This window comes from Numida meleagris, chromosome 5 (genome assembly GCF_002078875.1).
Source record: "Numida meleagris isolate 19003 breed g44 Domestic line chromosome 5, NumMel1.0, whole genome shotgun sequence".
Taxonomy (NCBI): Eukaryota; Metazoa; Chordata; class Aves; order Galliformes; family Numididae; genus Numida; species Numida meleagris.
In genome coordinates this window covers 7692356-7960191 of record NC_034413.1, presented here as the reverse complement: position 1 = coordinate 7960191, position 267836 = coordinate 7692356, and the positions used below count along the sequence as shown (strand labels likewise).

At 43.8% G+C, this 267836-nt stretch overlaps 6 protein-coding genes across 27 annotated transcripts in view; 3 read left to right on the top strand and 3 right to left on the bottom strand.

The window, feature by feature from the left end:
- Positions 3 to 3166, top strand: ADRB1 (adrenoceptor beta 1). Its single transcript, XM_021400335.1, has 2 exons — positions 3 to 1271; positions 2182 to 3166. The coding sequence occupies exons 1-2, from the start codon at positions 3 to 5 to the stop codon at positions 2344 to 2346; spliced, it is 1434 nt and encodes a 477-aa protein (XP_021256010.1). The 3' UTR covers positions 2347 to 3166.
- Positions 24331 to 55788, bottom strand: CCDC186 (coiled-coil domain containing 186). Its single transcript, XM_021400622.1, has 16 exons — positions 55665 to 55788; positions 43722 to 44430; positions 41779 to 41905; positions 40174 to 40302; positions 39037 to 39249; positions 37604 to 37723; positions 36969 to 37073; positions 36537 to 36635; positions 35732 to 35818; positions 34963 to 35105; positions 33372 to 33627; positions 32613 to 32802; positions 31424 to 31504; positions 30185 to 30395; positions 28952 to 29171; positions 24331 to 28256 (listed from the first exon to the last, which is right to left on the bottom strand). Exons 2-16 carry the CDS (start codon positions 44414 to 44416, stop codon positions 28173 to 28175), a joined length of 2760 nt encoding a protein of 919 aa, XP_021256297.1. The 5' UTR covers positions 44417 to 44430; positions 55665 to 55788; the 3' UTR covers positions 24331 to 28172.
- TDRD1 (tudor domain containing 1) lies at positions 55706 to 78398 on the top strand. Its single transcript, XM_021400634.1, is given in 27 exon segments — positions 55706 to 55813; positions 55816 to 55899; positions 55902 to 55929; positions 56882 to 56885; positions 58771 to 58838; positions 60315 to 60385; positions 60605 to 60749; positions 61153 to 61258; positions 62285 to 62345; positions 63959 to 64063; positions 64399 to 64581; positions 65247 to 65390; positions 66239 to 66410; positions 67069 to 67245; positions 68403 to 68510; positions 69553 to 69723; positions 70672 to 70920; positions 71588 to 71710; positions 72523 to 72633; positions 72797 to 72967; positions 73935 to 74177; positions 74675 to 74794; positions 75019 to 75129; positions 76013 to 76180; positions 76479 to 76700; positions 76838 to 76887; positions 77498 to 78398. Coding segments are annotated over 27 exon segments (3402 nt in total). The 3' UTR covers positions 77597 to 78398.
- VWA2 (von Willebrand factor A domain containing 2) lies at positions 78637 to 96413 on the top strand. Of its 2 annotated transcripts, none has more exons than XM_021400631.1 (12): positions 78637 to 78968; positions 81248 to 81306; positions 81692 to 81766; positions 82485 to 82618; positions 83414 to 83523; positions 87823 to 88017; positions 88153 to 88283; positions 89099 to 89231; positions 90036 to 90091; positions 90315 to 90422; positions 90998 to 91579; positions 95523 to 96413. In XM_021400631.1, exons 1-12 carry the CDS (start codon positions 78652 to 78654, stop codon positions 95639 to 95641), a joined length of 2019 nt encoding a protein of 672 aa, XP_021256306.1. In that variant the 5' UTR covers positions 78637 to 78651; the 3' UTR covers positions 95642 to 96413. The 2 variants fall into 2 exon arrangements, with proteins under 2 accessions (XP_021256306.1, XP_021256307.1); XM_021400632.1 differs by having other exon boundaries at positions 78887 to 78978.
- AFAP1L2 (actin filament associated protein 1 like 2) lies at positions 98790 to 155936 on the bottom strand. 7 transcript variants are annotated; one of them, XM_021400626.1, is made up of 20 exons: positions 155807 to 155936; positions 122352 to 122480; positions 121751 to 121828; positions 117751 to 117842; positions 115181 to 115294; positions 114153 to 114243; positions 109409 to 109614; positions 108647 to 108826; positions 108000 to 108089; positions 107256 to 107340; positions 106811 to 106915; positions 106040 to 106251; positions 104195 to 104340; positions 103777 to 103888; positions 102787 to 103044; positions 102519 to 102696; positions 102162 to 102329; positions 101502 to 101683; positions 101230 to 101358; positions 98790 to 100489 (listed from the first exon to the last, which is right to left on the bottom strand). In XM_021400626.1, the coding sequence occupies exons 1-20, from the start codon at positions 155820 to 155822 to the stop codon at positions 100463 to 100465; spliced, it is 2598 nt and encodes an 865-aa protein (XP_021256301.1). In that variant the 5' UTR covers positions 155823 to 155936; the 3' UTR covers positions 98790 to 100462. The 7 variants fall into 7 exon arrangements, with proteins under 7 accessions (XP_021256301.1, XP_021256300.1, XP_021256299.1 ...); XM_021400625.1 differs by lacking the exon at positions 155807 to 155936 and having other exon boundaries at positions 102787 to 103023; XM_021400624.1 differs by lacking the exon at positions 155807 to 155936 and having other exon boundaries at positions 109409 to 109611.
- Positions 165764 to 267836, bottom strand: part of ABLIM1 (actin binding LIM protein 1) — a 182419-nt gene continuing 80346 nt past the window's right edge. For 9 of the 15 annotated variants that reach the window (XM_021399863.1, XM_021399858.1, XM_021399860.1 and 6 more), the window contains 22 exons: positions 264559 to 264693; positions 251047 to 251230; positions 249566 to 249675; positions 236028 to 236154; positions 235094 to 235187; positions 218232 to 218319; positions 214433 to 214491; positions 204935 to 205012; positions 201986 to 202141; positions 197417 to 197452; positions 196024 to 196153; positions 186361 to 186465; positions 184086 to 184133; positions 181731 to 181877; positions 180188 to 180279; positions 179971 to 180058; positions 178936 to 178997; positions 178572 to 178632; positions 177787 to 177794; positions 176512 to 176586; positions 173717 to 173797; positions 172335 to 172448 (listed from right to left, as the gene is read on the bottom strand). In XM_021399863.1, the coding sequence (XP_021255538.1) occupies positions 172335 to 172448; positions 173717 to 173797; positions 176512 to 176586; positions 177787 to 177794; positions 178572 to 178632; positions 178936 to 178997; positions 179971 to 180058; positions 180188 to 180279; positions 181731 to 181877; positions 184086 to 184133; positions 186361 to 186465; positions 196024 to 196153; positions 197417 to 197452; positions 201986 to 202141; positions 204935 to 205012; positions 214433 to 214491; positions 218232 to 218319; positions 235094 to 235187; positions 236028 to 236154; positions 249566 to 249675; positions 251047 to 251230; positions 264559 to 264693 (2078 nt within the window). Of the gene's footprint in view, positions 172449 to 173716; positions 173798 to 176511; positions 176587 to 177786; positions 177795 to 178571; positions 178633 to 178935; positions 178998 to 179970; positions 180059 to 180187; positions 180280 to 181730; positions 181878 to 184085; positions 184134 to 186360; positions 186466 to 193695; positions 193816 to 196023; positions 196154 to 197416; positions 197453 to 201985; positions 202142 to 204934; positions 205013 to 214432; positions 214492 to 218231; positions 218320 to 228385; positions 228543 to 235093; positions 235188 to 236027; positions 236155 to 249565; positions 249676 to 251046; positions 251231 to 264558; positions 264694 to 267836 lie in introns of those variants that run through there. The other 6 variants (XM_021399868.1, XM_021399852.1, XM_021399854.1 and 3 more) reach the window with 6 other exon arrangements.

The window sequence follows — 267836 nt, the reverse complement described above, 5'->3', positions numbered from 1 at the left end:
CCATGGGCGATGGGTGGCTGCCGCCCGACTGCGGCCCCCACAACCGCTCCGGAGGCGGCGGGGCGACGGCGGCGCCGACCGGGAGCCGTCAGGTGTCCGCCGAGCTGCTGTCGCAGCAGTGGGAGGTGGGCATGAGCCTGCTGATGGCCCTGATGGTGCTGCTCATCGTGGCCGGCAACGTGCTGGTGATCGCGGCTATCGGGCGCACGCAGCGGCTGCAGACGCTCACCAACCTCTTCATCACCTCGCTGGCCTGCGCCGACCTGGTGATGGGGCTGCTGGTGGTGCCCTTCGGGGCCACGCTGGTGGTGCGAGGCACCTGGCTGTGGGGCTCCTTCCTCTGCGAGTGCTGGACCTCGCTGGACGTGCTCTGCGTGACGGCCAGCATCGAGACCTTGTGCGTCATCGCCATCGACCGCTACCTGGCCATCACCTCGCCTTTCCGCTACCAGAGCCTGATGACCAGGGCTCGGGCCAAGGGCATCATCTGCACCGTCTGGGCCATCTCCGCCCTGGTCTCCTTCCTGCCCATCATGATGCACTGGTGGCGGGACGACGACCCGCAGGCGCTCAAGTGCTACCAGGACCCGGGCTGCTGCGACTTTGTCACCAACCGGGCTTACGCCATCGCCTCGTCCATCATCTCCTTCTACATCCCCCTCATCATCATGATCTTCGTGTACCTGCGGGTGTACCGGGAGGCCAAGGAGCAGATCAGGAAGATCGACCGCTGCGAGGGCCGGTTCTATGGCAGCCAGGAGCAGCCGCAGCCGCCCCCGCTCCCCCACCACCAGCCCATCCTCGGCAACGGCCGCGCCAGCAAGAGGAAGACGTCCCGCGTCATGGCCATGAGGGAGCAGAAAGCCCTGAAGACACTGGGCATCATCATGGGGGTGTTCACCCTCTGCTGGCTCCCTTTCTTCCTGGTGAACATCGTCAACGCCTTCAACAGAGACCTGGTGCCGGACTGGCTCTTCGTTTTCTTCAACTGGTTGGGCTACGCCAACTCTGCTTTCAACCCCATCATCTACTGCCGCAGCCCGGACTTCCGCAAGGCCTTCAAGAGGCTGCTCTGCTTCCCCCGCAAAGCTGACAGGCGGCTGCACGCCGGCGGCCAACCCGCCCCGCTGCCCAGGGGCTTCATCAGCACCCTGGGCTCCCCTGAGCACAGCCCGGGGGGGACGTGGTCCGACTGCAACGGGGGCACACAGGGCGGCAGCGAGTCCAGCCTGGAGGAGAGACATAGCAAAACATCCCGCTCGGAGTCCAAGGTATAGGGGGGTGGGTTTCTGGGGCCGGCCATGGCCAGGGGACGCAGGCAGGGGACGAGCGGGGAGAGAGCCCTTGTTTACTGATGAATAAAAGCAGGTGAATTGTATCCGACATACCTCATCTGAACCTAAAGCAAACAGGAAGCCCACTGAGCGGAGAACAGAGCAAATAAACAGCCTGTCCCAAAGCTAGCCAGATTATATTCGGGTCGGAAGGAGGCTTAGCTGTGAATGGGCTAGAGAAACACTTTCACAAGTCCCATCCCACGGGCGAGTTTTCCCCGGACAGTGCCACTAGCCAGATCCTGGGCTGGAGCCACGGGAGCAATCCTACGACGCTGTGACTCCATGAGGCCGGGCAGTGGCTGGGGCTGCACCCCGAGGGCAGCAGGAGCCCGAGCCATGATCCTGAGGGCTCCGGCAGCGGTCCCGCACGCACACAGCGAAGCGGCCGATCCCAACCGTGAGGTTGGAGCTGCAGGTGCTCTGCACCTCGGCTGCCGCAAGAGCTGTCGGCTGCCGCAAGAGCTGTCCGAAACCCGTGGTCGCTGTGCTCCCCTCTTGTGCCGAGCAGAAGCGATGACAAAGTTAAGAACGAGGAACACAGATCTGTTTTGAAAGGGAAAAAAAAAAACGAACCTCGGACAACTCAAACTCTTCTGCTTTTTTTTTTTTTTTTTTTTTTTTCCTGTGCATCAGCAACCAGTGAGTTGTTGTGCTTATCTCTTTGGCCAGACAATAGCAGTCAGGCTGGGAAACTTCTACCTCAAACTGTGCATATTGTACAGGGGAATAAACAGCCGTGTTTATATTAAACAGCGTATTTGCCTACCATTAGGAGTATTTTATGGAAAAGGGGAGGGGGGGTGGAGTTAATGAGCCTTCTGCAGCTTGTTCGTTGTAATTACAGATGGACAGGGAAAAAAGCATCCTGGCAACAACAAGAATTTTCTGCACATTTTTGGGAAACGGCGACAAAGCTGTTTTTTGCACAGTGTTAAGGATTGTAAAGTTATTTGAAGATGCTACTTGCACACGTCCACACACGCAAATTAAAAATGAAATGGAGGTTTAAACAACACCAAGCCCGAAAGTGATTTCTGGTTTTGTCTGCTCTGTTATAGTTTTATTGAGAGAGTGACTTTTTATATTATTTTGTGAAGGTACTGTAAATAGATCCATATTATAAATTAAAATACCTTAAGAGACTTCTATTATTTTTATTTCCAAGTGCCCGCGTGAATCTGCTGTTATTTTAGCACTTGTGTGTCGTTTCCATTCTCCTCTGTGTGTGTGTTTTATAACCTATTTATACTCCGGTGCAATTTACTACTGTGTAAGTAATTAGTCGATGTGCAATAAATGCCATTGCAGCACAAGCAAGCGTGTCTCTATAGGTTTTGAAACAATACCTGCCTATAATGGGAAGAGCAGCGTTTGTTTTTCCCCAAAGATGGCTCAGATTACCAACACAACTTGTCTAATGGCTTTCCCTGACACGGGATTGTGAAATGGTGTTTGAAACCCAACCGGCTGGCGTTCCTGTTGCACCGAAGTCTGCCGACTTCCCTTAGAGCTAGTGGCTAACGACAAGGTGTTTCCAGCCTGATAATGAGGACGCTCGCTGTCTATAGCTGTGCCGTTTGGGGTTATATTCGCATTTTGTTAGAGGCGGGGAGTAGGGTGACTGCAATACTCGGGGCTCTGTGAGCAAGGGGGTTGTGTGTCTGGGTCCTTGGTGCAGATGGTTGCCTTCTCTCGGTGCTTTGTGAAGGTACGCTGCATCAATGTTTCACTACTGCAATGAATGCAGAATGCACTACTGCAGGCAGAGCAACAAAAAGGCAGTGCAGAAGAGCTCACGGCAGTGCAGAATGAAAGTGAAGCTGTTTTTAGCTTTATTCGACTCCAAAGCAGTTAAGTTAGAAGTCAACTTCTAGGAAGGGTGCTTCCCAAGGTGAGATCTGTCGGACAGCAGCGAACAGCTTGTTTTGGAAATCATTTCTTCTTTTTTTTTTTAAGTTATGGAATTTGTCTTTAGCGATTTCTAGTGATGTATTTTAAGGAGAAAAAAAAAGAGAAGTTGTACGTTTAATGCAAGGACAAAATAACAGCACTAGGGAGAAATAATCCTCTTGAGCTGATTTAGCTGGAGTCTGGCTGTGAGCTGCAGTTAGTGCTTTCTCCCTTGATAAGAGTGGAAAGGGGTCTTTAAAACACTGCAATGGCAGGTCAGATGCTAGGTGAGATCTGCTCTGCCACCACAGGACATGTTGGTTTTTCACCCTGTGGACCTGGTTCTGTCTGTGTTTCCAGCAAAGTCAGCAAGGCTCTGCGGGCACAGGGAACAGTGGCATAGAAAAGTGGTGGCTGCATGCACTGGGGACGGGATAGGACAGGACGGGATGGGATGGGATGGGATGGGATGGGATGGGATGGGATGGGATGGGATGGGATGGGATGGGATGGGATGGGATGGCAGCATTGCCTGGTGCCAGCAGCACCAGCCCTTCTTCCCCATGCACATTGCTGGGTTGGGCAAGGCAGGATCTGGCCCCAGCACACATGTCCTTAGACTTCAGGCAATGAGTGTTTTGGGTCTAGGTGGGAAATTTAGGGCCAGAACTTACTCAGCTCATCCTGCTAAATAGCTGCATTGGGTCATCCCTTGGGAGAGCGTCATGGCACTAAGGAGGATGAAGGCAAAGCGAGCCTTGCCCATTGACCCTGGCAGAGCCAACAGTGTGAGCACAGCGGTCAGGAAGTTTTCCTAATGAGGTCTGGCCAGTCAAGGACCTGCTGGGAAAGCCTGCACGTTGGAGCGGTAATAGCCAGTGAAGAGGACCCAACTGGCAGCAGATGGGTTGCGGGTCTGTCATGCAGGGGTACCAAAGGAGTGGCACAGTGACCCTGCAAGCACGGAGGGACACTTGGCAGGCATGTGTGTGAGCATGGGAAGCTGCTGGTGAGCCCATGGCATGGATTGTCCTCGGGACAGGCTGTGCTTCGTGGCTGGAGAACGAGCAAACCCACAAAGACTAACAGGATTGCTGAAATGATCTGGAGAAAATGAGTCAAACGCTCACAGTGTGCCGGGTTTTTTGAAGAAAGCCAGACATGGATTAACAATTGGAGCTGCGAGTCGGAAAGTATAGGTGGCAGCACACGGCTGCACATGTACGTGTGCAGAAAAGTCACCACAAAGAGCACAGGCCTGCAGGGAACGGAGAAAGGCAAAACAAATCCCTGCTGGGAAGGCAGCGGGTGTCTGTCAGGGCCCAAATCATTTGATGTGAGTGCCTGAGATGTGTGCGTGTCAGGGCTGGATCTTCAAAGGCGCCGGTGGCTTTCTGGCAGCGTTTGCGCAGCAGGACGCAGCAGCAGGCTGCAGCCCTCCAGGTGCCTAAGTGGGAATTGCAGGTAGGAAGCCTGGCTTCACTTCTTGCTGTGTGCAGGAAATTGAGGAAGAAGGAAGACGGATGTTTCCAAAGTCTGAATCTACTGAAGTACCACCTGAAAACTCACTGCACTTCGAAACTGTGACTCCAGTCTTCAACTGATTGTAGGTTCACACCAAGCAATAACTGATGAACCAGTGAAACTATGCCCAAAAAACGTGGCTTAAAATTGTGATCTGAGCAGCGCCCACAGCGCATACAGGATTTGACAGCATCAGCCGTTGGCTGGTGATGCAGCATGCTCTGCTGCTTCTGCGAGCAGCTTCTTTCCCTTCTGAGTAGGCAAGTGTTTTCAAGTAAAGGGACAACTTTTTCAGCAGCTCGTTATTTTTTTCTTTGCTAAACCCTATCTGAAGTTGACTTTTATTAATAACTTTTAAGTGGCTATTTTGCAAACCTTCCTTGTGCTGCACACTTTCCTCATTTATTGTAATTTCCTGTCTAGTGGAGTGCACTTAACTTCCTTTATGTAATATATCACTTGCAGGGTTGGAAATTGTGCAGCTATGAACTAAAGGAGCAGGCTTTCTTGAGGCCAAATGCGGTCAGGCATCATTGCCACTGGCAGCAGAATTTGACCTGATAATCTAATCTTTTTGGAGAGACTATCTCCAGAAAAGTATTGTTACCAGCAGTAAATGACCTCAGTTAACGAAGCTGGAGCAATTAGTCCTCTTCAAAACTGTCAAGAAAATGTTAACCGCTAACCAACAGTTAACGCTGGATAGCTGAATAATAAGTGTTTTGTTTGTCGGTGTGTGTTAGGTGATGTGTTGGGAAATAATTATCCTTTGACTAGCAGCCAGCTTTGTGCTAATCAGAAAGGAGAAGTCATGTTCTGTTTGAAGGATTATACCTAAAAATAGTTCTGCTACAGCCCCATCAACGAGTGAAGTGAAGCAAATTCACCGAGACACACACACCTTCCTAATATTTCAGCCTGAGTCCTCAAAACCCTTTGTTCAGCTGGAACTTTCTGTTTGATCGTGTCAGGAGCACTAATGCGATCTCCTGGGATCGCGCTCAGCACGCTCTCCCTGAGGAGCATTCCCCTATGCACCACTGACTCGCTTTCACAGCCTGCCAAATTCCTCAGCACCCGGGGAGGAAGTGAGGAGTCCTCCTCTTCGGGTAAACAGCCGTGTGTAATGTAAGATCAACACTATTTGTAATCATCGGCTCACGGAAGAAATCAATATGCTTTTTGTTTGCCTGCCTACTTGGGAGGAAAGGCTGCAGCGGGCAGCTCACCTTCACCACGAGCTGTCGGACGGGGCTGGGAGAAGCCACGAGATGGGAAAAGGACGAGAGAGGTGGTGATGGCAAGCAAACTTGTTTGCAAGTGGCGAAACTGGGGGCTTTGACGCCATACTGGAGGTGTTGCCTTCCTCTGGGAAAGCCTCACCACTTCTGACAGGGGGGCACCAGGCCGACGCGCTGCAGAAACGTGATCTAAGAGGTGCCACCTGCTGCCTGGCAGCTGAAACGTCCCCCAGACACTCCTAAACTTTTCTGACACATTCTGAGCAGCAGCGGTAAACCAGGACAAACCTGAGCTGCCCCCAGCAGCTGCCCTCCTGCCAAGGCCACCGCCGCACACTGAGCTTTGTGACCCAGAGGCCTCCCTGGCCTGGCTTCACGCCACATCCGTGGTCCCAACAAGGGACAGAAAATGAGAGAGTTTGGGTTCATTACATAAACTGGCCTCAGCTTGCAGTGAGCGTGCGTTCCCTCCCCGGCCTACCTCCATCTTGTGCCAGCAGCTGGCTGCATGCTCCTTCATGTTGCTGTCTGCTCGCTCTGCCCCGGCGCCCGGCAGGGTCCTGCCCAGGCAGGAGCCATGCTCCGTCCTGATGGGCACCGTGCTCAGTGCTGTTAGTGCCAGCTGCAAACACACCAAATAAATAAAAATTACCCTGACTTTGAGGCCAGCAACCTGAAAGGGAAAACAGAAATGCACCAAGGATTCTGCCACTGCTGTGGGTAGTGGTGTGTCATGGGCATGGTGGTGTGCCTTTCCTCTCTGATCCTGTGTAATGCACCAAATCCTGTTACCCTTAATGAGATTAAATGGGGATTTTCTCCTGGTTTGGTGCTCCAGCCATCAGCCACTTGCCTGCACCTCCAGGCGATGATGTACCTCTCCTTGCCCCATGTCTCTCTCAAAGCCATGCTATGCAGATTTCTCACCAAAATGATTTTGGTAATTGGTCCTAAATTCATTGGCACAGTTCTGTGAAAGTTATATTTAAGGGAATACAGCAAAGAGGCACTATGGGGCTCAAAATCTCAGCAGCTGCTGGTTGGATAAATACTGCAGCCAGAAACAATCTATTTTTAAGGGCAAGGTGAGTGCTGCAGACCCCTTAGGGGTTGGCAGCTATGCTTCCTCCAGGTGGGACTACAGAATACCCTCTGGTTTTAATGAAAAATTCCTGGGACAACAGAGCAGCTCATGACAAACAATTTGCAATGTGGTAAAAAAAATTTAAAGTGCTTTGTGGTCAAAATTTCTGGAGTGATTTTCAAGAGCAAGGGATTCAGAGAAGCCCCTAGCAGACTTTCTTTGCAGGGAGTGGAGAACAACGTTCTGGCTGAAAGTTCTCAAGTGCCCTTCCAGTGCCCTCCTGCTCCATGCTGGTCTCCTCTGTGCAGCCCAAGGGCTTGGGGATGCTGTTCCTTCCAGGTTCCCCTCATTGCTGCGTTCGGTGGCGTGTTTAACCCATGGTGAAGGTGGGACCTTGGATGTTCCTCCCCCAACCCCACTCCAGGAAGGCAAGCGCGGTGACACAAAAGACATGTGCCAACCTACGCCCCTGCTCAGGATTACCAAACCAGCCATTGTGCTGGGGAGGGAGGGGTGCTTCCTCTTGGACAGGAGCAGGTAAATTGGGAGACGTCCACAAAGCTACCATTGTTTAGTGTCCCGGTTGCTGTCTGAGCCCAGCTTTCAAGGAGGGATGTGATGTTTGTCTGCTCTTCCCCTAACTACTCGCTTGGGAGCCTTCAAATAAAGCCTCAATTAGCTCGCTTACGCCACTGAAAGCAGCATGGGATGAGCTCCCTGGCAGGCAATGCCCTCACAGCTGGGCAGCAGGGAGACCTCATCACAGCCCAGGCGAGATCATCTTGTGTAACACAACTGGGACAGCCAGAAACCCTGACACAGGGCACTTATCAGCCTGTACAGCGGCTGTTGGACAGGCCAGGCAGCCTGCCCAGCTCCAGGAAGGTGGCTGCAGGACATGGAGCTAAGATGGCCACATGAAGGGTCCAACTGCAGCCACTCCTCACTCTTTTCCATGGTCACCACAAACAGGGTGATAGCAACACTCTCTAGCTTACAGGAGGTAGGATAATAAAGTGCATTGAAGTGTTCTCAACACCAATGGAGACCAATAGGATTGCATAAAATAGTCAGGCTTTTTGGAACTTTAATGTAATATTCAGGGTAAGACAGCTGCAGATGCAATAATTGCCAATAACAACAGGTATTGTAACAGTGCTTCATATCATCCCAAGAGCATCCACATGAGAGCTTTTGTTTCTTTTTTGCTGCCAGCTGGTTGCCAGCAAACTAGGAGCTGGGTGAGCACGTCTGCAGTTTTCAGTGCCAATCCAGCCCCATGGCACATCCTTGCTGGCCAGGCTCTGCAGCCTCTGCAGCCACGTGAGCATCAGGCTCATCGGAGGGAGAACAGGCCTTCCAGGAAAGGCCTATTTCAGCTGATCTGCATGGGTTGCAAGAGTACGGGCAATGGCACGAGAGAAATGGGAAGGTGCGGAGTGACAAGGCTGAGATCATCTGTTTTGGTTGCAGCCCAGATTTCAATCTATTGGATGAGATCTCAAGCTTTGTGTCTGGTGATGCTGCAGAAGCTGAGATCCAGACGAGCACCCTTTGAACTGTTACTTTGCCTGCTCAGGGTGTAGTTACACCCCCAGGGAAGATCATGGGACTGACTCATCAGCCCTTGGCAGAGCCTTGGACAGAGGGGGCTGGAGAACAGCTCAGGTAGCTAGTGGCAGCAGTAGTTGGGAACTAAGCTGTCCTCAGCTTCAAGGTGTGGCATGGCACCAAGCCACAGCCAGTGGATAAATAATTCACCAGGAGGAGCAGCTCTGTTTGCACGGTGATGGGCACTGTTAGTGACTTTGAGCAATCCACATCATGCGTGTCTTCTGGTGGAAGAAACGTCACTGCTTTTATTCCTGTGCACTCCACTCATGCAGGACGAAGGAATGCAATGATAAAAAAAGGCTGGAATAATGTCAGGGCTGGATTGTTTCCATTAATGTATCTCATTATATAATGCTTTCATCACTCTAGAACATCTCAGGTACCTTTTAGGAACATCTGTGTATCACCATAATTAAGAAAATAACATTGTAGAGCACGCTGGGTGTTGATGAGATACTTTATAATTGCACAGGATGTGCTTTTTGCTTTTGCATGGTATGGATTTCTTTGCCTTTATGTTATGAGACACTTCATAAATTAAACGGTTGAGGTTGTCAAATGCATGCCATTAACACCCGGAGCAGATAATTCGGGGTCTGTCACTGCGCCTGTCTCCAGATAAAGGCCCTGGAAGGAGAACAATGGCGCTCTGAATTCCTTCTGACCTCCACTCTTTGGTGCTGCATCTCCAAAGAGAAAAATTATCATTATTGGCATGGCTCGGCCTCCCTTTGAAATGCAGTTATTTTTTACTCATACATTCCAAGTATTTTTTCTATGATATCAGTGAGAAACTTGAAACCCCCTTTGTGGAGCAAGAGATTTCCTGCAGCCCTACTATTAAAGAAAATGGGTAGATCAAGTAGTAAAGTTCAATGACTTACTTAGCATTAAATAAGAAAGAGAATAATGAATAGGATTTTGTGTGCCTGTTTTTCCTCTGCAGGGAGCAGTCAGGGTAATGGGTTTATATTGCCGTCTGCTGCTGTTCACCCATTTAGGTGAATTCAAAACACTATTGCCTTTTATTTTTGCTCTCATTTCCCTGCAAACTTGATACAACTGTTAGTACACAGAGCCTCGCACACAGATGGGTTTGCCACCATTCCGACTGGTGAGGAAAACACCCCTGCATCCCATGAGGGCTCGTGGCCTGCTGCATGGACATCTGTATTTTACACTAGGTACCTTTGAGTAGGCAATTCCTTGCTTAGGGTGGACACTTATTTCCTACTATTATGAGCTCAGTCTTTCGTGTCCTTCAGGAGAGACATTATTTCCTACTGGGTTCACCAAAAAGTGTTTGGGTTTCCAACCCCCTTCCCCCTCCCCCCCCCCTTTACTTATGGGCCTTGCCAAGCATGCCATTTTGATTTTATTGGGGAAGGAAGGGAGGGGGTGTAGGAGGAAACTATCACAAAGCTATACAACATAAACAACTTTCTCATGTAAACTCCAAGCGCTGCTTAGCAAGGAAGAAGTTAACACTTGGGAGAGGATGGGGGACTCATTAGGGCAGAGATATAAATAGCAACCCAGGAAGCCTGGGAAGGGACACAGGGAAGCAATGGGCACTGAACCCAGATGGGTGAAATTCACCCTGAAAACCCCTCTGCTTCACTGCCCTCAGGGCTGGGATCTGCGTCCTCCTTGCAGCATCCTGAGACTAGGGATGCTCTAACAGGATCCCCACATAACTGACCAGTTGGTTAATGATTAACCCAAAATACACTTAGGCCACCCAAAGATTTCTTATGGAACCACAAGCCTCACTGCTTCTGCCTGCCCCTGTCTACCCCAAACCTTCCTGGGTACTGAGCTGGGAGTTGCTCTGTGCCCACTCCAATGCTCAGAGCAGGATTTCCATTTTCCCTCTAGCCTTGATGGTTTGTTTTTCATCTGAATGGGAAATGCATGATGAGAAACTGTTTAAACAACTTATGGTACAAGGAAACTGGCAGGGGTAGAGCATGTTATAATTCATTTCCAAGGAAATGATGCATTCTCCAAAAGCACTCCTCTCAAGCATTGCAGTTTAAAGTTGCAGGATACCTACTGGTCCCTTCAGACCTTCCTGCAGCCCTGGGCCACGATGACAAAGTGCACAGTGCCCAAGCACCCACTGCCCTGACCCACAGTTACTTGGATGGGTGGGTCCAAGCATCCTGGCGCTGGTGAAGGAAAGCCCTTGAACCATGAAGTGCTAGAGGAAATATCTTGTGCTATTTCCAGCCCTGCATTCTTAGATACAAAGAGTTTCAGATCAGATGCATTTCTGAAGCTTATCTGTGTGAATATTTGACTGCTTATCCAAGGAGAACAAAAGCCTTCAAACCTTCTGAGGTCCATCCATCACGAGCCTTATCTCCCCATGTTGCCACATGTCTCCTGGCCACTGAGAGCCTCCTTCTACCAGTGTTCTCCCACCATCTCTTCTCTCTGAGTGGATTCACAGCATTATTCACGGTCTCCCACTTGGCTCCCTGCCACTCCAGCAACAGGCTCTGTGTGCAGCCAGCCAGCATCCCATCCAGACACATCCGTGATGCTCCATTGCTGCCCATTGCTTCCATCCCCAACATACATCCTCAAGGAGCCAGCAGGTGGGATGCTTAAGATCTTCACAGCCCGAAACATCTTGGTACTGCTCAGTAGCTGACCTCAGTGCATGAGCCTCCAGGATGCACGATGAGGGCTGAGTGAGTACTTGGGGATGGACATCACTGTTAGCGGTCCCATGGGTGTTCCTGGCCATGTAGAACAGCAGAGTAGATGGTGTTAGGCTGAATTTACACACTGCATTACTCAGCCTTGTCAGAAGAACCTGCACAGTGCGTCGTATTGCACTCACAGAGCATTTCTTACTTTGAAGTTGAGCTGGCACAAGAATTCGTCTGCAGTCTGCATTCCTGTCAAAGCCATGGCCAAGAACAACAGGGTGAAGACATTGAAAAGAGCCACCCGTGCACAGCGCAGCCCAGCAGGCTGGCTCAGTGTGGAGAGCAGCATCTGAGCAGGTCATAGCTTCAAAGCCACTGCACAACGGCAGTGATCAGAAGTCTCTGCTGCTTGGTATCATTCAGTGCTGGCCTGCTTCTACACAACCTTTGGCACCAGGCTGGCGTATTCTGATGGGTGCTGCTTTCTTGTGCCCCTTTTCACTGCACAATCTGTCCTGTGGGCTGCTGTTGCTCTTCTCTCCATGGTTTTAATTTATTTTCTCTGTTTTGTTGGCAAGGAGGGTAAAACTAATTCCCCCTCATACATGACAATGGGAAGACTATTGTTGACTCAATATTGACTCAATAGGAAGAGGATAAATGTATTTTTATACTGCGGTGTATGTTAAGCTATTTATAAATATTATATCACTTCTGGGTCATCTTCAGGGTTTAAAATAAGTCCTAATTTAAACATAATTTTTCAGTGTTGACAGATGTGATAAATACATTTTTGTTCCAGTAAAACCTAATTTCAACAATGTTTTTCAAAATTCATTGCGAGCAAAGGATTATTCCTGATATTTTTTTTGTTTTGTTTGTCTTCATCTTCCAGTGTTTAGTTTAATGCCACATTCCATTACAGAAAAACCATCTGTGACTGCAGTAATTTGTTCACCAGATCTCTGCTTAAGCAATGGGAGAATGCTCAGGAGAAGAACTGAGGAGAGGAGCTAGCTCATGTCATGGAGACTTCGGGGCAGTTACAGCATTTTTTTGCAGCAGAGAGGACTAAAAGACAGTTGCCACCCTTCCTTGAACAGGCCCAGGGCACTTGGTCTTCTGCTAGCACAACTGAAACACATGTGCTCGGTCACAGCCTGAGGCATGGCAGTACTTCATTAACACTGCTTTAGGAAATTGCACATTTGTCCAGTGGCCCAAGACAGAAGACCTGTCCCTAGAGCCCCAGTGGCACACAGGACTTCTACACTCAAACCTCCCCACTCAAATCATGCTCCTAAGTATTAAGATGGTGGCCACCTCCTTCACTCCAGAGTATCCCTCTTCTTCCAAAGGTGCTTCTCAAGCTTTGCAACTGGTCACAGAACCAGCCCTCAAGGCACTGCTGCAATACTTGGTGGCAAATTTTTGGCCATTGAGCTAACCTTGATATTCAAGGTGATCCCAAAAGAAAGTCAAAAAAATGGGAAGAGCAGGACAGATTCCATGACCAGAAGGTGAGGTCAAACAGAAGATCTCCATCTATGGGAGAGTTACATTTCTGTTGCCTGAGCTTCCCACCAAAGTTCTGAGTCTCTCCAAAATTTCTCTGGACCTTCTCTAGTTTTCCTGCTTTCTCATGTAAACAGCTGTGAGGAAGATCTCTTTTTCAGGAAACAAACATTTTCATTCTTCAGTAAAATATCATCCTCTTGCATCAGTTACTATTGATTGTGGATGTAATTGCAGCAAAACAGAGCCTTTACATGTTGTGAGGTAAGCGGGGCAGATCCTGTACTTGTACAGCAAAAGTACAAGGAACAATAGGCAGGAAAAACAATTTGTTTTGAAGTGCTTTGGAGCTGTTGTCTATCTTCTAAGCCCTGTGTTGTTCAGCCCATACTGCCCACACCTCCTCCCCATTGGACAGTCAGTCCAGAGACAATGCTATTTTGGAGATCAGCCACATGTACTGGAGATGTGCAAGTACCGACACTTGTGTCTGTGTTGACTGCCCTCCATCTGCTCAGAGCCTCCAGGTGCTGAGCTGAAATTACCTGGGAAAGGGGCATGCAGAAAGGGAGAGATGTCTTCTGGTGGGTTGCCATGGAGGTGGCTCAGGCTGCCTTCATGGAGACACCCAAAGGACGTCATCCAATGCGACCAGCTATGATAATCTTTTCAGTGGGAACAGGTGCTGGAGGGTAATCCTGTTTTTTTTCTTGGCTATGGTTCACTTCAGTCATTACGATTGAGCAAACAGGATTATTAGAGCAGCGACTGTGTAGGGAGCCTGCTTTGCAGGGGGGTTGGACTCGATGATCTCTAGAGGCCCCTTCCAGCCCCTACAATTCTGTGATTTTGTGATGCTGTGTGACCTGGGAGGTGAGGATACTGGAGCTGTGTCCATGATTCTGCAGGTATTGGTTCTGAAGGCAGACACCAACCTTGCTGAGCAGCCAGCCCCAACCAGGCCAGTGGCTGAGCTGCCTGCATCAAAAGGTTTCAATGGCCAAATCCTTCCTGACATCCCCTGGAGATGAAGGCTGTGTCCCAGATGCGATGCCCTGCTCACACGGAGAGATGCCTCCTACAGCCCCTGCCCTTCCTATGTGGGATGGCAGTGTTAGGCAGGGCAGCTTTATGGTGAACCAGCCCCTCCTGGCTCTGTGAAAATGCAGTGTCTGTCCCTGTGTGCACCCAGACTCATGCCTACAGCAGAGAGCAATATATCATTGTCGTTGTTTTTAAATCCCCAGTGTTCTGCACTGCCCTCAGTGACCAGCATGCACTCTGGTGACACTCCTTGCTACTCAAAGTCAAGACCCCTCAGTTCCTGTTTTGCCCTCTTGCTTCTGCTGATATCCCCTGGCCCCCAGCCTTTCCTTTCTCCACTAGCGAAAGAGGAAGCATAAGGTTTGCAGCACCAGCCTTTGTGCTCTCCCTGGGTGCTCCTTTGCTACTTTGCTTCAGGACCTATTTGACACCTAATTTCAGAAATAGCAGAACTATTGAGCTTGGCTTCCTACTTTGTGGCAATCTTGGCTGGAAGCTGTATTAAATAATGTACTGCAAAATAAGCATATGTGTACAGAGCTGTAGGAATAGGAACAAGCGACACACAGCTCAGCAAGGCTGTTAAAGCCCGGCTTGGAGCCATGCTGATAAGACAATTTCCAAGAAACTGCCCAGCCCTTAAATTCTACAAACTCTCTCTTCCCAGGTCAATAACCTTTTATGGGCTGAATCTTGCTGTCATTCTATGTAAAAACACGGTCAAGGCAGGACTTTCTGCAAGTGATAGCAGAGGAAGGAGAACTCGTGTTACTACAATTGGCTCCAGAATCTTTCCAGCATAGAAAATCCAAACACACAAGGAAAGGCAGGTTTGGTGAGAGCTCCACTGCTCTTTGACCAGGTTCCTCTTTGCTGGGGCCACATGGCAGTGCTTGGAGGCCCTCCAAGAGCTCGCCCCACAGCTCCACCTCTTACCAAACCCAAACTAAGAGAGAGCCTGAACTCCTTGGAGAGGTTTTCCATAATGTCCTGCAGTTCTGCTAGAGAAAACATTGTGTGGCTCTAGTCAGGGTACCAAGAGGAAGCTGTTCAGACTCACTCTGTTGTTTGGCTCCCTTCTTTCATAGGGATTTTTTAACATATCGTATGCAGGTGTGGGAGTTGATACAACACAGCATGCAGCACTTTAGAGTCCATCCAGCTTGTGTGTAAACACTCTTGGTCCCTTTTAAAAACTCTTAGGAGATGTTTCATAAACATCAAATATGCCTAATTTCTAAGCCATGAGCTGTTGGCCTGGTAATCATCCTGCAATTGGACAATCCTGCTGTTCCCCAGAACCTGGAGACTGAGGGACTTAGCATATGCTTTAGGTGGGCAAACTCAGGGATCTTGAAGAGCTGAGGGCGACTGCTGCAGCTTGCCGAGGCGAGGCTGGTGATGCTGCAAGCGTAATTTCCCAATCCAGGAATTGTTGGTGGACCCAATGCTCCTAAGATGCCTTGAGCCTTGCAGGTCACGCTAGCTCGGCACATTGGGCCTCAGCTGCCCCATGAGGCAGGTCCCAGGGAGGTCACTGGAAGGACTCCAGTGGCCTTAAATAGGAGTTGACTCATGCCCCAAGAGCTCAAAACAAAGTGTCTCTGTGTATTAAAAAATATTATGGAAACTGTATCATTCATGCACAAAAGCCATGCTCCAAACTTTATCATATAAAATACATAATATTATAAATGGAAAGGAAAATTGCATAAGGCCTGGTGCGCATTAAAATTGTTGGCCTGCGAAAGCATCCCTTCCCATAAACACAGCTGTGACCTGGGGTCTGGCACATGTAGGCATCTGAAGTTGGAAAATTGAGCCCCTGTCTGCATTCCCTCAAGGTGCCCATTTCTCTGTTGCAGTAGTTCATTCCTAGGCTCATCCCTTGTCTTGTTGAGAACAACCCCGAGCAAATGCTGTTGATGGAGCTGTAACCATAGCCTGTGCTGTGTGACAGGTTTGCTGCACGGCCTCTCAACCACCACGGCAGTGCCAGGTGCTGGAAGGACAGGGCTCAGAGGATCAGGCTGCAGGCTGTACCGCTTGGCTTGGCCTTTGTGGGAGCTTTGACTTTGAGGTCAAATCCTGTCTCATGGACGCTGACCAGGATTTGGCTGTGGTGCTCAGCAATACACCAGGAGCTGGGTGGGGGCACTGCAGAAGCATGGGTCTGCCGCCTCGCACCACCTCTCAGCAGGCTTGACCCAAAACCCTTTCCATTTCTCACTCTGCTTTGCCTCACCAACACCGGCCCAGGACACCGCTGTGGCAGAGTTGTCCCACTGCACACACACCAGCAAAAAAAAAAAAAGGGGTGCAAACACATTCTAGCTTCCAGCAAAGCAGAAACAAATGAAAAAGCCACTACTACCATCAAATTATCTCATTCTTCCCCCACAACATTCAGTTCATAGGTCTAAACAAGGCTCAGGCCTGTTGATGACGCTGTGCAGGCTCTGCACAAACACGGGAACATGGGAGTTGTATTTGATGGCTGGAGGCCCTCCTGCCCCAGTGTTATGGCTTGGGATGCGGCTCAGCTAACTGGGCTATACTGGTTCCTGCTGGAGCATGTTCCTCCAACTGGCACCAGGAGACACCCATCTGCAATGACTAAACTCTTCTTCTATTTTGGAAATTTAACAAATAAATACCTCTTGAAAATAAACTAGTGTTTTTTGGTGGGAGAAACAAGAGTGAACCATCAGCCTGGGTGATTTTGTGTACAGGGCAGAGCTCCACAAGCACCAGGCAGTGCCCCAGCATCTCGCCTGCCCTGCCCTGCTCGCCTCTCCTCCTGTGACGGGCTTGGATTGAATGCAGGGGTCTGATTGCAGAGAGTAATTGGGTGCAAACGCTCACTTTCATTTTTCACTCTACTTTTTTGGAAGGTGGAACATTTTACAGTTGACAGCACCATGCTAAACCCATATGAGGCAAGCAACTATTTTTAACCAGAGAGAGACTATCTGAGAGTCTATTGCTGAATCATTTTAAACAAGGAAGAAATCATGGGATTCAAAAGCGGAGCTGGTAGGTGGGGGTAGGAAAGCTATCATGCGCTTGTTCCAGCAACTGCTGAGCTACTTCAAGAACATGATGACGACAATCTTGAAGATACAGCGCCTGCAGGGTCATCTCCAGTAGCATCTGCCTTTTATGAAAAGCCTGTGCTTCCGGAGAAAGATAGGTGTTCAAGTTATTGCAGCATGAGCTCACTAAATCCCTTTGCAGACAGGTACACCTTCCGATCTGGGGAGAGCTGGGATCTGTGAAGTAAATCCTAGGCAAGATTTGGGTTATTCTGGGGTATAGAAGCAGCCAGAATCCTGTGGATGTCTGGCAGCCTGGGATCTCTCTCCAGACTCTGCTTTGCTTTGATCTCACCCAAAGACAACTAACAGCACCATCAATTTGCTAATTACAGGGCTTTGCAGGGGGACATTCCTGTTGCTATTCACCTTCCTCGAAGGGCAGAAGACAGGAGACCTCCTGCAGGGTTTGGTGCTCCTGCACAGAGCTGACCCCTTTTTTTTGCTGGAGGAAAGGCACTCTTCAGCACGCTCACAGGCCACACATGGCTTGTTCTGTCTCCAGTTTGGTTGCCCTGAGTAATGGAGCCCAACACTTGTGTTTTTCCAGAACGCAACCTCTTCAGATCAAATTAATTCTGTGATTTCCATCTGCTTCCTCCTCAACACAAATGATGAAGACTTCCTGCAGGTAGCAGCCAAACTTGCTTGAAGCTAGGACATTAAAATCAGTCTTTTGTTCTTGGGCACTTTCTGTAGCCTGATTACTGTAAGTATCGGTTCTCCCTTCTAACCTACAGATCCGTAGGTCCCAAAGCAGCAGAAAGGGGCAGAGCAGAGCAGGCAGGAATGAAGTGGTTCCTCTGTGGGTCTGGAGGCTCATGTGGGGGGGGGCCTTACCTCCAGGCCTCCCGCTGCTTGTGGGGTGAAGACACTTCAGAGGCCCCAGATCATGGCCCTGGGCCTGGTGTCACCACGCACTGACCTCAGTCTTGCGGCCCCGCTTTGCGGTCTCCCCTCAGCCTTCAGGCGTCCCTGAAGTGGCAGCTGAGGGCTGTGGTTACACCACCAGACAAGCTGCCTTCCCCATTTGAGGGGGTACTCAAGTAGAGGAGGTTAATAGTTGAGCTCTAGTCACTCTGTCCTGTAGGTCCTCTTTGTGCTAAGAGGAACTGAGAGTTTGATGGGAACATCTTGCATCATGCATGCTTTTCCCTTCTCCCTATCGGGAGTTATGTTGTGTCGCCTTTTTTTTTTTAGTATACCAAAGCCTAAGTTACACATGAAGCTGTGAAGCACGAATAATAAATGCAGCTCATCAACAGACACCCCTGAAACACAGCCTGTTAATAAAGGATGTTGGGTGAATAGAATGCCTTTTACTCAGCATCAGGACATTTTTGTTCCCTGCTTTTTAGCAAAGTATAAGGTTGAGACTGAGCCAGGATGTTCCTATCTTTGTGCAGTTCTATATTTTCATTTTGTCACATCTAGCTCTATTACCTGAGTGCATTGCAAGCATAAGCAGTACTAGCATGTCCAAATGGGCACAGCTTTTGGAAGGCACACAGCAGACATCTGGAGAACATAAACCACATCTCTCTCCTGAATGCATTGCAACTGCCAGTACTTACCTTACAGGTGGGACCTCGCCTGGTCAGAGATCACAAAGTCCGCACAAAGCATACTCCTCCTTTTCTCAAAAGGGCAAAGTGCTAACTGCATCCTTACAGAGTGTCTTGGTTGCTCAAGATGCAGTGTGCTGGTGCTGGACTGCATCTTTCTTGGCTTGCTCTGATCACCAGGTGGGTCTGCTCTAGTGGTAGCTGCAGGTGAGGTGGATTTAAATCTAATTAGTTAAAAATTCACAAACCTGAGTGTACAGCCCTCGTGCTTAGGTCAGTGTCACCCCTTGGAAAAGGGCTGGCTGATGCTTTCAGCAGGGTCAAAGTCCCTCGCACATTCAGGGGGAGCGCTGCTGTGACTTAGGTCTGCAGCTCTGCAGGTTCCCCCTTTGCCTGTGAGTTGCAAGGTCTATATCCCCGTTATGCTAACTGATGCTGTCATTGTTTTCCTTCTTGCTTGTTCAGCATGTAATTGCAACTCTACTAGCAGCAGTTGGGCTATGTCATTGTATCATTATAACTATGTTTTTCTTGGCTGCAGCTTTGATTTTCTTGGCACTGCAAATAGGGCATCTTTGCAGATGTGCACACTTGCTAGCTGCACACTCCATTTCCCCTCTCATGCACCTTACGCTCGCCTCTAAAAATCCAAACTTTGCAAAGCACTTATTTTGCAATTGTTCCCTTGCTTGTGCACAAAGGCTAATGCAATTTCTGTTCCCCTGTAATTTTCACACGTCATTACTTATCTTGGATTAATGTTGTCATTATATTATGTACGTGAAATCTTTAAACTTTCCTTTTTGATAGCAGTTCTGAGCTGATCCAGGCAAGGATCAGGAACAATTTGTGCTGGTTATGCACAGGCAAATGCAGCCCTCCCAGCCCCCAAGTGCCGCTGATCTAACCTTCACACAGGACAACAGATGGATACGGGCAGGAAAACAGGAGCACCAGGAAACGATGATGCAGCATTACCCAGCATGATAGGTGTACGTGCTTGGCATGCAAACCATCTTCAGACCTTTATCAGTGGCAGTCCAAAGGGATTTCAGAACTGTGAAGGGTAAATAGGCAACTTTCTGTTGCTTTTTTCTTCACTGCATCCACAGAGATAGTGTCATGATTTGCTCATCCTGCCCTGGGTGTGCACCTTCCCAACAGAGACAGTTTGCGGTTGTGTTGTTCCCGTGGCAATTCAGCAAAGCCTGGTCCTTGCTTGTGGCAGTTCTGCCTCCAGCTTCCCACAGCATTACTGCAGGCTCTTACTGGATTCACATCCAAATCCTCTGGCGCTCCACCCCAATGCTACCGTAACATAACCCAGCCTCTTTTGCAAGAGCAGACAGTCAGCTTGGGCACATATAGTTTGGCAGTATGAAGTTGTCAATTTTCTTCTATTACCAATTATATTTCTTAACAGTGCCTTTTGTAAAGCTAAAACAAAACCAAAACACGTACACACTCCAGTGTTTTTTCCTACTTAAAACCCATCACAAACCCTGTGCCACACTGCCAAAAGCAGTCAGACCCTTCTGTTTCTTTTTCACATATATCCACTTAGTCGTGGATGTTTGAGATGCCCGGGGTTCAGTGACTCAGATGGTGCTGCCGGCTGCACGCCAGGCGTGGGCAGGCGAGGCCCCCGCCGTTGTGCTGGGACTGCCTTTGTAAAAAATAGGCCAAAAGATGGGGAAAAACAGGGCTTTCTCCAGCAAGCCTCACCTCAGCCCCTCGCTCTGCCCTGTGCCTTGCTGTTAAGCCTTTTCTGTTTATCCAAGATGAGCAGCTTCTGGGAGCAGTTCACACAATTTCTGGTCAGCGCTTCTGCACATCTGACCAGCCTGTTTTTCAGAAACCACAAGTAATGGGGCCTAATCCAGGCTTGCTGCCCCCTGAAACATTTTAAGGGCACAAAGCCAAGCTGAAGCGAGGAATTTTTTTGGAAGTATGAGGCATTCAGAAACAAAGTCTTCGTTAAGGCCTAGTTTCTGTATGTCACAGCCAGGCCCGACTCCTCTCACAGGCAGGCCCCACAGACAGAGGCCTTGCCATGGGCCCTGCCCCATCACCACAGCGCCGGATGGGTTTTTGCATTTCCCAAGGAGGTCTGCAAGGCCAGATCTTTGCGGCCTGGGCCTGGTTTTGCTCTGGAGAAGCCCTCCTGAAGCCCTGTAGCTGGAAGCCTGTGGCTCGGGTGACTCAGAGCCGGTGGAAGCGCCTCGCTTCCTCACCCGCCAGCCCCAGCCTTCCCTGCCAGAAACTTCCCCCGGTGCTCAGCTCGCTGCTTCCCGGTGGGAGGGTTGTTTTGTGGTTTCTTTTTCCAGTGTATGCTCTGGTACACAATTAAACACAAGTGCCTCTATTTTTTTTTATTGCCCTCTGGAGAAACTGTGCTGGCGCGCATGCCTCAGCCTTTGAGGATGATTCTATTGTTTCAGCTACTGTCAAAGTCAAGGAAAAATTAATCACGCTCTCCTTCAGTGCAGTGGAAGTGAGCTTGCTTGCCAGAGTGCCTCAGTACAGCTTGCAGTTGCCCAAACTTTTTCTTCAGCAAGATACACATTGCAATGAGTTTGGTGCTACAAGGTGACCGCTGCCAGCACAGTACTGGCTCTGCCACCAACCTGAGCAAGGTCAAATCAGTTTGAAATAGTTGAATGGTCTTTCACTGTCAACAAGTGGCCTTGGAAGACTGCAAGGAAAGTCCAGAAGAAGGAAGTTGTTTGACGTAATTCAAGTAACAAAACAAAAAGTAAACCAGCAGCCTCATGCTACAGGATTACTGCCAAATCCATCACCTCATTTCCAAGACCAAAAGCTTTGCCAGGTTCTGGTGCAGAGGTGTACCTGCTTTTCTGTGCCAGTGCAGTAGCCATTCACAGCCAGCAGCTTGCCTCAGTGCATTTGGTGTCAGGATTACAGGGCATGAACTGCATGACTTCAGGAAGACCACAGGGGCTTCAGAACATTCCCAGGGCCATGGACACCCAGATCAGTTGCTGCTCACTTTACCAGCTTGGTGTACCAAGCTGAAGCTTCCCTCTGCCTGTCCTTGATAGAGAATGCCTGTTTAGCTCCAGCTGAGCCTGTTCGAGTGCCCAGGAATGCCTGAATTAAGCCAAGGGAAACATGGGGCTGCAGGGGGGGTGTTACCTGGAGCCATGCAGTGGATTCACTGCCAGCTGTCCTGCCTTACTTGATGAGCTTTTGTCCCTGCAGCACGAAGACCAGGGCTGTGTGACTGCCCCAAAATGCTGTACAGCACAGGGATGTTCACTTCTCACTTTGCCTCCAAACACTGAGCAGTGACTTGCAGCAGGTAAGAGATGCTTCAACAGGTAGAGAGCTGCAGGTAATATCGTCACTGCTTTCCACGTTAGCCCTGGGCCTATCCTGTCTCTGTCCCCAAAGCAGTGAAGTCCTGTCCTCTTGTAAGCATTTTCTAGAGTCCATCTAATCAATATTTCTCTGATAACCTAATGACTACAGTGAAACCAGACCAGCTGATTAATACAAGCCACTTACAGCATTGTCAGGCTACAACTCAGAGCACAGAGTCAGTGCTTTCACCTCTGACTTGCTGAAGTTTCCAGGGGATTTGCAGACCCACAGAACAGGTTTGGGCTGGCCAGTACTAGGCTTGCTCTTCTCAGCCCATAACTTTGCCATATGCTGCTTCTACTCACAGTTTTGATGTGAGGGGTTCTCACTGTCTTCTTCTCCCATGTGCCAGGCACTGACTGCAGTTAAAAGCAACTTCAGACTTAATAATTTTCTTTAAGAGTATTTTTAACCAGCTGCTTTTACAGTACAACCTCACAAACACTACTGCCACTACGTGGGCTGCTCCTTCCAGCAGTGAGGCAAGAACTGACAGCAGCCAGGCATGAAGCCACTCTGAAATCAGATGCAGCTACCTCTTACAGATCGCAGCTTGAAAAACATGGCCCTAAATTCACACCTTGCTTCAAGCCATCTCCATCTTCAAAGGCAGCACCTGTTCCTGAACACCTGCTGTTAGACAGCCCAGGGCAGTACTGAAGGAAGTACCAGCGAACCCAAAGGGAAAGGCTGTGCCTTCAAGGCTGCGCTCACCTATCTTGTGTCAAAACACCAGCACTTTGTTAGAGCTCACACACTTTCTCAGGGCTTTCATGTGCTGCTTTTCCTCATTCCACACCCACAGGATTATTTTTTTTTAAATAGAAACTTCTCAGGTAGCCCACAGGCATTCAGACCAGCGGTGTTTCACTTGGGGCATTACAGCAGCCCTGAGATCAGTGAGCGGACGCCCTCAGTGAGGAGCCCTGCAACACCTGAAGGCTGGATTTTTCCTGACAATAGGGCATCCACCAGAGCAGAACAGCCATAAACATATCCAATGGCAAATTTATATACAGCAGTTGAGAACTTGTTCATCAGTGCTTACTCTAACAGAAATTACTTTATGCATGCAAAAATCTTGCAAAATCTGGCACAGACCCACTGTGGTTTAATGCAAAATAGCCTAAAAACATCCGCAACAAAACCCCAACCATGCCTATTTAAAAAAAAAAACTTAAAATAGGGCAGGGAGAGAAAAAGAGAAGTGCTGATTTCCTCTTTCACAGTTGGTTAGAGAAGTAGACTCCCAGCATCGGGTTGTGTATTTATTACCCAATAGCTCCAATCAGACTATCATCCTTGAGGGCTGAGTACTTAAGGTAGCTGTGCCATGGGAACCCTCCTTCTGCAAATGCAGTTGTGTTGGTTTGAAATGGGGGTGAGAAGATTGTTTGCCAAAAGGCTACTTACAAATACTACCGAGCTCCAGACTTGTACAGGAGGTGGTTTTGCTTCAGGCTGTTATTTCCAAATAGCACCGCTAAGTATTTGGGAGCACAAATAAATTCTGACTTTTGGCCCCATCTATCAGCTAGAGAGGCTCCCAGTGAAAAAGGCTGGAAGATGAGACAGAAAACCACAAAATAATTCCAGCAAAGGGCAATACAAATAACAGCAACCAGAAATCATAAGGGAACCCTTAGCCTACTCCTGGGAAGCCAGTGGTAATTTGCCATTAAATTTCAACTGAAAGCCTCTCCATTCACTTAATGTTCCATACGAGGCATTAGAATGAACTCTGCAAACTATCCCCTTCTTGGTCTTCCTTTTCCTGTCTCCATGCAACCAGTTTGCAAAGGCAAGACAGACTATACAAATCTGATTCCTGGACTTATATTTTAATATAAGCATGGCCACAATGAACAGCTTCCAATCTCACAGCATTAATTTTTTAAAACAGTAATATCATGACTAAAATACAAATGATGTTCCATCCATATAACTGAATGAATAAAACAGAGCAGCAAACGTGGTACCCCAGATGTAGAGCTGTTACAAAGGGAACTGTCCCTTGATACTAAGACTACGGAATTGTCAAATTTGCATTACACAAGAAAAAAAGAGGACTCCAGCATTAAGGCCAGTTACTGGAATAACTCACAGCAGAATAACTACAGCACACCTATCACCTGCCTTCAGGATGGAAAAGTCCCAGTTCAGTTTCCCAGAGACAAAATATAGTGTGAGAGGTGCATAGCTCTGCTTCTCCTGGCTTTGTTGTTAGACTGGCTGGCAGTACCTGAGCTACAGAGCAACGAGGCACTGCCACCTCTTGTTCAGGCAGTGCAATAGAAGAGTCCAGCAGGTACCTGCACAACCCAGAGCTGGGCAGCAGCACATAGGCAATGGCACAAACCACAGACCAAAAGCCAACTTTCATGTGTTCGCATGTTTATTGTTTCAAAGTACAATATATACATAATGTATAGTGATATTCTCAAAAACTTTATACAGAAACAAGTATCTACAAAATTAAATCAATAGACACTGTATACTCAGACAACATACGTATATATATTGGAAGATTTAACATAGCTTCAGTTAGAATGTGAAGATGGGAAAGAAATGCCATCCATCTTAGAAAAGCTTTGAATACCACCCACCTGCCTTCTCTGCAGCTCAGCTGTCTGCCCTCTGAAAGGTTCCAGGTGGCTGCAGAGACACGGTAAATCTGATTTCTAGTGCCACCTACCGTTGGCATTTCCATCACAGTTGTTTACACATAGCCAAAAGGCTCCAAGTCCATTCATTCCTATAGGACATGCCAGGCTTCGAGCTCTGAACAGCTCCCTAGATTCCTGCAGGTTCCCTGCAGCATACGGGCTCATCTTTACACTCAATTCAGTGGAAGCCAGAAATCTGCTACTGTTTGATTTTTAGCTAAGAACTGAAATCTTGTAATGAAAACTATTTCAAAAGAGTAAATTTCAGTTTTAGTAGCTGGAGATAGCATAGGTGTTGCCAGCAACAAGTGAAAAAGATGAGAGCTTATTTGAGGAAGAAATCATCTCCATTGCATTCTGGAGACTGAAATGATTTCTACAGCATGAAATGGTGTTCTCCAGTACAGAGGATATAGCTTTAGACAACAGTGTGGGATTTTACAGAGGGCAGAAAAGCATCAGCAGCCTTCCTGTAGGGCCCCTAAGAACATCTGGATGTGTGATGTTTCAATCAAAGGAGCACCCTGAGTATTTAGGAAACAGCTGCTTCAGCTGGTAGGATACAACAAGCTACCAGCTTTCAGATGAAGCCTGTGGCAATCACACATCTAATGGACACTGAATTTCAGTGACAGATATGTAAGCTAACTGCTCCAGGCTGTCTTTAAATTAATTTTGCTGATGAACCAAGAAGTTAATTTTGATGTGAGGACAGTTTTCTATCTCTGGCTCATAATATAAATAGCTTTCAAAAAAAGTGCAAGTGAAATGTAATGAAACAAGCCTTGCACCCGCTGGTGCCCACCTGTGTGAACCATCCCACAGAAACACACCTTTCCAGAAGTGTTCTTGTGATGTGGGTTGAGCAATATTACACTGCTGACAATTTACCCCACCAAAATAAAAGGCAGCTGGCCTGGCAACATCTATAGGGATAATACACTACCGGCTCTCAGGAATGAGCAACATCATTAAGCAAAGTTGCTGGCCAACTCCATCATGTATTCATCATATTCTGGGCTTACAGCATATAGAATCATCTGCCAGTGCGTGAACTAATTTCCATCTCTAACAGGTATGTTTAAAATAAAGCCTCTAGAAGATGACTTTGGTCCACGACCGTATGCAACACAGTAAATGAAGTGAAATTTAGGCTGCTTTGTGTCTCCACAAGCAAGGGAAAAAAGTCTGGAAAGTTACCAGTGCTACAGAAAGAAAGCAGCATTCAGGAGGACAACTAGCTAGGTTTCTCAAATAACTTAAAAGGAGAAACAACCACGCCAAAAAGAAGTAAGAATTTCCACAACGTCATTGCACTTGTTCCATCTGCACCACACCTCTCCTTCATTCACATTTTACATCTGAAGAACATACATTTAATGATTACAATATTAACATGGTATCTAAAATACTGGAGTCATTCAGCTGAACACCTGAAAATACCCAGAGATCTGGTACATTAGAGCACGAAAATGCAGACATACAAGAGCTAAGCTATATCTTGACATGCAAATTGGTCTTTTGAGATCCTTTCCTTCAGCAGAAGGTCAAGTTCAGCTGAGACCAACTGCCTGCTCGCTCAGGATTAGATGTCAGCTTCCCAGAAGTTGGTGACAAGTCTGTTTCAGCAGAGCCAGGAATTTTCCTCTCCATATCACTTAAATAACAGTAAAGCAGAGGTAGTCCCATGACTGTGCTGGTCAAAATTCCCTAACGTTTTGCACAACCATTGCTCTCAGGAGTTTAAAAAAATATATATATGTATGCATAAAAACCCACCCAGATTAAAGGGTCACCGTTTCTCCAAGGCTCACCAGCATTTAAATCATTGGTTTCTACTCCCTCAGTTCTAAACACATAACCCACTGACAGTGAAGGGACCATCTACCCAAAGGCCCCCTGAAGCTCTCTGGACCACAAAGCGGGCCTTGATCCTGCAAGCACTTTCAGAAATGCCAATCTTTGAAGTAAACAGGAAGTCTCACTATCCTGTACCACCTACTCGCACAAAACAAATTAGGCCCTTTTGCTCAATTTGGTTCATTGCAATGCTCAAATGACTCAGTGGAACACGAGGTGCTTTCATAAACTCTCCTCCCTTTATGCTGCAGGATTCAAGCCCGTGTTTTGTATATGATGTAAACAGTGCCTGGAGCAAGACAAATTCCAACCCCCCTCCAAACTGCCCTTTCTAATTCAATCAGCTAGAGCATTTGAATGCTGTAGCGTATAAATGTACATAACCTTTTTTTTCCATAATAGGAAGTTCAAGTAATTAAGAAAAAAACAAAATATGTATTTACAGTGTGAACTGGTCAATACATTTTGGTCAAAAGGCAATAAATGCACCAATAACGCATCTACTGCTGGAATAGACATTTCAGATTCTGTAAATTACTTATCCTGGAATTAAAATGTGAACACAATGTTGTGAAACTAGAACCTTGTCACCTTGATCCTCTTCTGCTATCACCACCTCAGACACAAAGAATTCAACCATTCTCAGTTCATGCCACTTCAACCACCTAATTCTTCACAACAGTAAAATTAAGGAGTCACACAGATTTCTAGGCCATTTTTATAGTCCAATCAACAGACTGAAATCCCACGAGGTATATGTTCTGCTTCTTACCATCACTTTCACTGGCTGGTCTATCCACATCTAATGAGAAAACTCAGTAAGCTTCTATTTGAAAAAAGCTTTGCATCTGTTTTCAGATGAAGAAAAAATCACAATGTAACAGTGGGCAGCTGTACTCCTAAATGTTGTGAAATACACAGAATGCTGGAGAACTTTTAACAATTATCTGAGACCAGACTTCTTTAGATCTTTATGTCTAAAGATCGGGGGGTTACAGGATTTGTTGAATTGATGTTTATGTTACACATACTCAACAGCTGCATCAGAAAGTCTCTTAAACCCTTAATTTTACTGTTGTTTCACTTTGTTTCAATAAAGAAATTGATTAGCTGAACGTTAAACCAATACAGAAAATAAACAATATCATGATCACTCAAAAAAAATTTTTGTGACAAAGCACTTTTCCATGCATTTGTCAAAAAAGCTTAATCAACCTAAACATCAGAATTAATATGCAATAGAAGAAATAATGTCTGAAAGCCCTTAAAGCTCAGTAACACTGGATATGTTCAACAGCATTTAAAACATAATTGGTTTATTTTTTTCAAGCTCCATCATTAAGAGACTGATTAATTATACAGCGCAGAAATGAAAGTCTCACTGCAACTCACTAAAAACATAGTATGCACTGCAAAGCATCTGTATGTCATTTCAAATAGAAGTTATAGATCAATGTAGTGTGTAGCAGAATTCAGCAACACCTCAGGCTGGTATTGGGTAGACAGAACCACACAGATGCCAAACCCTGCAGATCTCTCAAAGTAAGGACAGCCCACATGACCAAAGGCTGTATACACAAAATACTGCTTGTGCTGGCAGGCAATCAAATTTCAGGAAAAATGTTAAAAAATAGTGGTCTGTAGCACCTGCCTTTTCTGGATCTTCATGCCAGTTATTCCATGGAAGCTTTAGTTATGTTTGCTTGATTTTCTGTTCTAGTTCATGCTTGTGTTTAATAAGCCGTTCTATTTCTGTTCCTAGAGTTTGAAGGTTTTCCTTTGAGGGGAAAAAAAGAGTACGTTAAGTTACAGAGAGAAAACAAGTAAAATCAGCACAATATATTATTTTAACTAATAAGTTAAAATAATTATGTCAGCAGATTGGTACTTACAAGTACCCAGAATGAATGCAAACGATTAGAAAGGTAGAGAAAACCAAGCTCATTTCAGTAAAAGATGCAAACTTCTGAGCAAGTCTTTGTTGCAGTTACTAAGATTCTACGTGCTGTCTCTAGAAAGTACGGTGTCCAAGAATTACTGAGAGAGATCTCCAACTTCTGCAGAACACCGCAGCTCACCTGGCAGCCTACGCAATTCTTTCCAGCAATTCTTTCATCTCTTCACAGCAGACACGCTGCCCCAACAACTCAGTGTGGGGCCAGGCACGTGAAGCCCATGCCACAAGCTCCATACAACTCGCAGGAACATGCAAAAACCCTTTCCCACAGAACGCACGCACAGCCAACATTTAGTGCTGAGAACCAGCCCAACAGCGCAGCATGAGCCAGGGGTCTCAAAAGAGAGGCTCTGAGTGAATCAAGTTACAGCACTCTTTGATTAACCCAATGCTACCAGTGTCACCAATTCACAATGAGCTGAATTCCAAAAAGCCTCCTCCTTTAACAGCATGCATCTCTTTGAAGAGACTTCAGAACTACAAGAATTTACAGAACAAAAGAGACAGATACTCACTTTTAGTGTAATATTTTTCAGTAATGTATCTTCTAACACAGCTTGCAGCTTTCTGTTGATCTCTAAGGAAAGTTCTAACGTGAGACCACTGTCTGCAGGATGAGATGTGTACAGAGATGCCATAATCCCTCCCCGCCTACTCAAGTGCACTTTGTTGAAGTCAGAGGCCTCTGAGGACAGCGCGCCAGCTTCTTCCCGCAAGATGTAGCTCTGAATAATTCTGGGCAAAAAAATAAAGACACCATAGCATTAGAAGGCAGAGAAAAGGCAGACACTGAAATAACTTCAGACTCCTGACATACTCCTGACATTTCAAGCAGTACTGTATTACTGAAAAGGCAGTAAGGTCAGCTCCTGCAATTCCTACGACAGCAGAAAATCTAAGATATCACAGGTGTTATAGGCAATGCTGGAAAGCCATGTCACTACAATGTGACAGTTTTACATATTTAGAAGTACTTTGAGAAAATAATATTGCTACTGCAGCAAAAAAAAAAAGGACTAAAAGATGCTCCTCTCTAATTTTCTCTGCTGAAAGATAGAACGATCTGTTAGAAAATGCCATTTATCCCAAAGATGATGTACTACGCAATCTGAACTTGTCACATGAAGCATGACAAGTCTTCAATTTTAAGATGATTACGTTGTCCCACAGAACCCATCTCCCTCAGTGCACTGGAGAGATGTATTACATTAGTGTGGCAGCATCTGCTCGAATTCAAATCAAGTAAACATGAAAGCTAGGAGGAGGACAGTAGGATGATGACCTGTACACCTAGATACAAACTTGCTCAGAGATCTCATGCATGAAAGAAGAGTTGTTTAAGCCAACTTTTCTCGCAATCAACTCTTCTAGCAACCAGCTCCAACCACATGCCTTATTCTCTGCCTGACTCAAGTACCTAGAGTAGGATTTGCAGCACTGCTGACAGTTCTCAGTTGCTACTGAGAGCTACATGACATTAACCCATAGGAGCACAAAGTACAAGACAACTGGGGAGCAATCTTTTGAATTTTAATTTTTCAGCCAGCACCTGTAGTTGGATTCATTTGTTACTGAATGGTCATTGGAGCATCACCGTTCATTCAAGTCATAACTTTGCAAATCATTTCAACAAAAGCTGACAATGCTAAAGCTACGCTAAGAACTCCTAAAGAAAACAGAGTCTCATGCATATAACAGTTTATGTATACTCAATTCGGAAAACTTTACGAACCAAACTCAGAACTTACTTCGTTTTTTTCCTGATTTCCTCCACTAGGTGTTTGATGTGATCCTCCATAAACTCCATCTTTTCATTTTTTCGAGCGTGTGCTTTCTGCAGCCTTAGTATTCTTTCGACCAAGACAGACTTGTCCACCTCTGGGAAGCTATCCACAGCCACTGAAGACCCAGTATTCTCTGGAGACCGATCCTCATTGCTGCTGCGCGCATTAAGGGACCCTGCCAACACATTCCAATTTTAAAAGCTCTTTTTATTTCTAATCCAGGTAAAACAGAACTTCACCAGTGCAACACATTCATTATATTTCAGTAGCCTATTTTCTTCAGAACGGTCAATTCCCTTATATGTGAGCAGGTTTCTATATAGGCAGTATTTATACCATTTAAATGCAAGCTGAAACACCAGTGTAGTCTTCCAGTACAGGCAAAATCCCATTAGTGTAACTGTTTATTTCGGTTACACTTCTGCAGAAGTACCTTCATATTCATTAAAGCTACTTTATACAAGACTGAGCTGATGTTAAACAGATCTGTTCTAGAGTCTACTAAAATTACAACCATGAGAACTGTGTACAGACTGACCAGAGACCTACATTATCAACAGCTTGCAGCACTGATCACTTAGAGATCGAAATATTTTTTGCTTTCTGTTCACCTCTTTAAGTATTTCTCTCTTATACAGCAAGATCACACAATAATTTGGCAGATCTAACACAACTTAAAACCCTGACCTATGGAGGAAGAAAACAGATATTGTTTTCAGCATTAAAGATAATTGCTTTACTGCTAACTGGATAAAAAGTAATGAATTTTACACAAATACAGTGATGCCTCTAAACATGCTGATTGATTTTATCATTTACACAGTTGCAACTATCAATAGAGCAGTTAAACACTGTTGAAAGCTGCTGCTAATTTTTGTTTTGCCCCTGGCTGCATTTAAGAAGGTCCTCTACAAATTGGAGAGCTCTGAGCTTCCCCCAAACATAAAACAACAAAACAAAGTCAGGTGTTTAGAAAGATCCCAAACATAAAAATTAAGCTTCAACCTTGTAGTAAGAACCCTTAACTGCATTCAGCCACATGCATTTTGGTGTTTGAAGGCTATTTTGTCAGCTTCAATGGGAGACTGCCCACACATCACATATGCACAAACCACAGAAGGAACAAAGCTCATGGCAGCATACCATGGCAACCTTATTAAGATGAAAGGATTGCTGCGACAGCCCTGTTATTTGCCATATTACCTGATGAACTGGAACGGCTCCCCATGCTGCTGACTTCTTTGTCATAATTACCATTTTCAATCTGATCCAATTTCCTCCGTGCTAAAAGTATAATAAAATTATGGTTACCAACAGGAGATTAAAAACCAAGAATCATAGTGTGATACAACAAACACGCTAATCCTCTATAACCTGCAATAATTTGACACGGCTTGACTACTTAAAAACAAAGGTAGCAACTAAAAGCTACGTGGGGGCAGGGCAGAACAGCCACCTAAAAACAACTACTCTCCTTCTCTCCCTTCCCCTAGACGTGAAGTACCTGGATGCAACATCCACTAAGATCCCTAATACACCACAGCAGTTTCCAGTTGAAGGGGAATGCCATAGAGCATTAATTCAGAACAAGACGACTCACATTTGATTTTACCTCAGCTATAACCACTGAATAACAGAATGGCAGCTCTGTTTTAGGATCTCATGACTATCACTATCGGGAGCTGAAAGTAGTACTTGTGCCAGAAGCACCACTCATTCAATAGGGATGAAAAGGGAAAGTGCACAGCTGTTCATATTTGTACAAAGAAGAGACAAATAACTCCTCTTGCAAAACGCCAGTAGGAGTTTTTCCCTTTCAAATGCATTTCAAACAGATCTGAATGTATTCAAATCTATCTGCATTCAGAGCATATGTACTATTGAGTAATTATTTCTATTTATTGTCAAAATTGGTCTTTCTACATCCATCTTTATAAACTGAAGTGTTCTGTTTAAAACACCAAACATTACCTCTCAGCAGTAATTCCTGATACAGCCAGAAGAAAACTTATAGCAACTTTAGAATATGCTCATATAATGATGAGGACCCTTATGCACCCCACAGTGACATTTAGGTAGCCACATACAGGGTAAGAAAGAGCAAAGTTTTATCTTGCAATAAAACTTTCATTTTATGAATAAGCCCGTTTCGAGAGCTGTCAGTCTTAACTAATAAGACTGACAATTGACACTAAGGGCTGTTTACTGCAACTGCAGTTTCCCCCACACCTAACTTGCTCACTCACTCTCATTCTCTTTAGGGACAGGAAGATCAGGAGACAGGAGCGCACTCAAACAATGTGAATACATGGACATGACTCTAGTCTCCACGAGACCCTGCGCAGGGGCTTACAGACTAGGCTGGCTCATCGTATCTGAAAATAATTTCAACCTAGCTGAAGCTGTTTTGTGAGATCTTTCAGGTTTGCTGCATGCTTGCGCTTCTGTGTAGTCAGTTCATCTTTCAGTTCATCCACATGGGTCTTCAGTGCCGTTAGTTCTTTCTGCTCTGAAGCTAGCTGAGCCTGTAGCATCTCAACCTCCAGCTTTCGCTGATCCTCCTCCTTTTGCAATTTGGTGGCCTGAAATTATAATTTTAAGTCATAAACAAAAAAAAAAATGCACTTTTTACCTGACAATCTCTCGCATTTAAAATTAGACTAAACACTAACTCTGCAAATGAATACACAACACAGTGCAATGCTGCAGTAAGATTCCTAAACTCTAAAACATCTATACACTGCAGCACAGAGCTATGTAGAGCTGTACAGTGCAGTCACATTAACTTATTTTTGACAACATTCATTAAAAGTGACATTCATCTTACATTTTTCAAAGATGACCTAAAAAACAGTTTACAGTAACAAATTTCACACATGAATTACAAGCTTTTGGTTGTTTTAATGACAGCAGCAGAGAGAACTCTGCCTTCCAAGACAAAAAGAGCAACACAGTAACACCCTCACCTCATTTCAGCCCAGTGCACCTTGGGATTTCTTTCCCCTTAAAAAGATGAGGTGTTCATATTCCACTATTACTGTTCTCCCAGACTGGGATCTCAAGCAGAACTTCCAGTTAGGAAAGGAAAGGTGGAATTTATGTCCTCTAGATACCTTAATAGGGCAAAAATCAAGCTGCACGCTGTACTCACCAGATCATCTTTAGCCTGTTGAACACATTCCAGCTGATTCTGCAGCTCTCTTTCGCTGTAAGAAAGCTTATCCAACTGGCTCTGTAAGGAATTGTTTTCAGACTGAAGCTGTGCATTCTTACTGGTTAATTTTTCAGTGAATATCAATAGCTCAGATTCTCTTTTCCGACTACCTTCAATGTCCTTCTGGAGATCAGTAATGAGAGAATTGAGACCTTCTACTTCTTCCTTTAGAGCACTGATATCTTGTTCATCTCTGTCAAAACAATTGCATTTTATTAGGGAAAACCTGAGCTTGAAGTCATCAAATACGAAACCTTACTGCAATAAAAACATCTGAGACCAAATAAGGGAAAAGAACAATTAATGACCCTAGCATATCACTGGGTGCTTTTACATGCCAAGAGTTCACAGATTCCATTTCATGACATGATGCAATGTTGATGTAACACAGAAAACTGTACCCTACGTTAGGGCTGTAGCAATTCGCACCCTTAAGGAAGGCAACCTCTCCGTACTCTGTGCAACATTCTTGAGAGTAATGAAAACATGTTTAAGTCATTTTAAGAGAGAAATAAAAGACTGTATAAAAACGATATAGCAGTAATGAGCACTGCAGATATAAGATATTTCAAAACAAATTTTTGATCCAGATGTAACAGAAAAATTGTCATTTACAAGGACAGCTCAATTACTGAGAAAAGATAACTGGAAAAAAAACATGTGCAGTTTTCCCACTGGTCACCAAGCTTATTTTAATTCTTTCTATAAGATTCCAAGAGAAAAAAACATGTTACTGATTGAAGTGCAAGCTTCAGTTGTCTCTAATGGCATGCACTTCACTTAGAAAGGCTGATGAGAGTGCTAGTGCAGCTGACCAGCACAGAGCAAATGGAAAACGCTTCATTCTCTAAACCCTGAGGAGAACATATAATTGCTGAAGGACTTTTCAACGACAAATAAGAACTCCTTAGAAATACTGGAGGGACATGTGGGTGGCTCTCTTCACCCAGCAGCTGTTTATTTACTTGGAATCAATGAAGCAGCTAGCATTTCCGCATTCTAGTTAATACGCGCCATACAGAAACACACCTGCACAGAAACTCCTGAACTGACCATGAACTCTTTTCCAAGATTTTGTCCCTTATATTTTTAAGTGAGAAAACTCCCACACAGCATAACTAATACTAACCCATCAGAAACACAAACGCTGTCTGCACAAAGCATCTGCCAGATATGAAGTTGTTAAACACTTTAATTCACCCATCACAGTTTTGAAGCAATGGATCTTTCCATTTTAATTCTTTACTTTCCCCAGTCTTCCAATAAAACAAGCACTAAGTTCCTACATTATAGAACTTTCTATAGAGTACACTGGGACAAACACTTCAACTAGATGCATCTAAATCCACTTGTAAGAGACTACAGATGTTATTTCCATCACTAGCAATATCAATTCACATTAAACAAAACATTTAGGATAAAGATATCCCACATTATTGATATTTTAAAACGTATCATCATTTCATTAAATAACTTTCCCATTTCCCAGAAAATCAGTCACATCGTTCCTAGAAGTGCATATCTGTACCTCTGATGTTGATCCTGCAGACGATCTACAGTTTTGACTCTGTCCAGCAAACTCTGAATTTCAGTTTTCTGCCTATTAATGATTTCTTTATACTTGGATAATTCATCTTCTGTTCTTAAACGCTCATCCTCTAGACACTTTACCTAAACAGAAAAAACAAGTTTTATTTTCCCAAGCTCTGAAGCTGAATTATTTTGATCAGATGTCTGGATTTTTGTACAACACACTCACATTACTTTATTCACGTTTCCAGGTAGCTCAGAACAATATCATCCTTTTCTTTAAATACACAATACAGTTAGAAAAATATGTAAAATTTGATGCAAAAAACCATCAAATTAAACAAGTGAGATTAACATTGGCCTTGTTTAAAAGCTCAAACTTACAAGCCTAATGCACTAGGGATTCAAAGACAGAATTCCCCAGTTACAAATCCAAATCCTCTCTTTCTAAGGCCACACTGATCTCTAGTTTGAGGGACAAGAAAGATAATTAATAGACTAAATTCAAGAGATCTCTATCAAATGTGTTTCTTGTAACTTCTCAGTCAAATGAGGAGCATACCATGAAACAAAACATTTTACTGTGGAGCAGTAGTTAGTAACAAAGGCCACCCACAGTAACAGTTACGTACTTCTTGTGGTCTCGTGCCAGTCAGTATCCAATCACACTATTTATTCAAATAACTAAAAATACAATTAACAGATCGAATGCAGCCTTGTTTCAATAGTCAACACTTTGCCTCTTGTTCTGTGATCTAATGCACTACCTTTGTTCTCAGTGTTCGAAGCTCATCCATGCCTTCTTTGAACGTTCTCTTCAAGTCTTCCAGTTCTTTTATTTTTGCATGAGGCACCTTTTAAAAAAAAAAAGAGTGAGACGTTCCTTAAAAAAAAATCTAAACTGACAATGACATTTCCTGGGATGTCAAAGAAAATCTAGGCCAATGAAGGTGAACACAACTCAGAGGGTTTAAGAAAAAACAGGTACCCTAAAGGTTTCCTTATTCTTAGCAAGACCTGAGAACAAGGATAGGATTTTACATTTTGGTTTTAGTTGTACAAATTCAACACCTCAACAAGCCCTGGGAAATGTTCTCAGCAAACAGACACTTGATTAACTGAACATGACTTATGCACATGTGATCAGGTACTAAATCATTAGAGAATTTAGCTTCTGGGACAGCAAGCCTCTACAGAGAAAAGAAGCTACTCCCTGTCTCATAGTTTAGCAAAATACTGGGCAGAGGAATACAATCCTGCCTTAGAATTGGTGCTCTAGATTATAGCAACATTCATGTTTATAAATGAAAGAGCACTTATTTTGTCCTCATTGTATCAAACTCCTATAGCTTTGCCTTTAGTGCATCTGGGGCAATAATTAAAGACATCCTCCAAAAAGCAGGGCTGGAGACACACACCTGCAATAGAGCTATAGGCCAAAAAGAGGATGCTTGGCAAGAATCTTAGAAGCTTAGAAGAAAACATTCTCAAATTAGAAACTTGCAGCATTCCTAACTACCAAGTTGCCAACCGTGTTACCTCCTCGTTTCTCTCCACACATCCCATATTTACCTCCAAGTGGTCAGATTTCTCCGGCATTTGTTTCTCTAGTTCTCCTTTAGTTACTCTGAATTTTGCATCCAATTCATTTGATTTAATATCTTCTGATTCCTAGAAGGATAGAAGTAAACAAGGACAGTTTTATGATTTTACATTCCCCTTCCCTGTTTTATGGGCAGAAACAGCTTTTCACATCATTGAACATGCTTCACATCGGTATGTATCTAACAATTGTGAACATGTGAAGGAAGACCAGCACACTGGATGCCAATCAAGACAACCTTTTTCCCTTTGCTTTACTTGGAAAGTTGATAAAGAAATCAGTGGTCACCTTGGCATCAGCAGCTCACAGAGAATTGTTGTTCCCTGCTACAGCTTAAGGCAGAAATGGAAGAAAGAACAGATCCTAAACACTGATTTCACCTCCTGAGGAAAGGCACCTACTTGATAGGTTTTTATCATTTCTTGACAATTTTTCCTTATCTGGTCTGCTTCTTCTTTTGCTTGAGTCAACTTTGTTGTTGCATCTTTGAGGCGCTCTTTGGATTCCTAGGGAGACAGGAATGAAAAATGGTTAAACCTACTTATCTAACTTAATTTAGAAAAACCATTTTTCATAATAAAAGTTATCTACTTCAGTTTGAAATGAATCAAAAAAGCAAGTCCCGCTCTCCCACCACCAACACACACATCCCCTTGCCTCCATTCAGGTATTACTTTATGCAATTTTGTCTGTTCCAACACTGAAAGCACACAAAAATGGCCTGCACACATTTTCTGATGACAGACAGATTAAACCTATCACATAAGTAATAAAGCAAAAAGAGTTAACTCTATTGTACAAAATCAAACTAAAAAATCATCTTCAGATTGAACTGATTCCCCCCTGCATGAACTCCTTGCCTCATTCCAACATTTCCACTTCAGTAACAATATATTTAAGAGCACTACTCCAACGTGTTTCAGGTGTTCAAATTTAAAATAGTTTAAAATAGATTTTAGTACTATTTAAAGAGTAAACAGTATAGCAACTACATTGCTCTGACTGCAGTTTCATGTCATCATACTATTTCACCAACCTTGTGTGAATCCATTTCTGTTTTTAATTTGTTCTGAGCCCACTTTACTTTGATAACATGAGAATTGATTTCCTCTTTCAATTTTTCAATTTCTTTGTTGAGTCGAGTGGCTTCAGCATCCTAAAAAAAAAATCAACAATTTTATTTTATGGATTTAAATCATCCAGTGCTTCTGCAACAAGACTCCTGCTGAAGTGTAAAATGCACTGTTAGCAACATCTGGACTTTGTAAAGCCATGCACAGAATAAGAAGTGCTCATAATTCCTCAGTGTATAATCCAGTAAAAAAAACCCAACACCTCCATGTTCTGGTTTGAGTAGTAAGGTAAGACTGCACTGCTGTTAATACACACTAATGCCACAATTCTGTTTAAAGACAAAGCACAAAGTAAGTATCTCCTTAAGCCTTTTTTTTGTTGTTGTTGTTCTTTCTGGCAACAGGATGAGGAAACAGGTGCAAAGTGGTAAAGTTATACATTACACAAGGCCACAGAAAATGGAATGGTATTACCAACTATCAAGGTACAGACCAGTGTGAGCACTGGCAGCAACGTGTATGCAGGTCAAAATATCAACATGCAAGTCAGCATCAAGTAAGACCTTAACAGAAGCACACTGCTGCCCCAACTACACCAGTTATCCACACATCTGCCATTAAGCCAAACTTTCAAACTGTTTCTGAAGTGATAGGTTCACCTACCAAAAAAAAAGATTTTAAAAAGCACCATGTGAGGGCAGTACAATTCCTGTAAGGCTCCAGTGTAATTATGAGGTATTATAAGCATACTTAGTATGTTAAGTTGTTTTACAAACCTGAAGCCATGCTCTCACTTCCTACTCACATGAGAAAGGATAAATGAGTTTTTGCTTCAGAAATGTATTTTTTATGACTTTTATTACGTTGCACTTTTCTGATCCTTCCTTTCTTGACAATTGTGCTTAGTAAAATTGCTCAAAAAGGACCCAAAACAGCATGCACTCTACTGATTTATCAACGTGAGCGTCTTCCACATGAAACAGAGTTGTGAAACCCAATACAGAAAGATCTGGGTAATTTAGGAGGCTGATGGGAATCTTACTGGCTTCTAAAAAAGGAATAGCAATATTTTGGAATCAGGACTGAAAAATCCTACTGCTCTATCAGCGATTTTTAGTAGTATGAAAGAGAATATGGAGCCCAGACAGAAAAAACTGCAATAAAGACTGCAATAATTTAATGTCATTACAGCCTTCAAAATGATCCAAACAAGCAAAAAGATGACAGTAAGAAATCAGTTACTTCCTCCCTTTCCTACAGGGGAAAGGGGTTTTCACAGCAAAATCAAATGAAAGCAGGCTTATTTTACCAGGCATAATAGCAAACTAGTGTTGATAAGGTTGTTTGATAGTACTTTCAATCATTCACTCAAGTCACACAGCAACACTTGGAGCACCTTAGTTTCATAGAGCTGGTGTAATCTTCCTTTTTCCTGAGAAAGCTGCTTAATTTTATTAGTGTGCTTTTCAATTTCTTTGTTTGCATCTCTCACTCTTCTCTCAAGTATCTCCTTTTCCTTTCGGAGGTCAAGTGACTCCTTTTCCCCTCGGACGTATTTCATCACCATTGTTTCCTTCTCATGGCGTGCTTCTTCACATTTCTTGTTTGCCTTGAAAAATATTTAAATATGAAACACAAGGTTGATTCATTCTATTTTGCTTTTGTAAGACACTACTGCAATACCTAAAATATCCAACAGAATAGCATAACAAAGCAGGCCTCATAGCTCCAATTTTGCGAAGACTAACATTTGATCCCAACTTAAATATGACAAGAGTTCAATCAGTTCAATTGGAATTACTCATAACAGTCAATACCTCTCTAAGCAGCTGCAGCTTCATAGCTAAACACCTCAAGCAAATCACCATTATTTTAGTAATTCTTAATTTAATTGGTTTTATCAGAAGGAAAGAAGCATATTTGACTAATTTTAGTAATTAAAAAACATTTCTGCAAAAATGCAGTTTTAGTCCTCTGTGTTCTTGACAGATGGCCACAGTTCAGTGGCTTACTTTTCAGATGGGTTCCCTTCTGCTCCAGCATTAATAGATTTTGCTTCCTATAAAGAAAATCAGGAACTGAGTTTTAGAGAACATACAATAAATAGCTGGCATAATATTAAGACGGGAAAAATTCCAAGCTCTCAGTAAGTCATATGTCAAAAGTAAGAGCTTTGTGCTGTTTTTGAGAAGAACACTTCATGCTAGCTTATCTGATAAATAAGAGCCACTTGGACCTTTTACCCCCTCTTGAACCAACATCAGCTTTCAGGCAAGGAAAATGAGATTTCCTAAAGGGCTCAAATGCATACACCTAACTATGTGTATTTGAAGATAACATCAGTCACTCCAGAATGTTAACAGCTATTTAGAAATCCATTAGTGCTAGTTTTAAGAAAATATATGTAACTTCATGGTAGTAGTTCCTATTTTGGAAATTTTTTACTTACCCACTTGATCTAACAACCAAGGCCGCAAGCTTCCTACAAAGACCAAGGACATTCTTGAGATGTTCCGTAACTAAAAGTTATTACCTGTTCCATTCGAAAGGCCATCTCTTTATGCAACTGCTGAATAGCATTTTTGGCTGCTGCATCTTGAGTTAAAAGTTTGTCTTTATTAGCTTTCACTTCTTTATTGAGTTCTTCTATTCTTGCTTCTAGCTAAAAGACAATAATATGATATAATTATAGGGAAAAAAGAATCTGATCGTGTTTTGTACAGGCAGGAACATTTCACAGAAGATTATATGATACAACAGATCTTTACCTGTGCTTTAAGCTGCAACTAACCATACTAACATCTAGCTTTGTATTAAAGCATAAGCATGAAAGTTGTATATTTTTATCTAATGTGAGACAATGGTGTCAAATGAAGTAAAACAAGAGGCACAGTGACTTACAGAAAAAATAAGACTGACAGCAAATGCAGCAGAGAAGGCTGCTGTATGAAGTTACTTTGTCTTCCATTCTTACGCTGATATCCCTGTGCCAGCAAAGAAGTCACGCATCCAAACTGAACTGGACCAGCAATTAATTCATTGAAAAATAACTCAGCAAATACAGAGGCAGCACTTAGTCATTGTGCTGGCACATATTTTTAGCCACCCAGCAAACGAGCTCAGAGTCCTGATCCAGCTGAAGAATAATTACTGACAGCCAACTGGAACACTTCCCAGAGCACATCCACTGCACAACCATACAAGTGCAGTACGACAGAAAGCGTAGCACTAGCACAAGGGTAAGTGGTGGCTACATAAACTGCAATGTTGTCCAAAGGTTGCTCTAATTGTTCCTTAATTATTACCTCTTGTTCCAGGGAGAACCAATTCACTGAGGCCTTTTTTTATTTTTTATTTTTTGTGGGGGAGAGGGGTGTAAAAAAGTAAAGACATCGGTGTCAGTAGTGAATTTTCGTGTAATTCCAAGCTATGACAAAAGGAAAGAACAAACTGCAATATTTGTTACCACACCATGAATGTGATCACACACTCTTCTGTTTTGCAAGTGGATCATTCCCTAGCACAAGAAAACATTTCACATCTGCAAGCATACACATCATGAGTGAGTACTGACAAATTTTCATTTACTTGAAAGCTACAAGGAAATACTTCATTCAGAAATTATCACATTAAAAATACAATTCATAAATGAGAAGAAAAACCTCAAGTGTATGTTACTCCAATATATCACACAACTTCAGTCATTATTCAACTACAGTATAAAAAGTATTACACTCCAAATCATTATTTTCTGACATCACCTCCAAGCAAGTAGCACCACACATCCTACTCACCTGACTAGAAACCCAAGTTTAACTCCTTCATAAATTTTGTTATAGAGAAGCAGTGACACTCGATGCAATAACTTTCCATACTTTTCTTTCCTGCACTAAGGGCAGCCAGATACCGAACATGTAAACTGAGTTTCTGGGCTCAGGTCATTTAACTGAAGATGTGAAATTTTTTTAGACATAAACACTTCAAGGGCGGAAGAATGGCTTTATCCTCACAGATCATTCAGGGTACACGAGCATGGGCATTACCTCCTTCCTCCCTGTGCTACCAAGTACATCCCATTAAACAGTGGCACCATATACAGGTAAGATACAATCTGCCACTTCTCGTTCGTTATCTGTACCTGTTTAATGATGTTAAGGTGCTGCTTTTCTGTTTCTGTTCGCTTTTTCAATTCATCTTTCAAATTGTCCTTTTCTGAGCAAATTTCCAAAATCAGCTCTTGATGTTTTTTATTTTCTTTAATCAATCTGTAAAGAAAAAAAAAGGAATAAAATATGGTACTACTTTTTTGAGATACATGTTTTTTCTTCCTGATTTGCAAATTTATTGCAGTTACAGCCAGAAACATTAATTAAATCCAAAGCCTTACAAAAAGAAAAGTATATGGTACCTACAAAGCTGAATCTTAAACCAGCATCTCGTGAGAAAACTGCTCGCTTCCAGCATTTTGAGGGTGCTAATGTCCGTGATGAAGTGAGACATTTCGTGCCTCTATGCAGCTAACAGAACCAGCAGCAAGCTCTGTAAAGGTTAACAGTTTCAAGGTACTCATAGACACTAACTTCCAACCATGTAGCTCCCCTAGTCAAAGGTCTGAAAACACAAGTATTGCATCCTGCATGAACCAGCATGATCTGCTCAGAGCAACCCTTGAAGTTCAGAAGCTGGTAAGAAATGGAACCCTAGTTTTCTAAGTCCTATGTAACAACAAGTGTCCATGCTAATGCTCTTGAAAAGTGATAACTTGTTTTGTTGCAGCTGCTTGAAGCCTGAGTTGAAGCTAACATCTCAACAATAATGTATTTAGCTTGATCTTCTAGCACTGCAATATAAGATAGTTACATACAAAACTCAGTAGTAGTATTGTCAAAATTGCTGAATAAGAAGTCCCAAACAAATTTACGTGTTTAAAAATGCAGACAGATAGTAGATATCTTCAAAAGCACCTAAGCAAATTAGGCCACTAATTGCACGAATTTGTGAGGGGCATACATTTACCCAAACAGAATATTTCAACATCCCCTTCGATACTTTCAACTTTAGCTTCCCTTTCAAAAAAAAAACTTTAAACAAATAAGGCCTCAACATTAGAAAGACTTCAAAACCACCTGCAGTGAAAAAAAGCTCATATTAAAAAACAGTTCATAAGTAATGACTTCCAAGATTACAGATTCTCAAAGCAGACTGGGATTCACGAAACTGCTGCTCACTTACATATCCTATTTCTGATCATAAAAGACAGCTGGGCTATTTCCAGAATGATGTTACAGGAAAATTTGCTGATCATAAGCAGAGGGACAAAAATCAACCACCCAGAATGTCCTCTGGACCAAATATAAAATGTTTCACAGCAGCTTTGCACCCTTGAGATGAGTCTCCAAAAGTCACTACCCCAGGGATACCAGTTGGCAAAGAAAGAGAAAGATATGTTTACATAAAAAACCTGTGTACATATGCAGTAAATACATATATCTACATGTGAATTTGTCTCTAAGGAGCTGATCCACTGCTGTGAAAAATTCTGGCCTGCCTATAAGACCTAACTAACTTGATCACTTACCATCTTCTGGAGTTAGAACCATCTACACACTCAATACTTCAGACTCCCATTCCTCTTTAACAATTACTAACTGCCTAACCAGACTCCAAGCCTTCCTGTCATCAATTGACTTTTGTCACACTCACATTTTATGCCAGAGGTTAACTGGTACGGTACAAGAGAACACTGTGTCTACTTTTTGGGAGTCTCTGCTTGTCCTTCCCTGCCTTTCATGTCCTCCTTGACTATGCTACTAGACTGTCTCTTTTGAAGAACATTACACTCATTTCCAGTTCTGTAAGTAGGAATAAAAGTTTGCTCCAAACACATATTTTTCTAAAAAGTACATACACAATAGGTAAAAATAATTCCTCACTTAAAGAACATTCTTAAAAAAAGCAATTAAGTGTACTTAGAACAAGTCACAAAACACTAGTTGTTTCCTAACAAAATGCCACATTCACACAACTGAAATTGTTTGGTATATACCTCAATATTTGTGATGAGAATACTGAAACACTCACTTTTTTATAGTTTGCTCCTGCTCCAGGTATTTATCTTGCACACATTTATCAAACACAGCCAAGGCATGTTCACCCTTCCTCACACCATTTGGGCATTTGCATTCTTTGGAAAAATCTGTAGATAAGAGTTCAGATTCTATTTCCTTCAGCAAATCCTCCTGTGAAGAAGTCTGTTGTATTGTGGAAATAAGCTTCTTCGTGCAGTCTGTGTCATAAGGGCTTTCTGAATAGATTTTATCACTAGATTTTTTCACAAAGTCCGACTCCTCCCTTAGCTCCTGCAGTAATTCTATTAACGATTGTTCTGTCTGATTAGTTTTCGGATCTTGTCCAAGTTCTTCACTAGATAAACACCCTGTTTCCGCGGAGCCTTCCGCCCTTCTTTCAGGGCAGGTAGTGGCACTGCAGTCCTGCCCTCCACCGTGGTCAAGAGTAGCACACTGCTGCTCCTGCCTTTCCGTCAGGCCACCACCACCGCTCATGTCAGCAGCTGCTGAATCCTGCTCTGAAGGCAACAACCTCTGTTCCACACCCAAGACACCAGCATCATCTCCAGTGCAACTGATGCTTGAGCAGCCCTTCATTCCAGACGTTTCGCCAGACTTCTTGTAATCTGGGGGCTGGTAAGAGGCCCCGTCCGAGAGACCATCTGGCTCCAGCGTGCTCTGCATTCCTGGTGAATACTCCTCCATCATATTCCTTCAGAAATCTAGAAGAACAACTCATATTAGACAACATATTGTGATCCATATCAAAATTAAAATTGAGAAAGGAGAAAGAAAGGTACTGGAAGGTAAAAGTCAACAGGCAAAAATATTCAGACACAAGAGTTTTTAGAATAATTATTTTAATCCGGAAAGAGTCCAAGTAATCACTCCTGAAAAAAAAAATCCGACATTAAAGAAATCTAGGAACCTAGCTTTCATTTTCCTTTGTGTGATTTGAAAGCAGTAATATGCCCTCACTCACTCTTTGTTTTAAACAAAACAGGGTGACTCCCTCATCCAGGCCAGGACAGTACATTTCCTTACTGTCACATCCTCACCTACTTACTCATACAGTAAAATGTATCTGTGCCCAACAACTCAGAATAAGGAACAGGCTGAGGGTGAGATTCTCTTTTCCCCTTCCACTGGAAGCAACAGAAATCTCTCTGGATGAGCACAGATGGTCTGCAGCAGATTTGTGCTCTCAAAAAGTAGCCTGCAGAGCCAAAACTTGAGGAGTTGAAAAGCTATGTAGGAAGCGTTCTTTTAGAAGGACACCACACCGAGATCCAGATAGCCAGAACGTTTTTGGAAGAGCTTGGGTATAATGCTGCATCTTTTTCAGCATCCCAGACGGTCAGGTGTCTGGAAAGACTGCTGGCACTTTTAGCAAGCACACGAAGCTCTTAACATACTATTTCCATCAGCAGAAATTCATTACAGCAGTCACAACTTTCAGATGCAATCTCGTCTTGCTAATACTGGATAAATTAGACTATGTATAAAGAGAAGCTTGCTTTCTTTCATTTACAAATCCAACATTGCTTTTCCAACAATTATATCGAAAGCAACTTTGCCATCTTGCAACATGAGGCATGTCTTCATACTTGCTTTCTCTCTCATATTTCACACAACCAGAGTTGTTCAGCTACATGCCCCTGACAGCACTTGGACTCAGGCTGAAAGGAAACCCTTCGTACCGCTTGGCTCCTCCAGAGTCCCTGCCTTATTAACCAACACTTAGTACTGCGCCTCACACCATTAAGACAGAGAGTTACACAAATTCTATTATATCTGTGACTTATTGCTACCACTGTCATCTTCCACTATTAGGAAGAAAATCAGATAAGGAAAAAAGCAGCAGCCTCAGCGGAGCTGTTTGTACCAGGAAATCCTACCAAACACATCCCACTACCAGTACCCAAACCCACAGCCCGTTAACCAACAAGAGGAAAGCGTAAACTGAAAGCAGGGCTGAGAGCATGAAAGGGGCCGTGCTGTGGTAATAGTCACAAACCATCAAATGGCAATTCTGCACCTTAAAGTAACAAGCAGACAGCTTTCCCTTTTTGGTTTCAAAACAAATCTGAAGGGTACATCCTCTAGAACAGAACAAATCAGCAGGAACAACAAATGAAGCGACAAATGGAAACAGAGGTAAGAATGTGGGTGTTTTTACATGACAGATCACGTGAAACTAGTGAAAGTTTCACAGGATTTACAAAGAAATCTCCTCTGATATCAGTCAAATCCATGAGCCCTCCCCTTTGCTTCCAAATATTTACACTTCAGTCAGCACTGGAGCCAACAAATCCATCCACTTTGTTTGCACAGCCAAAACAATTGCTCTTTTGGTATCTATCTACTTTTTGATAACTTCTCCCAGTAATGAAATTGCAGCGTGCTACTGTTACTCTAAAAACAAACACAACCCACAGACAATCTATACCAGCAAAGAAAATGAATGCAGCTGGAAGAAAAAGCATCCAGCTTAACAGCAGCAGAACAGAACTAGCTTCTTCTCAATTAAAAAGCTGTTAAAAATAATGATTTGCGACCAGGGGATTTAACAGCCAATAGCCACGAAATAACGTGCAAATAAAGCAGTAGTTCACTTCTTTGTCACAGGCAGCTTGTAGCCCCCACACTTGGCAGACCTGGCTGTGGAAAGGCACTGCACCATTTTTTTTTTTTCTAAGGCAATTTCTCTAGTCTAAGTCCTTGCTGGCACTTTCTCTGGAACGATCAGAGAGAATTTTTGGCTTATTTTAAGCCTTTTCTAAAGTACTTTCTAAAGTGTTATCAAATCCCCCAAATGTGTAGCTGTTTGATGTGTTACTGCCTCAAAGCTGCTCATGGCCGCCCAGCTGCTGCAGTTAACTCCCACAAGAAAAGAAGTGCTAAAATCAGGCACGGGAACTTCCAGGTTGCTTGTCATACCTAAAATCTCCAGTCCAGCCAGCAAACTGGATGGTATGCCTCTTCATTTGACAGCAACACGTGAAAAAGAGAGACCGTATATTAGAAAGAACACTAATTTTTCATCCTGTTGTGTTGTTTCCTTCAGCAAATATGATTGTGAATTAACATTAGAGACTACGACTAATCTCTTTGGAAGCAGAAATAAAGTTATTTGCATAATTCAAGTAATTACAGAGCAGTAACACACCACTGACTCCACGTATGACGGGCTATTATCAATTGTAAACAAAGTGTAGGTCTTGAATTAACCCATGGGGAATTCGAACAGTGACTACACTGATCTCTTAAAGCATGAAGTTATGAGGATTCAGCGTTTCCAGACTTGCTCTACATTTCAGTGCTGCCCAGAATACAAGTTACTACATTAAAAGCGTTCCCAGCCTTTCCAATGCCAAAATACTGGATTTTACATTGATCTGCTCAAATCTACGTGAAGCTGTCCAAACAATTCTTTTCCTCCTACTGCCACTGAATAGGACTAGCTTTCGTATTTGAACTACAATCTTCTAGAAAGAAATAAAACTTAATCATAGGATCAGAATTCGTCTTCATATACGCCAGACTGCCAATGCCACTCCACCCTCACAGTCAAACAGGTCTCCTGCATATCCCAAGTTTGTCGCATCTACCTCACACACCAAAATATAGTAGGTAAGACCGGACAGAAAACTGCAGTAACAACTGACAAGGTAAGGCTCCCGCTTTGTACACAAAGCTCTTCATGCTAAGTAGCTTAAGAACATCATCACTGCTATCCTAACTGCAGCCAGATGAAATGAAATGTTACCAGTTCACAGCAAACATGCAAATATAGCAGATCCCGATCCAGGTACCTAACTAGACAGTAGCTGGTGGCTTTTCTACATTTTGTATCCACCTTCTACTATCTTATACATTGATATGTGTGCCTTCCAAAATTTAGGGAAATAATGAAGTTGTGGTATCACTTTCTTACACACTACTGCATGGAGAAAAGAAGATATCTTAGTGATCTTAGTGTATTTTACATTATCTTCAGAAGGTATCATAAGCAATTAAAAAAGCAAATCAGCTGCTTCACTTAGCACTATGTTGTTTATGCACGAGGGCAGTCCTGCACCCAGAAGTCAGTGAAAGCCAAGTGATGCCAGGTGCACACAGCATTCTCCCACTTCAGCCCGCTGCTCTGCTCCTTCCTCAGTGACTCAACACCTGAGCAGCACAGCAGAAGTACCAGTTCTTCCATTGTTTCCCTATGAGATCTGACACCAGCACACCGCTCCTCTGCTGCCCGCACCGCAGCACGACGTAACCACCACCAAGTCTCTGTGAAGGAACTTCTCCAATTACCGTTCTGAGATTAGCCCAGCCCCAGCGTGCCTGCCTACATACCCGCAAAACCAAGTCATTTCCCGAGAGTGCCGCACGTTTGGTGGAACACATGTCAAGCTGCCCTGGCTGTGAGTTTCCCTGCTGCTGTACCGGGCCTGGCACTCACACGGCAGGTCTGAGCAGCCCTCCTCCCACCCAGCTTCACAGCTCTCCGCTGGTCTCACACCTCACTACCTGCACACATCTGTGTCAGGTTCCTGCCCTACTCCACAGAGCTGAGAATGCAGCCGTCTGTGTCTTCCCACAGCGCAGAAGCAGAAAGCAAAGTAAGTGGTAATGCCCGATTTGAAACTTGGTGATACGAGAAGGAGGAACAAACACCCACCCAGCCTCCCCCGCAGCAGCGAGGCCACGAACCGAGCAGAACCCACCCAAATGCTTCTCTGCATTTCTACACTACAATATTGTCACGGTCACAACAAGCAAAACTTTGCTTGGTTGTTTTTAACTCTTTTGTACAGATAATGTTTTGATCCTCACAGACGTGTTCTTCAGAGAAGCACGCAGTCTTCCTCCATTATCTCACAGTACTTGCAATAATTAAGTTTAAATCTGCATCAGCACATTATATCCACTTTAAATATTAAATTAATGCTTGGAGAAGTAATTTAACTTCTGCCACAGCGCACAGAACATTAATGGCTATCATTGTAAGGCTTGCAACCTTCTCTCATACTACTGCAACTGAGATGTGCTTGTCTGCCAAATTGCTGATAGCAAAACTGACTGGGATTAAAACCAGGAGGATTTTGATAGCCTGCAGATACAGTGAATGAAAAGCACAGCAACTTCTAAAGGAAGACATGTCTCACAGTCATATGTGAAAGAAAGCAAAGACTCAGGAAGTGAGCAGTATTTTTTCACTCACAGTCTTTAGAACAGAGAAACATCCTCTATACGCTGCTAATCAAGTGATAAGAAACCCTAATGTGACGGTCATTCAAGCTCTTCAGTTAAGCATCTGACAGAAGATAGGTATTGACAATCTAGGGTGAACAACAAATACCTTGACACACAATCCTGTAAAGTGACAAAAGAGAAAAATTCTCCTAGGTCCCTTCAGTAGCAGGCATTGTAAGCGACTGTTAAGCCCTGGCCCCAGGGGCTACTCATGGATAAGGTGTGAATGTACAAAAATGCTTGCAAAACTACTGCCTGTAAGAAGACAAAACCTACAGTCTACTGGAATTCATTTGGATTATGTCCATTTACATTCCATTGTCTGCAAGTTATCTACCTCAAGGTTTAAAATGACTTAAAAATCAAGACAAATAATGTTTAATATTTAGCTACTTTAACAGTACAGAACTGATCTGTAAACTACCAGCAAGTAAGATAAAGGTCTTAACTTGGTCCACTAAATCCAGCTGCTAAGCAGACATGTCAAGCAGCTTTTTCTTAAGACAAGATTTGCTCTCACTTCTGCAACCTGAGCATACACTGTGCTACATCACGTTAGTTTGATTTCTGAAATAACGTGCACATACAATTACAGTACTGTATCCTTGCTATGATGATGTATTATGCCAGTTAGGTACTTGTTTATAATTCCATTTTTACAGGGAAAAAGAATTACCAGCAGAGCCAGTGATGATATCTCTGAGCATTTATTTGACTGCTTATTAATCCCAGATTTATTAGTCTACATAAAACAATTGTGTAATATGTGATCAGACACTCCTATTAACAAATGCAGAGGTATCACAACACATGCTAACAGTGGAGAGCTTCTACAGGTACAACTCTAGCAACAAGATTATGAATAAAAAAATATTTCAAGCAATACCTACATTGCACCACCATTCTAATTCCTCTATTCAACTTAACTAGAAGAACAGTTTAAAAAATTTAAGAATTCTGTATTTTTCATATTAATAGAGAGTTAAGATTGATCTTTTTAACTTCAAAGTTTAAGCATTTTCTCCTTCCTGCTCTCCTCTTCTGCTTCATTCTGCCTACTATCAATCGTAAAGCAAAAACAAATTCTGAATTCAGACTCCATTCACTGACCATGGAAAAAAAGTTGTTTCTGTAACACGGAATCCTCCCTTTTCCTCTGCTGACAAGTACATACACCCTACTCATTAAAGATGTTCTCGACACAGTTTGCCTTTGGCTGTCCATCAGGTAATCCACTATATCATTAAAAATCTTCACTCTCTGCTACATATTTCCCAGCCACCACAAGTTAACTCACAATGAAAGTAATTCCCCATGTGCTTCCCACTGTCTGCACAATCCTAAGGGGGAACACAACCTTCTGCAGGCTGCTGGCCTAATACTACAGACATACACTGAGCACTTGGTACACTTGAATTCCATACCATGCCATTTCAAACTGCTTGCCTTTTCAGTCTCCTTATGGAACCCGAACATAACTCTTTTAAATCCCAGACTACAAAGAACTTCCTAAGCAGATGCACTATTAACAATACATTTCACAAAACAGATAGGCCGAGCCATACCGTTCTCACCTTGTAAACAGTGCAGAACAAAGAGGCTTTCTTTTCAGCCAACTTCAAAACATTTCTAAAGGAAACTAAATGACAGAACTACACAAGTATTTTCTGAAGTTGGGCTGTAGAGAAAATTTATTGACAATAAGGGAAAAAAAGAACTGTATCTTGTCACCTAGGAACTGTCCCATTTGGACTTTTACCAGAAATAGAGCAAAGAAGGACAGTAGTGTGTGCCTAGGGTGGTACTGTAAGCAAACAGACTGGCTGTTAAGGTCCCACGAGATAAAAAATCACTGCTGGAACAGAAAAAGAACATATTTAAGCTGCAAAGCATACACAGTAGAGAAAGGGAGACAAGAAAAGGAGGGAGGGAGTAATGCTTCTGGAGTGCACACACAAGACTTGTTCAAACCAGAGTGGATTTTAAGAGAGAGTGAAGAGTATTGAGATAAGTGACTCTGAGGCACATAAGCTTCTGGAAGAGGAGTAAACATTGTGTTAACAAGAAGTTAATATGACAAATGTAGTTCACTGAACACCAGACATACCCAACCACACATTAGACAACGTGATAGCCAGCTGCAATCAATTACTTCAGTTCCTTTCAACAATAAAGGGTTTGCATCACATTTGGACAGAGGTTTTCCCCCATAGCTGTGCTATGAGACCTTGTATCAGAGCCACTGGCAAAGAGAGCATCACCTCCTCTCCACCAAATGAGCATGCACACAATCCCCCCCCAAAATCAGGAAACCACAGTTCTCACATCATTAGCCATGACTGCACGTGCTCTCCACCTCTGGAAATGTGAAAAGCATCCAGACAAGTTTTATAGTATTTGAAATAAGCTTAATAATAAGCAGAAGTATAACCTAAATTTACAAAGCCATCTTCACTTCGTATCTGTCACAACAGAGTACTCAAACTTTCTCTAAGCAATGGACCAAAGTCTAATGACCCAAAGCAGCAACAGTACATTTCAGAGAGTAGGTGGGGAACAAGGGGAGAAGTGATGAAGCATTCCATGGCACATGAGCAGATGATGCAGAGTCAGCAGGGTATGAAGTACCATGACCAGGCCAGGCAAATGGATAAGTAACAGAAAAATCTGGTGCTACTGACACAAGAAGCCCGGGCTGCCGGAGGTAGGGATCTCAGGATGGACGTCACCTCAGCATTTACATAGTTACAGTGCCACTGTAGCTTGTACTGTAAACTAAGTAAACACTGCACGCCTCTAAACAAAGTCAGTATATTTAAAGGAAAACACCTACCTACAGAACTGGCCCCCTGAAATTGCTTTAGAATGTAGAGATAACTGCTGTGATTTGAAATCATTATTTCTCAGTCCTTTCTCAAGCTCTATACCGGACCAATTGCTGCTGTTACTTATTTTGCTTTTCTAGATGGCATCACCCCAAAGTAACCTCCACTGGAGATTCATCGTAAAAATCTAAGTAAACACCCTTAAGCTGCAGTCTCTTCAAACAGCCTGTAAAACTCACTACCCTTCCCTATCTGTACTGATTCCTGAACTCACAGCAAACTAAAGAGAAACTTATCTCCTTCGCTACACAACTCATCTAAATCAAAAGGGACAGGGACAGAAAGGTGCACAAAGCCAGACATTTCACATCAACTAGCATGTGACATATAAACTCAAAGCCAAAAAAAAAAGCCATCTGTTCTCTCGGTTACGTAAGCAAAGCAGCACGCTACCCAGTTTTAGAAGTGATGAAAGAACAGAATAAGGAACACAGTTGAAAAACATCAAAACATTTAAGAGGAAGCCAGAAACTGAACAGCTTCAGAAGAGATGATGCTCACCAATACTGCCTGTTTCCCATACAGAACTGACAAAGGATGGCCATGAGGTCTTGTGCAACCGAAATACAGTAAGGCTATCACTGCACCATGTGGGAAACAGAAGAAAACCACTCGAGTCTCACCTCAGCTGGACTCTCCCACCATTAATTCACTTTCACCCTAGACCAAATACAAGATATTGGTTCTAAATTAAGCAAAATACACAGGACTTAATGAGATATCAGCCAGTAGTGCTGAGAGGGAAGACGTAACACAATGCGGTCCCATCTACACTGAAAAGCCAGAGGACTCCAGTGCAGCCAGGATTGGTGTGATTCACAGTACAAGCAGTAAAGCTGACCGTGTGCTGGGACACTGAGTTCTCCAGCCCAGGCAGAACTTGACACAGCTCCCTGCTTCAGCTCACACAGAGACTTGCTTTGACTTAAATTCTTGGAGAGGAAGAAGCAGATATGTGTGTATGCACAGTGGATACTCTCCAGATTTCCTTGCTTTTATCGGTTTAATACTTAAGCTCAATTACTTTTAAATCTTTATATAATAAACACTGATTGTGCAGCCCCATGGCAGTGTCAAGGTACAAAGCTCAGTACCACCGCCAATTCCTTTAGCATGAGTCAAGTACTTTAGAAGACAAGGATTACTCATATTTCAACTTCGCTTAAGTCACAAGTTAAGTAGTTGAGCATTGAATGAATTCCTTCAAGGTATCACTAGGTTTTCTACTGATCTCTTTCAAGTGGTTAATACTGTGGTCATATTAACTCCACATACAGAGCCAAGTAACAGCACAACTCCAAAATAAAGTTCACCTGTTAAGGTTTAACAAGTGGGATTGGATTTGTTTTTCATTATAATACAAGTCACGGGGTATCCTGAGAGGTTGAGGTTTTTGACTGTTTGCTTTCCATACTAGCAACAAGGTTAGAAGCTCGTGTCTCAGGGAAAAACCATTTACTAACAGAATCCTTTCACCTTAAAATACAAACAAAACTTCAACAAATAAGGGATTATGCACAGACTCGTAGTCTTATGTTGGTAGAGTTTCTTCAGTACGTAACCCTTCTAAGCCAAGTGATCTCACCTACAACACTCAGCAACGGATGCCGTACCAGAAAGAGCACTGCTATCACCTTGCAGGAGGTTTAGCATCACGCCTCCAGCTCTTTTCAGAACAAGGCTAAGGCAGCAGTCAGCTACTCATTACTGCTACCATGTCTGCATTCACATTCTGACACTGATAACATCACTTGTGCAAAACAGAATGCATGAAGGGAAGGAAAGAAATGCAAATTATGACTGAGATCACAACATGGACAAAGCAGACATTCTATGACACGTCTTCTCCTTTGTTAACTGAGTAATTAGTCTTATCTGTAAGATACAAATTAGAGCACTGACAGACCTTACAAAATTGTAGTATCACACAAGGTGCTGGTCTTAGCTTGCTGGGCATTGAAGATGCCAGCACATCTGCAATCTGAGCCTACTTTCAAATGGCATCTCCAGAACACACAACAGGGTTGAAAAATTCCAACCACAGCATTAGCATCTGCCTGACCTCCGCACACTGAAGAACACCGCTCATGAGGATAGTAAGGCACTACTGTTTCCAAACCTGATCTTCCTGCAGAGTTTCTCCAGTGTCCCCGAGGGAAAAATAAACAGGCAGGAAAAAAGAAGCCTTTAAAGATCTGAATGAGTCAACTGTAAGTTCTAAAGAGGATGAACTTCTGCTAATTAATATGAGAGGAACTATTAACTACAGTATTTCAAGCACTTCTTGAAGTTAGGATCATGATTTTCTCCCGCATTTCCTCTCTTCAGAGGCTCATTTGTTTCCAAGAAGATTTTTTTGCTTTCATTTGAGGCAGCAGAGTCTCAGTCTACTGGAGCCCAGATATTAACAAAAATTGCAAACTGCTCATTTAACATATTGTTTTTTGCCTAATAGCAATAGGGTATCCAGAACATTTTTTTTCCTTTACTATTTTTCCATAGCTCTTTAAAAAGTCAGCTTCAGGAAATTCAATATTAGCCTAAGGTAGTGATAAACAGCATAGCTATTAGGACTAAAGAAACCATTCTCTGTATTTGATTCCTCAGTCCTCTTCTCAACACTTTGAAAGAGCAAACCTCACCATACCAATAAACATCTGTCAACAGTACCAAATCAAGAAAGCCTTTTAAAACAATAGAAAATATTGTTCTAAAGCCAAGACAAGAAAGGACAACTGAAGGATTTAAGAAAGAGAAGGACTCAAAGGCAATACAGACCAAGTTTGCCTTTTTTTTTTTTTTAAATGAAATGGATGGTATTATAAACAGGCTGGACTGCCTCTTGAAGCACGTTCAAAATTTCAGTTTCTTACGCTTTTATAGCTCAACCATCTCTTCCTAAAGTGAACAGTAATGTAAGCATTCCCAGGAGTCAGTAACGAGGGTCATTACATTTCCTTTTCAATGTAAAAATACAGCTGTCTTTCATGCTGCTTCGACTGTAACCTTACACAGCAAAACAGAGTGGTCACATGTGGATTTTTCAGAGTGCTCTGTTTGGCACATTTTAACTCCTGAAAACCAAGTTTACAACATACAGCAAACCAACAACACAGCCAGACTATCACATTTACATACAGATTTCAGTCCTACATTAGATCCCCTACACTGCACGACCTCCCTGGAAGCACACCTGTATCAGACCACCCCGGCAGACTACTTGCCAGGACACAAGCCCAAATCCACATTCCCACACAAGAACCATCTCGCAGCAAAGCTTCCAGCCTCCAAACCCAGAAGGGCAAGCAGCTCCTGCGAATAACACATGCCGAAACAAGGACACTACCGCAGCGCTGCAGCAAGCTCCGGAACATAACCTTCCCACTAGCACACCAGTTGCTTATCTTTGTAACTGCATAATGAAATCACAGCACACCTCCAACCAGACGGGACGACCTAATTACCAGCACGAAAGAAGCTGTCAAGAGACAAAGCGGCTCCCGGCCCGCGCAGCAGGCAGACAGGGAAGTCCCGGCTTAGCAGGCGCAGCGCTAACTGCCCCATAGCGGTGTCACCTCCCCGCCCGCCGGGCTGCGGCCACCCTCACAGCCTCCGACCGCCCCCGGGAAGCCACCCCGGCCCCGGTCCGCCGCGGGACTCGCGGGCACCGGCGGCCCCCGAGCCCTGAGCCGCGCCGCCTCACTCCGGCCCGCTCGACCACCCCCTCGCTCGCAGAACCCAGCGGGGCCGAGAGCCGGCAACACGCGGGTACCGACGCTCCCTCTCACCCGTCCACCGGCCCCGCACAAGGCCCTCACCGTTTAGCTACGAGGCGGGCGGAGAAGGAAGCAGCCGCCCCATGGCCGCGCAGCCCGGCCGCCTGACACATCAACAAAGATGGCGGCGGCGGCGGGCGGCGCGACGGAGGGACCTGCGGGGGGCGGGGCCACGGGGGAGGGCGGAGCCGCGCGGGGGCGCGCAGGGGGGCGCGGGGGCGCGCAGGTGGCAGGTGAGGGTCGGGCGGGAAGCGCTGAAGCGATGGCGGTGTACCGCCTGCGCGAGCCTCGCGGGGAGTAGTGAAAAGTTAAAATGTTCTTCGCTTTGCCCGCACCCCCACCAGCGTTACTCGCGTAGCTCCTCAGCAGAGCTCTCCCTCAGGCAGGTGAGAAGGGCTTTTCTCCTCAGCTTCCCGCGCTGTGCTTCAGGCAGTTCCGCCTCTCTCAGAACACCAAACTCGTGCCAAATTTCCATCTCAACACTGCCATGCCCCCAGGAGGCAGCTGCAGATACTCAGGGAACGATAACGCCAACAGCACAGCGAGCCCCTCCCTGAACTGCCGCAAATTAAGTGGGAATGATTGAACGACTTTCCCTCTTGGTGAGCCAGCAGCAGCTCCTGTTCGGCATGCACAGACGGGATGGAAGGCAATTCCTGAGCGAGGGAACTCACCTAACGCACCGTCACATGCCTCAGCCTTCCCTGCGCTGCAGGCATCAGCTCTGCATTGCAGAGGCAGCAGCAGAATGTGCCCTGGTTTTCCGAAAGGTCGCAGCTGGGTCGCCCCCCACTTTTGAGGGGGTACACAAAGAAGAAGGTGGCTGAAAAATGTGCTGAAGGCTCAGCACCGCTGCAGCTGGAGGGACGTGGCCGGGAGCAGGGTTCAGGCTGCCTGACTCCCCTCCTCTGTGTCTACCAGCAGGCCAGGCTGCTGTAATGTCATTACTTCAAGCTGATGTAACTCCACATAATGGCAAGGTGACATAAAGAGTTATTATTTTGTTCATTAAGCATCGCTTTCATTAACTAACTATTTTATTCTCAGTAAGCACGGCTTGCTGTGAGTCTTCGGGGCACACCAGGAAGTGGGCACAGCGCTGGTGCTGCGGCCTGGCCCTCCCTGGCGTGTCTGATTTACGCAGGGTATCGTTCACTCCTGAGCGTGACTGTAATTACACAACTGCTCTGAGTAACTCGTACCAGGAAAAAGCTATTTTCATTACACGTTGTTTAGACTGTCCTTTGTTCACCGTGCAGCAAGGTGGTGTCCCAGCTAGTTCCAAAGCACTTGGATACTATAAATTAGAGCTAATTACACCTGGTACCATATTACAACACCGTCACACAGGCCCTGATGAGAACTTGCAGGCAAGCCGCATTGACCTCCTGCAGCTCCCGATCAGTCTCCACTAACAGCGTTCCCCCAGCAACCTCAGCACTCCTTCCCATTTACCTTTTTCCAACTGCGGAAGCCAGGCCTGATGTTTCTCCATTTAGAAATAGTTTTTACTGATGTCAGTTCCTGCCCTTTCTGGTCACAGTGTCCTACGGCATGCGAAGTCCCACGTGACCAGGTAACATTTAAGAAACAAAACCAAGGAAACGAACATTTGCTGTGGCTCGATCATTCTTTGAAAATTTCACAGCCAGAAAGCTTCATGCTGTCGGAATTGAATGTTGTTTCTGCATTAGATATCAAAAAAGGGGAATTGATCTAAAGAAGTAGAGCACAATGTATTTTGTAGCTTGCCCTTAGAAACAGCTAGTTTGAAAAAGCAGAAGTACCATGTATTTCAGTAACATATTTTAGAAATATAGTTGTTGAATTATGTGATTAATTCTCAGTTGTAAAACTGTAATAGTTGGGAATAGTATTATGGACTGGAAAGCATGCTGTAAGGCTGTTCTGTTTGGATAAGAGACCCTCAGCAAAAGAAAAGCAGACTTGTCAAACATCAAAGAAGCCAGGGCCTCCACACAAGGCTGAATTGTCTCACTCTGTGGGTAGGTTGGGATGCAACAGGCACACATCAGGATGCCCCTCTCTATCCTCCTTCCACACTTATCTCTATCCAAGGACAAACAGGTGTCCAGAAATAGTGGCCGAGTGTTGAGTAAGCAAGTGTTAGAAGTTAATTAATTAGCAATATACATGCTTAGCTAGCAACGATTTATGTTTAACCAGTATCTGTATGTTTAGTTGAGCGTCGGGAAGATTGTGAACCTGAAGTATGCAGCCAATGAGGAACCAGGGGAGGAAAAAATAAGCGTCAAGTAATAGGGCATAAAAATGTAACACTGCTTTCTGCAGGCACTCCTGCTTGCAGGACTCCTGCCATTGCAATTGAGAACAAAATCTGCTTTTATCAGAGATACCGTCCTGATACATTATTTGGATATTTCTAACAGTGCCAGCTCACATGCTGATGAAATTCTGTTCCCAGCAGGATACTTGATTCTCCTTTCGTTGCATCCTGCCAGTACTCTATAACGTTAATTAGTGTAATTCCCAAAGACTGTGCACACCGGTGGCGGTGTTTTAATTCATCCTCGGTGATGGAAGCGGTCAGCCAACAAAGCACGCAGCTGTATTAAGTCACAGATATCACCAGCCTTTGCTGCGCTCCCATTACCTGAAACACCTGATAATAAATACTTATTGACGCCACGAACCCAGTTTCACGCTTACTTCCGCAGATCTCACAGCCGCCCCCTGCACTCCTACAACACCCACCCAGCTCACGGAGGGCGGGCAGCCCGCCCACGGGGCCGCCCCTTCTCCGGCTCACACCGGCTGGCACCGGCCCGGGCCTGGCGGGCAGCGCGTGTCCCCGCCGAGCCCCCTTCCTTCCGGGGAGGGGTGGTGCGCGACGAAGAGGCGTGGTGGGGGCAGCGAGGTTTGCGCGGCCCTGAGGGAGGGAAGCGGCCCGCGTATAGCGGCGTTGTCTGTGCCCTCAGGGCCTTCGCGGTTGTCGCTGGCTGGAGTGAGCTCCTTCGGAGAGAGCTCCAGTTCCACAGGCTTAACTTTCAGGTTGTCCTTTCCAAAGTGATATTTAGTCATCGCTTTAAATTACGACTTTAATACGTGCCTGGATCGATTTATTTGTTTATTGAGGTCTGTGCTCCTGCAGCTACCTGGCATACAGCCTCCTTTTGTCCTATGCTGAGGTGACTGTCGCCAGCATGGCCCAGGCGCTGCACGTGAAGGATGCAGGTAAGGAGGTGCCGGGTGAGGATTGAAGTAGCAGAGTGCCAGCTTTGTGCTGAGGAGCTTCCCTCTCAGCTGGGAGGCTGACCCTGTGAAATATCCAACAAAAATCAGTATTTTGTGAGTAAGTAATACAAAATAGTTTCACAAAGAATGCAAAATTTTTTTCTTTGCAGATGGCAGTTATAGAATCACAAGGGATGGAAGGGACCTCTGGAGATCATCAACTCCAGCTCCCCAGCTAAAGTAGGTTCCCTGCAGTAGGTTGAGCAGGAAAGTGTCCAGGGAGATCATGAATATCTCCAGAGAAGGAGACTTTGCAGCATTTGTGGGCTGCCTGTTCCAGTGCTGTGTCACCCTTGCAGTTCTTTTGCATGTTCACATGGAACTTGATGTGTTCCAAGTTTTTGCCCATTGCCCTTTGCCCTATCACTGCACATCACTGAAAAGAGCCCAGTCCCATCCATTTGACTCCCACACTTTAGATATGTGTTGATGAGATCCCCTCTCGGTCTTTTCCAGGCTAAACAGTCCCAGGTCTCAGCATTTCCTCATGGAAGATACTCCAGGCCCTTAATCATCTTTGTTACCTTGTACTGCAGCACAGGAACAGACATCTGCAATAAGAATAGATTTTATCCTTTAATTTTGTTCTTCTGTAGTTGTGTATAGGCTCGGTCATTATACAGATTACCAGTATGAATGTGGCCTGTAAATACAAATAACTCCTAAGTTACTGTGAGAGTGACAGAGTTCTGGAACAAGCTGCCTGGAGATGTGGAGTCTTGTTCTCTGGAGATATTTGAGACCTTTCTGAATGCCTTCCTGCGTGACCAGCTGTAGGGAACCTGCTTTAGCAAGAGGGGTTGGACTCTGATCTCCAGAGGTTCCTTCCAACCCCTGCAATTCTGTGATTCTGTGAATTGTTCTAGACTTGGGCCGCCAGGAATGCTTAAGATAATTGGAAAAAACAAAGCAGAATATTTGGAGTACTGGGGAGTATATTCCTCATGCAGTGGAGCTGGAGTTTTTTCAGCAGTATTTTTTTTGCCTTCACCACCCTCAGATCAGTACTCTCAGTTATTCTAAGTGGCAGAGAAAAATTAATTCTGGGAGATCTGAGCTAGCTTGGTAAGCAGCCATCTGGAGTGTTTGTTATATATGGTTCCATGTTAGGCAAGAGTGATTCATCTGCTTCTGGGTGGAAAGAGGGTCAAGTAAGCGTTATGTTGGCTTGGTGGAGAATTAGCTGTGAAACCATTGCTCTAATAACACCAGAGATGGTAGTATTTGAGTAAGTGTGGTATCAGCATGGTAAAAAGAAAAATGACTTTAGAGGGAGTGATGTTCCTGTAGTATCTCTGCTCAAATGCACCGGTGGAGCAGTAAGAATAGAGAATAATTTTGTTTTCCTGTAAATACTCCATAACAGAAGCATGCATTTATGTTGTGAGATCACTTTACAAATGCTTCTGTTCCTAGGAAGTTCCATGGAAAGCACAGCCACTAGAAGAAAGTTGCCATTGACAGCTGCAACTGATAATGGAGAAATGGTGAGTTATTGTTCTTTGTAATTGCCTCAAGTATTGTATTTCTAGCTAGCATAAATGGTCAGTGTAACTGATCAGTAGAAGTGACTGTCTCTTTCTAGAACTTTGAAATCTTTTTCTATTGTCAAATTTGGATACATTAGAATACTTATATCCAGCTGGAGTTCTTTTTCTGGTAAGAATCACCTGAGAGTTTTTTCTCTTTTTTTTTTTTTTTTAAAGGTATCACACACTGATTCAGTTGAGAAGCCAAAGAAGTTGCAGTATTCTTTTGAGAATATTTTTTCTATTGGGTATGATAAGAGTCTTTTTAGTTCACTGACATCACCTCCTCCGATGAGAACTTGCCATCACTGTGGTCTGTCTGGTAAGTTCTGCTGTTCCCTGCTCTGTGATGGATAGTGTATTTGCCAGTGAAATTGGATCAGAAGGATTACCCAGAAATGCCTTAAAATGGATGTGTATTTTGTGTCAAATGCAAATGCGGTGACTGTTTGGAACGTAGCTGGGGTTATGGTACTGACAAAACTGAAGATAGCATCTCTTTCTGAAGAAGAAAGAAAACATTTTTGATTAAGTATAGAAGGAGTTCAGGGCTGCGATGTCTGGTAGCTAGCTACAGAGGAATAAAAATAGCTATCTGTATCTGCTTAAACTGTAAAGCTTGTAAAGCAGTTACTAAATTGTGTGTGGAGTTTGTATAAGAACAGTTGTTGTCTCTTCCCATGTAGCTGTTTCTCTCTGACTTACTTTTTCTTTTTTTTCTTTAGGATCCCTCAGATGTTCACAGTGTAAGCAAATATACTATTGCTCTGTGGATTGCCAGAAGAGAGATTGGCCAGTACATAGCACTGTGTGCGAGCCAGTTAAACAGAAGTAAGTTTCTTAAAACTCTGCTTGATGGTCTTTACAGAATGACAAATCACTCCTAGTGCCCTTGCATGGTAAATTAAGTTGCGCTATTACAGAAAAATCTTATTTTTTGTCTCGTATTGTATTATCTCAGCATGATTTGAAAGATATCAGTGAGTTCTTAATTGTGAATTAAGTAAACAGAAATGTTTTGCTTTGTGTCAGTATTGGAATTGTAAGAGCTTGCAGTAAGAATTCCAGCTTATTGCCTGTCTGTCATCACTGTTGATGATGTAGGGAAGGGAGCACAAATGAGTCTGTTCTTCTCAGCAGTGGCACAATTAAATGGGTTGTATTTCTCAGACTCAGTAGAGGCACACTTTAACTGTATCTTCAAAGAACTTCATGGGTATTTTATTTTTGATTAGCCCAGTTGTGTTTAGAAGTTGTTTCAGCCAGACCATTCTCTGCCAGCTCATTATCTCTTTGACTTGCCAATGAGATGCTCAAGAGATCACTATCTAATGTGTTTCATCTAAAGGTTATGATACTGTACAAATTAGCTGGATTTGGAAAAGTTTAGGGGAGTGATCTGAACATTGAAGCTGGCAGTCTCCATCAGGGACTGATGATACCAGCTGATCACTGAATCTGCAATCAGATATCCATCATCAAAGTTTACAAGGGATGTGTTTTTTCATAAATTTTGCTACACTGAGTGAATTGGGATTGTAGGAGGAGACTGGTATGTTATCTGAATTCTACCTAACTGTTCAACTGAAACACCAACACGTATATTTTTTATTTTGCAGTTTTTGGTGTTTGGGATTACGGTGTTAGCAACATGCTACAACACTGAGATTTCTTCTCCTATTTAAACAAAGAGTTCTTGTTGATGGCATCAATGCAGCATTTTCTTGGGGGAGGCATAAGGGAGGTTTGACACAAATCTTGTATTATGAACACAGCTTTCCTGTTTTATTTGCAAGTGGATGTTACACATGTTACTTGTCTGGTTCTTCAAAATTAACCTTTTTCTTCTGATTACAGTTTAAGTAATAACAGTGGAGGCAAGTTACCTGCTAGAACTGAGACAGGACTTTACATTAAGGTATAGAATATGATTTTTACTATGTCTTGAGTGCACTTAGCGTAAGCTCGTTACAGTATATGTAATTTCTTCTGTACAGGAGAAGAGCAAGTTCCAAAGATAATCATCTGTTCATTTTGGAAAGATTGGTGCTTCTAATCAAAAGTTACTGGAGAAGCATTCAGAAGTGTGTTACTTCTAGAGCTATTAGCAAGACTGTCAGTAAATTTGATTTTTGTTTGGGGAAAAAAACCATTTGTGATAAATTTAAGAACTAAGAAATATGATGTTGCTAGAGAAATATTTTAGGAAGGATACAGATACAGCTTGTCAAGTTTAGAAGAATGTCTGATGTTCTTTTTCTGCCTAGAGCAACACCAGGAGCCTTGTGACTTATTTGAGAAATGTGTTTAATGTGGTATTTTATTTTAACAGATGCAGATCAACTCTAGCTTCCTTGCTGTAGCAGGAATTAAACATGATGCTGTTCTTCTTTGCAGCATCTTGATCCTCTTTTTACTCAAACATTTCTTCTTGTAGACTTCCTGTGAACAGTTCTGCTGGGGATAGTCTGCTGTTCACTTGGTTTCTTGGGATGGTATTTGTGAGTGCATACCTCCAGTTAGATCCGTGTTTGCACAGTTCAAGAAAACTGCCCTGTCATACGCTTCTTAGATGTAGTCAATTCATCTATTTAAATTTTTGAAGCGATTTAGAAAGAAGGTTTCATTTCTAGTCATGAGATTCCTGTTAGTTTAGATAGCTTTCTGGTGTGTGTGTGTGTGTGTATGTGCTTGTGACAGTTCTAGTAAAGCTGATCAACTGACAGTGAGGGACCTAAATCAAAAGGCCATAGCAACTTCTGAAAAGTTACTTTGAAATAATGAAGACTTTATATTTCCTGGTTCATCTTAGGAAGCTCTGGTGAACTGAGAAAGCTCACGTTAAAAAATTGTTCAATATATATTTTCTATTGTACTGTGAAATGTGCTTTTATGGGAAATGTTCTGAAATATCTTTGAAAATAAACAATTTGGCATTTGCAGCAGTATTTCGTAATCGTGCCTTGTCTGAAGTATGTTGTCCCAAATATAAGAGGTATTCCTTCAGAATGCACATGAGGTTGTTTAAATGTTTTTAGGGTGGTACAGACATGGATGGTAAGCATTAGGCAAATCAGGTTGCGCTGCATGTGTAATGTTACTTCCAAAAAGGAAAAAAAAGATGCGTGTTGTGAAAGCAGTAGCTGTAATCTACTCTGGTGCTAAAGCTACGAGGAAGCAAGTGAAATTCAATTCCTCTTGGGAAAGCATCATTAACAGGAAGCATGGCTGAGTTGGTACTGTAAAAGCGGGTGTGAAAGGAACAGGCCAACCCATGGCCGCTGCCATGCTCTGAGACTGCTTTGGTGCTTGTTTGTTCATTGTCTGCTCAGTGCATCTCCAAATGTATCTGACCCGTTATTTTAAAGATTTTGTATTACTCTTGACGACTTAATCATTGAAAGTCAAAAAAAAAAAACCACTTGGGAGATATTGCTTGAGATGATACGATGTTCTTTCTGTGTTTGTTAACGTCAGCAGGCACAGCACAACAACTGCAGTCTAAACATAACTTGTAGCTCTTTTAATTAGGACAATCTAATGTCTGTGGATTCCTTCAAGACAGAGGAGCATATCAAGAAGATAATGCTTTCAGATCTCCAGACTCTAGGACTCAAAAAAACTATGGAAGTACAGGTACTTTAATTTAGGAATAATTCAAGTTCTTTTTTAGGTGGGATTTGAAGCTTGATTAAGCCTGTATAGCTACGTATTAGCTCTGTCTTGTTTTGCTTGCTTGTAAAATTTCTTTCTTTTTTATAAAGATGAGTAAATGCAAGGTGAGGAGATGGGGAATAATAGAGAAAGATTTATTACTGTGGCAGTGAACATAACAGTCTTTGTTCTTAGCAGATACCACTTCTAGGTCCAAAACAAAAGCACAGTGTCAGGTATAGGGTGAAATGCACTTACTGGGACTGACTGTAGGTTGTTATAACATAATCCTTAACTACTGTGGCTTTTCTTTTCAGGGTACTGTAACAGAATTCAAGAGTCCGAGTGAATTTTATATACAGATGAATTCTCCAAAAGTTTTAGAGCAGATCAGCAAACTTTCTGTAAAACTACAAGACTGTTATGCTAACGCAGTTACTCAAGAGCAATACATTGCAGTCAGAGGGGAGATCTGCGTGGCAAGGAATTCTTTGGATCAGGTAAATAACATCTGATTTGTCCCTAAAATAAAGTTTATGCTGAGTTCATCATTCTTCTGCATATTTTGCTTTTATGTCTCTACCAGCTGTGGTTGCTAGTTTTAGAGATTTATTTATTGTGGTAACAACTAACTTTATAAAATCTGGAACTCAAAGTACTGATTTTTTTCTCCTCTAAAAAAAAACATTTAGTTCTAAGTGTTCATATGTACTCAAACCTGATAGGAGTAGTTTGTCCTTTTCTTTATTGAAGGGTGTAGGAATTCATAGCAGATCTGATCTGTTGTTGTTAGTTTGGAGGTTGACTACTTATTTCAAGTTATTTCTCATTTCTTACCTGACTTTTCGGATTGCTTTTCTGTAGTCTCCCCTAGTTCCCATTTCCCCTTCCTATCCTTTTTGTTTTTGTTTAATGCCACTTTTTTCTCTTCCGTTGTTAACAGATCCTTGTTTTACTGTAGGAAAGCCAATATTGATAGGAGCATAACTCTGTTAACAAGTCAGCACTGCAGTGAGTTTGGTTTACTTCAAAATTCTCAGTTGCCTTTGTTTAAAAACAAACCTATTAAACTAAAGGTTGAAGTGTGTGTTTTAGCGAGGAATACAGTAAATGTGGTTGCTTATTATGGTGTGCTCTTACTAAGAATGTTATTTCTTGGATACAGACCTGGCGAAGAGCACTGATTAAAGATGTGGATGTATTGCAAAAGAAAGCACAAGTGTTCTATATAGATTGTGGAAAGGAAGGAAATATTCCACTCTACTGGATTAAAGCCCTCCACAAAGACATTGAACTGTTTCCTCCATGTGTGAGTTCTATTTTCCTAACAGTAGGTGTAGTATTTTAAATGAATAGCTCTGAAATAGATACAACTCTTACCTCCGTATAACTGCCATTATCACAGTATTTTGTGTTCAGTGAAAGTGATGCATAAAAATTGCTTTACTACACTAAAGGTCCACGTTCTGAAATGTTCTGTAGGAGTGAGGAAGGCCTCCTGATTATTTTCTTAAAATTCTTGTTATCTGAGGTGGTAAAATAATTGGGTTTATATTTCCTTTTTGTGCTGGAGGGCAGCGGAGGAAACATCCTGTTGAAGTGTTTCAATATGGTCTAATGTAGTGATGAAAAATCACTTAGTGTGGGTAAACCTTATTGGTCTGAGTTGCAGGACTGTCTTGGTAGTTGTTTATTGTGGTCTAGCTTTAATCTTCAGGTCGAGGTTGTTTGACCTGACACAAAGAATAGAGAAGCATTCCTTCAAACAGTGTCTGCTCTAAGCAGCAACTGTTGGAACAGTCTTTCATAGTATGTCCAAGTTGTTCTGCTGGGTTCCTAAAAGATTTTGATAGCTTTGTGACCCTTAACTCAAAGCCCTCAGTGTCTACTGAGGACAGATTACAGTGTGTACTTGTATTCAGACATGGTGTGATACAGCCACACCTTGTGTAATGCTCCTGTGCAGTGTACAGCTTAAACATAATTTCCTATTTTAATTGTTTTGTGAAGTTGTTAGTTGAACTAATAGTGCTGCAAATGTCAACAGCAGCTCTTACTCTTATATACCTGACAATTAAGGCCCTCAAAAATTGACTTACTGTTCATAAAAGGCAAGCAATACCCTATCTCCCATGTTCTGATGGTAATTCTTTCCAGGCAATTAAGTGTTCCTTTGCCAATTATGATCCTGAACAACAAGGACGCAATGAAGGCATTGCCACCTTTTCTTCCCAGCTGATGGGAAAGACCTGTTCAGTAACTGTTGTTGATGTACTGCAAGAGGAAATGATGTCAAGTTTTGCTGTAGATGTTGTTCTTCCAGATGGTTGTAAGTATATTTGGTGTGGGTATGGAAGGGAGGGAAAAGATTGGGGGAAGGTAAGGAACAAAACTGCTAAGTCTTCATCTTCACTTCTGCCACGCTCTTCTCCAAGACCCTTGGAAGGCAGTTTTGTCTTTTGCTTCCTTCCCTCTCTACCTTCCATAATCTTTTTTTTATAGGAGTGTCTTGTTTTTGTTACTGTTTTAATAGATGTACACAGATATGGTACCATGTTTTTCCTTTTCTTTTATCCTGTACATTTTTAACCCTTTGGAAATGACAGCATGAGTTTCTAGTTCCGCCCTAAAGATTTGACTAGTGCATGTGTACATTTTGTACACGTTTACTAAACAAGTATCCCAAAGAAGGTGCACCAATGGATATGGTTTGGAAGCACTCTAAGCTCTAATGACAGTAGCGCATACGCTTTTTAACAGTGTGAAATGCTTGTTGTGTCCATTAATTTAATGGATGAAATTACAGGAGCCTTCAAAGTTCAAAAGGTCTGGCAAGAAAGAATGTTCAGCATATTTAATTTTGTAGCTTAATTTAGTGTGATTTTTAAAAGCATCTCTGAATCCTGCCTGATGAAGTTGTACATTTCAAAGTCATCTAGCTTTTGCTCAGTAACCGCTTTCTATCTTTTTCTACTTTTTACGTACAGTGTCAGAAAAGAACTCTAAGGAAAGTAAAGAAGAAATATGTGAAGATAAAGAACTGCTTTGCTGTGGAAATGTAACTGCAGAGTGTGTCTCCATATGTATTGGAGACACATTTTCTGTTGTGGTTTCCCACATTCAAAATCCAGAAGACTTTTTCTGTCAGCAGATACGCAGTGGCCGTAAGTGGCTTAATGAAAATAAGCTGTGAGCTATTGCAGCACCTTTTTCTTCCTTAGTGAGTATCTAAGGGGAGATGTTGCTGGTTGGTCTTATAATGGAGGTTCTTTGTGGCGTTACGCTGTGCCTCATTTAAAAGCACTGGTGCTGTAGAGGACCTTTCTGGCATCATAGTCTGTTAATGCCACTTAGTAACTTGTAAGGTGATGGTTTGTAGGCAGTCTGAGTAGTCTAAGTAGAAAGATGATGTGGCATGGATTTTAGCAGTCCTTTCAAGTCAGTTTGTATATTTACATTATAAATATGTTCTGTTAGATGTTAAGCGTTCTCAAAGGTGTTCCAGAAATATGTGTCAGTATCTAATTATTCTGTTTGTCGCTAGAATCATGGAATCCTTAGAGTTGGAAGGGAGCTCTGAAGGGCATCTAGGCCAGCTGCCCTGCAATGAACAGGGACACTACAGCTAGATCAGGTTGCCTAGGATGTGGTCCAGCCTCGCCTTGAAACTCTTCAGGGACGGGACATCCACCACCTCTCTGGGCGACCTGTTCCAGTGCCTCACCACCCTCACTATAAAAGACATTTCCTTATATCTGACCTAAATGCACCCTCTTTAAGCTTGTTTTCTCTTGTTCTATCACAACAGAGCCTGTTAAAGGCCTCTGAAGTTCTTAACACTGGGGAGGAGTTCCCTTATAGGCTGGGTGTGTAGTCTGAGCTGCTTTGTTGCACAGTATGGGGAGAATATCTGAGTTGGAGGGGAGAGAGAAGGCTGGATAATAATGCGCAAACCCTGCTGTGTTGTCTTCTGCTGAGGTAGAATGTAAGAGCAGTTACAGTGGGTCAGAATGGTTGGCGAGGGAGACTTTTGGTACACAACGCTCATGAACAGATGTTCTGGGGAGAAAAACAGCAGAATGAGTTTGTGGAATGTGTCCTTCTAGCACTGTCTGGGTGTAGCTATTTTCAGCTAAAAGGGATTTCTCACACTCATGCAAGGACTCTCTTCAGTGTTAGAGGTTGAAGGGTCTTAGTTTTACCACTATGTTAATATTACTTTTAACGTTACATGAAATGCCTTTTATGTTGCAACAAGTTCTTTCAGGTTTTGAACTTAAGGTGTGTGCGTTTCCTTAAAACCTGTGTATTTGAACGTCAGGTCATCTTGCTGAGCTTCAGGTGCGTCTTTGCAAACACTGCAACGAACTTCCCAGTAATCCAAATTTCCGACCAGTTTCTGGAGAGATGTGCTGTGCCCAGTTCACAGGTAAAGGTGAACATCTTATCTAAAGGAGCCATCTATAAAATACAAGTTTAAAAAAAATAATAAAATAAAATGGCCCCTTTATTAAGCAAACATAGAGCACTCGATTCCTTTTTGTATGAAGGAGCTTTTTAAGAGACTACAAAGGAATGGGTTTTATGTTGGTAAGCCCCATGTCTGGAAATAAGCATATGCTAGAAATTTCAAACATTTTGTGCTAGGAATTGATATTTCTATATGAAATAAAGAATTTTATTATAAGAACATGAGGTCCTGCTTGCCTGAGCACAGTGGAATAAAGATCATTCTTCTGTTCATCCAGCTATTAGCAAGAAAAATTTAGAAAAAAAAAAAACCCTGAAATCAACATATTGCTGCTCTTGTACTTTTTCTGGTTAGAAATGGTTGCTCCTAAAACTTGTTGATGTTTGAACATTCCTCTTAATTTCTTACCTCCTATGTGTTTTTTCTGCTTTGAGTAAACTAGCTGTGGAACTGAACAGATAAGCTGAAATAACTTTTTCCTACGCATTCAGAAAAACGTATTACTGTCAATAAGCTGTCTTGGTGTTTTAAGTGGATATTAGTTTCAGGTCTTTAGCTAGGAAGAAAAAGCATTAAGTATGTCACTTGTCTTAATAAATTTGATAGTAATTTGATAAATCTGAGAGTAAGCTTGTATTTCTATCTGAAATCTTATAATTGAATAAGAATACTTAAATTACATTAGGCAGTCTTTTGAGTCAGCTGAGATCCTGTTTTTTAAATACATTGAACGTAACTACATTATGTGGGTGTAGTACTTCATTTTTTTCTTGCAATATACATTTGTGGATGGGGGATTCTTTATGGAAAAAAATGAGCTTGCAACACTTAACTGATAGGAGGTGCTTTCCATAAGGTTTTGTCAAGGCTTGTGTGAGCTGTAGTGCTGCTGTTCCAACTCTTACGTTGAGATCACCAATATATTGATATGCCCCAAAAAATCATGCTATTTACAAAAGCTAAAATGAAATGTAATGGATGTGTATGTCTTCCTTTCCAGAAGACGATGTCTGGTATCGTGCCACCGTTATAGCACATACTTCTGAAAATAACGTGGTGGTGGGTTACATAGATTATGGAAACTTTGAAGTTCTGCAGCCAACCAGACTTCGTCCTATGATTCCAAAATTAATGGACTTGCCAGCTCAAGCCATAAGATGTACCTTGGCAGGTATGAAATAAATTGAGCTGTTTCTCTTCAGATAAAGGGGAAAATAAGGGGGGTTGACAAGTTACCACGTGTGGTATTGTGGATCGAAGGGTAGAGATACCAGGAGATATTATTTTCAGAATTCTTAATTAACTGTTGTAGTGTATTTACAAAACATGACAAATCTGTCCTAATGTACTTAGTGATGTAAATACTCGAAAAACCGCATTGTATTAACATGCTTGTTCTTAGGTTTTGCATGTACCTTTGTTCTAAGCAAAATTCAGATGCCTGCTGGCTGGTTTTGTGGAGTTCTTAAATCTGTATGGAATGTGACCTAAAGAAACCACCTTTCTGAGACAAATGATGATGCTTGTAACTGCTTATGAATATTCTAGAACTGAGAAAGTTCCTAAATTCGGGGACACGGGAAGGCAATCAGACGAGTTGTTTCCTGATGTAGGCAGGGATTACTGTTGTGTCAAATGTCTTCCTGGAAGGTCACTGACTTTCCTTGACCTGTTACTGTAAAGTTTTGGTTATAACTTGCATTTTTTGACATAAATTCAGTGGTATAAAGTTTTAGGAAGAAGCTTACAGGAGCAGATATGCTGCTCGAAAGTTGATAATATTGTTCCAAACGTATGCTCAAAATTATAGTTGTATTCTTGAGACCCAAAAGCTGCTGGTTCTTAGACCTTTATGCTAAGTAAGTATTAATTCTGAATTCACTCTGTGTAATAGACTACAAGTTACAGACTATCTTGGCAGATTTTTATTAAAATGCAACAAATTTAGAATCTGAATAATTGGTTTTGGAATCTTGTTATATCCCTGAGGAGTGAGAGAGAATTCCTTGGCATATCTGCTGCTTAATCTGTTACTTCAGAGAGTGTAATTGTACTTCTCCACATGTTGTTGAGACCTGAACTGTCTCAGAATCTTTCTGTACTATTTGCCCGTTTTCAGGTATCAAGCCACCGTTGGGAGCCTGGACCTCAGAAGCTATTTCTCTTATGAAGCAATTAGTAAAAGACAAAGCATTGACAGTGAAAGTAGTGGGTAAAGAGAGTTATCGATCTGTGGTGGAGCTCATCGATGCATCAGTTATTCCAGAAATAAATATATCAAGGTATCTCATTGGGAAAGGCTGTGCAGCTGAAGCACCAAGAATGGCCTGTCAAGCACTTGAAATGGGCAATGTTAAGCAAGCAGATGGTGAGTACAGGCACATCCTGATAAAGTGGTGGTGTTTAACTTCCTGTAGTGAAGTTGCAGTGGCATATTTCTAGAAGACTGTACAAGAATTTCCTCTGGTTGGAAGTCTTAATGTGTCCAGTTGAAGTAGGTTATGATTAGTTAGTACCTGTCTGTTTCTACACTCTTGTCCTTAAGCTCATCTTTGTTGTCTGTATTTTGCACCTGAAACCATTTATTCAGTCCTTCAAAAGCTGTTCAACTGCAGTAGCCTGTGTAACTTCAAGACTTAAAGGGATTTGTTGCCTAAACTGCCTTTCTTGCATTTGCTGACTGAAGCTTTAATTTGAGTTTTATAACTCCTATGTTAAATTTCTGTGTACTTTTGGGAAGATTCCTATCTCTTATATGAAGCACATTAGGATGTTATTTTCCATTCTGTCTCTGGTAAAACTGTGTGTTTGATCTTAGCAGTATTATCAATGTGTAGATGCAAATAGTTGGATTATTTATAATGAGACATCGTAGTACACAAAGAATGAGTATACAATGTGGATTTTTTTTCTCATCCTTTCCTCCACCCTTAACCCCCCCCCAAAAAAAAAATTAAAAAAAAAAAGGGGGGGGGAGGGGGAGGGGGTGTTATTTCTCTTCCTCTACTTCTCTCTTTCCTCTCTTTCCTCTCTAGAGGACACAACAAACAACAAAAATTGCAAGTGGAGTAAATTATCTCTGAAACAAGCAGTAGATGTGATAGTGTGCACGCTGTACAGTCCTGGGGAATTCTACTGTCAGATTGCAAATAGCAATGGTAAGTTTCTTCAGCTGTCGTTTTTCAGCATAGTTTCTTTGCTTTCTGATCTATCATTGTTTCAAGTGAGTTTATAGCACCAAGTCTTATTTCTGAGTTTGTGTAAGAGGAAAAGTACAAGTAAAATAGTGAAGGAATTGGATCGTGGTATGTAGTGACTCTGAGACTGCAATCTGAAGATGCTGAAGCGAAGTAGTTGAATAAAACTTAATCTAACAGTGTAGAGAAAAGTATAATCACCACCTGTACAAGGGAGACCTAAACAGAAGATAGCAAGCGAAAGAAATGCATCCTGGCCACATGCAATGTTAATGGAACTCTTCTAATACCGTGTCCTGTTCTAAGAAATTGAAGATTCAGAAGAGATGAAAGAATATGAAGAAGAGAAATGCAGCTTTTTGAGACTTTGCTTTATCTTGGATAAGCTCAGAAAATTTCACTTATCTATTTACATGCATATGTGGGGACTTCTGATGGCTACTGGCTTTTTAACCTAGTTGGAAAAAAAAAAAAAACATCATGAAATTCAGTAGCTGAAAGTGGAACCTAAACGTATTCAAATCAAGAAATACAGTGCAGGCCAATTGGATTGGAAGGAAGAACTACAGGTTGCTTTGCTATCATACTGAACTACTTCGTCAGTAAATGTCAGATTTCTCACTTAATTCAATGTCAACGGCTTTTCAAATAGGAAATTTCAATGAAAACTTCCATCGACTCTTTTGCTGTACCACTTATATTTGAAAGGTATTGATAAAGGTTCGGTCCTGCTTATTTCAGTGACTTTGTCTTTAATTCTTTCTCTCTTTCAGAGTTACGTGCTCTAAACTCACTTAACAAATCGTTGTTTGAATACTGCCAGAAAACTCCTCCAAATGTTTTTAAGCCTGAGAAAGGAGAACCTTGCTGTGCTTTATTCTCTGGTAAGTAACAGACTAAAATATTTCAGTTCTTCGGGAGAACATGAAACAAACAAACAAAAAACAGTAAGACCAAAAAAAAAAATGTAGCCCATATTTTGTACTGGTAGAGGATAGCAAAGACTAGTTTTATTACTAAATGTGATGTCTTCAATTTTTAAATCAGATGATGGTAACTGGTACCGTGCTTTGGTGCAAAACGTTACTTCAGGTGGAACTGTTAAAGTTCTCTTTGTGGACTACGGAAATGTTGAAGAAGTTCCACTGGATAAGATACGGCAGATTTCATCCTCGTTTCTACAGCTGCCATTCCAAGGAATTAAATGCTGGCTTTCAGGTGGATCTTCTTATGAATTCTCTCCTTTCAAGTGCTTTTGCGCTTAGGAACTAGAAACTTGCTGCTTGTGGGGAAGAAGGTGCTGATACGGTATAGTTCACAGAACTATGCTTTATAATAATGTCTGTATTGCTTCCAGACTCAAGAAATTATGGAAGCCACTGGTTTAGCCTTGCAACACAGCACGCTGGTAATTTAACAGACAGATGTTCTTTGCTGAGCTCCTGTCAGTGTAGTAGAGTGATCTGCCTCGGGGTCACTGATTTACTGGTCAAAGGGAACTTGTAGTTTTGCTTCATCTGTAGTGCTTGCTAGCTTTTAGTTGCTGCTTACTGTAGGAGTAAACCTGCTTTTGTGAAACTTAGTTATTCCTCTGTTTTTTTTCTACAGGCCAGAGGAGCTAATGTGTTCTAATGTAGCAAGCTGGCATTTCAGTACCCTGTGGGAATGTTTCATATGATTTCTGCATAATTTGGCACTGTACTGATGTTCCCTGTCTTTTCCCAAACCCTTGCCTCTTCCTTTTACACACCAAATCACTCAGTGCTGCAGACCTGTTGTTCCTTGCTAACAAAGTCTACTCAGTTTAGAAATTCAAAAAAAAAAAAAAAGTGGAAAAGCTCAAACCCACATTTTATCCAGGCATACTCTTTTTGTCTCTTAAAGCACTATAGTTTTCTGCTCTCTTTAGGAAAAGGCTATATTAAACTGCTTCTTAAGCAGTCTGCACAGTGTTGTTTGTGCTAAGATGTTAGGACTTACTTGGTAGTGTCCCATAAAATACAGTAAATATAACTTGTAAGTCCTGGCAAAAGGAGGGGAAAGTAATTAACAAGTATGAAGTACAACGTGTATCCCCGAGGTAGTCAAAGCAGCCTTGGTATTTTGAGTAGTGTTTTTTGGGAAAGATTTGTGTTGCATAAAGTCAGTTAATGGAGGTATTTTGAACGCATCTCCTACTTCCTAGGTATAAAGCCTGCTGATAGCAAATGGAACCCAGAAGCTACGGAAAGATTTCGTATGTGCACTGCAGGGCTGAAGCTTCAAGCCAGAATAACTTGCTTTTCCAGAGATGGGGCAGGTGTAGAGCTTATTGACAATTCCATGGGTTATCCAAAAGTGATCAATGAGATGCTAACTTCTGAGAAATTGGCTGTGAAGGAAGACCTGCCAGATAAAAATAATTTTCCAACTAAGTCTGACAAAAAAGGTAACTAAATGAACATTGAATTCTAGATTTGAAAAGAACTTTCAGCATTCCAGATTTGAACCATCTTCCTGTTGTTTAATTATAGATGATACCAATAGTAGACGTGCTTAATTTTGAGTACATCATGGTGTTTTTACAAGTAAACAGAAGTGCTCTGTGGGTGGCATTACAAACAAAAAAAGGAAAGTAAAAATCATTGGATTTCTCTTAAATAAATGTTATGTGAATATTTGACAGTGGAGAGTTGTAAGTCTGCTACACAACTGAAACTTTTTCCATGTTTACTTTCCACTATCATATTTTTAAGTGTTTTTTAGTTCTTTCTTACGCTAATAGCTTCTAAACAGCAAATTAAGGAAGAGTTATGTTGTTTTATATTTCTCTTCTTGAAGTATAGAAATTATCTGTAAAATTCAAAAGGATATTTGTTAACAGATACTTTTAACAGCTATATGCTTAGAGAAAAGCATCATGCAGCATTTTCATGCTCTTTCTAGTAGAAACCTCACCTGGGCACTGGGAGTCGATAGAATTGGCAGTGGATCAAACTGTATCTGTCTGTGTGACAGAAGTTATAAGCCCAGACTTGTTTTATGCTGTACCAGTTCACTGTAAAGGTAAGAAAGAGTTCTGTTCTTTGTTCCTAATATCGATGAAGTTATTGCTGCAAGTCAGTTAATAAGATGAGCGCCTGTAGTGAACTGGACTACGTGGAAGCTTAGTTTAGACAGCAGAAAAATACAGATAAAAAAATAAGAATGCCAAAGGTGAGGGTAGAGGAGATGAAGTAAACTCTTCATTACCTGCCAGTGTGGTTAATCATCAAATATTTTTTCTGCAGACAGAGAGAAGCTACTTAGTCAGTTGACTGAACTACAAGACTACTGTAAATCTTGTAAGAAGCGGCCTTTCAGACCAAAGCTAGGTGAAGCCTGTTGTGCCAGGTTTTCAGGTGAGGGAATCTTTAATTCTTACACTTCCTTAACAAGTGTAAAACATGTCTTTCCCTTTCAAAAAGGGAGAAAAACCTACCACCCATAAGTGTTTAGAGTTTTGTTTATTTGCCAAGTACAGTTTGGTTGTATTTTCAGAGCAAAGAAAGTGCGATAGTCCAGAAGAGAAAAGGGGAGATAGGTTGTGCACTGCAAAATGTATGGGACAGGACATATTCTGCTGATACATAAGTTCAGTACTTAAAAGGTAACAAATAGTGTTGACTAATAAATATTAAATGCTGACTGGATGTGCCTTGCTACAGGAGATCTGGCTGGGTGCTAATCAGCCTTAACTTAGTAAATACTGTAAAATCAAGTGCTTGGTAAGAATTTATGAAAAGAAAACAGAGTAGATGAATTAAAAAAATGCAAGGTGGAACATAAGCGTACATTTAAATGTTGGCTGTTTCTGTTGTCCACTGATAGCTTTTCTTGTTTAGAGCTCTTCAGGAAAATGGAGGAAAAAATAGATATTTTACAATATAAATGAAAATCTATATGTAATTTTAGATCTTGGCCATGTTTTAGGAGTAAATGTTCCTGGAAAACAGAAGGGACTAGCAATGCAATGTGTAGAGAGCCCCAAACAGTATTGCAGTAAAAATCTCATCTGTATGAACTGGGCAAAACTCTGAAAGAAACACTTCTGTCACCATTAATGCTGCTATCAGAAACAATTCTTTTGTTCTTCAATGGGTTTTTGATTTGTCAAGTGGCCTTCTTTGTATATCAGAATATTCAAAAATCCCTGAAAAACTAGAGCTGAACATCCTTATTCTCACTAGAATCTGTGTTTATGAATGTTTTCACATGTGGTTCTTCTTGTTTCAATCTTTTCAGTTGATGGGCGTTGGTACAGAGCTCTGGTTCTAGAAGTTTCTCAGTCCACAGTTCAAGTACTCTATGTAGATTATGGGAACAGTGAAACTTTACCACTTTCAAATGTGCTGCCAATCACTGATTCCTACTTAAAGCTTCCTTTTCAGATGATTGCATGTTCTCTTGCAGGTAAGAAGAAAACAAACAAAAACTTGACTCTTTTTAATTGAAACTTATTATAAATCTACATCTATTCTGATTATGGCATTCTTTCCTTAATAATGATAAAGATGATCTATTGAAATAGCCATTGCAGTATTAATGAGTATACTGTTTTGTAAAAATTGCTTAATTAGCTGTACAATCTTGGCTGTTTATTATGAAAATTCAGCATCACATTTTCAAAAACTGTGACATTATTTGTAAGATGAAGTGATAAAAAGGAACTCTTAACAAACTTGTCTGTACTCTTTTTTTTTTTTTTAAGGAATAAAGAAAGTTGAGTGGTCTCCATTGGTACTTAACACATTGAAAGAAATGTTACTGAATAAATATGTCACAATCACAGTGAAAGGAGTGAATGGAAATGTTAAATTGGTGAAAGTGGAGAAACAGAGTGAAAATGGTAGTCTGAATGTAGCAGACAAATTAGTGACAGAAGGTTTGGTCAAATACTGCCAAGCTGAAAACTCAGATGTTGCACATCAAGGTACTTATCTTCACTGTCTTCTCGATTTCAATGTGATTTCAAGAACTGTGAGTGCTGTAGGAAATTCCACATACTAGCTCACACATGAACGCTGCTTCCTTAGTTTCTCTAACTCCTTCATTTACTTTGTTTTGTAGGCAGTAGAAGTGAGACCAAATGCTGCTGCTGCACAGAACTAAAAATGCAGGTAGGTAAGAAACAGTCCTAACAGTACTCACTTGTTTTAAAGGTTTCCAGAATTCATGAAACCCTACGTGGGAAGCATATGGGAGTAGGGAGGTAATAGCTAACTGAAACAGCGAAGATAAGAGAAAGGAATATGCCAGTTCTATTCTCATTTTCTGTATGTGAGAACAGTTAGAACACCCTGAAACTGAGCAGACAGCATATAGATCACACAGGTTGCATTAGTCTGTGTTTTGCCACACATCCAACTGTGTTGTTTGTTTGTTTGCTTTTGGGGGAGAAGGGGAAGGTGTAGGGTTTGGTTTTGTTTTCCCTCCTGGAGTATAAGGGCTCCGGGATGTTACCTTTTGTGTCTGCTGTGTAAGGGTGGCTGTGGCGTTTGCCTAAACTGCATCACGTGGACAGTGGCAGCTGGATAGTTTTTCAGTAACCAAGCTGTGTTCTGCTGTGGATGCAGCTTGGCAGACAGCTCTATATGTGAGGAAACTTGACGTGTGTATTTCAGGTAGCACAGATGAATATTAATGCATGCCACGCTCTGTCATGGAGCTAGGGATGAGAGTACTGGAACTTGTTTTATTGCTATTTCTAATACTTTGTTTCTCCCACAGCTTAAAAAACATGAGCAGGTTCTCCTCTTCCTTTTAAACCAATACGAGAATCCAGAAAAATACAAAAAAATGAAAAAACTGTTGGAAAGTGAAGCCTGAAGTGCTGCTCCATTCGTATGTATGCCAGGATTCCGCAGTTCCTCTTTTGGAAGAGCAGTTGCATTCATCGTACTAAAAATGAGAGTTGCTTCCTAGAAATTCTGCTGTTTAACTGTATCAGTCTGTGTATTTGGGACTGTTCAATTATCAGATGTATAATGTTAATGATTCCAAAGCTGCAGGCTGAATTTTCTGTTCTGTCTTTTGTTTGATACTTCAGTGTTGGTGAGCTTTTTTTGCTTTTATTTTGCTGTTGAATGCACGTAAGTTTATTGAATTGCAATGCACCTTGAGAATGTCCTGTTAACTTACATTTAAAATGGTTGTAATCATAAAGCTGTCTTCAACTTCGGTACGATTGATTTTTACTTAAAAATCCATATCTTAACCTTACTGTTCCAACTTAATTTCATGCCTGTGTAAAGTTAGACTGAAGATTCCCTTTATGAACTTGTTTTCAGCATGGTTAAAGGCTGCCTTGTCAATTTCTGCCTTGTGAGTTTTTTCACACTAATAGAGAAGCCCTATTCTGGGATTTGACAATCCATTAATAATTTGGTTCGGTATTTCTCTAATGTAGCTGATTGGTCAGGAATGACAACAAGCAATCTAGTGACTGGTAATAAGGAATGACAAATTGTTGTTCTCAGAGCACAGCAGATACCTGCTTGTTTAAAGCTGCAGGGATCCCTGTTTTCTTCTCTTGAAGTAAACAGGTTGAGTTCTGGCTCTGATCAAAACTGAAGAATGTTGAGATTAATTTCTTTTGTGAAAATAAAATATTCGTGTGACTGAACTGTAATGAAACATTAACTTGCCTCGTATTTTCTGTTGGTTAGGTTCAGTTACATCATATCTTGCAGTGTCTGGCAGTTAGGCTGACTCTTGCGCTTAGGGCTGTTGACACTCCAGAGCGTCAGTCTTGAGCCAAGCTATCTCACGTCCTTTTGACTTCATGGGACAAGTGTTTTGCATGCAAATAAATGCACTGCTTCTTCCTTTTGTCTTCCCCATCCCGGAGCTCGTCACGCACATTTGTGTGGGGGCGGGGCGCGATGGATGGGGAGGAGCACGTGCAAGCGCTGAGTGTGAAAGGGGCCGGTCCTAAACCCGCCAGGTGCGCCAGCACCACGCAGTGCAAGGACAGAGTGCCCCTCCATCCCCGCTTTTTACGTTACATCCTCAGCGTATCTAAAGATCATCTTCCTCCCTGCTCTAAAAGACGGCTGCGAGCACAGCGCCGAACCGCCGCACGCTCTGCCCCAGCACGACCTGCGGGGCGGTGCGGGCAGGGGCAGGGCTCCGCTCCCGGCTCCTCCTCCTCCCCGCGGAGCCGCCGAGGGTCGCGCGGAGCCCGGCGTGGGAGCTGCCGGTGAGCCCCGGTCCGGGAACGGGGGACGCGGGGCGGGCGCGGGGCCCCATTGGGGAGCATGGGCAGCGCCGCAACCGGGCGTAGTGGGGACTGAGGGAGGGGGAGGCATCGCCCCAAGTCCCGGGTTTAGGGAATAGCAGCCAGCCAGACCTAGCCCTGCTTTGCTGCTCTCGGGTGACTCGCTTCTGTGGGGTGCGGCGGGGGAGAGGTGCTGAGCGTGCCAGGGCAGCTCCCAGACGGGCTGTGCCTCGCGTCCCGAGTTAAAACTGTCTGCAAAAGACACAAAGAGGACTTTATTACGGCTCTGCAAAGACTGGAGGACCCGAAGCGGTGTCTGTAGTGTGCCTAGGCAAAGAAACGAGAATGCTGTCTGCCTTCGGGTGTGCGCACCGGGGCTTTTCCTGGCGTGGTGTGGTGGCTGCAGGTGCAGCTGGGTGAAATAAGAAAAATCAGAACCTATCCTGGTTCTGTAGGAAAATTAACTGTGGCAGATTCCCGCATTGTGAAGCTCCTTTAGGAAGGCTCTGCCCAGAAGTATGTGCAGGGGAGGTTCAGGTTGGATATTAGGGAAAAATTACTCGCAGAAAGAGTGGGGAGGGATTGGCACAGGCTGCCCAGGGAGGTGCGGGAGTCACCATCCCTGCGGTGTTCAAGAAACAGAGTTGTGGGACATGGTCAGTGGGCACGGTGGGGATGGGTTGATGGTTGGACTAGATGATCTTAGAGGTCTTTTCTAACCTTAATGTTTCTATGATTCTACATCCTAAGAGCTGAACTGAGTAACAGAGATGACAAGGAACAGTCCAGCCTGTGCTGTAGGCAGTCAATACAATTTAAGGCTTGAGAAGCTACAGTTCCTCTCCTTCAGTTTTGGGTGTGCGGGGAACAACAAAGCAGAGCTCTTTCCTCACGAGGAAGGCTTGCTGAGGTGCAGGGTGCTGATCCTCACCCACCTGCTTAGGGAACCGCTCGCACCTGCCCATGGTGCGGGTCCATCAGCCACTGATCCACCTCAGCTGTGGCTGCTCCTGGCTGGGACGTGCAGAGCAGGCACCAGCTACAGCTGTTCTGAGCTGCAGGGGATGATTGCAGGACTCACACCTGTGCCCAGCCTGGTATGCCACCAAGTCCTCTGCATTTTTTTCATGACCTCAGTGTAATTATATTTGTGTTTTTCTTTACCCTGTGGCTGATTTATCTTGGGACACCAGGTTCCCCTCTCCCTAGCCCCCCCACAAAGCATTTCCTCCTGTATCTGCACTCACTACCCACTGCTGGAAGCAAGTACTCCATGCTTGCGCTGCTCAGGTGGGCTCTGGCTCCCTGGAATGCCTTTGGATGTGGCGTCCAGCAAAGGATCAAGAAGGAGAGACATTCACAGGATGTACTTTCTGTACACCTGGGGTTCCTCCTAGATGCGTCCCACCTGCCTCTTAGCTGCCCACTGTGGAGATGAAGCAACCCAAACTGTGTGCATTCCAACCAGTGCCTTACTTTGGAAATCAAAGAAACTTCTCAACCGCTCACTGTTTCCCATGAAAACAACCCCGGATCCCCCACAGCTGCCCTATCTGGCTGCAGGTGGAGGCTTGCCATTCCTCTGGTGTTGTCTGCTCTGGGATTAGCTCCCAAAAAGCTGTCCTGGGGGCACAGCAGGAGCACGACCTTCCCTCCTGGGCATGTGTTGGAGCTACTGAGGGGCGCACGGGCTGCCTTGATGGAGTTCTGGTTTGTGTTTGCCTCCTTTCACTTGAGCAAACCTGAGATGTGTTAATTTGGCCAGTGACACTTGTGAAGTACTGGAAACAGGGCAAAGAAGTGTGGGTTACAGAGCGCTGTGGTGTCTGCAGTCCCTAGCAACACGTCTGCAATCTTCTGATGGCTGTGGAGCTGTGCAGGCAGTAGGGTATGGCCTGCTACAGCCATGTTGCTTCAGGCCTGGTGTGACAGGAGGAAGCCGCAGGCCGTGCAGCCTGGGCCCTGACCAGGCATGGAAGGGCCTGTGGCTGGGTGTTGGGGAGGGGCTGGTAGTCCCTCCTTCCTTGTAAAGCTGCTTTCTCTGTTTTGGGATGAGCACACCGGAGGCACTTTCCTATCGTTCCTTCTATTTGGATGCTTTTCCAATATTTCCTACCCTTCTCCCCATTGCTTTTGCTCAGAGCACGCGTTTCAGAACTCCTCAAGTGAGGCAACCAGCAAGGAGGTGTTAGCTGCAGGTAAAGAAACCTGCTTTAGGAATTAGGTTGATGTTCCTTTCTTTTTTCTTCCCTTTCTTTCAGATTTGTCACCATGAGCTTCTTGCCATTCGAGTCCCTCTGTGTTTTCCTGCTTCCCCAAGGTATTTAAAGCCATCTTTTTGCATTGGGGGTTTCTATGGCAGATGTTCCCTGTCTCCAGATGGAGCTCTTTGTTGGAGGGATTAGAGCTGAACTAGGAGAGTTTGGGTAAAGCTCTGAAATGAGGGGAAAGCAATACCTGGAGAAGCAACTTTTCAAAAATGTGATGGATCGGTATGTGAAGAGTCTATTCGAAACAAGAAAAGCTGACTGTTTTGATATTCAAAGTTCAGGGATATCTCCAGTTGCAGCTGCTCGGTGTGTCTGTGCCTCTGATTGTGCTCTCCAGAGCCAAACCTGCCCCAGCTGTCATTCTTGCAGTTCTCTCATTATTTTTTTTAAAGGCAGTTTCTGGTGTTGATGGTGATTATCTGTTTGGTCCCACAGTTTGGTTAGCATTGGGCATACAGGAAATTCACGCTGACCAGGAGACGATTGGCAAGATCTCAGCTGCTGGCCAGTGTAAGTTTGCTTTTATAAAGCAGTTCTTCTACGTTCTGAATTCTATGTCAGTGCCTTGAAAGTGTCTCTACAGAGTGGGCAGGCTGGTGTGCTCTGTCAGAGATGCTGGGCAGCTGGCATGTTTCTGTGAGCAGGGGTTACACAAAGACAAGCCTCTGAAGGTGGGATAATGGGCAGATCTTTGGAAGACAAATCTCTGTCAGTGCCTTGGAACTGCTCAGAGAATTTGTGTTTAGAAAACCAGAGTGTGCTTTGGAAAGTGTGCTGTAGATGGAGTACATCTGGCTCAGCAGGATGTGTGACTGCCTCCCAATGCTCTCCTGCGCCTCAGGCAGGGACTGTGGCTCACTGTGCTCCTGGTCTCACTACATCCGCTTATCAGAGCTGCTGGCTCCCTTGCTTTCCTTGGACTTCCAGAGCCAGACTAGGAACCTGAAATGTCAGGGGAAAGTCTTGCAAACTGTGAGCACTGAGCAGTCACTGAACAGGACAGGAAGGGGGAGCATGCAGGGCTTTGGGCTGGGAGCGTGGAGCTGGTCTAGTGTGTGCTCTGCAGGTCCGACTATCTGCATTTTTTTTGCCATTTGCTTCTAGAGGGTGAGACAAATTTAAGTGATTTTATTTCTTTTCCTTTTTTTTTTCATTGTTTTCTACAAAATCTGCCTGCCCACCTTCTGCAGTCACTTGTGACCCAAGTGTGTATCTTGTTCTCTCCTAGTGATGTGGTGCTCAGCTTCCATTGATATCCTTTTCCTCTTGGATGGCTCCTACAGCATTGGCAGAGGCAGCTTTGAAAGATCGAAGCACTTTGCAGGCAAGCTCTGTGATGCTCTGGACATCCATCCAGGCAGGGTGAGTGTTGGGAATGTCTCCTTTTGGTTTCGAGCAGCTTGACGAGGTGTGAGAAAGCCAGTGAAAACTTAACTGAGTGAAACAGCAAAATTCAGCCTAGCAGCTCTGTGGGTAAGAGCAGGTCCTGGCTGGATGCCCGATTCTTTCATCCCTGCAGTATTTGCAGATTTTGGGGGCTGCATTCTTAAATACTGTACTTTTCCTAGTCTTTCTGTTAATCTTTAAATAGGACTGAAAATCAGTAGCCTTTTTTAGCTTTGAAGATCTCACATTCCTTAAAACTTCTTGTAAGACTTCAGTGCAGTATTCTGGACAATACAGATAATTTTGCCTGTTTACATTTTCAGGCGTTTTCAACTGTAGTGAATGGTTTTAGAGCAGGCAGTGGAAAAATAATCGCCTGCTGTACTCAGCGCAAGTAGAAGCTGCTGTTAGTAATGGAAAGATTGCCCCCCCAGTGTCTAATTGGTTTGATATAAAAGGTGTTACTTAAACTTATGTTTTTGAGGCTCTGAGCTGCTCTGAGAGGATAATACAGATCTTGAGCTGCCTGCAGCTATAGCAGAGGCTCCCATGTTGTTTGCAGCTGAACTTTTTTTTTGCCTTGTTTGTAATCTGTACAGGTATTACTGTGGTTTACTCTCTTTTCTGAAGTTCATTTAGAGTGTCAGGAGTTTGACATGCAAAACAGTGTTTGTTGTGATAGGATTTGGTGTTCTCCAGTCTGTAAATTGTTCAGAAGAGTAACACCTGCACAGACATCTTTGTTTCATACTCTTTAACCTTTCCTTTTAGGTCCGTGTAGGAATGGTACAGTTTAGTTCAGCTCCCCATCTTGAGTTCTCACTGGATTCCTACCTAACCAAACAAGAAGTTAAAGAGAGAATCAAGAGGACAGTGTTCAGGTCAGCTTATTCTACTGCTCTTCTCTCTTTCTGGGCTATGAATGATTTCTGGGCTGAGAATTTACTCAAGTCTGGACCTTGGCACCTCAGCTGTGTGTATACTGATGTGGTGCACTCAGGAAAGGGGATGAATGACCAGTATCCATGGTCCATGATGCACAGCCTGTCTTTGTCAGTGTAGGCTGAGAGGGGAGAAGGCTTTCAGTATTCCTCCATAAGGTGGTAAATAGGGGAGTGTTTCTGTACTGGGCAGTGGGTTATGTCCTTCCTCAGGCAGGAGGTGCTGGGTTGGGGGCACCCTGCCATCATTTGCAAGGCTGCTGCAGGGATGTGCTCACACATCCACAGCTATGGCTCACAGAGGCAGCAGCGAGCGTGGTCTTCCCGTCCAGCTGAGCACTGTCAGGACAGTGTGCAGCTTGCATTTCTGGTGATGACAATTTCCTTTGTCCTCAGAGGCAGCGATGAACTGTTAGTCCCTTGAAATCTGTGCACGTGTGCCTGCTGAATTCAAGAGGATCTGGTTTTCAGACAGAAGCCTTTTTCTTCCTGAATGTTAAGACTTGGATGTGTTCCCATGACCTCAGGAAATGGAGCTAAAAGCCCAGAAACTCTCTCCTCAGAGGCTCTCAAAATCCAAACTTTTAATCTCTGAGAAGTATTCTTGGATCTAGAAAGGGTCTGACATCTACCCCAAGTAACTGTTGTTCTGATGATATGAGTATTGGTACGGCCTTCAAGTGCCTGCTCCTTCTTTTGTCGATCTGCACTAGTGCTGAAGGCTGGCTTGATATTTCTCAGGAATTTCTGCTGCTCTCAACACGGTGTACATACTGCAAGCAGACTGATCAATTCTGACTTTCAGACAGGATCAGTTGGCTGGCTTCTTTTGCACCACTGTTGATAAGCTTATCAAATTAAGAAAACCTCTTGCATAACATTACAGAGAAAACCTAGCGGAAAGCAAGACACAATTCTCTTCCTTGGCTGTGGCTTGAAAGTCTGTGAGAGCAGAGAAAGAGCAGCAGTGTTCAGTGTCTGGCACTGAAATTCCTTGTTGACAACAGATGGATGCTGACAGATCAAACAGAAATAATGATCTTGTGCTTGGCCATTTCATCTAGTTTAAATGAAAACCTGACATTTCAAAATAGATAAAATAGTTACAGATGGATTCTAGTTGGCTTCTGAAAAAGCAGGGCGTTTGGTGGCTTGGTTGAGAGCCTCCCTGATGTGCTCCTGATGAGCATTTGGCCAGTGGGTGTTTCCCAGCCTCAGCCCCTGCTCCTGGTGTGGCGCTGAGAGAGGCAGCCCCAGGCTGTGGAGGGGCAGTTGTTGGTTTATTCCAAGACAGACGGTCTCTTTCTGTGAATTTCATCCAAATAGCTTTTGAATGCATTGGCCCATGTCAACGAAATTTGGCAGTGACCTCAGAAGTTAAATCTCTTATAAGTCTGTTTCATACAATTTTGGTCACAGTAGAGAAACCTTAGTGCTCTTTCTGAGGAGAGGCAGCAGGTGAAGTCCACATCAACTTTGGCTTCAAGAAGTCCCTACTGGATGAAGGCTTTAAACACGCATCCACTGTGCCAAAAGCCAGTGAAACTCCAAATGCAAACAAAAAAGAAAGCGAACTTAATGAGCTTTGAGGCACACAGACTTTTAACTTTTACTAATCCTTGGTGCTCCCACAGGCATGGCTTACTGTGTCCATGAAGATGTAGTCACCAAACAGACTGTGCTTGATGTATTTTCAAGCATGCATAGCACTTCCCACTGAAGCATCTGACAGCTGCTGACATCTAGTTAGGAAAAGGCCGATGTGGACATACCATGAGCATGCAGTCACTGAGCATGCTTTGAGATGGTGGAGAGCAGAAAGAAGTTCGAAGTGAAAGGGGCTGGCAGGTACTGGATTAGAAAATCTCTGTGAAAATCAGAGGGTAGACAGAAAAGCATGAACTTGGGCATGACCACATGCTTTTCTAGAACAAGCAAAGTAGGTAGTAAAGCAAAAGAAGGGTGCTCAGAAAGCAAATGGAAATGTGAGTGTCTCCACACAGCTGGAGGAGATGCCTCCAGGAGACTGGTGACACTTTTGTTTTGGCTCCCCTTGCTTGCTCTGGATGGAAATAAAAGCAATCCTTTAAGGCTGTCACAGGAAGAGATTTATAGTGTAGCTTCTTAGACAGAATTAGATGACAGCTGGAAATGTCTCCTCTCATCTAGCAGCTTAGTTATCAGCAGGTCTGGAGCGTGTTCCTAGAGAGATGGGCTCTGGCTGGTATTGCAAGTCCCGTCAGGGGCAGCGCAATACAGAGCTCTTGTGTTGTGCCAGCGGAGAACTACAAGAAGGGATGAGACTTTCTCCTGCCTGTCTTTGCCTAGAGACATGGTGGATGCCCCATCCCTGGAGACATTCAAGGTCCAGCTGGACCGGGCTCTGAGCACCTGATGGAGCTGTAGGTGTTCCTGTTCATTGCAGGGGAGATGGACTAGATGATCTTTAAAAGGTCCCTTCCAACTCAAAGGATTCTATGAGCCATCCCCTGCTTCCTCTCCGAGGTCTCTGTTGGGTTACCCGTGGCTTTTGCTTAAGTAAGTCTTTGTTGCTTTGATTGTGAATATTCCTGCTAGAGACTGTCATTTCATGTATCATTTGTGATGACATTTAATGGTATGTGGAACATGGAGCCCACCCTTGAGTAGGCATCTGAAACAGTCATTTCAAGTTCAGTCCTGTAAGTAGAGGAGGACAGTCTGTGCCCCACAGAGCTCACTATCAAGTACTACTAGAGTAAAAGTGCAGTCTCTAAGGACAGCCACGTCTTGTATTCCCCCTTGTGTATGTAAAGCAGCCCCCTTTCTATTGTCCTCTATAGCAACAGAGCGCAATAGCAAAAAATAGTGCCTTGGGGGGAAAGGATTCTTTGGCAAACTGTACCTTGTTTTCTGAAGTGGCATTTAAGGTTGCTTTGCTTGGGAGTTACTACCCAGCAGCGAGGCTTGATGTCTGCCATTCCCTAACACTTAGCAACAGCCCATTTTACCAAGCTGATTTGTATCACTGCTGGAATGTTGTCCCTTGGCACCTGAGTCTTGGTGCTTTGTTACTGTCAGGATCAACAAGTTTTGAGCTAATTACTTCCTACCCAGAAACATTCCCTTCTCCTGGGCTGAATTCAAGGGCTGCCAAAATATTAAGGTGGCTGGCACACATCCAGAAACTGCTTTTGTGGGGCCAGGCAAGAGGGAGAAAATGGTTTATCACAGAACAACACAAATGAGCTGAAGAGGATAACTCATCGTGTTTAAAGTGGCCCCATGCCTGTTTCATATGATCCAATCTCCAGAATGAGAAGTGCTGGGTGCAGCCTGTATGAATGCCAGTGGCTGGTGCAGCTTCCCTATCATAGCAGCACTGCTGGCATACAACCAGGTGAAGGTATTGCTTTCAATTGAGTTTAGTGTTGGTGTAGACAACTGGAGCATCAGGAGGCTTTTCTTTATGCTTACTTTGCTAAGGGGGTACTGGTGAAGCCTTGAAGGAAGTATGCCTTGTATTCGGTCCTTCTGAGTTTCTGGGGACGTGCTAAGAAGCTGTCAGCATTTGTATTTTCAGGAGCTTTCCTACAGGATGGATAAGTTAACCCTCAGATTAGCCAAGGAGAAAAAGGCAAGAGACTTCCTGCACACTGCTGGAGTGCAGGCTGTTGATCACAGTATGCAATGCATGGCTCTCCTGCTGTAGGTCTTGGTCTCAGAACTGCAGAAGATTTGCTGGAGGGAAAGGGATGACATCTGGCAAGAGTGTGTAGCACTTCTATGCAGCAGGAGAAAACAAACACCAGCATCTCAGAAGTTTTCCTCATTCTGCCCAGTTGTGCTGTTTCTGACTGGAATATAAGAGGTTATTGTTAAACAGTGTTTCCAAACTTCTCTTAAAGGAGTTTCAAATGGCAAAACAGAAGCAATTGAGACACCTGTCACAGCTGGAAATAAAGTAAGTATCCTGTAGCCCTGGTTCCTGCTCTGACTGCAGGAGTGCTCTGCTGTGCTAAGTATTCTGGAGACAGCTCTGGATTGAAGAGGAGAGAGGTAAGGATAGATGGGTAGGATCTATGGAAAGATGACAAGAATGGCAGGATTAGACATCTCTGTGGATGCCCTGTGTGGCAACAGACAGAAATATGCAAAATTCCTCACTGCCAGAGAATGGAAATTTGAAAATCTAAAGGTAAATTCAATAGTAATAGGTTTGATTTTTTGCTTTTCCGATGTTATCTCCCTTGTCTCTAGAGGTGGCAGCACAGAAACTGGTCGGGCTCTGAAATACGTTCTCCGTAAGGGATTCCCTGGTGGCAGGAACTTGACTGTCCCCAAGATCCTGATCATCATTTCGGATGGAAAGTCCCAGGGCAGTACTGCAATGCCTGCCATGCAGGTGAAGGAGAGAGGCACTACAGTTTTTGCAGTGGGAGTCAAGTTTCCAAGGTAGGAAACTTCCCCCAGATTTGGAAATGAAGGCCCAGTTCCCCACATGCCAAGCATGGGGTTTGTTTCGTACTCATTTCTTTGGGGGTGATGTATGGCCTGGTTATACAAGCAGCTGAAGCCCTTGCTCTGCAGGTGGGAGGAGCTGCATGCTCTGGCCAGTGAGCCCACCGAGCAACACGTGCTTTTTGCCGGCGATGCCAGCGACGCGGCCAATGGCCTGTACAGCGCCCTGAGCGGCTCCGTCTGCAGTGTCACCACACCAGGTAACCCCAGTCCTGGCCCCACCTTACACCTCTGCTTTGAGCTTTGGCCGTGGCACTGAGCAAGGAAAGATGAGGTGGTGTCAGAAATGTTGTCTAGAGCCAGAGCGTCTGAGGCCCCTGCCTTGGAGCAGTCACACTGAGGAGCCATGTGATCTACAGCACTTTGAGATAATCTCTTTCTGGTGCCCAGACTTGTCAGATGCTTCTCCAGATAGCTGTAGGTTGTAGGATCCTAAATCTTTCTGTGGCATTCACCTCAGAAAATGGGAATGCTGGTCCTTGCTCATGTCAGGGTAACAGAGGGATTATTCCTTCTAGAGACTGTCATTTCACTGATGATTTTTGATGACATTTCATGGTTTGTAGGCCATGGATCTGCTTCTTGAGTAGGCACACAGTTGTGCTAAATCTACTATTAGACTTGGCTGTGCAGTATGTCAGGCAGAGGCTCACAAGAGATGGAAGAGACAACCATGTGGGGACTAGAGTGGTCCATAGATAGAAGTAAACTAAGCGTGAGTAATGAAGGCACCAGGGGAGCAGAAAAGTGCTGTTGAACTCAGCAGTGCCGGTTCTGTAGCAGAACAAAGGAGGCAGATGAGTGCATACCTCAAGAGCTGGAATGTGCTGGGGAGATTGGCCACAGAGAATTTCTCTTCTGGGGTCTCATGGAGGGCTCTAATTTAAAGCTCTGCCTACTGTACTGTTGACACGCAGATGAAGAAAGCTAATTTGCTTCAAAGTGGAGCTTCGTACCTACACAGACGCTGTGTTTTTAGGCAGTTAGCCCCAGTTTGGTTTGCTTTTCACTACAGGCTGCAAAGTTGAATCCTTCCCTTGTGAGCGCAGGACTCTGGAGACTGAGAAAGAACTGGCTGGAAACTACGTCTGCTGGAAAGGCTCAAAGCAGCAAAACGCAGTGCATGCTTTGCTGTGCCCTTTTTACAGGTGAGTCTGACAGCCACATGCAGCCATGGTTTTCCTGGGAGGAAAACAATGCTTTCTTCAGTATGGCAAATACACACTTGTGCTTGAGGCCTTTATTTCATAGAATCGTTTAGGTTGAAAATGACCTCTAAGATCATCAAATCCAAAAATCATGTCTCCTTAGATTAAGGAAATGTTGGAGGGAGTTGAAAAATCCTACTGGGAGGGATAGTTGAAGGCTGAAGTTTCCTAGTCTAAGCCTTGTTTTTCTAGTACCCGTTACAGCTGGATAAGCTAGATGCCAAAATTAATGTTGAATGAGAAATTCTCACTGCTATAAAATTTTCATTCCAATTTAGAGCAAAAATGTTAACATATCTTCTGTAGAAACTTAAAAAAAAAATCATTTCAAGCCTTAAAAAATATGTCCATAGTCCTTAACTCTAGAATGATAGAAGCATAGAATACCCTGAATTGGAAGGAACTTGAAAGGATCATCGAGTCCAAATTCTGGCTCTGCACGGGACCACCCAAAAGTCAAACCATATGTTTGAGAGCATTGTCCAAATGCTTTTTGAACTCCAGCAATGTTATGGTAGAGTTCAAAAGCAAAAGAGCAGACTTGATAAAATGAAATGTTTTGACTTTGCTGCTCCACTTAGAATAGATATTTTTCTTTGAAATATTTGTTTTGAAAAATTGCCTTTCCAAAGGAAAATTTGTTCCATTGAAAACAAAGTAATATCAGCCTTGAAGTTACCTTGTTAATCTTTAAAGTCAGAATGGATTTTATTCTCCTGTTTAATATTAAATTTCCTATTTCAGATTGAAAAGAGTCTCCATAAAACACCCATCCAGGTGCTTTCGAACTGTATGTACAGGTAGGACTGTTCTTTTTTGAAATTTTATTTACAAAACAGAAAAGGTAATAAATAAAAAATATGAAGAGGCTGTTTTTACCCTCGCTTCTAAAATTTTTGTTCTGCGTGGGAGTTTGAGGCACTGAGTTTGGTTGGAGGCCTGCAGTTAGTGATGTCCCCCAGGGGTCTGTACTGAGCCCAGTACATCTGACTCTACATCTTCTCCTTCTTTGGTTCCATTTAGACCCTTGTGACTCCCAGCCATGCCAGAATGGGGGTACGTGTGTCCCAGAGGGACTGGACAAGTACCACTGCCTGTGCCCAGTGGGATATGGAGGAGGCATACGCTGTGGTAGGTGTCAGTCTGACTTTTCCCTCCTTCCTTCCTTCTCAGCTATGTCTTGCCTTGGTAGTGCCCATGGCACACCCATGGGGAATGGCTGGGCTTGGGCTCCAGCCTTCAGGCTGTACTCCTGGGGACCCGCTGAGTCTTCTCTTGTGCCGTTTTAATATGACTGAATCAGGCCCAGTGACTGGGTCTCACTACTCAGAAAACCTGTGGATATGGAGAGCACCAATACTGATAACAGCACCCTGGCACAGGTACCTTAAATATAGGTAGAACACAAGCAGGAAAATAGAAAAACTGGGAGACGCGTAGGAGTGTTTGTCTCTGCATGGGCCCAGGGAGGATTCCTCATTTGGGGGGTTCAGTGTAAGCCTTTAGAGGCTTACGTGGCACCCAAAAGAAACAAATATTGCTCTTGGCAGAGCTGCCCTGCAGCTCATGCCATGTCTGGCAAACCATTTAGGTTACTGGACACAAGAGAGCTTTCTACACCACCAGGCTTCCAGCAGGCCCCAGCAGAGGTGCCCAGCATGCTTGTTTCTTCCGTGCATACGACAAATTGCTGTCTCTCTTTTCAGCACCAAAGCTGAGCCTTGGGTGTGCTGTGGATCTCCTTTTCCTGATGGACAGCTCAGCAGGGGTCACACTGGAGGGATTCCTGCGCTACAAGGCGTTCCTCAAGAGGTTCCTTCAAGCAATGATGGGCCGGGACTCACCAGCAAATGTGGGGGTGGCCCAGTACGATACCAACGTCAGGATACCCATTGAAGTGGGACAACACAAAGACGTGTTTGGTCTCATGAAGAGCATTGATGCTTTGAATTTCAGCGGGGGAGGAACCCTGATGGGCAGAGCCCTGCGGTACATTGCACAGCATGGTTTTAGGAGCACCCCAGACTTTGCAGATGTCCTGGATGGCCTCCCACGCGTGGTTGTCTTGCTCGCTGACTCCAAGTCCCAAGACCCAGTGGCAGAAGCTGCCAAGTATGCAAGGGACAGAGATCTCTTCTTGATCGGTGTAGGCAGCAGCTTTGTGAGAGCAGATCTGGCTGAAGTGACTGGCAACCCAAAGCAGACCCTCATCTACTCAGACCCCCAGGATTTGTTCAACAGGATCCCAGAGCTGCAGAGAAGAATTTGCAGTGTGAACAATCCTGAAGGTAAGAGAGTGATGTAGGGGATGCAGGAGAAGTTTGTCAAACCATGAGGTCTTCTGATCTCCTTTGGGGTTTAGGGGAGGACAGAAGGATGAATGTCCTTGTTTTGCTTGTGTCAATCACAGGTTGAGGCACTGATCTTCCATCATTGCTCTTATGGTGGAGCTGGGTCTATTGATATTAAAAGGCGTTAAATCACCCTTCACAGTCAGCGGTCGGCAGTAATGAATTTGGCCAACAATTTGTTCCCACTGCTTTTTTTGGAATACTTCTGTATACTGAAAAATACAGTGTATGCGCTCTTTTATCCAGGCTGCCAGGTTCAGTCTCTTGATTTGGTGTTTGCAGTGTACGCCTCAGCTGGAGGTGGCCTGGTGAATTTTCTGCAGGTGAGGGATTTTGTCAGGAGCAGCTCTTGGCACTTCACCATCAACCAGGATGTCACCCAAATTACGTCACCCAAATTGCCCCTGTGGCCTGTGGCAGCGGAGCTCGTACTGTGTTCACGTTGGACACCCACACGAGCAATTCAGCTCTCCTCCAAGCTATCTACTAGGTGCCTTTCCTTGGGGACATGGCCTCTGCTGGCAGTGCCTTACTCCATGTTCACAGTGACATGATGACAGTGCAGACAGGAGCAAGGCCTGGCGTCAACACAGTGGTGCTGGTACTCACAAATGGAGGTGGCATGGAGGAGGCAGCTGCCCCAGCTCGGCAGCTGAGGGACAGTGGTGTCGTGGTGTTTGTGGTTGTCATTGGGGATGCAGAGAGGCACACACTGCTGAGGGTTGCTGAGTCTCCCAGTTAACTGGTGTGACTTTGTTTGTGCACAAACTTTGTTTGTGCATCTCATCCTATGAAGACCTGCAGCATTACCAAGACCTCATCATTGAAAGAATCTGTGAAGGTGAGAAATCCTCAACTTGCTATTTATGCTGCTGCCAGCAGCTCATGGTAAACTTTGTAAAATAGCTACAGAGGGGACTTTCTTCTGTAGCCCTTGTTATTGTAGGCTTCATGATGTGTTAATGAGTGATCTGGTTGTCACTTGCACTTTACAGGTGGGGAGACCACGATATTGAAATCTGGTGGTTGTCCAAAGCAATCCTAAAAGGAATAAGAGCCAACTTTGCCGAAGTTCAGTGCAGGTGGTGAAATCAGGCATCATGTGACTGGCTCTTTCCAGCCCTGTCATGTCTGGGCTCTGCCTCACTGAAAGAAAAAAACTTACTGATTCTTTTTTTTGACGTTGCAGTAAATCTGTAGAATTTGTTCTGCATTACTGTAAACGCTGCAGTGTACCTGGGGAGGCTCAAGGGCATGCATTTCTGCAGCCAGCAGTATTGGTCCTTCAGTGATCAGGATCTGTCTGGTTTTGAAGCTTGCATGCTGATAAATGGAGGTCTTCAGACAACTTCTACTTAATTTTGTTTGCAGGACCCAAATCCTTGTCTCCAAGGCCTTCAGGAGGGCATAATTTTCAAATATTCATGTAAAAGATTATGTCTGTGCAAGAAAAAAAAAAAAGTGTACTTTCTTCACAATTTCACATCCTGAGGGCCATTCCCCAGCTGGGAAAAACTTGAACTCTGAAATCAAGTTGGAAACATTCATGTGCTGAGTGGGAGTGCTTCTGTTTGAAATGAGCTTTTCAGGAAGGAAAGCAACCTGGGTTTTTAGGCATTGGTGGTGGAGAAATGCTTCTAGTTCCTTGCTGCTCCAGCTAACCCACCTCATTTCACATTCAGAATAGCCTAACATCTAGCTCTGTGGTCTTGTGTTTTAACCCCTGTGTAAGAGCAAATGAAGAAGCAATTAGAGCAGTGCTGTGATTAACAGCATCATCAAAGGTCATCTTAATGTATTGGTGTGCTGTGGCTCTTTTGGGGTTAGAAAAGGCAGCAGAGCTGTCTCTGTGGGCTGAGGAGCCTATCTCCTGGCAGGCTTCTGCAGGCAGTTTCTACCTGGAGCTTTTTCTGCTTGTGCTGCAATGGTATTTTCAGCTGTGTTATTATGGAAGCAATCTACTGTACCATGAAATTAACCACAGGGCCATGGGTGAAGGGGAAGAGACGGCAAGGTTCAGTGATTCCGGGTAATAACATATCATTTCCTGAGACTGAATTGTTGCTTTTCTTTCATGTGCAGGTAATCGCTATTTGTACATATAGGCTGGGGCCAAGGTTGATGGAAAGATAAGCCCTTCATTCAGTCTTCTGCTCCAAGTCCAAGGCTTAATAACAGAATCACTGTCTGTGAAATGACTAAAAAAAAAAAAAGAATTGACTCTTGATAAAAGCATGTGAAAAACAGCCCCTGCCTCTGGACACCTGAGTATCATGTTAGTTCTGAGGCATGGCTGAAAAGAGGCCAGGAAAAATGTCTTGGGCTCTAGGAGAAAAGATCCTAAGCAATAATTATATGTAATATCTGACTAATGAAAGTACAGCCTCCTGGGGTCATTGGGGGGTGAAGTGAAAGATGCTTATTTAGGGTGATGCACTGTTAACCGTAGGCTTGAGTGCAGAGTGATGGTGTCTGGGCAGAACAGCATGCTTCCCCCAGCAGGGACCCCTGGGTTACACACGGCAGGCACGCTGGCTGCAGAGCAGAGACCAGGAGGGCTCTCTGGGCAGCAGCAAGGGCATGGAAGGTGTGTGTGGGTCTGAGGTCCATCTGCCTGTGCAGCCGGTGGCTCTGCTACCAGTGCTAAATGCAGAGTGTTCCCTTAGGGATGCGTTGTGATGCAGAACCCCACCTGGGATGCCCCGCAGTGACAAAAATGCTTGAGTTCACAGAATGTCAGCAGGAACTGAAGACTGAGATCGTTCAGATCTCGGTAGGTGTCACTTTGCCCATCTTAGGGTATGGGTTTGAGTATCAATGAGTATCAGTATACCTGTGTGGGGAGAAAGACTTGTTACATGCTGTAATGTGTAGTAAGCATTCTGATGGATAGGGGGGAGAGTTTATATTCTTCCCTTCTCCCTCTTTCCTATTTGCTTTGTCTGTTTTTCCTACTGTGGAGCCAAGGGCAATGCTACAGGTCCGGACTACACCACGCAGTGGTTCAGTGAAGGAATTTTCACACCCTTCCCAGCTCTGAGGTGCCAGAAGGTGGAAGCAAATTCCACTGGGATGCTGCTACTTAACCCAGCGCATTCACAGCATGGAGCCCTGCCAGCCCTGCTGACAGCTGAGCTCTGCTCTCTGGAGGGGGCTGGGAAATCTGTCACACACTTCAAAAGAACAGAGCTAATAAAAGCTTAGGCTGTGGTTGCGGGCTTTTCTCTCTAATCTCCAAGAAAAAAAGCCCTGAAATATTTCTTTTGTTGTTTTCCACTCATTTGTGGATGATTTCTTGTTCTTGCTCTTCTCAGGTATAAACTCGGCTCCTCTCCAGAGCACAGTGGGATTTAAACTCCAGTGGTATTTGGGGTTGTAAACTGCTTGGGGCGTGTGTCTTGCTCTGCATTGGCAATATCTGGACCTGGGGGCTTAGAGGTGCTCGTGTGTTCAGCACACAGCTCTGAAGATGTTCCATTTTAGGATCAGAACATGTAGCAAAGCCAGCCGGCTGTAGTTCCTTGCCAGCTGTTTGGTGGCCGGGTCTTGGAGCTGAGGGGACATGGATCACATGGGGAGTAGAGAGGTTTGGATGCTGAGCTGCACTGTTCTACACATTCAGTAAGCGAGTTAAAGCTTGGGAAGGTCTGATAATTTTTTGGTAGTACTCCCCTCCGTTCTGATCCCCTTTCCCTTGACCCTGCTAGAAGAAACCCTTCTCATGGCTTCTAGCATCTGAGAGATGTTAGACATCAGCCCCAGCCAGCATTTGCCTCTAATATCTGTGAGCTAAGGCTCAGAAGGTGTTTGCTGGGCTGTAAGGGACTGAGCATGTTCCTAGAGCGCTTACCCCACGTTTGCTTCTCTTCTTCCACAACAGGAGTTCCCCGGGGTGATTCTCCAAGATCTCCAGTCCTCCCTACAGACTCCCGTACACAGCAGAGTCCAAGCAGATTGCAGCACTTCTCCAGAGCCTACCGACACCCCGAAAGGACCTGAGGTGCTGACCCAGATGTGCTGAGCTCCAGTTCTCCTCCCGTGGGCACTTACTGCTGCTCACAAGCACAATCCAGCAAGCCACTGCTGCCCTTGGTTGAGTGGGTCATTCCCAGTTCCTGCATTGCACAAACTGGACTTTCTGATGCTCTTTTTCTTTTGGAATCAAGTAAATATTTTAGATTAAGTATCTATTTTTGGCATTTTTATGTGTTAATTGTATTTTTAACAGACTTCTGGAGAGGTCTTTGAGTTAGCCTGAAAAGATGTAGACATCTGAGCAATTCTGGAGCTCCCACTGATGGTGTGTTATGGAGATGGCAGCTGTGGTTCCCTGCACACAGGGGTTTTTGAGGAGGTGTTGAAGCAACCGGCAATAGGCTGGGTCACACTCTGAGCCAGCTGTCGTCTTGGTGTTAGCTTTTGGATCGGCCTAAAGATTTGATTGTCTTTCTAAGCTGATCCTTGATCTAGGCTAGAAGTGATACTTTCAGTGCAAAAACTGCAGAATGAAATGAAATACAGTCCCTGGTGAGCAGGTTAGGCAGCAAGTGATGGAGTGAACAGCGTGCTACATGTAGGTGCACAGATAAGAGGAAGAGGAACTGGTTATGAGCCTCTGTTCATAAGTTATTTGTGCCGCTTTTTTCTCTGAGTTTATTTGGACTAGTCTAATAAGGTTTATCTTCATAGGCATTTTGTAGCTGTCTGCTTGTTTAGGTTTGAAAATGATTGGTTTTGCAAAATATTCAATGGATTGTGTGACTCCAAAGCAGAGCTGTGATGGTTGCTGTGTCATTCTGCCTCCCCGTGGTGTTTCAAGCTAACCTTGTCCCCAGCACAGCAGCAGCTCTGCAGCTGGAGCTGAGCCTCTCCCAGGCTCTGATAGTATGTGCGTCTCCAGAGACAGTTTGGCCTCACACTTCTATCCTCCAGAGCATCACTGGATCACCAGGTCAGTTTGCACGTGGAGCTATAAACCATGCTCCCCAGGGCCGCGATTCACACTGTTGTGTTGTTCTCTGCTGCTTTTCCCATGGCATCCATCCCTGGGCCCAGCCAGGGCAGCCCTGGGCAGGGCTGAGGCAGAGATGTGAGCAGTGGCTGCCAGTCCTGGTGAAAATAACACCTGTTGTTCAGAGGAGGAGAAAAACCTATTCACTCAGATGTCCTGGCCTGGTGTCTGAATAGTAACATCGGATGTATAAAAAGAGAGACAAATTATTCTGCACGTTCACTGTCAGAAGAATGGTTGTCTGAGGCTCTCTTCAGACCGAAAGCTGGTGCCAAGACACAAAATAATGCTACTGCATCTTGTGGGAGAAGCAGGCTGAGAGAAGTGAGAATTTCCTCTTTTCAGTACATGGGCTGTGTTCTTCGGTGCCTAAGGTGCTGCAAAATGGGCTTAGCTCTGGGGAGGGCTGACGTTTGGACAGAAAGAGAAATGATTCTAGCAAGATCGTTCGTATGGGCAGGGCTGCAGACACATTGCCTCCACTGTAAAAGCATCATCTGAGGGGAGAACGGGCGATGCCAGGTTCACAGCTTACCTCAGAAGCCGCGGTTTGTGTTTATGGATCTGGCTGGAGTCCAGCTGAGCTGCACAGGAGACTCTTCCCGATCTCTCTGTGCATCCCCTGTTGTGTGGTGGCTCCAAGATTGTGACTTCTTCTTCCCCTCGCTGCCCTGTTTGCAGTCTTCCCTTTATGCAGGGTTTTACCGAAGGAGAGCACAGCCCAGCGGCCCCGCTCGTAGGGGGCAAAGCACTCTGCAAGGTAAGGAGGTGTCAGGGCAGCTGGGAGGAGGAGGAACAGGCAACCTGGTAACACGGGCTGGGGAATGCTGGATGTGCACTGCTCCCGCAGCACAGCAGGGTGTGACTGAGCAGTTGCTGGAGTTGTTTGCCTTTAGTTTTGCTTTTCCCTTTAAAAATCAGAGTTGAAAATCCTGGCTAATTTCTCAGCCCTTTCTCCTGCAAATCTTAATTAAAAAAGGGTAAGTGGCTTGGGGCTCTGACATAACCCTTATTAAATTCATCCCCGCAGACTTGCTTTGAATTCCAGCAGAAATATTTAATGAGAATGTGTCTGAAGGGAGCTCGTGCCCTGAAGGCTGGGCGATGCCTGAGCCTGGCACAGCCACGCAGGGGTCCCTGCGAGCCAGCACTAATCCTGTCTGGGTTAGCAGGGCACAGAGCCCATGGGCATGGCCAGCTCGTCACTGGGTGCCTGGGCAGCTGGTAACAAAGCTGTGAATTCCTCTTACTCTGCAGGATTCCTGCAGGAACCTTCACTGGTCATGGGCCAGGTGTTGACTGCAGAGAAGAGCCTCTTTCTCCTGCAAGGAACTGGGATTTAAGTAAGTGCCATGAATTTCATGCCCTCAGGTCTTACCTTCCCTCTGCTCTTGTGTTTCTTGTGCAAAGCAAGCAAAATCATGCCTGTTGTGACTAGTAAATGTCACACAAGCTCTCCTTGAAGCCAGCTGTATTCTTCAGCTCAAAACAAACATGCAGATCTTATTCTCTGCAGTAGAAGTAAATTTGTTAATTACCCCAGCCATTTAAGCTAACTTCTACACCTCAACAAGAAATGTGCTTTTTCATCTTTAGAATGCGGCTGAGATCCTTGGAAGCTGTGTTTGTTAGCAGATAGCTCCGTGGGGAGCAAGGCAGGGTTGTGCTAGGAAAGGCTGGAGCTGATCCTGATGGACAGAGCTGCTGGGGAACTCTCCTTGCTAACCCTTTTCCTTCCTTTCTAGCTAAACCCCTTCCTGCTTTTCCCATCAGTGATGAGAGCAGGCACCAAGCACTGCACACAGTTGCTACCTGGTGGCAAGCAGGAGGTAAGGGACTTCTCACCTATTTTTTTTCTCTGCTGACTGATTGTGCTATTGAGCTACCAGCAGGAGCATGCTCTGTGTTATTTGTGCAAACTAGCAGGGATTTTGCTATTTTCAGTAGGCTAGCTGCCAGGAAGGTTTTTGATTTCCATTGCTGTCACTCTAGAAGACTAAGTTATTTGTTTAAGATGGAGTCCTTGTGGATGGCCTTGCCAAGGAACTTCATAGTAACAGTGCTGGTGGTTTGAAGTGCATGAAAGATACTAGAAAGCAGATCAAGGACAAGGCTTGCTAAAAGAGAATACACTGGTAACGTAATATACTCAACATTTTATTATAAAACCCTCTAAAGCGCCACTTTATAGGTCACAGTTACAACAAAGGAAATGCCTTGAGTTAAGAAAACAATGGGGATGTGGAGACATTATTTAACGATTCTTGTCTGGGAAATGTGTTTACCACCCAGCAGAGCCAACAGGGCTGAGGTGCAGAAAGCACAGTTGCTCTTGGCCATTGTAGCTGGGTACTGCTGTGAGATAGCTGGACAAGCTCTGGCAGACAGCAGGGTGCAGGGGGAGAGTGTGGTGCTGTGTGTGTGCTTAGGGTGGGGAGAGGAGCTCCTGACAGCTCATGATGGGGCAAAACAAAAGCTTCTTGGTGCCCATGGCCTCCCTGTGCTTTGGAGAGGAAACTAGGTGGATGGATTTCTCTGCACCTCTCTTTGAATTGTAATGTCTCAAACTGTAGAGTTTGGGCAGTACCAGGCACACAGTCTCTCTCATTAAACAGGGAGCAGAGGGATGAGCTTTGCAGGCCACAGTGTCCAAAGGCTATGTTACATTTTAATGATCTAGAAATAAGGGTGATAGCACCAGGATAGCCGTCCAGAGACACAGAGGAGAGCAGGTCCAGCACCCACCTGAACCCATGTGAGGGGGCTCTTTCCCACAGGGATGTGTTTAGCAATGTACAGCTGCTGCTGTGGGGAGTGCTGTGGCTCTGCAGGGACCAGAGAGCATCAGCAATGTGGTGCTCAGCTCCAGGGCAGGAGCACATATACACCTTTACCTCCTCTCAGAAAGGGCATCAGGATCCAGCATCCTCATCCAGCAGGTGAGCAGGCCTGGGACTTTGGTACATTGTTAACAAGCCTTCAACTATGATTATTCTTTTTCAGAACAAACTCCTCAGGTGAAGGAGATCAAGATCCTCAAGAACATCTAGTGAATCTGCTTGGGAGATCTTCTTCGTCCAGAGTCCTTGGTTTCACCAGGATGTAACACAGCATGAGGCGAGCAGGGATCCTCCTCCATATTCTGGCAAATCAACCCTGCCACAGGCTGGTAGCATTAAGCCCTGGTGTGATGCATTCGATCACTGAATATCCTTGCTGTGTGTGTACATACAGTTACTTCCCTGTCCTTCCTGCTGGACAGGTGGCTGTGTGCTTCTCATCTGTGTCTTGCTGATCACTCAGGCCTGGGCATCTGGATGATCAGCAGCTGAGGGACAGCCAGCAGCAAGGCACGCGAGACTTGAGCTGGCTGCGATTTGCCACGACAGGTTGAAAACCATGGGGGTATGAAGGATAGCAGAGGCCTGTCCTGAACTCACTACTGTCACTAATATAGAAACCTTAATAACTCGTCGATAAACCTTCAGAGTAGAAATACACAAAACGCCCCTATGTACAGTAACATTCTTGTTTACATCAACTGGGTTAGGAATCTGATGCAAGGATTGCCACTGGTTGTTATTGTTTCAGCTACGTGATGGGACTTGTCTGGAAAGAGCAAGATCGTTTGGGGTAAGTGGTAGCGGCAGCTGCTGACTCCACCGCTGCATCCGAGCAGGTGGCGCGAAGCGGAGGAGGCGCTTGGTGTGGGTTGTGTTGCACACCCAACATCCACCTACTGGTGTTCGAATCCCCTTTCCTATGCGTGGGCAGTTCCAGTCTTTAGTCCATCTCTGAAAAATGTACTTCTAACTTGCGCCTTTTTTCTCCCATTCCTGCCGAAGAACAATGGTGAATTAGTCAAAGTGGTAAACCTGGCATGCTGCTGTAGCTCTAATAAGCTCAGGAGCAGCCTGAACACCTGTTACCCGAGTGGTTTTGGCTACAGGGCAGGTCAGGGAGGTCTACTTTCACTACAGACTTCCCACTCCAGACAGCAGTGGCACTTCCTGCAAGGGACCAGGCACATGAGCAGGATGGAGATAGAGTGAGACATTTAAAACAGAGGCGAAGAAAAGCTCAGCTAGTGTCTTTCTTTCACTACGAAGACAGACCAGGGTAAGGAGAACTCCACAGAGAGGAGAAACTGAAGCTGCTCCTGTCCATGTTGGGCTGCTGTTTCCAGCCAGCCACTGGAAAAGTGGTCTCAAACCCCATGAGATGCCAGCTCTATTGCTTGGGGACCTCCCAGGAGCAGACAGCCTAGTCATGTTGCCCCCTAATTAAACCTCAAATGTATATCAGCACAGTTTCAGTGAGAGTAAACCACTCGTTTACTCCAGTTGTGCCAGCACAAGCAGCGTGGCTCAGCTCCAGTTACAGGAACACACAGTGATTAATTTAAATCACAGTTAGAACAAGCCTGGGTGAAAAGACCAGAGGAAAACCAGGCTGCTGTGAGGCATGGGTCAGCAGGCTTCCCAAACACCCAACCTGACCACTGCCCTCCCTGCTGGGCTGCCTTGCTGCTAGGACAGGGAGCAGTGGCTACCCCATGCACTCACTGGCACATTACCTTCGCCTTCTGTAGGACTGTCCCCTTCCCTGTCACCATGACGGACAAAGGCCTGTTTTTCAGAGCCGTTGCTGAGTTGACTGGGGAGCTCTCTGCGCTAGTTGCTGGGCTGGCAGGTTTTGTTTGAGTCTGCAACAAAAATAATGGAAATCATGATGACTGACTTCATTCTTTGAAGAGAGATTGCTGCTGCATTTCAGCACGATCTTGTAGAAAAGCTCCGCAGTCACACTGCAGTTGTTTTTCAGTGAAATACTGACTTTGAAACCTACCCGGGGGGCTGCATTCTCCAAGTGTGTGGTGTCCACAGTGGTGCCCAGCGTCACAGGACCAGACTCTGCCTTCTTCAGGTTCTCCTTCACCTCGACCAGGCTCAGTTCCAGGTCTACCCTTCGGCTCTCCTTCCTCTTGCACTCTTCATCTATCTCCTTCAGCCTCTGCTCCAGGTTCTTGTCTGCAAAGGGAAGTAAGGTGCTGATAGCTGCAGGAAATTTGGGGAGTTTGGGGTGAGTTGGGGAGCATGGATCAGCTACAGGAGTATGCATTACTCCTGTACATATCACTTATATTTTGCCCCAAGAGGGACCATAGCAGGGCCAGCTCCTGTTCCAATGTAATGTGGGCTAAGTGGTCTAGCTCAGAGCTCCAAGCCTATCCTGGCTGCCACAGAGCCAAGGCAAATCATGCCATCATGGCAGAGCTTGCCTGTCCCTCCCATGCCATGAGTCAGAAACAGGGTGGCTCAGAGTTCATTCTTTTCCGTTATTTCAGCACTGATTCCCCTGGCAGCAGGTCTCATATTTGTGTGCCTATGATCCTGAAGTCGGTGCTGGAGGTGCAAAGACCCTTCTGGTCCCACGTTTGTCACCTCTTTCACCTCCGTAGTCCCCATCCTGCCTCACTTCTGCATGTTGCCTCTTGCCTGGCTGTACCTGTGCAGCCTGCAAGCATCTCCTTCAACTCCCGCCTCTCCTTGCGCAGCTGGGTGAGCTGAGCCCGGATTTCGTCCTTCTCCTTCTCCAGCCTCTCCTTCTCCTCCGTAAACCGCTTCACCTCTGCCTCTGTCCTGTTCTTGCCCAGCTTGGTTTCCACCGCTGCCACTGAAAATGCAAGCCACCAAGACCAGCTCAGACAGGGAAAAAGCAGAAGGGAAAACATTATCAGGTGTCACATCAAAAACAAATGAGACTTGCGAAAGCCTTACGAGGCTCAGCAGGCTGCCTGTATTCTGCAGGGCAGAGCAGAGCTTGTGGCTGGAGCACCCCCTCTGAGCCCTGCTCCCCACTCACCGGGCAGCGGCATCTTGGGCCGGTGTGCAGGCACCAGCTGCGGGCTGCCCACTGGTACGGAGCCTGCTGGGGGCTCGGGGGCGGTCTGCGGGAAGGCGATGTTCTGCTGCTGAGTCTGGATTTTCACAGTGGGCACCTGTGGTGGCAGCTCTTCAGGCTCCGGCTTTTCGGAGTGTTTCTGAGGCAGAAGATAAAGGAAAGGAGGGGGCATGATGTGGTGGGGAACCGGATCTCCACTTCATCCTGGCCCCAAACCACGCTTAAATACCTGCTCTGAGGTCTCCTCCTTTTTGCAGGGCTCGGCCTCCTTATCCACTGGGGCTGTCTCAGCCACGCTGTCTGCTGCAGCCTTATTGCCAGCCCTATCTAGAGCTGGCGAGCTCAGGGAGGAAGGCTGAGATGGCTTATTGCCAGAACAGTGCAGGAAGGACTTCACTGGGGTGAGATCCAGGTACACCCTGTCTTGGTCCCCCTCCGGCTTGCTCTCGCTTTTGGGTACTTCTTCCTGCAAAAGGTGAATGTTCCCCTGAAAAGAGACCATCTGCTGCAACCAGAAGCACAGCCCAAGTCTCACTGAAGAACAGAGCATCTCAGGCAATCTATTTTCCATAAACTCTTCTGTGATTGAATGGAGTCACAACCCCATTTTCTAAGTCACTCCTTAAGGGATATTTAAAGTGTGTGGAAAGTCACCCCCACTCTCCTTCACCTGGTCTTTCCAGTGGTTGTAGCAGCAGCAGCACATGGGCATCTCAACCTTTTGCACAGCTGGGATCACAGCCCTTGTCACCAACAGAGCCTGCCCTGCCCTTATGGGATGGCTTTTATGCATCAGGAGCAGTTTTGGTAGAACAGGGTCCAAAGAACCCATGGCCACCAAATCATCTGTGCCATTAGCAGACAGAAACTGTGGGCTTTTATTGTGAATAACTGCAGATCTAAAAGCACCCTGCTAGAAACCTCCCACGTTTTTCAGTTACTCCTCACCAGGGCCCACTTCTCTGCCCCTTGCAAAAGCCTGGATTTCCCCAAGGGCTGGGCCTCCCCTTCCCACAGTGCTGCTGCCAGCTGCGTGCAACTATGGCAAACCCCTCACTTCCCTGCTGGACATCGCCCCTGGCTGGGAGATGCTTCCCCATGAATAACAGATATCTCCTGATTCAAGCCACCTGTGCTGGTGACAACTGATAGTTGCTGCAACAGCACGAGCCAAACTCAGTCTTGGGGCTCACTGTCACGAGCATGTAGGGCACCTTACCGCTGGCACGTCCGGCAGATCCACGTCATCGTAGAGCTCTTCCTGCTGTACCCTCCCCTTGGGCAGGTTGTCAATGTAGGCGTTGGGCTCAGAGTATTTCCTCTGCATTAGGCTGTGAACAGGCAGCAGGACATGGTATCAGGAGGGGGTGTGCCTTGCTGCATCCTCACACTCTGCAGAATTTTGGAGTATCTGTGCTTAAGGCACAGCACATCCAGCCCCACCATGGCAGTGACGCCCACATTGAATGCATCACGTGTGGACGAGTGCTCTCGTCTTGCACTGGCTTTCAAAGAGAGCAACCAAGCTACACCCAAGGCTGAAGCACCCAAGCTCTGCTGCCAGCATTTAGGGGCCCCTGTCCAGCTTTGTCCCCACTCCCCCAGCTGCCAGAAGCCCTGTGCCACCCCATACGTACAAGAAAGAGTTCTTTGCAGCGCTCACGATGCAGGAGACCCTGTCGGCATCCACATAATCGTAGGTAAATTCCTCTGGGTCTGTTTTTGAGCCTGACTCGGACAAGAGGAGCCCCAGCCAGTGGCCCATTTCCTCCGAGGACTTTGCCTGTGAGGTGACCAGACAGATGTTACAGGTGGCTACAACAGTGTCCCTGGGCTCCCACAGCTGGTGCCAAGCTAGCCTTGGTAGAGGAGTGCACTGGCAGCCCTCTGGTCTTGCAAGGAGGAAGATGAACAGCACGGTATTTCTTTTAAACAGGAGACCACATTAAAAAAATTAAAAAGCACTGCTTTGAATACAGACTGATTCACAAATTTGGGACACAAGTGTATAAATGCAGCTCCTCACTTCACCCTCCACTAGAATGTATAGTCAGTCTGCATTTTTCTGTCAAGGGTGAGCAGCTCAGCTGCATATGAAAGCGAAAATGTCTCTAGGGCTGAAGATACTTTCATGGAGCCAGTTGTGGGGAGAAGAGTGCATTTTCTGTTCTGGACCAGCAGAGTGCAGTAACACGATTTCCAAACACCAGACCTGTGAGGAGACCGAAGCACAGCAAAGCCTGTGCGTTCCTTACACCAGAGCCCCAAACCCTCCCCGGCATCTTAGCAGAGATGAGAAGGGGAGAGATTAAAGTATGGTCAGAGAAGGACTTCAAAGAGAGCCCCCTAGCTACAACACAGTCAGTACCAAATTCCCAGTGCAGTGAACAGCCTGACATTTTGCAAAATTAAACATTAAGTATTGTGCCTGGAAGTCAGATTTAGCAAATAGCCACGTGTACTTTCCAGTAGCGGATGATTTCCACCTGAAGCAAGAAGTGGGCTGATGCAGACATCTTTTGCTTTGATTTAAAGCGTTAGAGCTGCAAGTACAAAGTAAAATTCAGGGTAAGTGAATCCCAAACTGGAAAGTACATTTTAAGCTTCCAATCTGTTTTATTTAGCATAGACTTCAGTGCCAGGGAAGCCAGCCAGCAGTCTGTACATTGAGTCTGACATCCCAACAAAATACAGTTTCTTCCATTCACAAAACATAAATTTTCTCAGTACCTCTTCACATCTGTAATTAGGCAAAACTTCTTGGACACAGACTTACTCTGAACCAGAGGCTAAACAAAAACACCTAAAAACGTCATGGCAGGCACTCAAAGTCAGTTGTTCAGCTATAAATATTCCACCAACTGGAAAAATACAGGAAATGGCTCACATTGTCCACCTCCTACTATAATCACGTTGTTGTCGTCAGAGAGAACTAAGATTGGAGATAAGCAGCCCTGGATTCAGGCAAAGGAAAGTAACAGATGGAGATGAATTCACTTTCAGGAGCAGAGCTGTGATCAGTTTACTTGGAATGCACTCATAACCCATGGCTGAAAACCTGATTTCAGGAGAATAAGTTCTCTATTCCTCTTAATCACAGAATTAAATCCCTGAAGCGACACTCCTCTCATCAAACATTAACGGTCTAAGATGTGTCCCATATAACTTAATCATTCCAGCTTAGCCTATAGCCAGTGGAGAGAGATGGGCACCTCCAGAGGACCCTTCATCCCATCCTAAGATGAAGGCTGAACGATCCTCTGGAGATGCCAGCATCAGAGGCAGCCTGGACTGCCAGCCCGGCAGGACAGCTTCTAGGTGACTGTGGGCTGGTGAACCAAACTTGGACGCTTCAGGCTCAGTTTTGCTGGACTGAAGGTTCCTCTAAAGGGCCTTGAAAGCATTCAGCTTGCAGGCAGAGGTTTTAGGCCTGCTATGACACCCAAGCTAAAGCAGAACGTGTATGGAGATGTACACTTTACCTCCAGAATGACCCGTTCTTCCCCATTGTGCAGGATTCGGAAAGAATAGAGATGATCAGGGCTTGGCTCTGGGATAACTTCACAACCTGCCAAACTTAGGGGCTGCTGAGCCAGTTTGCTTCGGTTCTTGTCCTGGTAGAAATGGAGGTGACCATCTTTTATCTGACACCAGCGGGATTTCCACTGGCTGTTCACTAGCACATTCAGGTAACCTGCAAGCAAGCACAGGTTACCTAGTTGTATTTCGCACCCCACAGGCAGGTTCTGAGATCACTGCAAAAAGCCACAGGCAACGATGAAGAGCAAAACACAAAGGTGAGCGGTCCTGAACCATGCAAGGCAGGTTGAAAGGGTGAAAATCTGTTCAAAATGGGACATCTGACATTCAAGTTAGGTTTGGAGGAGCAAGCTGGCTACAGATGGACAAAACTACTCCCAGGTGGTGAATTCTAGTTGACCTACACAGCCTCGCCCCACCTGAATCCCATGCCCTGGCTGATGTCTAGGCAGAGCAGCACAAGATGCCCTCTGTGTGCATGTCTGGCATTATCTGCCCTTCCTCTTGAGTCACCCTATGAGCTCTTGCCTGCCCTCGTAAGCAACACAGTCACAGTCACAGTTACCTAACGTGTAAAAGGCACCATAAAGTGCATGGAATTACTGGCATGGCCCAAGACAATAGTGGCCCTTTTGCTTCCTGCAGTGGGGTGACTTGATGCATGTGTGCAGGCAGGTGCTCACCCCACAGTGCACACCGCTCATGTCACTTACTTGAAGTCTCCAGGGATCTCTCCGGGCTATCCAGAGAGCTGGATTTTTTCCTCCCGAGATTCATCAGGTTGCTCAGTTTTAGGCCAGTTGTGCCCTTCTTCTTAACTACCAGAAAAAGAAACAGAACATGCATGGCTTTTCACACTCACAGACACGCAGCCCGCTGTCCCAGCTGGGTGCCCTGCCCCAAAGCTCCCTGCGCTGCGGGCATCACCACACAGCACTGCAGCACACACCCACAGGAACTCTGTAGCAGCTGAAAAATCCTAATATTCACCTGCTAATTCATTATACAAAAAAAAACAAGGAGATCAAGCTCACAGGCAGTTTTCACCCCACATGAGGTCAGTATAGGGCGGCAGCAGCAGGCAGCAGAAGCTACAAAAGCCTGCTGCATGCAGGGTGAGTGGCATGCTTTCCTCACATTCCCAGGGGGAGTTTTTACCATCCTTTGTCTCGACTGTCTCTGGGTGCCCATCTGTGCTGCTCCCACTCTCTGAGGCTGCCGAGTACCTCTCGGAGAGGTCCACCTGCCAACAAGCACAGGACATCAGCTCAGCAGATGGATGCAGCCTGCCCCTCCAGCAAGCACTCACCCCAAGGAGTTTCTTTTTCTGGCAGGAAGCACTCAAGTAGGAAATCCATGCCTTAAGACTCGATGCCAGTAAACCAGACATGTCAAAGATTCGAGATCACACATTTCTAAGTCCCTATAAGAGGACATGGGCAGAGGAAATGGCCAGATGCCCAAACAAACCCATTTTGGGTGTCCAACAGACTCTTATGAAGGTTTCTTTCTTCTGCTGCTCTTTTGGAACAAGTTGCCACCATGGCAGCATCACCTTAACATGGAGTAGAGATGGTCTCTAGCCCTGACATTCAAGGATTTACGTCCCTTCAAAAACTCCTGCTGAGCACAGCTGCCCTTTGGGATAAGGCAGCAGCTGTTCCACTGTATAGAAGGGAGCCCAGAGTTGAATCAATTTTGGGGGAAATGTAAAGCACGAAGATTAAAATTTCAAAGGAAAGTAAGATTGTTCCAATAACGCTCCTTTTTAGCACAGGAGGCTGATTAAATTTGTATCATCAGTGTCTGCTCAGACAAAATTAATTACTTAGAACTCTTACTTCTAGGGTGGGAACGTCATTCCTACAGTGCTATTTCTCCTCTACGTAGAGACCAGTGTACCTTTGGGTAATTGAGACGCTGTGAGTCTGGGATGTACTGGTTGCCTTCACTGCCTCCTTCACACTGCAGACCGCTGGTCTCCTGGATTACCTGCACGGAAGAAAAAAAACATGTCTGGTGAGTAGAGCTGCAGTAACCCAGACATGAAAATGAGGTGCTTGTATTTGTACACGGGCTTTTAGTGAGAAAGGAGTTGGAGCATGCAAGGACAGGACGGAGATAAGATATGTTCTTGTTGGGATTCAGCAAGAGGAACATCTCTTGGAGATATACAACCCCACACAGCACCATGAAGCATGTAATCCTCCCACATCTCCCCTCATTCTTATCTTCCCTCTGCATCACCAGGGAGTCAAGGCAATAACCCTAGAGGACCCTTCCAAAAGGCTCTCTCTAGTTACCTATTCCTGCACGCATGGGTGTACTCTCACAATGCCCACACTGCCACTGGCACAGGGAGAATCAGCGGCTGAGCCACCTCCCCATGCATGGAGGCAGCAGGACGAAAGTGAGCAGCTTCTCTCCTTGCACATAAGGCTGCTGATGGGGCTGGTGCAACTGACACTGCAGCCTGAAGGAAAAGCAGCTCAGAGACCTGCCTTCTCTGGCAGGTGAAGGCCTGGGCAAACCCAAGAGGTGTCACTGACCCTGAGCCACTGCTCTGCCTGATCTTTACTCTGAAGCCCCAGCACGATGACGTCAGCGTTCATGGGGATGATCTTCAACTTATGCTCTTTCTTCCTCACTTGCTTTTCCTTGTGAATGACAGTGCAGCCCAGCAAATTCACATCCAGCTGAGGGCTGTGGTCTTTGGAGCTCTTGTAGCACTGGGAAAGGAAGATGGAAGTCAGGTAAGAGACAAGAAGAGCCTTCCCTTCTGCTTGCTGGCATGAACTGACCACTGGAAGGGGCTCAATGCAACCATATGCATGAAGTGCACTGAAGGTTTAGGTCCTATAAGGATGAGACATCTTCTGGCCATGCAGTCTACACATATCACCTCTATACTTACATGCATACACATTCCTATGTACACATATAAATAGTGTGAAATACCTTACAACATTCCTATGTACACATATAAATAGTGTGAAATACCTTACAAGTATTGCTAGTTGGCCAAGTATGAGGTTAGCCAGTGGCTTTAGTATCCCTTCTGCTTAATCACTGGAGAAAGTTTTCCCAAGCAGAACTCTAGGTATTTTGGGAGTTTGGGATTTTGGAGCTCAGCTCCCCTCTGCAACCCCTTGCTCATGTCACTTCTGAAAATGGAATAGCATCCCCACATTCGCAGGATCTTTCTGAAGTGTTACTTCTAGAGGTGCTTTGTCAGCATGGCCTGAGGCATTGCTCCCCTCCCCAGCTCAAAAAAACAGGTTGTTTTTGGCAGACAGTGAGGATTTACTCACCAGCAACCTGGTGTCCTTGATGACACACAGCTGTTTTGCCCACTGTCCCAGCCACTTCTTTCTCCACAGGAACGCACAGATGCGGGCATCCTTCATCAGCTCAATGGTGGCTTCTGTGGATGGCCACTGATGGGTTGCTGACTTGCCTTTGCTGCTCTCTTCTTCATCATAAGATTCATATGAGCTGCTAACAGCTTCACCATCTTCTATAAAAAAAGCAAAGCTTTTTCACTAATGCATCCCTAAGACAACCCTGGGCCTGTTGCTTGCCTCAGCCACACTCAGACATGCAAAAGCTTCAAGCGTAGGAACGTGTTTTTTGAGGATATCCTACAGGAGAAGAATCAACAGGAAAATAACTCTCATAGATTTGTTTTGTTTGGTATCAGTCTAGGAAAAAAAACAACAATCTCATTACAGTGTTTTGAGCCTGATAGCCTCAGTCAGCAAACACTCAAAAGACACGTCTCAGTTGGCCACAAGTTTGGGAACATTCCCTTAGATGCTTTCTGATGCTAGCTGCTTTTTTTCCTGCCAAGATGCTTTCTCTACTTTCCACTTCAAGCCAAATACAATTTTAAGGCGATAGCAAGCTACAATCACCCCTTGTCCTCTGAATGTCAGAAGTAAAAATGGTATTTGCAAAGCCATGCAACAAGCAAGGATCTATTGTATTTGAGATGTCATTCCACTTTCTGGGCTAACAAACCTCCACTCAGCATCGAGGGGACAGCAAAGGGCTTTGAAGTAACACACTGCTGCAGCAGCAAGAATGAGTCATAAGTAGCAGCTGTAAACAATAGCAATCACATCTTTCCATGTTCATTCTTAAACTGATTGCTCTTTTATTGGAATGAGTTGAGATTTTCAATGCTCAGCTCTAATGGTAGGTTAGAGCAGCTGACAGGAACAGCTGGTCATTGGCACCAGATTCATCAGAAACAGCAAAAATGGTCCCATTGGCTGCAAGGGAATTTGCAATGCCCTGCTGGTGTTTACAGCTCTTATTCACAGGGCTGGATGCCTATCACTGCTACTTAAGCTCACTGAGCAAGACAGTAAGATTCGGGCACCACCTGTGTATTTTTGCACTCTTAGCCTACCAAACAGCACCAAGAAATATCAGTAAGTTTCCCTTATCAGAATTTAATGACACTCATCAAATCTTAATATCTATAAAAGGTAACACTGTCAGATTGGTGAAAAAAAAAAGAGGAAAAGCAGCCAGAGATAAAAAGCATTAAGATCTTCACTGAAGAACATTTCTTAACTTGGGTTTGTTTTTAAAATAGAAGGAACTGAGATGCAGGAACAAAGCTGCAGCCGTATCCCCAGTCCCATCCTGCAGCATCCCTTAAGTGATCAGCACAAAGCTGCACCACTTAAACAAACGTATTAAAAAACCAGTGCTGCCTTTCAAAATCTGAATACAATACGCTGCGGGTATGGAGATACTGAGCCAGCAGCGTGCCAGTTCATCTTTTAGGGGAAAATATTAACCTCCAGTGCTTTGTCCATTTTTAGGCCACGTCCACAGGCACTCGGATCAGTAATACAGATGGAGCAGAAGTTCACTGTCCCTGGGAAGCCAGGGGAGCTGGGCACCCTGCTAAGGACCCTTCCCTATGCGGCAGCAATGCGGGGAGCCCCAGCCATCCCATGTGCCAGAGCTTCCCGAGCCAACAGTGCTGCCTGGTGCGGAACCAGCACGGGTAAGTGAGGGGCCAGGTGATCACCCTCCATGCACGCACTGGGCAGTACCAGGGGGAGCACCTGGTGTTCTTTGCTAAAAACGAGTTTAAAAAAAAAAAAAAATTAAAAAAAAAATGTCAAAATGGAAAAGCACTTCAGGTTTGAACGCATGCCATACCCATTGTTATCGTGGCATAAATAACGCCCTCAGTAACCTGCAACCCTGGCCTGGGTCCAGCCGCGGCGAGCCTACCAAAAAGACCTGCACAGTCAGAAGCAAAGAGAAAGGGAAACAAAGAGAGAAAGCCACAGATAAGCAAATGCAAAGAACAAGGGCGTCAGGCTGGCTCGGCCCGGCTCCCCCCGCTGCACAACGCTGCCCCGTCCCCACGCCAGCACAGGGTGCCGTGTGCGGCCTTCCCAGGAAGTGGGTCCGCACAGTGGGTCCGGGCTGTGCTCAGCCTCCCCCCGGAACAACGCAGTTCTCCTTAAAGAAGGGTCACCACCATCGGAATTCAAATCTGCCAGTGCAGCTGAGCTGCTTCAGCTGGAATCGCGGCTGTTCCCTTGGCAGTCTCGTCGCTACTTGCATTTTCACTCCGTTCCTTATCACAGCCTTCAATTATGCAAATGGAGCAAAGGAAGAGAACGATAACGGCCGAACGCGGCTCAGCCCAGGAGGGATCGGAGCGGCAGCGTTTGCTGAAGCTGCACCATGAAAAGCAGCGGGTCCCCAGCGGAGAGGCGGGGCTGCTGATGAAAGAGGGACCCCAGCACCCAGGGGTCTCTGCCTGGTTCGTTTTAATTCATTCGCACACGGTTTGTTACGCTGCAGTCCCACCTCCGGTGCTGCACAAATCCTCTATCTCCTGAGCCCATCTGGAGGCTCGCTTTGATGTCCCTTTCTTGGCTGTGCACACACTCGTTTTACTAGCAACCCCTATTTTTGTTTGATTTCGCTCCCCCGTTGTTGGGAGGGATGTGGGCGTCCTCCAGGGCTCAGATCGCCTGAGCAGCCCCTGCTCTGCCCTCCCCGTCCCCAGCTCGCAGGACAGGAGCGAGGCAGGGCCAAGGCCGCAGCTTTGCCCCATGGGATTGGAACTCCGACATCGGGGCAACCCAGGGCACCCACTGCTTGGTGATGTCCTAAAAACCACTGCTGGTACGGCACGCAGTCCCCTGCAGCAGCCCCATGGGGAACAGCTAAAGCAGGGAGACGGGGCACCAGCACCCACACTCTGCTCTTCCTGCTGCTTTCCTTCCTATGACTGCCCAGGTTTGGCTTTTCCTGGACATCCTCATTTGAAACACACACTGGAGCATTCTGGAGAAGCTGCCTCTGGTGCTCCTGTTAGCACAGCTCCGTCAGAACCCACAGCTATCTAATCCTGGCAGTGCTCCCACCGCCAGGAGCTTGGTTTTTTCTCTTTTTGTATCACATTTGCAGGGCTCTTGATCTCCCTGTTCCTCAGCCCTCTAACTGGCCCTGCTTGGAGTATTTGCATCTTTGAGAAGCAGCTTACCAAGGGAAAGCAGAGGTTTAAGCTGGGCATGTGTTTATCGCTCCTGCCAGCCAGTTTCAATGCAACATGAGCTTATGGAGCTGCCTGGATAACAAAACCTGGGCTCCCAGCACACAGACCCATCGCCGCACTCCAGCTAATCTGGTGCATGCCTTTACATGCCATGTCTCTTAATGCATTATCCTCTTTCCCAATGAGCAGCAGGGACAAAAATTATCCAGCTATCTTCCAATGCAGGCAACTGGAAACCCCACCTCCCCACCAAATGGCATGCTTCACAGGGCCAGGATGAGCCTGCGCCTTCCTCGGCCAAGCTGGGAATCATCTTCCTCTTCCCCACCATGGTGTAGCTGCAGCCAAAGGGGGATCGTTCAGGATAATCGCAATCTCTTTGCATTCCCCCTTTCTGCTCAGCGCTGAAGATCCTAAGCCTTGGTGAGAAGAGGGTCCCTCCTGAGCTACAGCCCATCCTGGTGTGCGAGGTGCACCGCTGCATGAGGGCTGTATGGACAAACCAGGGCAGGGCACCAGTGCTTCACTGCCAGGAGCTTCAGAGCTGGTGTTGTGCACTGGGGCCAGAGAGGACTCAGCTTCTGTCTGCTCAGGCTCAGCAGCCAAGAGCTCCGAGCCAAATCCCAACTTATCCTCAGCTCTCACTTCTCTCTTCCCGCTCGGATCTGCCCCACGCCGCATACGTGATTGAACCCTTCTCTGCTGCAGTCATGGCCACTGAGCAGAGCTGCTTCTCCTGCTGTGCGGTATCATCCCTCTCATTCAGACTTAAACAGATTATAAAGCAATGACAAGATTAGCTCTGCTATCAGATCTGAGGGCAGTAATCTCTCATCAAGGGTAGTCCCACGAAGAAGGAAGCACAAATATAGCACAAAGTGAGAATCCGGGAGCTCTGCTTGCAGGCAGCAGCCCTCCAGAGGGGTGACAGGCATCAGTGGCACTGCTGAGGACATTAGTGGGACATGGGCGTGAGCAAGCGCGGGCAGGGAGATGCTGTGCTGTCCTCTCACATGATGTGTGTCTTCTAAAACAAGCTTACAGATGGTTAAACTACCCAAAGAGACACAGCTGAATAAATAGTGATAAAACCTGTTACAGCATCTAGCAGATCAACAGTCATTGACTGTGAGCCCCAAAGGGACAACTGGAGCAGCAGGACAGAAGTGCAAGCCACTGGAGCTTCACTCCTTCTGAATGGAAAGCAGCATTTGCCTACAGCTAATCTTCCAGAAAACCATTCAGACAAAGAGAATCCTTAATGACTTGGAATACTTCAGTGAAGTGGTATTAACCCAGACACACTGCACACTACTATTTAAGTTTCTACGGGAAACTTAGGACTTGGAGTAATTCATCAGACTTCTCTCACCACAGCATTAGATCCATCTCATACATGACCAGCATCAGAAAACAACATGTGTCACACACAAACTGTGAGAGTTGGATGTTCTTTAGTCTACTCATTCTCATAAACCTCAAGTCCTGCATCTCACACGTGACCCCCCCAGCTGTACCATTCATAGAGACATCGTATGGCTCAGCCTCTTCGTAATATCCCTCTGGGGACTCGATCTTGGGGACCGAAGGCTGCTTTGTTTCGGGAATCTGCAGAGTAAATAAATAACAGAAGCACGATTTAAGGTACATAAAAACAGATGCTTGAAAACAATGGGTTGCCCTTTTTGTAGGACTAGAATACGTCCTAAACAAGCTGAGGTGACAGGGAAGAAAAAGTATGGGACTGCTGAGGGTTCCCAGGGCGCAGTTAAAGCATGAAGGAGTTTGGTTCTCTGAAATGACCACGTAATTGTGTCATAAATATTACTTTCTTTAATTTTGCTGAAAGCTCTGGGAGGACCAGCTCGAATGCAGCAGTCCCAGCCCATTGGCCTGACTGCCAGTTGGCACTGCTGCCTGCTGTATGGCCCCTGCAGCCTCCTTGTAACGGGACGGCCCCCTGCGCTGCTGATCACCCCAACAGGGAACCAGAGGGGCAGCAAAGGGACAACCCTGGCTTTGCCCTGAAAAGCGCAGCCTGAGAAGTTGTCGGTCATTTCTCAAAGTTTGGCGGATTGCAAACCAGCAGCTCTTTGAGGAAATAGCAGGAATCCTTAATTGTGCTCTGAGCAAAAAATGAAGGAAATGGATAAACAACACTGATGGAAAATAAGCCTTTGAAGGGAGTTCAAGTGCTGGAAAATCCCCATGGTGCTTGCCAAACCCCTCCCTAAACACAAGCAGGGGCTGGCAGGAAAAACAGCCTTGATCCTTTAGAAATACCAACACGTGAGAAAAAAGGGGGAAGCTAAGGAGCACATTTTTACTTCTCAAGTGATTCACATGACTGTTGAATGTGAGATGGCAGAGCTGGAGATAACAGGCAGATGAGCCCACAGCTTACACTCTCCCCATAACACGTGGCATCCCACCACTCCCATCACAGCCCCCCAGCAGCGCTCCCCTGTTCCCCAGTGGTTTCCCCTCTCCTCGCCCAGGTCAAACCACCCTCGGTCATCTGACAGCGGTATGCTCTGGCTCTCACCACTTCAACTGGCTCCTGACCGAGACCTGTGCAAATCCTGGATAGGATGTTCAGTGCATGCAGGGCTAAAGCCCCACTCCTCTCAGCAGGACAGGCAGAAGAACAGGTCTGTTCCTGCAGATACAACAACACTGAAGGTCACAGACCATGCATGGTCCTTCGTGCTGGACCTTAATGATTGCTTGGGGTGGCCTGGAGAACACTATGGCCCAGGCACGGTCTAAGGCAGGATTGTTCCCTTTGCAGCTCATGCCAGCACCATCAAATGCAGGTTTAAAGCTGTTCATCCTGCCCCGGGTTTTTCCACCAGGGGGTACTGCTTAGAATAGGAACCTTTAAATGAAAAGATCTTCTGGCCAGGAGCTGCCCACAGTAGGGGATGCTTAGGTAGTCAGGTAGCCTGACCACGCTGGGCAAAACTGCTGCTCCCACGAGGGCGAGCTGCACATGGTCTTGGATGAAAACTCCTCTTGACTTAAGGAGGGCAGATGCTATGAGTAGACCCTGAGCTTGCTTCCAGAGCCACGTAGGACACGCTGTCAGAAAACACTCGCCTCCAAGCACTTATGAACTTGTCCTAGCGTGTTAAATTAATGAAAACAAATCCAGCCACTCCAAAGCTTTACTTAATCCCTTCCCTGGCTGAGAATGTGTCTGCAATTGCCATCTGCAGTGGCCTTGTGTGCATAGCCAGCTCACATTGTGTTATGTCATAAACAAATGGCCCACAAGAAGAAAGGCTGTGGGTTTTCTGACACCATCCCACGAGTGTCAGGGAAGGGGTGGGGGAAAGGGGCTGCTCTGTTTTGCTTCTTACAGACAATGGAAACCAACAGGGACTAGGTGGGACTGCGCCTCAGCTGCCACAGAAGTTATTTTTTTTCTATTTTTCTTTTCCTAAAGGCATGCTGCTGTGTTATCTAAGGCAATTTGGCCCTCACAGAACTGTGCCTGTTGCAGCTGTGGCACAATGGAGCATGCAAATAAATCCATCTTGGGAGTCCGCATCTGTACCGTGCGACTTTCCCAGCAGATGGCTGCAGGAAGCAGCAGAGCAAGGAGAGCTGCCAGGGCCACCAGAGAATGGAAGGGCACTGACACCTGAGCCACAGCCCATGGGACTTATTGCCTCAAGGCTGCTCTGGGACAAAACCAAAGAAATTAGTAGGAGACAGCTGGGCCACTCTCTCGGGCAGCTCACTGACTGTTGTTGTCAACAAGCACTGGGCACGGCCCTCTGTGCAGAGCTTTATCACCAAAATTCTCCCTACGCCCCAAAAGGCAAGTCTGTAGCCTCAGCACGGGATGCTTCATCACCACCAAACATTAAACCCCAAACATAAAATAAATACATGCAGAGGTCCTCTCCTAACTTCACCCAGGCAGCCACTGCTTGCACCCCCACCAGGAGCACCAAGCGCAGTCAGGGAGAGTTCATTTTGCCACAGTAGCAATTTCCACACTCTAATTGGGACCACATTAAGGATCTCCTCAGCCATGCTGCTCAAAATACTTAAGTACCTCTGAGTGCTCAGATACCTTTGTGGCCAACAGCTCCTCAGATGCTCAGTGAGGAGGTACTCAATTGCTTTATGCAAGTGAGGTTATCTCCACTGGCAAGCAGTGAGAGAGGGCAGTTCTGGCACAGGCATTTGGCTTGGGAGCAAAGAATAACCTTCTTAACTATCATCGAGGACTGTTTTTCCTAATTTCCTCACTTAACTTTCCAGTTGCCCTATCAGGGAGATACAACAGATGCTTTAGAGCCATCCCATAATACCTGACCCACAGCCAGATTTTCAGGACAGGAACTGCCAGGGGGAGCCAGGAAACAACAGCAGATCAGATGCAGGCATCCTAGGGGCTGACCTTGGAACAAGGGCATCTAAAAGCTGAGCTGTTCGAGGAAAATGCTTTGGGTGCTGGGCTCCTTGCGGTCTCCCTGCCAAAGAGGTCTCTGCGGTATGTAACTAGTAGTTCTGCTGAAGCACGTGGCTCATGCTGGGGTAGGGGCAGGTTCTCTGTGGTCCTCCCCCACACTGCCCTCGCACACACTCCCTGCTCTCCTTTCCTTTCACATCCCGAAATCCCAACTGCTGTGATTCCCACGTCAGACCAGCTACAGAATAGCAACATCCCCCATGTGTGTCCCTTAAGGACAGCTGGGCTGCCTTTTCAGCATGAGGACAAAATCCCACTGGAAGCTGAGCATGTTGAACTATACCCTCACTAGATTTATGGCTGTCCCTATGGAATAATCTAAAGGAACACTGTTTGCAGTTTCTTGAAGCAAGCCCTCAGTAAGCTAGAGCACAGCGCCTTGGTCTTGCATCTCTGAGCCTCGAAAGCGGTGGGAAAATGGGCTCTGTAAGGCAATGCAGCCCCATGTTGCCTTCTCCAGCCACTTTCCTCCCAGGCCTGGGGCAGAAAATCCATATAGTGGGGAACCCCTAGTTGAATTAATAAAGCTCATCGGCCGGTTTGCCTAAAAGTGACCATGAAGCCTTCGGAAGTTGATGTCCCCAGGCTGAGGGCTAGGCAGTGAAAAGCAAAGACTCTGTAACACGTACCTTTGGAGGGGGCAGCTCTGGAAGGCTCTTCTGGGGAGGGGATGAATGCAGTCCCAAGTCTCCATTGGTCAAGGAGTTTTTCCCATCCAGCGCTACAAGCCAGAAACACAATTATATCAATGACATGTGGCATTTCCCAGCAGAGCACTGGCTACCCAGCAGGGTACGGGAACAGCAAGCTACTATTTAGGTAGGAAGCTGAGGGAAAATTAGAGGCAGCACTGAAGTATCCATGTCACTTCAGGCTATGTCCAGGAATGTGGCACGAGGAGACAGCAAAAGGATCTGATTCTGGGTTTTCTGGGGGCATGTTTTTCCTTCTGGAAGAACTGTGAAGCCCAGACCTACTGGATTGGGCTGGGCTGCACCACACTTCAAAGCCAGCAAGGAACAGTAATTTAACTGTTATTGAATCTACCAGCTGAGGAAGAGATGCTCTCAAAGCGGCGGAGGCCGAACATGTAAAGGACATATGGCAGCAGAACTGCTCCAGCTGATCAGCCTCAGCCTCTAGAATGTCAGATTTTCCACGCAGCTGAATGCAGAGCGATTCAGTAGCTGAAAGGTACATGGAAGGCTCAGACAGCTTGTGTGCAGCCCTCCTCCCCAGCACAGAGCATCTGGGTGGCCTCAGGCAAGTCCCCAAATCCCACGACTTCCAAGACAGCAAATTCAGCGATGCTCAGGAACAAGTGGGAGACAGGCACCAGACAGCCAAAAAAATTAAGGACGTTATTCTGCTTTATTCTGTGCGGTGGAGAAGTCCCCTTTTACAAAGTTGTCACGATGTTATCTATGGATCTGTGTCTGTGACAGGGGGACAGCAGGCCCACAGGCCTGGAAAAGAGAGAAAGGAGCTAAAAAAAAAAGTGTCAGCATTTTAGGGGCAGGCCTGGACCGGTCCCGTGGCTGATATGTCAGGAGACCCGCGGACACACGCCCTGGGGAGAACAAAGGGAAAAGGGGAAAGGTAGGGAAATCGTAGACGGATCTAAAACAAAACAGCAGCACCAATCTGAGGAGGAACGTTAATTTACTAAATATGATATGGAAATTGAGGCCAGCAAATCAAAACAGAGAGAATTTCAAGCTGAGATTCTTACTCCGTAAGCTGCAGGGGGACCACGTGCTTCTCCACCCATGCGAAGAGAGAACTCCCATTCTGCCAGGTGGCTTCACCAGCCCCTCCAGGCGCAAAGATCCCTGGGGAGTGCAGCTCCTCCCCTCTCCCTCAGAGAACCAAGCACCCAAAAATGGCAGTCCCCAGAAACCAAAAGATTAACTCTTTAACTGGCAGTGCTTTACATGATGTTATGATGTGGAATACCGACGACAAAAAATCACAAAATCATGACAACAGTGTCTCTGCAAATACCTTGGGAGAAATGAAGCTGAGATATTCACGTCTTGCAGGTTCAGTTGATTAAGCAAGGGAATTAGGTCTAAAATCTGCACTGAGTTGATGCTCTGGCTCCCTTGGTCACCTGCTAAGGCTCCAGCCACACTCCTCAGGCATACACAAGAACCACCAAGGCATGGTGCAGAGCCCAGCAGCGGTGAGCAGCGTACTCAAAAGATGCTGGCATCAACCATGCTGCATATTTCTGGGCTTTAAAAATAGAAGCTGGAAGCCACATTACTTTCTTCCACTCTGGGCTCAGAAGCCACAACAACAGCTCTGCCCCAGGCTGCAGTGAGCTCCCAGCCGGGTGGTGCAAGAGACCAAAGCACATCTCTCGAGGCAGACTGCTCCCTCTGGCACAGGCTGCCTGCTCATCAGCACGAGCTAATTGCACGGAGAAACACAGACTGACAGACACCAATGCACAACACAGGAAGGACTGCTGGATGTCTCATAAGGTTCCAGTGTAGAGATGCACCTACCAAAATGCCCCGTGATTACAATGCTAGAGTCATACCAACAGGCTGCTGTTGGAGGTACTTTATGCCAGTGACCAAGATGTTGCTGAGGCCATTGCCGCTTTTGGAAACACCAGAAACAAGGCTGGGATTTCCCAAAACCTCAGTGTGCATCTCCCTGAACGGGGATGATCTCCATGCTCAGATATCCATGCAGTACACCTTACAGGTGCCTCTTTAGCAGAGAAACAGACAGGCCAGCTTGCACCCTCCTGTGCCAGGCAGAACCTCCCATGCTCAGCTCTGCAGAAGAGCAGTCACTGCAGCGGTGCTAGCTACTGCCTGACCTTTGTAAATGGTGCCCATCTGTTTTCAGCTCTCTGGCAAATGTAGAAATCATCCCACTGAACCTCATCGTGCCAGGAAAATGCAGCTCCCCTCCATTAGGACCTGACGTATTATCACTTCAGGAAGCATTCCATGCTGTGTTGCTACAGCACACCCAAGCCCAGCTACGGTGGTGAGAGAAACCTGCAGGGGTGAGAGATCCCGCTGACCTCAGCCATGGAATTGTGGTCACCACATCCCACCAAAGGATTTGGTGACATAAAGTGCACGAAGCTGCAGTGGATAAGAGAGAGAAAGGGAGCTGCGCAATCACTGGGGGATCTGTATCACATCCCCCACTCCCAGTGGGTGCAGCCCTCTCCACCTGCTAACCCCAAACCTGCAGGTCCCACCGCTCACCAGGCGCGCACAGACCTCTCCACGCAGTGACAGACACAGGCTCAGGGCTGCATACAATGATGCAGCTATGGCCAAGATCCCACACGTGTCTCACTGACTTCAGCATTTCCAAATAACCCAGAAGCTTTACTTGGAATAGGGAGGTTGCTGAAAACAGAGAGAGAAAAGCGCCAGATCCCACAGGGAGGGACTGAGTGGGTCGGCTCACAGCCTGGATGGGGAGAAGTCTGAAATAGAAGAAGCAACTCTAAAAATAAGTTCTCTGAAATACATCCCTGAGTTTCAGCATGGTCAATCAGCGCAAGCCTTGCTTTATCCTCCCAAATGACAACTTAGATAAAGAGGTGCATCTGTTGTGACTCAGCCACTGAGAGCTACTGGGTGGCTGTGCAGTCCTGTTACGGAGCATTACAGCATGACCCAGAGGAGCCTGCCTGTAGATCGTGCTGGGGCTGCCTGCGTAATGCGGGAGGACATCCTGTCCTCAGGGGTATTTGAAGTTAACCTAAATTCAGCTGCAGGTGGTTTAAAAATGAACCAAACCAAAAGAAAAAACAACACCAAAATGACCAAACCAAACCAAACAAAACTGAAAACACAGAAACAGTGCTACCCTGACTAGTGCAGGACCGGCACGTCAACAGCAGGCTGCACTAACGCATCCCCTTGTTGGTTTGGACTGGAAACTTTGGGGCTGGGTCTGCTTCTGACTGCGTGTGCATTAAGGAGAAGAGTGTCAGCAATAGCTCGCTCTACGCAATTATCAAATGCAGCTTTGGTGATGAACTTCAAAGAGCATAAGTACTTTTAAAGAATTATGTTCTTTGCCACGTTATAAATTCAAAACTTGGGAAATCTAAATTGGAAATGAAGATCGGTTGTAGGTTTGATTTCTTGGCTTGTACACTGCAGACCTCTCGCAGCCCCCAGGGGACAATGGTGCTCTGCCCACGCAGATGGTGCAGGCTGTCTGGGCAGTCACCTTGCAGGGCTGTGACAGCTCAGGCCCTATGGGCTAGTGCAGAACAACACACCAAAGGGACAGGCTTTCGGGGTCTCGAAAAGGTGAACTGACTTCTTCCGTGGCCAAAGGAAGCATGACAGCTTCCTTAAATATTTCAGGCACTGGAGCTGCAAGCCTTAGAAGGCAACATTTTTATCCCAAAATAATGCCCTCCAAAGTGCTACTTCCAGGAATAACTGCTTAGTGTTGGCAAGGACCACGATGTCCAAAGGAATGTAATGAAAACGGCAGTCCTTCCACACTGTGAGCTGCTTCAGTTCCCAGAACCACCAGAGAGGCCTCCACCAGTCTCATAAACCAAGGCTCTGGCCACATGCACCTTCATCATCCTGTTAGGAACGAGGCAAGCATCGATCTCCAGTTCCTTACCTTTGTCTTGCTGCTCCTGGTCACCCTGCTGTCTGTTGACAGTCACTTTGTTCATGTAAATATATTCTTCATCGCCACCTGCATGCAAACAAAAGGAAAAGTGAAGCCTTTATATACCCTACGTGAAAAAACTCAGCACTGGGAAAGCAAAGACAGATGTAAAAAGTGTCTCTGTTAAGCATACACAGGGGAGAGCATGCTGGTTGAGACAATGTAGAGAAAAAATCCCAAGCAATAATAAAAAGCAGAAAAATTAAATGCTGTACAGTCAGGAAATTCCATAAGTTAAAACTTCTACTTAAACACTAACTTAGCCAAACAGCACATCCTGTGTATCTTACAAAGTGGATTAAATAAACTTAAGGTTTAATAAGGAAAACAGAAAGGATCAGGAATCTTGGGAATCCTCTGCTTGTAAAACTGGACACATAACTATAGTAATTTTACATAAACAATTAGAGGTCACTGTAAAAATAATCGCCATTTCATTTTCTCCTTTTAATTTTCACGTCTCTCATCCCTGCCAACCTCCAAGAAAATGCTGCATCCAGACCCCACAGCTGTTCCCACGAGAGCCCACCACCCCGTGCCCGGCCTGTACCGCTGGACTTGGTGTACACCCGCAGCAGGTCGGACAGGAAGCTCTTCTTCACAAGAGCGGTGCTGCTCAGGTTCTCCTTGTCCAGTATCCTCAGAAAGTCTTCAAGTTCTGTGAGCAGCTGCTCGAGAGCTACAAAAGCAACAGAGACAATGGTTGGCAAGGCAGTTTGGTGGTATTTCAATAGAGGACATACATCGATCTGGTATTTTCCATTTTTCTGCATTGTTTCTGCCCAGGAACAATTTATGTTTACTTTTCCAGCTTGAACCCTCCCTCTGGTTTTAAAAAGAAAGCTCTAAATTCATTTAGCCTGTTCACAGGCTGCTAAAATCCCAGGTAAATACCTCTTTTTCTTCCTATAGACCTTTAAAGGGAAGAAAAATCTAGAGGGATTTTGAGCATTAGGGCTCAGCCTACACAAAAGCAGCCAGCAAGATCTTGACACTTGAATCTTGTGTCCCTTCAAACACCTTTCAAAAGTCACCTGGATTGTTATCTATCAACACGCCTGCTTTTTGGCTCCGCTTTCCAAGCTCGCTCCTTATTTCTCTGCAGCGACTTGACAACATCCACGTGCCGTGTTTTCATTCCGAGGAGGTGCTGCTCAGCTCTGCCACTGACCAATGAGGCTGACAGGGCTCACGCTGAAGCAGCAGGCGTTTAATTGCTTGCTTTTGTTCGCTCTGAAATTTATTGTGGCCTAATTAGCAGCCAAGGCAGGAGCACGTTCCGCAAAGGAAATAGGAGGGTGTTATGTGAGAGAGGAAGCACAGCGCAGGAATGACAGCGAGCGGGAAAGGCAGGCAAAACCCAACTGGTCAGAAGCTCCCCCCAGTACCTCCCTGATGCTAAGGACCCTGGGGAAGAAGAAGGGCAGCAGAGTGAGGTTACCACTGCCAGGCTGGGACCCCATAGCACATCGCTGAAGAACAAGTGGCTGTGATGTCTGGGCAATGTAATGGGCAATACGCCCTTCCCTTGACTTACAGCATTTCCACGCCGCTGGTTGCCACGTGAGTCACAGTGCACAACCGTGAGCCATAGAAGCGCCCATATTTCAGCTGTACAGGGCAAAGCACCTGGAGCATACTGGGTTTAAGTGAACTTAATGATCCCTAGAGGTCCCTTCCAACTCGGGAAATTCTATGATTCTATGATTAAGTGCTACCACCTCAGTGTCATAAGGAACATTTGTGCAGGGGAGCCATCACCTATCTCACTTGCCCATCTTTAGCTGCTGTCTGCTCCTCAGGTGACAGCTTGTTAGAGGATGGAATAAAGTAAATCACTGTAAGCTGCAAAGTTTTCTGTTGCTAGCTATTAATTCAAAATCATGCTGCCGCTCTCACACTGTATTAATCTTCACTAGTTTGACTCTTCAATGGTCTAAGGAGTCCAGATCAATCAGTAGTGGCTCCAGAGGAAACGGCTAACAGCTAGCTCTTCACCCTTCATCTTATACCCTCTACACCCAATTAATTCTTTCTGGTCTGATTTAGGACCATTAGGGAATTGAAAATGTCCGCATCATGCTGCATTAACTTGGATGTTTTTGTTAGCTGCTGTTATGCCTGGCTAGAACCCACTGTTACCCAGAGAAAGTTAAAATCATTTCAAGAAACAATAGCATTTTTTATAAGCTACAAGGAAACAGGTAGTATTTGGGGACAGTATTAGATAACACTGATAAGTGTCGCTGAACAATGGAGTGAGAGCACTTTGCGTCAAGCATGCTCAGCACATGCTGCTCTCAAGCGTCAGGGAGCCTGCTTCTCCCCAGCTTAAGGAAGCTCCACTGGGGAAATCCCAGCCTTCCCATAGCCACTCATCTGCTGCAGCTGTGCCCTTCTGAAAATCCAAATAGAGCTCAATTCCTGCTGAAGTGGGGCCTAAACGTATGTTCCTGTCAGTTTGTCCCAGAGGACAAGACTTCTTTGTGTCTGGGATGGTACCAGAAGAAACACAGCACAAGAACTAACGAATCTTAATTTGAAGTTTCAGAAGTTGTCTGTTCCATCAGTGGCCCGCATGGCAGTCGTGGTCCTGCCTTTGTGGGGAAGAGAGGATAATTCCCTCCTCCACCCCCACAACAGCAGAAAATGACTTTATTCTTCTCCCAGGCTTCCACAGCTAGCTTACACACAAGGCCAGGCTCTTGTGAATGACACTACAGTAGGTTACATTTTCCAGCCCACCAAAGCTGCATTCAGTCTTGCAGTGATTCAAAGCAGCTCATTTGGGATGTGATCTTGGGGCCACAGAGGTCAGTGGAAAGACTCTGTCAGACTTCATGGGATTCAGACTCTAAGGACTCAAGAGAGATTAATTTTGCGCTTCTTCAGCAAGAAGCAGCATATAAGCCATCTGCTTCTATGCAAGTTTCACTTTGATCTCAGCTGGACATTCCCTATCCAAACCTGATACCCAGACCTGGCAAAAATAAGCCACCGTTGAAATGAATGTGACCATTCATTCTCTCATATCAGAGGAGAACAATCTAAAACTCATCAGAGTGATGAATGTGAGAAGGAAGAAGGCTGAGTACAAGGCGAGTCTACAAGATCCTCTCTGCAATCAAGAATCACAGCAGGTCCCAGCAAGTCAGTAGAACTAAAAACAGTTGTGAGCCCATGTATGTCAAACCACCTTAGGATCTGGAATGCTGGAAACTACTGCTTGATCTCAGCTAAAGACCTCCCGTGCTGTGGTGATGATGTACTGAACATATTCATGGCAAGACTACGTTGGTGGTTATCCAAAGCAGCCTGAAACAAATGGCTCTCCCTCCTAGATGCATGTAAAGCGATTATTCCAGTAGCTAGGCTTGCTCTGCAGGGCAGCAGCTACAGATGCAAGGAATGCATTTGCAAAATCAAAAGCTGTGAGCAGCAGAATGAGAAATCAGAAGTAGACAGAAACCAGAGTCACAAGGCAGTGCAGTTCTCAAAGATGCTTTTGTGAAACGTCCTCCCACAGCTACAGAGCTCTTCCCTCACACCTCTTCTTTGCGAAGCCCCAAGTACAATGTTACTCAAGTAATCTTTCTACCTACCTACCTCTATTGGAGGGACTACCTCAAATAAATACCTTCACAGCACTTGCAAAAATTTTGCCTTACTTGTGAAAAACCGATTATCTCTGAGGTTAAGGCTGGGGAAAGCAAGGCCCAAAAGAATTAAAAGATTTAGCCAAGTTCACTGTGGAAACCTACTGAAGCCAATCCTCCCAAGCGCCAGGACAGGATACTCCATCTCCTCACCAAGTATGGCCACAAAAACAGGTTATGTTAGATAGCACAACACAGCTCATATCATGCTCTTCTTCATGGCCACAAGCCTCAGTCACTGGATAAAACTGTAAGGATTTCCCAGCAAGTGATGAAGAGAAGTGTGGGAGCATAATTGTCAATGCACAGAACTTGACTGATGCAAGTGATGACTGTCAGTGAAAAGACAGAACTTTAAAATACACAGAAATCTTACTTTTTACTGGTGTAGGAAGGACTTACAGGGTACAGACTACAACCAGAACTACCAGCTCCTCTTGCCTGCACTTAAATGGAGGAAGAGGGCCGTTTTCCTTCCTTTTCAGCCTAAGACAATGAAACCATTTTTGCAGAAACTCTTGGGCAGCCCTCTGACCACAGCAGATCTCTCTGTACGGAGAAGGTTGCAACTTCGGTCGCAGAAATAAGCAAAGAATTGCTTGAAACACAACTGATCTGTTTCAATGTCAATTCAGCAGCAGAAGAGAGCACTGAAAAGGGCTTCTTTTGGCTCCAGTCTATGGCCTTTCTTTGCAGACAGAAAGTCCCTTGCATTGCAGCAGTGTCTGTCCTACTTCATGTAAAGCTAGAGCCAAAAATGCAGCAGCTTGCAAAGCCCCCATTGAGGAAGCACATTCCTTGCAGTAGAGCTGCCAATTTTGCCTGACACCAAGGTCACTGAAAGGTAAATGACCATTAAACTAGATTATAAAAGCCATTCCCTTCCAATAATCACTGATCTTTGTCATTTTACTACAATAACAACCTATGTCTACATCTAATTACTTCATATCTTGACCTTATGAGGAAATGGATAGACAGGCTCAGAATGAACTTCCACTCAAGTGTTTTAGTAACCACTGGGCAGGATTATATTAGGCCATTTCATCTAAATTTGATTATTTATTTTATCAAGGTAGAGGGGCTCCAGCCACCAGGCAAAGGACTCTAATAAGATACATGCTAAAAGATAAACTCTCCTCTCCCGAGATGAGAGGTGGAAGATAAGGAGTACTGTTACTACCAGGAAACTAGGGCAACCCTGCCTGCAGCAGGGGTGTTGGAACTGGATGATCTTGGTGCTCCCTTCCATCCCAAGCCGTTCTATAAAGGTGAGAGTGATTTGGCAAAGGACATGGTCCCGTCTCTGGCCCGTCCCCAATACAACCTGACTTCCCTGTGTCCCAGCTCGCAGCTCTCACCCCCAAATCCCTCTTCTCTGAATCCTGATGCATGGAGGAGAGGGGAACCGTGCAGTTCCACTAGCTCAAAGCTTCAGCAGTGTTCAGTAGGCTTATGAGCGCAGGACAGCAGGCAAGAAGCTTGCCAACTTGGTTTTCATTGCCACAGATCAGGTTCCATTGCCCAGGCTGGCATCTGTGCTGACTGGCCAGCCTTTCTGCTTCTAGCTTTTCATGGGAAGAAAAAAAAAAAAAAGAATAAAATGCTCAATCCAGTGTCGGCCGGATGAAACTCCTCCATTTTCACAAAAGAGTATTTCATAAATATTTGTAGAAAAAAGAAATCTCCCCACAGCAAAATGTGAAGTGCCATGTTTATCAAAGGAAAGGAAAACAAATAATATAAAAAAAAAAAAGAGCACCAGGCCTCCAGTAAACAGTGAACTTTCTCAATGAAGAATCATTGCTAGATTAAAAAAATAAAAGGTAAAAGTCATAAAATTAAGGCAAACTAAAGTCCCTCTAAACAGGGAAATTAGAGAACTAGCATATTTTCCCTATTAAGCTTGCTACGTCAGCCAATTATGACTCCTGTCACAAAGCTGTCTGATTTCCAGACATAATGAGTGCTAACAAGGAAGAAAGAAAAAAAAATCCAGACTGATTCTATTGATGCACCTAAAATCCATCACTGCCTGGCTTCACACTCCAGCCGGGAGCATTGGGCTCGTCTTTGTTGCAAAGGATGAATCATGGAAGGAGAGAGGCAAACAATGTGTCTGGTGGGCTGTGGGCTGTGAACTGCACAGATGAACCCCACCAGCTCTGCGTGGGCTGCTCTGGAAGTTGGAACAAGTCTTGCATTGAGAAGTGGCAGCTCTAACCTAGGGACTCTGAACTTTAACAAAACGGCAGCAGAAAATGCACACAAAGCGTTTCAGTTTGCTGAGCAAACAACAGGCTTCTCTTCACTCCGCTGGAAGACGAGGAACGGCATCCAAGAAAAATTCAGGAAAAAAAGAAGGAAGAGAGAAGGGAAGCAAGACATGAAAACTGTCACAAGGAGCTCTAAGCAGCCTTGTATTGTAGTGCCATGTTGCTTTTTTTTTTTTATGTGCAACAAAGGGGAGTGGAATGAAAATTCTGGGTGATACTGCGCTATCTTTCTTTGCAAAGTGTCTCAGTCTTTCCGTGACAGACCAACTGGTGAGTCACTGGAGCTCACACTGGCAAACAAATTGGTTGGCTGACAGCTGAAAGGAGCCACTGTCACCTCCCTTTGTAACTTGCCCTGTTAGCAGAGTGCCCACCGACCTCAAGAAGCCCCTGAAGTGTCACTAGGCGGAGGACTGCGTGTCTGTGCTCCAGTGCTCAGCGATGGCAGTAGCATCAGCACACGGGGTCCTAACAAATCGTGCAGGCATGTGGGGCTGTCGCCATGAGAAACGATGCATCCCCAGCATACACGGGACCAGGTCACGTATTGCCCGCCTAACAAGTAGCTCTCACTGGAGTAGGATCAAGCTAGGGAACAAGAGAGAAACAACTAAGGAAATATCAGCATAGAAGCCAAGAGGCCAAGTTGGGATCAAACCAAATCAGGACAGACATCAGCTAGAAAAATATGGAGCAAGTCAGGCAGGGCAGGATGTTAAAGAAGGTCCTCTTCCTGAGGTAAATATCCCCGAGAGCAGGCTGGAGCAGGCTCCCTTCCCAGCAGGGAGGAAAACAATCCCAACAATTTTTACAAAGCAGAAATTTCATTCGCTGCCAAGCCCCAGAGCTGAATCCTACAGTGGCGTGACAGAGACATAACTTCCTCTAAAGCTGCCACCGCTGATTCCCTTCTCTCCCCGCAGCCCTTCCCACTGTATTTTCTCCCTACTCCTTCACTTTCCTGGTAAGATTAGGGCTTTTTTTTTTTTTCCTTTCTTGTGAAGTTTTGTTCTCTCCCACTCTCAATCCGTAGACACTGCACAGCTTCTTCATTCTGGGGGTTGGTGACCACCTGACCCATAACTTAGAGGACTTCTGTTGTTTGCTATCTAACGTAATGTATCTCTACATCCAGGAAGGGGCTAGCAAGAGGCGTTCGATCAAATAGAACAGCTGTTTTCAAGAAGGAAAAAAAAAGCACCAAGAACTCAACTATGCAATTCAATTTGATGTTGCTCAAGTCCAGCGCCACGAACATCTCGCGGCCCACTCGGCTCAGCCATGTTCTTTCCTCCCTTGATGCAATGTTTGCTCCATGGAGGTGGCAACGCATGCTCCTATACCTCAGCTCAGGGCCTTGCTGGGGGAACACTGCTCTCTACCACAGCCAGAAGCTGATTCCCCAAAGTGGTCATCTTCCTCCTGCAGCAGGAGTAGCCTTGGGTTAGGGCTGCTTTAGCTCATGGGAGGAAAAGTAGATGGTCTCGGAGGGACTCTGCGTTAGGGAAGATGGATTGCTGTCAAAGTGTTGCAGCAGACCTTGCGTCATTCCTGTCCATCACTCTGCGTGGCTATATCCAGAGGAAAGCACCACCTCGTCCCTGCCCTACAGAACAGCAGGCACACTGCCATCCAGAGCCCGTGGCCATGGGATCCCTCTTTCCATCGGAAAAGGAAGCCTGGGATGCCACGTTCACAAAGCAGTGACTGGGAAAACGTGAGGCTCTAAAGAGATTAGCTGTCACAGTGATGGTGAACGACAGCCCTGGAACAACATCCCGTGGTTTGTACCACATCAATGCAAGTAAAGGAGGTTAACTGCCAAAAATATTTGGAGATGGATTTCTCTCTTCTCTCTCACAGGCAAAACACAAATTAAAGGAAGCTGCCAAATATACAGAGGGCTTTTTGAGTGTTTTTTTGGGGGGGAATGAGGACATGCACTCACACATATACACCCCCTCACATCAAAGCATTTTCCTACCATTCTCTGTTGATTTAATGGCATAATTCCTCCAACAAACAATAGAAACATAACAGAGGGGAATGCAATTATGTTTGAGAAAGCAAAACCAAGAGTTGTGGGGTCAGAGAAAGACACAGAGCCCTGGTGTCCCTTGACTTCTCCTTGACATGTCTTCTACAGCAGGGCCCTTCGAGCTGTGCTGTGGCATCACAGCCAGGGCTGAGCCTGTTTCTAGAGCTGAAGAGCAGAATGACTGCACAAGACTACTGCACTAGTGCAGGGGAATAACAGCATGCTGATGTCTACCACGGGAGGCTGGCAGAGGCTACAGCAACACTGCTATTTACTGCTACATGTCTTCCTTAATAATCTTGTTTAACCTCTTCTCTAAACATTTCATGCCTTCCTCATCCACCCTCTTCAGAGTGAGGAGCCTAAGCACAGTACAGGAGCGTGCTGTTGAAGCACTGAGCACTGTGGATGCAGCGATCTGCAAACTTGAGACTTTCTCTGGAATGCCATGATACAACCATCAGCAGACAAGCTCGCTCCAAAATTGTAAAAATAATTAAAAAAAGAAAAATAACAACATACAATAGCAATAAAGAACCTGCAGACATCACCCAGGATTGAAATTGACCTCTTTACTAACAACATCTTCAAAGGAAACCAACACTTACTAAACTTCAGTTTAGGGTTAAGAAGTGTGGAAGTGGAAGGCTTAGGACTGATGAAGTACTGCTTTCTCCTGCCATGATCCACCAGCGTGCAGTAAGCATCTCCCAGCAGGGCCCCAGCACCTGCCCACACGCAGACAGGGCGCTAAGGCAGCACAGTACCAGGACAAAGAATGGCCTTTCTTTTTTACTCCAAGAAAATTAGAAAAGTTCTCCCTTTCTATCCTGTGAGGCATGGGAAATGAAAGACAGCTCTCAAATCGGCAAAACGACCATTTACTGGATAAAGAAGATTTTCTTACTTTGTCTGTCTTGCACTTTGTTTACATGAACGAGAGCCAGTTGTGCTGAGTTAAATCTCTGAAACCCATTACATAAATACTCTGAAGGTATCACTAATCCTATCGCAGATTTAAGAGTTAGATCATTATTTTCATTTACCATTTCAGCAGAAAATCCGTGACAAGAAGCTGCTGATGAATAAGCTCAGGCCCTTCCAGCAAATTCAGCTTCCTCAGAACTTCTCTACATTCCCATTTGACTCTTAAATCTCACCTTTAACAGACTTCTGAGGGCTCCTTGTAGCTTGGCTCTAATTTATCCAGCCTGCCATCTCTCTTTTCCCAGGGGAGGTTCAGGCTGGATATTAGGAATAACTTCTCCAAAAGAGTGGAGAATGCCTTCTCCAGAGGCACTGGCACAGGCTGCCCAGGGAGCTGGTGGAGCCTGTCCCTGATGGTGTTCAAGGATCACAGAGATGTGGAACTGAGGGAGATGGTTTAGTGGGCAATACTGGTGGTAGGTGGACTGTTGGACGTGATGATCTTAGGGGTCTTTTCCAACCTTAATGATTCTACGATTCAATAATGAACAGCTGTGTCATTCAATAACCCTCCCTTCCCACCTGGGTTATCTGAGGGTGCTGGCAGGGTCCTGCAGGGAACCCAATGCAGCAGCACGAGCAGGCGGCAGCATTGTGGCCAGCACCAGCCATACTGCCCTTGCTTCAAGCTGTGTTTTCCATCCAAAAGGGGAACACAACATAATTAAACACTGGTACTAATTAATTAATAGCATTTAATGAAAGTAATAACTTGAAGGAAGTCTCTAGTAAGCTACTGTGAGACACAGCCTGGCTCGTACACTGCTCTGCCTCCGGCACTGGAACCAATTCAGTCAAGGACACGATTAGCATCTTGCAGGCAGAAACTGCCCTCGAGACAGCTTTCTAATGCTCACAGACAAAGAGAAACACATCCTCAAAACCACTGGCTAGCTGGCGAGGGAGCTGCAACCGGAGCAGCAGCGCTCCAGATTTGTGGAGAAGGCACCAAAAGCCAATGGCCATGCAACGTGTGATGGTCCAGAGAAAGGGAGGCAGCAGGACGAGAGCAGCCCCATGGTACGTGCTCCAGATCTTACCCTCATCACATTGCTTTGCCCATTCATTCCAGAAGCTTGATACTGCTTACAGAGGGATTTTCTCCTTTTCCGTCCCCTGTTCCATCTCCCAAAGGCTGTCCAAGCCCTCACGGCTGCATCAGCCCTTTCCCACGCAGGCTGCCACTGCAAACTTCCACTCAACCTTTTGCCTTTCCTTCCATCAATTCTGCACTTAAGCTCCAGCCCCGAAGGCAAAGCCGAGGCAGCCAGAGAACACAAAGCCACAGAGCCTTTAAATCTTCTTGGGTTAGGGAAAACATAAGGATTGTTTCTATTGTGGTTTGGTGCAATTCCATTTGTTTTATTGTTATCTGCTTGTCCAGCCTTTCTAAGCAACAGGCAGGCAGGTGAAGGAAGGAAAAGACAAATGATTAAGGAAAACACTCCCCACTCTTAGGGCTAGGCATGTGTTGTTGCAGAATTAACTGAAAACAATAATGTGATTTTTTTGAGATAAAGTAAAAAGCAATTCTGATTTCACTCATTTGTTTCAGCAGTAATAAAAAGAACGGCAGGAGTGAGGGGGGTGAGAGGTTGGAGCCCCTGAGATAGGGTGGTTGCCTTCTCATCACTGCCTCCAAGGGGGCAGGCAGGTTCACATCCCTCCCCAGCCTGAGAGGGATGGAAAGGAGAAAGAGCAGAGAGGAGCTCCATCCCAGCCCCCACAGGGGCAGCTGCTGGGCAGGTCACACACCCCATGAAATGCAGGCCAAAAGGACAGGAACAGGAGCTGCCAAGCTCTCGAGAGACGCTCACACTACTCCATGGCATTTAGGAAACGTGCAATCTAAATTTCCTCTCCATTTTGAATGCTATGTGCCTGAAATCTCCAGGTGCAACGTATTTCTACAGATCTCCCCCCTGTGGGGACCAAGGAGGTGCAGGTGCTATTCCCAGAGATACAGCAGAGAAACAGAATCTACAGGAACTTCTCCCCAACAACATAACACCCTGTACTTCCCCTAAGCATGCTTACCATGCTCATGCAGAGTGCCTTGGAGGTAATACTTCAGCATGCTTTACCCACATCTTCTGTATGACCACCTCACAGTGTCACCTCAAGAAGGGCATTTAAGGATGAGTGCTGCGTGTTGGTACAACAGCAGAAGACAAGTGAAGTCCCCAATGGAGGATGAGACACCTTGGTGAGAAGCAGTGTCTCTGCCCCTAGCAAGGTGAGAGATGAAGGAATGCTCAGACACTGCCTTCACCAGGGCACTTTTCTCTTAGCACACCTCACTGTGCTCAAACTTCTGCTACCTGCCTTGGCCATCTCACTCTGATTTCCCTGACCTACTTTAGGTGGCTGCAGGGACCACGCTCGCACAAAGCAGTGCTACCTTTCTTGCATGAGTCAGAAGCAAGCAACAGGAGAGCTGTTATTCGTAATTGAAAAGGAATTAAGTGATTTTGAAGACGGGGAGCGTTCTGGACTGGTAAGCTGACTGACAGCAGGAGCACTTCAGAAAAGGCTGCATTATGAAAAGCAGACTTCAAAAGGAGAAGTGACAAGGGCCAGAGTGTTTGTGGTGCTGGAGGAAGTCATTAGAATTTAAAAGGGACGCAGATTGGGCAAGTACACTAGGCTAAGAAAGCTGAACTGCTGCCAAAAGAGTTTCTTTTAGCTTTCCCATTGCTTCCTAGCCTGTTGGAAGTGCAGTCCCATGCATATCTGTGTCTCAAAACATTTTTCCAGAAAACCCTTCAAACTGCTGAAAACATGAGAAAGGTGCCATCGTCATGAATGAGATGCCTCCCACCCCCAGTCTTCCTTTTAGCTTATTAACAGCTGTCTTGTTTTCATCATTTCCAAACAAGAGAGGGCTTCTTCACATCCCTCAGCGATAAGGCATTTCTTGGAGGACTGGAGCGGTTTATTTCCCCTCATCACAGTTCAGAGGGTGGTGTTTTTGTGAAGCAAAGGCTTCAAAGACATCCGGGGGCTGTCAGCACTGAAGTTTGGTAGTGAGCAACCTGCCAGGTCAGGAGTGCTGCTCCAGTGGGAGAGCTGATGTTGGTCATAGATGGAACCGAGTGCAAAACGCAGTAGTTTCCACCCACCAAGGCTCACTCCCACATCTCTGTTGCTTTGAGATATGTGCTGTGCCACAAGTAGTTTTGTATAGAGGTCTCCAAGGAATATGAGCCTACAACAGCAACTACAGTAGCAAAAGCTCAGCTGAAACCTGTCATGCTTGTTCTGTTTTCCTCAGCAAACTCAACATTGAGCTGCGTTTACTCAACTCATGAACCTCCTTCCATCATCTTAACATTTCTGGAAGAGCAAGAGCCAAAGCTAGAGGTCTGTAAGATGACCAAAGCAAAAAAATTTGCAATTCTGGAATGAGGACAACACTGGTTACATCAGGGCCATTTCTTCGTATCACCTATTCCCAACTTGAAGGCTCTAATACCCATTTTCTTGATATTTTCCCCTACTGCAGAGACTCCTTTGCTGGGCAGCTCATACCCAGACAGTGACAGAGAGGATTAAGGTGACTCAACAGCCCTCAGGGGGCCAAGGTCTCAGGGCTGCAGGTGAGATGCGATTCAGCCCAGAGGAAGGAGCTCCAGCAGCATGCACAGCCAGCCCCTCGGCACTGTTCTGCTCCCAGCTGAGCAGGTCACTGTGGTTAAGACCCTGGGGTTGCTTATCTGTCAAGTATGTAAAAAAATTCGCTGGAAGTTTGGCAAGCTTCAGCAGCCTTCCAGTAACACTCTGAGGGAGCTCAGAGGATGTCATAATGTAAAGTATTTACTGAAAATTGTCTCGGCATTCAAATACTCCTTGAGGATTTAGTTCAAGTGTTGGATCCCATCAGCTTCAGACTTGGACCTAACCATAATTTCAAAGGAATAGAAATTTCCACCCTATGTCAATTATCCCCACATGTCTTACAGGGTCCTCCTTTCAAAACTCCAACAATTTTGAGGTAAACAACAATCTTCATGCAAATGCAGCCACTCCTGAAACAGGACTCATCCCAAGGCTTTTGCCAAGGAGGCCTCGTTCCAGGACACATGGCACACTGGAAGAAGGCATCTTGCTATGGAAGAACAGACACCACTTCAAAAGTTGCTCTGGGAGGTATCAACCTGACCTACCACGAGCAGCCACCTGAGCAACCTGGAAGCTGGAAGGCTGTAGTGCAAGCAGTATCTTTCCACACTTGCTGAGTGTGACAAAGGCTGTACGAAACACGGCATTTGCTATGGACAGTTTCCCAAGGCAGGTGTCGAGAGAATTGCTCCAACAGAGCATGGCTGCTGGCACGTCACGGAGCAAGAACGCAGCTTCAGATCAACACCTCAAAGGTGTTCAGAGAAATCTGATCACTTCATTTCCCAGCAACAGGATGCAGTCTGGATGGGTGACATCTCATCCCACTGCTCTGACTGGGTCCCCTATAAGCTTTCCTCCTTTGTGAAGCCTGGAAGTGCACACTGTGGCTAATGCAACAGTAACATCAGGTACCCAATCCAAATCAAACCCAAACCATCTCTCAGCCAGTGGGAAAGAGATCCAGCATTAAAGGCTGTGAAATCACAGTAACTCACAGGTTTTTAAATACACAGTCACCAACATCTGGAAACTGAAGGGATTTAAAGTAAATTTGGTTCCCTATAAAATAGGCATTCTTTTGAGCCCCACTGAAGCCTACCAATATAGTTTTGTTTAAAGCACAGAGAAAGACACCTTCTTGTATTCTAGTTCTACACAGGAACAAACAAGAAGTGCAGAAATCTGCCAGTTCATGTCACAGAGATCCAGTCATCCAGTTCTGGGAATCCCAAAATACCACAGGAACAAAAAAATCAAGATGAAACTGAAACAAAAGCAAGCTACATTTCATTGAAATGGGAAACCACAAACCACTCCACATTCAATGGGAAGCCCAAACATGGGGATTTTCTGTGTTTATAAGAAAAAAAAAGAATCCTCCAACTTTAAACAGCCAGTAACTCCACTGAGCTCTCCTCTGGGATAGGAGAGACCTAGGACCAAGACTGAGCTCCATCTTCAACACTGGAGACAAGTCCTCTGCACTCCAAACACCAATTCTTCTGGAGCAGCTGTTTTATATATTATTCCATTTAAGTTGTCCCCCTACATATGTACTACTGTTCCTTGGGGTAGGAGCTTGTCAGAGAGAGTGATCTGAGAGGCTCAGGCCTGCGGACATGGGCTTCCCAGGCAGTGCCATTGCCATAAAGGATGTTCATGACCAGAAATTCCAGCCGTAGCCTGAGGAATTTTCACATGAAAATAACTTTTGTGTATCCTCACTGAGGAAAAATAAATTAAAAAAAAACCAACACAGCAAACTCCTGACAGATCACAAATGACAAGAAAGAAAAAGAAAGAAAAAAGAAGTCCATTAGAAAAGCCTTCTATGCTGTCAGCCTAGGAACAGCCCAAGCCCAAAGCAGCTAAAACTCATCAGTAAATCTGGTCCTTTATTTTCTCTTTACATCCTAACTTGTTTGCTTTCCTTCCCTTCTCCCATTGCCCCAGCAAGCACTTTGGGTGAGACTCGGCACTTTCTGTTAAGAGCTTGTCCTGTGCTGTCATTCGCTCAGGAAACGGTTGCCAAGCCCTCAGTCACCATCCTGAGTGGCCTCTTACCTATGTGGAGGGCTACAACCTCCCTCCATGCAGCCCAGCATGGTACCACATGCTCCCAGTCCAACTGGTGAGAGTCACCTTGCAGGAGAGAGCCACAAGACAGAAAACTGGCACTGGAAAGCAAACAGCTCCAAAACCAAGAGTCATAAAGCAACCCTGAACTTCTGTTTGAAAATACTTAGATGGGACATCTTGCTGATTCGACACATCTGGTTTCCAGAAGGGCTTGGGTCAAAGCTATGGTGAAAAATACTTTTCACAATGCCCACGCAAAATGGGTAATGGGAGCCTGAGGCATGCTGCTGAACCTCCCAGTGACAGGGGCACTTCAGCTTGCTCCAGCTGTCGAGGAGCCGCAGCCCAAGTGGCTGTCTCATTGGGCCTCCACATGTGGATGTAACCTGCAGCAAAGCCCATACCACCACCAACAGATGGATGATCTGCAGGCTCTGTGAAATTCGAGTATTTGCCTTAACCCACGACTAAGAAACCCATCTTCTCAGCACAGACCTTTACAGACCACTGCATTGTTGTGACTGGCCTGTTTATGGGCCTGATTTACCATAAGGGTGTTGAGCCTGTGGTTACCTCCATCCCTCAACAGCACACACAGCTCACTCTGCAGCAAGACAGTGACAGATCTGAGCCCATGCCCAGGCTGGGAGGATGTCTCAATGGGAAAGCAGGCAGGGGCAGGCAGGAGCCTGCCAGTGCTTTCCCAACTGCTGGAGGTTCCAGACTTCCCAAAACATCCCAACTGCTAGCAGAAATGAGAAGAGCTCCTCAGATGTATACTGTACTCATTTCTAAAACATCTTTCCTTCTAGGAGAGCCAGGAAATGGGCCTCGTATTTTCAATAGCACAAGAATACTTGTTTCTTTCCCTAGCTACATTACATTAAGCCAGAGAGCACCAATCAGGCAAAAAAATATATAAGTAAAAATAGCAGCTGATAGCCCTCCCTGCACACTTCCACACAGACAGGTACCTCTTCTCCAAAAAGGATCGATAAGCCACAATACATTTTGTCTCCTGCTTACCTAATAAAAAATAGATCCTAAACCACAGCAGGCTTCCAGGTCCTCATTACTACCCAAGTAGCAGCAACAAAGGCGAGAAGGCAAATGCAGAGTGCACCCATGGGACTTGGAAACACCCAGATGCTCCCAAAATAGCTGCTGCCCGGAATGTCACAGCTGGAGCACCCCTGGGAGCTCGCTACCCGCACAGCAGAGGTCAGGAGGTGCATTCCTCCACTAAAAATACTATGAGAAAGAATGGTGGAGCAGCAGGCCCAGCTCAGCCCCTTGCAGGAGCCACCCAGGCCTCCTTCACCTACACGCTGCCATTTGGAGTGGAAGAGCCCTTGGGGAAAAGGGCTGCTTCTCATGACATCCTCTGAAAGCTGCTTAGTCTGGTGTTGGCTCTACACAGAAGGGAGATATGCAGCAGCACTCGTTTGAGAGCATTAAAAATAAAAGACCTGCAATCGGCAGAAAACAAAAAGCACTTAGCTCATCGCCATAGGAACAGTTTCAGTGATGTGGCAGCCAGACAGCCGGGTCCTGGAGGCTAGTGTCCTCCTGGTAACCTTGGGAAAATCATTGGCTCTTAATTACAAATCTGGGGAAGATTGGATATTAGTGTTTGCACTGCCACGTTACGTCTTGGCTCTGTCTGAGACTTCCCTTGGCTCCCAAGGTGCTGGAAGACAAACATGTATTTTCTTTTCATTTCAAGATAGCTGAAAGCCACAGCCTGAGCAACAATGAGAACTGTATGCAATTAGGAATACATGAGTAAAACAGCGCTGAACAAACAAACAGAAATCCCCGGCGTCAAATCCCCTACCCAAACCCCGGGGATGCAGTAGCAGTGGGGATGGCTGGGCCCAGCAGCCCACTCCAGTAGCAGCCCAGGGTGCAGGGTTCGGGTATGTGATTTAGGGTCTCAACACAGCAAGCCTGGGGTCTCGGCTCCCCTTGATCAGGCAGCCAACCCGTAGTGAAACCCAACCACCAGGCTAGCTGCACTGGCTGAGCTGTATGTCCCACAGGTCATATTCGTGGCATGTGAAGGAGCCCTTTCCTTTATTCACTTCCCATTTCCTGCCTATTTGTTTCAGCAGCAAACTCTCTTTTCTCATAGTGTGGGTGGGATCTGCAGAAGGGAAGGGAGCAATCCCTCTCGGCATGGCTCTCCCTCCACAGCGGGACCACAGCCCCTTCCCTTGCCCTTTCCAGGAAGGAGGACGCTTGCAAACAGCCAATCTGCAGAAAAGCAGCTTTTCATGGAAGGTGTGGAAAGAGGTAACAGCGCCTGCAAGCGAGGCTGGGCATGCAGCTACCACCAAAAATCAGTACAGTATCACAGGGAAAAGTATCTCCCCTGGGTAAATGGCGTCCCCAGGCAACACTGCTCATCAAGAGGAGATCAGCTGCCAGAGTCCTCGGAGAAAAGGGAAACGCAGGAGAATAACCAAAATCTCCCTGCTTTGGTTTTGTTTTTCTAGGAGGAAAGGGGCTGGGAGGGAGTGTGGGGAGGCTGCAAAACAATCTGAAAACAAAACAAAACAAACAACAAACCAACAACCTTGAGTCCTGAGTTGATTGCAGCAGTTCAGAAACCTCCCGTAGCACGCAGAGATGCAGCCCGAGCATTGCTCCCACCACACTAATGTAGGGCAGGGCAGACCCGGCACTCCATGTGCGAGCCCCAGCAGAGCTACCTGGCTGCAGCTAGCGTGAGGGGAAGCACGAGCAGCTCTCTTATCTTGGCTGCTGCTGTGAGCAGGACGAATCTTCAAAGACCTTTCCCATCCAAGCCTTTTTCCATGCTTTCCATCCCTGCCTTGAGCTCACACTTCAAGTTTTTCAAGCAAAGTGCAAGCAAACCTAGCCCAGCAGTTTGATACCCTGTCCATGGTTTTCTTGAACTGACTCCTGATCAGCTCACGGCTCAAAGCCAGAGGTGTCTGCAACACAGCTCGAGGGCAGGTGAGGAGGAGGGAACCCACCGCCTCTGGCCAAGACTCCCAGAGCGTCGGTCTCCCCTCCCAGCTCTGCCTGTCTGTTTTGTCAATACACACACAGCGCCAGATGACTCAGCCTGCTGCTTCCCCTCAGGACTCAGAGCCGAGATACGGGCAGCAGCGGTGCAGGAGAAGGTGGAGGGAGCGGCTTTGCACCATGTGAAAACAATGTCATTTGTTTTGCTGGACAGACTCCCGCCCTCCGATGAGATGCACAGCAAAGCCGGAGCCGCGCGGCGCCTGCTGCGAGCAGCTGTAGGGCCAAGCACCTTGCAAGGTACATCCTTCCCAAAGCCACACAGACACACAGGGCCCTGCCCAAACAAATCCTCCAGCAGCTTTCCGCCAACACAGCTGTGGGTGTCAAAGGCACTGACTCAATACGCTGTAATTTAAAACTGAACTCATCTCTTCAGCTGAAAAAGAAAAAAAGACTCGGTTATCCTCACAACTTACTCCCTCTCCTCCTGAAAAACCAGAGATTATTGGGCCTTTGGCAAAGAACAGCTTTATGAAGGGATGGAAACCTTGACAATGGTCACACTTAAGGAATAACAGATGTACATTTCCACTAGAAATCCCTTCTGCCCAGCTGAACTCCAGGACGTGTAGGAGACCCAGCGAGCCAGATCCTCTGATGAGGAACATCCCAGTGACACTTCCAAAGCTCTGAAAACAGAAGGCAGCCAAGGAGCATCATCGCCATGAGCACCACGCTTGGCTGGGCCGGAGAGCAACGTGGCTCTGCCCACATCAACCACCGCTGGCCAGGGGTGGGAGCACACCTTTCGCTCACAGCAAAGGAACAGAGAAGGGCGGCTCATGAGTGCATGGGAAGCAACCGACCTGCCAAGGGAGACTTCATGCTGAACCAAAATAAAGAACTAGGTAAACCAGAGTGTGTCTTCCCACCAGCCAAGCAGAGCGGCTGATGAAACCACCTTTCTGCATGGCGTGCCTAGTGGTGCTTCAAGGAAATCGGACGACGTAAATCTATTAGAACAGAAAAAGCTCTTGTCCTAGATGTGACAGTACACTCCCAACACTTGAGATTTTGCACTGTGCTGCCAACCAAGGGGTTTCTCTGGTCACACAGGCGAGGTGGGCAGGCACCTCAGGAGACCGCCTACTCCAGGCCCTGCCCAGAGCACCTACAGCAGGTAACTCAGAGCAGCGTGGTCCAGTTTTCAACAGTGTTCACAATGAAAAAGCTTTTCCCTACATTAAAATGGAGTTCAGCATTCGAGACTGTGCCCACTGCCTCTTGCCCTTTCACTAGATACCACTGAGAAAAGTCTGTTCGTCTTCTTTATTCCCCCCATCAGGTATTTATACAAAGTGATAAGAGCCCTCTGAACCTCCCCTTCTCCATGCTGACCAGTCCCAGCTCTCTCACCCTCTCCTTCTGTGCAAGATGCTCCAGTCCCTTCATCATGTTCATGGCTCTGTGCTGAACTGACTCCTATACACACAAAATCTGTTGTAACGGGAACCCCAGCACTAGACTCAGTATTCCTGGTGACTCACCGGGACTGAATAAAGGGGAATAATCGCCTCCCACAACCAGTTGATGCATCCATCACCCCCCTCTGTCTTGTGTTACCTGTGAAACTGCTGAGGATGTACCCTGCCCCAACAGCCAGGTCACTAATGAAGATGATGAACAGTATCAGCCCCAGTATGAAGCCCTGCAGCACACCACTAGCACCTGGCCTCCAGCTGGACTTTCTGCCACCAAGCACTGCACATTGAGCAGGACGGTTCAGCTAGTTTCAGTTTCATCTCACCTCACTGCCCACTCTTCTATCTTGTGCTGCATCTGTTTGCTGACAGGGATGTTACAGGATCAGTGGCCAAAGCCTTAGTAAAGTCAAAATCAACAAAGCCCCGCTCTCCCCTCAGCCACCAAGCCTGCCACCAGCATTTTATACACATCCAGAGTGTAAGATGATAGGGTGTAAAACATAAAGCAAATATTTTTCCAAGTTGTCTACTCATCAACAACTAAACATAAGTAGAAAGGTACGCTTGTTATTTTTAAAGCTTATTTAGAGAAAGTAATACCGCATGTCAGTGCACTGTTTGTGTTGCGGACATAAGTATGGAGTTAAGACTGCTCATTTTTCACCAGACAGAATCTAGTACCCTCACCTGTATTTCCACATGCTACCTTAAACCAAACTTATGGATGCAACAGTTTGATATTGTGTGGGCTCACTTTAATCAGCACTCACCTACACTCAGTTTACAACTGAAACATTGGCTCTGTACCAAGTTGCATCACACCCCTCCGGCAGCATCTGAATGCCTCCCACCAGCGCATCACAGATTCGCTCTCTTGGCTTTTCTTTTCATAGGGTTAGAAGAACATATTGTACAGAAATTTTGTATAGTGTATACAAAAAAAAAAAACAACAACAAAAACCCCCAAGAACATACAAATAGATGGAAACTGCTTTCTAAAACTCTTGGGTCAGAGCCAAAGAAGTGCTGGTTTTTTGCAGCCTGCACTTCACTCCAGCAGAACAATTCACTCCACACTGATGAAATCTTGATTTGAGCTTCACAATCAGTGGAAAGGTTTGCCACAAAGGGCCTGGACTATTCCAAGTCTGCTAGCCTGCAGGGAGGAAATCTACCTGGGGATCCATCCAGAAACCACATACAAGCAGCTCCTGGCCAGATAGGATGCACACACAGAACTCTCATGAAACACCTAAGTACAGCTCACAGCCTTCAACTGTTCCCTGCAGGCAAGGATCCTCCCCACACACCCTACAGGAAGCTGCTTTGTGATATGAGTATCATGGATTTATTCTCAGTGCAGCATCTGGGTCATAACCGTCCCAAAGCTCATGCTTGTTAAGGTCCATGGGCATGCGTGGGGAATGGGATGGCACCCACTTAAAACAGAAGCATGTGCTGGGAAACACTACATCCTGAAGTCTTCAGCTCCTGGAGGAGAAATGCTGTTTCCTTCTAGCACTATTAATCTGAAGAATCCCAGAAACGCTGCAGGTGGAAGAGACCTCAGGCAGTGCCTAGCCCGGCTGCATGCTCAGAACAGCATTCACTCTTAATTCACACTGGGTTCCTTAAGGCTTTGTCCAGTGATCGGGGTTTGAAAACCTTGAAGGATGGAGACTGAACAACCCCTGTGCAGCCTTGTCCACAGTTTGACTCTCTTTATAGGTCAAGGGTTTTTCTCATACCAGCTCTGAGCCTTTCACTGTTCTGTTTGTCTGTTGTCTCTTGCTCTCCCACCACGAACGATATGAAGAGCCTGGCACCATCTTCCCAATAACCTTCCGTGAGTACTGGCAGCCATGCCCTCGAGTGCCCCCAAAAGACTGGTGTAATCTGCAGATTTGTTGAGATGCATACTTCTCTTCTGCCAGGTCACTGATAGAGATAAGCCCCAGGGCAGACCCCTGGGAAACTCCACTTGTAACTAATTGGTCTTCATGCAGAATACAAACCAGAGAACTTTTCTCCTTGAACTCCAAAATCCAGCCTGTTATTAACTGACCTACTGCCCACCCATCCACAGCCCAGCCACTTGTACAGTAACATCCCAGCATGGACATGCATTTGGGCTAGATAAAGCTGTCTCTGTGGCTAAGCATCACTGCTGCATTCTAATCCAGAAAATATGCTGCATTTGCTCAAAAAAAGCTTTTTTTTGACATGAGTATTCTATCTACCTCTCCTTGTTTAATTCAGTCTGTTACAACTGATCTCCTTGAAGTCAGTAGGAGACTTTCCTCAACATAGTCAGAATTTCATCCTCAAATTGAAATAATAAAAATTATGCATACAAGTATTCAAAAACCAAATATAAGAACTGGAGGGTTTAAATCAAATATCATATTTCAAACACAGGCTTGATCAGTATGAGGCCTTTGGAGGGCTTGGACAGCTCCAGTCAGCAGGCAGAGCTTAAGAGGTGCTGTGGGAACAGGGACAGCAAATTCACCAAAATGAGTTTATTTGTGGGCAAAGCCAGAGCAATTCCATTTTGATTTATTTCTACTTTGAAAGAGATATTCAGCAGCTTCCCAACATTAATACATTTTCACACTCGAGTCCAAAAAGGGCTTAGAGCTACTTATGCCCAGTTACTGTACATTTCCACAACAGCATGAGCCTTGGCAGGCTACTCAACCAGCTGGTGAGCCTCAAATCCGCCAGAATGTGAGGAATCAAGTATTTTTCCTCCCAAATTTCTGAGCAGCTGTTTCTCAGGAAAGACACTGGCCAACTTTCAACAGATCTGCTGGACAGGAAGTAGATGCAATCACTTTAACTTTGCTCGCAAAGCCAAGGGTGTCTTCACCTCTCTAGCACCATTTTAAGGGTGACTATTTCATAGCACAGAAAATGTTTCCTAAGTTAAGCTGTAGAGGCTTAATAAGATATGCAGAAGAAATGTCTAAGGAATTGAAGATAAGGCTGTATGCTCTGTCATACCTCCTTCCATATCCTTTCCTATCTCCTACCTGTGCGTTCACTTTGAGAAACATAAAGGTTATTTCAATGACCAAGAAACTTTCCATTTGAGGAACACACAAAGCTAATGAGACCCCTGTGCTCCTCTTTCCTCTTTCTTTTCCCTGCCATTGGCTACAGTGTCAGCCCTTCCCTGCACTAGCAATGGTATTCATCACACCCTCCACTGAGCCATATCAGCTTTAATTCAGTGGAGGGTATATGCAGCAACAACAAAGTGGGTTTTGGTGGAATTGGCTCAGAGGGTGGGCTGCCTGTCAGAGCAGGCATAAAGCAAGCAGCAGAAGTGCCTGGCCAGTGTGAGGGCTCCCCTTCCCCGTGGGTGTGAGGTGCTGAGCAGCTCAGGCCCTCTCCCATGATGGCAGCCTTAGAGGCCTCCCACTTGCTTCACCCACTCCCTTTGTGCTCTCACTGAACTGGAAACAGTCGAAGGTCAGGTTATCCCATCCCTTTTTCTCCTATTGGTCTCTTCCCACCTCTGGCATCTCTGCTAATTCGAAACCACCCACACATTCACTTCACATGATAGCTCCAGCCACTAACATTTAACAGCTGACTTTTTTCCCTAACTTGTTGATTCAGACATGTTTTCTTATGCAGCAGCCACTCCAAGATTTCACAAATCGCATTGCTTCCCACCGGAAGATCCCTTTTAGTTAGGAGCTTTTCTGCTGCTCTGTATTCCCCACCACAGGATCTGTCTCGCAGGACAACAGCCATGCCATAAAAAGGCTAGCAGTTCTTTGGGCAGCTTTGTAACATGATGATCTTGAAGTGCTTTCCCAACCAAGATGATTCTACGATCAATTGTAACACTGCTGGAGTCTCCATGCTCTAGGCACAGGGGCATCTCTTAGTGCCCAGTAGTGCTCCTTCCAGTCCTCAGGTTCAGGAAGGAAATTCCTACCTAGGTGGGGAATTCCCAAGGCTGCTGGGCCACCACAACCACACCTGGAGGGGTGATCAGGTACTCTGCTGTGCAAGAAGCTCAATTAGATCAAAAGAAGTTCTGCCCTAAACAACCGGAATGAGGTAGATGTTCATCACAGGGTGTTACTGTCTGCCATCTTCTACAGACCTTTTCGATCCAGACAACAAATCGGTTTCAGGTTAGAAGAAACCCTATTTACTTCTGCTGGATTTGGATCAGAACCCTTCTAGGTAAAAAGTAAAATAAAATACAGTTAATGGAAATGCGGCGTGCATGGAGCTTTCACTCCTATTAGCAGGTCTGTCCGAGAGGACACAATTTTCCATGCATGCATTAAGCCAGTCCAATACTGACATCAGCTCATTTCCATTGATCCTGATTACATAATAGTGACTTAATTCCCCATAGAATTGAATTTTCCATATGTTTGGATCCTTTACTGTTGCTACATGATTTCCTTGTTCCCTGCTGCATTTATTATTTATTATCCCTTTGTCCTATCACTTAAAAATTACAGTCTTCACTGCAAGCAGAAAGTTCTGTAGGGTTATTTTGATTTTCTGATACAGTGTTTTTTCTATCAATTTTCTTCCAACTAGAAGACAAGCCAATGACAATACTGCAGTATTGGGCACACCTATAGCTTTGAGGATTGTCACCCGTTCTGGACTGAAGTTACATTTTGTTATGACCTACATTAAGAGTAGTTAAGAACAGTTACGGCAGCCAGGTACTTTTACTACTGTTAATAATTCACAGACATCAGGTTTAAGAGACTTGGAGGTTGTCCAAAGAAGGTTCAACAGATTGGAAAGTTTATCACATTATAGCTGTGGATGAATATTTTTGCCATGTATTTCCACCCAAAAGACAGGACTCTTCCTGTTAAGGTCTACAAGCCACACGGCGACATTACAGGAGGACAGCACTTTGCTTCTGAGTGCAGGTTGGCTGTAACACTCGTGGGAGCCAGGGAGGTTCTGATTCAGTGACAGCATGCAGCGTGGGTCCCTGCATCCTCAGTGCATCCCCTGGTACGGACAAACTTCTTCCAGCTCTCACATCACAGCATTGGCCGTTCTTCGGCATCATGGAAAAAGGTTGGGTTTTTTTTTTGCCATGCTAAGAAAGGAAATTATCTTACTGTTCCATTATATACATCCAGGACTAATAATTCACATCACATCTCTAGGAATAATGATATTTCCCAGATCATGGAATAATCCCTAGAAGATCAGAGGGAAGTCACATCACTTGGAATATTTGACTTTTAAATGGGGAAAACACCAGAAGATGCATACTTTCTGGAACATGGGGTAAACTAGATGATTTTAGGGACTTTTTTCCCTGCTCAATTCCTTCTTCTCTATAGTTAGAGTCACCTCATCAAATGACTATTTTATAGCAAAGTCTGTACCAGAGAGGGCTAGAAAGAAGGCTAAGGCAGTCTCTGCTGCCTGGTGACCACAGAGGACCTGAACACCCTGAGCATCCTGAAGGAGCCCACCTGATGCAGCATCACTACCCAATGGGCCAATCCCTCTGCCCAGCACACTGCTCCCCTTGCTCTCCGGTCTGTCAGCGAGCAAAAACAGCCTGGGTAGAAGCTAGCTAGCAGCTGCCTGCCATTAGGGTGGGAAGGAGAGCAAACGTCAAAGATGAAGCAGGCAAGGAGGTGGGATTGAAGGGCTGGGCCATTCTTCTCAGCAGGAATAACCTGCTGGATAGTAAGAGGTTTCACAAGGTGACTGTGCCAAAGAAATCTCTATCACCTACTGCATGCAGCCACTGAAACCAACAAAGAAATGTTCTCTGAGGATCTCCCCATCTAGATATTCACGTGCTCTTCGCCTGCAGAGGACAGTAGCACTAAACATGCACTGAACACTGAGTATAGCTGCAGAAATACTGAGCAACAGTGACACTTTTGCACTGGGACTCGTATCTGGTGTGAGCCAGCAAGCTCTTGGCATTTCACCACATCCCCCGGCTCCTGGCCACACAGCCCCATGCACGCCTGCGTGCTGCAGCCTGCACTGTGACCCAGCCCAGGTCCAGCTGTGTTTGCTCGGGCAGCTGTGGTGCCACAAAATACAGCTGCATGGATCTGGGCCGGACACCTGGCTCCAAATAAAAGCGGCTCAGTAGCAGCAATTGGCCATCCTTGCTCCGCCACACAACCAGAGCCGACCCCGTGACCGAGTCAGGCCTCACCACACCTGCCTTCTCCTCCAGAGAGCGGTGGCAAAGGAGCTGCATCGAATCAGGATGGCAAGGCAGCAAACATGCATTACAGAGTCTGACCTGGAGCCAAGAGACCCAGATTTTAATCCTGGCCCCACCTCTGGCCTGAGCTGCAGTGCAGGAAGTCTCTCCCCTTCCTGGTTTGTCCACGTTGCTCACTGCTCCCATCGCTGTAGGAGCAATCTTCCCCCACCCCAACCCTTTCTGGCTGCAGGAAAGCTCTTGGCAACCAACATCACAAGTGTTTTTTTCTGTTTCAGAAAACTTCCACACTTCATTTCAGACATCATGGTTTTCATTTTCACATAACATACGCTGTGACTGACGCGTCAGAGCCATCACAGCCCAGATCTCAGGGCTTTATTTCTGAATTCACTATAAAGAATTGCTCCCTGCTACTGACTGAGTCATCTCTTCTAGATCAAAGCTGCTCCTGCACAAACTGAAACAGAACAGTTTGGCATCTGACTCTTTCATCTAGAAGCCAGCTCTGTGCTAGGCAGCAGCTCCCTTTACATATTAAAAAGGGAATATTTTACTTCCTTCTTGCCCTACTATGGCAGAGCAGGCCTGCGCTTTTGGGAATAACGCAGATAAAAAGTGAATGGATGAACAAGGGAAGGAGATCTTATGGGCAAGCGCTGAAAGAAAATTTGAAACTCCAATGCAGAATTTGGGATTAGCAGAAGCTCTCAGGAGTTCTGTTTCATCACAGCTGAGCAGAAGATGAAGATGTGGAGCACTGACAGGGTCTTCTGGCAGCAAGGCTCCCAGCCCTGGCTGAGGTCTCCGCGAAGGATTTCTCTGTGTTTCCACACAGCCCGTCCCCAGCGTGCTCAAGCCTCCTTGTTTTTCACGGTCCAAGGAATTGTGTCTGGAGTAAGGGTCAGCCATGCCTGTGCTCCAAGCACCCGGAAGCACCGGCATTTCTGTGGGGTGAATACGCTGCCAGCTCTGCATTCCTCTCCTATCACACATCAGCTTTTGTTAGCTCGAAAATTTGATTTCTTGGTGTGCCAAAGCATCTTTACCGATTGCACCAGAAATATAGCTAAGTAACCTATCAGTAACAACTGGTTAAACTTTCAGTAAGCCCAATCTAAACCTCAGATCCAATCTGACCCTTGCGATTCGTCCATTGGCTGTGCTGGAGGGACACCAAGAATGAATTTGGCCTTTCCCACCTCCTCTAGATACGGGCCAACAGACATTCATGTTTGTCAGGAAAAACAGGAACATATGCTGAAAACAGAGCATTTCCAACACAAACCTCCATCCAGCATGGGAACAAAAGCAAACCGAGAAGGTTTTGCAGCTAACTAAGAGTGACAGTGGGAGGCCATCTGACCAGAATTAAACATTATAAGAATACCTTAAAAGAGAGCATTGGAGGACCATGCAGATCAAGCCATTTCTTCATGGAGACACCAAACAGTTGACAGAAGTAAGAACACATAGTCTGGAAGTGGCACACAACAACCCACAGTCTCCATACAGCTCTGTAGTAACACTAAGTTTCAAAGAGAGAACTGCCTGCATTAATGACAGGGATACCCATCTCATTGCACTCACAGCATTAACGGTACGCCCATTTATCTGGCGTCAGAGTCCTCGCTCAGAAAGTGCCTCTCTCTGTGCTCCATCCGTGGCTGAGTTCCTGTTTGAAGCTCCTGTGGTGTCAGTAGGCAACCAGCACGAGAATAAAAGAATCATTGCAACTGGAACAGCACTGGCAGCAAACAGCACACACAGAACCGAAGGGGGATGTCATTATTCAAGCCAAAGAATTGAAGGAAGGCTGACGTAGCCAACGAACGCAGAAGTTCAGTTCCATGCTGCTCAACACGGGGTTTCAGCCAGAGGCAAACCTGAGGGGGCTGCCCCAGGACCAGAGGTGCCCGAGCCCCAGCCGTACCCACGCTCCCTTCCCACAGCACCAGTTTTTTGGGCTGGGCACTGCCTGGAGTGTCCTGCACTCAGCCAGAGCAGTACAACAAAACCAGTGCTGCTCTTATGGCTTGAGAGTCTCAGAGAGCTATCAGAATTACAAATAAATCATTCTGCTGTTGGGAATGCTGAGGCATCTCGGGTCAAGAAAGCATTTGTTTCCCTTCTCAGCCAGACATGGGAATTCAGGCTTTATAACATACAACTTTCAATTGCCATTTTGCTTCTCCTCACCCCGCCAACTCCCACTTCAATTTCCAGAAATAGACCTCTTCCGCACTCAAAGAGAGCATCTGCTTGAACAGCTCGAGCTGCAAACTATGCTCACTGAAGTTATTTAGCACAAATTGCTAACAGTCACAGCCTTGAAGCAACCACATCCTCACCCAGCTCTGCTCCACTTCGCACTCTGCCAGGAGACACTGGCAGTATTACCCAGGGTAGCCCATTTAGATAGTCTTGATTGGGATTTTGGCATATACAGGTGATTAAATCAAGAGCCTGCTGTGCTGAGCTGGGACTAGCTGCCACGATCTAAGCGCTCTGATGACAGACTGCATTAACAGCATCTCAATATCTGCAGATCAGGATCAGAGGCAGAATTACAATTCAAAAACCCAGAAATCAGGAGTGAACCTTAGCATAATAAACACGCTTCAAGACTGATTTACAGGATCTGCGGAACTTTCCTAGAACTAGTCCCTGTACTCAAATGGATTCAGACACAAGCCAAGTCACGCGTCCAAGCACTGATATATTTATGGACACTCGGATCAGCGACAGCACATTAGGGCAATCCGTACCAAACAAGGCAGTAATTCCTTTCAGCACCTGAAAGAGAACATAACTTCACAGAGAAGTCTTCTCCTCACCAGGGGGACAGTTTCAAAGCAGTAGCAGCAGAGCTAACTGACGTAGCACCTAGGGAAGTGGTAACATCATCAGCCAGCACTGCTCGAGAGTTGAAAGGCGCCGTGCGTGTGCCCTGTAACATGACTGGAAAGAGGAGATGGGATAAAGTTGAAGCAGCAGTGAGAACCTGTGTTTATATAAAATAATACTGTGCTTAATTGAAGAGTAAATCATTTACAAGCATTGCTTCCTGAAGTGGTACAGCAGCTGACTTCCACGTGGCGTTGGTGAGAAGAATGGTTTTGCATTCAGGTGAGCGCACATCTGCTGTACGCCTCTGAGAATATCTGGGGTGTGCCTTTTCAGCAGGCTCCATATCCCACCCAGCTCTCACCCTGCAACAGCGCAGCGCCTCGTAGCCAAAAAGCTACGCACACAGAAGGGGGATTGTAGGGGCTGAGCATCAGCAGCACTGCACTCTCACTGCTGCTCAGGGAAAATCCCAGATCTCACAGGTCACACACAACTGGGTGGGATCCATCCTGCAGCCTGTGCTTCTGAGGTGAGGTGAGGAGGATGCTGCAGCCTGTCCCTAGCCCAGCTGATGGCAACAAGGTGAGGAGAGCTCAGCTGCTGTGTAGGCGGAGCCTGATGAGCCTGAACAGTTCTCATGTGGGGCTTTATCATACCTCGTCAGCTGCCAAGATCAGGCAATCTTATAGCAGATGTGGAATAGTACATCACAATCCCAGCTCTCCTTCAGATTTTGTGTACCCCAGGACAGTGGAGAGGCCTGAGAAATACAACAATAAAAGCAGCAGGAGTTTCCACCATTCAAGATGAGCAGGCATATTTTTAGAGGCTGCAGTAAAACACAAAATATCCTTGAAGACACCGGATTTAAGCAGAGGAGAGAAGACACACTCCTCGTCCAAACTGCGGGGATAGAGCAGCTGATGGAGGGGACAGATGGCCTCCAGCTGTCACAAGCCCTGATGCAGCCTGGCCTTGCCATATCACGCCTTCTGCAGCCCACATTTCTGCACTTGCACTCTTCTACAGCTGCAGGCGGTGGCGAACTACAACCACTGTGACCATGCACCCATTACCAAAGAGCATCTCAGCGCTACTGCCGATTTCCGCTCACACACAGTGGGACCATTGGAAGTCAGAGCTGTTTGGCACCACGCTGACTGGACACGCACACTGCCTTGCTCCAACAAATGACAAATGGATGCTACTGGAATCCGGTGGGGCTGCAGCTGGCTCGGTCACATTCCTCGGCTCAAGCAAGCTCTACGTTTCAAACACATTTGTGGAGAGACGTTCGGCTCACCAGTGACATTGCAAAACCCTTGTGCAACTCCCATTCTGCGCGAGCCAGCTCTTTCTTCCCAAGCCTTAACAGTTCTCAGGCTTTTCAGTGATAAATAACTACGATGCGATCTGCAGAGCGACTCTGGATCAGAGATGTGCTCATAGATACCTTATCTCAGCCCACGGGAGCCTGTGCACACACCTCCCCTCGCAGCTGCCTCCTGCGGATCAGCCTCAGGAAGGAGGTTGCACCCCTGTCCCCCATCGAGCCCCATCCACACGGGAAGGGCTGGAGCCACAGCCCGAGCACAAACTACAACATGCTCCTGGCTCAGACCCACCTTGCTCAAAGCACTGCTGCCAAAGCGTTATGCCAACAGGCTGCCGAGCAGCCCACCTCTACAGTCCAAACTTTGTGCCGACTCCAAAAAGCCCAGAGCCATCAATTATTAGTGAGATGGAGAGTCTAAAGATATTTTTAAGCAGATTGAGTCTCCCAAGTCACAAGAGCAAGAGGAGAACCATGTGCAGCGCCCTGCGCTGGGGGCGGTGGCTGCTCCTGCTGTCTCACGGGGAGATTTGAATTCCTGCACGCAGAAGGAAGCCCACAGGCCGGGCTGCCAGCTGGGGCTGGTGGGTCTCTGCTTCCCAGGCTTATTGTAAGCCTTGTGCTACTTTCATCCTAAGCAGATCCAAATGAAATAGAGGGGAAAAAAGACAGTAGAAAAATCTTTATGCAAGACAGAGCACAGTCCACCCAAGAAGGGGACATACTGGCTTCTATTAAATCACAAGCAGCAAGCACATGCATTATGTGGGAGTCTCAGCCTGATCCTATAATTCCGAGATATTTACTTCCAGACAGAGCTGTTTATAACCAAAGACAATGCTGCCATACATCAAACCATCCTCAGATGTGCTTTCTATGGAATTTTGCCCATGAAAGAGTCAATAGGTCAGTGAAGGAAGAAAAAAAAACAGGAAAAAAAAAAAGCAGTATGCTAATGTATGCTGACCTTCACATTTTGAACTTGAGGCCAGAGCCCCCAGCAACACTGAGCCAAAGTGCCCACAGGAACTGCCCCACTCGTGCCTCCAGCAGCAGCAGCAGCTGCTCAGTGCCTTAGCACCTTCTGGCTCCACTCCTTGCTTTTTGGGGTTGGTGCAAGGCTGAAGCTGAACGCTTCCAACATGCCCCACAGGTGTGGCACCAGACTTTATTTCACTTCAGCCCAGCAAGGAGCAGGGCTGGGACCAGCAGCATCGTGGGGCCAGAGCAGACCAGTGATACCCTCAAGCCCTGCAGGCAGACCACAGCACAACCCATGTCCTGTCTGCTGACCTGGGAGCAGAGCAGCAGTGACTCACCTACCACCACAAGTAAACACCAGCAGGCAGCCCGTCAGACTGGCTCTGGGACCACAGCGACCCAGTTCACTCGCAGGCACGAGCCCTGTGCATCAGCCTATGGCCCAGGTGCTTGTGTTCTGCATCATGATTAATCACAGCTGAGTTTTGCTCCTCAGAAATGTCCCCTGCAGCTCTGGGCTCCCCGGTGGCTGTTGCCTGAAGAAACACTTCCCTGCCTCGGTTGGCTCCTGCCCTTCAGAGGGCACAGCAGGTTGCCTGGAGGCAGGTTGGAAGCTCTCAAAGACAACACCATACCCGATTTAGAATCACAGAATAACTAAGATTGGAAAAGACCACTAAGATCATCCAGTCCAACTGTCAACCCATCACCATCACGCCCACTAAGCTGCATCACTCAGTGCCACATCTCCACATTCCCCAAAAGCCTGCAGGTGACTCCTCTGAGCCAGGTAGGATGGTTGGGAGGAACGCATCGCCCACATGCTGGGAACCTTGGGGTTTGGGTCCTGAATTTACCATGCTGCTCCCCCATCCCCGTCTGGAGCTGGAGCCATGCTCCAAGAAGCAGCAGCACTTTTGCAGAGGCCTTCCTCGTGCTGCCGAGCTGTGGGTGCTTAGTGGAAGCACTTGGTGCACAAAGAACTCATTCACAGGGATCCTGTGCACACAGCTGGAGCAGGGAAGGTGTGTGAAGGAGTGAGAGCTGCCCCACGCAGGAAATAAACACCACCCAGACACCAGAGCAGCGGGACTGAAGGGTACGGCACCCTCTGCCCATTTCTGAGACAGAAATATGACACTGGCATGGCAATAGTGCGTGGGTTGGCTTGGCTGGAAGGGCACGACAGATGTACCACTGAGACAGGCTGCGGTTTCTGTCCCAGAAATAGGTTTCATCTCCTAAATCCCTGCTGAGCAAATGACTCCTGTGCTTGTGCCCTTCTCTAAAACCCACTGGGGTCACTCACTCAAGGAGTTACTCAGGACGTTAATCAAAGGGGACAGAACCCAGCAGCTGAGCGTTGAGTTGGGGTTGATACAGGGCCCTCACCACCCCATTTTCTCCAGCTGCACCAGGACAATTAGCTGAGCACAGCAGCTGTGTTGGTGCTCAGCTGAGGAGAAAACACATATGTTTGTATGGAGCATGGATCATGTTCATCTGAATCAGTTCAATTCCAACTCTGATTAACAAGAGTTTTCTAAAGGGCCTCACACCACCACTGGGGCTCTTGTCATTGTCCTCTTTGCTTTACAGTTTAATCCCAGTCATACCTCCATGTATTTTCAAGAACTTATTTAAAAGAACACGTGCACAAAGTCCCAAACAGGCCCACACCCAATCTCCTCCCAGTCCAATCACAATAACTAGCAAGCAAACACCTCATCTTCCTACCAAGTCACCCCTTTAATCCTTATCTACACCACCTCCTGCTAAGACCCAACAAGTGCCAAGGAACTCCTCTCTGCAGCTGTCCCCACACGCCCATTAGCAGGGGCTGGGAAAGGAACATCACTCCCAGGTGGGTTTTACCACCCGAGCCCTTCCTGGTGCCACCCATGAGCTGCCAGCCCCAACTCGCACCCATCCAGCCCCACATGTCCGCCCGGCTGGATTCCTGTGGTGTGTCACCCTCTGAAACAGCAGGGACACCTGCGTACCAGCTAGGAGCCAGAATTAAAGCACATCCCTGCCTGTACTTAAGGAAGACGGCACTGCTGCCCACTGATGATTGCAACCTTCATTTCCAAGTAATAGAAAGGGCCTTAGAGTCAAACTCCTCTTCCGTAAGCACCACTCTGTTGCCTAACAGTGCCCTTTGCCTCCACTCGTCTCCACCATCACGGCATTTCCCTTCACAAGCACTCTGCCCGTCTGGTAGCACGGGCGAAGGCTCCCATCCACCCATCTCCACCAGCACATGAAGCTCTCCCCGTGCTCACTAACTACAGCTCACTGCTCTCAACACCTGCTCCTCAGCGCCCTGCCTCGTGCGTGCCCTCCGCACTGCCAGCGGGGCCAGGGCCAGCTCCCACCCGCACAGCCCCGTTTCCCTCCGCACCCTCATTAACGCCGGGCTGGCTCCCACACGCACACTCGCTCCCAGTGGCACAAAGGCACTGGCAAGCCCCCGCGACCACGGCACTTGCTATTCATTCCACATGTGCAGAACACATCCCCGCTGCTCTGAGGGAGCAGTGTGCATATTTAAATAAGAGAACATACAAAACATAGCTGAATCTTAATGAATCTACTGCTTTGCCGCTGGAACTGAATGGAACTGTGCAGACCCTGCCAGGAGAAGAAAAAAAAAGCTGCACAATATTTGACTTGTAATATCATCTTTAACGTCACTCCAGCAGCACGCTGCCGTTGTGCTTATCGGGTCTGTAAAGCATTGATTGTAAGCGGGAATCAAAATACAGCAGGAGGTACAGTGCTGGGGTGCTGTGGGGCTCTGCAGCACAGGCAGAAAGCAGAGATTAACTTCAGCCAGTGCGATACCTTGCTATTATATGAAGCCCCCAGTGAAGAAGGATTAGGGAAAAAGGGATATGAATTGAATGCATCTGCTGAGTTTCAATCACATCTTGCCAACTGGAGAAAAACAAGCGCAAACGGGCTCAGGCAGGAGTTCCAAGTTCCCTTCTTACACCTCCAGGCGTCCCGAGGAGGGCGGTGGCAGAGCCCCGTTTACTCGCAGCGGGTCCCACCGCCAGCTCCGCTCCGCTCGGGAAGGTTATCACGACCAGCAGCCGCCGAAATGGCCGAGCGCTCCCATAGGTGCGGGGCTCCCCGGCGGCTCCCAAAGCGGGGGAACTTAACGAGAGCCGCCCGCAGCACGCGGTAGCCGGGCCGAGCCCTTCCCATGCCAGTGCCCGAGCATCGCTGAGCGGGGAGCTGCGGAGACTGCGGGCACCGCGCGAGAGGCAGCGGGCAGGCTGCAGCAGCAGGACCCCGGCAAAGCTTTCGGGCGGCAAAACGGGTTCGATTCGCGACCCGCACCGCCCGGCCCCACTCGTGGGAAACAACCCCAGCGCGGTTTTCCACTCGCGGGCACAGCGACCCAAGTCCCCCCAGCCAAGATCCTTCCCCTCCAAGGCCGCTCCCCGTGGGCAGCGGGGGACACAGACACACGTGGCGCCCCCTCCTCACCTTTATACTTATCCATGGGGGCCGCGGCCGGGGCTCCCCAGCGCTCCGGAACACGACGCAGCCCTCCACCGCTCCGCTCCGCGCCGCTCAGCGCCTGCCCGCCGCCGGCACCGGATCCCGGCCCGGGGCGCCCCGCCCCGCCCCGCCCCGCGGCTCCGGGGTGGGGAGCGGGGAGCGGCAGCCTGCGCCGGCCGGGGGCTGTTCCACGTCGTCCCAGGAGAGCGGCGCGCCCCCAGAGCTCCCCGTGCTGGGATGGAGCAGCCGGGTGCCCCCGTCCCTGGGGCAGTCCCCGGTTGTAGCCCCGAGGCACTGAGCTCGCCCTCTGTCTCCCAGCAGCTTTGCCGAGGCTCCCTGGTAGGGGCTGCCTCCTGCACAGAGCCGCTTTCCCAGCGAGGTGTCCCTGGGGTCATAGAATCATAGCATGGCTTAGGTTGGAAGGGACCGTAAGTAACACCCAGTCCCACCCCTGCCGTGGGCTGGGTGCACCCCACCGGATCAGTGCCCAGAGCCCCACCCAACCTGACCCTGAGCACCCCCAGGGATGGGGCACCCACTGCACTATGGGCAGCACTGCCAGTGATTCACCGCCTCTAAGAATGTCTTCCTAACATCTAACCTAAATCTCCTCTCTTTTAGTTTATAGCCATTCTCCCTTGTCTTGTCACTGTCAGACTGTGTAAAAAGTCATTCCCCCTCCCGCTTATAAGCTCCCCTCAAGTACTGGAAGGATGCAATCCCAGAGCCTTCCCTTCTCCAGGCTGAACAAGCCCAGCTCCTTCAGCCTGTTTTTACAGGAGAGCTGCTCCAGCCCTTTCATAAGAGAGGGATCCAGTGCTGCTTTTCTTGCCCAGCTGTCACAGGTAGACCTGGTGTGGGGAAGTGCACCAATAACAAGTGGAGAATCTGTTCCCGAGGCCAATATTTTGGAAACACTCTAGGGATCAAATGCTTCTGTCAAAAAGAATGTCTTCTTGTGACCCCAACACAAGACATGGAGCTGTTAGAGTGGGTTCACAGGGGGTCACGATCAGGGGGCTGGAGCAGCTCTCCTGTGGAGACAGGCTGAGAGAGCACATCTTGTTCAACCCAGAGAAGAGAAGGCTCTGGGGAGACCTCACTGCAGCCTGACAACACTTAGAGGATACCTGTAGGAAAGATGAGGTGGGACTCTATCAGGGAGTGTAGTGATAGGATGAGGGGTAACAGTTTTATACTGAAAAATGGTAGATTTAGATCAGGTATTAGGAAGAAATTATTTTCAATGAGGATGACAAGGCCCTGGCAGTGCTGCCTAGGGCTGTGGGTGCCCCATCCCTGGAGGTTCTCAGGCCCAGGCAGGGTGGGGCCCTGGGCAGCTGGATCTGGTGTGCAGTGTTGCTGCCCACAGCAGGCTTTGGGGCTGGGGCTAAAGGCAGCCTGGGCCAGGCTCAGTGCTTTAAATATGGACAGGAAGGCAGTGGCACAGCCTGCAGTGGGAGCTGAGCCCTGCCTGCAGGCCCGTTTCCCTGTGGCAGGGAGCTGGGCTCTGCAGGCCGCACCGCCCTTCGTGTGTTCACTCAAACTGGAGTTTTCAAAACCTAGCTCTGCCGCCCTGAGCTGGCAATCTCCTGAGGTGTGCCAAGCAGGTGGATAGTCATTCTGAACTCAGCAAGCATAATGAAGGGTAATAGCAGTTAAACAAACTAATTAAAGATGATGTGAAACATCAAGGCAGAAGATACCTGAGATTCCTGTCTTTGGGCCTCTGAGCTCTTACATCTCTGCTAGTCCCTGTTGCCCTGCTCCTGGTTGCAATATGGACATCCCACAGCTGCTTCAGGGGTTTATATAGTGGGGAAATGTACACAAGGAGCCAATATTCTCAGTGTTGGTGCTGACATCCAGACATTTGCTACTCTGCCCAGGCAGAGAACACAGTTGTGTGATGATTTTCATGCAGGAGCTTCTTGGAAACAATAAAGTAACAGCCACCTACATGCGCACCCGTCTATTTCTTGCTTCCCTCCCCCCTTATTATTAGTGATGGATATTAGTTACAATTACTATTAGCAATGACTTATTTGTGACAAGCCTCAAGGGCCAAGAATATCCTGTTTGAGTCTTCGCTGAAGTACTCTGCTGTGGCTTTCAGTGGATGTGACAGACACCTTTGTCTCAAATTAGTCTTGGTGTACCACATAGATTCTGCCTCTCTGGCCCTGCAAACTCTCACTTTTGCACTTTTGCTGGCTGTGGAACAGAGAGGGGATCAAGTACACATACAGAAGTCTAAAGAAACTCTAAAATTTGCTAAATACTTTGTGCAGAAGCGTGATCCCAATCTTCCACTTTATTCATAGGTGACACTAATTTTCTTTTTTTTTCCCAAAGGCAGACCTGCACAGCACGTTGTCCTGATTCATATGCATACAGTCAAAGACCATACAACCCATGTGAGACAAGCTGCAATAAATGTCATTGCCAGGTGACTTTACTGCAGAGCTGTGCTAAGAACCCTACTTTCCCACTCAGGAGCTTCTTTCCCCAGAGGTAACATTCATGGGTGCTTTCAGCAGACCAGAGCTGCCCTTGCTTCTAGGGAAGCACCGTGAGCCTGGTAGGGCTCAGCTAGTGAGGAAAGGGCCAGAAGAAGCAGGGAGGCAGATGGGTCCTTGCTGGGATAGAGTGGTGGTTGCAAGCAAACCTACTTGGTGGAACAGGAACAACTCTGCTGGAGAACAGGACGTGAATCCCTCATTTCAGAAGGTTTGCAAGCATCCTGTCCATGGGTGACCCTTTTGAGGTCTTCTTGCTTCCCTATGAAGTGCTTCATGATGCTGGCCCTAAAAGAGATGGTCAAATCCTCCCGTGGCTTAAACTGGCCTTACACTGGTCTTGCTCCACTGACTTCTCTCCAGCCATTTCTGATGTTCACCCTGATGAAAGGCAAGAAAATCAGCCCTAACACAAACAAAACCAGAGTTGTTCAGCTGCTCAGATACACAAAAGCTTTGTGGCTGATAAATTCCAGCAATGTTTTGGATTCTTTCAAACATTAACTGTTTCAAAAGAGCGTGGCTGGGAAGAGTGGCTGGAGCGAGGGGGAATTTCCCATTAAGGACAGCAGGACCAGATGTCTTTTTGATGAGCTCCTCTTGGCTTCCTATTCTTTGACATTTCCTTTGCAGTTGTTGAGTCCAAACTGATTCCAGAACAAATTACAGAGAGCATGGATGACTTTCTCTCCCTTGACAGATACAGTATCTACTTCTAGCCAAGTGTGAGACACGCTGACTGGACAGTGTGCTCAACAGCCTGGGCATTTGTTCATCCCAGAACCATTCCTTCCTTATACTTATTTTCCACTGCAGACCTTTGTTTGCCTCCAGGGAAGCCCTCAGCTTTCCTTTTCCAGTGTTCAATACCAGTAAAAGAAGTAAAAAGCATTCAGTTTTCCCCTCCAAAATCCACATGGGGATGCTCCCACCAGCAGGCCCTGCTGGGGATCAGTACATGGCATTTCAACACGTAATGCTCACAGTCACCACCAGACATGTCTATATTCCTAAAAGTTTCTGATACAGATTCCTGATATATAATTAGCCACTAAACCAGTTTTTGAGGGGATGAGAAATCATGGCTTTCAAATATTAGAAACCTCAATCAAACTTACAGATTTTACTGGTGAACCAATGCGGAGCAGTCTCTCCCAAGTCCACCAAAAATGTGTGGACTCTCAAGCTGTCAGTGAAGGACTCACCTCAACAGGGCTGACCTTTTAGCATCGTTCAGCACCACTAAAACTTACTTGGTTTTCTCAAAATATGGGAAAACACTATTTTTTACATCTTGATACATTTTTTTGCTGGGATTTTTTTTAAGCCTCTCCCATCATCACCACAATTTGTGGTCTGATGTCAACTGTGGGCTAACAGAAGGCTATTTATTCTGGCATTTTCCCCCAAATGAGGTTTTCTTCATTCCGCAGTTTCTCCTAAGCCTAAACCACTTCTACCCAGCCAAAGTCAACAAGCAGGGCACACTTTGGAGGTCAGCACTGCTGAAGTGGAGAAGGAAAAAACCTACAACCTGCGGTCCCTGCAGGAGAGCACCAACACACCGCATGTTGTCTCAGGGATGGTCAGGTTCTATGGAGGAGCCCAGTACCCAGACACCAGCTCTGCTGCTAACATTATATCTCAGGGTGTGTCTGTTGCATTACCTGACAAAGTGAAAGCAACCACCAGGTAGCAGATCTCACCTGTGTCAGTTGAATCTTACAATTTTTTTTTTCCTGTGAGATTTTAATTAAGAGTCAAGAAGTCAGCCTCAGTAAATACCAAAAGCGCAGTTTCCCTTTTCCCATGTAGACCAGTGGAATTGAATTTCTCCTGCCTTCCTGACTGTCATTAAGTATTCTGTTTAAATAGGCTAGCTTCATGCCATCCATAATGAAGTTATAGTGTATTGCTCTGTTATGAAGGATGAAGCTGTTGTGTCCTACGGGGAGAAAAATCACTGTAATCCAACTTTCCTTTTGAAAAGGCCTAATGTATCCACATGAGATCTTCTGGCAGAGACAACTGAGAGAATATAAATAGAAGCTTAAAAGAAGAAGGAGGGGAAGGGGAAAATAACTCCAGCAGGGCTGAGTAGCTGAAATTCGCAAGTTTAATAGGAAGATGGATGACTGAAGAGCCTGTTCTGTGGCACAATTAGGACTTTATGTAGGCCTTTTTCAATTATTTGTAGCTGACAAAATATCGCACAAAGGCTGTTTCACACTGCAGGCCAGGTGCCCAGAAATGGATTTTTTGGAGGAGGGGATGACACTGAGAGAGTAGCCCAGAGGCACAGGCCACAAGGGTGGCCACAGGCTGAGCTAGGTGCACGTCACCCCGTACACAAGTGACAGGAGCAGAGTGTCCCATGGCACCTGAAGACCCCAGCCATCCAAGCACTGACTGCCCTTCCCCAGGGAGCGCAGGGCTGCAGCCACCCTTCTAGGTCACAGCAGTTTGCGGTGGAAGATGACAGACACAATGAGGAGATGTGTAGATTCTGCTACAGGATGAGGTTTCTGCTAATGAGTGGTTCCTGGTACAGAAAGTACAGCAAGAGATGTTTTCTCAGGGCCTCTTTGCTGCAGGTTTGTCACCGCACTTCTCACTGACCACCCACCAAACACTGGTTCTTCTTCCACTGCTTTACGCACAGTGAGCTACCACAGCTCAACCAGCAAGGAAGGCTGCATGTGTCCGCACGCAGCACACCTCCAGCACTGCACCTTAAGCTGCTGGCATCCAGCAGAGGAGTGGTGATGAGCAGTAATGGCTTCCCATCTCCAACGAGACCTCCAGAAATCTTACTGAACATTCATGCTTCATGTGCCTTTTAGTCTGTTATGGTTTACTTCAGCCCCTTGGTGAGATAACCTGACCAAGGTTTTGTGCCTGTCAGGTGGCTGCTAGGCCTGCCCCCAGGTCATACCATTGCCACTGGAACTGGCAGATGCAGGAAAGCTCTCCTAGGTCCTGTGTTGGCATCGGTCTGGGGGGAGAAGGAGCACAAATGCACTTTTCAGGAAGAACAATTACTCAGCCGTGGAAAAAACAAACCTCGAATGCCAGGTGTTGGTAGCAATGTCGGACTGTTGCAGTGGTGTGCTCAGGACTGCCCGAACACAATTGCAGATCATGTTCATGACATGGCATTTGTTGGCCCCAGTGAAATAGACAATTACTTTTTTTTTTTTTTTCCAGGAGTATGGTAATGTAGGAAAAACAGCAAAAGCCACAACATAAAAATAAAACACACACTTTCAGATGATTCTGAATATCTGACTTCCCTCCTTCCCTGATATCTGTGCTCTTAAATGCATCATTGCTAGGAGAATTATTCATGCAGTCACATCAATAAATCTTACTTAAAAGTCTTTTATATTGCAGTCCTCATTCATCTAGCTGGGACTTCTCTGTAAATGGTAATTAGGGTAAGAGCTAACTGAGATACCGCAGAGTTTGCTCCTGGCAGTCATTTAACATCCAGCATGGCATCAAGGCTGTAAAGTAGGCATTTCTCAGCAGCAGTTCATTCATTGTAAAACCTGTTTTGATTATTAGCTTGTCTCCTGTTTCACAGCAATCCCTTCGGTTCACATAAAGACCTCAAAGCATCAATGTCAGTGAATTCCTTGAATGGACTCAGCTGCATTTTGTTTCTTCTGCAGTATGTATCCTACAACCAGAAGAGCCAGTCAAGGTAGGGCACTGCTTCTGGCAGCTTTACTGGGCTCATCCAGAAAAGCACTGGTTCTACAACCAATGCTCCTCTCTTGAACCTGGTGCCACAGGGGCTGGGATATCCCAAATAATGGGATAACGAGTAATGGATCTACTCCCATATCATTATGCTGACCTCCAACAGCCTCCAAGTCAGTCTGCTCCTGCCAGACCTGATTTGCCTTCTGGTGTTCCCTCATTGGGTTGCCCCAGGATGCAATATTAATTTCCATCCAGCCCCTCACAGTTATGAAAGACAAGAATTTCAGTAAGAGCTCTACTCTGCAGAAACCATCTTGTCAGAGGAGAGCACGTGTCTCAGCAGTACAGTCCAGTTTTAGCAAAGACAACGTGAGACCCATCAAGGCAACAGTGCCCAGCAGAGGCCCAATCTCATCTTATACCCTGAATGCTAATCCAGCACAGACTGCATGGGGCTCAGAGCTCAACCCTTTCTCTTTCCACCCCTACACACTTCTTAAGGATGTTATAACCCAACGTGATGGGATGGAGACTCTATTTCAGCAAAGCCCCTTGCGGAGACAATACTGCAAGGACAATGCACAATCTTCAGAGCTTTCTACATTAACGTATACGATGTGGACCTCAGCTTGCTGTCCCACAGACCCTGCCTCCATTATCCATCCCCACATTGACTGGAGTCTAACAAGTGGAAGAAGTAAGCAACAGCTTTTGGCCACACTTGTTGCACCGTTCAATCAAAAGCCTTGGCTGGGGTTAACCTGCCTTGCAGAGGATTGAGTCCTGGGCTGCACTGTGGCTATCTTTGGTAAAAACAGACTACAAAGAAGATGAGGGAGACCTGAAGCCTAGAAAATCCCAGTGATTTGCCCAAGTTCAGAAAGCTACAAGCACTGAACTTATGTCTCCTGACTTGTACTGGAACATGGTCCTGGTCTCCAGCAGCAGTCAGGACATAGGATAACGCATCAGGACCATGGCTCTCCAAGCAGTACCAGTTTGCCCCGGCTTATTGTGATGATACAGACAACTCCTTCGGAGGACTCAGGACAGTGTTGCTTTTAGTTCGCTTCTTTGCTTCCTTCACTCAGCCTGGGTCGGCAGGTGAAACGCTCCTGGCTTTGCAAATACATCCAAGTCTGGTAGCATGAACCTTGAAGATCTTGGAGATGATTATACCTTTCTTAATGGCTGCTTAGTAATAGAAAGTGTGGATGTGCCGATAGGCTGCAGAGCTAAGGGAGGGCCCTCGCCTGCCCTCTGACACTGATTTCAGGATACAGTGTGCACACTATCCCTGTGTTCAAAGTACTGTGCTCTAATACTCTCATACCCTAGTACCCACTTGTGCCTGACCCCATGTTTTGTGCCAGCACAACTGTTTTGTGAGGCTACTGCGTTTGTCAAAGCAGGGAACTGACTCCATTTAGAAAAACAAAAGCACGGAACAAAATAAAAAATAAATGTTTTTCTAAGCAGGATCAGTTCCCGCATGTCATGGAAAGCGACCCCACACACAGTCCTGCTGACATATCTGATGGCAGGAAGGAGCTGCGAGGGCGTGGGAACACCTTGGGCCAGCTGAGCAGCCCAGTCTTCATCTTGTGAAACCGCAGCCCAAGGAGGGGCTGCCCTGCACTTCCTCACTCCTCCTTTCCCCCCCCAGCCCACGGGCCCCCGGCACTACCATGGCTATGTCCAGCCCAGGACGTACATTTCAATCTGCAGTGTGTATATAAAAGAGAACTGGAAACCGTGGCTGTCTGAGACCCACCTGACCTTTGGAAGTACAGTGAGCTTCCTGTTCCAGTGCTGCTGGCTCTTTAATCTCCAAGTCCTTAAAAAATAAAAGTGAGCCTATGCGAAAAAATGCTTTGTAATGGGAACCCCTGGAACAACTTTCCTCTCTCGCCCTCTGAGACATAGAAAACAGTAAATATCTTTCCCAAGAGTCCTTTCTTACAATAGAAAAATGGCAGGCAAGATTGAAGTTTCATTTCCCAGCCTCAGACTCAGCAGTGGACAGCACAAAAACTATGGAAAAAAAAACAGTGAAGGAAAAAAAAAAAACAACTGTTCTTGTTCATTCTGAGTTGAGGAGCGAGCTTCTGTGACAGCAGAGCAAGCCACACTCAGGAACCGGGTTTCTCCTTGTGCGTGAGGAAGTGGTCTTGGACTATATACTTGACAGCAAATTAGCACTGACATTTGACTTGTTTTGATCTGAGCTATTTACAGTGGTATTATCTGTGTATTTTTGACATGCTGTGAAGATTCCCATTGCCAGATGCCTTGGGATGCTGTAGGATGCAGTGCATTCCTCAGCTATTACTCAGGGGTCATAAACCTCACATAATTTGTGGGGAGGAGGGGAGCGGGGAAAAATGGTCTAACAAAATAAAAAAGAGGAAGAAAGGAAAAGAGAAACCTAGGACTTAGGCTTGGGGCTGCTGGTGGGGACCTCCATGGCCTGGCTGGCTGGAGATGTCCTAGGGCTGGCACCAGATGGTAACTGCTCCTACAAGGAAGGAGCTGAGAGTGGATTTTTCATGTGTAAACTTGAAAAGGAGACTTGATTTTTTTCTTCTCTGTGGTTGAGAGTGGACAGATCCTAGAAGAACAGGTTGCCCAGAGAAACTGTGAATGCCCCATCCCTGGAAGTGCTCAATGTCAGGCTGGCTGCGGCCCAGGGCAGCCTGATCTGGTGGGAGGTGTTCCTCCCCATGGCATGGATGTTCTTTAAGGTCCCTTCCAATCCAAACCACCGGTGATTCTGTGATGTGCACTGTACCACTCTTGCTCCTGAACAGAGAGCTGCACTCAGATGATCAATGGCCTGGAACATGATTCTTTCCCACTCTGAGTTTTTTTAGGATTGATTTCCAATGGTTTCACTTCAAAAGAATCACGGCACACCCCCTCCCCTTTAACAAACAAGCCCAAAGGCCAGTCCTAATGAGGCTCCAGCTCTGGTCTTTCCAGGTCCCATAACTGCAGGAGGCTCATGCTAATTCAATGGAGATGTACAGCAGGTTACCTACCAGAGCTGTGTATGCATGGCTCCTTTCCCAGGGCATATCCACGTGCATTAATGAGCAAAGTCCCTTGACATTTCTTTCTTCTTAGGCAATGGGTGTGCCCAACCCTGCTGCTGCTGCTAGGGCCTGCTGCAGACATGGCTGTTCAGAGCACCCGGAGATGTTTTATGGCCCCATTTCTTGTAATGGCACCTTCCCCTGTCTTCTACACCCAGCACAAGGCTGGGTAGATGTAAACAGTAGTTAGGCAAACACCTAATTTAAAATGCTAAGACACAGAGATACCACATCAGAGACTAAAATTTCAGCTGAACTCACAAGGCTAGAGAAAGGAAGCTATTTATGCTGTGAAGACAATGTAACAGTATCACCTACCTGACCTTGCTGTTATCTCTGGTCCTTCTAAACCACCAACTAGCCACACAGCATTAGCACTCCTATGTGGTTTGTAGAATAGATACTTTAGTAAGATAGTTACAAGCAGCTTGTGTCCATTCTAGAATGTCTTGTCAAATGTTTACTGAAGCCATGCATTTTGTTCATCTGCTTTGGTCTGGACATTTACGTCTCACCTGTATCCTTCCTGAGAGCACAACCTGTATCACAAGACTGTGATACAGCTCTGCAAGATGAAAGAAAAAAAAACACAAATAAATGAGACTAGACGAACCCAGCAATTAAGAATAAAGCTCCAAACTTTATTCATTGACTTGAGTACAACAGTGATGCAGATTACAGTGGCACAGGAGTGCAGTGTGTGCTGTTTGCAGTATGACAGTTGAAACACTAATTGTACAGAACAGCAACCCAGCTCAACTGTTCATTATGCATACAAGCAGACTTACTGTACAGACAAGACATCAACTCACTTTTACAGAGAGACTCAGAAAGAGCTGTCTCACAGATGAGTGGGAAACACAGGGACACCTCCCTGGGATGCTGGTTTGTAGCATGCAGAGGAGGAGAAAAGAAAAAAAATAAAATGATAAAAAAAATCCTATTGCCCAAATCTACTGATTTAAAATAAAATATACCTTTGAAAAAATTAGTTTCAGTTTCCAAAGCTTAAAAAAAAACCCAAGTCCCAGCTGTAAGGCCCTCTTACAGGAAGAGTTGTCAGCAATGACCAAGTCACACTGCCTGGACAAGACAGACCCAATGGTGACACTCTGAGACTTTTCTGGTCTCGACAGATGAAAAGAGCCTGCCTGCTCCCAAGTGTGCAGACGTCAGTGAGAGAATCCACTGATTGCAGTGGGTTTGCACAACATGCTTTGTGGAGGTGTCCAGGGGACCTGTCGAGCGCCCAAGGGAGCCAGGCACAGCCCGGTAAGGCACCGCTGGGATTTGCATGACTGCTTCTGCTTCTTCAAGCCTTTCTACACTTCACTTCCTAACCCGTAGGAGCAAGGTCCCATGGGCCTCAGCTTTACAAGTCCTGGGAGAAGCACTCATATTAACTGCAGTGATTTCTGGCAAACCAGGTAACTGCTTGCCTTCAGTCATTTTTTTTTACCTCAAAAGAAAGACCACGGTGCATGTGGAAGTTGCACCTCTTCACATGGACAAGCACTTTTTAGGAAATCATTAGCAGAAGTCTTTCCCTGTTAGAAGCCCTTTGGGCAACAAATAATTTATTTTGCATACAGGCAAACAGCATTAATGGCCAATTAGATTCCCACTTCCTGCACTGATGCTCACATTAAAATTAATAACACTTATTCCCTCTATGGCAACTGCCAGCATCACATAGCTCCTGCCAGCAGAGTTATCTGACTAATATCTCAGTGTCTTTGCACTGTAACAGACTTTTTATTTTCTACTTTATCGAGCACAGAATATGTGTGTGGGAGAAATCAGAAGGAAAACTCACCAGCAAGAACAGTCCTGTGACCCACAGCAGTAAGAGCGTTTCTACACTAAAAGAAAGGCTCTTCATTCCATAGCAGTGGTATAAAATCATACCATGTGTTGGCAAGATCACTCCTTCCATGTCTACACTGAAGACTATGCTGGACTCCAGCAGATGTGTTGGCAAAGAACTGGACTGCAACCTGGGGCTAATCTAATGTGAAAGGGGATGTGGGACCAAGCCCTAAGAGTCTCTGCTAGGGAATTACTGGCATTTCAGCACAGATCAGTAGATTTTCTTTCTTCCTGCATGTTTTATGCATCATTATTATCATCGACTTGAGCAAAGATGCTCATAATCTACACATGCTCCAAACCTGACTTCTCCACAGTCTGAAATAGGTAATACAAGCCCGCACACATTTCTTCTATGTTTGCTAAACACCACCCAACAAACCCTGGAGAAATCAAGCTTGGACTAGATGACCATAGAATCATAGAATTGTTTGAGTTGGAAGGGACCTTTAAAGGTCACCTGGTCTAACCTCTCTGCAATGAACAGGGACACCCACAGCTCCATCAGGTGTTCAGCGCCCGGTCCAGCCTCACCTTAAATGTCTTCAGGGATGGGGATCCACCACCTCTCTGGGCAACCTGTTCCAGTGCTTCACGACCCTTATTGTAAAAAACTTCTTCCTTATATCCAATCTAAATCTCCCCTCTTTTAGTTTGAAACCATTTCCCCTCATCCTATCACAACAGACCCTGCTAAAGAGTCTGTCCCCTTCCTCCTTATAGCCCCCCTTTAGATACAGAGAGGCTGCTCTCAGGCCTCCCCAGAGACAGTTCCAGCTCTCTAAGCCTGTCCTTGCAGGGTAGGTTTTCCATCCCTTGGATCGTTTTCATGGCCCTCCTGTGGATGCGTTCCAACAGGTCCATGTCTCTTCTGTACTGAGGACTCCACATCAGGACACAGTACTCCAGGTGAGGTCTCACCAGTGCAGAGTGTATGGGCAGGACCACCTCCCTTGACCTGCTGCTGATCCTTGTGGATCCCTTCCAACTTGGAATATTCTATGATTCTATGGTTATTCCACCTGTTCTCCTTCACAGAACTTAATACTTCTCCACCCATTGATATTAACTGACACGGCAGAGACACTCCAGGAGCAGCAATGGCTTACAGAGAGGGATTTCACTTCAAAACATGCCTAGTTTCAGACTAATCGCAGCAGGGGAAGAGTACTGGGCACTTCAGTGCTAGGCCCAGACAGACTTGGGACCAGACAAGTTGGTAAGGCAAGATGACATCTGTCCTGACAGGAGTGAAAGCATTACTGGAGCCACAGAGCTCTCTTGCCTCCACATGCAGCTATTAAGAAACTTCCTGTTTGCCTAGTCTAACCTTTCACAGCACACTGCAGCTATGTGCACAATGCATCACAACTATGTTTAATGAAAGGCTACTAACCAAACTGAAAAAAAAATACGCTTCTGAGAGTTACGCCTCTAAAACATCTCTTAAATGACACCAGCGTGAAATGGTAACAAACAAATCATGAAGTTCTGTGAATGAGCTTCACGAGAACTTATTCTTCCAGTTGTACAGAAAGTTTAGCAAGCTTGGGTTGGGACACTGGCAGAGTTGAGATGCTATCATTCAGCTTCCTACATGGAGGCCACAGTAGGTCACGTAATTTCATTGAGAAACAGCGGACAGTTTAGTAATTTCCAAATCTGCTTTCTCAAGTGGGAAAGTGACCTTGCCTTCTGCACACTCGATAGATCACAGAACCAGGCATCCATAAGTGACAACCTTCATTACAGAATTATGGCTGTCTATTCAATACAACTATTTGGAAATTCCAGGTTAACTACTCGCATAGTATCTCAGCTGCATCTGTACATAATTCAATTTTGCACACACGTATGGTTACTTTGTAATTCCATCCTGCATGCCTACTTTTACAGGTCTTTGTTTATCATTCTTAAAGCAGAAGGGGAAAAAAAAAGGGACAAAATCAGTTAGTTTTCAGTCCTCTCAGCAGAGACACTGTTGACAGCACTGTTTGAGAGGACTTCATCAGAAGCTCAGATGCTTTGCAGGAGACAGAAGTACTTAAGCGTGTACTTAAGGCATATTCTTACACACTTAAGTATTTACTGAATAATTTACAGTCTAGTTACAAAGCTCTACGTTAGATTGCAGTATTCAAATTTATCAGCCACAAGGGAATAGTGAGAGGGGAATTACAAAGAATCGTCCTGCAGTGCAGAGCTGCCCAACAAACAATGCACTACTGGGTTGATACTAGGAAAATGATCCACTGATCACAAAGACAATTCTCCCTGGGGCTGCATTTCCCTTTCTATTAGGTGGGAAGAGCAGATTAAAGTTGAGAAAGTGCTGCAGTGACAACTGCAAAGGGCCCACTGCAGGAGCACACACTGGCTGGCTGCAGCATGGCACTCAGGGCGTGAGATCTCTCGGGGTGCATCTGCTTATAGGTGGCTGCGATAGTTAAGAGGAATTGAGCATAGGCATGATATTAATGCTCAGAAAACCCTCATGGTCTCAATCAGAAATAAAGCAGTATTAAGTCTAGTGTAGAGAGCTGCGAACTGACTATGCTCCACAACAGTAAGGTGTGAACCAGCACCAGCCCAAAAATCCAGTTAGGAGATTAATTGTATCTGCAGGATCTAAGCTGGCTTCTCTTCATTCCTACCCGCGCTGCAATTGAAACTTTACATTCTCAGCTGATAAGGCAGACACAAATTATCTTGTCATTTTTCAAAGGCTGGAGGAATGGGTTCTTTATTTTTCTTTTGTCTTTTGTTTTTTGAGGAGAGAGAGAAGAGAGAAGACAACCTGGCTTAGTCATCTCTGAAATGACTGGGTAGGATATTCACAGACACCGTGAGACATTCAACAACCTAAAGCTGGGGGCTGGCAGCTCACGTCTGTGACAGCAGTCTTCATATCAGAAAGGTCAAGGTGACCTGAGATACCTACAAAGCCCACTGTGTTTGGGTGGCAGCAGCACAGCATCACCTATAGGATGTGAGTTGGCAAAATTTGGAGAATTTTAATACTTTAAATGATTAAATCCAATTCTTCTCAACATAAAGCCACAACTTGCAGGTAACATACACTGAATTTCTGAGACTGGCACTCACAAAGCTTATGACTGTAAAACGCCACTGTCCTTTCACTGCATGGATGTGGTTTCAGCAATCACTCAAAAATGCATCTCCAACTGCCAGTGCCCCTAGCTCCCACTTGCTTCTCAGCGTTCTTCTAAAGCCATTTCAGATGCTTGTTCTGAAAAATGAAGTAAAGCATGTTGAACTGATCCTTGCTGTAATCTCAGTTAAGTCTAGAGAGCTAAACCACAACCAGCCGTGTGGTACAGTGTTCACTGAGGACCTGTGTTCAGTGGGGACAATGCTGCCAGGTCTGCATGCAAGAACATTCTCCAGCACGCCCGCTGGACTCATCATTCCCTTAGCTCCAGAGCACGGAGCACATGAACCAAAGCGATCTGTTCTAACAGGACGTCTTAAAGCAGCAAAGAGGCGGCAGGATTTGGGCTGTCCTGCACATTTCATGGTGAAATGCCATTTGGTGATATACAGAACTCAACACAGTGATAGTGAACCTCACAACTACATGGGACTGTTTCCTCTTCCTGACTTCCAGATTTTAACACTAATGTCTCATGTAACAGAAAATACAAAGGTTCTGATGTCTCCAGTGCCAAAAGTTTCTGCATTAAGAATGAAACCTTGATATTCTTTGACAGACACAGAACCTAAATGACTTTCTCCGACTCTAGGAGATGGTCATTAGTGCAATATGCATTGGCAGTTAAGCATCAAGGAAGAGAAAAAGCTGATGCTGCAGCCACAATGCATTCATTCAGTTACTTTGGTGCTCATGTCCTTCTCTGTATAGGACCTGCCCAGAAGCAGTTAAGGTATATATAGCCAGTTATTTTTCAAGCTGCAACATAGTGGAAGAAGACTGAAAGCAATAAGGAGTCCAATGCAGCTCAGAAACCACCTTGCATGATTTCTCTGTCTTCATATACCAAGTCAGGCACAAAGGGAAATAAAAATAACCAAGGCTGGAGCTTTGAAGCTTCAAGAGAGGAAAAAAGAGTCTGCACCTTCTTTTCCAAGCAGAAGAGAAAAACTACATTAACTAAAAAGGGAGTGCTTGGCCCCATGCACTGTGCCATATTGACCACAGCAACTGCAATTTAATCAAAAAGCCTCTATTGGCAGAGCATGGTACCTTGGTGGTACCTTTTAATTCATAAACATTCCTCCTAAGAAGGATGAAAGTGTATGTTGGCTTGCAGAGAACCATCTTCCCTGCTGACGTAAAATCCAGTGCAGTCTAAGGAGCTGTACTAGTAATTAATTACTAGCAAGGAATCTGTCCAAAATCTCTGGGTGTGAACCAGGGCACGCTTAAAAAAGCATTTTCTCACTCTTTCATTCCCACCTTCACCCACCCATCTCCTGGACTAAATTACAAGAAAACTGACTCTTCTCCATCATTCCCATTACTTAGGTGATCTTACATCATTTGACTGGTTAAGCTCCAGCCTTATTAATTCAAGCAGAAAGTGTGGAAGAGGGAAGACCAACAACAGACACAGCAATTCACTTCCTATATCCTAGCAAATATATACAAGTACAAGGAGTCCGCTTTCCAAGAATTCAACTGGTATGCATGGCAGGTGAGCAAAGTGCCCACCTCTGCAGGTTGTGTCACACAAAGAAGATGCAGTTTCAAAAGACTGCCAGTGAAGAAACAGTTGTGTGAAAGACTTGATGTGACCACATGGATGTGTTACAAAGGCCTTCTCCTTCACTATGGAGTATCTATCTTTCTCTCCATATATACACATATATACACATACATACACAGATGAATAGATATAAATACATGTGCGCACACACGCAAACACACATACATATATATATATTATATATATATATATTTCTTTTCCAGTTCTTGGAGTGGTTACAACTACTTTAGTCTACAAGGCATCCTAAGGGCACTTCCTGGCTCTAGCAATAAAGTTCCATCGTGTTACAGAGAGAAGTAAAGGGAATATCATTGAGGGAGAAGAAAAGTTTCCTATCTTGTATATCATCATGTAAAAGGCCGACACCTCTGAAAATTATCACTGTTGTTTCTGAGCCCAGATATTTTTTCCCTGTGTTCCAGGAGGGCAAAAGTTCATCTTGTTCAATTGCTGTGTGTAGAGGTGCCACTATGCGATTTTCCCTTTTTGGTGGGTAAGTGGTTGCTTCCAAATAGTTTGGATTGTATGATACAATATCCTACGCGTCATTTTTAGTTGTTTGTTTAAAGGGACATTAAAAGAGTTTTGCTTTTTTCTTCATGTCGTTGCGTCTCCAGAGAGGTAACTTGTCAAACTCCTGTATCGTCATGCCAAATATTTCTTGGAAAACTTCAGGTGCTAAGTGACGCTTTAAAACAAGAAAAAAAAAAAGAGGGAGGGGAGAAAAGGCAATGGTCAGTCAAAGCTGGAAGAGGTGCAACAGGAGACAGGAGTGCCTCATGGGATTTCATGTCACTCCAGATGCCACTCCAAGACCTAGTGATAGAAGCTTGATGAAATAACAAAACATGTATCCAAGCCTTTATGAACCTGGATTCTCAGTGCACCAATAATATTTTGCCATTGGTAACATCATCTGAACTATTTCAGTTGATGAATAAGCAAGACAGAAAAACCAAGTTGTCTGAAGCTACCCAACAAGTGACAGATCACAGAAAAGAAATAGCTCTTGCATGCCCCTCTCCAGCCTTTAGCTAGTCATCTCTGTTCGCACACAGAAGTTCAAGCACTGGGTTTTAGGAGAGCTTTGATGAAGGGCTGCAGGTTGAACGTGCTACATTGCAAATTTTGAGGAGAAAGATGGCTGGCTAGCCTAACTGCACAGCACACTTCTCTACAACTGAAACATCCCTTGTGTGTCTCTCTTATTCCTCTGCTCTAGAGTGCACTGGACAGAGAAAGTCTCTCCCTCTGGTGTTAATGTAACACCATCTTGAATTTTAATTAGCAACCATGTATTTACCTATCTAAAAATGTAAATCAGTGGGTACTTACCTGAGTTTTTGTGACTCCTTTAATGCACCTCCACAAGACTAATCAACTAGAATTAACCTAAACATTCCCAACCAAGAAATTCCCGTGGGCTGCTTAAATGTAATCCACAGATTGGTAGACAACTTTCATTTGTTAGTAGAGATTTAAATCCTCATGTTTTTGCATAATGAGTCAGTTTAACACAATGAATTAGAGACAAGTTAGACTGTGGATCCTCAAAGGTGGTTGGTACTGATGCTTCACTAAGAAATGATCCAAGCCCAGACAAAGCATTGCTCCATTCTAATATGGGTCCTGTGACTGTGAAACACTTGACCAATTTTGGACTTCTTACCAATTTGCAAGAATGAAAATAATCGCTTGAAAAATAAGGGGGTTGTGAACAGCTCTGCCCAGGAGCAGGGAGACAGAGGCATTCCTGCTCAGAGACGTGTGACTCCTGGCCTGGCACCATTTGCTGAGAAGCTACTGTTTCCTCCCCATCTGATTCCTTCTTCACCATTCACTGCTGGGAAATCTTGCTAGTCTAACAAGGACCCACACATTAATGTTTGAGCTTTCAAGTGTGCAACAACAAACAACTTCAGCAGGAAAAAGCATGTAGGAACTTGCTTCTCTTACCTCCAGCCTGGTTCTGTCTACATCTTTTAGTATTTTATTTCGCCCTCTGTTGGTCACCATGAGTATTTCATATGGAAAAATCTGTTAACAATGTATAAAAGAGAGGTATTTACATTTTAAAACAAAAAGAACACAACGTGTCTTATTTTCATAACCACACAATCATTCTTTTTCCTTTTCAAAGGAAATCACAGTATTTCTTTTTTGAAAGATGCATGAAAGACAGGCCAATCCGGACAGAGCAAGAACTTGTTTAGTATCAGTGTCAAACTGCCTCATATTTTTGAGGTTCTGTGTACGCTGATTTTTACAGTGCACTTAATATATTAGCTAGCTTTGATAAGACAGAGTCCTCTCTATTCAATATACTTTCTCATCTAGCAATGTACAAATTTTAGGGTTTATTAAGATATGAAGATCTGGCACTCATTGGTCTGGCAGATGGTTGCCAAAATGTGGACAGCCCTAAGAAAACAAATTCAGAGGACTCTTAAAAGTATATGAAAGTACACCTGAAGTAAGAGTCCATCTGAAGGAACAGTAACTCTGAAAAAGCAAGATATTCATTAGTGGGGGCCACTGCATTCAACAAAATTCATCAAAGGATTTTCTTTGCCTGTTTGGATAGTTAAAGAACAGACATATGTGGATGAAAGAGATGTTTTTGTAGACATATTTATCTTACACATCTTCACCTGCTTCAGAAGAATATATGACCGGTACACCCCTCATTACATTTCCCTTGATTTCCCTTTACATTTCAAAGAATGTCCAGAATTTATACTAATCAGCTACTGGCCAACAATTAATCCCTGGATGCACAAGTGATTTAATTTTTCTTTTACTCATATAGGTTCTAAGTTTGAAGTAAAACGTTTAACGTCAGTGGATCTCAAATCAGTTTAATACAACAGAAAGAACGATTCTTAAAAAGGATCTCAGAAAACCACATGAATTAAAGCCATTCCTGGCAAACAAAACCATTTTAGCCAGATACTTGCCCACTGAATGAAATCGCCAAAACCCTCCTGGAGAAGAAGCTGATCTATCATCAACTTTTATTAACTATTTTAACAGCAGAAGAAATTCAACCAAATCAGCTTTTGGGTAGTACTAAGCAATAAGTTAATTCCATTGTAAACAATTACTCCGGTGAAATGCAATAAATAAGATTCAGGCATCAATGAACACACACATGAGTTTATTGTAAGTGATTATAATTTAAGTAATGTGTGCTTACATACCAACTTTAAGATATGATTCTTAGGAGATTCGGACATTGTCACAATCATACAATTAAGCCTATACTTTGAATTACATTGTTTGTGTTCAATACTGGAAGTGGCTACCATATACAGCATTAAAGGAAACTAAAATGTAACTTCAAAATATTTAAACAGGCAGAGTTTAAGTAAAGGTCTGTGGTCATAAGTACATTTTATATTCGGGTATTCACAATAAGGTATGTTTCAATCTGGGATGTGAGGATGCACAAATTCTGTCCTTTCTGGTGAATCACTTGATAAGATTTGGTCTTTCTAAAATTTACTAATTTTCACTTCCCAGGTGTTTCACGCTGACATTGAGTTGGCTTTCTTCATTTCATAGAATCATAGAATGGCATGGTTAGGAAGGGACCTTAAAGGTCGCCTAGTACCCACGTGATCAGGTTTAAATTAGTGCTAGATGACTAACATGAACAAAACTGCCACTTAGCACAAGCTCAGGGTCTGGCATAACCTTGTAAACATCAACAGAAAGTGACCTGTAATCTCAGGAACATTCTCACAAATTTTATCATTAGTAATATGACAGAATTTGTAACTCACAACATTCCAAATAACAGGATGCATTAATGGCAGTGAAGGCTGTAAGAAATACTACTGCACTGGAAAAGAAATTATTTTGAATAAAAAGCAATATCTCAGAAGTCAGGGATGTTCCCAAGGTCTTATTTATATAGCATATAAAAACATTTGTTAACATACATTGCACTAGGGTCTCAGCTTATAAAGCTAAGGTTATTGCCTTCTACAATTTGTCTGGAGGTCACTTGGAAGCACAAGAAGTAATATGGTTTGCAAACAGAGCTCCTCACTTAACTTCAGGAATGCTGATCCTTGTAACTTTGGGAAAATCATGATTTCTCAGAAGGTTGACCAGCATCAGAGAAAGTTGCAAGATTTAAAACACACCACTGGCTGAAGCCTTTCTGTACATTATATTTATTTTTGATTCAGCCACCTCTAGACACAGCAGCAAAAGCATTTTGATTTATACCTTAACTCATATTCAGCTGATATTTCCTCTTTTTCCCAACAAATCTTGTAATAAAGTTCGTATACAGGGAATTCAACATTATGTAAGATTTCAGGCACCATTAGCCTCAAACCAGAGATCTGCGTTGAGCTTCAGCCATGTGTTGTGAACCACAATATTCTGTGTCGCTTTTCAAACTTAACAGATCCAAGACTTTGCAATCAAGTGTGGTCTGCTATTTTGGCTATTGAAAGCTTGACACAGAACTACCTTTTTATTAAGCCCTCCAGTATCTTCATTTTGTCACTGAAAAGGCCTGCTCTACCCAAAAAGGGCATGCTGACTGCCCTCAGCCTGAGTACTAACACCTCAAACAGGCAAAGTCCAGAACAAAGGGAAAGGTTTGGCACATAAGGAGAAGGGATTGAGATGAGGTAAAGAAGAACAAGGGAACCAAGACATTTCCTGTATTTTATCTGCATTTCATAGTCAAATCTTCATTATCTTGAAGGAAAGTGAATAACATCTGCACTTGCCTTTGGCTCCAACATGTTAGGCATAGATACTCCTCTGTCCATTCTCATTCCAGGGACATGACCATCCGGAAGGGACTGCATCAGACACAGGTATACATCAGACACATAGGTTACACACACAGAGGGTAAAGGCACTCAAGTCGTGGTGAAAACAAAGGTGAATTTGCACTGAGACTCCCTTCAAGCCCTACTGCTTACTCTTACCACATAGGACATTGCCATTGTTCATCACTTCTCTGAAGCATGTTTTTCTGAGGCATCCTTCCACCCTCTCTACCACTACATTTCCTGACACAACTGAGGCTGGAGACAGCTCCCCACTGCTGGCCAGGTGGACCCTGAGAGAGTGGCAGGCCCTTCCCAGTCCCAACCACCGAGTAAGGCTGTTATCTGGACCAAATACAGAGAAGCATTAATTCAGACAGATCCTGCTCAACAGTACACATAAGCACCCTGGTCTGTTTGTCATGTCATTTACTGTATCAGCCAAGATGCTGGATTTTTTTTTTTATTTTGTCTCTACAATGGAAAATATTGACCATGAACAAGAACAGGGATAGGGCTCTTGTCAAAAGGTGCTGTTTTGAAATAGGTAAAATTACATCTTGTATATAATACACGAAGAACTCTCTCCTCCCATAATCTTATTTTCTTTCCATTAATCACAGTTTTGATATATAATTAACAAATACATCCAAGCCATTAAAACCATTCTTAAATTGTCACTTCATATTGTGATTGCACTGAGGGGCCAGCCAGTCTCAAACTATTATGGAAAAATTCCCTTAAGCAGAGTATATTAATAGCTCATCTGCGATGGTAGCACTGTAGAAAGCTACTGACTAGTCATCGTGTCTGAAGAGTAAACTCCAGGGCAAAAAGGCTCCTGGTATGGAAGAAAATTGCCTCCAGAAAATAATTTCCATGTGTCTCTGGGGCTGGTACTAGACAGGTTAGAGATAAATCCACCCTCAGCTGTCCAGAGAGAGTGATAGCAGGCAACTCATATTTCAACAGACAGTGGATTTTACAGAGAAAGTCAGAACTGGTCTGAGCCTTCTCAACCCAGTTCTGGGGAGGTACAAGGAGCAATCTGAGACTGTGCCTGTTTTTTTATCGATTAAGAGTCTACATTGGTGATTATGCTTAAACATGCAGGTAAATCAAAATTAATGTCTTAAGAAACCCTTCCCTGTAGCAGAAATTCAGACTTCAAAAAGAAAGTGGATGCTTTTAAATCCGTTGTCAGTTGATAGATGAAAACCCGTACTCTACCTGGAAATCTGAAAAACAAAAGAGAAATCTCATCAGCTGCAGAGTGTTGAAGAGGAGCTAGACATAGTCTGCCAGATAATCCTTGTGCTTCATGATCTACTTGATCTCCTCAAAACCCCACCTGATTCTATACGGTCAGCACACCTCCCTACTTTAGGTCTTAGTTTGTGAAGAGTAAAGCACTCCAGACATTGCGGACCACTTCAAGTGCACTTCTCACTCTGAAAATCAAGTCACTTTAGAAACACTAAAGATGCAGAGAACCATAACGAGGCAAATAAATAGCCAAGTAGTATTCAGCTTTTTAGAGAAGGATTCGCTTGCTGTCAGGTAGCTCTGTAGGATTCCTCCACAGTCTATAAAGAGACACAAGCACCACCTTATGATACTCATCATAAGGCATCTAAGACAGAAGGGACCAGTCTCACTTGGAAGGTAAACTTGTCTCTCTCTCCCTCTCTCTTCCCCCCACCACTAAGCTCAAACCTGTTGAAAATAGTACACATTCCAATTAACTACAGATTATCTGCTTTCCACGTGTACCAGTGCTACAGCAGGCTCTTGGCAAAAAGAGGGATCATAGCAGATTTAGCAAAATAAACCCAAACTTTTAAACATGTACTTGCAGAGTTTGAGTTAACTATCAAGTCTACCTGAGGAAGTTAAAACATACTCAGCAAATACAAAGCAAATTCACAACTTTACTAGAAAGCAGCAGAAATGAGCAATCATCATAATACGTTCTCTGTAATGAAGTGGTATGTAAAAAGGCTGCTCAGCCTTACCTCTAACACCACCACTCACATCTCCGTAACTGTTGTACTGACCAAAATCTGTAGACACCGGCTGTAACAGGAAAAGAGGGACATGCACATAAACCCACAGTTCAGGACTTCACCAGTGGGTTGACATAAGAGGAGTAACAAATTGTTTAAAGCTCTTCTTTCCCCAATTTTCGTAAGCTCTCTTGCATTGCTTTCTTGCATTTTTAACACTTAAGTTTGTGAGGAAGGGAACAAGGTTTTGCCTGACTTCAGATGGTCTTATAAGAAATCTCAATCAAATTGAAAATCCAGAACAGCTAATAGGGAAATAAATACCAGGATGATTAAAGTTACTTTTTGATTCTCAAAATCTCTATCTCCTTACCCTGTGAAGCCCATTTTTTCCATAGCCAGGAAGAGAAGAGGTTTTGGAGGCTGAAGCGTGGGCTGTTGAAAAAGGAAAGGAAAAATCTTTTATTGGAACAACCCCATGGAAACTCAAAACCAAGAACATTTGAGAAATCAACTAGCAGAAAAAACACAATTAAAGAACTAAGGAGAAGCTTAACCAACTGAGATATGCTGACTTTAAGAGGCCAACATCTCAGCCCCAAACTTATCACAACCTTCCATACGCTCTGTAAGTTGACATGCAACATTATCATGTCATGGTGCCAGGCTCAGAATCAAAGTGGCCTCTACTAAGCTGAAAGTAATCAGAGCAAAATAAATTTTTAGCCCTCAGACAGATAAAGCATTGCCATACATCTTATGATAAGACCAAGGAAAAGAACAAGGAGAATCCAAGAAGATTAGCACTGTTTGACTGGATAGGTTTCTTGTTAAGTGTCCCATGCACATCCATTGCATTTCACACTCCTAAAGTGGCACACCTGAGTTATATGTCACCATACCTTCTGAATGTTAAATAGATTTTCTTTTCACTCTTCCTGCTTCAACTATTATTACATTCATATGCCCAACTTCTGCTAGTGCACAAGCCAAGAAACATGAGTAGTACACTCTGTTTGTAATTTTTTTGCTACAAGGGAGAAAAGGCTCTTTGAGTCCTGTAATACTGCTATTGCTTGAGGCTTTGGCCCTGACTTAACCAGGATAAGGATCAGAACAGGTGGTGATGGCTGAATTCAAACAAATCTGAGAACGTGGCATCCTGACCTGATGTTATAGTCATCTTATACATAACACAACGCTTCCGAGAACATGACAGGATTCAACAAAACTCCATGAAATGCGGGCAAAACAAGGCATTAGCCCACCCTTTTCACAGAAGAATACCAGAATACCATGTATACACATCAATTTCTCAGTGGTGTCTCTTCTGGAAAACCACTGAATATGTGTCCACGTGGCATTCATTACTCACAGTTCATCATTAGCTTCCTTTCCTATGAATTACCTGGAGAATCGTAACGACTGGCAGAAAGGGCTGACCTCTCCTTTTCCATCTCTTCTTTCAGTATCAATTGTCCAAGACCAGAGTTAAGCTACAGATAGCAATTAAAATATATATGAATAAAATAAAACTGACAGAAGAATTATAAATTGCTTATGTAAAGACAAGGGGCATTTTTGGATGGTGTTCAGAAGCAGTATGAAGATAAAGTTATAACGACCTTCATGAGCTGCTCCTCCTGCAGTTGCCGGCGTCTCTGTAGCTCCTCATCATCTTCCTCTCTTCCACTTGACCTGCGTCTCATGTCCGCTCCTGCTTCCATAAAACCACAGTACAGAGAGCTTTGTGTATCACTTCTTTCTCAGTTTGATTTATTGAATAAACACAAAATAATTTTCTTGCAGATGCAAAAGACTTATTCAAAACTTGCCCTTCATAAAACTCACTCAGAGAGCCCGCCCTATGGCTATCAGGCTTCTTAAACAATTAACAAGAAGCTGAACTGCACACGGGTTTCCAACCGAGAAACAGAGTTTTTAGTGCCAGGCTTTTGCAAGACCTCAGTAAAACAGCAACAAGAACTCATACCTTGACAGCTGAGCTCAGTCTAGCTCTGCAGCAAAATATCACACTCAGAAAAAAAATTACAAGCTGAAAAATCTTGGGGCTTGAAGGTTTTTCAGTGCTTAATCCTGTACAATGTCTTTTATTTCTGAATAAAATATGACCATGAGCACACTTGTATAGTTTCCAAGAAGTTTTGTTTAGTTTCTCAGGTGTAACTAAATCACCTGAGAGCCAATGTGCGAAGCAGTTTTACTTGGAAAATAATAACCAAACCAAAATTGTCATCCACTGCCAGGAATATGAGTCAAGAGCCAGCACTTCCAGGAAAGCCTCCACCTCTGACACATGGCATAATAACGCTGTGGTTACAACAAGCACTGTCAGGAGAGTTTCAGGTATACAGATGTTATCACTATGTTTTCACACAATTGCCACTGCATACACAGCTCCTTTGACTGGTGATTGAGCAATCCTATCCTGTGCCACCTCTCCCTGCACTTCACAAAAATCCTGATCCCTTCACAGCCCTTCACAGAAACCTGAGGCAGGCAAGGCCTTCAGCATGTCTGATATGACTTCATAAATCATTCAGGCTATATAACTTATTCTGTGCTATGTTTTACAAGGGGAGGGGAGGGGGGGCAACAATATCAACAGAAATAATACAATACCAAAAAGAAGTTTTAAAATGAACATGAGCATGATTTAAATAAAATAAGATACTACAGTGCAAAACAAAAATACAGCCTGTAGAAACAGTAATTCCAACAAAATTGGACTTTTTTTAGTCCATTAATTGCCCCACTGCAGTCCTTGCTTCTTGCCAAGAAAGCAGCCACGTGGTTGGAAGCAATGAACTTTCTGTAGCTTAGGACTAAAAGATTACACAGACAACAACTGACAGAAGTCAGGCTTGTGTGATACACCATATTGTTTCTAAGCCACGGTATGGGAGTTCACACAAATTTTCTATGGATTAGTATTTGTGTGATTACTTCCAACATCTTTTTTCAAAAGCTCCTCTACTCACTAACAGTTATAAAGACAGAGATGTGCAGAGGCCTCACCAGAAGAACTGCATTCTGTGGCAAACACCTGGAGCAGGCACAATACTCACAACCTCTTCTTCTTCTAACAGCTACTTTGCTTATCAGTACCTTTTAATCCACACCACTTGAAGAATTCTTTTTGCATACCTATGGCTGCAAGGGAGGGAGGACCTGGCCAGTGGTCCGTCTCAATCTTTGGTATCTCGTTGGGTGCTGGTGCATGAGCTGCTGGGAACTTGGAGGACTTGATGATATCCTCGGAGGACTTGCTCTGTGCTGCCAAAGCAGCTGCATCTAGATGGCAATCAGGGAACTTAGCCATGTAATAAGCTATATCAGTATAAAGGGTTTTCACATTTTGCCAAGATTTAATGCTTTACAAGAAGGACATTTTCAAATCCAAACATTTTCATGTTTTGCCTTCCTAATTGCAATTGGAAACAAAGTAATGCTTTCCTCTTGCCAATGGATTGGAATCAAACCTTCTCATCTTGCAAAGCCACCCCCAAAATAACCCCAAATCAGCTTTGGATTTTCTAGGTTTTCAGAATGTTAAAATGATCAGGCAAGAGTGAGAAAATTCAGTCTAATAGTATTGGGCTGTATCTCTTAAGGACCACCAATGAAACCAGATTTATGCACTGGTTTGTCTTCCCTCCAGGGCAAGAAAACAAACAGTTTAGAGGGACAGCATTAATTTTAACTCTACTGCTGCTAATTATTTCCTATTCTTCTGTTAAAAGCTGCAAAACAAAAACAAACAAAGGAACTGTATCTTTCCTGCTGCGTGTACTTGATACTTAGATTGCAGCAAAAGGCGATGCCAATTTATTTATTATCTACTAAACTTCATCTAGATCAACTTGGCAGGGACAGCACTTCCAATGAAATGTACCTCACCAATAACACGTATCAGCAGTGGGACATCCATTTAAGACAGCAGTCAAAGCCAAAGTCTCTTAAAAGCATGGGAGGATGTGCATTATGGTTTTCACATCTTTACATTAAAAAAAATAAAATCCAACAGGATTTAGTTCACATTAAAAGCTGAGTTAACTACCTCTTTACTGCAAACTGTTAGTCCAAATCACCTCTCTCTTATATGAAGACACCATATAAGACAAAAGGATTCTGAACTTATTTTTTCACTTCTCTTTTTAAGCAGAAAAAACATCTATTAAAGCAACGAAGTGCTCTGTTACTCATCCAACATATTAAGGGTACTTTAGGAGAATCAATATGAGATATCATGGGGAATTTTGAGAATTTTATGATTGGGAAACTCTACACATAATTATAGGTACGGAGGAAGCTGGTCAGAGTTTACAAAAGCATGACTTTAAAGAGTACTTACTTATTAGAATTGGTGATGTCAGTGGTTAAACATTCACGTGTTAATGGGAGATGACAAGGTACATTAAAACCATAAAAATAAACAAAAGTAATGTTAAGACTTCTAAAACAAGCATGATTTGAAAACTTAAAAAAGAAGGAGGAAAGAAACACAATGTAAAACTACAGTGGTGTTCTTAGCAATACTCCCTCCTGTCCACAGAATGGACTCCCTGGGCTTTCTTAATCACCTTAGCTAACTGTTCACCTCAACTGTACTACTGCTAATTTGTTATTTACCCCAAATAAGTTTCACTGGATAAAGCGTCTGCAAAGGGATGAAAGGTCTTTAAGTGGGAGTCACCTTTCTTTCACCACATTACGTGCAATTTCCTATTTAAAGTTTTCTATTGACAGCTGAAGGAAATAGCAAACACTTTAAGGTTCCTTGCTCTGCAGTGTTACAGACCAGCAAAGCAGTTGGCTTCTGCCATCGCTGTTATTTCAGACTTGCTAAAACAACATCTGTTCTGAAAAGATTAGAGCTGAGCTGGACACTGTTATCCAGCTCAGAATCCAAACACTGGAACAGCAGATACACCAGACTACCTGATCTATTTCACAGGGCTTGAGAATCAAACTAGCCCTGTCAGTCGCCTATATAATTTTCAATATCAAAAGATTTCTGTTTGAAGCCATGATACATTTGGAATTCCAGTCTGACAGTAACATGCCCATCACTGCTGCTGACATCGTTGACATCAATAATTGTACTTTGTCTGCTTAAAATAAACATAATCCATGAAGTTCCTGCCAAAGAACGGACTCTTGTTAATGCATTTTTTTCCATGATCAAAATCTGTATTCTGAAAATATAAATGTAAAGAAGTGAAATACAGGAAGGCATCACAACGCTAAGAAGGTAGCAAAATCCCAGTTAGTGGCAATTTTGCTGTTAATATCAATGTGGCCAAGATTTAAACCATATGATCCCAATAAAACAACATGCTTTAAAACATAATCACTCAGTAGGACATGCACTAAAAGCTCTTTTAAGTTTGGACTACTAATTTTTGATGCTTTCAAAGTAAAGACTGAATGCTTTTCAGTAGTCTGTGTGTATTTTAGTTGATGTTCCAGTTTTGATACAAAAAGAGAAAGATCATTTACCATGTTGCTTGTAGATCGGTGGTTTTCTGTAAATGTTGACACCTTGATCTGTGAAATTGAGAAACAGAAAAATGTTAATAGGAGAACTACTTCAGTTATAGGTAAAGATAACACCAAGACTAAAACAGCAGACAGTCCAAATTAAGGATGTAGCACAAGAAAAAGCTAGTTTTATACAGAATCAGATTGTCTGAAGAAAAGAAAACATAAGAACGAGTGACAAGTTGAAGACGCGTGGTATGGAGTCCATTGGAGCTGATTCTGTAACATGTGGATGCATTCAAATCATGAACAACTCATTTTAAATATTATCAGTGTGACAGACACCGGGAAATGCAAACAAACAAGACATTTCAGTGGTGAGAATACAAGCTATTTGGGGAGAAGTACCCCAAGTAACTTTGTGGAAAATTGTGCTCCAGTCACAACAGCTCAATTTCCTTTCCAGCTGACTGGTTGGATTGAGGAGAATGCAGTGAGCCTAACACTCACTTCAAAACCCATAGAACAAAACAGCTGCTCCATACGTTGTTTTGAACAGCTAACAAGAGCTTGACTTCACAGAGTCAGCGTTAAGGGATATAATGCTCATCCTGAAACACAAGGACAGACTTGTTCATAATTTTTATTTAGATTTTTTTAATGTAAGGATGACCACATTGCATACTGTCAATGTAAGTCAGGAAAAAGTCTCTTCCCAGAACCCTAATGCAATAAATCTAAAGCGTATCTAAAAAATTAAATATTTTTACAATAACAAACCAAGATGGTAGCTACATTGCTCTAAACTACCCACCCACCCCAAACCAGCTCTTCCAGTATTCCACACAGCTACAAATACAGAAGTTAATTCAAAATCAGTGCTACAATGCAAAATCTAAGTCAGTCTTACTAAAACATCACAATGAGCTACTGGGAACTAAGACATTTGTGTCAAAACCCCATTTTGCTACTATGTCATATTGCCTGAGAAAATGAACTTTTCAATCACATTAGAAGAAGAAAACATTTTAGAAATATACGTTGTCTACCACAGATCCAGCTGAAGTGCTACAACCTTTGGCATTAAGGAAAACAACCTAGAAATCTGTGGAACAAAAAGGAAAACTACTTTACAGAACCCTGTTTCCTTGACTAAATGATAGGCAAATTCCTTGCACACAAACGCGCTGAGGTATTTCATTCTTGCTAGTGATCTTTTATGGCTACTTGAACAGCAAAGAGGTACAAAGGCTAACGGGGAACCAGGCAGCAGTACCTCTGTGCACGCCTGTACCAGACAGCTGTGTGGGGCTCGTGCACACAGCTCCTGGGCTGCATTGCTCCAGCTGAAGAGGACAGCTCTCCCACCACACTGGGCATTGTGTGCTCAGCTGGGCTCTTCACACAAGTACACTTGAGCTTACCCAGGTCCAGGCAGCCAGGTTAGCATAGGCACTTCAAACAGCCTACCTTGGCCAAGCCAGGTCACGCTGACTGAAAGGGAACATCCACAGTTTATGGGCCAGGTCTGAGGGCAGGAGGAAGAGCAGCAGCCTCTGGCAGTGCAAGGGGATACCAGACTGACAGGGACCTGCTGAATAACTGGACATAAGGCTTTCAGCTAGCACTGATGCAGTTGGACGGTGAGTGTCAGCAACCCCAGGGACAGGGCATGCACCCTCATCCGATCAAATCACTAGAGCGGAGTTCTCACTTTAGAATAGACTGCCCTTGATGGAGAGGGTATCCTCATGCACACAGATTCATGCAGATCTGTGTGTCTCTGCAAGGACACCAAGCCACTGCATGAAACAGGTGAAGAAACATCCTCATTTGGTTAAGAACAAAGAAAAGAAGGCTAGAATGTTTTGGATCAAGACTGAAACTAGCCCCAACAATGACTACGTGTGTAATGGCTCACTGGTCAACTCTTCTGCATGCTACTGTGAATCACAACCCATTCCTCCAAAGTTAGCCGAGTTATGCTGGTGCAACTGGGAGAAAAATCAAGCCTGACATAGTTTGTATCCAGCTCACGGGCCATTAGCAGACCTTGAAAAACATGGCATTCTAACAGTGAAACAGCTGACCAACACAACAAGTAAAAACCACCACGAACCCCCCATTTCTGAAGGCACCACTCCTCCCAGAAAGCTCAGGAGCAGGCAGTCCCAAACCCTGCGTGCGCACCCCATGGCAGACAGCGTGAAACGATGGAGACAAGACAGAAGGTACAAAGGCTACATTCTACACTGTGACAGGACACCGAGACACACACAGTGCCAGCTCCTACCTGGAACATGGAAATGTTTAGGGGCCTGAGCGTAAGTTGGAGTGAGAGGCCGGCTGTCTGGCCGATAGGGGACAGGGGAGTTCCGACCGCTGGACGGCTCATTGCCTCCAATGAAAGAATGGAGAAAACAAAATGAGAAGAGGGAGAGCAATTAAAGAAAAATCAAATTAAATTAAAAAAGCAAGCCCAATCAAACCCAAACAAAATCGGTGGAATCAAAACCTCGAGGGAGAAAAAGAAGTTTAAACGAAAAATACAAACACAAACGATAACAAAATCTGGTAGCCCTGGTGACTTTTTATTTTTTCCTCATTTTCCTGCAGAGACAAAGATCTGTGTTCAGGCTGGAGTTGAGATTTTAGCAGCTTGCACTCATTTTGACGGCATGCAGGCAGGAGCTGTGTGCTGGCAGCTGGTGGTTAGATGGGCAATGTGGAAAAGAAGAATGGAAGGTTACTTGGCAATGACTTATTACAGAGATTGACATTCGGAGTTAAAAGTCGCAGGCACAGAGCACAGTAGTTGATATGCAAACTCAAAATGAAACCAACTCCAAGCAGGGAGAAGCATACGCCGGCAGCTACTAGTTCCCTAAACCAAAGCGCACAAAAGCTAGAGATGGAAAATAGCTGTTAGGTCACTTGGCCCGTATCAAAAGGCATACCTGTTCCTTACACATTCTTTCATTGGGTTAGCCCTCTGATAGGAAGTTTATGATATGAAAAACAATGTGTAAAGTAGTGCAGCCCATCTGGTGGCTGCACTCAGATCACAGGTGCCAACTCAAGTCCATCAATGCCACGCTTGGCTCCAGTGACAATACTTCGTGACTGCTGACTTGGCAAATCAAACAAGTTGAAAAATGTAATTTCCATTTGTGTGATCATTCTTACCAGGATTATTTCTTTGCCTTCTAACAACCCACGTCAAACCAACGGCCCTGAAAGCTCCCCTGGCAGGGTAAGAGGGCTGTGGCAGGCACACGCAGCTTGACTACACAGCTGGATTTCCAAACACATGACTCGGTGTGCACCATAAAAGAATGCTGCTGCCTTTTACTTTGTGCCATTCTTCACAGTAGTGCAAACTCATACAAGCAAAACGTGCCCACTTGAGTGCTTAGTTTGTACGGGTGCAGTTGACCACAAAGGCATAAGACAGAGGAGCAAAAAACCTCTTCATTTTTTCAGGTATGCACCAGGGACTGAAAAACCTAGCAAAGCAAAATAGTTGGCAGGTACAGGAGGGCTGTAAAACACAACAAAAAAACCCTGCAGGCCTACTTTCAGCTCTAGGTTTCCTACGTTTCTTTAGAGGACCCAAAATCTCAGACTCCACATTCTCCTTTTTTATATATTGTAGAGAGGAAGGAAAATAGAAGTTTTCTTTATACTGTTCCTCTTTTACATGAGTGGTCATCTGCCAATCTTACAGTTACCAGAAAAGGGGGAAAAAAATGCTCTTAACACACCTCACTGAGAGAGATGTGCCAGCATACAAAATAATACATCTGTACGTATGTGTTTTAAAAATGACATGCACATACAGTTCAGGGGGCTTAGCACTATACAATTTATCCAGAAGAATGCATGTGCAAAGTTCAGTGTTTACCACTCCAACGTTTCATCTCTGAACAACTTGTTGTACATGACAACCCCCAAACAAGATGTTCTTTCAGCCATGTGAGTGGATGGCAGTTTTTCGATTTTGGGTGCAGTGGTGATGAGCTCCTGGCCAGGTCCTAGACTTACCAAAAGTAAAAAAGTAAGCATGACTGATTACTGATTGCTTAAGATAATACTGGCACATCTCAGTCTCTTGTCCTTTACTTGGCAATTCCAATACTGAGTTCTACTTGTTCCAGTCTCTGAAATACTACAGTGGTGAAAGGCCTAGCTTGCTTAGTCTGATGTTACTTGTCTTCTGTTTCTATTAAGAAATTATGAGCTACTTTTTGGCAAAATAATTGTTTTATATGGAAAAAGACACCAGAATTGAGATGGTCACAAGATAAAGTTAATTCCAAAATGCACAGTTATTATAGAGACATGTCATTTTGCCCTTTTGTTTCCATTGGTAGTATATTCAATGAAAGAGATGAATCAAAAAGAATTTATTGAATTGTAGACTGTGACAACAGAGGAGTCACACGTACACTTCATCTGCTGGGAAGTGGTAGTCAAGATCAAGATGAGTGTGGGAATGTTCCACTTACAGCTCCTGTATTACCAACACTAGAAGCACGGGGAAGAAACCCTTCTCATACTCCTCTCTATCTACACCAGCATGCTCACACCCATGTATGCTGGCTAATGTCATATGTGGTACACAGAAAATCTGTTTAGAGAGAACTGGTTATGTTGTACAATGCATGCAATACAAGGCACACAGTTAGTGTGGTATCGTCCTGCACATGTTGCTTCACAGATGTCCCTGTTGCCTTCTATTTCCTGGGGTTCCTGTGCAGTCTGTCTCTTCCTAATGACTCCTACTAGTACTGACAAATGACTCTTTATATTTTCTAGGATTGCAGTCTCATTAACTACACTGCAGGAGGGAATGGTACATCTATTTAGATTCTCATTAGATCATCCCCGATGAGTCCACTCTCATAACAAGGCTTAAGTGCTTCAGATGCAGCAATAAAATCACTCACAATTCATGAAAGCAGTTCATGCTTAGGAACCTGCTTCTGCATATAACCGAGACCATAATTATTTCAGTTTGCTTGTTATTCATAAAAATCACTACCAGTTAAATACAGCATTTTCTCCCATGTCTTCTCAGAAATGAAGAAAATATCAAAATCTGAAACATTTTGTTTTCCTCAGCCAGGAAAAGCTGAGACTTCTAAGTCGCTGACCTTGCCACTAATCTTAACGTGCACAGGAGATCACAGAAGATGCATAAAAGGGTTTTGAAGTGAATAAAAACGACTGGTCATGCTGTCAGTGTAATGGCAGTGTTCTTTTGACTCCGAGCACGAGGCACCCTATTAGGTTTGGCGCTGAGGGGAATAATCGTTTCCATGTTCAAAGGAAACTGAAAATGATGCAGCACAGAAACATGCCTGTGATGATATGGAAAAAACTCAGCAGCACAATTTGCTAAGCGGGCTCCCCTAGCAATAAGATATACAATTGCTTCCCTATACAGGGCACAACATAATGCATGTTCCTGCTGCCTTCTCAAGTGTTTGTCACTGGGCCTGCTGTGCATTTCACAAGCTAAGTTCACAGAATCAGACCAAAAAATCCTGTGTGTAGCCAGTGCTCTGCCTTCTGTCCGTTTGCAATTTAACTGCTCTACTTCTAAACAAAGAAAAGAAAAAAACCCAAACTCAACAGCACCCGAAGGCCAAAGTCCTTTTCATGTTCCCTCAAGCTGTCATTCATCAGCTTATCCAGATGCACAGCCCCTACTTCCCAAACAAATCGAGAAGTTGTGGAACAGCCAACGTATGGTTGTTTTCCATGTGGAACTTCCAGCTGCATCCAGAAAACACTGGAAGTAGTTATCACACACACACTATTTGATTTCAGAGTCCCATCTCAGGGCAGGAAACCTGTGAAAAACAAGGCCCAAATTCACTATGGAGGTTGGGAGATTCCTTATGGGAAGGTCTGTGAGCAGAGGAAACACAGAAACAGCCCTCCACTGCCTCACCAACTCAGAGCTCCTTCTACACAGAAATCTTATAGGGCCTTTGCAATGCTCTTGAATGCCTCTGAAAAATTCTAGGCATGTAAGACGAAATCCTGGGTCTCAATGAGGTTTTTGTCTCTGATTTCAGTAGGGTCAGGGTTTCTTTCATTCATGGACTTGTTTTGATTCTTTCATAGCAGACAGTACTTTATTGAGACAAGTCCAAATTCAATGGAGAGTCCAAATGGGTTTAAATGAAGTCTGAGCTGATAAATATTACACTCCCTTCCAACCTGCTCAACATGTATGTTAAATCAACAAACTCTCACTAAGACCTTCTTGGGCACTTTTAGCCCCTTCACTCCTCAAAGTTCTTCAAGTTTGGCTTTGCCTGCAAGACCTGAGCATTACACTGGTTTAAGCATTATGCTGTGTGTAAATACACAAATTGGTCTAAATGTCAACTAAATTTTCTGGCCTGTAGGTACAAAATAATATAGGTGTAATGTGACAAATGCAACTTTCACTATCATTATGCTGTTTGGAAATCATGCCGCTTTACTACAGCAGTTTTGGCATGATTCACAGTCTCCAAATCCTAAAAAAAGAACATTCCACATAGCAAAAAAAAAAACAACAAAAAAAAACAACCAACCCAACAGCTTTTTGAAACCCTTCTTACAAATTTATACCAATTTCAGCTTCTGCTCAAAGTACAAAGTGGCTTTGAGAAACGCTGACCATGTACAAAGAAGATCATATGACACCTCTTCATTAAATCACTGTAAACCTATCGCATCTAATTAACTCCTGACAGTACAACAGTTCTCATCTCAGATGTGTTCCTAAGGGCCTAATTCCCTAGTAGACAGAAATGCCACGCTCAGTGGTAAAATAAGGCAGTTTTTTTAACTTTGAAAATTGACATCTACAATATCCAAGGCAAACCCCTCTGGGTAAGAGGATAGAGTTGCATCAGGTGCAGCCAATACCAGACCAATCTCTCTTTTCCGCTACACAGATGTAAAACAGGGAGCACCTGGACACGTGGTATACAAGGGGTACAAATGAAGAACCACGTGGGAATCCCAGATCAATCCCAGCAGTGGATAACAAATTAGCTGTTTGTGAACACGAAGCAGTGCACATTAATGTGCAACTGGGCTTCACTCAATGCCATGTAAATGTAAAAAAAAATAAAATAAAATGGCCCCCCACAAAATCTTCTAATTATATATGGGGCAGGCTATACTATCTCTTCCATGTTATCCATGTATTATGGATATCCATGTATTATCTCTACATGTTGTGACAGGAGAGAGGTTTATTTAACAAAAACATTCTCTCTCCCTGGAACCTCATCTTTAAGTACATGTGCATTGTGAGTACATATATGCACATAGTACATATGTGTGTCTTTTCAGAGTCTATTTTCCATTGTAATCCTTTCACAAGAAAAGCCAGAACTTGCCCTGACCAGAGGAACACAACAAACATTGCTTCATCTAATGCCTGGCATTTGTGAGCACTTCACCGAACACTTAAGATGATGCAAAAAGTCTTCAGGCCTTTTGACTTTTTATACCTTTCAGCATTTTTTAGCAATAGGAACACAAAGCTTTCAAGAGTTACTTATCTTCATCTTATACAAGTAAAAAAATGACGACTGTTATCTAATTTCGGTGGACCTTATTGTATCTTTGATATATAGGTCAACATCCTGTTACCACAAATTTCTATTACAAAAGTATGTAGATACTGAAAAAAATCACTATCAAATCGCCATCTGATAGTGCTAATAAATTAACAGCCATAACTCTTTCACTATGAGATTTGCAATCATTTGATGGTCCTTCTCCAAAGCCTCTGCTCCTTATATCACTTATCCTGAAGGGACTGTGGAGCTACGAGTTCCCTTGAAGTCCCATGCAAGTACCTAATATCCATATTAACCTATGACCCAAACTAAAGTGCTCCAGGTCACTTCAAGAAGGTGCTTCATTTTCTCAACCAACAATTAAGAGATTACTCTCCCAATTGAGCCACGTGAATCATAAGATGTGACTACCTGCTGCTTGCCCCACAGGCAACAGTGCACATCCTCAGCTGTTGTGCACTGTCACAGTGATGTGAACCTCAGCTTTTGAGAGCTATGCTTAGTTATCACATGTGAATCCTGTACAGACCTAAGACCTGAATGTAAAACTTTGAAACACAAGGGATTCTTACAATGTTCTGTGTGACCACGTCTATCTCCTGAGAACCATACCCACTCCTTTGTCTACAGCACTTGTAATTCCAACTGGCCTTTTATACCAACCAGCAGGAGATACAGGCCTAATCTCCATGCATGTATTTTAAATATGAAAACAACAGGCATGGATTTTCAATAGTTCTCCTCATTTACCTGCTCAAGAAGCTATTTTCTCAACAGAAAAAAATGAAAATGTCATTTGAAAGAACGTGGGTATTAATTTGGATTGTCCGCAAAGAAACGTTGAAATTGCAAGGGTTATGGATTAACTGCATGCTGAAATGAGCTGTGTATCTATTTTTAAGGGTCCCAATTTTTTAAGTTCAAAGTGAGGTTTATTTTTCTATAGTGAAATAATAGGGAAGTTGAAAGTGTATATTAATGAAAATCATCTAAGAAAATGCAAAACTGAAATTAGTAATGGTGATCTGATTGTTTGAAGAGAGACAACATTGAGATCTATTAGCATTTCCTGAAAGTGCATGGAAACAACCTCCTTGCAACTGTCTTTGATTAAATCCAATTTTTGATTATCTGCATTAATCAAAGGTGCCAGAATAGAATCCACGCTCAACATACTCAATTGCCTCTTTTCGAGCTTTTCCAAGTGACATAAGCTATGACTGTCTCCCCCAACAGAAGAAACAGCACAGCCAGAGTGCTCCAATAGAAGTAAAACCATATTCACAGAGAGCAAGAAATAAAACTTAAAGCTTATTGAGCTGAATGAGCTCTTTGAAGGGACAAAATGAAAGAATAACTCCTGTCCTCCAAATCAAATAATGTAAAAGAAGAGATTAAGAAACAAGAAGTGACCAGATCCTCAGACAGTGCAAATCCCTGCAACTCTACTGACTTCAGCAGAGTTTGCTGATTCTCACTAGTTGAGGAGAGGCCTAGAGATTTTAATTTTATTTTGTTGGACACTTGTTACTGCCAACAAAATGAAGAATGAGAATGATTAATTTCCTTGTTGCTATTGATCTTTATGTAATATGATTTTTCTTCATATTTTTTGATCACCTTGATTTCATCCAGGTAATATTTGTAGTGCACTTTTAAACGCACCTTTTAAGAGTGTGGAAATAATAGTTAATTTGATACGCTAGCTGCTGTAGAGATTGTATGTACTGATTTAAAAGAGGCCAAATTAGGCACATGTAAGCTATAAACAGTAGATGATAATGCTTCCCTCTGTATTTCTAATTGGGAAATTGCTTGATGACTCTTCAGCTAGGGCCCTTAGAAATGACATACATCCTCCATCAAAGGACATTATGTCTCTTCTAACAATTTTAAGTGTCACGGCACATTTCGAGGCATGCTCAGCTATACAGCCAATGATAACCTTACGGAGAAGCACCTTACTAGCTGTGACAGAATGCTAATAAATCTCCAGCCTGGAGGGTACTCCCTGGAGAGGCCTGGCTCCTTACCTTTGACATGGGGGATGAAGTGGTGTCGGAAGGGGGAGTTGGGGCGGGAGTCATGGTGAGCGGAGCTGAGACTGCTAGTGCGCAGGTATGACAACCGCTGCACACCAGTAGAGAGCAGCTCTGCGGCAGCAGGGAATCGGGGGGCAGAACAAAATGAAAACAAAGAAAAACAATAAGAGAAAGGCAGGGAAGGAGGCTTCAAAGGAAGAAAAAAAAAGGCATTAAACAATTAGGATTCTGAAAAGAAGGAAGGAAAAAAAAAAAGGTTAAAAGACGCACCAAAGGGTTCATAAATCTTAGACAAAATTACAGCAAGTAGTTGAAGAGATGCCCAGATTTGAACTGCGTTGCTGATTCAGCATACTATTTACTAGCTTAATGAACTTATGATCTATGCCTTGTTACCAGAAAGTAGCCTGCTACCATCATGCAAACATCACAAACATTGATGCTCTGTTAGTTAAGAAAGCAGCTGCTCTGCAATGTGCCTAACCAAAGGAACATCAGTCATGAGGCATGCAAGCTGCCTTCTATTGTTTTAAGACATTCCAGAAATGCTGCCAACGTCAGATATGGCGTCGGGGTACAAAAAGGCTGCAAACTTTTTCAAAACTTCAAGCATTTCGATTTTGAAGAACCTGATGCTGACAGCGTCAACACAGTGCTTCACTTCTCTCTCAAGGGCAGCTGGAAGCCAAGGAGTTTTCTGGGGCCACTGAGCTTACTCAGAGAGAAATTACTCTTGCAAATAACAAAAGGTACCATTAGGAGAAACATGGTAAATATACATGTGCTATCATTCAGCATGAATGACACTGTAGGAAAATTATAAATTAATATTAATTACCCCAAAGCAGGGTTGCAAAGATCAAAACAATGAATTCTATGGATGTTGTCTGGATCATAGGGGAAACAGAAGCAGGAGACCCCCCAGATGGGATCACCTGAACAAATATATTCTCAGAACATCCCTCAGCCTGAAACTGTGAAGATTTTACGTTTGGATCCAAACTGTGGCTTGAGTCCATCAGATAATTACACAAAAAGAATCTGCTTCTGAGGAAGGCCCTTGACTGAACAGAAAGTAAAATTCAATCATGGTAAGGTCTGGATTTGTTCATGTCTCTGATACGATAGAGATGGAAAAATCCCCTCGGAATTGCCAGAATCAAGAGACGGAAGTTTGCAGCTTTTTCGTGCTTTATAAATCTCTTTCAGTTTTAGCTGTAATGTCATTTTAAAACACAATCATGTTGTCAGCACTAAGTATCAGACACAATTTGCTTCTGTCCCACCTCCCTTGAGTGCTTTAAATAAGGCATTCACTGACAGACACAGTTAGCTGCTTTCAGCCCACCCCCACTAGGAAATGGCTGCAGCACTCATGTTCCACAGTGGTGGCTCTATAATAAATCTTTAATTTTAAAAATGCAGCTCCTATTATGCATGGGCTCTTGGCAGGCCAAGTGTTCATCTGCAGCCATCAAGGAAGATAGAACTGCATGACTGCATCACTTAATTTAAAAACAGGTCACAAAGATTTAATTCATTACCATTAAGAATAAATTAGTCTTGAAAAGTATTCAATGAATTGCTTTTAGAGATATAGTTTTATGCAGTTTGGGTGCGGATGAACATTTTAGCTTCATGTATTGCTTTCATATGCACAACTAGAAAACTGAGTGCACTTGGAAACTGACTGACCTGTACATTTACTATATTATACACAGAACTTGTGCTTCACTGCTAAATGACCAAAAAACGTTAGTATTTTTAAATGTGCTCTGCAATTGCCTATGATTTTAAATAAGAAATCTGTCATGCAAACTATGAGTCTATGTTTATAAAAATGATGAGTTATTTGGAATATCTGGGTTATTTGCTGTTCAGTCTGACGTTTCATGGCTGTAGCAAGCTTCAGCTAATTATTTTTTTTTAGAAAGGAAGAGTCCTACACTAATGGCTGCTGTATAGTCAAGTCCTAACTTTTGCTTCCAAGATACGTTACTTTTCCCAAATTCCAGAATGAAGTTTGTGATCTGCTGCTGCAAACAGCTGCTCACTTTCACAAACTTACATATATTTGAAAAATAATTGATCAGAAACAAAACCAGAAGATCAGTACTTATGATGTAAGACACTCATCAATCTAGGGCAGAACAGAGCACCAACCAAGATGAAAAAAACAGGTAGAGAAGGAGGTATTAAAATATGCAACAACTTTTCAATCAGTCAGCTGCTAAGAGAAACAAGTGCTTCTCTGTGCCACTAAGTGACACAGTGAAAAACCACTACTTTTACACATACTTCTAAAGCAGTTGCCCTTACCAGGTCTGTGGAAATGCTGAGGGGAACGTGACATGGTGGGCGTGTAGCTATGGCGACTGTACACTGGAGAATTAATTGAGCCCTGACTAGTAGACCTGTGAATCATGCGATCCCGAACATCTTGATAACCCTGCAGAATAGAAGCAATTAAAATGGAATTCATTAAAAAATATAAATGCACATTACACTTTGCTTTTAGCAGCACTCAACTTTCATGGATCTGAAAACATTCACAGAAGATACTGAAAAAAATATATTCCTTAAGCTCTCAACCTATTTCATTATTACTGCAATCTAACCATCTGCTCCGAAGGCATTTTTACAGCCAGTGTCTGAGATCAGTCTCAGAAGGTTCCAACTCTGCCTGTCACTCGGCGTAATTTCTATTACACTTTCTGTAAGCCCAGATTCCCCATGTTCCTATGGCTCCATAAGGGGAGCTGCATTCAGAGCATCCTTGTCCTGCAGCACACGGCACAAGATACGTGAGTCAGTCCTCAACTAGATCAGCTGGAAACCAGTAAGAACTGAACAGCTGCAGCACAGAGCTATCCCTGGCTTCATTTACCATTTGTCTCAACTAGCTACAAGGGTCTGCAGTATCCAAATTAGATCTGTCCCGCCCCCTCCCCTCTGAAAACAAGACCCCTTCTTGTATAGTGAAACCTAATCTTCTCAGTTTCCTGGAAAACGATACAAAACAAACCCAAGCCAAACAAAATGAGAAAGCACACACAAAGCAAACCAAAACAGGACAAAAGAGATGGGAGCAATTTGAATGCATGAAGAATTACAACAAATTTTAAAGTCTTTTTTTTAAATTTAACATGTAGCAATCACTGTGACTTTTATATTGCAAACAAGCAACACTTCCCCACTCCCAAAATGGTAACACTTATGCAATGGCATCTATAGTATTCTGATAAATGACTGTATCAATATTTAATGCTATTGTAACACTTAAAATAGTTCCAAGGTCAAAACAGAACAAAACCAAAGCAAATTAAACCATAGCTATGTTTTCTGCAAGGTAGAACTACAACTGTCTTAGTAGCAACCCTATTATTTAAATGCTTAGAGCAGCATTAAGTCATCCACCTGAGACCCTGTCGGTGTCACCAGAAGGATGAGTGTCTAAGAAGTGACCTCTGCTGGACACGTGGCTCTGTGTTACAGACAACAGTTGGGCAGGGGCACCAGATTCATTTTTTGTACAATCTGCTAGTGAGAACTTAATGTTCTCCTCTTAAGAGATCAGAAAACATTTCTATATGGCAAAAAAAAAAAAAAAAAAAAAAAAAAAGGATGGATCAGACCGGTAACAAAATCAACGCCTGCGTTTGCTGAAGTGAGTAACTCTAATCATGGTAAGATGAGGTTTCACCACACTTACTTCTGCAGAAGGGGTAGGCGATAATGTCCGTGGAGACTGCAAAGACATAAGAAAGTAAGGTTACAGAATCATCACTGCATGGCTTGAAAATGGCAACCCAAACACTGCTGCAGATACAAGGACATTATACAGCAGTGCAGAGCGGCACTGTAGGTGTTACTGAGGCCATCGTAATGCTGCATCTTGCTTTTTCCACACTGCTCAGGAGCTGGTCCATCAATCACTGAAGTGCTTAAAGTTTCTGGGAGAATCTTTATAAGCGTGATTAATTCAGTCCAGTATCATGCATCGACATCTCTCAGCCATCTAATCATTGCGGTAATTAAAACATAGCTGTAGAGATCAAAATCAGAAAGGGTTATTAATTTAATAAGCATGCCTGTTACGAAGAAATCTTTAAAGTGGAAATTAGAAGTAAATAATCTTAAAGCTTTGCATGGCATCAGAAATACAAAATAACTTCCAAGATGAAGCACATTTTTTCCTCCAGTACACATACTCTGGCAAAAATCTGCTTTTCCTCAAGGCTTTCCATTTCATCCCCAATGCAAAACAGTACACAGATATCATCGTTTCTTTGATATGATCTGTCTCTAAGCTAGCTTTCTGCTCATCCATAGTCATGCATGGAGAACTGACAGGAATTACAAGCGTGTATTCTGAAGGAACCATGCAAAAGCCAGAGGTCAGAAACATGCACAGTATTTACAGTTTCTATTACAGATAGAAACCAAGAAACCAAGGCAAGACTTATCTTTAGAAACCAACTCGAAGATCATGCAGAGGTTGGTGGTACAAACAACTACAAAGGCTATGTACAATTACCAGCTATATATCTTTTATCATAAGACAATTTGAAGCTGGAAGATCACGACTGAAAATATTTATTTTTTATGCAATGCATTTCAATATTATTTAATTGCCAGAGTAAACTTGGCAAGAGATTATGCTTTCAAATAAGACCACAATTATTATAGAACAAGATAGCTGTTAAGATCACATCTCTGAGGCAGAACAGGTGATTCTAGCCTAATTACAATAACGATATACAACAGTAGTTAGTGTAAAATGTATGCTCAATTTCTGGTCATAAATGTTCACCTCTACACTTCGCTGCATGAGACTGTTTACTTGCATGGAACTGGTGATGCTGTGAATGCAAAGTATCCAAACAAAGAAGAAACATTTTGGATTTGGGTACAGATCACCTCCTTTCGAGCGAGCTTCCATAAAGCTTGCGGAAGACTGCTCCCTGGCTGTCCATCAAAGCCCTACAGTTATTTTACTTTCTTGTTTTCTTAATCCTTACAACTGCACAAGTTCCATACAACAAGCCACTACTGCTTTGTAGATTTAATGGCAGTACCACAACAACTTTGCTAACCACAGGAAGCATACCACATACAGCTCTCTCCAGTATAATTCTCTGCAAAAACAACTGAGAACTAATCTGAACTTACGCGAGAATGAAAAGAGCACATTTTGTGCTATGTTTTCCCACATTTTTATTCAAGTATTCCATGCTTTACAGTAAATAAACCAATTTCCATAGCCTGCTGTGGTTGCCTACAGGCTCAGGTAATGTCTTCTGCAAATGGTAGTCAGAGGAGTCTAAGACTGGGACACAACCCAGAAACTGACTTGCTGATTCCAGAACCAACATTTCAGGTATTTCTACTCCATCACTATCTGACCTCATTTTGTTGCTTTTGGGGAAGCAGCACTACCCTGTGCAGCGAACTTACTGTTTCAGCATGCACAGAACCGCTGTATCTCAGGCTCTGGGTCTGCCACGCAATGCTTGGTTCTTCAGGGCTTATGGGGCCTTTTAAAATCTGGTCTATCACAGAAATCCTCATGCTAGTCAGTTGAAAATACACTCTGCAGTAGACTGCAAAGAAAAAGCTCCGTTCCTTATAGCAAGCCAGTGCAAACACTGAAGTGTTGAGTCCAGATTAAACAATACTAAACAAAAATAAACAAGTAGAGAACTTGTACTGACCAAATTTAAAGTAATATTTCTACTCCTTGCAGCAGGCTCAATATTCCGTCACTTTGAAATCTAAGGGGCTGCTCTGATACCTGAAGGTGTACAGGATGTTTTGGGTTCTGGAAAATTTTGGCAAGCAATATTTTGGCCTTATTTACAGGTGTCACCTTATGATATCAGTTCTGGCATTTTGCACTGACCTGACATTAACTTCCTGATTACTGAACTACCAGGTAAGACGCTTGCTCCATTTTGATGCACCTGCCAAAGTGAATCTGTCACTCAAGTAACCCGGATTTTTAGCTGAAATATCCAGCTCCCACTAGATGGTGCTGTGTGAAAGCGTTTCTCATCACGGGCTTCCAGAAAAACAAGACTGTATTTAATTGAACATGAGAGATTATTAGTGAGAAACTTTTCAACGCATTTCCCTTTCATTGCAATAAAGAAGAAAGTGTTTTGTCACTTTCTGTATCAGAAGTACACAATTTCCTTGTAGCTCACTCCCTGCATTTAAGGTTTGTCTGCACTACTGGGTTAACTTCAGTGGCTCTTACACACCCACCTCGTACATACACAAATCTTTCTTACCTGACTTTGGTGGTTTTTGTTTGTTTGTTTGTTTTTTAATCGTGGTGAAAGGCCTTTCTAGGGTACAATTTTAAGCTCACAGGTTCTTCAACCCATCACTGGGTTGTTAGGGTAGTATGGTTGGGTTGCGGTTGGACTTGATGATTTTGAAGGTCTTTCCCAACCTGAGCAATTCTATGATTCTATGATTCTATGTATACATGCTTTCCAAAAAGACTGCAGGATGACTCGCTCAAAGTCTGTAAATCCCAGCCACAACTAAACATGTCACCTCCTTTGCTTTTTAAAGATGATGGTGACTGATGTACGATATACCAAGATTAAAGAGTCACTCATTTATGACAACACAAACACAGACATCACTCCATCCCTGATGGGATTCTGCTTTCACTGGGGAAAAGGAAGGGAGGAGAAAGAGGTACAAAGAGGCGAGGTGAATTGCCCAAGGTCACAGTAGTCACTGGCAGCATCAGGTAGAGAACCCAGCATTCCTGAAAAGAAGGTGAGAGCTCTTTTGCTTCTGGAAATTTCTGTAGTCACGATAAATTAATGAGATTTAATGCTGGTGATAATACAGTGTAAGAAAACACCAAAGGCTTTTGCTCTTCCCCAGAAAAAGCATAATGGCAGACGGTTTCCAACATATAGCTTTATCAGTGAGCAGCAACCCCCCTCAAGGATTAATAAATAGTTCCTCTGGGTGAGATCAGTTCCTCTTCCGTGAGTTAACACGAGACTTGTGTTTGTAGCTGGTTCTGTGGAATGGCTGAGATCTGCTGGAACTGGTCAGAGATCACCAGTGCATCTCAGTGTTTATGAATCAGATGTCAGCTGGGCCTACTACCAATCTGAACTTGAGGGAGAATTTCTGTAATATTTTTATCTGTTTGTCTCTTATTTTATTCCTGAGCTGAACCATCTCCTGAATTTCCTCATATTAATAACTCATAATTTAAAATATTGTCCCTACGAAATATTAAAGAACGAAGTACAAAATCTACTGTAAATCTGATCTGTTGGTGGGTAGAATATGTCACTAAGAGAGGAGATTACCAGTCACTTCAAACCACTGCCTGAATGATCTATTGTACTTCCTTTTTCCTCACCTTGCCTTCATGCTCAATTCACTAAGATTGTAAATCAGTAAACCCACTTCTATGCTCACTTAGATTTGCATTCTGGAAGTCAGATTTACAGCCCTCTGGTACTACCTGACAAAACCTACTTCGTGACCTGCACTGGAACCACCTAAATAGTAACTGCAGCTATAGAAATTCACCTGAGAAAAGTGGGGGACCCTACAGCCTGAAAGCTACCTTTAAATACAAGTTTAAGGAAATAAGTTAGGTGGCGGCTTCTCTTGTTGAATCCTTACTAAATGTCAGCAGTTTAAAATGTGAGGCACCTATTTCCATACTGCAACTCACCTGCTTTTTCCAGGTGGAAGAGCACTTCATCCTGACCTACTTCAGATTTTATCCTGTATGTATGGCAGTGTGCTCCAGAAATATATTTCCACTCGATCTGAAAGCATCCAGCTGTTCTTAATCCTTTTACTGCCCCAGAACATCACGGTAATTCCTCATATTCTGCTGTGAACACTGGTGCTCCATAGCAATGTGCCTGCTACATGGCACAAGGCTAGGCCGGCTTTTGCCTCGTGTTCTGGACCCAAAGACCAGAACACCCTTTCAAGTTATGAGAACAGACACACAGACAGCCTGCAACCTGCTCCCCATTCCTCTGCCAGCAGCTGGTGTTAATGCAGACAAGAAGCAGACCTGTGTGTTTAACTATGCAGTTTCCCCACATAAGGCATCATCATGACTGCTCCCATTTAATCCAGATCAAACAGACAAAAAGCACCTTGAACAGCAGCAGCAACAATACTAGAGAGTGTTAATTAGAAATTGTTTCAGAAGAGGATAGAAGCGTAGCAGGCTTTGAGTAAAGCTTATAGCAGAATGGGTTGCTGGTCGGTTCATTACCTCTCCAAGACTCTGTCTCTCCTGTCTGTCCTCGTAGGCGGAAGTGTAGAATGGCTCATAAGTAATTAGGTCTGGACGTTCAATGTCATAAATGGCCTTGACTTTGGGAATGGCTGCTAAATCCTTGTAATCAAGGATCTCATTGTCTACTTTTGCCTGAAGGTCAAAGACAGAACATAAATTAACTTAAACAAATGCACTGGTAATTCCTATTTTACACAATTTATGATTCTGTGTATTTGTTATCACACTGTTGCTATGGAAAATCCTTATTGGCACTCTACACACAAAGCGACTGCTTCTTGTTCTTCTCCAAGTGGGCCTCCTCTCCAAGAGCACACAGTGTTTTCTGAGTTTAGGAAAGAAAGAACAATGCATATACAGATGTAACACAAAAGTTCCTTATCAACTGAATGGAGCTGGAAACTTCAGCTCTACAAATGACTCATTTTGTGTCCTAAGGCAAGTCATTTCACCTCTGTTCTTATTTTTCCATCTGTAATATGTGTGATATTATCAACTATGTCTGCAGATCACGGAGATCATGAGAGGATTCCATGCAGGAGACGACAGACAGAATGTCAACCTCAAACTTTGCACACAAGAGGAAATACAACTTATTACAAGGAAATAACAAGGCAGGCAGGACTAGCCAGGGCTAGGCATCAAATTCCCTCCCAGCTGAAATTATTATATTGTATTCATCACTCAATCTATATGCAAGCTTCTAACTAAAGTGTATATTACTTAATAATAGGATAATATGTAGTACTAACATCAAATATTCTTTCATTAGAGCTGCGAAGAGCTCTCAACTAGTTTAGAACTGGAAGTAGGAAATCATTTCCAAAAAGACAGCTGCACCCATCCGAAGGAGCTGGAAAGAGGTCTTACCTATTGTTTATGTATCTAATATCTTTCTTTACTTAAAAGAAGACTTGACAAAAAAAAAATATATTGTACATTCTTACCTACGTTACAGAAATTCATTTTATTTTTAAAACTAAAAGGATACGTTCAAATTGCTTTTCATCTCTTCTACTAGCTATTTTAGTTACCAGTAGCAGGCTGCACAGGGAAATAAGGCTGATCTGTTTCTACTCACCTTCCATTCTGTTCTGAGGACTTCACCTAGTATCTTTAGATTTAAGTGCATTTACCTTCCCAAGCTCTTCTAACAACCACTCATCCTGGTGATTCTTATGTGATGCCATAAATCAGAGAAGCAAGGACTGAGATTGTTAGCAAATCCTCTTTCTAAAAATAGCGTAAGATCTGTTTGGTTTTGACTCACCAGATATAACAATGTACCTTAAGCCAATTAACCCTTAAAATAGGTAGGTTTATGAATATATAATATTTTTTACCGCAATCTGTTAATGAGCTGTTAATGTCTGGATATTTTTAATCCAATGTAAATTACCATACATATTTTCAAAGATCTGAATCTAGGCCAACACGCTGGTTGCCACACAGACTCTGCTGTGCAGCAGCAGGTGAGGTTTCCTAAGCTACAATTTATGCAGGTGATATTACCAGCAGGATAGCAGTTCTCCAGGGCACGCTCTGTGGTTTGACATCCGTAGTGTGAACATTTGCAATATATTAGCTGTTTTTGGCTGTTGTTGAAATGCACTGAAGAACTAGCATTCTACTCAAGCTCAGGGCTTGAGATTTATAATTTTGATATTTTTTTCTGCATTATTCTGCATTATTACGCATGTAGCCAGTAAATCTGTATGCCTTACGTTTTCACTTATATAATCTTAAGGTTATCTACAAAATCAGTGATTCAGTATGAAATACCAGTAACACAAAAGAACATTTGCCCTGCAGTCTGCCTTTTCCAAGTGAATCTTTGTCTTTGGTCCCCTCAAAATGGACTCTCACTAACTAGCTCTCCTGACATTTTCTTCCTTAGCTTCTACTTCTCCCTTGGATTTTGTGCAGGTTGTCTGGAGCACATTTTACATGCTGAGAAAGGTTATATGGACTTTCAAGAAACAGGACTTTTAAATGGATGTGAGTTCTTAGAAGTGTAGGTTATATGTGTGGAAACACAGCTAATTTGACAAGGCTGAGCTCTTCTGTTATTCACCCAGTTACATTTTATTCCACACTCTTTAAAACAGAATTAGCAGATTACTTTTTTTGACCCTACAGACTTCTCTACCAAGAAAAAAGGGCACTGACAACACTGAAATGCCTGAAAAAGCGGTATGAGGAGAAAATAATTATTGCTTTGGAATTTTTAAGCAAACTTTCCACTGATGCATTTCTAACTGTCATTTCTTAGATCACACGGGCTGAAAAGGTACCAAGAAGAGGAAAACATCTTTTCCAAACTTAATAATTGTAAGCTTCTATGAAAGAGGTGACTTGATTACTGAAGGAATCTATATCTCAATTAACCACAAATAAAACAGTATATCAATAGCTTTGCACTTTCAGCACTGTTAGTCTAATAATAACAGTAGGATGCTTAATATCTTTTTTTGTTTCAAATCCCTCCCTTTCCCCCTTCTTTCCCTTCCATAGCCAAAACATCTGACTTCTAAAGGTGCTGGATCAGCCAGGCTTCCTTCAATGTGCCTGACCCTTCTTCCCATGTTCTACAGCTGCTGACAGCAGACCTCTCAAGAACTGCACACTGAAGTGCAAAGATAACACATCTAACAAAGTCAACTGATCTGTCTGTCTCCTGTCCTTCTTCACATCATCCACTGATTTCAGGAGATTTGCTGAATGTTTGCTTGGCCTGGAAAAGCTCTGCCCTGCTCTTGAAATTCTGTAGTAATAAAAACTACATTTGTCACGGCAATGAGAATTCTAACAATTTAACCACTAGGATGAAGGTGTGAGCAGCAGCATAAAATGATTTATTTCAGCACGGAATATCTTGTGCCCAAGCAAGTGCTCAGCATCTTACTCATCAGAAGGAATACTTACATAGATAGTGTGGCCCGGTGAGCCAGGTATACTGGAACCTGGTCTGGAATAAATACTTTCTGATGATGTTCTGGTGGGCTGAAAAACAAACAGTAACTTTTCAGAGCCATCTAAAACAATTCACATTTGGTAACTTAGGATATAAGTGGAGAAATCTGTGCACATCTTGAAATGAACTGTATTTAGGAAAAAAAATCAACACAAGATCAAGCATTCTGGCAAATTCCACAATCTCACAAGGCAAGTAGACTCTTTTTTTTTTTGCAGGAGAAGGAATGTTGTGAGAGGTGAAGGAGGTTTTCTAAATCATAGTGTGAAAGACTGACAACAATAATGAACAAATCCAAATGACACCTGCCAGAGTCACTGCAAGGAGCAATACACCATACAGTTCAGGATGGTCATTTTATCAAAACGTTAGTTCACAAACAGCAAGACAGATCAGCAGCCAGTGGTTCAGCAGCCAAAGTACCGAGAGGAGCAGAGCACACACGTTACTGCTTTCCAGATGTTCAGTCACTGGATTTCCATTATGAATACAGAATTGAATTCAGCCCTTCTCAGTAGAAGGACCTGAAATCCTTGGAGCAGTTCCCTACATCTGCAGCATGACTTAGATGCAACCTAAGAGCTAAACTGTTGCTTGAAATGTCATGACTCCTTGCATCAAAAAAACTCCTGATGTTTAATGACAATGTCCTGCAAACTGAAATTCAGGAGAACAGTCACCTCCCCCCAGAGCGAGAGTTGTCAAATATTAAGTGGATTTTTCAGAATTTCTTTACTATTAAACAGATACTGACTCCCTAGGGGAAGTTTTATGAGAGTAACTTAGCACTGAGATGTGGGAATCCTGAAAGATTTATACATTTGAAAACCATTTATTTAATATTTACCCAGGCTATTGGGGCAAGAACTCACACATTTAGCATGCAGCAGGCACACAAAGTCAACCAAAGACATTCCACTTCGACTTGCAGAGCCATGAACAATTTTTGCAAATAATCGACTCCTATCATCAAGCAATATGAAGCATAATGCATCAGTAGATGACTCTGAGGACACTAGTGCAGTGGGATACGTCAAAATCACTAAAAGTTAAGTCTTGTCAGCTGTGACACTGAACTAAGGGAGCTTCTGGTCACTGATTGAAGAGAAAGAAGGCTTAACAGCCTGGCTTAGTGATTTTTCTTAGGGGAAATGTTGGGATTGAACACAGCGAGGCTACTGGGACTTTCTCATCCCTCAGCACACACTTCCTGATCAAATCCTGCAGTGCTCTCTGAGTCCTTTTACCATGAATTACATCCCCAGGAAAACCACTGGAATCATCCTTATAAAAATGCTGAGGACTACATATAATTGGATTTCTCTGACTGCATTTGTGGAAATGAAATCATCATATGCAGGGATGGTCAAAGGAATAAAGGGCTTTGAACACGTTCCACCAAAAAACGTGAAGATCCAGATCAAACAGAGGGCAGATGTGGCCATGGAATGACACAGCCACCACCCCCCTACGGAGCATGTCTGAGAAGCCTTCTCAGCTGGACCTCTGCATGTTTCTTTCCTTTTTCCTCTGTAGTTGCAAATTCCTAAATCCCAAAAGGGAGAAGAGAAATTTCTCAGCTGCCCTTTGGCTCCTCCCATGATGCAATCAAAGGAAAACTAAACCAACAACAAACAATCCACTTGTTTTATGGAAACGTTACCAGACTTAAGCTGGCTGTAGCTGAGAAACACTTTATTCCCTTTCCTTCTGCCATCTCACACCGCTGAGCGGAGACACATGTAACATTGCTGCAGTTGCTATGGAAAGCAATTGTTTTCATTACAACACAGGGAACACGACTACGAACTGGAGGTACTGTGAAGGGTGTCTGTCACCTTTTACTTTTGGCAGACACACTCTAGGAGTTTTGTCTGATTAATTTTCCCTCTTGTAGGAAAACAAACGTGGGAGCCAGCTCCAGCTTCTCAAGTGGCACACCCTCTGGGATGTGTTTCTCTCCGGCTCTTTTGTAATCACTTCAGAAAAGAAGAATTTTTCAGTTCTTGCTCCAACCCAGAGAGTCACCTCTCAGTGCAACTGCTAAAAACTTTTTTAGCAAAGAAAAATTCCCTTGTGCTGGTCACTTCAGGGACTGTACTGAATAGAGTCAGACATGGTAAGAAGCCACACCCTGCTAACACATTTCTTAGGTGCTCTTTCCTGAAGAACTGGAGCAGTTGTCAGATGGGCTGGCAAGTCATAGCACCTCTTCTTCAGTTCCTCTCTGTGCTTCTATCACAGAGAGAGCTCCTCTCTACCACACCATTATCATGGCCATGAGCCAGAGATGATGCTCCTTAGAACCAGCTTTCTACTTTCTTTAACTCCTTGTGTACATTAATTTAACCTCCCATCTACTGCAGGGCAGGATGCCACCCTGCCAGCCACCACCCGAGCACACCACTCCTCTGCTGAGCACCCGAATCCAAGCAGACCTTGCACTCTGTGTTACCTCTACTGGCTTCCATCCCACTCCCGGATCTTGCTTGATTTTGCAATATAACCCTGAAAAATAGCACATAAAAGAGGACTCCTACACCAGCTCTCACCCTTGCTGCCTCACTTGGCCCTGTTTCTTTGAATAAGACAGGCTGTTTCCACTGCAGATGGCTATTTCCTACTCTGCTGCTTCCCATATGGTCTGGGAGCCTTCACACATCTGCACCTTCCCCTAAAGACAATTGCAGAGGAGAGCTGATCAGAGCACAGGTTAAAACTGGAATTGGGCAAACCTTGATTTAACCTTCAGCTTCACTGGAGGTATCACACGAGCATCTCATGCACACGTTACTTGAAGATAACAGGCAAGGAAATGAGAGGAAACCTCCTCCTTTAATAGGAATGCATTCATTTAGAGGTGTTTCAGTCCCTCCCAGCAGGCCTGGGACACCTGGTCTCCACTCCCAGCAACACAGCAACTTCTGTTGGCTTTTTTTCTGCAAACAGACCTGGCACATTCTATACATGACTGCTTTTTCTTTAGGGATTCAAATACAGCTTTTTGTAATGACACCTTTGATCACAGGAATTTAAAGAAAAATTTTATTAAGTGCTATAACTAACTTTCTTCTTGTACTGTGTGGCCTTTCTTCACATTTTTTGACTGTGTAAGAGTCATTTATTTTTTCTTTCCTCCTCAACCCAGAAGCACATAACATCAGTACATACGCTAATATGGGATGCCTGTAGCACATACAGGAAGTATATGAACGTATGTAAAAAAAACAACAGAAATTCAATCAATTGAAATTCATATATATCATTCAAGAAACCAAAGCACAAAGTATCTAAAACATCTGTAAGACTTCTCCGTATTCTTCGTTTTAACACAGACCTCTTATTTCAGTGTTTTTGTTCTTCATTTCATGCATTTGTCTCCGATGCAAAAGTTCTTGACCAACTTCATTTCCAGGCTGGCAGAGGTAACCCCAACTGTCATGCTCTCGATGCTCATCCTATTTGGTTCACGGCGAATTTCAGTGCTCAGTTATCGTATCACCCATGCATACACTCCAAATGGATTAACTCATTATTTTAACATTAGATCGCAAAGCTTGACATGTTCATCTGCATTTATCTCAGTTTGTCATGTCATCATGCATGGCGCAACATCTAAATAAGTAACTTTTTAAAATAAAAGCATCTACGCTGGAGCCATTCACATCATCCAGTTACTGCTGCAATGTGGACGCTGTGGCTTTTCAAAGTACAGATGTTCAGAATCATGCACTATTAAAACTTACAAGTGCAGGCAAACAGATCAAAACTGATCCCGAGAACATCTGGCCAAACAGATGCACTATTGTTTAACAAAGGCATCGTCAGCATTGTCTACAGTACCTGCCTTAGTTTTTTGATAGAGTTCATTATGCAAGGCGGTGATAATAGCTGCAGAAGAATGAATACGATTTCACTTAATAACATTGAGCATTACAATTTAAACAAATTCTCTAAATCTCAGAAGTTACTGTAAGTAAGGCATATTTGTAAACTACAATAAATTCAGCGTGTAATTTACTCTACTTGGCAGGCACAACTTTGCAACAGCAAGCAATCTGACAGTCCCAGTACAACACTAATGTGGGTACCTGCTTCATCAACAACAAGGTTTTACAGAAGTTACTCAGTTTGTGGAACCAGGGCTCATTATAGACTGATTTCCTTTGGATTTCAGTAATGTTTAGTGGCAGTGTACAAGACCAAGAAAGTACTTCAGTGCTACAGCGCTCATTGTGTCTGTCTGCCAGTGTAACTCCTGACAGGTGTGTTACCTTCAAATGCATGGACTCTGTCATTATTTCCCTTCCTTAAAAATTTACAGTATGTGTACAACAAGACAAAGGTAAGGAACAGGTTTAGTTCAAATTCACACAGACATATCTTAATAAGGCACGACAATTTTTTTCTTTCCTTTCTAGACAAAAGAAGCCAAAAAGGAAAAGGTATTTTCAGCACAAACACTGAAGGCACGCTGCTACCAAACGTAAGGTCTTTCACAGAAAGTCAGTTAAGTGGAAGGCAGAAAAAATGAAGTGGGAAGTACATAACAATGAATTCAAGGGCAAACTCCTCACAGAAGTCGCAATATTTCATTCTTATTCTTGGTTTTCTTCCTCAAAAAATCTTAAATAACAAGATATTTTGATATCAGTAAGATTTTTTGAGATAGGTAGCAAGTATGGTTTTAAAAACACTAGAGTCATTTTTCATCTTAAGACATTTTCCCCCATAATTAAGTTATTCAAATTCGCTGTGTTCCTGCTTACATTTAGCAAACAATTAACACCTGTAAATATGGGTCTCAGTCCACAGACAGCTGCCCATAGCAAAATACACCAATTATTGCAAATGATGTGTATATTTCTTTTATATTCCACAATGCTCTTTTGTTTTCTTTCTTCCATTGCCTTAGGCATCAAACTCCTAGTGAAATGCCTGCCTTCCCCTGATTTCAATACAACCTCCAGTACTCAAGTTGAGCAGCTTAGAACTTTTCTTGGGCTGGCGGTCCTAAGTGCCCGATATGTAATCACTGCATCAAATTGGCATTTAAAGTGCTTGAAGTTCTGTTTGAATCAGACACTGAGTATTCTCCAGGTCACATACATCATCCGAAGAGCTATCAGCAAGGTCATCATATGATGAAGACCTGCAGTAGACATACACCTCTCCTGGCTCGTCAGAAGAGTAACGTGCCACCATGTTAGCAATGAAACAGACAATACACAACAGAACTCGCTGGCAGCAGGCTCACTTGAGGCTCAACATTTCTTCCTGATTTCAGTGTTAAAGGTGGTCACAGATCTAAGAGATTTTCTTATATTCTTGCTTCTGGGTAAGATTTTGTAACCTATTTCCCACTAGCACTGGATACCAACTGAATTTCTGAAGCACGTGCATTCCTAATGATCCAACTGTCTCCAAGCCAGGGATGTGCTCTGTTCTGCTGAAATATGCTGCAGTAAAAAAATGCCAACAAGGCTGAATCACTGGTTTGGAGAAAGCTGCAGATAATATGTATTAATCAGGCATGCTCTCGCTTACTATGTGCAAAAGCGTTTTGTGTCAAGCGAAATGGGTAAAATTAAAATCTAAAGTTTTCATATAGATTAATGTCCTTGGCCCATCCTAACACCAACAGCAATGATAGCATCTTTTGTTTACTCTGAAGAAGATCACATGAAGCCAAAATCTGCTCTGAATTACGCTTTGTAGAGTCAGCACGTATGTCTGAACAGAATTAAATGCCGACTAAATTTACACAAGAAGATATAATCTGACCCTAAGCTACTTCTATGCTACACAGTCTACACCGTGAGGAAGTCTACCTTTATTTTGGCATGGGCCATTCCTATTTTTCCTTGCATATTTTTCTAATACATCAGATAGGATTCATTTTTAATTCTAAGACTTTGCAATGGAAACTCACACTTCTGTATGCTAAACTGACTACAAGAAGGCACTACACTGGTCTAAAAGATAAGTCAAACAGTATCACACATGGCTATTTCTACTGCATTATCAGGTGAAAGCTACCTCAGGTATGCCTGCATGCAGTATAACAACATGCTCCTCCAGAGAGCAGGTAACAGTTAATATATTAGCACTGCTCTGGAGGAGAAGGAATGGAAGTAGGTGGTGTTCTTGAGTGCAAAGACTCGCACGGAAGTTTGAAAGTGGAAAGGCAGCCCTGAATCAAGAGGACAGGGAGGACCTCCTAACATCAAATTGGATGTTCTGCTGCTTATGGACAGGCAAATGCTCTTGAGCAGCGCGCATGACATGTTCAAATCCAGCATCTTGCAGATATTTTGTCAACTGAAGTCCTCATCTGTAGTTCATCAGTAAGTAGGAAAGCAAAATTGATGTAACTGATAGCAATTCTTCTTAGGAAAAAGCACAAACTATTGTTCATGTAGTAACAACAGTTCCTATTGTTACAACAGTAACTATTGTTACTATTCTTAACCATCTCTTCCAAGTCAGATGCTTTCTACCTTTTTCATTTGCTTCACATTCGCGCTCTTAGTTTTTGTTTCAGAAGAGAAACTTCCTATAGCAAATGAAGCATTTCATTAAACAAAATTTAAAACGTGAGAATTAACAAACACCGCACTACGTGATGCAAAATACAGTCAGTGCCCAGGGTGGCAAGTGATAGTAGGAAAGCTGTGTGGCAGAAATAGTGGCAAGCACAGCAAGTGACAATGATAAAGAATCTTCTCAGTAAAGAAGACCATTATCAACACTGAAAACACAACAGCAAACCTCTGCAGAGCGTGGTCTGCGCAGAACCAGACTCTTTGGATAAAAGAACTCAGATGAGGAATGCTGCCATGAAACAGAAAAAGGAAAAAGAAGAGTGAAAAGGAAAGCCGTTTCCCCAGCCCATTGGTTAAGCTCTTTTTCAGTCAAGTCACAAGTTACAAATGACTACTCGATAGATAACAAGCTGTGTGCTATAGTATCTGTTACTTGCTGATCCCTGTAAAATCACAAACAAGCAGATAGTTGAACCTAAGCAATGTATATTCTAGTTATGTACATATAGCTGCTTTACCCTCTACTTGTTTTGACTTAATAAATGTCTACAGAAAATCCAGTGGGAGGAATACTGTAATCAACCATTGTTTTTCTGAACTCAGTCTGAGATCTTGACCAGCTAAAATACTGATTAGTTTATATCACAATTCAGTTACTGAGAGAAAACAGAACTGGCTGAAAGCTTATACAATGACTTCCACAACAGAAGGGCATTTTCTTCTGTTTTGCTCCACAGGGAACAAGGAAACCCAACAGAGCAAGGATGCCTTATCAACGGCAGAACCACCTGAAAATCAAGTCCTGCCCCGACAGATGTTGTATCTTGTATTTGAGAACTGACAAATCAAATTCTGTTTCTTACATCAAGTCTAAATGTATGCAGTCAAGAAACTGAAGGCGAATCAAGCCACAGGTCACAACTGAGAGGTGACGTGCTTAAATACACAATTTCCCAGTCTCATTTGTTTCTGTACCTACCTGTTTGCTATTGCTCTCGTCTGAGTAAGCAGAAACATTTGGCAAAGTCATCTAAATGAACTCAAATGGCCAAGGGAACTCAAACTGATTTTAAATCAATTTGCACCAAAATAGGTACAGACTCTTTGCAATGTAAAGTTGAAGATAAAAATTCTCAACCTCTCCAGCTAGCTTCAGCACTGTACATTTCCAACTTTCAAGACATATTAAACATCTGCATGGAAGATCTCCAGGAATAAGGTGACCTTGGATAGCTATGCAATGACATCTCTTGTGTTCCCCCTTTATTAAGCACTTTTTTCCACTTCACTTGTCTTGAATTTCATAGAAAAACTCACTTAGGAGAAGTCTTGCAGGTGGATGAATTCAATTAAAATTACCTGAGAGAGAGGAAGACTCACATGTTTTAATGTCTGATGGGAAAAAGGAGAAAATATTCGAAGTCTTTGGTCATTTTGATGGGGAATGGAAATAAGCCAACTGAGTTATAAGGTCAGCTCAGAGAAGGTTCATAAGGGCAGCAGTGTAGTCAGGAGTGCTTTGACAAGGCTCTTGGGTCCATGCAAGAGAGAGCTATTGTACCCCAACCATTCACTGCGAAGCACAAGTATTCTGACACTTTTGCTGGGCCAAACCACTGTCTTACATTCAACTTGTTAAATGGGGAAGAAAATTCAGACCAGCATAAAAAGTACTATGGTAATTACTTTAGTAAGGAAACAATCTAATTTTTTGGAGTTCTCTATGTGGCTTCTAATTACTGAGCATTGGCATAAACTATCTGTCTGCTTCTTGGGAAGTGCAATAATCCTACATCTATTCTGAAAATAACTACGTCTCTTAAATGATAAAGCTAAAGCTGGTTTACGCTGTGATAAGATGGTCACTGAGAAAAGCAGCTGTCAGCCATCATACCAAAAGTCAGAACAGGATAACGTGCAAACACTGGACGGTAATAGCAATGTTTGGTCCTGCTAGATCACGTGGTTGCTCACAGACAGTTCTGCTTCTGTACTATCAGTACAGCCCATGCTAACATGAACTCTGCTCAAGAGAAATATATTAGTATGTTACCTACGTTCATAGTGAACTCACAGAAAAAGTCACCTGAATCGATTCTAAAGGACTAGGCTTCCTGCGAATGACCCACACGCAGAGCACAACCCACAGGATAATCTATGCATCTCCATGCCAGTACCTCTCATTTTCCCGGGCTGACAGACCTTCTAGCCATTTGATCTGCATGAAGTCTCTAACATTCTATTCTCTAATAGTCAGAAAAATTAACAAAGTTCAAAAGCACAATTGAGATATCAAAGACAGTAAATTGTCCAGAAGGCAAATTAGTGAATATGGGCTTAAAGCTGCCTGGTTCATGAAGAAAGTAATGAGTGCAGTATTATTCCCATCAAGGATCTGATCCAGAAAGTTCTCCTTGGTATGCTGAGATGATCCCAAAGATGCCAGCCCTTCCGGGCATTCAAATTAGGATCACTTTGGGGATTATTTGGATGGCAAAGGAATAGAGTATATCCCAGCTAAATGCTGTAAATACCTACAGAGAACAAGGGACAACTATTGGAAAGTTATACAGATGTGCAAAAATACTAAGATACATCACAGCTCTTGTCGTGTTCACATTTTACTCCACTGCCCAATAACTCAGATATATGATGATCTGTCTTAGAGACAATGGCATATCTGTATATCGGTAAATTATACCATCTGGGGGGGAATACACTGAAACTGAAGACGATGACTCTAAAAACCACACCAATATCTCTGAAGAGCTGCCAAAGTTATTCTGCCAGTGTGGTGACAGCTGTGCAACAAAGATCATAGAAAAAAAATCACATTTTGTACACAATGTTCAGTTACTAGGTGTGTAAAATATCCAGCATGTCATTGTCACAAACTCAGCTTACCCGTAGCTTATCTTCAGTCTTAGTGGATTGCTTACAGTCGGGATGCCAGACAGTGGAACCTTGGAGGACACAAAAAAAAGAAAAAAAAATCCTTATTTAGAGTAAAGCAGATGATTTCTGGTCATGAGAACTTAGTCACGAAAAAAGAACCCCCTCACTGAATCAGACTGTGAATCTGTATGAACTATGCAAGCCTTTCACATTAAATCCCAGCTCATGGGAAATACAAGTGAAACAAAAAAAACTCCAAATCCTTGGTCCACCTACAGCAGCCTCTTGCTGGAGCTATCAAAGCACTTAGTACAGCTTCTTAATTAAAACTCGAACAGTTGTAAACAAACAGCAAGGAAAACAGGCAGCACCAGCTGGAGGGATTGAAAGATGGAGGGTCCTTCTGGTAAGGATGGAGGGCAAGGGCCATGGCAACCTGACCTGGTTTCCCCTTTTGTACTGCACCATGCATAAAAATTACAAGTCCACTATTAGTGTTTAAATCCTGTGATTTCCTTGAGCAGTATTTGTGCTTAGTTACTGTAAAATATTACTCATATCACCTCTTCCCTGCAAAATGCGACGGGAAATGTTTATTAGGAACAAAACAGAAAATTCACAGCACAGCAGGCAGGGCTGTATCTCACCTGCTGCATCAAGCTAATGAAGCCAGAATGACACACAGCACAAATTATGTGAAGGTGGCTCTCCAAAAAACAGTGTACTATACCTGGCATTGGCAAACACATTGCTTCAGTGCCCTGCTCTGTAAGGTCAGTGGCATGTGCTGCACTGGCATTTCCTCATGGCAAGTTTCAGTCTCACATCCTCCCAGAGAGGCAACATTTCCCCTGTCTGTGTTCCAAAACATGGGATTCTCTCTCACACTGCAGAAATGTAAATATCTGGCTGTGCCCATGGGCTGGGAAGGGGCACTGCCAACCCTCCCCAGTGCTTTGGAACAGAACGTAAACTATGGTTACTGCTGGGAAGCTGCTGGCAGGTTTTTAGCCAATCTGAAATAGAGCAGAAGCTAATGCTGATTTTTAACACTGACTGCAGCCGTAGTCAAATTCAGACTTCAAGCCAGCAGCCACAAAGCCTTGCATGACCCTTGTCTGTCTGCAGGAGGGAACTTCACCTTTTCACTCTGTCCACAAAGAAACCAAACAAAGGGCAGTCCAGGTCTCCTGCTGGTGAATATTAGCTCAAGTACAGCCAGAGGACACCCCACCCTCTGAGGCAGTGAGAGGGATGGATCAAGGGCCCTGGATGCTTTACTCTAACAGCCCTTATATGGCCCTGTGCAGAAGTGAAGAGCAGCAGGAATGTTCATTTCCCAGCAGCACACAAGAAAATCATCATCATCAGAAGGCCGGAGAGAACACTGTGATTCTGGATCAGTCTGAGAAGTTTGGCTTCAAGTTTGAGCCGAGGAAGAAGATAACTGTGCATTTGGCAGCGGGGAACGATCGGACAACAGGGGGAAGTGTACCAAGAGCCTTCTCTGTAAACAAACAGCAGCTTCCGAGCCAGGACCCCACAGCGCCGACAAGATCAGGAGAGAAGCACGGCCTGTGCATTTGCTAGGGGGTTAAACACATCCAAGCACTCAGGAAGAAGTGAGCTCTACGTATAATGCTGATACATATGGCTGATGAAACGAGAGTCAGAAGGTTTAGGTGTAAGGTCTTAAATTTGGTTGCGTGACCCTGAGAGAAATGTTCTCTGTTCCTCTGTACCTCAGTTTCTTTTCTATTAAACCATTCCTATTATATATTAAAAAAAAAGCTGCCACTGTATTTTCAGGCAGCAGTTAGCGCACATTAGCTCAATTTTAGGGACACCTCTGGACAATCCTGGAGCTGCTCAAAGGGAACAAGAAATGCAAGAGAGTCTTCGTGTCATGTTCACAGTGGAACTTAGCTAACGACTGTGAATTTTCTTTCACAAAATGGTGAGAAGTTTTAAAAATGTGAAATTCTAAAAGCCAAATCAGATTGAGCGGGCTTAAGAAGTTAAATGTAACTATTTTTTTTTTTTACAATCCTCAACTCTGAGCCAATTACATCTTGTAGATCTTAAGCATCCAAAAGCGTCAATCTATTTAAAAATGTTTGGAACTGTGCAAATTCCCAAGCTGCATAGCCCCTCTTCTTCCTGCTGGAAACAATTCAGCAAATAGTAGCTAATCCCATTCTTAGCATATGTTTGTTTGCTTACTTGGCAAACATCAACCAACACGTTCATGTATTCAATTTACCTTGCACATACCGCTGATCGAACATACAGTTCTCTAAAAAGCAGTAACTCAATTACACACTGAAGAAAGCTGTTTTTCTCTTGCAGATTTGCTTTTGCACCACAAACCTACCACACTCCTCTATTACACAAAGTGATGCCAACACTGCGTTTTCATGATCAGTAGAGAATGCAATTAGAAATGAGAAGGAAGCTTCATATTTACATATATTTAATCAATAGCGCAATTTTTGTTCTACCTTTAGTGTTGTGGTGGTGTATTTTTGTTACAGAGAAGGCTGTTATTCTGCACCCTAGGGGAAACAATTTGGGCACAGTCAGCATATCCATTTCAGCTGAGAGCTTTGCTCAGGAAAGACTTTTAGGTCACCTACACTTAAAAGCACGCTGAATCTAGAAAGGAAAGGTTTGAAAGGGCAGTCTCAGCAATAACACTTGGTCAGAAAACAGCTTTATACAATAAAGCTTGTATAAAACTTGTGCTGCTCCTCCTGAGACAGAGTGAGCATGAACAACGGGAACTCACAGCCACAGAAGTGGACGCAGCCAAGGAGAGAAGGATGGCAGGGCAAGGAACAGGGTCTCTCCTCACATAACACTCAAGTTATGCTGGAACACAATCTAGCCTGGTTTAAGTAGGAGTAACACCTTCTGTCTTACCGAGATCTGCAAAAATTTACACCACAGCGTGCCCAGTCAATGTGAATAGTTCTTACCAGTTCACACCTTGCTCTTATTAATGTGATTTCTAAATTAATCTGCTCATCATGTTCTCTGTCTGTACTGTATCATTCTGTGATGTGATGAAACTAAGATTAACACTTGTCAGGTGCTGTAACTGCTGCTTTCAAATTAATCTTTCAGATTTGCCATCAGAAAGCAGTACTTCCTACCCAACCCTCTTTCAGCCTCTCCTTGCTTTTGCAAGGATGCGCTGCTGCACAGCCATGTATCTAATTCTGTGCACAGCTGGAGTCAGATGACTCTTTACAAGGTCAGTGAGAGATGAGAAAGATGGACTGCAAGGGAGGACAAGCTATAAAATAACACAAGTCAGCTTCAAAGGAATTTCTTAACAATGTTATCTTATTTTGGAATTCCTCCAGAAGGAATCTCTCCAGTTTTTCAAGAGACACTTTCATCATTTCTTTCCTACCTCTTTACAGTTCTTTCAGGTATATCAAGCAAGTTTTCTAACGTAAGTACAATATACAAATTCCCGATATGTAGTTGTCTTTTCACTTTGATTTCTGGCCTGCATAGGTGTACTTCTATGAACATTTCTTAATACTACAGCAAGTTAGAAAAATAACTGCAGCTTAACAGTTTAAGTGCTACCTTCTGGGAGAGCAGGTAGCAAGGCCACCATCATGGACACTTAATACAGTGAAAGAGTTCCAGGTGAAAAAGCATGAGAGCATTCTAATGAAGAAAAGGCTACAGTCCTCCCTGCACCCATTACACAGGACAGCTATAAACTGCTGAGGTCTTGGACAGAAAAATTACAAAGTCTGATTTTCTAGTTCTGTTCTAGAGACATTTTTACCTTGCAGATACATTTCTTCTCCTTCTGTGAACATCTGGTTGCACCTGCTGCATCGTGCACAGCTGGGATGATAATGCTTGTCACCTGCCTAAAAAATAAAAAGGGAAATGAGGGATCAGTACATTGCACTGCTTTGTAAGCACTCATTATCCATTGGTGGACCACTGTCATTTTCCTTCTAGTTCACCCAGTACAATATAATATTGTCTTGATGATGTGCTGGTAGCTCAGGGAAACACTTTCCTTACTGCTTCAATCCAGAGATCTACTTAGTACAGTATCCTGCCCTCAGCAGAAGGCAGCAGTGTCTATGTGAGGTAAAAGGATGCAAGAAATATGACCAGAACAGCCCTTCCTCTTCACACCTTCCCATTTGGGTAATCTGCACTTTAAACACATCCAGTTGAGAGTCTGTGTCCCAATCTATCTGTTCTCCCTGATTTTGCACCACACATTCTTGAATCTCCACTTCAAGGTCCAAAGCAATGAACGTTACACCACAGTCAGACATTTGTGTAAACCCTCTGCCTCCCCATCCTGCAGACATCACGTATTTTCTCAGTCACTCCATTGTTACAGATAAATTTAAGCCACAAATGACAGTTTCCAACCTGCCACTGCATTCCTTGGCTGTCTTCCCAACGCTGCTGATCTGGACATTAATGGAGGGAGAGCTTTCCAGAGCAGCTTCTGGGACCATTAACTTAATTCACAAATGCCTGACTTCAGACAATTCGTGGGTGCAGACAGCTTGAGCTGTCTGAACTGTTAACCCAAAGATACTAACTACTCTAGATCCTGTTAAACAAATCCAAATCCACTGAGTCGTTCTGTCTCTTAAATACACTGATACTCATAATAAATTAGGCTGATCAGATTTCAGGCCTACAAGGACAGGAAAAATGAAGGCACAGACATAATTTTGATTTCTTCTCCTTAGTAGAGCAAAGCAACAATGCATCAGAAACTAAGCAAGTGAAGTCCACGCTAGGCTTTTTTAAAATGGAAACGGAAAAAAAAAAAATTAACCCCCCCCACACCAACAACATCAAAATAGTGACAAGTATGCGATTCTAAAAGGCTTTAATCATCGCATCTGACTTTCTAACAAGCTAACCTTGAATGCCTCATTCCCTGTGGACTGAGATGTTCATACACAAAACACCTGTACGTAGCATAAGGCTGTGAATATTGAATGAGGTTCAAAGGCAGTCTCCAGTTCAGACAGTTCAGCACTTAGCAGGAGCCTGTACGCTTCTCTGCGCTTTCTGTCTTGCATAATCAATATCACATATGCAGAGGAGCAGGAATTTTATCTGTGTTTGGTAAAATAATCCCAACTTCTGAGCATTCCTGAAGTTCTTCAGCAAAATGAAGGTCAATGGATCTATTTGTCAAAAGTAATTTCAAGCACATTTCGTTAAAGAATGTGTCAAGTCTGATGTCCTGGGAACTGCTCCCAGTCAATGAGATATTAAAAATTCCTCACAGGACTGAATCACTGCCGGAAAGCATCCTCTCCAAACAGGAATACGACTTAAAAATGCAACTGAAATGTAGAAACATAGGAAAAAAATTTCTGGGCTCTGCTTGTCTAATCCAACTAAAGAATAACTTTGCTGCATTACAGAGCTCAATTTTTCAGTAGGTACGTGAAATTTTCTGAAATAAAATTCATAGCTTATCAAAAGGTATTCAGTGGGGTAGCTAAGCAGCTATGTAGTCTGAACTGAAAAGAGCACAGATCCTGCTATATCATTATTAATTCACCCCTGAGATAACCCATCTGAATCAGATCACATCTCACGAGATGTCATCCAAATGCCCAGACACGAAGGACTGAAACAACACTGTGGTGAAAACCTTCCTTAATTTCAGTTAACTGCCAAAATGTCTGTACGTCAATATTATCAGATAAAGCAGCAGTGAAGATCCAGTAGAAACGTATACATTGGGAAAGCACCATGGCATGTGGACAACAAAAACTGCCATGTATTCACATCTGTATGGCTTCAGCCGCTGTTCTTCCATCCTGGCCCCTGAGGTGTGTGTTTTAGGACAGAAGGAAGAAGATGGGATCACCCCCATCTTTTAATCAAATGCTGCATCAATTGCCATAAGCAAAAGCTGCTCGTTCTTTGGATGTTGTGTGGTTACTCTGCCAGTGCCCCCAGGCTTCTGATTTTTGTATTCCTTAAGTTGCAGTTAATTCACAACTTTGGTAAGTGATTTCTACTAGTGTGATTGATTGATCCATCGGTTCACAGTTACAAAGTACTAGGGAAAGCTTCTGAATCTACAAGGGACGAAGCATTCAGATACCTGGTCTTATCCAGCTCTCAGGCTACTAAACTCACATTCAGTAATGTCAACAGTTCACTCCACGCCCAAAAATCCCTTACAGTTACTTTACTGCACAGAATTTCTCAGCTATACACAAGCTGATGTACCGTGCCCCAGAAACCCAGCACAAGCACCTGCTCCAAGCACACACAGCTCTCAGCACACCACCACAGGACTTCAAAATCAAGGAGTTGGCGGTTGGACTAGATGATCTTTGTGGTCTTTTCCAACCTCAATGATGCTATGACTGCATTTTTAGAGACCACTCCTTGCCTAACTCTGTCCCCCTACTTCCCACAAGACTAACTTTTCTTTTCTGGGGGCTTGCAGAGCTCTAGTCCGATTTAACAAATGTTCTCCTCCTTGGTAAACGTGAGAGCGTTAGATTTCCTATTACTCATGCCTTCACTTCTGCCTGCTTTTCAGAACAACAGTGAACAAGAGCCAGAAAGGACAATAACAAGAATCCCACCAGGAGCACTCACATGCCAGTGGGTCTGGTACAGGAAGAACTAATTACCAACAGACATTTTTATTGGCCAAAAGACACAATTAAGTGCATTTTTGTTGCATTACATTTGCACAGCTGCATTCACTCACTCTCCATTCAAAGATATCGCAGCAATCACCTGACAAGCAGCTATTAAACATGCAGAAAGCTTTTCTAAAATCATTTAAACACTAAAAAAAAAACCCTGCTATGTAGCTTTAAGTGTGCTTTAAAGAGTATTTTATTTTTTATTATAAAGAGGTGTAATGGCTCTTTGACTGACAAGTCTAATCAAATATTTAGTTCCACCACGACTCGAGGAGGATGACCTGATTTCTTAACTCTCTTAAGGACCAAGGAGCAGCACAAAGAATAACTGAGCCTCATCTTCAAACCCCTTAAGGAATACCAAGAATTGTAAAACAGGAACTGCAGCAGTAGCCTACCATTTTTCAGTGGAGCTTTACTTTAATTACTCGCAGAGGTCAAAGAACCCTTCACCCTGTTTGATGTTGGGGATAATATCAAATTCCATTGTTTCCTTCTCTGCAGGCTCCTGTGATCTCACAGGCGGGTGGAACAGCACAAACACTCGTAAGACCAACATTTGCTTTTAAAAACATCCTGGCCCAAGCTGTCCACTCGCTTTTCCCAGGCTCTTATCTGTCCAGCAAGTCACAAATGTCGGTGCTGAGAGACAAAAATAAAAGGGCAGCTCCTCTGCTTCCAAAGGACTTCACAATCTCTACTGATTTTCTCTTCATAGCGATGTCAGAGCTGCCCCCAGGCCCAGCCCCCAGCAGCCCCTGCCAGCCGGAGCAGAGCAGCACACGAGGGGACGTGGGAAATGGAGCGTGAGGCCCTGACCCTAAATCTGAGTGACAACTTGCATGCAAGAGACATGGAAGACCCTCAGAGCCTTCCATTGATGGCTGTGCTTTCTTGGGCAAGCCAGAACTGCAGCTGTCCTGCTGCTATGAACGCTTGCACTGTTAATTCAGGCCTGCTTTCTGGTTTTTATACAAAAATACTTCCCAGCATCCCAACAGTGACTGCCAGTGTCATGCTATTATATCCCTTAGCAGATGGATGGTATTAAACTTTGCAACTTATTAGTGCTCATTTCATCAGCATACAGTATTATTATACCCATTAGTTATTAATAATACCAAGGCAATTATTAGCTGCTCAAAATGTAATTTTTCCTTAAAGCAAAGCCGTGAGTAATGCTTCTGGCCAAATCCCTTCAGGCTAGACTACTGGAATCAGCCCTCCTCACAGCTGAGTATCAACTGGGTTTACTCTACAGGAAGGTCCCAGCCACCACTTGTGACTGGGCTGTCAGCTCTGCCTCAAGCTCTCACCTCCTGCAGCATTCAGTGATGTGCAAAGGTGAAATACGCTTAACTACAGATGATGTTCCTTATTGCAGCCACTCATCCAGTCCTCACAGAGCAAATACACAGATTGCTTACACACGACCACAGTAAGAACTTAAACCGTCCATGCAGAAACAGCAGGAAGTTGATACTGCAAAGAAAGGGGTAACACTCAACTAAGAAAGGTACCCACAGAAGCCAAAAGTGACCTGTGAGAGTACCCTGGTCTATACAGAGAAGCAAAGCAACAGCAGATACAGGTAAATTACAGACTGCCAGAATTTCTGTCATCTCCTTTAGGATCCCGAGGTGCATTTATGCACGGAGAAATCTAACCCCAGTGACTGACCATGTAGTTAATCAGAGACAACTCAGAGAAAACATATGTACTGGCTGGGATTAAGATATATGTACATCCTGCAAAGAAGCAAAACTGCTGAACGTGTGCAGCGTTTACACCATATTCTGTCTTGTAGTGAAGGGGCATGGCAATCGATGGCATTCTAACTAGTCTCGGCCTTCTCACTACTTGGCAATGCCGAAGATGTGTTTCTCATATTTGATACTGTTTATTGGGCAAGACTTTTTTAAATTACTGTTTGCTATGAGTCTACATTTATAAATTAAGAGACTTGAATAATTAGTACGTGAGAGTCTTAAAATCTCTATATACAGCTAGGCATTTGTCTGACAGATGGATGCGTTAGCAGGGGAGAGATACCTCGGAGCTGACTTCCTCCTGCCCACAGCATGAGGTACCTCTGCTGCTGGCCCAGACAAGAAGATAAAGCCCTTCCTTGCAAATCTGCTGATGACTCAATGCTTGTTTTGCTATCTGAATCCAACAAGTATGCTTGAATAGCCTAATGCAATACAGAATGCCTGCAAATCAAGCAAGCGGGGCCCTGGGAGATTGAGGGCCATGCTACGGGCAACATCCCCTGAGGGAGGCAGCTGGAGGACATCATTAGTAACCTCCCAGAAAGAACTCTCAGGGTACCTGACACAGCCAGTTCTTCTGATCATTTGTTGTATACAAAGAATACAAAGGAAAAGCAGAAGAAAGGTTCTGCTTCTGACCGTATGCTGCAGTGTCACTATTACAATACCGGCAAGTGGGCGTGTGGAGCTACAGAATAGGAGAACAACATGAGCTGCGAACTTGAAGGACTCAGAACCAACCACTGCTTGGAGAAAGGCTTCAACAGTGACTGAATCACAATGGAAAAGTAATTAAAAGCAAGGAAAAGAGATAATAGCAGGAAAGAGAATGAGTTTTCTGATCCCTCTAAAAAAAAAAACAAAACAACAACTACGGCATCATCAACAAGTTAGACAAATTTAACCTCAAAATAAGATGAAATTTCTACAGTAGAGGTAAATTTAAACAGCAAGAAGGTAAATGTGTGATTTTACAATCACCCTGCAGTCTTCAAGACAAAGCAGGAGATTATCACAAGGGATAAGCTTTCATTTATTTTAGGGAAAAGCTCTGATTTTGAAAAGAGAAGGTCAAGCAGGATGCTTTTAGTAGTCTCTCTGACCTTAAAATCCATTCCAATGGCTTTATAAAGACAGAAGCCATTACAGAGACTGTTCATAGGGAGCACAGGTTCAGACCAGACCAGCAAAATACTCAGAGTCAAAGCTTAGAACACACCAGAGAAATTTCTAATAGAGTTAAGTCAGTTTGCACTGAAAATTTACTCCTCCAGCTGCCTTGGCAAAGCAGCAGCATTCCCAGGACAGCAGGAGTTTTGCTGCTAGAAACAAGCTTTTGCTGATGTGGTGTGTGTCTCAGCAGCCAGTTCGAAGGCAGGGGAAGAAGTCTGGGGCAAGGTGTGCTGCATCAGGGCCCGAGCTGCTGCTGGGGCGGCACCAGGGGCTCTGCAGAATGAGCCTGGCTGGGAGAACAGCCCTGTGTGGGGCTCAGCAAAACACCTGCCAGCCTGCTCCGTGGGCAAGGGCAAACTGCTTCTACTGATGAAGCATGCAAGAGTGTGAGAGATCGAGCAGCTCACCACGGATCAAAATTATCGCTTGAAGCAGAGCCCAACAAAGAACTTCATTCTCAGTCGCCCAGCCCCACAGGACCACTGAGTAGCACACTACTTCATACAACAACTGTAGCTGACTTTCTTGCTAATCTAATACAAAAATGTCCTTCCAGTTTTCAGTCAGAAGGTCGTTTGGGGAACCATACAAGCTCTGGCATGCAATTCAGCCAAGCCTGCTCTCCGTTCTCATGTCTGCATTCAGTTCAGAGGGAGTGTCCCAAAAACAACAGAGAAATAAAAGTTGGGAAGGCCAAAGGAGGGGGAAAAGAAACTATGCATGAGGTCACGCACAGTATATTGGTAGAAAATAACAAGAAAACATAAAACAAAGGTAGCCTGTGAGAAACTAAGTGGAAACAAAGCATTCAACATACGCTTATTTGTACCTGGTAGATTCCCAGGTTATTCTAACAGGAAAACATACCAGGACTGAACTGAACGGGGAGTATTTTTTTCTTCTGGGGACTATAGTCTGCTTCTGTAGCAAATCGATCCTAGCAGCACTGCCAGTCCAGCACTCTGGCCCTGCAGCGCTTTAAAAAGTATTCAAAAGTGTTTTATCCTAGATTAACTGCAACGTTACCTGCTACTCTTGGAAAATTCTTCCAGCAAGGGGTCCGTAATAAGCAACAGAGGACAATCTAGGAAAGGGACAGATTTGCTTCAAGTATTTTTCTTATCAAACACATTGCTCTAACTCTGGAGTCACTGATATAGTGAATACATCCAGGCATGTCTGAGGAATCCTTGCTCTGTAATTCTGGCCAAAATGCCATCAAGTTAAGCCAGTGAACAGGTAATGCAGAGAAATAGCTGTCTCTTTAAATACAATAACTTAGAATAGTGTCAGACCACCAACAGATACTCTGCTAAAAGCAAAGCCTTTTACTTTTGGCAGAAGTCCATTTTATGTTCTGTTTGTCAATTTTCTCATATACATGATTTCTAATAACATATGCAAAAGTATGCAAGCATACTTTTGAATCCTAGCTGGCATGAACAACCAGCAGTGTATGCTTGTCAGAGCCAACATATGGGCATTTTACTCCCTACACCGCTTCCTTCACTCCCATATCAAACCAAGGTTTCCAGTTACCACAGGAAAACTACTCCAACCAAATAACCATGATAGAGTATATTAATACGGCAATGAACAGGACATAAAGTAGAAAGGGATGTCTAAACTTGCTGCCATTCAAGTTTCATTTGAGTACAGCATCTCCAAAACTGCCCTGTAACAGTAGTTCAAGCAGATTTCTCAGCAGCACCCTTGAAGTTCTTGCTGCCTCCATTCTTACTCTCTTCATTGTTCAGAAAATAACAATTTTCATCCAAGATATAACTACTTTACCGAAACAGATGCATCTATACACGTAACAAATCTCCCTCTCCAAATCCTACATGTAAAAGTCAAAGGTTTAACATTTTGACTTGCACCCAAGTCATTCATGGTGCTCATTGCAGAGACCTCAGCAAACCACAGAACATCCCAAGCCAGAGCCACAGTGTGAACGCCAGGGTATCTGTCTTGCTGGTGATGAACGGGTGTACCTCTTGTTGTGTGCTATTTTTCTCTCTTACAAAGAAAAAAAAATTGTAATAAATGTCACACAACCCAAATAGCTACCTAAAAGAACTACCATATCTGTGGGACACTCTAATGTAACATGAATGTGCAATTAAACCCTTCTGATTTTATGCTCCAGGTAATCATTAAAGCGCCAGTTCAGTAAAGACACTTGGGTGCTGATTGTCTGGACTTCAAAGCCCTTTTTTTTTTTTTTTTTTTTTTTAAATGAAGGAATTGTCTTGACAAAGCAAACAGGAGAGAGAACTGATCCTGGCAGAGTGGACACGAAGTGCAATACCTGGTTGGAGCCTGTTACAAATGTGTGACAACCACAGACTTGCCCCAGCAGGCTCTTCCCCACCTCTCAAATTTCAAACCTGTTACTGCTGCATTCTTCCCACCAATTACTTTTTACTGGGGACAGGTGTAACTCTTATCCTGCTCTTCCGCAAGTCAGCAGCAAACTCTCCACCAATAGCTGAACTTCAAAATGAAAGACCACAATCCTGCAAAAGTATTCCATTATGATCCAAGTCCAGGAAAAGCAAAAATTAAACTGGACGAAGTAACTTCATAATGGTGCAGATTGCCCCGCATTCCCCTATCACTACATCCCAATGAAAAGTGTGACTGTGACACTGCAGAAGTTTTATTTTCAGTGTAGTACTTTGGTGTAGGGATTGTCAATACCTGTACACCTTTGACTGTGACAGGTAGCACTAGCACAGTGCAAAGGCTGAAGCACTGAATAAGAACAGAAGAAACAACAGGAACCAAAAAATGAAAAATGTTGTTTTCCCCAAAACAGACTCTACCAAGAGAAGAACAACATATGTTCTGCAGAGACAGCCATGCAATGGAATTCTTAATAAAACTACATCACAAGAAAAATTAAATAGCCCAGGCAAATTACCCTTCCACTAAAAAAGCAATATATGTTACGTGTCCGCCTACAACAGGGAAGAACTACCTGTTTTAAGTACCTGTTGTGTGTTACTACAATGCAAGCAACAGTTACATATCACAAAGATAGCTGTTGGTTGCAGCAAACTCTATGCTAACACAAATGAATCTAAATCTTTCTAAAGATTTTGATCTTGCTGAAGTTTTCAGTAACATCTGGTGCATGAAACACCCCAGAGAATGTTCAACTAAAACAAAAGGGAAAAAGCTATTGTCCTAGGCAAAACATGTCTTAGTCAGCAAAACTGTACTCAAGAAAGCCATAAATCATATTTTTATAAGCACCTGCAAGACCTCACAAGTCCCTTTCTGGCAATAAGGAAGTCTTAATTGGTAATTTCTTAATTTCTTCAAATTACTTGTTGTAACTTGCTCTTCTTATTCACTATCTCATACATCCTCTTAACATCCCTCCCTTTTCTATTGATGTTTGAATTGACTAAAGGATGGTTTCAACACCGCTGCTGGGAAGTTAATGCCTTGTGATGGTAACGCCACAGCAACCCAGCTTCTGTCAAAGCTCCATCAACTTCAGATAATCTCTTTTGCTATCTTTATATGTCAAGCCTTTTCCAAACACAGGCACCCCTCCTGCCAGGTTTGATCTTTCGAGTTTCAAAGAGCAAAGCCACCAAAATCCTGTTTGAAGGATTTTTACATCAAGCAAGTTTGGTTATTCTTCTGGAACTATATTAACTGTAGATTTCTGACTCGGCGTGTGATGTCGTGTTCTATGCAATTACATGAGCATATTTTTCATCAGGGAAGTATAGGCTGAATTAAATCCACGCTGCTACTCAGCAGCACAGACAAGCTGCCTGAACCATCAGCCCGGATCCCTGAGCTATTATTAAACTTTCCATCTCCCCATTTCTACTCAAACAAACACACATCAAAAACAAAGCAAACATCACCAATGTTTGATGTTAACTGGTAAAACATGTTTCTGAGCTCAAAGGCAGGGAAACTGGAAACAAACTAACTGCATCGCTATGCAGCAATTCTCCAGAAGCGATCAGAAGATCCAACATACTATATTAAGAAATATTTGAGATAAAGCACTGTATTGTTCCTCCATGCATCTGCACTCAGCTGCAATCAGAAACAGCTCTGTGCTGCTCTCATCTATTCCTGGCAGTTTAAAAATACGTTAGCTACACTCCCCGTGTAAAACATGAGATTACACATAGCCTTTAAAAGAAATCCTGCTGGAGCACAGGAACAACAGTACAAATATCCTCTTCTGATAGCACTGTCGAGCTATTCAGTCACATCACAAAGCTGCTTCCCCTCCCTGAAAATAAAACCTTTTTCCTTCCCGTTCGGACCCTGTTTCACAGGAAGAAATTTACCTTCTGCGAGCTGCTCAGTGTGAATCCATGCCTCCTCGCCACGGGCAGCCTCCCCGCACCTCAGACAGCAGGAGCCCAGGCAAGGCTCAGGCAGCCCCCAGCCCCAGCAGCTGCACGCTGCGCGCTCTGCCGGAGCACGGCCAGCCCACTCTGAAGGAAGGAAAAGGGGAAGGATCCCGGCCCAGGCAGGGGCTGGACCGTTTCTCATCGCTGGTGTGTCACCGCTTAACGCTGATAGAGCTCCCGGTGTTCCTCCCTCAGGGACAGGTGTCCGCCGAGTGTGAAACCGGCACTCTCTAGCTCTGGAAGTTATGAAATGGTACTTCCACAGTGTCTGAAGAATTTACGCAGCCTCCTGGGTGTTAGTCTAGTTTCCTCAGAAACATTTAGTTACGCTGAGACCGTGTTCTGGTTCAGACTCATGCAGGGAGGTCCCGGGGCACTGCTCTCCCTGCACATCTATCCCCGAGCTCTCGGAGCAGCCTTCAGGCTCACGCTGTAAACGTCTGATCAATGTGCGGTGGGCCCTGTAAGCCGACCTACCTGACCTCCAGCACCAACACCCCTGTGCTCTGCTGTACATACCTGCGGCCTATGGCAGCAAACGCAGGGCAAACAATGGCAGCACGTGCTGCTGCTGCTTTCTTAGCACGTACCCGGGGATGTATAGGCAACACGACTGTGTTTTCCCATTTATTTTAAGAGCAGTAAAACTAAACACAAAGCAAATCACAGAACTAACAAGGCGTGCACTGTCTGCTGCTTCTCATGCGCTGTGCAGCCTTCTGCTCCTGCATTTTTATGCTGTGGGAAGGTGATAACACTGACTGAGAGCCACAGTTGAGAGCAAATTCTCTCCCCCGCCTATAAGGTGTGTGGTGGTATGAAAACAGTGCTAATACATTGTTCAGCAATTTTCCTCATAACCACTTCAGCATACAAACAAAACGGAACCCTTTTGGATCCATCATAACACCAGTCTTTGTTCTACATTGCTTCCTTTATAAAAGCTCTTTAACATTTTAAATCACCTTGACCTGCTTTTTACTAGTACAGATTGCACAACCTGAATCTGGTAAGTGGCACATTTTGTGATACTCCTGGATAATCGCTAAGAAAGCAGCCCTGTTCAACATTTAATTCAGCCAAAGAATTTGTTTGCCTTTCATTTAACACTTCTAAATGGAATTAAAATACAGCTATGTTTTAAGAGATTTTCTTCGTGGTTCCTTGATCTAGAAGAGGTGTAAGAACACAGGACCAGAGACACAAATGCAGTGCAGCACCTAACTACAACCTGTATGGCAGGAATCTTTGTAAGACAAGGCTGATGTTTTCATGTGAGCTTCTAAATCTAGCCCTGAAATCAGCACTTAAACAAACATACAGGCTACTCTGGCTCACATTCTTTGCCTTTAAATATGGATCCAGTTTCTTTACACAACCATAGCAGCTTTTTTACTCTCTTTTTGTTTTTAAACTATTATTAATTTCTAATTCCTGAAGTTAAGGTGCCTTAGAATTGGCATCTCTGAATTACATGCAGTACAGATTAAACATCTTTAAATTCTGGCGCATTAAAGCAACAGCATCTACAAGTACTAAGCTTCCTTCATGGTAAATGCAACCTCTTAAACATACTCAGTGTCTTTTTAATAAGGGGAAGTTCAGCACAAATTACTGTACTGAAATATGTAAAACTTGACCGTGCAGGGTGAAGTCAAAGGAGACTTCTGGTTCCTTGGCATTTCTCTTTTCAGGGCCATCTGTTACAATGGCATTATGCCACTGCTTATAAGGTGGCATGCAAGCTTCAGCAGGGCTCAGGAAACAGCCCACCAGAACAGGAACTCGAGCCATGCACAGCCAGGAGAAATCACAAAATGGTTTTATATTTGCTAATGAATAACAAGAAAGTAGCATTAAAAAAATAAATGGGTAGCCAGATGGCTGTGGGATTTGACAGTAGATACAGTAGATGTATATGTCTTGATCTCTAGATCATGAGGTCAAATACTAGTCATAGCATTTACAGAAAAAAAAATAATTAAAAAACACCCTCAAAAAGGAAAACTGGTGAAAATCCACACCTGGTTCTCATTTTCAGGCTTTTTGTATGATTTCATTTAAGTTATTCACCTGCTTTTGCCTTGTTGTCTTCTTTCTGCAGAATAAAAAGGAGCTTAGGAGCTACTTAGGAGCTTTGTAAAACACTTTAGAAAAGCCCAGATGATATGCATGAGTATAGGCATGATCCACTGTTCTCTGAAAGTCAATGGAAAGCTTCTCAGTGATTTAACATATTTTAAATCAAGCCCTGGAGGAATAATTATTTTGTGTATGATAAACACATTAGACAGAAATGATTTAAGCCAGTGTCTTTAAAATAGCTGAATACATGCAGAAGTTTACACATCTACACAGAGATTTGTAGGATTAGGATCAGATGGGCATCTTTCAATAGGCAAGCCTCAAAGCTATGAAAACAATAGCGTAGTGGAAGGTGTAAAAGGCAGCCCTCACTCTCATTATGCCATTATAGTTCGACAATAAATGTTTATCACTGTAGTTAAGAGGAAATCAGTAATTTTTCCACAAATAAAGGTTTCTTTCTGCTGGAAAAACTCAAGGAAGAACAGCGATCTCTGTTGCCTTGACAACGGTATCCTGAAATACTCAGGTATTAAAGTATCTGTACTCTAAAGAAAGTTGCAGTATCGATTTCCCATCAGGTACCACATTCACTGTGGTGGCACACAGACTCATCTATTATTTGGAGCTATTTGTCCCAGAAAGTTATGTACAAAATAACACAAGAAATATCTGAGATGACATAAATGTACATAATATTTTTACAGCTATTGAAATTTGTCAGAATTATGGCCTAGAAAAAAAAGGAATTTCTTCCATGATACGCGGATGCTAGCAAAATAAATGGTAGTTTTTCTAGTAATGGATTTTAAAACAGCAGAGAGATTATCTTTAGACTGGCTGGAGAAATTCTATCCTCTCAAGGCCTGAACTCAAACGTGAGGCACTGGAACAGGTTGACCAGCGAAGCTGTGGGTGCCCCATCCCTGGAGGTGCTCAAGGCCAGGTTGGATGGGGCTCTGAGCCCTGATCTGTTGGGTGCAACCAGCCCACAGCAGCGGGCTGGAACTGGACAGGAGTTGAGGTCCCTTCCAACCTAAGGAATTCTACTCTCTATGAAACTTCAACTTTTCCAACACAGTTTGTTGAAGGTGCCCTCCAAGAGGAGGCCTCTCTGGCTTACATCATCTTCAGCAGTGGTTGTCTCCCGTACTGACTGCTCAGTGTAGAAGACTGAAGGCCTAATATGTCAGACGTGCTAAGCAACAATGAGGGACAGAAGCAAGCAGGAGCAGCAAGCCTGAGATGCTGCAAAGCATCTCAATTTTTTTTTTTTTATTATTTATTTTAACTATTACTCAAGAAGTAGATAGCACCAGCCTTCACAAAGAAAGCTGTTTCCTGTTTTCATTTTTCTTTAGTTTTCCTGCTTTTCTATAAACTTTCCATTTAGGAAAAACAGCATGCTGCTGATTGCTTCTGATCCACAAGAGGGAAGTGTTTGCATATAATGTGCCACATACCTCCCTCCAATCTGCAAATCATCTCTTCAGATGAAGATCATGAAATAGTATATACTGCTCCTGACAGAACAAATATTTAATTGACAAGTAGACTGAAGATAATTTTTATTAATACGGGCAAAATGCAAAGTTGGGTAGATCTTGGGCTGCTCAGTGATGCCATGACCACTCCTATAACTGAGTTATTTCACCCTGAGAATGTGGTTCTGTTCCCAAGACAGGCAGCAGGACAAGAGACAATTACATGTTAGGAATTGCCAAAGATACCCAACTTTGCCAAAGAAACACTGCTTAAGAAAACAAAAAGGGGAAAACAGTAATCCTCCTGTGAGAATCTCAAGCTTCAGCTAAATTCAAACTTCAGGTGTACTGAAAGGTTGTGGGTGATTTCCCATACAGGCCAAGGAGATTGCTGACTGTTCTGTCTTGAAAGGGTCTGCAGTCCTCCACAACCTTAGTAAATCCTACTCTGTGAATTATCTTCCACAGCCCCAGCTGCTTCTGATCTCTCATCTCCTTTGTTACCATAGGATTTATGTCATGTTCTGACCCCATCCTCTAAACTACCTTTTCTGCTCAGTGGGGACACATGTTCTGACGTATGATTTTTTTCATCTTCAGTTTCCTCTTACTAGCGCCTTTAGTCTAATTTAGAGGCATTAGTACTGCCCCTTTAAAACCGTGATATTTGACAGTGTAAAAGACACGTGGGAGGAGCCAAGAAACTAGTCCATAGTTCCATTAACTACCATGTATTACTGAACATTAGTTGTATCTTCTGAGCATCTTTTCAAGTGCAGCCTAATGAAAAAAAGTGCTTAAATGTCTCTCCTGCATCTGCATTCCCAGACGATAGCTGGAGAGCTGCATTCACGGACTATCCAAGCTGCTAACAGTTAAACCAATGGCTGAATGGCCTCCTTGACAATAAAATACTCACTTTTTTGGTGAAAGTCTCTAAGAACTTGCCCAGTCTACACCTGCTACATAGCAGTCAGCTTCAAATGTCATTTAAACAAATCAGGAAACACTTGTGTTAAATGAGTAAGTCAACTTTGACAGGCTTTGTCATTTGGTCTTCCTTGCATATTGAGAACTACTGCTGCCCTCTACTGCATTATTATGGGCCGCGCCTCTGATGATCGCTGAGAATCACAAATGGTAAGACTAGAATTTTTGCTCAAACCACAACTTAAGATGATCACATGATTAATATTTCCATATATTTGTAACACCAAAGGGTCTGTCTCTAGTTCACGAACATATTCTGATTCTGATTGACTTAGCAGAGGCTAAGTCAAATGGTAAACCCTTTACCTATTTTCTCTAATTTTCACTCTTACATAAGGTTGGATGCCTGTTCCATTACTTTTATTTCAGCAAAATGTTGTCAATTCTTCTAATAATAAATGGCTATCAGAAGAGAAAGAACTGTGAGGAGAAAAACCATCCTTGGGTCCAAACAACTGCATCAAGGTTCTATATGGGACACAAAGTCTCTGATAACCTGAACTTTAGTGGAGGTTATGATGGACAGCTGAGTCCTGGTTCAGATAAACTAATCTTTTCCTCCCCTCAGCTGATTCAGCTCCAAAAGGATAAAGCTCAAGATCCCTTCAGAAAGCTAGGTTTCTTTCTCATTAATACCAGAAAGAGCAACAGGAATGCAACTTTTCTATATTCACATCCATGCCACAAAAGGCTATAGACCCATCTCATTTCTTCACAGCTCTCCACAGACTCAGAGAATCTTCCCTTTTATTATTTTCATCTCCATGCCTCCAAGTAGACAGCAATGCTTTGAGCAACAGATTGGACAAGTTCCGACTAATAGAATAACAGCAGGAATAGCATCAGAAGTTATTTTAGAATTATTTTATGCTTCCCAGTCTCACAAATCTAATTACTTCTCTCCAGTAGTGCCTCCCACTCCAACTATGCTGTCACCAATTCATAATACTAAACTGAAAAACTCATCGGTAGATAGGAATAGATAAGCAGATGGTAGTAGACCTCCAGATAAAAGCCAGAGACATGGCCTTTCTACTCTAGGGAAAGCTCAGTCTGTTCTCATTACTTATCTATGTGAGTCTCTAAAAGAATTAGACACGTGTTGCGAAGGAAGCAGACTCAGAGCATGGCTAACTCAAAAATTTTATTCCCTCTCAGTGGAAGCAGTTTCAGCTGCACTGGGTGTTCACGTGCTTTCAGAGCCTCTCATTTGGGGGCAGCCAGCCTGGCTAATAGTCTGAAACCTCCAGACTAGAAAGTCAAGCTGTTACCACTTCACAACAAAACAGGAACTTCTCTGATGAGGGCTGATAGTCTTACACCTGTAGTAGACCAAAGAAAGAAAAGAACCTCCAATACACCCTCAAGAGCAAATTCCAGCTGCTTTTATTTCAGTAATCCTTTCAGGACTATTTTCTGTTATTCCCTAAAAATATATCCAGTTTCTTCTTCAAAAAAATACACCTGTAACTGAAGTTCTTCCTACGTCTCACATTTCTTCAGCTTTCTGTATTATCTAAAGGGGATTGTGTTTGTGTGCATGTGTTTTTTTGTTTTGTTTTGTTTTTTTGTTTTTCCCCAGGGAGGGCTGAGTATTAAACATAACTAAAGTAGCAACCAAGCTATACAGCCCAGCTCCAGACCTAAGCCTGTAGCTCAGGTTCTTTCCATTGAACATGGCATCCCATGTGGAGAGGAGGTAGCAGTTTTGCTTCTCTTATCTCAATGATAATAGGACAAGGAAAGTCCCCTGCATTTTTGCCCATTAAACATTTTTGTGATTACATACACAGATCCATGTTCAAGGATTCCACCTCACAAGGACTAGTCACAGCCATGGGAGATAGTACTGACAACGTAAGATATGTAACTCTAAAGTGATTTGGCCAGATGCAAAGAGAACACTGATGTCTCCAACTAGAAGTCAGCAAAAGATATATAAAAATATTTCTGAAAGTGAGTGCCTTTACTCTAAAATCAGAAGTAAAACTTTCATATGAGAAGGTTTTGTATTCTTTGCAGTTGTGCGAACACTTCATGGGATGTGGCCCAAATCTTAAACTCCCATTTACAGAACACTTACCTCTAGTACTTTCCCAGTAATGAACTGGTGACATGCTTCACACTTGACTCCAAAAAGAACCTGATAGTCCTTTTCACAATAAGGAGCACCATCTCTGAAAAAGAAAAACCACAAAATATAAACCACCTTTTAATAAACAGGTTACAGCATGACTTAGATTCTTCCCTTGTTTTCACTGGCACTCCTTCAAACAGCAGTAGCCAAATAGGAGAGATGTCAAAAGATGTATGTTATTGTAAAAGAATGACAAAAAAAAAATCATGTTCTCATCAGTGATTTATAACTATACCTTAAGCTTCCACCTGGGAAAGAGATCCTGCACAAACCACTGAAGTAAATTCATTCTTAAGAACAGCCTTTCTAAAGCTATAGGTGGTACAATTCCAGAGAAATCAGTGGAACTCTGACTATGGGGATGAGTAGAAACCATTCAACAAAGAAATCTGTAAGTGTGCAAAGAGAAGAAGCAATTCCTTATTTGTGTTGAGAAACAGTTCCAGGTCAATCACATCATCATGTTTACTTTCTCCCGAGCAAAAGCAAACAGTGGACAAGTTCCTACCTTTTTCCTCAGCATCAAAGCTGGAAAGTAAAACAGCACAAAGCTGTATCCTGCTAACACAGAAAACACATGTAGGAATTCCCTCAACCCCTTATGGTTACATGAAGATATACTGCCTTCCATAAAGGTGATAAATACAGAATATCACCACCTTCTAGTTGTTCTTTTCAGTTTACCTCCCCTTTCCAGCTTACCTCTCATTGAGAGCAAAGATTTTGGTACACATGAAAAGGTAATCAAAACTGGATTTTGTGGTGTATATGAAAAGGTAATAAAGACTGGATTTTGAAGGGTGAACTTTGCTGGAAGTTCTGCTGCTCTGGCAACAAGAACTCATGCCAGGAGTGCAGGAGAGATGCAGAGGCTACTTACTTGCTGATGTATTCCCCAGTCAGGACCTTCCCACAGGCCTTGCACTTAAAGCACCCCAGGTGCCACTGCTTATCGAGAGCTAGCAATGCTTGTCCATTTTTTATGTCTCTTCCACAGCCAGCACAGTCTGCAAGTAAACAAACAATTGCATTTGTTGTCAGTTATCTGGCTCAGTGATCTTCATTAATCACGCAGCTATTACTACAGTTGGTAGGCAAAGAGGAAAATTACAGGGCTGTGCAAAGATGCATCTTCCTTTCCTCAGAGACTCTCAGGTCTTATACACAGTCTTTTTCATTACAGACAGCAGAGGACAGAGAGTCTCTCTTCTGTTTTTCATGCTGTGTTTCAAAGACTGCCAGACAAGCTCAGTACAAACCTCAGATTTTGCAGCTACATAAACTACCACTTAGAAAAATACCAGCCTTCTAGAGGAATCGGTTTTCCTCAGATCCAGACTGCATCAGTGGTGCTGGGAAGGGAGCCCTGCACTCTCCATTGGGTGGCAGCAAAGCCCAACATGTCCACCCCGACAGTGAGCGGTGGCACATCCCGGCCAGTGAACAGGCAGAGAGAGTGATTTTTAGCAAGGGACTGAGGCGAGGTTGACAGTGGTATGACAGGGCATATTGTGATCCACCAGCAGGTGTGGAAAACAGCAGCTCTCACAGTCTTTAATAGGCATGAGGACTCTCACTCAGGGATGTTAGTACTACCTGGCAGTCATGGCTCAGTTTTCTCTGTGATTCAGGAAGACAACTTGAAGGCAGACAGCAAACCTGAAGCCCAGAGCCAGTGAATGCCCTCCATCCCTGAGGATGCCACAATGTCTCACGTCACATCAGAAAGCTGCTTCAGCCCCAAGCTCCCATTCCTCTCCATTCACATGTAAGATACTCAGAGATTTCCTGGTCAGATCTGAAGAGACTGATGAGGGAAGCAGCACTGAACTGCAGGCACTGTGCTAGAGCTTCTCTGCCTGGCCGCAGGGGATGGAGGGAAGGCAAGGCCTGCAAGAGCAGTGAAGCAGAAAGGGAATGGCCATCAACTGAGACATGCTTGGAAGCCACAGAGGAGACAGCCTGGAACAAAGCTTTTCCTGTATTTTATTATCTCAAAACTCAGTGTCCCTTTCATGAATTTAACATTCTCTCCACGCACCTGAAACATCAAATAGCTACAAACCAAGACCAGTTCCAGCTGACCAAACAGGCACAGCCTGGACACCACCTCCTCGTGATTTTACAGCCCAGGCAACACCACACCTTGCAAAAGGGTGAGTCGGAGCTCATTATCACCACTGACAAGAAGAGGAATCACTCCTCTTGACACTGAAGGGCCTCACTTTTGTTTGCTGGATAATGAGCAATGAGAGCCTGAAGTGTAAGATGGGCATTCCTGCTAACCAGGTTGCTATTTGCCCCTTGTCTCTCTATCAGTATTCTTCATCTCCTCAAATCCCTTAAGAGAAAGGGCCCAAGCATCATGGTATCTTGTAACAAAAAGCAAGTCATGGACCAATGACACAGCTTGGACTTGAAAAGCAACCAGGAGCAGTCTAATCCCAGGGCTTTGCTCTAGAGGACAAACGTTACAAATTGAAACCATGCAATGACAAGGACTGACAGCATGTAATGGATCCCTCTGCTCATACATGCCAGCTCAAGGCTTCATGCCACTACATATTGACAGCAAAGGCTAGAACAGGTCAGCAAGAAAGGCTCTGAACGTTATAGCACAGGGCTAAGGGGGAAGCCAAGTAAACATCTGCCTGAATGCCTTTGGTACACTAATCTTGCCATGGTCTAGGGGGGATGCTACATTATTTCTTGTGGTCCCTTCCAAATTGAAAACATGCAGTTCATCTACAAACTGTGACAATAAACAAGACCTTCCCCTTAATCTCAGTGGGTGCTGAACTGCAGCTTTAAACAGCCCCCATTTCTCAGCTTCCTAGCACGACTACCTCTCCCTGCTGTGCCAGCTTCCACATTCCTGACCTACGCTCTTGCCAAACTGTGATGCATTCCCCAGTACAATAATCCCTCCAAAAATCTGCTGTATTTTCCACGCTTTTTTCAGCTTTATCTAAGAAAGCTTTGCAAAGCTGAAATTTCACAGATATGGAACCAAGGAAGAGATTTTTAAAGCTCTTTGTTTCACTGAATTTCTGAAGCCGTCAAAATAGAAGAACTGCATATACCAGGCCTAACTAGTCCAGTATCTGTCTTCACTGCTGCAAATAACAGTAACGTGGAGGAGACGGGGATCTATGAACTATGTCTGCCTGTTTATTTGCTTCTTGAAAGCCAGAGGTGGTGTTGCCAGACTGACCTCTCCTACGCTCATGTGTGATACCAGGGGTTGATTATATGCTTTTACTGTTCAACAGCAATAATGACATTTACTTACTCTTGCAAAACACCTTAAGGAGCCCAGAAAGAGTAAGTGAATATCATTATTTCCAGTCACTGACATAACGAATGCCTAAAATCAAAGCAAGCTAATAGTGCAGTACTGTCTTATTAGGCTGCAACGGCTTTTAACTAAACCTGATTTTAATTCTCGTAGAACAGTACATGTGTGAGAAGCTAGCAATTATTATCCCTAAAATAGAGAGCAAATAAAGCTGGGCTGGGCTAAGAAAAGACCATTTATTCATCCACATTCTACAAATAAATGCCATTTATGACCCCAGGCCTGCATGAGGCATATTAAAGCCTTTGGCTGAATGTCATCAGCACAAAACATATGCAAGCAAGATCTCTGTATCACACTAGGCACAATCTACATCAGCCTAAGCTATAACCAGCTTATGCCACAAATAAAAGGGCCATGAGGTAAGACAACTGTGAGGTTCCACAACCATATGCCAGGCCAAATTCGTACATAAAAACCTGAAAACCCTCCCCCAAATTTTGTGTCATGGTTTCCAACATAGACATTTCTGTCTCTGGCTTTACACCTGGGTTGAACAGACTGCACCCCTGTAATCTTGAGCGCTCTTCAGCTCTCTTTTAGCCATATAACCCACACTGTTCCCTACTGCCATTCACTGCACAGCTACCCATCCCACTGGGCCAACATAGTACAGAAGAGAAGGGAAGTGCAGGGCACTGGTTAAAATGTATGAGTGAGCAGTATAGTTCCTGTATGCACTTAGGATATAAAGAAAAGCCTACCACAAAAGCAATATGTGGAATTCTGTTTGAGGTGAAGGAATATTGAAGATCAGACAGTCCACGGCACTAATTCTCCTGAGAAATGTGAAGTAACACACATGTTGATATGTGCAGTGGCTGCCTGTGGCACCAACAGCTGCAACTCCCTCCCTTGTAGCCTCCACAAGCAATGCCCTCTTGCTCAGATATTGTGCAGTATAGGGGAATTCACCCTCTCTCATACAAGCAATAGCCGACAGCATCATTTTTTAGCAAAGCAAAAGCATCTTGAACAGCTCTCTGTCAGATATGGTTAACATACCTGTTGTGCCTTTCTTATACTCTGACTAGGCCCATTCAATCTGAGGATACGTCCTCACATATTTAAGCTACTACTGCTCTAGAATAAAATAGCTCAGAAGGGTGTCATATTTGATAGGTCCAAACACAAAAGTAAATGACAAGAAGGAAAAAAGAGCTGTAACTGAATGTGGAGTCAGCCAGCCCAAAAGCAGGGAAAAGTGGGGGGATAGGACAAGGGAAAGCAGCATGACACTAATATTATGTATGATTAAGACCTCCACCCCTCAATCACCTTAAGCAGCCTCATTAGAAGATGCAAACCAAGGTGAGCTGCCATCCACGACACCTTGCTTGTGAAGATGCAATGAGAAAATGCTTTTCTCTTTTTAGCATCTGCATCACCCCGGGCATGCAGGAGTGAAACATCCTGCACAGCAACCCATTCGTCACTGCCTAAATTAAGCGGTGGATTTTCTTCCTCTGCCTCCCTCCCCTGCCCTCAGCCAATAGCAGAGAGCTCTGCTCTGCTGGATCATGGCACAGGCAGTGGGCTCGAAGCTGATTGAGCTGCATTAACCCTAAGCATGCTGCATAGCACTTTGACCACTCCCATTGATACTGCTTTGAAAATTTACTAGCACTTCTACCTTTATCACACATTCTCTACCCACTCTGTGTAACTTACAAGAGGGAAGTCATCCCTATGTGCTTTTATCCTAACGAACATCATTATGCAAGGTTACGTGCAGGATGAGGTTACATGAGCATACCAGCTTTGTTCTGCGCAGGGTTCTAAACAGAGCTAACAGCAGCCTTAGTGATGTATAATTAAATCACCAGAAAGTTCTTTTCAGTCCTGACGGTCATTGGTGGCACCTGTCTAGTTGAAGTCTGAAGCTGCCATAATCCCTGTGAGTCACAGGAGTAATACTCTTTGTTACTGTTCCCTTTCCTATAAAGTACAAACAGACAGCATCAGCAGGGTTCTACCATTTACTTATTTATTTATTTAAAGAAACAAACAAGATTTCATTGCACTTGCAGAAATATATGGTCAAACATAGCTGGACCTACAAATCAAGCCATGATGAACAGCAACTTGGAAGTGAAAAGAGGGAAAGTCAAGAAATCACAGGAAGATCACAGATAAGTTTTTCTCAGTTACCTTTTAACCACAGATAAGGTAATGTTTTTAAAAGATCCCTTTTAAAAACAAAAACTTTGACTGATATCACACAGGCTTTCTTGCTCATCAAGATATTTCTGCCAAAGCTAAAAATAAAAACTCACTTCGTCTAATTTGTTTACAGTATATTAAACACTTTCAATGTTTAAATCATAATCATTTGATCGTTGGGGCAGTGCTGAGTTCAGGAAGTCTGAGAAGGTCACACGATACTGGTAATTTTACATCCAGGATTTAGATCCATGTGCATTACTCCATTCTGCAGTGAAATCTGCTGCCAGATCCTTCCTCTTTGCCAATGTAAGGATGGGCAATGTTTGTCAGGACAAAATGTGCTTCTGCTCTTCTGCTGAAGGCAAAACAAAACCATTCCAACAGCCCTGTACTCCTGAATAACCTAACAATAAGAGGCTGGGCTCGTACAATGGAGGGAACTGAATTTCCCATGGGAAGTGGAATAGAATTTTGACTGTTTATAATAAATGGCAAGTTGGGAAAAATGATATTTTCAAAACAAATATTTAAAGAAAATAAAGTGGCTTTATTTGATTAAATATGGAAAGAAATCACAATGGCATAGAATGGCATTACTTGCTTGCAACACAAGTCCTTGTTAACTACCAGTGACTGACTTGCCTGTTTAAAGAAATTGTCTAACATGTGGAAATATAAACTAAAATCATTTATATGAAGATCAACGTGTGGTTATCTTGGATGTATCTTTACTGTAAAGGCATTTTCATTGTTTTATGTAATTGAAAGTGATTTGGAAGGATGAATGCTTGTCCTCAACTTTATTCTACTAATACAACATTGTTACATTAATAGAGTTTTTATTCTTCCCCACTTTACAGATGTAAGTATTTGTGTTAGTCTTCTACACCAGAAATCTGTATTTCCCTTCTTTCCTCTTCTTGTTACACCTCCTTCCCAATGGAAGCCAATCCACTTGGCCTCTTACCCTTTTACTCTTGGAAAATCTCTGCAAGCAACGTACCACCAAGTTGGCCTTTCCCCATAACATCGTCCTCAGCATCAGCCACTTCATCAACTTAGTCTTTCTCGCAGACTTCTCAACAGCAAACCAAAGTGTGATGGAAATAGGAAGAAGAGACAGCCATGCTACCAGCTTTATAAAAGAAGAGGATGGCCCATAAAAGACTGGTAACAAGGTTTTTTTATAGCTTAGCAGCCCCAGTGTTCCATTTGTAAAAACCACTCTGATGATAAACCCCAGGCAGATGTAAATCAGCAGCTGGTGACTGAGACTGGTCTTAACCCATTATTTCCTTTACCACATATTCAGTACTCAGATAATTCCAGCTGAATTTAAATTCACAATTCCAACTCACAGTATGCCAAGTGAATTGCACAGTTTACAAATGAACTCCACTGTTTTAAGCCCAGCCCACGGATAAAACATGCTGTGTCTCTTTATTTGCAGACTATTTTGAGTAATATTCCATTGTTACTCGTGGAAAACAAGTAATTCAAACAGTACAATCACCAATATGGAAACTTTTAGTGAGGTTTTTATGCCCTGGTAACCCATGGCAAACTAAGCTCTAAATAACAACAATCAGTGACCTCAGATTCCTGATTTACTATCTCGGCTTTCTGAACGTGACAATTCCCAAATTAGTTTTATGTCTGGGGATTTCCTCCTATAGTTGTATTTTCCAAACTAGTGATGCTTCCTAATGCAACACCCATTTACTGAGCAATTCCTTGCACTTCTTCCAGTACTCTTTGGAATTATCTTTTGAACAGTGCTTCTCTGGTAAGGGCTATGAAGATGGACATTTTTTAATTCCAAGTTCAAGATGGCGTTATGCTTACACAATTAGTAGCATATACTTGCTGCTCAGTACATTTGTATACTGCATTCACAATTGTTCTCATCCCATTTACATGCCACACAAAAGAGTACAAAAGAAATGGGCAAACGGGACTGAAAACACCTTCCTGAAAAACAGTTACATTTGTGAAGGAACATTTGATGAAAAACTTCCTGCCCTGCTACCACTATATTCTCAATACAGTTGCTGCTCTGCTTCTTGTCACCCACATGTTTGCTTCTAACAATGCTTTGTACACTTCCAGAGAAGGAGCTAAGGTGATTTATAAGCAGCAGTGAAAACACCAATCCTTGTCAGAAGCAGAAGAGTAAATGGAGGCTTCTCAAGTATAATAAGCGACAAATAAAATTGATCCAATAAAGCAATTCAAATGATGAAAATGCCTCAACAATTGCAAACACTCTTCAAAACAATAAATCTTCTTGGAGTAATCATAGAAATTGGCCATCACAGTCACTGGAAAGATTTAACAAAGGAAGAAGGGAGTATTCTTCAGCCATAATCTAAAGGATTTTGCCAGATAGCAACTGTGCTTGAGGTTTCCATCATTTATATGAATTTTGAACCATTTCAAGAATGTTGATTTGCTTATTTTATTCTTAAAAAGCATGGGATAGGGTACAATTTTAGACTCATAGTATCGCCAATATAATTAAATCATAATCAAATTCAGATTAAAATACAGGGAATTAGATACTGATATTTAAACATCAAGATTTTATTCAAAATCAAAGTTTTACACTTTAAATTAAACCAAAGTTAAAAACCCAAATAGGATTTGAAAACATAGAGAAGAAAATTGCTCTTATTTTCATACCTACGAACAAACGCAGGTATGATAAGTCTGCCACTTTTAGAATCCCTTGGCACACAGTTATCCAAAGCAAATAGTTTTGTAATTTACATACCCTTGACAAATCAGGAGTTCAAAAATTAAAATGTATGTTAATGTATTTACGTTCAATATGAATCTAGCTTCTCTTGCTCCTGAAATATAAAAAAATTCCACAATGCTATTTTTTTGCCTTGTAATTGAATGTCAATTTCCATTCAAATGGATCTGGACATAAATCACGAGCAAAAATAGTCATTATGTAAAAATACAGATGTTAAAGTATTTGAATACCTTATACAGAGCTATATTAGTTTAAGTAAATGTTTAAAGATATGGAGTATCCTCATGCTTAACAGTTAGCTTTTTCTTCAGGAAAATAATTAAAAATATAAACTTCAAACAAGGTTCCAATCAATTATTTTAATCAAGGTTTCCTGGGTTCTTAGTTAAGCCATGATTAAAATCAGCGATTTAAATCACAGTGTTTGAAATCAGTCCACAATTACGTCTGTAGTGTTTTGATTCCATGAAAAATAAATTAAAGAAGAACAGTGTTACCACTGTCAAGTCCCAAATATCCTCAGCTGAATCTCCAGCACACAGGTGTGCAGGGATACGTGAGGGTTTCTTAACTTAACCAGGAATATTTAACAAGGGGAAATGGTTTTAAACTGGAAGAAGATAGGTTTAGACCAGATATCAGGAAGAAACTCTTTACTCTGAGAGTGGTGAGACACAGGAACAGGTTGCCCAGCGAGGCTGTGGATGTCACCTCCCTGGAGGCACTCAAGGCCAGGCTGTGAGCAACCTGGTCTAGAGGGAGGTGTCCCTGCCTACAGCAGGGGGGTTGGAACTCGATGATCTTAAAGATCCCTTCCAAACCAAACCAGTCAATGATTCTATCCATGCGCTACGGCACACACAAAATATTAGTCCCTTCAGAATCAGAATTTTATACAGAATTTTAAAATCCATTTAAAAATGCATGTTCAAACTCAAAATTGTTGAACCCTTCTCTAAGTGCCGCAGTGCACCCACTGAAGCATATGGCTGCTATGAGTGTGCATCCCTGAGGCAAAACTGGGCTCAGAGTCTTCCACTTAAGGCCTACCCACTTCTGTGCCATGTATTTGGACAATACCTATATATATTATGTAGCTTTAATGCACAGTGTGAAATTGTAGGTATTTCCAAAGAATGAGCTCAAATGTCGGATGTTGCTTAATATCCTTTTAAGCCAAAAATCATTGCAGACAGCTGGACTGCAAACAGCCAAGTCTTCCCCATCAGTTTGCCTGTCTTCCCTACAGACCTGAAGGACAAGTATATCCTGAGTATAAAAGCACATTAAGAATTAAGAGAATCTTGAAAAGAAGGGCACAATGCAAATTTGCTTCTTCTCCATTCTGATGCACTGTTGTTTCTAAAACAAGCTTTTTCCTCCACTTTTAGGGCAGTGAGGCAGAAGATGATTCCCATTTATTGCAGACCACCTTCTTCAACAGATAAAGTATGCCAGCTCTGCTCTGCTTCAGCTTTACCACAACCCTTGCTGGAAGTTTCAGGTATTTACTGGGAGATTTACTGTATCTTATTCAAAGAGATAAGGCTACTGAATAATTAACAACGATATCTTTCTCCCACAAGTTCATTAAGCATTAAGCTTATTATTTACATCACAATAGAGCTAAGATCCCCAGTTGTGAGTCGGGATCCCTGTTAGACTCTGTACAGATAGGCATGAAAGCATTTGGCCCAGAGAACTTACGTCCTTTGAACCAGAACATAATGTGCAAAACAGACAGGGACAAATATACAAAACAGCATTGTGAAAGCTCCACGTGGAAGCTGTCTAGTCGGGGAACAGCTGCACCAAATATTATTCATGCACATGCAAGACTGGCCATTTTGGAAACTCTGGTCCATGCTGTGTCTGTTCTGTAACGCTCTTAACTCACAGCAGAGACTCTTACACAGAAAGAAGCGTCAAGCTGCCTTCCCTATGCCTCTTTCCAGACAATATTACTGCACATCTCAGCACATACAGCACACAAGCATCTATTTCACTGAAGAAAAGGAAACTGTGATTCTCTCCATCATTTTAAAAGATGACGTATTTTTTAAATGAAAACTCTTGCTGGACGATTGTACTGCTTCAGTCTTTTTTTGGATAGCAAGTTTTTGCTATCCACCTGGAAATCCTACTTGAAATGCAACATTAACTAATTAATTTCATCACTAAGATGACGTGGCCTTACCAGCAACCAGACAAGGAGCCAGCACTGAAAGGGCTCAATCCCAGGCAGGAAGTAATGTAATATTCTCATTAGCGATGTGCTTTATTGTGGAAATTCTGAAGTGAAATGCCTAAGGGGAAAACGTGTGTTCAAGGAAAAGGGCAATCTCTAAACTGTGCTCAAAGACACATAGTCTCCTCTGAATTTCAGAGCTGATCCCAGCAGACTGCTGATTCAGGTTGTGGCAGCACAGGCTGCTGGCACCACCTGCCCTGCCTGCCCCGAGCACGAGGACAGCTCTGGGGCTGCTCTGCTCTCAGCTGGACACTGCGCTACACCTCTTGCACATTCAAGATGAAACTTAAGCCAGTGTGGCATTTTCTGATAATCAATGTCTGCCTAAACTAGAGATTTTTATTTTCAAATGCCTACATCAATTCACTCACCAGCTTCCCTAGTGAGAATTCACTGATGAAATGACCTCATGGAGAAGCATCAGAGATAACCTGGTGAGACACTGGAACAGGTTGCCCAGCGAGGCTGTGGATGCCCCCAGCCTGGAGGTACTCAAGGCCAGGCTGGATGGGGCTGTGAGCAACCTGGTCTAGAGGGACGTGTCCCTGCCTACAGCAGGGGGTTGGAACGAGATGATCTTAAAGGTCCTTCCAACCCAAACCAGTCTATGATTCTATGATAAGCTGGTAACGTGGACAATCGACTTGCCTCTGAACACATTAATAATAATTATGTATGTTTCAATTTGGCTCTGGCTCTTCTCCTTCTGACCATAAGAAACACATGTGTGTAAGCACGTAGCTATAATACAAAGGAAAGCAGAAGGAGCTTAAGACAGTACAAACCAGGCAATCATTATGATGTATAAATACTCAGATGCTGTTTAAAACACAAATACTAACTAACGAGATACATTATTTACATTAATCTCTTACTAGATCCCAAAGAAAATAACTTTCCACCTTTGGCAGAATCTTGAAAATCCTGAACTGTCCAAGCCATCAACATCACACTTTTAGTCTTTCAAAATCCATTTCAAAACCCTCGCTTTTCTACAATTTGATTTTTAAATACCAGGTATTTGTCCGCTGCATCTGTACTACTCGGTATCCATCCTGGTCACTTTGCTTTGTAGAGCACATCTCATTTCTCATGCTGTCATAAAAAGTAAAACAACAAGGAAAAAAAAAGAACACCATCCATTTCATTTATCTGCAAAGCTATTTACAAGTATTTGGCCTTAAATTTCCTGCTGACTTCAATGAAAATTCCACTGCATACATCTAGCAGTGTCTAAGGAACATAGATGACTAATTTATGAAGTACAGCATCTGTACACTGAAAAAGACTGTCTTATAAAATCAGGATAAAAAAAGGAGTCACTGAAATGCTTCTTTAGGAAAAATATAGCTACAATTATTCCAGGTAATATATGTGGAGTGAAAGAAATATATTATTCATATGTATGTGGTAAAGAAGTACCACCAACCCAAACAAAAAAAGGAAAATTAATTATTCAGTATTTTTCCTTCTGATTTTTATGGGTGTGCACTATAAGAGTGTAACAATATTCACGTTCACGATATTCAAGATTTTAAAACCCTGTATTTAGAAGCATTTGGTTTTCCTTGAAAGCATCCAAGGAACGCTATCAACAAGCCTTTAATCTGTGTGAAGGAACAGACATGACAAAACTGCATGTCAACATTAATACAGACATTCCAGGGGATACAAAGCCTCCTTTTACATTACATAAACCAACCAAACTTGATACACTTTCAATCTATTGAATTTCCTCACCTTCAACTTTCTTTGTTTCAAGGAAAGTTGCCTCCAGTAATCTACTTGAAAGCAATCAGGGAAAACGGATAGCAATATAGGATAGAAAATGCATGCACAGTATGAATGAGATTCTCTTCTAAAAGGATTTAAGAAAACAAACAACAACAAAAAAAAGAATAAGAAAGCCAACCAACACATAACATCCTTTCAAAGAAGGGCAAAGCATCAGATAAGATTGATGGGTCTCATTCAGGAGAACTGAAGGTGATCTGGAACACTTAAGACTAATTAAAATTTACTCTTCAGTGTCAGCAAGGAAAGTTTCTCAGTATCTATGTCAACTTTTGCTGCTAAAGCAGCAGCTGGTATATCACTGAACACAATATTAGGAGGACACTTCATTAGTATTTTTTTAATTGAGGTTGTCTGAACTTACAAACACATGCTGATCCAGATTTCATTTGATTGTTTTGGAGAGCCTTGCTCTAAAATGATGAGACCCTTGCATTGTATCTTTCACAAGTATCTTCTCCTACAAGTATCTGTCCACACGTGAACAAGATGCACAGTGGCAGATACTTGCACATTTCTATTGAGTGCACTCTAAATTGCTAAAGAACAGGAGCTTTTTTGCCTGTTAATAATGATACAGGTTGAGCTATTTGCTAGGTAGCATCTTGGCACCTGGAGTTGGAAAAGTGCCACAGTGCTAGACAAGCACATCCCTTTTTGAGAGCCAGATCTAGTGTGATCCAGATAGCTCTAACAGCAAACATCACTGGGTTGGGAACCACTGCAATGACACTTAGAGAAAGAATGTCAGTGCTGTCTCACATTGTCAGGTCTTGCAGCCTTGTTGATTACGCCTCCTAGATATCAGAAATTCAATCAGTATTATTTCCACATTATTCCTTTATCTCAGAGGGATTCTCTGTGTGTCATATCTGTGTTAGTTTGTAAGTCTTCTAGGGGTTTCCACAGGTTCCCAAAATTTTCCCTAACCATTAGGCCTGCGCATTTTCACCTCCAAATCGACAGCTAAAATACAATAATATCACTTAACAGACAGAAAGGCATGGTATCAAAAAACAAATTTCATTTTTCATTTTGCCAAGTGTCTGATTACACATTCTCAGTCAAATTAGGAAACTGGAGATGTACCTGACTCATCCACTGAGCACAAACATCACCCAACTATGCTTTTACATTGCACTTTGCAGCCCTAGGATTTCAAAGTCAAGTACCTGTACGAAACACAGAAAGTCTCTCTGATAAATCAGAATTGGTGGTAAACTACCTAGTATCCCAAGGAAATCTGCAGTCATTTTGAATTTTAAAGCTACACTAGATAAATCATTACGGATTAGGGTGCTGAGTACAATCCAGAAGTCTAGGAAAGAATCAGAAATCCTCAAAGATTTAAAAAATGAACAGGCAAAGCTGAATATCTACTGTGAATCAGTAATTTGCAAATTATGCCTTTAAGCATTACAATGCAACAGCAAACCGAGCTAATTCCCCTTCAAAACTTTCTTCATCATGTCTTATCCTTCACTTGCTTTCTCTCTCTTTTTTTTTTTTTTTTTAGTATGATTTCTTGACAACCATTCTTGGGAATGGTTTCTGATCACAAATTCATTTCAGTATCAATCTATGAAAGACATAAACCTGGTGATACCCCCTTAAAGGGATAATTTAAATAAACTGTTAAACTTAACTAAATTGTTGAAGTGTTTAAGAGTGGAAGAAAATTAACTTCCTCTAACATTGTCTTCTTTTTAATACTTAAATCTGTAAAACTATACATGGGAAAACTGGAATCTATCAACTCTGAAACCTCTGATTACATCAAGGAAATACTTTTCCAGTGCCAATGAAAGAAAATGAGCCCTTCAGAAAATCCAATTTCTGAGTAAAAGTCATTTGGTCGTACTGAAATGAGTAAATGTCTCCTTTGACCTGTCATAGCAGACACTTTCTGGGAATCAAAAAGAAAAAAAAGGAAGAAAAAAAGAAGAATGGTTACCAGAAGCAGTTGTAAATGGAGGACAAAAAATATATACGCATCCAAAATCTAAAAGATTGAATTGAGCCAGTTTCAATCAAATGCTGATGAGCCCAGAAAAGCGAGAGGATTCAGAAAGAGGATGGCATACTTACTGCTTGAGGCAGACAGTTCTTTTGGGCTGGAGGACATTGGCTGAGCACACAGCTGACAGAGACAATCCCTTCCATTAAAGGTAACTCGATCACCTGGTGGAAACGGACGCCTGGGTTAAAGAGAAAAATGTATTTTAGCAGAGATTATGCCAGAGTTCTTTTTTCCTAGTCCCTATGCCTCGAGCTTGCTGCCTTCTCCCAGTGCAAATAACATTTTACAGAAACTCAGGCCAAACAGTTTCTGCAATGTGGCCTTGGCAAAGTCAGGCACTGGAAGAAATCCAATCCACAGATGCAAGAAGAGCAGAGGTTAGACTTAACTTACTGAAACCAAAATACAAGACATTAAACACACTTTATCTAAGGAGGAGATGACAGTGAAATCTGCTTAGACACAACAGCTACGTTTACAACAGTCTCAGTGTGATGCTGTTGACAGCAAACATTACTAAGACTAAATACTATGCACTCAGACTAAGCACTTGTCTTAGGACAAGGAACTCACAATAGCTTAATCTGTATCCAGCAATGAAATATATATTACTCTGGATGTAGTGGTTCAGAAAAATGAAGTGTTAGCTACTTTCATTGTCCTAGAGTTTTAAAATACTTACCTACATAACAGAAGCACCCCTAATTGTTACTTGTACGGATGGTGTTAAGAGAAAGGTAAAGGCTGAATGGACTACAGAAGTTTGAAATTATCAGATGAACTCAACAGAAGTGTTAAGAATGAGTGTCAGGCAAAAGTTGACATTGCTGCTGACTCTTATTTGGTGTATAAAAAAGAATGAACAACATTTCGCATGAGCATTTCACTAAAATGAGAAGCTTCATTAATTTCAAATATTTAGGAAGGAGCTTTAGCTTCTGAATACAGACTGCCCCACACTACACACAGTTTCAGCTCTGTGCTTAACAAATGAATCCATATGTTTCTGCAAAATAAAACATATATAGCATTGTTCTAGTTTCCTTGTTAGTATTCTGTGTAGAACTAAAGATTGTTTTACTTCCAGGGGACAGGATACAGTACTTTGGGAGAACTGGGGGAATCAGGGTTGTCCCAAAGCCATGTGTTATTATTACATGTTGTGCACATGAGCCTTCAGATGTTTCCAGTTGTTTAACTGTTCTGACAGCCCAAATAACTTCTCCAGGAGGAGACTTTGCTCTACCTCATTACTCATTTCTGAGCTGAGCTCATCACCACAGCTCAACCCATACCCATATCTCAACATGTAAGCCTGGTATTCCTTCATAAGTGAGAGTAAGTTTCGGAGAACAGGGATCTACGTGTTATAAAGAAGCTACCTCCTGCAGATAAGTGAATGGTATTTTGAAGACACTTGAAGTTAGACTTGCAGTACTTCCAAACAAACGTTTCCTAAAAAGATCTTGAGACTTGTGTCTCATGGTGATGCCTTTCTCCCTGATCTTGTACTGGGTTCTGGTCACGCAGGTTGAAAGAGACTACTTACTTGCAAACTGTACAGGCAAAGCAGTTCGGATGGTAAGTTTTTCCCAGAGCGGTCACTACTTCTCCTTCAACAAACTCCCCACAGCCGTTGCAGCGGGTACCGTACATGCGCTGGTAATCCAAGGTGCAAAGGTATTCCCCGTTCTTAATGAAAAAGCCTCCTTGTGCCAAGTCACAGCCACACACTGGAAGAAAAAAAAAACAGAACACATATTGGAAAAATATACTTACAAAAGATGTCAGAAACAGTCTGTGCTGCCAACAAATGAGATTACCCTGGCAGTCTTGCTTCTTTATACTGGATTCTTGCCTTCACCTACTGTCACTGCAAGCCTTGACAACACAGCTAATGATTGGCATTCTCTGGTTACATGAGACCTTGTAATCAAAAATTTATTTGGACAAACATACACAGTCACAACTTTAATGCATTCAGACCTCAACAAGACCTCAGTTATCTTGTATCATCCCGTTAATTATGTCAGCAGAGTTGTATGGAAAAATGGAACTTGAGATTTGATTGTATGCTATTAAATATAAGATATGAGATAGTACAAGATAGTAGCTATCTGGTGTTACATTTTCCAGTCATTAAGATCTAGTTCTGTTGGGGTTTCTTTAAAACTTGGAGTTACCTCGTTAAAAAGAAAAAAAAAAAAATCTCACAATAAAAATTTGAGGCTCGTGTCTCCTACTAATCACCCATAGCATTATGTTTGTCTTCCTGATCTCGTTCTAACATTACCACTTAAGCTGGAAAGATCGTTCTCTGAGCAGGCTGAACCTTAGGACTCTTCAGCACGAAGACCTACCAGACCTAAAACAACTGCCACTAACCTACTGTGGAAAGCAACATCCTCAAATCAACTCTACTGAATTACAGAGTAGCAGGTACTGTAACTCAGGAAAGACACTGGAGGCAGCAGAAATACAATTATGTCATATCAAGTTAGTGGTAGATGTGGATACATTCTTAGGGAAGAGAAACAAGGCCTTCCTTCAAAAATATGTTCTGCATTGCATTTACACCTGGTTATCACCAATTTACAGCTCTACTAGGAACAGGATGCTCTACAGACTTTTTGTTTTTGCAGACCTTTATAATGCAGAGCTTGAGGACAGAAGACAGTATGAAAGAGAGCAGAGAAGTCCCTCTAGCATAATTCTGTAGATCCGGACAGAAGAGATGGTTAGTTTAGCACAAACTTTATGCTGTGACATGGAACTGCAGCTCCTATTTGAGCCCTCTCCAGCATTCCTGAACACATTTGCAATACGCATGAAACCTGCTCATTGCGGCACATCTTTTACACACCACTGGACCTTGTGAGAATTTCCCTTCAACAACTTAAAGTGTTTGCAGGAATGCTTCCAGCAGGGGAAGAGGTTAAGCCCCTGAGTACAACATCAAGCAAACCACTTCCCATGAAAAGCCTGCACTGCATCAACATCTCCAAGCAGACCTCAAATGGAAGCAGTTTTACTGCGGCAGTAACAAGCTGCAGCTGAATTTGTGTTCAGGGTCTTTGTTCAGGGTCAGCATGCTGCTCAGTTACTCCAACTAAATCTCTGCATGGTGCCATACTGCAAACTGTGAATGGACCTATTTGTTTGGAGCTAGCTTGGAGAGCTCTTTGTCATACCGTGCAGACAGCCCCTCTAACTCACAGGTACCATTAGTGGTGGTAGATACAAGCCCTTCAGCTTACCCCAATATTTTAGAGAAAACATCATAGTAATATTGGTCCCAATAGCAACAGCAACATAAAAGACCACAACTACACAGACGTAACAAGCACGGCTAGTTGCTTAGCTCTGCATGGAGTACAATGTTGTAGAAAACAGCATAAATTACACGGTCATTAAAAAAAAAAAAACAATTTGAGAGAAAAATTCCATGTAGTACCAGGGCTAATGGGAAATTCTCCCAAAGGCATTCACTGATTTTAGGCCACCAAAGCAAACAGGTACAATTCTTTCATAAGGGCCCCTGCAGGAATTATCAGAAAGAAGGTAAGGACACATTATCTACTTCTATCTACTTTTTGTTTCAGAATCGAGCATCCATTTTCAGCCCAAATCACAAACAAGGTGATCCTACTTGCTCACTGGTCTGGTCTGCAATACCACAGTACAGTCAACAGAGCAGAACTAAACTTTCCACCTAGTTTCCTGGCTCAAATATTTTAGTTGATATCAATCTGAAGTGCTAAAGCTTGTGTCAGATTATATTATCAAGCAGGAGAGCAAGATAAGGAGCGCTACAAAACATTTCCTCCCTTACCCCACGTTCATATTGCTGTGAATCTATGCTAACAGACTTAAACTGGAAAAACAATGGATTTACATGTAAGACAGCCAGTGCTGGGCAAACTTAGAAACTTTCAGCCTTGCAATCTGCCCACGGTTCCCTAACAGAGGGTTATAATGGCTTTGATCTCCCAAAGGCAAAATACAGCAGTTTAATTCCAGAAACTTGCAAAATAAATGTGCCAGCAGCACAAAGGCTTCTGCCCCATTCCAACACACTTGCTCAAGGAAAATGTAGTTTGTGTGACACAATCTTGCTTTCACATCAGGGACCGATGAGGAGAGGAAGATATGTTTTCTTAAATAAAAGAGATTTTACTATTTTATACACTACCACACATTTTTCCCCGCAAGCAAGTGCTTTATTTTAATAAGCTTTCATGTGGCTGCTTCTTTTTGAAACAATGAATATTTTAGAGATATTGTGCAGTTTAGATTAACTCCTCCATTCCCCAGATAACACTTAGCTGCTCCACCATCATTGCTTTAAAAAATGTATCTGAAATGTTCAGGGTAATTTTTCAATGTTTATTTACACCTACGTACTGGGAGAAGGCTGCAATAAAGAGAAAATCACACATTAAAAATCTAGTCACATCTCTACTATGTATAATTTATGATGCATGTGGCCACACCATATGACAATATATTGGATCTTGAATATACCAAATGTGAATAAAGAGTATGAGCCACATGTATTTTGGACAAGTTACTATTACCTTTAAGTGTCTAATCTACATTGCTCTTGGGTTGGCCTTTTACACAACACATTCTCTGGTACTTCATGGATTAGATAAATAACTATCTGAATATAGAACAGTGGCCACGTGAAGTGCTAGCCATGTATCGTTTTACTGGAAAAAATAATTGTACTGGTTATAGGATGGAGGACTGTCAAGGATTTCTTCAACTTGGAGTCAACAGTCAATCTGAGTATTAAATTATTCACCAGATACCTGTTATGTTCTAAGAAAACATTCATAGTGTTACACTAGCATTTTTGGTCAGCATAAGAGACAGAAAGCAATCCATTCCAGAACAGCCAACTCCTATGAAGAGAGGGTGACATGGAAGATGGGAGACTGAATTTCACAGTTCTGCTTAAATGTGAGATGAATCAAGGACTTGAACCTGAATCCAACATCCTACAGTAGCATCAAAAACACTGGTCTACTTGTTTCATGTGTGATTTTAGAAGTCTTCTTTATGCATTTCTATGAGAAAGCATAAATTGCTAGATGACTTATTAAAAAACAATATATAGCAGCTCCTGGTATTTTTGGTTTCAGCCACTCCTATCGCTTCTCTGTATATTGCTTTGTCTGTGGAATCGAGTAACAGAAACTACTGTTCACAATGGTCTACAACATCAACTTAAGCCTTACTCTGCAAGTAATTCCACTGTAACCCTCTTCATAACACTTGAGAACACTCAGATCAAATATCATAAATTCTGATTATTAAGGGATAAGTAAATAAGTAGCAGTTATTGAGAGTTCTTCAAACATATAAATATGAAATTCAGAAAGATGGTCAGAGAAATGGGTTCCGATTCATCTCTTGCCACAAATGCCAAGTATGTCACGTACAACATTCATTCTCTCCCTTGTTATAATGGGCTAATATCCTATTAGCTAACTGCCTCGAAAATTAAAATTGCAAGGTGTTTGGGGCAGGGATTGTAAATTCTCTGTGTTGGTCTGTTGCCAAGCCCTAGAGTTCTAATGAATGTTATTGCAACAATAATTAATAGAATACTAACAAAGAGTACACACTAGGATGCAAGTTAGAATTGAAGCAGTATCAGCACTGGCATTCTTCTGGTTTCACATTTCTGCATAGAACAGTGTTAATATTTCATGTGCAAACAAATTACATTTCACGGTGGCATTAAATCCACAAGCAGACAAAACTCAATTATCAGTGTCTTTGGAGAATTACAGAGAACTACTGTTAAGGCTCTATTATAATGCTACAAAAATGCTCTAAGATGGTTTTCAGGTACAGCTCCAGAAAAAAAGAAAACTTTTATTCTTTCATTTTTTTTCTACTGACCTCCATTTTGTTTAAAATACTTTTTTCAAGTTAACATTACATTATAGTATGACCATTAGGCAGAAAATAATATGATCTCCATTCCACATCCCTACTTCATCTTAGGCTAATCCTGATTTGGGGACCATCTGGACATTTTCCACTAGAGGTCCAGAGGTGAAGCTTAAGTACACTTAGGATAGATTTGCTTCTCCAAGTTACCTTTGGTGGATTCTTACACTTAAATCATAGAGAAATTGAGAATATCTACTTTAACGTCTAAAAGCTGTTAGATATTAGTATTCAGACTGCTAGAACCTGTGGTTAGAATGCATGAACTCGAGTATTGTCATGGAGTGCTTAATAGTATATGCTTCTGAAGGTGCTAAATTTCATAAAGGGCTATGGAATACTCACATGTGTCATGTTTTTGTGATTTTCGGTTATTGGTATTCCACATCTTAACATCATGTAGTGAATGTACCTGGTTCTCAGAAGAGAAGGACTACTACATTCCCCAGGGGACTTTGCTCCTCTGTTACCATTTTCCGGTTAGAGGGAAAGATAAAAACTCGCAGATCACAAGACCTGTTCTCTTTCCGCCCGTCTCTTGTCCTGGCAGCACCTCGTTCCCCAGCTGTCTTATTGTCGGTATTAGAGTAAGGCCTACCTTGATGTTTGGACATTCTCTCTCATTGTATTGGATTTATTAGCTTAATTTGTAATTATATAATGTATTATAGTGTGTTATTTTGCATTCCGATATCTTATTTAGTAAACTAGTTTGTTTCTCCTCAGATTGTTGCTGCTGTTTGTTTTTAGGCCCATCTCCCTACCCTTTTTCCCTTTTCCCTTTCACAGGGTGTGGGTCTGTGGATCCCCTGCCCCATTCGTCACGGAACCGGGCTGAACACCTGTAAACCGTTGACAACATGTCGACATAAAAGTTTCTTCATAACCTCCTTTAGTTTGCGTTTTAGCTTGCAACTTTGAAGTCCTAGTCTACAAATGTTTCAGTTTCAAGCTAAGGCATTCATCGTGCACTGGATTTGTCTTAGAAGTGGTATATAGTAACTTCTGGCTCTTTGCTGTGGTTCTCAGTTTTACCAGTGAGTCACCTTCTGAAAAACTCATTTAGTCATCATAGCTTACTTTACCTGCCTAGACAATTGGTTTAGTAAGGTAGGATAATCAAAAGTAATTTTCAGTGCCACTTCTGTTCTAGGTTCTTCTGCTGTTCCATCTTCAACGTCATACAAAGGGCTGTGGCAGGTGCATCATTTGTAAAAAAAAAAACAACAAAACAAACACTACAGACTTCGAATAAAAAGGTTAATGAACTAATAACTATTAAGCTTTATCCCTTTTGATTAGCCACAGCGATCCATGCCAAGCGATGAAAATGGGGGACAAAATTGTTTGGGAAGTCTTAAAAAGACAGTAACAACTGTTTTTAAAAAGATGCTCCCACTGTCATCCTTTTCCTTATGAAGTCTCCTTTCCACTCTGTCCCTTATTCTTTTTGTCAGACTCTGAGAATGTGTTAATTTCTCTCATACTGGCAACTCATGAAGTCAGACACAAGAAGAACTGCTTATTATGTGAACCACCAGCAGATTCATCATCTTTGGTGTCCTCTCCACAGGAAGCACACACAAATCTGCAAGAATTAAAGACAAGTCTTGGCAACTCCACATTACGATGGATTTTCGCAGACAATTTAGCACGTCTTCCTATCACTAATCAGATTTAAGCTACACGGACCAAACAAGGGTCACCCAGACTGTTAACATTTGTGGTCAGAGAAATGCTGTTCCAACAGGCTGCTTTCAAGAGATTGAATCAGAAAAGATAAATATGACTGTATCCATGCCTGGTGCACAACTTAATATTAGTATACGAACAAGGAAGGAATTTAAATAGCTTTTTTCTCTTATTGCAACTGTGCAGAATTAATGATTCTGATCACAAATCTACACAAGAGAAAAAATGTTGACTTAGCTAAGTGGCAGTTAATAGGAGACATCAAATTATTTTCCTTTTTTTCCTATGCTGATGGAAAAAAAATACTTCAAAAGAATTAATTAATGAAGCCAATAATGATTAATAAGCCATGGTTGAGAAGGTAAAAAGCAAGAGGCATTCTGCAAGCATCTATCACATAAAATTATTCTACCAGCCAAAAGTTCTACATGAGAAAAAACCATTTCCCTAAGACCCTGCTTAATATCATGCAAGGAATTCAATTTTAAATGTCCAGAACCTCTCTTCAGGAACAGAAGATACTGCGGAGCAGTTCTATTCCTTGAAGAAGGAATTCTTCCCACAAGAATATGGGGAAAAAAATCCAGCTTTTTTGGTTAAATAAATAACAGAAAACTTATCTTCAACAGCTCCTGGAGGTAACCAGCCTTTGTTTTGGAGACTATATCAAAGGATTTAATACTCTGAACACATGATTCTGCCTCTCTTGTGAATGGAATATGCTGGACCACACTTCTGATGCACACTATGAGAATACAGACCTACAAGGTTTTTCATTCCTGAACTGTAGCAGAGCTCCTATTTTGCAACTCTGGAGCACAGGATGGGAGAGGATGAGGGGAAATGGCCTCAAGTTGTGCCAAGGGAGGTTTAGGTTGGATATCAGGAAAAACTTCATTACAAAAAGGGTTGTTAAGCACTGGAACAGGCTCCCCTGGGAGGTGGTTGAGTCACCATCCCTGAATGTGTTTAAAAACCATTTGGATGTGGTGCTCAGGGACATGATTTAGCGGTGGGTTGTTAGAGTTAGGGTAGTATGGTTGAGTTGCAGTTACACTTGATGATCTTGAAGGTCTTTTCCAACCTGAGCAATTCTATGATTCTATGTTGTCAGTGCTGCTGTCAGCTCTCAAAGTTGCAGTGCTGCATGTGCAAGACCAGGTATTTAAGACAAAGTATAGCTGCTTAAGAGCAATGTAATTGCCTGTGATCTTCAATGACCAAGATCATTCTTATGTTGAATCACTTCCAAGAGTTAACAGGGATGATGAAAATGGGGACATTAGAACATTTCAAAACAAACAGGAGTAGGATTTGATCCTACTGACTATTATGTAGGATTTCCATGGGGTTATTATCAGAGACAGTTGAAAAATGGGCCTTTCATAAAATAATTTCATGATGACGTTAAGTAAAAATTGTTTAATATCTGAAGAAACAAAACCACACAGGGAGACTGCATGAGCACAGGCACTCAGATCGGAGGAAATGAATGTGATTCATTACGAAAAGTCTAATGATCTGCTTTGCCATCATGCATAAAATAAGGTGCAAATTCAATTTCCTGCTGGGGTTTTTTCTACCTTGTATTTCTTGGCTTCACAGAATAATGCAGCTGTACTTATGCAGGTAAATATTCACATATTCTTTAATTCTTATAAAGTAATGAGTTGTTCAAAGATAGGAATTTAGAAACATATCAGTTTATCATTTACGCCTAAACAAATACACAGAAAAATCTGTTTCAGAGTTTTCTGGTGTTTATTTTTGGTAGTGGCTTTGGTTTGTGGTTTTTCATGGATTTTTTCTATGTTTTTTTGTTTTCTTTGTTTGTTTTTGCCTAAGAGCTTAATAAATCCCATATTGATGAAAGCAAGGCTCGTGTTTGTGTTCATTAAAGTTTCAAGTTTCCCCGTTTCAAATGAAATAAATGTTTGTCTGCCTTTGTTTCATTCCTCTTCTCAGCACTTTTCTAGATGGCAGAGCCTTTGGTTCTATAAGTCATTTACGGAATGAATGCACATCCCATGATGAGCATCCCCTAGCCTCCAGCCAGGCCTTTCTCCTGTTCCCTTCAAAAATCTTGACCCTACACTTTGAACAACCAGTCTGCACAACTACTTAGTGCCACCATTATGACATAAATATCTCTCAGTGGGGTACCTGCGTGAAACATCCGAGCACTTATGCAAGTTTTCACTCAATAGAAACCACTAGCCATAACTGTGTTTCAGATAAACTCAGAGTTTTAATTTGACTACGTTCCTAATCAAATCAGTATTATGCCCTAAGTCTGACTCGGTCAGTACTCCCTGTTTTTCTCCTTAACACTGAAGATGCAAACAACAATCCTGCATGGCAGAATCTTTCCTGTCTGAGCCTGACGTGCATATATTTCAGTCTTTCTGGCAATCTAACAGGCGATAGCGAGCACCCGACCTCAGCAGCAAATAAACAACAACCACGTAAAATGTAGCAATGCGACAGTTTCCCAACTAAGGCATCAATATTTTGTGCACGAGGCTGGAAACAATGGCAATAATCATTCAACCATTTTAAACACCTTTCAGATTAAACTAAGCACAAGGTAGAGATCAAAGTCATTTCTGGGTCTGCAGGAAATGAACCTTGAAGAAAATGCAGTCAGTGGAAAAATGTCAAAGTTTAGCCTTGGTTGGCCTGGCTCTACCTACTTAGATGACAGATTTCTCAAAAAACAAGCAAAACAAAGATGTAAAAATACAACAAAAGGAAAGGTACCTAGCTATATATAACAAGCCAGGCAAACGAATTCCATGATCCTTGTAGGTCTCTTACAACTTGGAATATTCTATGAAGGATTCACTGACAACAAACCCAAGTAGCTTTCCATTATTCTCGGAAGGATGCTATGCCCCACTCACCAAGCACCTGTAAAGCATCCTGTTGGCCTTCTATCTTCAAAGGGATCTAGTTGCTTATTAAAATCTGACATGGCATCTGTCAGCACTCATCAATATCAGCCAAGCTGTGTAATTAATTTCATTTCTTGTCCGATATTTGGTCGCTGAAAGGGACCTCAGGTTCAAGAAAACTAAGATCAGTACTCCTCATTCTCTTGCATGGAACTTTATACTATGAAAAGGATGCAGAGTAGCAATTCACGATCATGGGTCAGATTCCTAAACTCGTGACCATCCAAAACAAGACGTAGTAACATTTCTGTTCTATTTGTATTTTGCTGCAAGAGCATTTCAAGCTCATATTTACCAGTGCTTTCTGTTTTAATGTTCAGAAATGCCCTATGTCCATAGGTAGACACTCAGGTTTTAGAAAAAAGACAAAAAAAACAACACTCAAAAAGGCTTAATAACTAAGCTGAAGAATGGAGCTCACAAGTAGGTAAGCAGAACCGTAATGTACCGGAAGAGAATTATGAGCCTGGTAGAGGTTTTATATAAAGAAGGCTTTTTGGTTCAGTGATTTGGAGCTTCAAGGCACCTTGTGCAATTTCCTGATATTCAGGAAGGACTGCTTTCTATCGACCTTAGCTTGCCCACAGATTGGTACTATATTTGATAAGTATTTGTGGAAATGCAGACATGTTTTCACACAGTGCACTGGACACCTACTACAAGAGTATCCTCATATTTAAGCTTTCCATGCACTGACGCTGACCTATTAATAGCACTAACAACCCAGCAGTCAGTCTGCAGCCTCCTCCTGCTGCCCCAGAAGGAATCTGACAATAGATCAAAGGTCAAAGAACTAATGATTTAGAACACATTCCAGCCTGTTGATATACTGCCTGCTTACATGACCCTAGCTTCTTCCCAGTCCTTCAAGTGAGGAACATCCAGTTCAAAGTCAAAGATTACAGAGCATCCCCACATGCAAACTCAGGAACCCTCCTCCTTCTCCGTTAATCTCTTTCAACTACAGATGATGTAGCCTTGCAAAAGTCATCACATAGACAAAACAGACGTGTCTAGAATTGAAACACATCAAAGGACGCTGAAAGTACATATTGATATAGGTTTTCCTAAATAATCTTGAAAGACACCTAAGGCAAAAGAGAACAGATGGCACATTTATTCTGTAACTAAGAAACTACTTTATGCTAATTTATAACAATGTTTTAAGAGAAGCTACAAGTTGCTTTCCATCCGAGACCTAGCTTTGTGCAATGCTTCCTAAATGCCAAAACTTGGCTTTCACTCATAATTAGCAATAGTATTAGCTGGTAATAGCTCTGACACTGCTATCGTGTGTAAAATATCCATATAAAGTGAAATACTTCCTCTTGGCATAGCCTAATCAAATTGCAGACATTTACGTCACTTAGTGGGGACTAGAAAACTTTACACCACCACTCATATTCACAAGTTAGGACTGTTCATTTACAAGGTGGTGGGCTTATTTGTTTGGCTTCTACCACATGGCAGCTGTGTTTTCCAATTTATATGCAACATCAAGAACAGAGACACTGCCCACTATTTGAAATGTTCCTAATATTATATTATCGTTAAGACAATGCAATGTTTTTCTATGCGTGCCAAAATCAAGCATTGCAAACAGTTACCTTGTTATGAGCAAAGCTTAAAGCTTGTTCCATTAAGCTGAAACTAAAATTTTCCCTCTAATCCAAAAGATGAATCACAGGCTTATTATTAAGTCTTATGATAACAATTTTGCTAGCCTGAAAATTTCCTCTCCTATTACTTGCAACAGGGTAAAATGAACTGTAATCAACTGACAATGATAAAAAATATATCATTCATATCAGATTGCAATTTGAACTGAGACATTAAAATCTCTGCTAGTGCACATCAGAATTCGTGGCTCAACCCCATGCACATTTACAAACAGAAGACACTGAAGTGAATGGTCTTGTATGTTCCAGAGAAGTTATTCATGTGCTTCGAAGTCTACAAGAACAATTCTACTATGTTCTAGGCCACTAAGTCATTCTTATTACTGTGAACAGTTATTAAAGACAAAAAGTAAATCAGTGAGGTCTCCAGCTCAGTCTCATCTCCTTCTGGCCTTCCATCTAGGCCTCCTTCCTCTTCACCTGTTGCTTCCACTGCCAGGTAACCATTAACAATTTGGTTTAAGAGCAGTGTACTCCTGATGAGTAGAAAATTAAACCCATTTATTATTACTGAAAATTAATGAATAATGAGGCAAAACAGAATCCAATTTAATTTGCATTTCTAACACAGCACAGCAATTTCATAGCAAGATGAGCAAATTTTATAACACAGCAAAATGCAATCTGCTCTGCAAGGCGCTCCTAGAGCTGTGCTCCTAAATGTCTCTCACTCGTTCCCTGCCCATCATTCTCTTGTTAGCTCCAGCCCCAAGCCAGCTGCTGGCTGCTTAAGATTCCTTGCCTATCAGGGGTCCCAGGGAGCTTGCTTTCTAGGGCACAAGTCGCACCACTTTCAGCTCTGTTCTTTCAACAGCTCTTATCCGGACCCACAAATAGAACTAGCCAGTCTTGCCGGGCAGATAGGACAAAACAGCAGTATGTGTTTGGTTCTCAGTGGCATGCAATAACAGCTTGCTGCATCTCATCTTGGGGGTGTGGAAACACACTGATGGGTAGAGGTTTTCCTTGCTGTCTTTGTCAGGGAGCAGTTTTACTCTGTTCTGAGATAGGTTGCTGAGAAGGACGCAGCACCAAACTACAGAGCTTGATGACTGATCACGTTACACAACACACGATCACGACCCGAGCTGGCTGAGGCAGCATGGAGGTTTCAGTGCCCATGTTCCTACAGTGCAGCAACCACTGCTGGCATATGCATGCCAAGTAGTCACAGCAAATCTCTGACATAACCTAGGAAGTACAGTTATGATTATATCAAACATGCTTAATACCCTCAGGTAAATGAAGTTGTGAGCATTGACAGCAACAAGAAGGAAGGAATCCCATACACAGCAGACTGAAAATAAATGGTAACATTGAAACTATGCTATTTTACAACCAGTGCAACAGCTTTATGAGGTAACAGATTTTTTCCTCACCTTCACTACACTATCAGATTAAATCTAGAGGTAAAAGGTTAAACATTTTCAGCAGGTGTAACAGCAGTCAGACATGTACAAGTTTGTTTAAGGCTATTACACTGCAGATGTGTGAGTTGAAGTCTCAAGAACAAACAAGTATACAGAAAGGAGAAGCACAAGCAAACCCATTGTAGAGGCAGATGATGCATTCTGCTCTCAGTATCTGGTGTTATTTCCTTTGGCTAACAACATAATGCTTAAACTGAGGGGGTCTAACTTAACCTCCTGTAGAGGAGCAGTCACGTCAAATTAAAAGCTCATTAAACGAAGGAAAAAATGCTTAGTTTAGCAGCTGCGTCCCACTTGTATGAACCATATGGACAGACAACATGCAAGATGAGTAAATAACTATACTGTTTAAAGAAAAGTGCATTCAGTTAAATATGGGAGGTTGACAATAAACAAGCTGTGAAGCTCAGGTAAAAGCTTCAAAACAGGACTCCAAGCGAATTCCCTGCCACAATCTTTTTCTTCCTCTAAATGGAAGACATATGAACACAGAAACAGACGGCACTTATTTACTGGCAAGTCCAACTAATAAGGCATAGACTGAATGAGAGTTAGTGGGAGACTTAGTGGTAATTGGAGACCAAAAATGAGGAGGCTGTAATAAGAATGGGAGGTCTAGTGGTAAGAGGAGACTAGCAGAGGCCGAAAGTGATTGGGGGACAGTGGGAAAGTGGAGAATAACAGACAGTGGGGGAGCAGAAAAAGAAACCAACAACTCTGAGCATGGCCTGAAGTTACCGTAAGATCCTAAGAAAAGTGGAGGCTAAGAGCGAGTAGGAGGTCAGGAAGGTGAATGGGGTTTGGGAGACTTTGGAAGAGAGGTGGGGGACAGAAACAATGGAGGCTGAAAGGTAGCTGGATGCCAAGAGTGTGTGTGAAAAAGGAAAAAAGTGGAGGCTGGTAGGGAGTGGCAGGATGGAAAACAGTAGATGGCGAGAGGAAGTAGGAGGATGGAAAAAGAGTAGTACATAATTACAGAAATATATGAGTATTCCAAGCAGAACATGCTATTCTGAGTCTTCTAGTAGTGGGGAATTTATCCTCCCTCCCCCGGTGAATCAAATGTCCAATCCAATATAATTTTTCTTCTAAATTACACTGTAAATGTTTGCACACTGAATTTGTTATGTGTGGTGTTGATCATCTTGCTGCTTGCATGTATGTGATTCAGCCCATTCACCGTTCACTCTTTACCTTCCCCACTAAACAAATATATTCACATATTGAGCAAGAGGAATATCCTCCACTTGAGAGATTGCAGGAAGCTTTATGGCTCAAAACTGGTTTAAATTTCAATTTCAGAAATCAACTCATTTCTAACAGATGAACATCCAGGTCTTACCTTTGCAGGTGAAGCATTTGATGTGAAAGTGTCTGGACTGAACACGGAGTACTTCACCTTTACATGGCTCTCCACACTTATGGCAGTGGATGACTGGCTTTTCAGATGGGTGATGAGGCTCTTGAGGATGGGCCACTGTCAAACAAAAAACATAATTTAAACCTACACAAGAAGACTTTCCCCTCTACATAAGCACTTCATTCATTTCTCATCAAAATGCACATTTATCTGAACACATTTCACACTCACCAAAAAAGACATAGCTATTTTTTTAAATACAGTCTTTTCATAAAATAGTAGCCTAAGCCATTCACATCTACTACCTTTTTCCACTGAGGCTGCCATGGAAATGGGAAGACAAGGAAAATTTCCCTTCACAGTTCAGGCAAAGAGAATGAAAGGAAAGTAATTCCAAGCCATATTTTGTGAAAACAAATGAACAAGGTAGCCTGACTTTGCATGCAAATGGCTATATTGAAACTACAATTTTGCTACAGCACATACCTAGCAGAGGGAGAGTACAGAAAAGAGGCCAACTTTGTTTCTGCTCCCAGCAATTCTGGCAGCAACAACTCTGCATACAAATTAGATATATTATGAGTAGACAGAAATGACCAAGGCATATGCAATATAGTCAGGGAGACAAAATTCCAGGTTCTGGTAAATTATCAGTTATCCCACAGCTCTGAGCAATGTCCTTTATAAATGCCTTGGTGAAGAAATGCTGCCATCAACTCTGCATGAGATGCAAGATTACTAATAATAAAAACTAACTTGAGTTAAGGGGAGTAACAGCACAAAGATCAGATAAATAGATAAGCAATCATTTCTGCTGCAAGTTCAGCCAAACTAACATGCTAACTGCTATTTTCTTCTTCTTTTTTTTTTTCTTCATTGTGAAAACCTTCAAAGAAAATTCCTCTGCATTCCTCTACTCAAATGCCAAGTTTTGAATACCTCCTCTGGTAGCTTACTTCAATTATTTCCCTTGCTTTAGTCCAGAATCAGAGCGCAGTTGGCAATACCATCCAATATATTAATTAGCAGTTCATCTAAATATGACCTCACTAAATGCCTTGCCTTGAGTGAACCTCATCTAATTAAGGCTGCAATACAATTCCATTTCTGGAATAGAATATATTGTTCTTCCATACAAGACTAAGAACAATTAGCTTGTTACCACGGAAACACACAGTTTATGCAATAAGGAAAAAAAAAATCCCAACACCAAAAACCAAGAGAGAGAGAATCAGAGGCAAAGGCTAGCAAAGTAAAAGATGAGGAAAATTCCACTTCTGACCCAGACAGTCTAAGATGGGCCCGATGCCAACTGAAGAAAAGGTGTAAGAGCAGATTTTTGAAGTTGCCCAGATGAGGAACTGGACTGGGGACTTGGGCAAATGCTACCTAGGACCTGCACAGTGCAGAGAGAAATCTATTCCTGAGTATTCTGCTCACAAACTCATGCAGAGGACACTGGAACATATTCTGCATGCCAGCATCCAGATTTTCTGGTATTAATTTGAAATACAAGCTTTTGCTCTTTATTGGTTGTAAAAAAATATTTTAAAGACTGGTACAATAATGTAACTTCACATTCGGCTTTTACAGCCATTTAAATGAACAAAAATACCGTGAGTTGCTATTTCCAGAGCGATCTCTTTAGTGAAGCTAATTATGTCGCTCGTCTGACTGGCCTCAAATTGGAATTGTAGGTCAAGATTTGAGTAACTGACTTGTTCTCTTGCAAGGAATTGCTTGCAAGCTTTTTCCTCTGCAATATGCAATACATATGAGGCAAAGCTGACCCTTAATAGGCATCAGCAAGGACAGAACAGGGAATTAAAGAAAGATCAATACCTTTAACAAGCAGTTTATTTAAATTGTTCCTGACTGAAGTCCAAATGAGTATGTAAATTATTAGCTGCTTTGGGTCCAAAAGCCCTGAGCTAGAAATTAGGAGAAATGCTGACCAGCTCAAGGTTCTTCAGCCTTGAATTATGGTGGTAGACCCAGACCAGGTTACAAACACTTGTTTGTAAGTCTTAATTACCTTAGTGAATACTTATGTTTAAACTGATGAAAAGAAGTTTTAGATTAAAGAAAATTAGTATTTTCTTTCCATTTACACTAGCTAGGAGCAAACCTGCATGATCTGTTTTACACTGTGCAGTCCTCTTAGGTTACTCTAAAATGGATTTATTTCCAATTTAAAATAACATAAATTAATAATTTTGAGAGAGTACAAGCTAGGCTGAAGCTTCCAGTTTTGCTTACAAAACCAGCTTAAGTAAATAATTAATGAAGAATTAATGCTTTCTTCAACTTTCTTCATTTGGGTTTCCAATAAGACAGATCAATGGCCTATTAAACATCCCATTTACCTAGGACAGCATTTACAGACTGGGACAACTGGGAAGTCTGGATTACATTTTTTCTTCAGAAATCAAGAAAAAAAAGCAAAAATAAAGCAGAACAACAACAGCCGTATCACCCAAGAAACAAAACAGGAAGAAACACCCTCATTTTTCTATGAGGAAGATTGTAGTCACTTTCCCATCTCCACATGGCAAACCTATGTACTTTTTGAGCAAAGTTAAGGAATTCATTTGCTGAGTAAAATTTAAATCTGCCACGCCAGTGCTGCTTTATGCAGGAAAGGTCATTGCACAAAGTTCTAACAGCAATTACATGTTTTGCTGTCTCAGTCAAAAAAAGGACCTCAGTACTCACACCAAGTCCTTCTAGAATGGAAATTACAGCTATTACCTGAAGAGTAACAGCTGTTGAATTATAGAAAATGAGGAAAATAAATACTGCAGCCTCCCTTATTGATGATTCTCTCCCCGAGCTTGGCCGGAACGCAGAACTGTTGGGAAACCAGAGTCAAGTGAAGTGACACTCAGCTGCAGATCCTGCTGGCAAGACTCCATGTCTCTGCTGCAAGCCACAGAATATTTTGACTTTTTATTGCAAGTCAGAAAGAAGCTTCTGGGAAACGCCTTGCTATGAGAATGCTGCAAAGCAGAGGTCACAGCAAAACATATGGGATTCAATTCTACACTCAGCTGAAGTAAAAAAACAGCTTCCTCTAAATTTAAACGTGAGGAATATATGGGCTATTGCCCTTGAAAAGTTGAATTTCTTAATTTCCACATTTGTATGGCTACCTCCATAGATAAATTTGGAGTTATGTTCCATTAACTCTGGCCACGTTGTAGCTGGTGTAACTTTTAACTTTCTCACTCTGCAATACCCAACATGACTTTGAAGACCAA

Coding starts and splice junctions, on each gene's coding strand:
- ADRB1 (XM_021400335.1), top strand. CDS start 3: ATGGGCGATGGGTGGCTGCCGCCCGACTGCGGCCCCCACAACCGCTCC. Junction 1,272..2,181: donor CATCCCGCTCGGAGTCCAAG/GTATAGGGGGGT, acceptor TTGTAATTACAG/ATGGACAGGGAAAAAAGCAT.
- CCDC186 (XM_021400622.1), bottom strand. CDS start 44,416: ATGATGGAGGAGTATTCACCAGGAATGCAGAGCACGCTGGAGCCAGAT. Junction 39,250..40,173: donor TGGCCTTTCGAATGGAACAG/GTAATAACTTTT, acceptor ATATTTTTCAAG/GCAAACAAGAAATGTGAAGA. Junction 37,724..39,036: donor ACCAGCTCTATGAAACTAAG/GTGCTCCAAGTG, acceptor TTTTTTTTTTAG/GATGCTGAAGCCACTCGACT.
- VWA2 (XM_021400631.1), top strand. CDS start 78,652: ATGGATGGGGAGGAGCACGTGCAAGCGCTGAGTGTGAAAGGGGCCGGT. Junction 81,307..81,691: donor TGTTTTCCTGCTTCCCCAAG/GTATTTAAAGCC, acceptor TTGGTCCCACAG/TTTGGTTAGCATTGGGCATA. Junction 90,092..90,314: donor CTTTCGAACTGTATGTACAG/GTAGGACTGTTC, acceptor GGTTCCATTTAG/ACCCTTGTGACTCCCAGCCA.
- AFAP1L2 (XM_021400626.1), bottom strand. Junction 106,252..106,810: donor GAGATCCCTGGAGACTTCAA/GTAAGTGACATG, acceptor GCTTGCTTGCAG/GTTACCTGAATGTGCTAGTG. Junction 103,889..104,194: donor GCTGCAAAGAACTCTTTCTT/GTACGTATGGGG, acceptor GCCTGTTCACAG/CCTAATGCAGAGGAAATACT.